Genomic DNA, 268378 nt, shown 5'->3' on the forward strand with positions numbered 1-268378 from the left:
TCAGTGTTTCATGTGTATCTAGCCATTTGGTAGGTCCTTTGGAATTTATAATAACACCTTCCCTAAGAGACTGTAGGTTGAGCTCATGGAACTGGCTAAGGCAAACAGCATTATCCTGATTAGAAAGACAAATACAGGTGGGAAATAAGCACAAGCCTACTCCAGGACAAGAAGCTACAAATCAGAAGCTCACAGTTCAGTTAGGAGAGCTTAAAAAAGAAGTTAACCATGGAACATGACTTAGTGAGAGGTTGAATAGCAACATGGAACTGAGAGAAAGTCTTAGAGAGAAGGAAGTTTCCTGGCTTGGGTGGTGTGTCATATTTCTCCTTATCCCACTTGTTAAAGATGTGTTTTAGTAGCTCAACAAGTTCTGCAGAAGAAGAAATAGGTTTAGATGACTTTGGATGGGAGGAAAAATTTTCTTTTTCTTATACCCATCTTAGGTACCTTGGCTGGAGCCCTGAGTATTAGACTGACAAAAGACACATTCACAAGAGAAAAATAAACAGTTTATGAATGTGTGTAGTGCACATCACATGGAAGAAACCTCATTGATGAGTAACTCAAAGTTGTGGTTAAAACTTCAGCTTATATAGCCTCTTAGCAAAGAAAAAGAAATTTATAGAGAAGGGACAAGACAAAGGAAAAGGGTTTTAGGCTTCCAAAGGTGGCAAACTGTGGGAAGGTAACTATGTGTGGGAAACAGAGTAAGATTTGTTTATGCGGGTCCATCTCAGGACTGACTTTCCATCTTTTTTGTGGTCATAAAACTTCCACAGGAGAGATGATTTATGGTGGTTCTCATTTCTCAGAAATTTCTGCTTTTAGTTAAATAAGAGAAGCTCTGGAAAGGTTTCTTTCTTCATCTGTCGTTTCTTATTTGCCTCCAACTCAAAATAATCTTTATGCCAAGGTAACACATTTTGGAGTGGCACATTTTGCTCCCCTACAACTTCCTAGAGCAGGAAAACCATGTTAATTACTTGCACCCACATAAGCAATGGGATAGAAACTCTATAATCTTCTCATAGATTACCTACCACCCAAGCTAATGAGCTCACCATAAAAGTCACTCACTAACACATGTACTCTGTATGATCCGCCTGGATAGGCGGATTAAAGTCAATTGTGTGACTTTAATAGATAATTTTTAAGTTAGCTCTAAAGCACTAGAAGCATAACAATTGTAGTGGAAGAACTGCAAGTGGAAGAAATGGGAAACTTTTTCCAAAAATAAGAATCCAAACCCAGTAAAGAGCCACAGCTCCAGGTGTTTGGGAATCTAGCCTGGGGACTCTTCAAAACTCAAGGAGCACTGTACTGCAGGGCCCACTGACCTCCCTGAGACTATCATGATGCACAAAGGATCCTTTTTGCAGTGTGATCACCGGGTGTCTGCTTTTCTAAGAGGCAACATCATTTTATAAATATTTCCTATGGGAATCAATGTGTTTATATAACAAAAAATAAATGTCTAGCCGAGTGTCTTATTTTTTAATATTGTGTTATCTTTAAGAGCAAGGCAGTGCCCTCATCTTCACCTGTGTTGTTCATGTGTATAGATATTGCCTATAAAACACATCTTTCAAACATAATGACTAAATTCTGACATTCATTACCTGGAAGGCATTTGCATTTTCTTCTTGGCTTCTACACCATATCACTGCGTGTTCAAAGCACCTAAGGAGAGGTGAGGAAGGACATCTGAAAACATTCATTTTATCAAGGTAGATAATAGGAAAATATCCGAAGAACCTATTCAAAAAAATGCCAGAATTATCAAAGTGGAAAACATTAGCATGCACACACATCCTTGGGCTCCTGACGTGACATCAACTATTTTATGGACGCTGGTAGCTTAAAAGAGATCTTGCTGAGCACTTCAAAGACTGTCAATGTACATGAGGTCTAGAACAGATAATGAAAATTTTTTGTACCATATCCTCAATTGCTCACATTGTTAAAGGTTCACCTTTTCTAATTCTCCTTTAATTCAGTGGGGCAGGAAAAGAAGTTTATTCTTGCCTTGCTCCATCTCATCGCTTCTAAACCACTAATTTATCACCTTCCTTCCATGTATCTTCATTTGAATTTCAAATTTACCGTTCTCTGCAAAGCACCACTGAACTCCAAGAACTATTTCAAAGTTTTGAGATAGCTTAAAAACTGACCAAAATTTTTCTTGTTCTCCTCAACCCTGAGAGTCTTCCCCTAGTCCCACCCCACTTAATCATGCATTTATTTACTCATTTATCCATTTATTAATTCACCAAGTATTGACTTCCTACTATCATGGCCAGTATACCTAGGACTGCCTAGACCTAAGAGGCTTAGACAACAGATATTTATTGTCTCACAGTTCTGAAGGCTAAAAATCCAAGATCAATGTGCTAGCAAGGTTGACTCCTACCAAGGGCTATGAAGAAAGGATTTGTTCCAAGTCTGTCTCCTTGGCTTGATCATTTTCTTTCTATGTTTCTTCGTACCATCTTTCTTTTTTGTATGTCTGTGTCCAAACTTCCCTTTTTTATAAGTACACTAGACATGTTGGTTTAAGGGCCCACCCTACTCCAGTGTGACCTCATCTTAACTAATTACATCTGCAATGACCTATTTTCAAATATAGTCATATTCTGGGCAACATGGTGAGGGACTGGTGGTTATGACTTCAGCAAATGAATTTGGGGTGCAAGGGACAATTTAATTCATAACAGCCAAGTACAATGCTAAGTACTAAAGATGAAAGACCCTGTCTGACATTCTCTTCAACCCCTAGATCTAACCAAAGGCCTTTGCCTCCTACTTTGGAATAAAAACAAGGCTTATTTTGTAGAAATTCCATCAACTGTCATCTTCTCTACCTCTTTATCACATATATTCTCTTGTATTATTTGTGCTTCCATCCTTCCTACTAAGCAAACTAGGCCACTAAGCAAGCCAAAACCCAATTCAGCATGAATAGTCCTATCCTAGGAAAATGAAACTTAGTTTTACCAAGTAGAAACTTCCAACAAACCTCTAACTAGGGATTTTGAGGCAACTGCTCCACTTTAATCTAATATTTTCTTTGCCTTGCTTCTATGTTCACCTTATAAAAGCCTTCCCCCCACACTCCTTCACTGAAGCCCCAAACCACCTGTGGTCTGGAGCTATCTAATTCATTAATTGCTACTTGCTCCAATGAACTCTTCAAAAATTGAATGTTTTATCACTAAAAAATTGAATCTTTTATCACTATGTAAAGAGTCATTAAATGACTTGGTCACTATCACATTACATATTTGTGATTCAGTGTATTAAATTCATGGCCAAGGAAGTTCCTGTTTTAGAATTTAAATGGTAAGTATTTAGGATATGCTTGATTAGGATACTTATTCAAGGGTTAAGAGGCTCACTAATGTATATCCTGAATTGTCAGGTATATTTACAACATTTTTGTCTCTATTCAATTACATTTGCCTTAGCAGATAAAACCTTTTATTATATTTCTAAATGAACACTTGTCTCCTTGAATTAAAAAACATAGCTTAATTACTACAAAAGAGTACTGAGAAACCAGAGGCCCTGGAGAACAGCAAATGGTACACATTCATAGACATGCTAAGTAAGAAGCAGAAAAATGAGAGTACAAAATGTTTTACAAGCATTGAAAGATAAAATTCCATTAAAAAGTGAAATTGAGGAAAATGGATGTTTTAATAACCAAATGAGACATGTATAGTCAAAGCTGCCTCTTGGGATGTGATTAAATTGATTTGATATTTATATGCCGGAAAGATCAAAATGGGAAAAGAGCTTCTAAAGAAATACTAAGCATGACATTCATTCAATTGTTCATCACTCAAAAACATATATTAAGCCTCTGCTATGCTTCAGACATTGTGCTAGGCACAAGAAATACAACACTGGGTAAGATAGACACCGCTTTAATTAGTTTATAGAATAGGATGCAGAAAAACATTATTCAACAAAATAAGATACTGTTATGAATAGGAAATGCTTGGGATGATGTGAAAGTACATAGCAAGAGCATCTGTGGCTCTTTTCTATTTTCCTAAAGGAAAATCTCCTAAAAGATGATCAGAGCAATGGAGAAAACCAGGTGTCCATGGCAGAGGTAAAGAGAGTCAAAGAAACTAATTGGAAAGGTGCTGAAATAATTCAGATGGTGGCATCAGCTAACATACTGACAGTGGGGATTAGGAAATGGAATGAAATTGAGAAAGCTTTATGATAGATTTGATAGCAATTAACTATTGGTGAGATGGAGGAAGTGAGAAAAAGAAAGGAGTCAAGAGTGATTCCCAGATTCTTGGCTTAGGCAAGCCATGTGACAAGGACCACAAGAGGAGCAGAATCGGGAGGAAAGATGATGATGCGCTCTATGCATGCTGATGTCAGGGTGCTGGTGAGACTGAGAGAGGATCTTTCTGGTAGGTAAGCTCAAAAGAGAGATCTTAGCTGGAGATATAAACTCAGGACTTAATGGCAAATGGATGGTAACTGAAACTAGGATACTGATGTGATTTACCTAAGGCTTTATAAAAGTAAGATGAGAAAAAGGCTTAAGAAAGCAGTTTGAGGCCAGTACAGTGGCTCATGCCTGTGATCCCAGCACCTTGGGAGGGCAAGGAAAATCACTTGAGCCCAGGAATTTGAAACTAGCCTGGGCAACATGGTGAAATCCCGTCTCTACGAAAAATACAAAAATTAGCCAGAGGTGGTGGTGCGTACCTGTAGTCCCAGATACTTGGGAGGCTGAGGCAGGAGAATCACTTGAACCCAGGAGGCAGAAGTTGCAGTGAGCCAAGATGGAGCCCCTGCACTCCAGCCTGGGTGACAGAGGGAGATTGTGTCTCAAAAAAAAAAAAAAGAAAAAAGGAAAAAAAAAAAGAAAAGAACACAAAACAAAAAGAAAGCAGCTTGACATTGACAGAAATTTAATCCATTCCAAAACATTTGCATTTTTTTCTTTTTCTATCATATTTTATTTTTTTTTAATTTTACTTTAACTTCTGGGATACATGTGCAGAATGTGCAGGTTTGTTACATAGATATACATGTGCCATGGTGGTTTACTGCATCTATCAACCGTCCTCTAGGTTTTAAGCCCTGCATGCATTAGGTATTTGTCCTAATGTTCTCCCTCCCCTTGCTCCCCAACCCCTGACAGGCCCCGGTGTGTGATGTTCCGCTCCCTGTGTTCATATGTTCTCATTGTTCAACTCCCACTTATGAGTGAGAACATGCGGTGTTGGTTTTCTCTTCCTGTGTTAGTTTGCTGAGAATGATGGCTTCCAGCTTTATCCATGTCTCTGCAAAGGACATGAACTTATTCTTTTTTATGGCTGCATAGTATTCCATGGTGTATATGTGCCACATTTTCTTTATCCAGTCTATGATTGATGGGCATTTCAGTTGGTTCCAAGTCTTTGCTATCGTAAATAGTGCTGCAGTACATATATGTGTGCATGTGTCTTCATAGTAGAATGATTTATAATCCTTTGGGTATATACTCAGTAATGGGATTACTGGGTCAAATGATATTTCTGGTTCTAGATCCTTGAGGAATTGCCACACTGTCTTCCACAATGGTTGAACTAATTTACATTCCCATCAACAGTGTAAAAGCATTCCTATTCCTCCACAACCTTGCCAGCATCTGTTGTTTCCTGACTTTTTAATAATCACCATTATAATGAGATGGTATCTCATTGTGGTTCTGATTTGCTTTCCTCTAATGGCCAGTGATGATGAGCTTTTTTTCATATATTTGGTGGTTGCGTAAATGTCTTCTTTTGAGGAGTGTCTGTTCATATCCTTTGCCCACTTTTTGATCGGGTTTTTTGTTTTTTTCTTGTAAATTTGTTGAATTTCCTTGTAGATTCTGGATATTAGACCTTTGTCAGATGAGTAGCTTGCAAAAATTTTCTCTCATTCTCTAGGTTGTCTGTTTACTCTGATGATATTTTCTTCTGCTGTGCAGAAGCTCTTCAGTGTAATTAGATCCCATTTGTCAATTTTGGCTTTTGTTGCAATTGCTTTTAGTGTTTTAGTCATTAAGTCTTTGCCCCATGCCTATGTCCTGAATGGTATTGCCTAGGTTTTTTTCTAGGGTTTTATGGTTTTGAGTTTTACATTTAAGTCTTTAATCCATCTTGAGTTAATTTTTGTATAAGGTATAAGGAAGGGGTCCAATTTCTATTCTCTGCATATGGCTAGGCATTTTTCCCGGCACCATTTATTAGATAGGGAATTCTTTCCCCATTGCTTGTTTTTGTAGGTTTGTCAAAGATCAGATGGTCGTAGATGTGTGGTGTTATTTCTGAGGCCTCTGTTCTGTTCCATTGGTCTATATATCTGTTTTGGTACCAGTACCATGCTGTTTTGGTTACTGTAGCCTTGTAATATAGTTTGAAGTCAGGTAGTGAGGTGACTCCAGCTTTGTTCTTATTGCTTAGGATTGTCTTGGCTATACAGGCTCTTCCAAAACATTTGCATTTTAAAGAGGTGAAGGTTGGGCTAGGAGCTGGGTAGATAAATGAAGTGTGTTTCATAAATACAAAGTTTGAGAAGCCTGAGATATCCAAAAAGAAGCTAGGTTGGATTTAGCTTCTAGCAAGCATCCTCTTACTTCAGTAACAGTCAAGGAATTACAAAGGTCAAAATAGAAGAGTAGCCACAAGTATTTATCTTCATTCTTTATCATCATGATCTCTTAAAAGTATATGAAGGAATATAATAGGTATAAACTCACTCTAAATCCTGTAGCAGGAAGATTCAGGATTCCAGGAAGAAGCTAACTGAAAAAAAATTAAAGATGTGATATTATTCTTGAGAAGTTACTAAGAACTTCAGAATGTAATAAAAAGTCAGTGCAATAAATTTGGAATATAAATAAAATCTTCATAAAAAATTAAAAGATGCTTAAAAGACAACATAATCATACAATACTGATAGCCAGAGCAAAAGTAATTGCACAGCAATAACAAAATGCACAGTACATATTTACTGACTTGCAAAATTCATAATCAATTACTAGACAAAAATCCAAAAGAAATAGGATTACCAAATAGAATTTATATCTTATCAACCTTAACAATTTAAAGTGAAAGTTAAAATGTACAAATTTTGGTGAATGAAAGAAAGAAAAGATGAAGTTAAGTCACATTAGAATGTGAGGATTCAAGATTTATTGCACATAGTTCATGGAACAAGAATTTTAAAAATTATTGAAATTTATTAAGAGGAATAGAAGTATAGTAATTATGATATTGGTATGGGGAAAGAAAATTTAGTAAGTTTTGAAAAAGTATGCTAAATTTTATCTATCATAGCAGAAACTAATAGATCATGTTTAAATTAAGTAATATGTGCATAGTATATGGTGGTAGGTTGAAACTGCTAGAAGAAAAATTTTAAAATAGCAATCTCAAAATATAAATAAAATTTAAAAAATAAAAACAGCTATCTCTGCAATAGAGGAAGTAGATAATTGAAAGAGATATAGGCCGGGCATGGTGGCTCACACCTGTAATCACAACACTTTGGGAGGCTGAGGCAGGGGGATCACCTGAGGTCAAGAGTTCGAGACCAGCCTGGCCAATATGGTGAAACCCTGTCTCTACTAAAAATACAAAACTCAGCTGGGCACGGTGGCAGGCGCCTGTAATCCCAGCTACTTGGGAGGCTGAGACAGGAGAATCACTTAAACTCAGAAGGTGGAGGTTGCAGTGAGCCAAGATCACGCCATTGCACTCCAGCCTGGGCAACAAGGGTGAAACTCCGTCTCAAAAAAAAAGAAAAAGAAAAAGAAAAGAGATATAACTGAGAACATTTCATCCTAAGCCCTTAGCTATTTTTTGATTATCAACCATACGCATTTTATTTTTTATATAAATTAAAAATATATTTTAAAAAAGTAATGAAGTCTGCAACAATCTACTCCCAACCTATTTGTCTAACTTTATTTCTTTTCTTTCTTTTTCTTTCTTTCTTTCTTTGTCTTTCTCTCTCTCTCTCTGTCTCTCTCTCTCTCTCTCCTTTCTTCTTTCTTCTTTACCTTAGCTGCAACCAAAATTGACTATCCAACAGAAGTTACTGAGACTGTTCCATTTGGTGCACTGGAGGAGCGTTATGTAGTACTAGGGGCAAATAAAAGCCAGCTGGAGTACTAAGTATATTACCAACAGCATTTGTCTAGTCTTCTTTCTTATAACTGTACACATACACACATACCCCACCAACAACAATACCCACTATAACAGCACATTCATAAGAGATGGTGCCATTTAGTCTTCAACTTAGCTCAGATTCCAAGATTTTAAGCTCTCTGCTACCCATCTACTGTGAGGTTGTTCCTGATATTCAGTGCAGCATAGCTCTTTAATTCTTCTTTCTCTATTTTAGTCATATTCTCTGCTAACTTAACAACCCACTCCACATTCTTGGTCAGCTCCCAATCCTCAGATTCTGCTAACTTCATAATATAGGTCACCATGTGACTTGTTGACTTCTCCATCTGTTCAAATCTTACACATTATTTCAGATCCACTTCAAATGCCAGTTCCTCATCATTTCTTCTCTGGACTCAACAGAGCTTTGCTTCCTATTTATAAAAACAAAGGTCACCATGCTTTATATTACAAATTTGTTGTTTATATAAATTTATTACAAAATTATTGTATATGTATATTTTAAGTTTCTCTTAATTTTAAATTCTTTCAAGGCCAGGATTAAAGCTTGCTAATCTCTTATCTAACATAGTAAATGTAATATTTTAATGCATATAATGCTCCTTAGATGAATATTTAACTATATTTTAATTTTGGTGAGATTCTCACTGTCTTAGTTCATTTAGTATGTTCTTTTAAAGAAATACCTAAAGCTGGGTAATTTATAAAGAAAAGAGGTTTATTTGGCTCATCTGCAGGCAGAACAAGAAGCATGGCACAAGCATCTCCTTCTGGCGAGGGCTTCAGGCTCCTTCCACTTATGGCGGAGGGTGACGGGCAATGCACAGAGATCCCAAGCAAGAGAGGAAGCAAGAGAGAGAGTGGGGAGGTGTCCGGTTCTTTTTAACAATCAGTTCTTGCAGGAGCTAATAGACTGAGAACTCACTCACCCCTACCCTTAGAGAGGGTATTAATATTCATGAGGGATCCACCTCCATGCCCCAAACACCTCTCATTTGATCTCCTATATTGGGGATCAAATTTCAACATGAGATTTGGAGGGGAAGAAACACCTGAACTATAGCACTCATGGATTTTTATTAATTGGGCAATTCGGAATTATTTTCTGTAGGTTTTTGAGGGGAGGCTTTCATTTTCTTCATAGGCATTTACTGTATGTTACATACTTTTTATACTATGGCTCTTCCAAAACAAAGATGGCTTGCAAAATAGTAACAAAATAGTAATAGTAACAAAATAATATTACGGGGTTAATAAAATGGAAACTGAAAATTTAAGTGTGGAAAGGAGTCAGGTATGTTTCACATATTTTCTGGGATTGAGCCTTAATATTGTTTTTGCAGCTTTCTAATATCCAGAGCAAAAAGGGAAATATTAATTTCAACTGGTGTTTCTAGATAAATGCTCTAATTTGAAGGTGTTGGTAACCAGCTAGACTTCTCAGGGAACTTTCAAACAGTGTGAGGGACATATCAAAAGATCTCACACATGGGAAATTATGATCGATCCTAGAAGCAGAAAGTGGGACAGAAAAAAATATTTGGTGACATAATGGATGAATAGCTCCCAAATTTTATGGAGGACATGTTTACAGATTCAGGAAGCGCAGAAAACCCTAAGCAGTGTGAATTTAAGATAACCGCAGCTAGGCATACCATATTCAAACCACAGAACCAAAAAGTAAAGAGAAAATCTTGAAAACAGCCAGGAAAAGAACAGCATATTTGAACAATTATTTGAACAAATTTGAACAATGATTCAATATTTTTTAAGAATGAAAATAAAGACATGTCCAGATAAAAATAAAACTAGCAGGGTTCATCACCAGCAGCTCTGCAATAAAACAAATGTTAAAGAAGCTCTTTCGTGAGACTCCATCTCAAAAAAAAAAAAAAGAAGCTCTTTTGGCTGAAGAAAAATCATACCTGATAAAAATCCCAATTTTCAAGAAGGAATGAAAAGCATGAGAATCTATAAACATCTAGGTCAATACAAGAGAATATTGTTTTCTCCTAATTTCTTTAAAATGCACTATGGAGTCGCAAAGTTTCTCCATTTTTCATGAAGTCATACAATATTAACTCTAAATAGACTGAGAAGTTAAGAATGTGTATTGTAATTCCATGAGCAACCATTGAAACTAATGCAAAAAACTCTGAAAATCTAGTAAATAAATTAAAATATAGTTTAAAAATATTCAATTAACCTAAAAGGAAGCAAGAAAGGTGGAATATAGGAGCAAAGAAGCAGAGGGGACAACAGAAAACAGATAGTAAAATGGTAGACCTAATTGTAAACATGCCAGTAATTCTATTAGCTGTTGTTGGACTAAACACCCCAATTAAAAGATAGAGATTGTCAGAATGAATTTTTTAAACACCCAAACATGTTATCTCAAGAAGATGCAGGCTGGGCACAGTGGCTCATGCTGGTAATCTTAGCACTTTGGGAGATCGAGGCGGAAGGATCACTTGAGCTTAGGAGCTCGAGACCAAGCTGGGCAACATAGTGAGACCTAGTCTCTAAAAAATAAAAATAAACATAAATTAGCTGGGTGTAGTGGCACACACCAATAGTCCCACCTATTCGGGTGGCTGAGGTGGGAAGACTGCATAGCTCAGTCGGTCTAGGCTGCAGTGAGCCATGTTCGCACCATTGCACTTCAGCTTGGGTGACAGTATGCGATCCTGTCTCAAAAAATCAAAACAAAACAAAAAAAGAAGATTCACTGTAAATATAAAGATGCTGATAAATTGAAATTAAATAGCTGGGAGAAAAATGCCATGCAAACTATAGGCATGAGAAAGGCTAGAGTGTTTATATTAGTATGAGATAAGGTAGACTTCAAGATAAAGAGTATTACTGGAATAAAGAGGGACATTTCATAATGCTAAAAGAACCAATAAATCAGGAAGATATAACAATCATAAATATGTATGTACCTAATACAGACTTTAAAATATATAAAGAAAAAAATGAGAATTACTGGAGCAATAGACAATTCCAGGATCATACTTGGAGATTTTAACACTCCTTTCTTAGCAATTGATGGGCCAATGATTCAAAAAATTTAGGGGAAAACAATGATACGATTTCTGCAAAAACAGATAATCCCTGATGTAGACAATAAAAGGTAGTTATACCAATATTGTTGCTAATATCAAACTGTGAAACAAAATTTACCAATGATCAACAAATGCATATACAGTCATACTTCACTTGATGATGAGGATATGTTCTGAGAAATGAAAAATCTACACAAATCTACATGAAATATCTAATTTTTACTAGCACTTCTTGTCATAATACATCTTGGATAAGTTTCTTTTTTGAGCCTCACATATGACATCCATAAAATATTAATATAAATATCTATAACTCACTCTCCAAAATCAGAAAGCTGGCCTGATACCTCCTTGGGTTTTCTTTCACTACCAATGTATATGATTCTGCAAAATTAAAGCTATGAATTTTTCACTTGATACCCAAAATCTTGTAAGCTTAGAACTTGAAGACAGGCACAGCATGCAGTCATATAGTAAACACAAATAATGCTATCTGTAATGAAATTTTAACATTTTGACATTTGACAGAAGAATTCAAACCATCAAAAGAAATATTTTGTGTGTGTGTGGAGAGTAACTTTATTCATCGTCCATAATGATGATTTTCTTATTTTTCTTTCCTGGAATGCTGTGTTAAATAAAATCTTATATATAAATACAATCTTTATAATATAAACACAGTCTTATAGAGAAGACACATATATATAAAACAAATGAAACCACAACTGCTCTTGTTGACGTGATAGGTAGGAGCCCAGATTTCATTCCACCTGGGGGAAAATCGAGCACAGGTTCTCCCTCAAGGGGGCGCCTTAGAGCACAGCTGAAGCTAAAGCACAGGTGGAAGAATCACTGTAAAAGGAGTCTCCTTGGCTGGACATTCTTTCAGCTGCCATAATAGTTTCTTATTAAGACTTTCCTGAAACTCCAAAAATCACTGATCTGCACAGTCTCACTTTTTTCTACTCTTCTCAATGCCAGACATTGATGCGTGAAAAAAAATGCATCTCAGCATTTTATTATATTCTGTTATAGTGCTTTAAATTGCTTTGCTGAATTGTGTTATGTATAAATCTAATCAGCATTCCGTAATTCCCTTCTACTATAAGATCTCGAAAAGAATATATAATTGCTGAATTGACTAAATTATCAGGATCCAACATCTGGTTTGAATTAAACATTAAAATATATGAGGAAAATATTGAAAGACTCCAAAAGATAGCAATACAGATGAAAATATATGGAAAATAAAGGAAGTGAACCTGTTTAATTGGTCAATGAAAAGGCAGTGAGAAACTTACTGTCTTTGAATTAGGAGGAAAAAACTATTATGCAGTAATGACTTTTTAATCCTTGCTATTTCATGAGGGATTTGCTACAAAAATGAGGGATTTCCTCTTAATGAGAACTGACTGGACCCACAGTGCTAGTCAGCAATTCCAAATCAGCAAACTCACCCATTGTTCTGAATAGTCTTTCTAAGCATTTACCATATTCTTCAAGATTTCTGTCCCACTTTAACTCTCTGAGAATATCCAAAAAAGAAACTAAAAGGCACGAATAAAGGCAATGAGAGTGGGATTGCAGGGCATTGCTAATGAGGGAAAGATGTGGCAGCTTCTTGGAATAGAAAGGACTTTGGATTCCGAAAGGACGGAGAGAGGGAGAAGTGCCGGTTGACCTCCAGGACTCTGAACTGTGCAGCTCAGTTAGGGGTGCTGCTGTTCACCAAGACTGGGCATGTCGGAGGAGGCAGAAGATAGAAGGAAAAGGAAGGAATGGTGATGATTGGGGGAATATGTGTATTCCTTTTGGATACACTGAATCAAAGTGCCTTTGGGAATTGCAGTGGAAATGTCTAGAATGCAGTCAGGTATACACAACTAAAGCTGGGTTGAAACACAGATTTTGGAGTTCTCGGGATGGCCAATGTCACAGGTATGGTTGAAAATGACCAAAAAGAGCAAGTAAAAGAGAGGTGCTCAACTTGGGATCCACAGACTCCTGTGGGTACCATGAGTGATCTTCAGAAGCATCCTTTAATCCCCGAAATTTCATGAGATTTTTGTGAGCATGTTCTTTTCCTCAGGAGAGAAGGCCTGTATCTTTCTCCATGTTCTCAAAAATTCATTACCCAAAAAGGTTTTGAACCAGAGATCTAGATTGAGAAATGAAAATATCCAGGAAACATGCTCTGAAGAATATGTCCATCCATACGGCCGGGAGTGGTGGCTCACGCCTGTAATCACAGCACTTTGGGAGGCTGAGTCGGGCGGATAACGAGGTCAGGAGTTCAAGAACAGCCTGACCAACATGGTGAAATCCCTTCTCTACTAAAAATACAAAAATTAGCCGGGCGTGGTGGCGTACACCTGTAATCCTAGCTACTCAGGAGGCTGAGGCAGGAGAATCACTTGAACCCAGGAGGCAGAGGTCGCAGTGAGCCGAGATCACACCACTGCACTCCAGCCTGGGTGACAGAGTGACACTCCGTCTCAAAAAAAAAAAAAAAAAAGAATATGTCCATACACATAAAATATAAAATATATAAATGTTCATACACATAAAGACAATTAGTTGCCAAGAGGGAGCCTGAGAAAGAGCTGGCAGTCAGAGAGCAGAAGCAGAAAGACGCAAGACTGGATCCAAGAGAAGGCAAGTTTTCAAATAGGAGAATGCCCCATTCTGTCACTCAGGGTAGAGATCAAATATTAACCCTCAGAAGGGCCTTCTCTAATCACTTAGCTCAACCACCCATACGGGTGTATTTCCCACATGAACGAGAAAGTTCGCTGTGAGCAGGAACCCTGAATCCCAGTGCTTGCAACATAATGAACATAATTGTCAGATGATTAACTGATTGACTGCTATTGGAGACAATCTGCAATTTTTAAATTCCATTTCTAACTTTCGTTGTTCCAAAAATACATTACATTCAAGTAGTTCAAAGACATTTTTGATTTAATAACTAAATGAACAAGTGAGCAAATATATTACCATTTGTTTCCCAGTACAACCAATAACAATAAAGGCAGAGTGCTATCGAAGACTGCAGAAAAAAAGGAGGAGGCAAAAACATAGGTAACTGAACAGTAAAGTAACTAAAAGCGTTAGTCACTGACATTTATACTTATTAGTGAGTTTTCTGACTAAAAGTTATTATTTATGTAATATAAGCATTTCATTTTATTCTATAATCTATAATGCTAGACAGGAGCAAATGCAGCAGTTGTCAATAATTGCTAAAAGCCTACCACACTGGACAATTCAAAGGTCTTTATTATAAGCCAAATGCTGTAAAACATAATGTCCTAAGGCAGTTAGGCAATAAATGTTTACTGAGGAAAATGAACTCTTCTTTCCTAGCCAATTTGAATAAAAACAACAAAAGTTATTTCAAACATTTTAACATAATGCTACACACTCATCTCCAATAAAATACATTATTTCTCAGAGTTATAGGATATTACATTATTGAAAATAGACTTGTTTCCTTACTTTTTATATTTAGGCCATGTTTAATACTTTCTATAAATAAACTATCAGACAAGATGATGCCTCAACCTTAAGCAAAGTATTTTATACTTTCACTTTCAGAGATTCCTAACAACACTTGATTTACATTTTAAAATATTAAATTCTACTTTCTGAGATGCAGATATAACAAGTACATCAATTTCACAATAGGAAAAGCATCTGTGTATTAAACAGTTCAGGTAGAAGATGGTCTCTGAAATCAAATAGCTTGTGAACTGATGCATTTTTCAAAGATTTGTCTTCAGTGAATTCTGCTGGGGAGAGCAAGATTTTCAAAGTGGCTGTCATATCCTCATTCCTGTACTGACTCGTAAGAGCCAAGAAAGGAGAAAGGAAAATTGACATCTGCGCACAGCTTAATGTTGGTACAGGTGCAGGGCAAGCTACATAATTTACAGGGTCCAGCGCAAAATGAAAATTTGGGACTCCTTTTTCAAAAAGCAGGGGAAAGCATTTTTTAAAGGTATGAAAATATAAAGCTTTTTCATTTCTTCTCTCTCTCTTTTTCTTTCTGTCACACTGGGGTTTTTTATTGAATTAGAAACTGGAGGTAATTTTTTTTCTTTTTTATTTTATTTTATTTTACTTTACGTTCTGGGATACATGTGCAGAACTTGCAGGTTTGTTACATAGGTATACATGTGCCATGGTGGTTTGCTGCACTCATCAACCCGTCTTCTAGGTTTTTAAGCCCCACATGCATTAGGTATTTGTTCTAATGCTCTCCCTCACAGTGTCCCCCACCCCCCGACAGGCCTCAGTGTGTGATGTTCCCATCCCAGTGTCCATGTGTTCTCATTGTTCAACTTGTCACAGTGTTTTTTATTTGCACTATGATGTTGTTCTAGGTAAAGAAAAATTAAAATTTTAAATTATTAAAATGAATTTTGCTGTTCATCTATGTATTGTACAGTGCAAATTTTAAATGCAAATATAGGAATATTTAACTTATATAAAATGACCACAATTACTTGATTTGTATTTCATAGCTCACACATCAATACACATTTTGTTCTTAGCAAAACAATGGAAATACTATGCAAAACTAACTCAACTGTTCTTATTTCACTTCTTAATACATCACATCCTACCAATATTCTCTACAGATAAATAAGGAAGATTTGAAAAAACAAGAAACTATGAATAATCCTACTTTTCACTTTCCCTCTTTGTCATCATTTTCAGTGTAAATGTTTAGCTAGTATAAAAAAGAGAAAAGAGTAACAAGGGATATGCTAGGGTACCTATGTATGTCATTGGTTTAGAAGGACACTGCCCACTTTCAAAGCAATTCGTGTTCAAATAGAAAGCAAGCCTCTCAGCCTGTTTGCACTGCACTTAGTTTGACACTCGACTTGCTTAGTTTTTTGTTTTATTTTATTATATTTTAAGTTCTGGGGTACATGTGCATAATGTGCAGGGTTGTAACATAGGTATACATGTGCCATGGTGGTTTGCTGCACCCATCGACCCATCATCTACATTAGGTATTTCTCCTGCTATCCCTCCCCTAGTCCCCCACCCCCTGACAGGCCCCAGTGTGTGATGTTCCCCTCCCTGTGTCCACGTGTTCTCATTGTTCAACTCTGACTTAAGAGTGAGAACATGCGGTGTTTTGTTTTCTGTCTTGAGTTTGCTGAGAATGATGGCTTCCAGCTCTATCCATGTCCCTGCAAAGGACATGAATTCATCCTTTTTTATGGCTGCATAGTATTCCATGGTGTATATGTGCCACATTTTCTTTATCCAGTCTATCCTTGATGGGCATTTCAGTTGGTTCCAAGTCTTTACTATTGTAAATAGTGCTGCAACAAATATATGTGTGCATGTGTCTTTATAGTAGAATGATTTATAACCCTTCGGGTATATGCCCAGTAATGGGATTGCTGGGTCAAATGATATTTCTGGTTCTAGATCCTTGAGGAATCGCCACACTGACTTCCACACTGGTTGAACTAATTTACACTCCCAGCAAGTGTAAAAGTGTTCCTATTTCTCCACATCCTCTCCAGCATCTGTTGTTTCCTGACTTTTTAATGATTGCCATTCTAATGAGATGGTATCTCATTGTGGTTTTGATTTGCATTTTTCTAATGACCAGTGATGATGAGCTTTTTTTCATATGTTTGTTGGTTGCATAAATGTCTTCTTTTGAGAAATGTTTGTTCATATCTTTCTCTCCCACTTTTTGATGGGGTTGTTTGTTTTTTTCTTGTAAATTTGTTTAAGTTCTTTGTAGATTCTGGATATTAGACCTTTGTCTGACTGCAAAAATGTTCTCCCATTCTGTAGGTTGCCTGTTCACTGTAATGATAGTTTCTTTTGCTATGCAGAAGCTCTTTAGGTTGATTAGATCCCATTTGTGTATTTTGGCTTTTGTTGCCATTGCTTTTGGTGTTTTAGTCATGAAGTCTTTGCCCATGCCTATGTCCAGAATGGTATTGCCTAGGTTTTCTTCTAGGGTTTTTATGGTTTTAGGTCTTACTTTTAAGTCTTTAATCCATCTTGAGTTAATTTTTGTATAAAGTGTAAGGAAGGGATCCAGTTTCTATTTTCTGCATATGGCTAGCCAGTTTTCCCAGCACCATTTATTAAATAGGGAATCCTTTGCCCATTGCTTGTTTTTGTCAGGTTTGTCAAAGATCAGATGGTTGTAGATGTGTGGTGTTATTTCTGAGGCCTCTGCTCTGTTCCATTGGTCTATATATCTGTTTTGGTACCAGTACCATGCTGTTTTGGTTACTGTAGCCTGTAATATAGTTTGAAGTCAAGTAGTGTGATGCCTCCAGCTTTGTTCTTTTTGCTTAGGATTGTCTTGGCTATGTGGGCTCTTTTTTGGTTCCATGTGAAATTAAAGTAGTTTTTTCTAATTCTGTGAAGAAAGTCCATGGTAGCTTGAAGGGGGTAGCATTGAATCTATAAATTACTTGGGCAGTATGGCCATTTTCACGATATTGATTCTTCCTATCCATGAGCATGGAATGTTCTTCCATTTGTTTGTGTCCTCTCTTATTCCCTTGGGCAGTGGTTTGTAGTTCTCCTTGAAGAGGTTCTTCACATTCCTTGTTAAGTTGTACTCCTAGGTATTTTATTCTCTTTGTAGCAATTGTGAATGGAAGTTCACTCATGATTTGGCTCTCTGTTTGTCTATTATTGGTGTATAGGAATGCTTGTGATTTTCTCACATTGATTTTGTATCCTGAGACTTTGCTGAAGTTGTTTATCAGCTTAAGGAGATTTTGGGCTGAGATGATGGGGTTTTCTAAATATACAATCATGTCATCTGCAAACAGAGACAATTTTACTTCCTCTCTTCCTATTTGAATACCCTTTATTTCTTTCTCTTGCCTGATTGCCCTGGCTAGAACTTCCAATACTACATTGAATAGGAGTGGTAAGAGAGGGAATCCTTGACATGCTTAGTTTATACTACCAGTAGGTCTCCCTGAACTCCCATGCATGTGCATCTGCTAGAATTCTGTGCCTCTGGAGCACTGCAAAAGCTGTGCGCTAATGGATTGGTGAGGCTATGTGCTAATGGATTCTCTAGGGCCAAAAGAGATTTTAAAATATTTTATTTCAGATCCATCTATATGCTGCCTTTCAAGAAACTCACTTCTTGACTTTAGGGACACACACGGGCTAAAAGTGAAGGGCTGGAAAAAGACATTCTATGCAAATTGTAATCAGAAGAGAGAATGGATGGCTATACATCAGACAAAATAGACTCTACATCAAAAACTGTCGCAAGAGACAAGAGGGTCATTATATAATTATAAAAGTATCCTCTTATCAAGAGGATATAACAATTACAAATATTTATGCACCAAATATCAGAGCACCTAAATATGTAAAGCAAATATTAATGTAACTGAAAGGAGATATAGACAGCAATGCAATAATAGTAGGGGACTTTAGTACCTCACTTTCATGAACAAACTATAGACCAAATGGACCTAACAGACATACTCAGAACATTCCATCCAGTAGCAGTAGAATACACATTCTTTTCAGACACCCACAGAGCATCCTCCAAGATAGATCATACGTTAGGCCACAAAACAAGTCTTAACAAATTTAATAAGACAAATAATATCAAGTACCTTTTATGACCACAACAGTATGAAACTAGAAATCAATACCAGGAGGAAAATTAGGAAATCCACAAATATGTGGAAATTAAACAATGCACTCTTAAACAACCAATGGATCAAAGAAGAAATCAAAATGGACATAAATATCTTGAGGAAAATGGAAATATACAGATATCAAAACTTATGGAATGCAGCTAAAGCAAATCTAAGAGGGAAGTTTATAGTAATAAACACCTACATTCAGAAAAAAAGAAAGATCTCTAATGAACAACCTAACTTTACACCTAAGCCCAAAGTTAGCAGAAGGAAGAAAATAAAGATTAGAACAGAAATAAATGAAATAGATACTAGAAGAACAAAAGAAAATATCAACAAAACTGAGAGTAATAAAAACAGAGAAAAGACTCACATAAATAAAATTATAGATAAGGGAGATATAACAACTGATATCACAGAAATACAAAGGATCATAAGAGACTACTATGAAAATTATATTCCAACAAGTTGGATAACCTAAAAGAAATGAAGAAATTCCTAGAAACATACAGCTGACTATCTTAGTTTGTTTTCTGTTGTTTATAATAGAATATCTGAAACTGGGTAATTTAGAAAGAATAGGAATTTATTTTCTACCATTATGGAGGCTGAGAAGTCCAGGATCAAGGGGGTGCATCTGATGAAAGTCTCCATGGTGGGGACTCTGCAGAATTCTGAAGCAGTACAACGCATCACATGACCAGGGTGCTGAGCATGCTAGGTCCAATCTCTCTTCTTCTTATAAAGCCACCAGTCCCACTCCCATGATAACCCATTAATCCATTAACCCATTAGTAGACTAATCCATTCACAAAGACAGAGTCCTCATCATCCAATCAATTTTTTAAGGCCCAGCCTCTTAATATTGCCACATTGGGGGTAAAGTTTCAACATGAGTTTTGAAAGAGACAAATATTGAAACCATAGCACCTACAAAGACTGACTCATGAAGAAACAGAAAATCTGAACAGACCATACTAAGTAAGGACTTTAAGTCAGTGATTATAAACTTCCCAACAAAGAAAAGCCAAGGACCTGATGGCTTCACTGGTGAATTCTGCCAAATATTTAAGGAAAATTAAACCAATCCTTCTCAAACTCTTCCCAAAAAATTGAAGAAGAAAGAGCACTTCCAAAGTCACTATGAGGCCAACATTACCCTGATAGCAAAGCCAGACAAAGACACTACAAGAAAAAAAAATATGAAAGAATATCCCTGATAAACGTAGATGCAAAAATCCTCAACAAAATACTGACAACTCTAGCAAAAATGGACAAATGTAATCACATCAACTTAAAAAGTGTCTGTACAGCGAAGAAAATAATCAAGGAAATGAAGGGACAGCCCACAGAATGGGAGAAAGTATTTGCAAACTACCTACCTGACAAGGGATTAATTACCAGAATATATAAGGAGCTAAAATAACTCTCTAGAAAAAAATATCTTATAATCCAATTTAAAAATGGGCAAAAGATCTGAACAGACATTTCTCAAAAGAAGACATACCAGTAGCAAACACATATATGAAAAGGTGCACAACATCACTGATCATCAAAGAAAGGTAAATCAAAACTACAATGAGATATCATATCACCTTGGTTAAAATGGCTTTTACCCAAAAGGCAATAATGAATGCTGGTGAGGATGTGGAGAAAAGGGAACTCTCTTCCACTGTTAGTAGGAAGCTAAATTAGTGCAGCCACTATGGAGAATGCATGGGGATTACTCAAAACAAACTAAAAATAGAGCTATCGTATGATCCAACAATCCCACTACTGGGTATATACCCAAAAGAAAGAAAGAAGTATATCAAAGAGATATCTGCACTCCCATGTTTATTGCAGCATTATTTATAATAGCCAAGATTTGGAAACAACCTGAGTGCCCATCATCAGACAAATGGATAAAGAAAATATACATATGTAAAATGGAGTACTATTCAGTCGTAAAAAAGAATGAGATCCTATCATTTGCAACAACAGGGATAGAACTGGAGATCACTATGTTAAGTGAAATAAGCCAGGCACAGAGTGAAACTTTGAATGGTCTCACTTATTTGTGGGAACTAAAAAATTTCAAACAACTGAACTCATAGAGATAGAGAGTGGAATGATGGTTACCAGAGGCTGGGAAGATTGGAGGAGGACAGGAGGAAGAGAGGATGGTTAATGCATACAAAAATATTATTAGAAGGAATAAGATATAGTATTTGATAGCACAACAGGGTGACCATAGTCAACAATAACATTGTACATTTTAAAATAACTAAAAGTATAACTGGATTGTTTGTAACACAAAGAAAGGGTAATTGCTTGAGGTGATGCATACCTGACTTACCTTGATGTGACTATTACACATTATATGCTTGTATCAAAATATCTCATGTGACCCATAACAATATACACCCACTATTTACCCATAAATATTAAAAATTAAAAATACTAGCAAACCAAATACAAAAGCACATTAAAAGGATCATACACCATGATCAAATAGGCTTTATCTCAGGGATACAAGGATGGTTCAATATACGCAAGTTGGTAAATATAATACACCACATTCACAGAATGAAGGATAAAAATCATATAATCATCTCACTAGATACAGAAAAAGCATTTGATAAAATTCAACATTATTTCATGATTTTCAAATCTTGTAAAAAAATTAGTGATAGACGGAATGCAACTCAATATAATAATGACCATATATGACAAGCCCTCAGCTAACATCATACTCAACAGTGAGCAACAGAAAGCTTTTCCTCTAAGATCAGCAACAAGACAAAAATACCAACTCTTGCCACTTCTATTCAACATAGTACTGTAAGTCCTAGACAGAACAGTTAGGCAAGAAAAAGAAATGAAAGGCATCCAAATTAGAAAGAAAGAGGTAAAATTGTCTTTGTTTGCAGATGGCATGATCTTATGTATAGGAAAGTCTAAAGACTCCACTAAAAAGCAGTTCGAAATAATAAATTTAAAGTTGTAAAATATGAAACCAATATACAAGTCAGAACATGTCTATAAACAAACAACAAACTATCCAAAAGAGAAATGATGAAATCAATCCGATTTACAGTAGCATCAAAAAATAAAATACTTAGAAATAAATTCAGCCAAGGAGGTAAAAAAAGAAGTGCACACTGAAAAGTACAAAACATTGATGAAAGAAATTGAAGGCCAGGTGCAGTGGCTCACGTCTGTAATCCCAGCACTTTGGGAGGCTGAGGTGGGCAGATAACCTGAAATCAGGAGTTCAAGACCAGGCTGGCCAACATGGTGAGACCCCCGTCTCTACTAAAAATACAAAAAAATTAGCTGGGCATGGTGGCACATGCCTGTAATCCCAACTACTCAGGAGGTTGAGGCAGGAGAATTGCTTGAACCTGGGAGGCAGAGGTTGCAAGGTTGCAGTGAACCGAGATAGTGCCACTGCACTCCAGCCTGGGCGAAAGAGTGAGACTCTGTCTCAAAAAAAAAAAAAAGAAAGAAAGAAAGAAGTTGAAGAAGATGCAAATAAATAGATATTCTGTGTTCATTGATTAGAGGATTAGAAAAATCAGTATTGTTAAAATGTTCATACTGCTGAAAGCAATCTACAAATTCAGTGCAATCCCTATCAAAATTCTAGTGGCATTTTTCATAGAAATAGAACAATCCTAAAATTCTTATGGAACCACCAAAGGCCCTGAATAGCAAAAGCAACCTTGAACAAGAGGAACAGAGTTGGAGGCATCACATTTTCTGATTTCAAATTATATTACAAAGTTATAGTAATCAAAATAGTATGGTACTGGCATAAAAACAGATACATATATCAGTGAAACAGAATAGAGAGCTCAGAGAAAAACCCAAGCATATATAGTCAACTAACTTTTGACAAGGGCATCAAGACTACAAAACAAAGAAAGGATAGTCTCTTCAATAATTGGTGTTGAGGAAACTAAACATTCACATGCAAAAGAAATGAAATTGGATGTATATCTTAGACCATACAAAATGGGTTAGAGACTTAATCATAAGACATAAAACTGTAAAACTTCTACAAGAAAACATAGGGGAAAGTGCTTTGATATTGGTCTTGGCAATGATAATTTGGGGTATGACACTAAAAGCACCAACAAAAGCAAAAATAAACAAGTAAGACTACATCAAACTAAAAACCCTTTTCACATAAAGGATATAATGACATGGACACAGGAAGGGGAACATCACACTCTGGGGACTGTTGTGGGGTGGGGGGAGGGGGGAGGGATAGCACTGGGAAATATACCTAATGCTAGATGACGAGTTAGTGGGTGCAGCACACCAGCATGGCACATGTATACATATGTAACTAACCTGCACATTGTGCACATGTACCCTAAAACTTAAAGTATAAAAATAATAAAAAAAGGAAATAATGAATGAAATGAAAAGGCAACCTACAGAATGGGAGAAAATATTTATAAACGGTATATCTGAATGGGAGATAATATCCAAAACATATAAGAAACTCAAACAACTCAATATCAAGAAAACAATAACTAAATATAAAAAGAGGGTAAAGAACTTGAATAGACATTTCTCAAAAGGATACACACAAATGGTCAACAGGGATATTAAAAAGTATTCAACATCACTAATCATCAGGTAAATGCAAATCAAGGCCACAATGAGATACCACATCACGCTTGTTAAGATGGCTATCATTAAAAAAAAAAAAAAAAAAGTAAAGAAAGATCAATGTTGAAGAGTATGTGAAGAAAAGGGAACACTGACACACTGTTGGTGGAAATGTAAACTGGCACAGCCATTACAAAAAAACAGTATGGAGGTTCCCTAAAACTTTTTAAATAGAACTACCATATGATCCAGCAATCCCACTTCTGGATATTTATACAAAAGAAATGAAATCAGTATGTAGAAGAGATACCTGAACTCCCATATTCATCGCAGTATCATTCACAAATAGCCAAGATATGAAAGCAACCTAAATGTCTATTGGCAAATGAATGAATAGAGAAAATATGGACTATACATGTAATGGAATATTATTCAGCCTTAAAAAAGAAGAAAGTCTTCTTTGGGAGGCGAGGTGGACAGATCACTTGAGGTCAGGAGTTCGAGACCAGCCTGGCCAACATGGCAAAACCCCATCTGTACTAAAAATACAAAAAAAAAAAAAAAAATTAGCCGAGCATGGTGATGAACTCCTGTAATCCCAGCTATTTGGAAGGCTGAGGCACAAGAATCACTTGAACCCAGGAGGCAGAGGTTGCAGTGAGCCAGTGAGCCGAGATCATGCCACAGCACTCCAGCCTAGGCAACAGAGCAAGACTCTGCCTTAAAAAAAAAAAGAAAAAAGAAAAAAAAATCCTGCCATTTGCTATCACATGGATAGAACTAGAGGACATTATGCTAAGTGAAATAAACCAAACACAGAAAGACAAATACTGTAAAACTTTACTTATATGTTGAATCTAAAATAAGCAAACTCATAGAGGCAGAGAGTAGAATGGTAGTTGCCAGGGGCTAAAGGTGGGGGAAATGGAGAGGTGATGGCCAAAGATTACAACGTTTCAGTTATGCAAGATAAGTTCTGGAGATTTAATGTGCAGCATGGCAACTATAGCTAACAATACTGTACTGTATACTTAAAATTTTCTAAGAGGTTAGTTCTTAAGTGTTATTACCACAAGAATAATAATAATAATAATTAATAATTATTATAACAATAACAAGGGGATAGGAGAAAACTTTAGGAGGTGTTGGATATGCCTTTGGACATGATGGTAGTGATGGTTTCATGGGTATATATTTATCCTCAAACTCATGGAGTTGTATACACTAAGTATGTACAGCTTTTTACGTGTCAATCACACCTCAATAAAGTGATTTAAAAATATATATTTGCTCTTCAGATTTAAAAAGGCAGTTAATTCTCCTGATCAGCAGTTTATTTTAACCCTAAAAAGATACGTGGAATATTTTCAAGGCAATGGATATAGAAGATTTTAATTTGTATCTCGAACTGAAATTTCATGCTATACCATAGATATTTGCCAATTCAGATTATTGGAATTGCGTATTTTTTAAAAAAAAACCATACCAGTACCTTGGCATGAAGTATTAGGCAGAGAGAGTCAGAGCATAGCCAAGCGTAGTGCCGCAGAGTCCCATAGCAACACCATTCAAGCCCACACTTGCACCTCTGATCTTGCCTGGTTCTTGCATTGGTGGAATGAGCCTGCTAACGAGCACACCCATCACTGCCCCTGAGAACCACTAGGATAAATGAGGAAGGACATTCAGAACACTGCCTCATTACTGCTTAGATTTCTCCTTCCAGCCAGTCAGCACCGAAACCAGTTTAATGTCTGCACATTAAAAAAAGGCAGAGTGAAATGCTCTCCTCGGCTTCTCCCCACCTCCACCTTGTCCTAAAGAGTAACTAAGCCTTTCTGTTCTCCACCTCAACTTGATTAGGGGAGGGAGAAAAATTAATTCATTGTGTTTTAGAAACTTCTCTTAAAAAAAAAAATGCCTAGGCCAATCCAGAAATTGCTGGAGCTCTGCATGCTGACGCTAACAATCATGTAGCAAAAATCAGTAGCAGTGGTAGCTCTGTTAACTACCATGAACATCCGGGACCATACAATGAAAGGAAGAATAAAGCCAAGTGAATGTGGATGGACACAGAACCAGATTTAATTTAATTTGGAAAAATCAAGGAATATAACATTTCTTGCATTTGTCTCATAACCACTTCTTACCTAAGGTTAAAAAAAAAAACCTACCTCAGTTTATTTGTTCTTACCTTTTCAAAGTAAACAATTTCAACTTAAATTCCATGTCACACAATTTCTTTTAACTGCAAAATTCTGAATCCTTTTTTAAATAACATAGGGAAATATTTAACTTAAAGTTCAGAGCTCAGAAAAGACGATCCTCCTTATACACTAGATATTCTTAACTAGTGCTTCTATAATTTGCTTCTAAACAAAGAAAATCTGTTCAGCTGGTAACCACAGTCTATTGAAACAATTGAAATAACTTTCAATAGTTAAGTAGAAGGTATACATTAACTTAGAGCTTCTTTAAGAACTATGTGTATTTCCGGATTAAAGTAGTTTATATAAACTAGTTCAGTTAACTATTTTACCAGGACACAATATGGCATTCTGCAAAATTCATTACTCCTATAACTATAAAGTCCTGTTCAAGAGACTTTCACAATTATATTTGCTTCACACATTAAAATGAGAATGTAATCTAATAATAAGTGTTGATTTGGAGTTAAAGATGTAATAGGCCCAGGTTTGGTCCCAACAATGGAGCTTGGCTTTAGGACTTCCCAGCGCCACTTTCTAAAATCACTGGTCCTCAACTATTGTATTTAAAATAGACCTGCTTGTTCCCACTCAAAATAGACAATGCAAAAACACATATTTTCTTCTTCTACACATACATATTTTCCTCCATTGCTCCCTGTGTTACTGGTTTAAGACAACATTTATTCTTAAAATTACTTCACCAATTCCTAGGATATGTTTTCCCACAATAAACAGTTAAAAAGATAAAACAGTCTTAATTTTGGGTCACTGATTCATCTTCTTCTAGACCATGCTGATTTCTTTTTAGCATCTGGCACATGACCCAGTGATAATTTTTAACGACTTTCAAAATAAATTTTTCTGGAAATCACATAAATACATTTTTCCCCTAAAGCCCCCTTGCATTACTATTGTGGTTTGTCCTCCAAAGTGCAACTTCAAAGGCCACTGTAGGAGGAACTCTCATTGTTTTTGTCTGATGATCAGTACTGATGGTTATTCTTTAGCAACTTGGATTTAGCCACTTAAAGAAGGAGCGAGATCTATGCCTGAAGACAAACATTCTTTATTATTTTTTCATCTCATAAATGAGATAAGAAAGATCTCAACTTCTTCTAGACCTGTGGTTCCCAAACTTGAACGTGTATGAGAATCATCTAGAGGGCTTGTTAAACCATGTGTCCCTGGGCCCACTCTAGGGTTGTGCTTCAGCCCCTGGAGTTGCAGCCTGAGAATCTGTATTTCTGATCAGTTTCCAGGACCACACCATGAGAACCACTGGTCTAGACTATCTGAGTGGTCCAATCAAAAAAACCAAAATTTTTACAAAAACAACTTTTAAATCACTATTAGAAAAAATTAAGACATTCATACTTCTAGCTCTAAAATTTATCTTATCAGAACCTCACAATGTTTCTTAGAGGAATTTTAGTAAACAATAGTATTATATTCATTTTTTAAATGTCAAAAATTTGTCTAACATCATTACACTGAATCTGTTTTTGCCTTCATATTGGGAAGTTTAAGCACAACTATTTTTTATTTTAGCTTGTAGACAATTTTCCAAAGAACATATGTGGTTTTCTTTTTAGAATAACATATGATTAAAGACACTGTTTTACCTTTAAAAAGCAACTGAATTAAAATTTACTTCACATATGTTTATAGATTTTCCAAAAATTCCAAGGCAAACTCAAACTGCATAGAAAGTTAATTTTTTCTAAATTCATCCATGAGTATATGGGTATGGTTTACTATCAATTATGCATACCTCTTATTAGAATAAGAGCACATTCTAAAAAGTTTCCAGTTGGCACCATTTATTATATCACCATTTATGCGATAATCTAATAAATAGCATCTAATGAAAAATACATTTACCTTGGAAAACTATACACATACTATATGAGAGAATAATTAAGATGATGATTGCAATAAAAACAGTACTGTTCATTAGTTTCCTAAATGTTACGGTATAAATTAATGTCCAAAGGAAATACTTTCATTCATCAAAGATTTGAAACTACAAATTATTAAACATGTGTGCTAAGAAGCTATTTGTAACTGATTTTAGGCTCTGTGTATTTTTATGTTCATTGAAGCACTTTTTTAAAAGAACAACACGTGCTTGTTTACCGCCACTCGCTGTTCAACTCTCTGAAAACTAGCTCCTCTGCTGCATACAGACTAGTACAGATAAAGACAATTCTGTTGTAACAAGATTACTTTTTAGGACTTTAGGGGTTTTTTTCTTATTGTTTATTTAATGTTCAAGCATAGTTTTAATAACAACCCTGATCAGAAACTCATTTTAATGATGCTAGGAGTACTAATTCTCCCAGCCTTTCAGAAGGATGTAAATTACTACTGTGGTGTGGAGACTTGCGAAGCATTTGGGCACAATGAACAAACATGAGAAAATTGCTGGAGGTAAAGAATAGCTACTGTTTACTGGACAGAAGGAAAAAATGTCTAATCCAATAGTCGTCATGATGGAGATGCAAGTAAATAGAGTTTGCCATCAATTGACTATTTTGACAAGGTGCACCTAGATTCATCATCTTTCCAACTCTGCTCTTTCTAATCTTTTAATGCATCACCATCATCCAAGGCTCCTTTCTTCTAGGACAATAACTGGGCATCCAGAACAGTACCAGTATAATACCCAGTACAATACCAGACAATGTCTAAAGTATCCCATCAGCTGGTTAAAATAGTCTCAAACACAGTGGTCTGGCACACGAAATCAGCCCATTTAGCAGCCACTTCCAGAGACCCATCCTCCTCCCACCTGCCCTTCTTTTCCCTTTATTGCTCAATAATGTCCAATAGTCTTCTAAGCTTTTGTTAAGTCCCTGTTGATTCTTGGTGTTTCTGATTTTTACTGCCCTGATTCTTCTTGTCTTTATTCTATGGTTCAGCCCTTTGTACCATGACTGAAGCTGCTATGTCCTCCTCACCAACTCCCTTTGGTTCCAACACTTACACACATCTTAAAATATTTCACCCAGAAAATGTTTTCTTATGTACCCTTATAGCAGATCTGGTAAGATATTTGACCCTAATAAATATGTGACTATTGAATATATTTATAGATGGGCAAGTTGTGGAGAAAACCCAGCTTCCTATTTCACAGGGTGAACAGGAAGCAGTAAACATGATAGGAATGAGGAACTACCAAAACCTATCTCCACTTGGTTCTTACAACTAGACCCAATTATGTATTGTGTTTAGTTAGTCTCTGGAAAATACAGTCACCGAGAAATTCCCTGTAACTATTGCATGACATGTAAACATGACCAATAGTCAGTTAACCGGGGAAATCATTTAGAAATTCCAGGAACTCCAATTTGAACTCCAGTAATTCTAAAGGAAGATTAAATGAGAAAAAGGAGACACATTTTTGTTTTCACAACTAGGATTTCTTATTCTGACACCTTTTTATTTCAGTAGCACAGCCTGAAGAGTGTTATCTCACCAGGAGGAAAGTAAGATGACAAAATTGATCTGTCTTCACAAAGCAAAATTATAAACTTAATTACATAATTATTTTTTAATATGTGCATTTATGACTATTGTGATAATAGCAGTTACATTTCATGTTCTTCACAAGCTTCACATACACCAGTTCATAAAGCCTAACAATATTCTCATTCAACATACAATAGTTAATGAGCCATTCGCTTGCCATTTGTCTTTTCCTCTGCCAATCTTTCTTTTTCTCAGTACTTACCCATCCTGTTACCCAAAAGAGGCATATTGTGCAATATTCACTTTAGATGTGGCCAGTTCAAATCAATGCAAAGGAAGCATCTTCCAGAGTGTAGACAAAGGGCCATAATAAAAGATGAATTGGGCAGCCCCTGCTAGGGAACAGTCTCTGGGCCTAATTAAGGAATATTTCCTATCCTCAGGTTAAGGAGCCTTACCTTGTTCTACCCAGCAGGATTTGCTAGCCTTCTCCTTTCTAATCAGAATGTTATTACAGTTATTTGTAACTCTTATAGCTGCTCCAAATTGTGCTGTGGAACATAGATCAGGGCAGATAGCTTATCTTTTTAGTTCACAGATATTAAATCAAGAGAATCCACATCTAGATGTCATGTAGGAGCCACCTACTATGCATCACCCAGAAATCCCGAAGTGTGAGCTTGACACTGTGACTAGGTGTAACTTCTAGAATGTCTCTCTTGAAAAAGAGGTTAGTGTATTATGCCTAGAGATCAGAAAGGCAGACTGAAGTTATCCTTAGTAATGTTCATCAAAATACCTCTAGCTCTCCTCCTTCCAGGCTCAGGGATGGATTGTCCTTTCCCTATCACTTTGAAGTTAGGCCAATGAAATTTAAACAGACATGCTGTGGGTCCCTTCCAGATAGAATTCACTGTGTTTCCTGTGTCCTGCCTTGATAGTCGTGGATGTGTGTGTCAATATAGAATTTCCGTCAGCCTGGTGCCTGAGAGACTATGGTGATCAGAGCCCTCCACTGACTTGTGATAACCATGATGGTCATGTAAAATGAGAAATAAATTTCTGTTGACTTAAGCAACTAAGGTTCTGTGGTTGTTGTATTTTTTCCACAGATCATCTAACCTATACTGACTGATAAGCCTTCTAAAAGCAAAAGGAAGAAAACAGCTTTGTTAATCGAGGCCTCTTCTGCAAAGTTCACCATAGGTAAGAAAATATTTCTCATAGCATTGCAAATCTGCACCCAAATCTATACCCAAATCAAAAGTTAGTGCCACCTGGAAGGAGCCAAAGAAATGAGGAAACCCTGACTTCCCAGTCTTTATCCAATATGCCCCACAGGGCAAACTTGGAATTATAGAGGTAACAAGCCCCTGTTCCTCAAGTGTCAATCCCTGGAATGTGGCAGATTAGCTCTGCACATGAAACCATCTATTATTCCCCTTGTCTTGAAGTAGAAGCCAAGATAGCAGCCTTTAAACTAAGGCTTAGGGCCTCCAACAGATGCTAACAGGGAGACGTACAAAGGCAGTACCTAGATTCGTTGACCATGACCCAAAACATTGGTTAACAGCTAACAGAATGCATTCTGTTTGAAGCTACTGTGTCCTACCACGATTTTAAAGGACTTGTGCTATCAGAGAGACCCTGAGCCTGTACTAGATCAGTGGTTCCCAAATCATGGTCCACAGACAGGGTCTATGGGACTTTTTTACTCATCTGCAATGAAATGAGAAAAATAAGGACAATTTAGTCATTTTTAGTGAAACTAAATATATTCTATGTAGAGGACTGTGTTTGAACATTATAGCTTTCCTAATTTTGTGATATTAAAATGTCTTTACATTTATCAAATGATGGTAAAAGATAAATGGTAGGGCCTTTATTGTTGCTATTACTGTTTTTATTTGACAAAATTAAGTTTGGTAACCTTATGTTGTCCCCATTGTTTTTATTAAAATTTGACTTAATTATGGAAACTATTATTTTTACACGACCATCAGGTTTAAAAACTACTGAAGCTCTATAAATCTTTATATGTAGGACACGCTATGGTTATGTTTAATATGATAAAGTGTAACATGAAGGAATCTTGAAACCTCTTGCCCCATCCTCTAGAGCTGCACCATCCAACGGGGTAACAACCAGCCACATGTAGCTACTGAGCTCTTGAAATATAGCTGCTCCAAATTGTGCTGCATAGTAAAATACATACTGAATTTTAAAGATAAATAATAAACTGTTAGTTATTTGAGAAATCTCCAAATTGCTCTCCAGTGGCTGAACTAATTTACATTCCCAATGGATTCATTCACATGCTAAACATTAGCATCACACAATATACCTTTGTAACAAACCTACACATATACCTTTTCATTCTAAAATAAAGGTTTAAAAAAAGAAATAAAATATCTCATTAATAATTTTTATATTGATCACATGTTGAAGTGGTAATATTTTTAATATCCTGAGTTAAATAAAATTTATTATTAAAACTGATTCATCTGTTTCTTTTTACTTTTTAAGTATGGCTTCTAGAAAACTTTAAATTGCATCTGTAGCTCACATTGTATTTCTATTGGACCTCCCTGTTCTAATGTCAGTGTGTTCATGATTAACCACTATTAAGATTATGTTCTTTCTGGTAATGTATTGTGTTTGCATGCCTTCTCAGTCACACAAATCGTAATAGCTGACTTACTTCTGTTACTCACAGCCTCATTTACCTAGAGTCTCTGCTCTTTCTCATCTTTTGTATCATATGGTCATGAAACTAGTTTTCTTAGTTAGTCTCCTTTTGATCATATCACTCCTTTGCCCAGAAATTGAAGAACAGGGAAGCCTTAGGCACCGGTGGTGAGAATGTACATTAGTACAGCAAGTCCTCACTTAATAGCATCAATAAGTTATTGGAAACTGTGACTTTACGTTAAAGGACATACTTTATAACAGAACCAATTTTATCATAGGCTAATTGATATATAAACAGGAGTTAACTTCCTATGGCTTACAGTTTGCAATTTTACTTAAAGTCACAGTTTCCAAGAACCTGTCAATGGCATTAAATGAGGAATTGTTATATAGTCACTGTGGAAAAGAGAATGAAGGTTCCTCAAGAAATTAAAAATGCAACTAACATAGGATCCAGCAATCTCATTACTGGAGATATACACAAAGGAAAAGAAATCAGTATGTCAAAGAGATATCTGCTCTTCCATGTTTATTGCAGCACCATCCACAATAGCCAAGGTATAGACTCAATCTAAAAGCCCATCTACAGATGATTGAAGAAAACTAGATAGATAGATGATAGATAGATAGATAGATAGATAGATAGATAGATAGACAGACAGATAGATACAGTGGAATACTATTCAGCCATAAAACAGAATGAAATCCTGTCGTTTACAGCAAAATGGATAAAGCTGGAGAACATGTCATGTGAACTCAGGCAGATACAGAAAGACAAACACTGCATAATATTATATGTGGAATCTAAAGAAGCTTGTTTCACAGAAGTAGAGAGTAGAATAGTGGTTACCAGAGGCTGGGAAGAGGTTGGTTGACAAGTACAAAGTTACATTTAGACAGGGAGAATAACTTCTGGTGTTTCTGTTACACAGTAGGGTGACTATAGCAAATAACAATGCAGCGTACAGTCTAAGATATAGTTGAAGAGACTAGAAGATTTTGAATGTTATCACGACAAAGCAATGATAAATGTTTAAAGTGATAGAAGGTAATTACCCTGATTTGAACATTATAAAATGTATACAAGCGTTGAGACATAAGTATGTACAATTACCATATGTTGATTATGAATTTAAATTTAAATTTTAAAATAATAAATAATCAACCTAATGTTTGACACTTTCCAACAAGTAATTATTCCATAGCTCTCCAATACCAATTATGTTATTTTCTGGCCATAAACCCATCCAGACCTGCTATGTGCACATGCTGAGCATTTGCACTCACTTGTCTTTGATATGAAATGTTGTTTCCATTATTCTCTCTCAGTCTATGTCTTTCTTTGTCTTCCACACTCAGTACACAGCTCTCCTTCTCTAAAAAACCTTCCATACTTGACCCTACCCGGCCCTCCAAACCAGGCTCCTTGATGATCTCTCATATCTCCTTTAATACATTATGTTCATGGCATCAATTTATATTTATTGATAGATGTAGAAAAAATATATATTTCAGACAATCAGCTATGTGCATTGTTTCCATAATTCATAAATTATCTTAAAGCAGAGTATCATATTTCATAAAATGACAGGGCTATAATGCAGCTAAAAGATTGACTGTTTGTTTTACTAGTGAGGTAACAAGACTAAAGCTTTTAAGTGACCTATCAGAGTTTACATGTCTAATTAGGAGCAAAAGTGGGACCAGAACTCCCAATGTTCTACTGATATTCCTGGAACAAGCCACTTTTACTTTTCTAATTTATTCTGTCTTCCAGCATGTAGGAAATGCCCCCGTATGAATCAGGTAGTCTCAAATGAAGAACGAAGAAGCATCAGCAGGAGATAGTGCCCAAAGGAGAGAACATTGAGATTATCAGGATAGGGCAAAGAGCACCAGATCTCCAATGGGTTGATCCCATGGGGTGAAAAGCAGGCTAGATGATAGGCAAGTGAGTGGGCTTAGAGACAAGGCTCCAATCATAGCAGAGTGGCTGAAGTGCAGTCAAGAAATCTGAAGCAGCTGAGGCTTAACCACAGTGACTGAGCATGCGCCTTAAGGTTGTGAGGGAAGAGGAAGAAAGATGGCTGCTTAGGGAGCACACAGGTTACCAGACATGAAACAGCAAGGTTAATTTCCAGATCCCACCCACTAACCCAGTCAACAGACTATATCACTTATTTTATCCCATCAGTCTTGATAGATAGTCTAGATAGAATGAACCTAAAGCTTGAATATATTCAATTAAGGGAACTAAGTAAGATAAAGTTAATACTAAGCTCTGCCCAGAGTTTGCACTTACCGTGTAAGATGATACAGAGATGGATAGATAAGGGGCAACACAAAAATCCACATGGCACTTGGCTTACAATGTAATGGTTGATTTTCTGCTAAAATGACAATAGCTTCTGGTCAGTTTTCATCTAGGGTGAAATTGTTTAGATTTTATATAAAATATTTTCTGAAATACCTGTGCCTACTAACTGTCTGCTCCAGTTGCACATTTTGCTAGCTATCACTCCCTAAAAGTCATTTCATTTCAGAATTGTTTAATTAATGCTAAATCAAGCAGCTAGTATTTTTGGTGTGACACGGAGGTGATGAATTCCTCAAGGGTCTTGCCTGACTGACAGCTGTCAACTAGAAATGGATGCATAGAATGAACAATTTGGCAGCATGCATTTTAGCCCTTAGATTGCACTTAATATTTTTAATGTATGGTTGTTTTACTATTATCTGAATATCTCTACATGATGAAGCTCTTATTGAGGTTTTACCAGCCTCTCGCACTGGGACTTTCCCAGGTCTACAATTAAAAAAAAAACACATAATAAAATGGCTTTTTCTACTGTTGAAAATGGTGATTGTGAATAGGTTCAGAAACGTGGACAGAAGCCCTCAAGTGTCATTACCCAGTTTTAAAACATGATGCTGAAAAAAAGAAAGTCGTGGTTTATTTCCGTCATGGTAGGATGAAAAAGCTGCAAGATTACTGTGGATGTGTATAGTGCAAACAGGTTAACAATGCTTGTTTGGTTTGACTCACTAGGTTGGTTCGAGAAGTAATTTTCAAATAGAAGGTTTTGTTATTCAAAGAGCCTCAACGAGGTTTTAAGAAGAGATTCAAAGATAAGAAAGGGTATCAGCCTCTATTAGCCTATGTCTAGGGCAGAAACCCCTGACATGCTCAGCCAAGTGGAGGCATTGACATCACAGATTCTATTGGGCCCAGAGTGCAAGTTTATAATTGAACAATGTAGGCAGGAAGTGAAGGCTAAGAACATACACCATCTGTTTGTTTTTAAAACTCTTTAATATGTGTCTTCAAACTGCAAAACAAGAGAATGAGAAAACACACTTTAATTTAAATCTTAATAAGAATTCTATTTCAGTAATCTGGTAAAAATAATAATAATAATAATACCACCTAAACATTACTGAGGGGAGTCTTTTGCTACAATGCAGTGGTTCTCAACCAGGAGCGATTTTGTCCTTCAGGAACATTTGCCAATGGCTGGAGACACCTTTAATTGTCGCAACTGGAGAGTGCTACAGGCATCCAATGGGTGGAGGCCAGGGAGGCCACTAAACGTTCTACAGTGTAAAGGACAGCCTCTCACAATAAGGAATTCTCCAGCCCATAGTAGAAACAGTACCTGCCTCAATGTATGGCCAGGGTATGCTATATTCACTTTTGGGTTTTGCCACCAAAATACTTCTATAAAACTAATATGCCAGATTCACTGTCTTTGCCAAAAATAAGACAGAAGTGACACCCTGAGAAAACAAACAATGAAAATTATTCATTCAGATGAATATCTATTTTAGTAAAACCAAATAGATTCTTAATAAAATGAGAGGTGATTTGGAAATTTTGCCCTGATAATTTGAGAGATTAAAAATACATTGTTAACGAGTACTTCCTGGCTACCCGCCCACTAATTGTATGTATCTGTGATATTCGCTCAGGCAAAATTTTCAAAGTTTGCAAAATAACATCAGAATGATTTTGAAGACCTCTGTATCAACAGCTTACCTTTTGTTGACAATTCCCAAAGCAAGTTCTTCAATTTTACTATTAAGAAGCTTCTTATGAGTCCCCCTTCTGAAACTGCCCTTGACATTTTCCACAGCATCCTTCCAAAAAACTACTATTTCTAAATAAATTTAAAAAAATCCATGAACCACTCACATAATAATCTTAAAATACTTCAAGTATTATTAAAAATAGTGAACATTTTATGGGACTAAATTCAGTTAACCATAAGCATGTCCATCAAAAGAACAGTGTCTTCACTAAATCTACTACTAAATGAATAAGGACTTGTGAAGATTTCTATATTAAAATTCTTCTTTCATGGAATTAATTATATTTATGGAGGGAGGAAGCAGTGTTAGTATAACCTTTTAGTCCTTATTTAGAAATAGGCTTATTATATTGAAGTCAATGATATACAGATATGTAATTCAAGCAGATTCTACTTGTATATCTACGAGTAGGGAGCATTAACCTCAAAAATAAATTCCTCATGTCAAAGGGCTACTACTCACTTGTTCCAGAAATTCATTAGCAAGTTGAAAAATAAGAATGACCCAGTCTGGTTAAAAGAAAATGCAGTCTACAGAAATGTTCATTGCATTTTCATACTTTTCCCCCCACTGGTCCAATAATAAAAATCATCATATGAATGACTGACACTTAGTAATCACCTATAATGCAGTAGGACCTACACCCCTCACTATGCCCTGTGCTGGCCATCACAGCTACCTTGCTGCATACATATTTTGCTCCAGAAAAGCAAGGCTCAGCCAAGAGTCAGAACCTGCATAACTCTAAAGTCACAAGGGACCTACAATTCAAACCCAGGCCAGCTTTGCTCCAGGACATCCACTGACATGTCATGGTCTCCATTGTAGCAAAATTCACAAGTTCAAAAGGATTTTAAGTTGTTTTATTCCTTTGTATTCTTCTTTCAACAATATCCTATTGTTCGAATTCCCAAACTCAAACAGTTTATAAACGATTGCTGTAGTTAGATTTTAATTCCTGTCCCACAGTTAATTCCACAAAGGCATTTTGCCCTGTGTAATTCCATTCTTTTCCTAGTCCTGTGTCACAAGGGGAAAAAATATGTTTTTGCTTATGAGATATCTCTAGCTCAATTTCTTTCTGGTAGTGTGTCTTTGATCAGTTCAGACGTTTCTCAGACTTCATATACGACCTCGTTTGTAGATAGCGTATGTGTTCTCTGAAACTTTTTATTGCTTTTCAGCTTTGTGTGTGTGTGTGTGTGTGCACGCGCACACGTGCGTGTGTGTAAAGAAGGGGATTAGGACATTTAGAGAAGGAGGGCGGGGAGGCGAGATCCTGAGAATAGAAAGGAGGAAAGAAAAAAAGAGGAATGGAAAGAGACAGAGAAAGGAAATGGGAGTGGAAGGAGGGAGGACTGCTTTGTAACTGCTAAGATTGCAGACAGAAATAGCACACAACCACTGTGAGCTGTATGCGATTCAGAAACCAAGACCAAATTTTGCTCACTTTCATTAATCAGTTGCTCAGAGAGAAGGAAATGACATCTGGTTCTGTCTTCTTCTACATCTTAATTATTGGAAAATATTGTAAGTATGCTCAGTATCTAATTTTGTATACCTTAGTATTTTGTGGAATAACCACAAGCACAAATGTTTATTCCTTATATTTATGCTTTTAAGATAAAATGCACTTGCTGATAAAATGGTAATCTCACTTCAGAATTGTTCTTCTTAGTATATGTCTGGTATTTGTATTAAAGACCATAATATCTTATCATAGTCAATAGTGAAGCAAGACTGATGTGCCGTGTAAACCTAGGCTTCATAATAACCAATTCATATAATTGATATTATAAGCAACATTATAATATTTAAAGAGTAGTAATTCTTAAACTGTATTCAAGGAATATATTCATTGAAAAATCCTAGGAAAGTTCTCACATTTGTGCCAGTTTCTGTATAGTTGTAATGCTCTGTCGCCCTTATTCTTTGTGATTTGCTATCATAGGTTTGCTTCTGGGCAGGGAGATGCATTCATAAAACTCTTTTTATTTAGCAAGGTTTATCACTGTTCCTTGAAAGAAAAACAAGGGAAAGCACAAAGCAATGAAAAACATAGGCACAAAAGAAGCTCCAAATGGGCATGTTATTTTTACTACAATGACAAATTTTGTTTTCTCTATGTGTGCTATGGTTTTATTTTTCAGAAAATCTTTTTTAAATTCAAGGGAAACAGTTGTTGTGTGTTAAGCTCCATTTGAATTATAGTATGTAGACAGAAATAAAGTGTTTTTGTTTCTTAGGTAATAAATGATGAAAAAGTCAAAGCCAAACCAAGAACAAAACTTTCTGGGTATCTTTAATACTTTATGATTCCGGGAATGTGGGCTTTTACTAATTTAGAAATTAACAAGCCTTTTTATAGTCCTGTGTCTCTTAAAAGTTTGCATAAGTTTTGTTAACTCTGAGCTCTTCTATTAAGGAATGTCTCAGGGTAACTTTCAATCCTGACTCTCCCAATTGTAATATGTCAAAGTGATTATATTTTCCTTTTTCTCCTTCTTTCCTCCTTCCCTCTGCTCCATCTCATCTAAAGTTAAAGGACAGCATCAAAACCACAGAAACTATTCAGAATCCTGGGGAAATATTCTAGTCCTAGCCTTCTCCATCTCTAATCTTGATTACTGACATTCCTATTTTTTAACTGAAGGGAAAACAATAAATTGCAAACCACCATAAAAAATGTAATGTTTCTAATTATAATTGCGTGTTTAAACTACCAGAGCTTTTGACATTTGTGGCCAACAGCTTCAAAAATTAATGCTATATTTTACCATCCCTATTCCATTTCAATGAAATGAATAGATTAAATAAGCCAGAGGAATATTTCCAAAATAGTCTTTCTAGTATAAAGAATTTAAGGGTATATAAAAGGTGTTTAGGGCAGGTTGGGAAGCAACTTTGGCCACTGTGTTACCAGTCATTTCAGGTTAGGAAAAAAATTCCATGTTTACCTGTACCCTTTTGTTAATAAATTATTTTCATGAGCAGAAAATAATAATGATGGTAGTGATGATGATGCCAAAACCCTCTGTCTCTTTAAATTTAACTTCTCTTTTGATTCAAAAGAAAATTTGGGAGTGTAGTGTAAGTTGAGAGCTCCAAGTTCTCATCCTTCCACGCCTTCCCCAGGAAATGAGGGCATAAACATTTGCAGCAAAGTTTGGCAAGGCAATTCGTCACTACATGGTATTAACTGCATGTTAGGGTGGGGGAACACTTGTCAGGGACCCCCTGAAATAGCACCCACAGCTGTGGCTCACCTTGAGTTTAGCCCCTCACCCAGGCCCCACCTAAGTGAGAATTTCCTGGGCACATAGCAATGGAAATCAACAGCCACACATAAGGACAAATTCTTAAACCTCTGTAAATGCCCCATGGTTGTTGTTTCTTTGTGTGTTTTCTTTGTTTTGTTTTGTTTTTATATCCACTTTCCTGTAACAGGAAAGGCGATGTGATATCATGGAAGACACCTAACCTAAGATGCTTAGCTGCACTACCATGTACCGGTTCCATGGTTTTCAGCAAATGATTTACCTCTTCTGAGCATGTGAAATGGCAATCAAATCCTTTACCCTGTCTACCTTTCAGAAACCCTGTGTTCCGTTCTTTATTACAAAAATTACTTCCTGAATCTTCACAACAACTCTATTATGTGGATACAATTAAGCACACGAGGTAGGACATTCAGTGCCTTGTCACAAGACTCCAGCTAATAAATGCCAAGATTGGAATGCTTTCAAAGCCCGTGCTCTCTCCCCTAGACCATGATAATTCTCAGTAGCCATAATGTGTATAAATGGGCTTTGAAAACTATAAAGCCCGTTACAGACGTAAGCAACTATTAGTCATCCTTTCAACCAAAAATACCTATGCATGCCAGAGCAGTGACCATGCTTTATTCACCTTTCTTATTAAAGTAAGCATGGTCCCTGCTCTAAAGGGATAGAATGGAGAAGACGGCACGTTGATCTAGAATTCAGTTCAATAAGACAAGTGCAAAAATTGAGGTCCACACAAACAGAGGTGACATTAAGACTTAGAAAAGATTTCCTTTTAGCCTTGAGAATTTTTCATTCTTTAAAAATCCTTCTGTCCATAGTCTAATTAATTGTATTGTGCCAATGTTAATTTTCTAGTTTTGTAATGTACTAAATTTACGTAAGATTAGGGAAAGCTGGGTGAAAGGTGTATGGGACCTCTCTATACTATTTTTTCAACTTCTTGTAAGTATATATTTCAAAATCCGTAGTTAAAAAACAATCCCCAGGACAACTTGTATTATAAGTTCTTATCAGAAAATGCTGTATTATTTCTTAAATGATATCACTAAGCAAAACAATTCTTTTAATTAATGTTTTAGATAGGCAGGAAACAAGTGAAGATATAGGAAATAGAAGGAGTTCAAACATAAGCTTGATCCACTTTAGTATTTTGCCAAGGACCGGCCCAGCTTAGTAAGGTCTTCTCTTTCAGACTCCTAGAGACACTTACCAGGCTACCTGGCCTTTGCTTTGGATCCCAGCACTGGCATAACTTGTAACAGTTTTTTTCTGTAACTATGAAGAAGAGAAAAGGAAGAGACAATTCCAGAACAGACCATTAGCTTGGTTAGTAGGTGGAAAAAGAGAATGTTGGCATATTTATCCAATTCCAAAAGATGGGAGAATAAACATACCAATATGCAGACCACAGAGGTATACTGTGTTCCACCTTATACTTTGGCGGGGGGAGTTGGGTTTTTTTTTTTAATTTGTATAAATTTATGGGGCATGAGTGCAATTTTGGTACATGCCTAGATTGCATAGTGGTCAAGTCAGGACTTTTAGGGTAACATGCATGGTACCAATTAAATAACTTCTCACCACCTTATATTGTGGAGGCTGCTGACAATTTTATGTTGTTTTTACTACATATTTTGAATCATATTTTTAAGTTTCAAATGGAAGGAAAATTAATGAATCTGTGCAAATGCACCCTGATCTACATAAAGGGAAATTATTATGTTTGTGAACTAAATAGTCTTTCAAGCACAATTTCACACATTAGTACAAACTTCTTAAACTAAAATGCCTGGAGTTGAGTATTCTAGTTAGGTTTAACTTTCTGTCTGAAAAACTGTAAGCATTTAGACCATTTGATTTCAATCCTTATGTTTATGGGTGTAGTTGTTTTTCTATTTCCCATTTATTGAGAGGTCTCCATGGATGAGGAACAATGTAAGTGCTTTACAAACATGATCTTATTTTATTCCTATAATAACCCTATGAGATATTCTTGCTTTACAAAATAGGAAACAGAGAATGAGAAATATTTGGTAGCATTCCTGGCACCACTTCTTAGTAATGTTGCAAAGGAGATTTGAATCCAAGTCTATCTCCTTAAAAGCCTATGCTATTAAACATGATTCAATTCTAACACTTTCTTAAATTATAATATAGAATTTAAAGTGACCTTAACAGACCCCTGACCTAGCTCACTGGCCTTCAAGCAAGTTAGATCTTTCTCTATTTTAGATATTAATCCATAAAGAAATATTGGCCAGCCCAAGGTCTCAGAGCTGGTAAATCCAGGGCTTCCACCACCTACGGTGAGGGCCTCCCCATCCAAGGCAAGTTTAACAAATCCATGCTAGGCGTTTATATATCTCCTCTAATGAGCTGGTGCTATCTGCTTTGTATACATTCCTCAGTGTACACCAACAACTGATGAATTAGTATATGTAAATAATTTGAATATATAGAAAGCACTTTTGTTTGCAGCACATGAAACTTAGCTATACATACAGCAAGTGCCAATAAATATTGACTTAATTCCTACATTAGTTTACCTCTCCCTCCTCCTGGATATTTTATTAGCCCCACAACCCCAACAGCTCTATTTCCTGCCTATGTGTAGTGATCCCATATTCTTTCATCTTTTTAAATTCCACAGCTTCATCTATTTCTGTGATCAGAACAACAAGGACCCAACACTAAACCAAAAGCTCTTTCCTTCTTTGGAGATAAGCAGGGGCAAGTTGTGAATATTTCAAATTTAGGTTTTGTTCTCTATCACAACAAAAATAAATGTCAAATGGAAAAAGGACAGTGTAAAGTGAGATATCATGTTGTTCATGTTAGAACTTGGTATTTTCCTACTAAATAACTGTATTGTATAGCAACCTGGATATTATTAGATTTGTTGTTAAATAGATTCATTTTATAATTATTTCAATACTACCTAAATTAACTGGGTCTCCTTATTTCTTCAATCTTTTATGATAATGAATATGCCTTTTGGAAATCATCAATGTTTTCAAAAAATTTCTGAGAGTTAATCTTTGGGAACGGTACTCTTGGGACTTTTCACCAGCTGGTCTAGGCCACCTGGAGCCCTTGCCTCTGGTCATTGTGCCAGCAACTCTCTCCACCTCTCTCTCCCCATCATTCTTCCTCAACTCCTCCTCCCATGTTGCTCCAGGAACTCAAGTTCTCATTGAGTTCCTATGCAGATGGACACAGCTCTCTCTCCTTAGCTCCTGTTTCCAAATGCAATCCTAGGTCTACATTTAGACAGGGTGCTCAGTTGAACCAAAATGTTACCCACATGATTAGCTACAAATGAAACAGCAGATAATCTGATACATTCTTTAATAGTAAGATTCACACTTAAAAAAACAAAAAGCTGTTGAGATTTTAAATAATTTTTTTGTTAGAGGATTGAGTATCCACTTGAACTAAGAGGCCATATAATTATATGAGTTATTCCATTGATTAAAACATATAGTTGGCCAGGCATGGTGGCTCACGCCTGTAATCCCAGCACTTTGGGAGGCCGAGGCAGGAGGATCACTTGAGGTCAGGAGTTCAAGACCAGCCTGGCCAACATGGCGAAACCCCGTCTCTACTAAAAATACAAAAGTTAGCTGGGCGTGGTGGTGGGCACCTGTAATCCCAGCTACTCAGGTGGCTGAGGCTGGAGAATCGCTTGAACCCAGGAGGCAGAGGTTGCAATCAGCCAAGATCATGCCGCTGCACTCCAGACTAGGTGACAAGAGTAAGACTCCATCTTCCCCCCTCCAAAAAAAAAAAAAGAAAAAATATATATATATGTATATATATATATATATGTATATATATACTGTTGCCTCCTACTAATCTTTTCCCTTGGTTCTCATCTAATTCATTTAAGGAAAAATGAAGTTTCTTTTTCCACTTCCCACAGTCTGATCCTCGAGTAAATTGCTATTACTTAGATAGTTTCTACTTAATGTCGCTCAAGTACTATTTTTAATTTCAGTTTCATGAAATCAGACTTTTTTGAGTTGGAAGGCAAGGTAAAGCTATAAAGGACAACATCCTTATTTTTCACATAGAAAGAAACTAAGGCCATATAGCTGTGTTCCCTTTAGTTTTCAGCTGTCTTATTCTTAACTCACTTTTAAAAGTGGGTCTCCAAATTTCATATGTAGGACAAAAAGGGCAAGAAATATCAAAAGGGTAAAATATCACTTGAAAATAGAAAGAACCTAGACAGAAATTGTTAAAATAAATTTATTATCTACCAAAATCCTAGCATCAATGATTAAGACTTTGCCAATACACTAAGCTAGTATAATCCCTCTTCACATACCTACCGTGTGGAAAAACATTTAAATCATTCTCACAACCAAGGAGAGAAAGGTTCTCATTGCACCTGTACATCACCATGTTTGCAGCCAGGCCCAGAGGAACTTTAATGAAAGGAACTTTAAAAATGCTTAGAGTAAGGCGGGGGGCAGTGTCTCATGCCTATAATCCCAGCACTTTGGGAAACCAAGGCAGGTGGATTGCTTGAGCCTAGGAGTTCAAGACCAGCCTGGGGGGGCAACATGGCGCGACCCCCCCATCTCTACAAAAAATACAAAATTTAGCCAGTCGTGGTGGCAAGTATCTGTAGTTCCAGCTACTCGGGAAGCTGAGGTGGGAGGATCGCTTGAGCCTGGGAGGCAGAGGTTGCAGTGAGCCAAGATGGTGCCACTGCACTCCAGCCTAGGCAACAGAGCAAGACCCTGTATCAGAAAAAGAAAAAAAAAAAAGCTCAGAGTAAGTCAACACCAAGTGGATGTCTTCACTATTAATATCTCCTCTCCAGTGCATGCTCCTATCCTATTCCCCAGGCAATAGAGTCATCTCTAAAGATGCAGCCCTTTTCGTCATATGCCATGCAAATCATGAATCTGGCCCTTGGGGTCACCCCTCTAAGGTGAGAGAGGCTTCATGTGCCACAGGTTGAAAAATGAGACAGCATTGCTACAGCAGAAGAAACTTTGCCAACTTCTCAGGAGTAATTTATAGACTATCAGAATCTCTCAGACACTTCTAGTGTCCAGAGAAATGCTCTCTTTTTTCTGGGTGCCCCAGATAATGTAGGCACCAAATAGCTGTGTGCTTCACCGCTCCTATAACCTCTTCATTCCCACCAAAAAAGAATGCCATCTCTTCTGTCTTTCTGCCTACGCAGGTGCCAGAGAGGGCGGACAGTGGAGGCCCTGGTCATAGGGAGTCGAATATCCCTAACCTTACTGTTTTCTTCCCTCTCCCCACCCCAGCACACACAGTTTCCTGAGATAGAGTAACATGTTTCAATCCTCACCTTTGTGGGGATTGAAAGGACACTCACAGAGCAACACAGAGCATCCTCACTGTTATGTTAAACGACCCCAAGATATTCATTCCTGATATGGTAAAACATAAATCCCACACTGGTCATAAACTCTGCTATCATGAAAGTCTGATCTCTTTTTTCGCTTGCTTGTTTTGTTGTTGTTGTTGTTGTTGTTGTTTTTGAGACAGGGTTTTGCTCTGTGGCCCAGGCTGGAGTGCAGTGGTGTGATCACAGCTCACTGCAGCCTCAACCTCCTGGACTCAAGTGATCCTCCCACCTCAGCCTCCTGAGTAGCTGGTACCACAGGTGCATGCCACCACGCCCGTCTAATTTTTGTTATTTTTTGCAGAGATGGGAGTTTCACCATGTTGCCCAGACTGGTCTCGAACTCCTGGGCTCAAGCCATCCGCCCACCTCAGCCTCTCAAATCTCTGGGATTACAGGTGTGAGCCACTGCTCCCAAACTCCTTCAAGTTTTGATCCTGCTACATGCTTGGGTTTGTCCTCCTTTGCTTCTCTCCCAGATTGTCTATTTAGTGCCAAATGGACTCCCTGCAGCTTTCCCTTTCCTGGCTAAGCAACCTAGATACTGGCTTCCAGTTCTAATTAACCAGTTCCTCTTTCTCCCTTAGCGCTTAATTTCTCCTTCCTATCTTAATGATTCTCTGTATTCCTTAGTCTCACCACACCTTCTGACAAAATACCCACAAAGAGAAACTCTCCTGTCTTGGTCCCAAATCTTGCAACCCAAATTCTGATTTCTACTCATTTCATTTCCCTAATAAATACTTCCTCCTCATGAATTAGGACTGTCATAGAGAACAGCTGCCTGTTAAACATACTACTTGCAGATTACACCCCTCCCTCATTTTGCAGTTACCTGGGTTCACGGACATTTTTGGCCGATTTTTTTCAGTGTTGTGTAAATTAGTTCCAACACCTGATCCTCATAATACAAGCAAGTTATGACCCTGCAGATTCCTGTAGTTGCAGCCATTTAAACAGATAAATTTTACTTTACAGAGTTTAAATTAAAACATTATAAAATAGAACATGCAAATAGATAGGAAATGACAAATTTTGAACAAAATTTATATGTGTGTGTGCCTGGACCTAGTGAAAGAAATCAGATAAGCTGCCCTAGGAAGCTTTTTTGGAAGCTTTTATCCAGGCACATATTGCAAGTATAAGTTAATGAAAATAACTCTTCTCAGGTGCATCACACATTGGCTTCTGAGATACAGCACAATCCACTCTGCCATTACCTTCACTCATAAAACCTCAGATTCTTTTTATCCTCTTCTCTCACCCTCTGTTGCTCACCCTAGCCTTTTGATATTTTAATGGTTTTTTCCCAGAGCAGGCTAGAAATGTTTGATTCATTTTCAGTGGTCCAGAAGATTTGCCGTTTTTACTTTCTCAGTTGTGGCTGATTTGCTGGAAATTGCAGAACTGCCTCATGGTTTATAAATGTTTCTACTTTCTCACACATTTCAAACTTAGACACAATGACATCATCAGTCATGCTTTCTGTTAGCTTCTTAACCTCCATTTAACCTCCCTTTTTTGTGTTAAGATCAGGAGAGGTGGCCAGTTTAGCAAAGTCAAATTTAGATTTTTATTTCTGCCCTTCTAATTGCAGTCATTACCCCTGATCCTGTGAACTTGCAGCACAACAGTTTAAGTTCCCTGGAAAGGAAAGAGGGATTGTTTTTGTTTGTTGATATTTTCTCAACCACTGAGCATTCGTCTTCAGTGGTGATCCAAAATAATGTGGCAAGTCATTTGTCTATCAAATCCATTTTAATGGAAAAAATCTGTACAGAGCTTTTTGTAGCGCATCTGGCTCTTGGGCACCTTTTTTCAAAGTTTCTATGCTAGTAAACGTAGCAGGTTCAATTTGAAAGCTCCACGCCCTCTTCTGTTCTTCAATCCCCTAGAGGCTTTGAGTCTTTTTTGAGACAGGGTCTTGCTCTCCTGGCCCAGGCTTGAGTGCAGTGATGCAATCTTGGCTCACTGCAAACTCTGCCCCCTGGCTCAAGCAATCCTCCCAACTAAGCCTCGCGAGTTGCTGGGACTCCAAGTGCATGCCACCATGCCTACCTATTTAAAAAAAAAAAATTTATAGAGAGGAAGACACACTACATTGCCCAGGCTGGTCCTAAACGCCTGGGCTCAAGCCATCTGCCTACCTCAGCCTCCCGAAGTACTGGGATTGAGCCACTGCACCTGGTCTGCCTTTGACTCTTCACTATTTCTCTCTCTTTGATCCAAGGCCCTTGGCCTCACTCTCTGCCCCTCTGTTTCCTCCAATCACTCAGCCCCTCACTCCTGATCCTCTCCTGACACACATATTCCCCTACTGCACAGGGTCATCTTGAACACAAAATTTACTTCTATTCTAATTTTTTCAGGAGAATCCACCCTTCGGTTTTTGTCCTTTTTTTCCTCAGAAAGCACAGGGTTGTGGAGGGCTTCAGGGAATGTTGACAAAGGTAATGCCAGCATTCTCTGACATGAAGTTTGAGGGTGGAAGGAAATGTTATAAACTACTACTACACACGCACACTTTAAATCTTATGCCATCATTAACATTAAGCATACCAAATCCAGGTACGATATATAGCGTAAACATTTTCATGTTTACAGACCAGAAACCTCATATGTGTAAAAATTATATTTTATATTTCTATGACTAAAATTCAGAGCTCATGACATCTACATAAAATAATAGAACATTTAAATTTGCTAATTCAAAGTAGCTTGAATTAAAATGAGGCCTCATTAAAATGAGGCACTTTTTCTTTAAAATGCAATCTGGGTTTTCTGTTGGTTTGGGTTTTTTGTTTGTTTGTTTGTTTTTTTGTTTTACATTTAGGGGGTATATGCGCAGGTTTGTTACATGGGTATATTGTGTGATGCTGAGGCTTAGGCTTCTAATGATCCCGTCACCCAAGTAATGAACATACTGCCTGATAGGCAGTTTTTCAGAATTTTCCCCTCCTCCTCCCCTTTTGGAATCCCCAGTGTCTCTTGTCCCCATCCTTTTGTGCGTGTTTACCCATGCACCCGGTATTCAGCTCCCACTTATAAGTGAGAACATGTAGCGTTTGTTTTTCTGTCTCTGAGTGAATTTACTTAGGATAATCACCTCCAGCTGCATCCCTGTTGCTGCAAAGGACAGGATTTCATTCTTTTATGGCTGGGTAGTATTCCATGGTACCATATTTTCTTTATCTTATCTACCGTTGGTGGGCATCTAGATGGATTCCATGTCTTTACTATTGTGAATAGTGCTGTGATAAACATATATATGAGTGGAGGTGTCTTTTTGGTAGAACTGTGTATAAAATACAATCTCAATCACTTAAGAAATCTTACCTGCGCTACCCTTTTCCCCTTCTGACCAACAGCATCTGATTTCGGTGACAGTTTTGCAAACATCAAAATTGAGGAGGCAGGTAGAGAGGTGAACATCTCCAGTCACTTTGCCAGCTACTCATGAGGGTTAACTCACTCTGGCACGGATGAGTGACACCAGCACCCACCAAAGCATTCAACCACTTTTCCACATTGTCCTCCAGCTAATCCACACACTTCTCACCAAAGACCACCACCACCGTCTGCTCATAGCCTTCTCAGGAGAGCACAGGAAGCCCTCAAGTGTCCTTCATCACCTATTGGGAACTCAGGCAGATTCAGGGCTGACAAAGGCCCTGTGTCTAGCTCACCCATTCACCATCGCCTCCCTCACTTCAAGACCCTGCTTCTCCTAGAGATGTGCCCTTTCTTTGAGCTGGACATTAGGATTTGAGACAAGAATCACTTCTGCTTAGGCAGTCCCCCAAATTCTCTTAGCAGTTTCCACCTCCTCCCTTCTCCTACAGAGTTTTAATACCAAAGGGACAGGGTGCTTCCTTCTCACATTTCACTCTCAGCAGGTTCAGGAAAACTGCTTTAAGGGCATCACACATGCTTAACCCTTAACTCTCTCTAGAGGTTGTGGAAAGACTGGATGTTCTGTGTCCTTCATTACTGGGTCTTAATGTTCAAGACCAATATGGTATAATCTAACAAGTAAATAAAAAGAAAGAAAAAATATTATCTCTCTCAAGCACCTGTCTTTTGCCATTGAAAGCCATGACTCTAAAGCTTTGGAATTTAAAGCCAAGAAGGTGAGGACTCAAGAAAGTTTTTTTGTGCTCTGCCTTCCCTGAGCAATAAAGTACAGTCTAAATTTCTAGTTTTAGTGGTGGAAGAGTAAAAAAGGGATAACCATGAAGGAAGCATACATGGACATTACCCTAAAATCAGTAATTATAAACACAAAGCCACAGTAATTAGAAATAATCATTTTAACGAAATACCTTAGTAAGAGATGCACTTTTTGTTTGCAAATCATATCATATCAGATTTTTAGCTATTTCCCAACACTGTATAATAGACACAAGTGAATATGCGTATTTACCCTTACTCTCAAGAAACTTCTATAGGAGAATTGGAATTTTCAAAACTTGCCTAATGATAGATAGGGTTAGTCTATCTTCATTTGGTCGTTTATTTTTTAAGTCACACACAAAAAGTGTGCTTATCCTATTTGGATTCTAACTCAAATATCTTAGCTCAAAATTCTATGCTCTTTCTGATACCAATTTTCCCTACTTTTCTATTTTTCTATTCTGTTGCCCACAATGGTTCCTCATATTTCACTTACACCTGCCTTTCATGTAACTTTTATTTTTAATCTCTTTTCCCTACACTTTTCTATATGCTTTTTTTCCTATTGCTTTAATCAACACTAATCACAATATTATAGATGAAAACATCAATGTATAAAAATATTATTCAAAGCGTGAAAAATCCCAAATCATTAGGCATATTTATTAAATTTCTCCCACAAATTCTTTCTGATGCAATGTCTAAAACAATAGAATGTGTAATAAATAATTGGAAGGAGTAAGGAATAGTCTCACATGACACTCTTACCCCCTAGAAACTACTCGATCACGTTCTTCTCTAATTAGTCTCCCAGGGACCTACACCACACCACTTTCAAATTTATTCTGGGGAAATTGTGGCAGATTTTTAATGTATATTATAATGTGCTTTATTCCATGTACTTAGATACACAAAGTGTTCTAGATCAATGTTATGATATTCTGATTTTTTTTTTTTTTTGAGACAGAGTTTCGCTTTTTTTGCCCAGGCTGGAGTGCAATGGCGCGATCTCTGCTCATTGCAACCTCCGCCTCCTGGGTTCAAATGATTCTGCTGCTTCAGCCTCCCGAGTAACTGGGATTACAGGCATGCACCACCACACCCGGCTAATTTTGTATTTTTATTAGAGACAGGGTTTCTCCATGTTGGTCAGGTTGGTCTCGAACTCCTGACCTAAGGTGATCTGCCCGCCTCGGCCTCCCAAAGTGCTGGGATTACAGGCATGAGCCACCGCGCCCGGCCTTATTCTGATTATTAATAGGAATTATTTACATTGCTAAAGTTATAGGTAAGAGTCGTTAAATTGTTGATGTTTTGGTTAAATGATAAGCACTCATAAATGTTGTCTGATTGTATCCTCACATGAACCCTGAAGGGTAATGTTTTCTCACCTTTCCAGAATGAAGAGAGAAATTTAGAAATTTGTCAATGTACGGGCACATCAATGCTTAGTCCAGAACTCAAACTCAAGCTTATCTGATTCCCAAGCCTGAGTTTTTTCACTCACATACAAACACCAAAATCATGTTCTCTCTCATTTTTATTATTATTATTATATATTATTACCTATAATAAGTAATTTTTATTACATATAATAATAAAATAATTTATATTGTTATATTAATATATTACATAAAAATATTACTATTATAGATAATATAAAATTATTTATAATTATATAATATTTTATCATGTATTATATCTCATTTTATAAAATGAGAATTCCTATTCCCATTAACAGGTGAACAAGCTAGCCAAGCAAGTTGAACTGGTTGCAGATTTACCCTGTTTTATTTCCCAGGGAGAGGAGAGAAGGGCACTGCAAGGACAGGTACAGCATGCGCAAGGTCATGGAGACAGGAAAGGACATGGCAGGCTCAGAACATGATGAGAAGTCTGGGGTAGTTTAAGAGGAGGGCTGAAGCAGATGCTTGGAGATGAAGTTAGAGAGGATCACCAGAACCAGATCATGAAGGTCTTTGTAAGCCATGTGCCAGAGTTAGGATGGTAATATATTAGTAATTCAAATCGAGGTTTTGTACAAAATGGAAGTAACTCAGGCAAATTACCAAAAATGGACTAAAATGTGAGAAACTGAAAGCAATCCTTAGAGAGGGCATGGCCATTGCACTTGAGTCACTGGAAAGATACAGGCTATGATCAAGTCGAATCAGCTACTGGTTTTCACAAGGAAGTAACTCAGGCAAATTACCAAAAATGGACTAAAATGTGAGAAACTGAAAGCAATCCTTAGAGAGGGCATGGCCATTGCACTTGAGTCACTGGAAAGATACAGGCTATGACCAAGTCAAATTAGAGACTGGTTTTCACATTGTTTTCCTGGGACCTTAATACATTTTTAAAATATTTTCTCCCTATTCCTATCTATAAAATACACAAAATATGTGTGGAACACACTACAGAATGTTTGTTGAATACCCTGACTGTGATAGGACAGGCCTTTTTGATATTGCACTCCACAAATATCCAACTATTATCTCTATTTCTCATTCTTAAGAGTTTGATCTAGTCTGCGTTGTGTTTTCCACACTTCCTATTTCCCTCGTGTTATTTTCCAACTCACTATTTTCTTTAACTCTGGAAAGCCCTCTGATCCAGTTTACAAATAAGGCAATAAATAAAACATAACAGAAAACATTAACAAAGTCTCATACTATAATGGACAATAGATGGACAAAGTGCTTATACACGGTTATTTGAATCAAATGGAATGAACCCATTATCTGGAAGTACATACAGTCTGTACTCTTTAATCAATCAGTAACTTTGCAACACAAAGGTTGTTACTCAGAAAGTATCAATCAACAGATTTAAGAGATTTTATTCAGCAACTATAACCTCACAGCAGTAGAAAACAGCACGTAGACAAATAATTTAAAATATTGTGTTTATAGGACCGAGGCCTAATACCTGTAAGAATATAATTTTACTCTCTCTATTTTAATATATTTACATTTTAATCAATAGTACTACCCATGATATGTTTAATGCATGGGTGTAAATTCATTACTTTTTCTCATTTGTATTTTCCTTTATAAAGGACACCTTAAGAGTATGATGAAACAGTGCTGAAAATTAAAGGTGTATTATAGGAAATGCGTCAATCAGAGATAACTTCAATATCCTCAGCAGACTTTTAATTTCCCTAAGAATTGCAGAACCATAGTCATGCTATCTAGAGAAATAGCTTGCTCAGAACATCTTTAAAATAAGAATACATTCAATCATTCTTGCAGGTAATTATTAACCCAAGTATTGAACTATAAGAGATACCTGACTTAAAATAGGCTCTCTTTGGAAATACTGTATACGGTATGAGCAAATCATTGCTAATGCCTTCTAACATGACTAGAAATATTATAAATACAGGTCATGGAAAATTATAGTTTTAATACACATATGAAAAGATTAGTGGTTTGCCTTCAACTGAACAAAGGCATATTCTTCCACTGGATAAATTATTTTCTGGCATAAATTAGATGCATATTTGGAAACTCATATTAACTGTTTCAAAATAACATAGCCAGGAAATCATATACACTTTGGAGTTGCAATATTGTTGTACTAGATAGCGTTTACACTTATGAGCTGAAAGAATTCCATACTCATGGAATGCACAAAGTTTTGTTTACTGTTTCCAAAAAAAGTGACTTCTATGCCAATTTGTCAATTTATATTAGGTTGGTGCAAAAGTAATTGCGGTTTTTGCCAAAAACCGCAATTACTTTTGCACCAACCTAAAAGAAACCTAGCTAAACTAGAAAAATAGGTTTGTTCATTTGATTAATACAGATATATGCTCTAGAATCTAAATCTAAAATCCAACCTCTCTTTAGGATTTTTACCAATATTTGATGACAAACTACAGCTGTGGGAAATATAGCATTATCGCCACCACTGTGTTTACTGGTGAGCTAGTCCTCATTTGAAATATTTCTCTTTTTATCTCTCTTTCCTTAACTATCTCTTCCTTTCATCCTTTCCTTCCCTTGTCCCCCCAAAAAACAACTAAATTTTCTTAATCTAGTTGTTTCACAGACAAAATCTGTAGTCCCTAGAGTTTCTATGAGGTAGGTAAAGGGCTTATGTCCTTTGAGAAAACAGGGTCTTGGTGGCAGACTATGTTAACATCAGGCCCGAAATGCCCTTGGGGGATATTTATAGAAATTGGGTCTTACCTAGCTGACAACAGAGTCTGGAGAAAAGAACTACTTTCTACATGCATTAAAGAGAACTTCACGACACCATTATCTTAAAATACTCTTCTAAGTATTTCGGACACACAGACAATTATTCTTTCTTCCTTTCCTTCAACTAATTTTGTTTTACTTCCTACAATATGCCAAGCACCAATACAGGCATCAGAAATGAATGATGGACAACTCCAGAAAGATCCCTCACCTATGGGAATTTATAATCTGGTGGTGATATTTAAATAACAAAAAGTAAACTAATAAACAAGCTATCTCAAAGAGTAGTAAGTATTGTGAAGAAGGAAAATGTAGTGGAATAGGATAGTAACTAGCAAAGAATTTAAAGGGATAGAGGGATAGATAGAGGGATCCCAAGCAGTCTTCCTGAGGGAGGGATACTTACGCTGAGGCTTGAAGAATGAGGAACAGCCAGGCTTGTAATGATCTGAGGAAAGAACAATGCAGGCACTCAGATAGGTGGAACAGCCAACTCAAGACTCTAAAGTCAGACCAAACCTAGCACATCAAGAGAGGACAGTGTTTGTAGGTCAAATTAAGTGAGGGAAGAAATGTGGAAAGAAACCAAGTTAGTGAATAGGATTGGCCCATTTATGTAAGGTAAAAGGTAAAGGTTAAAAGTTTGGATTTTATTCAAGAACAATGGCATGTCAGTAGAAGTTTTAGAAGAGGACAAATTAATGATCTACTTTAATTTTGAAAGATCCCTCTGGCTGCTGTGTGGAGAACAGGATGAAAAGAGGCAGGCGTGGAAGCAGGAAGTCCAAGTGAGAGACAGCTGCAATTAGACACGATGGCTCGCACTCTGGGGAAAGAAGCAGAGATGAGAAGTTGACTCATTTCAGATAGTCAAGTGCTGAAGGATTGCAAGTGGGAGGTGATGGGCTAAGAGAAAAGAATTCTTTATTCCTAAAAGATGAGAGAATGCAAAATGAATTGTGAGTCAGAGAGAAGCCAAAGGCATTTTTTTTATGGGGAGAAAGAATAGGGGCCAGGCACAGTGGCTCACGCCTGTAATCCCAACACTTTGGGAGGCCGAGGCGGGCAGATCACCTGAGGTCAAGAGTTCGAGACCAGCCTGACCAACATGGAGAAACCCCATTTCTGCTAAAAATACAAAATTAGCTGGGCGTCCTGGCACATGCCTGTAATCCTAGCTACTGGGGAGGCTGAGACACTTGAACTCGGGAGGCGGAGGTTGCAGTGAGCTGAGATCGCGCCATTGCACTCCAGCCTGGGCAACAAGAGCAAAATGCCGTCTCAAAAATAAAAAAAGAATAGGTACAAAAATGGTCATATAATCTATGACTTCTCTATGAAATAATTCAATTCTAAAAGAAGGGTGCTTCCTTACACGTTCCACAGATGTGCATCCAACCCATGTATTGTTCTAATGAGATGAGTACAGATGGGCAGGTGAGGAAGGGCCATTCAAAACACGCCCCGGTGGCAACAGCAATAAGAGAGTATGATGGAAGAGGGACAAAATGAGTTCTTCCTCACTACTTAACCCAGTGACCTGAATTAGCAACCACCTCCCATCATGGGAAGCATTACACTGAGATGGCATCGTGGACAGAAAGAGGAAGTTAGGCAGTTGGCAACAGAAACTACTTGCTCTGTTCATTAAAAGATAAACTGGAATGAAGCTGGAAACCATCATTCTCAGCAAACTATCGCAAGGACAAAAAACCAAACACCGCGTGGTCTCACTCATAGGTGGGAATTGAACAATGAGAACACATGGACACAGGAAGGGGAACATCACACACCGGGGACTATTGTGGCGTGGGGGGAGGGGGGAGGGATAGCATTAGGAGATATACCTAATGTTAAATGACGAGTTAATGGGTGCAGCACACCACATGGCACACGTATACATATGTAACAAACCTGCATGTTGTGCACATGTACCCTAAAACTTAAAGTATAATAATAATAAAATTTAAAAAAAAAAGACAAACTGGAAAGGTTTGGAGATGAGGGTGCTCCACAAAAGATGAAGAGTGTTAACTAGTTCCTGATAGACATTTATAATAAAAGAAAAAAGGCATATGTAATACCTGCTTGATATCAGAGAAGGTCTTAGCATCAAATTAGACCACATGTGCTGCTTAGCATTTCAGATAGTGTTTGGCCCATGGTGCTTACAATTTCATGGATTGATGATTGATTGGATGGTGTGGAATCTAGGAAGTATATTTTTAGTACCGTCATTAGTTACAATAGAGCTAACCGTGTCCAGTAAAACCTTGTCTCAGACTCTAACAGCCTCTAAATGCCTTTGAAATTGTCCTTTTGGCTAAAGATGGAAAAAAAAATCACAGATTTCAAGTCATAAACACACAGGTGGAGTGGAATGAAGTATCTGGAAATACCTTAAACTGGAAGTTAAGAGCAATGGGTTTAGAAAAAAGGGAAATTGTGATCTAGTACTGAGACTTCTGTGAAAGGTAACAATGAGGAGATTTTGTACATCCATTAATTTTATCTAATCATACCAAACAACCTGGCAGGGGGTAGTTACTGTTAGCAGAAAGGGGTCCCGATCTAGACCCCAAGATAGGGTTCTTGCATCTCACGCAAGAAAGAATTTGGGGCGAATCCATAAAGTGAAAGCAAGTTTATTAAGAAAGTAAAGGAAGAAAGAATGGCTACTCCATAGGCAGAGCAGCAGCATGGGCTGCTCAGCAGCTTATACTTATTTCTTGATTCTATGCTAGACAAAGGGTGGATTACTCATGAGTTTTCTGGGAAAGGGGCAGGCAATTCCCAAAACTGAGATTCTTCCCCTTTTGGGACCATATAGGGTAACTGACATTGCCATGGCGCCTGTAAACTGTCATGCACTGGTGGGAATATCTTTTAGCAATCTAATACATTATAATTAGCATATAATGAGCAGTGAGAAGCCAGAGGTCACTCTCGTCACCATCTTGGTTTTGGAAGGTTTTGGCTGGCTTCTGTACCGCAACCTGTTTTATCAGCAAGGTCTTTATGACCTGTATCTTGTACCAACCTCCTATCTCATCCTGTGACTAAGAATGCCTAACCTCCTGGGAATGCAGCCCAGTAGGTCTCCACCTTATTTTACCAACCCCAATGCCTCTGACATTACTAATTCTCATGTTCCAGAAGAAGAAACTGAAGTTTAAGAAAGCTGTACAAAGCCCACAGCAGCACATCTGGGAACGTCTAAGAATGACCCTCCCTGCCCCGCAGCAGCCACACTTTAGCCTGTTCTGTAAACATGCCGTACAGGTGTGGGGAGCACACACTAGGGATGGCTGTTGTCTGACGTTGTGGCAATTCCAAAAAAAAGGCAAAAGCAGGAAAACACACTATTCAACTTTAAATAAGCCTCTTTGATTTTGCTAAATAATAAGTAGTTGTATGGAAATGCATTAAAATTAAACTCACCGGCAAGTAGATGTCATTAACAATATAATAGCCACCATGGCAATCCTAAAAAAAAAGAAGCAGTGGCCACTTCTCTGTAGTCTGTAGACAGCAGTCAGCCAACAGTCACTGCCCTGGGCTGCCCTTGATGGCATTCAGAGTCATGCTTTTTGTTATTTTCCCACAAAAGGTTAGATCCCCCCTATGCATCATGTCCAGAAAAACCTTGTCAAACTCTCAAAGTCTCTAAATGCCTTTGAAATTGTCCTTTTGGTTAAAGATGGAAGAAAAAACCACAGATTCCAAGTTATAAACACATAGGAGAAGTGGAATTAAAATCTCATAAATAATATTACTGGCAATTAAAATTCTTTGTGACTTATACCCAGAATTCTCAGAGAGCTTCATGCACACACACACACACACACACACACACACACACACACACAGTGTCCAGGGTAATTTCATATTTACTCAAAAACTGTATGAGTATATGCCCAAATTCTAGGTAGAGGGGGAGTCATATATTCTAAAAATAGTGGAAATTTTAAAACTTGGAAACTATTTCAGCTCCAAGTTTAAAATATAAAAATATTTCCTAAACTTATTTTATTTTTTTTTTTTTTTGAGACGGAGTCTTGCTTTGTCGCCCAGGCTGGAGTGCAGTGGCGCGATCTCGGCTCACTGCAAGCTCCACCTCCCGGGTTCACGCCATTCTCCTGCCTCAGCCTCCCGAGTAGCTGGGACTACAGGCGCCCACTACCACGCCCGGCTAATTTTTTATATTTTTAGTAGAGACGGGGTTTCACCGTGTTAGCCAGGATGGTCTCGATCTCCTGACCTCGTGATCCGCCCGCCTCGGCCTCCCAAAGTGCTGGGATTACAGGCGTGAGCCACCGCGCCCGGCCAACTTATTTTTTAAAAACACTTTATTTTGAAAAATTTCAAACATACACAAAAATTACAAAAGTAGTACAATCATACCCATACACCTTTCATCTGGATTCACTCATAGTTAACACTTTTCCCCATTTACTTTATCTCCTTCACCAAACATACATATATATTTTTTCTTGCTGAATCATTTGAGACTCACTGGCGACATTATGACCCTTCGCAAGCACTTCAGCATGTATCTCCAAAGAGTTAGAGTCTCTTAGCCCCCATACAATTACTAAATACAATTAACATTGAAAAATCATATTATTTAACATGAAGTCTATATTTATATTTCAGCAATCGTCTCAATTACATCCTTTATGCGGGGTGGCTGGGAGGAATGATGCTTTTCTTTTTTGTTTTTGTTTTTTTGAGATGGAATCTCACTCTGTCGCCCAGGCTGGAGTGCAGTGGTGCGAGCTCGGCTCACTGCAACCTCGACCTCCTGGGTTCAAGCGATTCTTCTGCCTCAGCCTCCCAAGTAGCTGGGACTACAGGCAGGCGCCACGATTGCTATATATATATATATATAATTTTTTTTTTTTTTTAGTAGAGACAGGGTTTCACCACATTGACCAGGCTGGTCTCGAACTCCTGACCTCGTGATTTGCCTGCCTCGGCCTCCCAAAGTGCTGAGATTACAGGCATGAATCACCGTGCCTGGCCCAGAATGATGCTTTTCTAATCCAGGCTCCAATCCAGGATCACACATTGTATTCAGCGGCCGCAGCTGTATAATCTTTTATCAGGAAACAATGACATTGTGAGATTTGAAGAATATGGACAAGTTGTTCCATAGAATATTCTTCAATTCAGGTGTGTCTGATGCAAGCATACTTGTATATACCTAAAGTAGGCCTTTTGAAAACCCAAGACTGTTACAAAACTTACCATAAAAATACAGCAAGGAAAGAAAGCTACATGTTATGTTCAGGGACTGGTCTCCTGTTAAAGTGCCTCCTTAGATTTGCATCAATTTTTCTTTAAAATTATGACTCACAGGACTTCCTGCTTTTGTATCTGCCTTGTTCCTCTAATTGTTGTCAGCCAGTCTTCAAACAAAAACATCACATTTATCTATCCTGACTAACTTTCCAAGTCATTTTGAAAGCCATAACCCTAAACTCCACACCTTGCCTTCACCTTTTGGCAATCATTGCAGAGTTCCTTTACTTAATTTCAGTTCTTTTGCTCCTTTCCATAGTAGAGAGTCTGTATTGCTATTTTCATCAATCCCTTCTGTATCAGTTAGAAAGGCATCATAGGTGCAACAAAGAGAAGGACCAAGCAACAGTGACTTAAACAAATAAGAACTTAAGAATCTTTTTTTCACGTAAAGTCCATATGGACACTAAGAGGGGAACTACAGACACTGGGGCCTACTTGAGGGTGGAGGGTGGGAGGAGGGAGAGGAGCAGAAAAAAATAACTATTGAGTATTAGAGTATTAGGTTTAGTAACTGGGTGATAAAATAATCTGAAAACAAACCCCCATGACATGTGTTTACTTATATAATAAACCTGAACATGTACCCCTGAACCTAAAATAAAAGTTTAACACACACACACATGCACACACTCCAGAAGTAAGTGCTTGCTGGCATTGCAGCAGCTATTCAGCCATGCCCTGAGGCTCCTAGGTTCTTCCTACCTTTCCCGTTCCTCCATTCTTCAGGCACTGGTTTTTATGTTACATTGACTCCTAATAGATGGAAAGATGGCTACTGTCACTCCAGACATCAAGTTCATGTTCAAAGCAGGAAGAAGGGGAAGAGTGATGTAAAGCTGGATTTTCCTCCAGTTATCAGGAAAGCAATGGCTTTTCCAAAAATTTCCCAAGAAGATTTCTAGTTTTTAGGTCTCATGGTCAGAATTGGGTCACACAGTCCCACCTCGCTGCCAAGGAAACAGGGAAAGCCAGAAACAGGAGTCACCTTATTGCTTGGGGCAGTCACCTCATCTAATGGTGCAGAACACAGTGTCTCCACAAACAAGATGGGGATTGTGTTAACAGAGGAAAATGGGAAATGGAGAATCGGTAGGCAACTAACAGTTTCCCTGAGCCCTCCCAGTCAGTATTTATATTTATTTATTCCCCACTTCTCCATTCCATTTCATATTTCTTCTCAGTTTTTCTTCATTTATCTTCTCTCCCTAGTACTTCCTCCTGAAGAATGAACTTTCAAACTATTTTTTATTAACACTCCATCTCCCACCTAGAATCAAATAGTATTACAACAGCTGGTACTGCCTCTTCCTTTGAAACAGAAGAAAACCTAAAATCCAGTAAGACAGAGTGGCGTGCCAAATTTGCCCATCAATTTGTTGGCACATTCAAGAATAAAGCAAAACTCTACTGAATATCAATATAGTAGTATCTGCCTCTGAGGATTCTTGGTGCATATTTTTGCATTCTGCCATGTTTCATCCATTTTGCCCCTACCTTGGGCATTTAAATATAAAGATTCCCATGAGATCGGATCAATTCAGCTGTTTATTTCTAGAAATATCTATAAAAAGAAGAACTAACAAGAGAACCATCTTTTTATTTTTTTAATTTACTTCCTAAATATAAATGAAGGAGAATCTAGAACCACTGTCTTCATTGGAAATCATTGTTCCAAATGAACCGCAAGCCTGAGTTTATAAAGCTGCCATCTCCAATATGTCTGTTGAGAAATATGTCTATTTACATACATCATGTTTGTTTCTGACCTTGTGGGACAATAACTTGGAATGCCCTGAGCAACAAAAACATAAAACACTCTGATGAGACAGCATCTCATCCTTGCACTGAAGGATTTTGAAAGAGGGACAGATCACCCAGAATGGACATGGTCAGAGAGGAAGTAAGTTAGAAGCTATAATTGACCTTCATCTTTTTTTTTTAATTTAATTTTATTATTATTATACTTTAAGTTTTAGGGTACATGTGCACAATGTGCAGGTTTGTTACATATGTATACATGTGCCATGTTGGTGTGCTGCACCCAGTAACTCGCCATTTACATTAGGTATATCCCCTAATGCTATCCCTCCCCCTCCCCCTACCCCCCAACAGTCCCTGGAGTGTGATGTTCCCCTTCCTGTGTCCATGTGTTCTTATTGTTCAATTCCCACCTATGAGTGAGAACATGTGGTGTTTGGTTTTTTGTCCTTGCGATAGTTTGCTGAGAATGATGGTTTCCAGTTTCATCCATGTCCCTAAAAAGGACATGAACTCTTCATTTTTTATGGCTGCATAGTATTCCATGGTGTATATGTGCCACATTTTCTTAATCCAGTCTATCATTGATGGACATTTGGGTTGATTCCAAGTCCTTGCTATTTTGAATAGTGCCGCAATAAACACACGTGTGCACGTGTCTTCATAGCAGCATGATTTATAATCCTTTGGGTATATACCCAGTAATAGGATGGCTGGGTCAAATGGTATTTCTAGTTCTAGATCCCTGAGGAATCGCCACACTGACTTCCACAATGGTTGAACTAGTTTACACTGTAAAATAGGAACACTGTAAAAGTGTTCCTATTTCTCCACATCCTCTCCAGCACCTGTTGTTTTCTGACTTTTTAATGATCGCCATTCTACCTGGTGGGAGATGGTATCTCATTGTGGTTTTGATTTGCATTTCTCTGATGGCCAGTGATGATGAGCATTTTTTCATATGTTTTTTGGCTGCATAAATGTCTTCTTTTGAGAAGTGTCTGTTCATATCCTTCACCCACTTTTTGATGGGGTTGTTTGTTTTTTTCTTGTAAATTTGTTTGGGTTCATTGTAGATTCTGGATATTAGCCCTTTGTCAGATTAGTAGGTTGTGAAAATTTTCTCCCATTTTGTAGGTTGCCTGTTCACTCTGATGGTAGTTTCTTTTGCTGTGCAGAAGCTCTTTAGTTTAATTAGATCCCATTTGTCAATTTTGTCTTTTGTTGCCATTGCTTTTGGTGTTTTAGACATGAAGTCCTTGCCCATGCCTATGTCCTGAATGGTATTGCCTAGGTTTTCTTCTAGGGCTTTTATGGTTTTAGGTCTAACATGTAAGTCTTTAATCCATCTTGAATTAATTTTTGTATAGGGTGTAAGGAAGGGATCCAGTTTCAGCTTTCTACATATGGCTAGCCAGTTTTCCCAGCACCATTTGTTAAATAGGGAATTCTTTCCCCATTTCTTGTTTTTGTCAGGTTTGTCAAAGATCAGATGGTTGTAGATATGCGGCATTATTTCTGAGGGCTCTGTTCTGTTCCATTGATCTATATCTCTGTTTTGGTACCAGTACCATGCTGTTTTGGTTACTGTAGCCTTGTAGGATAGTTTGAAGTCAGGTAGCGTGATGCCTCCAGCTTTGTTCTTTTGGCTTAGGATTGACTTGGCGATGCGGGCTCTTTTTTGGTTCCATATGAACTTTAAAGTAGTTTTTTCCAATTCTGTGAAGAAAGTCATTGGTAGCTTGATGGGGATGGCATTGAATCTATAAATTACCTTGGGCAGTATGGCCATTTTCACGATATTGATTCTTCCTACCCATGAGCATGGAATGTTCTTCCATTTGTTTGTATCCTCCATTATTTCATTGAGCAGTGGTTTATAGTTCTCCTTCAAGAGGTCCTTCACATCCTTTGTAAGTTGGATTCCTAGGTATTTTATTCTCTTTGAAGCAATTGTGAATGGGAGTTCATTCATGATTTGGCTCTCTGTTTGTCTGTTATTGGTGTATAAGAATGCTTGTGATTTTCGTACATTGATTTTGTATCCTGAGACTTTGCTGAAGTTGCTTATCAGCTTAAGGAGATTTTGGGCTGAGACAATGGGGTTTTCTAGATATATAATTATGTCATCTGCAAACAGGGACAATTTGACTTCCTCTTTTCCTAACTGAATACCCTTTATTTCCTTCTCCTGCCTAACTGCCCTGGCCAGAACTTCCAACACTATGTTGAATAGGAGTGGTGAGAGAGGGCATCCCTGTCTTGTGCCAGTTTTCAAAGGGAATGCTTCCAGTTTTTGCCCATTCAGTATGATATTGGCTGTGGGTTTGTCACAGATAGCTCTTATTATTTTGAGATACATCCCATTGATACCTAATTTATTGAGAGTTTTTAGCATGAAGCGTTGTTGAATTTTGTCAAAGGCCTTTTCTGCATCTATTGAGATAATCATGGTTTTTGTCTTTGGTTCTGTTTATATGCTGGATTACGTTTATTGATTTCCATATGTTGAACCAGCCTTGCATCCCAGGGATGAAGCCCACTTGATCATGGTGGATAAGCTTTTTGATGTGCTGCTGGATTCGGTTTGCCAGTATTTTATTGAGGATTTTTGCATCAATGTTCATCAAGGATGTTGGTCTAAAATTCTCTTTTTTGGTTGTGTCTCTGCCCGGCTTTGGTATCAGGATGATGCTGGCCTCATAAAATGAGTTAGGGAGGATTCCCTCTTTTTCTATTGATTGGAATAGTTTCAGAAGGAATGGTACCAGTTCCTCCTTGTACCTCTGGTAGAATTCGGCTGTGAATCCATCTGGTCCTGGACTCTTTTTGGTTGGTAAGCTATTGATTATTGCCACAATTTCAGAGTCTGTTATTGGTCTATTTAGAGATTCAACTTCTTCCTGGTTTAGTCTTGGGAGTGTGTATGTGTCGAGGAATTTATCCACTTCTTCTAGATTTTCTAGTTTATTTGCGTAGAGGTGTTTGTAGTATTCTCTGATGGTAGTTTGTATTTCTGTGGCATCAGTGGTGATATCCCCTTTATCATTTTTTATTGCGTCTATTTGATTATTCTGTCTTTTCTTCTTTATTAGTCTTGCTAGCGGTCTATCGATTTTGTTGATCCTTTCAAAAAACCAGCTCCTGGATTCATTAATTTTTTGAAGGGTTTTTTGTGTCTCTATTTCCTTCAGTTCTGCTCTGACTTTAGTTATTTCTTGCCTTCTGCTAGCTTTTGAATGTGTTTGCTCTTGCTTTTCTAGTTCTTTTAATTGTGACATTAGGGTGTCAATTTTGGGTCTTTCCAGCTTTCTCTTGTGGGCATTTAGTGCTATCAATTTCCCTCTACACACAGCTTTGAATGTGTCCCAGAGATTCTGGTATGTTGTGTCTTTGTTCTTGTTGGTTTCAAAGAACATCTTTATTTCTGCCTTCATTTCATTATGTACCCAATAGTCATTCAGGAGCAGGTTGTTCAGTTTCCATGTAGTTGAGCATTTTTGAGTGAGTTTCTTAATCCTGAGTTCTAGTTTGATTGCACTGTGGTCTGAGAGACAGTTTGTTATAATTTCTGTTCTTTTGCAATGGCTGAGGAGTGCTTTACTTCCAACTATGTGGTCAGTTTTGGAATAGGTGTGGTGTGGTGCTGAAAAAAATGTATATCCTGTTGATTTGGGGTGGAAAGTTCTGTAGATGTCTATTAGGTCTGCTTGGTGCAGAGCTGAGTTCAATTCCTGGGTATCCTTGTTAACTTTCTGTCTCGTTGCTCTGTCTAATGTTGACAGTGGGGTGTTAAAGTCTCCCATTATTATTATGTGGGAGTCTAAGTCTCTTTGTAGGTCACTCAGGACTTGCTTTATGAATCTGGGTGCTCCTGTATTGGGTGCATATATATTTAGGATACTTAGCTCTTCTTGTTGAATTGATCCCTTTACCATTATGTAATGGCCTTCTTTGTCTCTTTTGATCTTCGTTGGTTTAAAGTCTGTTTTATGCAACCCCTGCCTTTTTTTGGTTTCCATTTGCTTGGTAGATCTTCCTCTATCCCTTTATTGTGAGCCTATATGTGTCTCTGCACGTGAGATGGGTTTCCTGAATATAGCACACTGATGGGTCTTGACTCTTTATCCAATTTGCCAGTCTGTGTCTTCTAATTGGAGCATTAGCCCATTTACATTTAAAGTTAATATTGTTATGTGTGTATTTGGTCCTGTCATTATGATGTTAGCTGGTTATTTTGCTCGTTAGTTGATGCAGTTTCTTCCTAGCCTTGATGGTCTTTACATTTTGGCATGTTTTTGCAGTGGCTGGTACTGGTTGTTCCTTTCCATGTTTAGTGCTTCCTTCAGGAGCTCTTTTAGGGCAGGCCTGGTGGTGACAAAATCTCTCAGCATTTGCTTGTCTGTAAAGTATTTTGTTTCTCCTTCACTTTTGAAGCTTAGTTTGGCTGGATATGAAATTCTGGGTTGAAAATTCTTTTCTTTAAGAATATTGAATATTGGCCCCCACTCCCTTCTGGCTTGTAGAGTTTCTGCCGAGAGATCAGCTGTTAGTCTCATGAGCTTCCCTTTGTGGGTAACCCGACCTTTCTCTCTGGCTGCCCTTAACATTTTTTCCTTCATTTCACCTTTGGTGAATCTGACAATTATGTGTCTTGGAGTTGCTCTTCTCGAGGAGTATCTTTGTGGTGTTCTCTGTATTTCCTGAATCTGAATCTTGGCCTGCCTTGCTAGATTGGGGAAGTTCTCCTGGATAATATCCTGCAGAGTGTTTTCCAACTTGGTTCCATTCTCCCTGTCACTTTCAGGTACACCAATCAGACGTAGATTTGGTCTTTTCACATAGTCCCATATTTCTTGGAGGCTTTGTTCGTTTCTTTTTATTCTTTTTTCTCTAAACTTCCCTTCTCGCTTCATTCCATTCATTTCATCTTCCATCACTGATACCCTTTCTTCCAGTTGATCGCATCGGCTCCTGAGGCTTCTGCATTCTTCACGTAGTTCTCGAGCCTTGGCTTTCAGCTCAATCAGCTCCTTTAAGGACTTCTCTGCATTGGTTATTCTAGTTATCCATTCATCTAATTTTTTTTCAAAGTTTTTAACTTCTTTGCCATTGATTTGAATTTCCTCCTGTAGTTCGGAGTAGTCTGATCGTCTGAAGCCTTCTTCTCTCAGCTCGTCAAAGTCATCTTCCGTCCAGCTTTGTTCCGTTGCTGGTGAGGAGCTGCGTTCCTTTGGAGGAGGAGAGGCACTCTGCTTTTTAGAGTTTCCAGTTTTTCTGCTCTGTTTTTTCCCCATCTTTGTGGCTTTATCTACTTTTGGTCTTTGATGATGGTGATGTACAGAAGGGTTTTTGGTGTGGATGTCCTTTCTGTTTGTTAGTTTTCCTTCTAACAGACAGGACCCTCAGCTGCAGGTCTGTTGGAGTTTGCTAGAGGTCCACTCCAGACCCTGTTTGCCTGGGTATCAGCAGTGGTGGCTGTAGAACAGCGGATCTTGGTGAACTGCAAATGCTGCTGCCTGATTGTTCCTCTGGAAGTTTTGTCTCAGAGGAGTACCCGGCCGTGTGAGGTGTCAGTCTGCCCCTACTCGGGGGGTGCCTCCCAGTTAGGCTGCTCGGGGGTCAGGGACCCACTTGAAGAGGCAGTCTGCCTGTTCTCAGATCTCCAGCTGCATGCTGGGAGAACCACTACTCTCTCCAAAGCTTTCAGACAGGGACATTTAAGCCTGCAGAGGTTACTGCTGTCTTTTTGTTTGTCTGTGCCCTGCCCCCAGAGGTGGAGCCTATAGAGGCAGGCAGGCCTCCTTGAGCTGTGGTGGGCTCCACCCAGTTCAAGCTTCCCAGCTGTTTTGTTTACCTAATCAAGCCTGGGCAATGGCAGGCGGCCCTCCCCCAGCCTCTCTGCTGTCTTGCAGTTTGATCTCAGACTGCTGTGCTAGCAATCAGCAAGACTCCGTGGGCATAGGACCCTCCGAGCCATGTGTGGGATATAATCTCCTGGTGTGCCATTTTTTAAGCCCGTTGGAAAAGCACAGTATTAGGGTAGGATTGACCCAATTTTCCAGGTGCTGTCTGTCACTGCTTTCTTTGACTAGGAAAGGGAACTCCCTGACTCCTTGTGCTTCCCATGTGAGGCAATGCCTCGCCCTGCTTCGGCTCGCGCCCGGTGCACTGCACCCAGTGTCCTGCACCCACTATCTGGCAGTCCCTAGTGAGATGAACCCAGTACCTCAGATGGAAATGCAGAAATCACCCGTCTTCTGCATTGCTCAGGCTGGGAGCTGTAGACCGGAGCTGTTCCTATTCAGCCATCTTGGCTCCACCCCTGACCTTGATCTTAAAGGGTAAGATCTAAATAGGTGAAAAAGAAGATATTCAGGAACACTGCCATGAGTCCAAAAAAGGGAGGTAGAAACATCAATAACCTTTCAGGGCTCATAAGCTAGTCTATATGGGGAATTAGTAAAGGCACATTGGTTAAGAACACGTGTTCTGGAATCAGACGGATCTGCATCTGAATCCCATTTCCACCACTTACTGGTTCCATGATCTCCAAGCAGTTTATTCCTCTATGCTTTAGCTTCCTAAACTATAAAATCATGATAATATTAGAACTTATTTAATGGAGTCTTATGAAGATAAAGTGAAACAAGGCATGCAAAGTGCTTAGCCTGGTGCCTAAAACATATTAAATGCTCTAAAACATGAAGAAAAAAAAAAGCAACTACTGACCAACATGAAAGGAGTCAATGTAACGGACTATTAAGTTTTAAAACTGGGTTGTGGACCTAAGTGTCCATCAACAGATGATGGATAATGAAAATGTGGTATATATACATAATGGGATATTATTCAGCCTTTTAAAGGAAAGAAACTCTGGCATTTGTGACAACATGGATGAACCTAGACGGCATTATGCTGTGTGAAATAAGCCAGGCACAGAGAGACAACTACTGCAAGATCCTTTTTATATGTAGGATGTGAAGTAGCCAAACTCATAGAAGTAGAGAGTTGAGTGGTGAGTACCAGGGTCTGGGGAAAAATGGAGAGATGTTGGCCAAAAAATGTGAGGTTTCTTACACTTCTCTTTGTTGAAGGACCAAGCAAGTGACTGAAACAAATAAGAATTAAAAAATAAGTTCCAGAGATCTGTTGTACAGCATGGTGACTATAGTTAGTAATAATGTGTTGTACACTTGAAAATTGCTAAGAGAGTAGATTTTAAATGTTCTCACCACAAAAAAATGCTAGCATGTAAGATGATGATTATGTTAATTGGTTTGATTTCATCATTTCACAATGTATACATATATCAAAAAACCATTGTACACCATATGTACAACTTTTATTTCTCAATTAAAAATAAATAAATAAATATAGCCTGGGCACTGTGGCTCATGCCTGTAATCCCAGCACTTTGGGAGGCCGAGGTGAATGTATGCTTGATCCCAGGAATTCGAGACCAGCCTGGGCAACATAGTGAAACCCTGTCTCTACAAAAAATATAAAAATTTATCCAGGTGTGGTGGCATGTGCCTGTAGTCCCAGCTACTCGGGAGGCTGAGGTAGGAGGATTGCTTGAGCCCAGGAGGTCAAGGCTGCAGTGAGCCGAGATCACACCACTGGTTACTCCAGCCTGGGTGACACAGTGAGACCTTGTTACAAAAATAAATAAATATAAAGAAATTTTTTTTTTTTTTTTTTTTTTTTTTTGAGACGGAGTCTCGCTCTGTCGCCCAGGCTGGAGTGCAGTGGCACGATCTTGGCTCACTGCAAGCTCCGCCTCCCGGGTTCACGCCATTCTCCTGCCTCAGCCTCCCGTGTAGCTGGGACCACAGGCGCCCGCCACCATGCCCGGCTCATTTTTTGTATTTTTTTTTTAGTAGAGACGGGGTTTCACTGTGTTAGCCAGGATGGTCTCGATCTCCTGACCTCGTGATCCGCCCGCCTCGGCCTCCCAAAGTGCTGGGATTACAGGCGTGAGCCACCGCGCCCGGCCAGAAATTTTTAAAAAATAAAGACCCACTCAAAAAACAGAAAAGTATATTGAGACCAGTTGGGGACACTTTGACAATAAGGCTAAAGTGTCACAAAGGAAGTTATTAAAAATGTGTTATCTAGATGTGAACTAATACAGATTAGAATCACAGTTGAGGCAGTAGGAATGGAAATAAGGTGTGAAATGGAAATGCTGTTAAGAAGAAATACAACTGCCCTTAATTTAGGATTTTTCTTTCTTGGCTGCACTACCAGCATAAATCAATAAAACTGACTGTTACCACACCAGTAAGTAGGAATAAAATGTGATAGTTGGATAGTCAAGAAAAGAGTTTTGTCATAATTTGAGACAGATGCTAGAAATGTATAAGTACAAAATCCATGGCTAGAAATGTATAAATATGAAACCTCAGCCACTTTATGTGTTGGGAAATATGTGCATTTATTCAATAAATGCTTACTGAATGTGAACTCGTGATTATGACTTCTCACTCATCTGAGAATTACTTATCCTAGACCCTCAAAAACTTTGATTCTTCAAAACCTAGGCATTAAAAAAAAGGAAAACATCTCGTCTTGTTTTAGGCCCTCATTCAGAGCTTATTTGCTTACTTTCACATAGAAATGTAATATGTCCAAGTAGCTGTGTTTTTGGCCACAGCAGGTTCAAGTTACAAAATAGAAATGGGAATTAGAATAGTGAGACTACAGAGGCAGACAAATTAATGATAGTAGAAGTGACAGCTGGTAGAAAATTGTAATGAAAACTATAAAAAGTTGGCAAGAGTCTGTGATAAAATTTATAGGACGAAAATGCCCTCAAAGGGCCCTACAGGTATCACTGTATTGTTCAATATGGGAACCCCAATTTACAAATAGAGGTTAATGTTATGTTCAACAGATTTCCAAAACTTCAAAAGTAAAGCTAAACACAAAAATTACATCAGATGGCTAGGTGCTATGGCTCACATCTGTATTCCCAGCACATTGGGAGGCTGAAGCAGGAGGATCACTTGAACCCAGGAGTTTGAGACCAGCCTAGACAACATAGCAAGACCCTGCCTCTACAAAAATTAAAATTAAAAAATAGCCATAAGTGGTGGAATGCTGCTGAAGTCCCGGCTGCTTGGGAGGCTGGGGTGGGAGGATCACCTGAGCCCAGGGGTTTGAGGCTGCAGTGAGCTCTGATCATGCCACTGCACTCCAGCCTGGACAATAGAGCAAGATCCTTTCTCTTAAAAAATAACAATATCAGAGACACCAGTATGGAAATTTTTTGACAAGTTTTGTTAAAAAGGAGAGATAAGAAATGGCGATATAAGTGGATAATTGATAATTGAATCAATAAAGTATTTTTGTTTTATTTTGTCCTGTTTTAAGAAGGGATACACAACAGCATGTTTTCAGGGGCTAAGCCAGAAAAGACGTAAACATTGATGATGCTTAAGAGAGAAATGGAGAATTGCTAAAATGTGTCCTGAGTAGGAGAGAGGGGATGGAACTGGAAGCTCAGGTGAAGGACTGATACGGGACAGAGGCAAAGACAGCTCATCCGTAACAACAGCAAGGAAGCAGAGACAGGAGGGTGACCTGTGGAGAGATGCACTGTGGGGATTTGTGCAGGTACAGGGTAGGCCACCTTCTGGAATGTCTTATTATCTACTTTCAGACAAGTTAGGTCAGAGGATTTCTTTATGGCTAGCTCTTACACAGAAAGGCAGGGGAAGGTTAGAGTCATATTTCTAGGTTTTATGACTGATTTAGGGGGAAAGGGATTCTAGTTTCCATGGCCTGCCTTGGGGGAAGAAGTGGAACGGGAAAGAAGGGCAGGAGAAGGCCAGAGAGAGACTTTACTTCTGAGCCCCTTCTAATGTCCTCCAGTTCAAAGTACTCAGCATGCTAAAGTGCCATACTTTGGGATATCGCTTTCTAAGCCCGAAAATGTCATTGAATGATTTCCTACTGATTGTTCACCAATGCTTTGTTCGGGGTTTTTCATCCTGGGCACCGCTGACAGTTTTGGACAGATAAATCTTTGTTTGGGGGAACTGCCCTGTGCATTGAAGAATTCTTAGCAGCATCCTTGGACTCTACCTACTAGATGCCAGTAGCAACCCCCAAGTTGTGACAATCAAAAATGTCTCCAAACATTGCCAAATGTCCCCTGGGTCCAAAATCATCCCCAATTAAGAACCACTAGCTTAGTCCCTTGTTACAAAATATCTAGAGAAAACTAATATTACAATTCAATGATTTTTTCTCTATAGCTAAGAAACCATATTTTTACACTCTTGAATTATCTGTAAATAACATCAGAGTTTTTTTTATTATTAAAAGAATACTCACTTTTTAAAAGCAAGTCAAATTTTTCCTAAGTATATAAACTGAAAAGTAAAATCCCCACTTTCTTCTGCCATTTTTGGTCCAAATTCCCAAAGACGACCACTGCTAGCAGTTTCATGTTAACATACCATAATTTTATAAACACAAGCATATATGTCTTTTATCTTACACATATAAAAGCAAACTATATATTCTTCAGCATACTTTGTAACTTAATGATATGCCTTGAACAACTTATTATATCAGTGGATATAGATCTACTTCATTTTTTCAAATTGTTTAACTGGATATACCTGTGCTACAAATTTATAGTTCTGTAATTGCACCATATAATTTATTTTTAAATCCTCTATAATTTTTTTTTGTTTAATTTGTTTCTGGATATCTGAAATAATTATTGATAGACCTGATTGAAGATAAAAATTATCGTTAAACATAAATGAATCAGGCTGGGCACAGTCCCTCATGCCTATAATCCCAGCACTTTGGGAGGCCAAGGTGGGTGGATCCCTTGAGTCCGGGAGTTCAAGACCAGCCTGGGCAACATGGTGAAATCCTGTCTCTATTAAAAACACAAAAATTAGCTGACCCTGGTGGTGCGCACCTGTAATCCCAGCTACTCGGGAGGCTGAGGCAGGAGAATCACTTGAACCCAGGAGGTGGAAGTTGCAGTGAGCCGAGATCACACCACTGCACTCCAGCCTGAGCAACAGAGCGAGATTCTGTCTCAAAAAAAAATAATAATAATAATCGAATATAGGGAAAGTTTGTGTTTGTGTGTGGTTTCCTTTTTTGTTTTCTTTTGTGTTTTGTTGCTTAATTTTACTTCCTAACCAGACATTTTAGCAAATTATTTACATACTTTTGAGACTGGGGGCAATGATGTAAAAAAAAAATAGGTGTATTGAATATTTTTCATGGATCGTAAAAGGATTTCAAATGCTGGAAATAAGTCATAGAGTATAATTAAACTCTTAGTGCTTGAAAAAGTCATAGCTGTGCGGAAACATTATAAACATTTTAAGTAGAAATGATAGATATTTTAATCTGCTCCGCTATTGTAACCATGTCACTAGCTATATGTATCTCATAATATCATGTTGTAAAGCTTAAATAAACACAATATTTTAAAAAAATAAAGTAAATCTGATGCTTGGCAGAAAATATTTTAATTAATTTATCAATTACACTCTATTACTTTATTTTAAATTTAAGTAAACAAAACTACCTTTAATGCAGTGACTGCATTGATTTCAGAGCAATGATATTAAAATTTTCCATATTAACATTTAATGTTGTTACAAAATGGGGGTTATAATTTTACTGAGTTATTGTTTACATGAGTCCCCTAGATACAAATTGTAAGTATTTTTGCATTTCTGTCAAAAATCTGTAAGAGAGTAAAAAACTTAGTTTATTCCGCTCCAATAAGTCACTAAGAACTTAGTTCCCAAGAAATGTGTATTGAAACGCTTAAGGTTTTACTTCTGAGACAGGAATTCATGATTTGAATATAACTCAGGTCAAATTATGTTTCCTCCCAAAAATGATAACCAGCCATAGCATAGTCGCCTTACTGTATGAAAAGGGTGCAATTTCCTCAAAAGCACATTATAAAAATATTTCACTGTACTTGCTCTCTGGCTTTGGTCTTTGAGTTACATTGGGACCCAAATAATGTCAAAGAGAAAGGTGCAATAGCCGCACACAGGTTACAGCATTTTTTCCTTCTCTGTGCACCACTCACACAGACCCCACGAAATGCATACAATGCACACAATTTTATGGTCATAGGAGAATGATTCATTCTTAGAAAAAAGATTCCACAGATATCCACTCAATACTTGTGTCTCACTTGGCAATTGGCATACGTGACCGTTCCTCTATTTTTCCATCTACCTAATTTCAAAGGATTTCCAGAAGGAAAAGAAGATTTAAATGCTTCTTTTCAAATATTTCTGAGTTTTGACAAAGGTGCCAAGACCACACATTGGAGAAAATACAGTCTTTTCAATAAATGGTCCTGGGAAAATAAAATATCCACATGTAGAAGAATGAGATTACACCCCTCCCTCTTGCAATATACAAAAACCAACTCAAAATGAATTCAAGACTTAAATGTAAGATGCAAAACTATGAAACTACTAGAAGAAAACATAAGGGGAATACTTCACCACATTGGGCTTGGCAAAGATTTTTTAAATAACACCTCTTAAATACAGGCAAAAAAAGCAAAAATAGACAAATGGATTATATCAAACTGAAAAGTTTTTGCACAGCAAAGGAAACTATTAACAGAGTGAAAAGACAACCTACAGAAAGGAAGAAAATATTTACAAACTGTACATTTGACAAGGAGTTGATATCCAAAATACATAAGAAACTTAACAGCAAAAAAAAAAAAAAATTGAAAAATGGACAAAAGACCTTAATGGATGTTTCTCAAAGAAAGACCTACAAATGGCCAACAGATATATGAAAAAATACTCAACATCACTAATTATCAGGGAAATGCAAATCAAACCACAATGAGATATCATCTCACTCCAGTTAGAATGGCTATTATCAAAAAACCAGAAGAAAACTAGTATTGGCGAGGATGTGGAGAAATGGGAACCCTTACACACTGCTGGTAGGAAATTAGTACAGCCATTATGGAAAACTATGGAGATTCCTCAAAACATTAAAAATGAAACTACCATATGATCCAGCAATCCTACTCCTGGGTATATATTCAAAGGAAATAAAATCAGTATGTTGAAGAGATATCTGCACTCTTATATTTACTGCAGCACCATTTGCAATAACCAGGGTGAGGAATCAACCTAAGTCTCAGACAACAGAATAATGGATAAAAGAAAATGTGGTATATGTATATAAAGATATACAATTCAGCCACACATATATTCAGCCATAAAAAAGAATTAAATCTTATCATTTGTGACAACATGGATGAACCTAGTGGACATTATGATAAGTAAAATAAGCCAGACACAGAAAGACAAATTCTGCATGATCACATTCATATGTGAAATATTTTAAAAAGGTGATACCATAATATCATAGATACAGAGTAGAACAGTGGTGACCAGAGCAGAGAGAAGGATGGGGAGAAGTTAGTCAAAGGATACAAAGTTACAATTACATAGAAGGAATAAATTATAGTGTTCTATTACACAGTAGAGTGACTATGGTTAACAGTAAATTATTATACATTATGAAATAGCCAGAAGAGAGGCTTTTGAATGTTCTCACCACAAAGAAATGATAAATACATGAGATGATGGATACACTAACTACCCTAATTGAATCATTGTATAACATAGATATATATGGAAAAATCAAATTGTATCCTTAAAATATGTATAATTACAGTATGTATGTATCAATTTTTAAAGTAAATAATTTTTCAATATTTCTGCTGTTGGGATTTAAATGTTTAAGCATGTTTCCAAGTTGCTCTCAAATTTTTAACTAATAATTTAGGTTTGTATGTGTTGGAGTAGTTTTTCAGTTAGGAAATTTTTTTAATTGATAAATTCCTTAAAGTATCAGTTTGTTTGTTTGTTTGTTTGTTTGTTTGTTTGTTTAGAGACAGAGTCTCTTCTGTCACCTAAGTTGGAGTAGTTTTTCAGTTAGAAAATTTTTTAATTAATTGATAAATTCATTTAAGTATGAGTGTGTTTGTTTGTTTGGAGGCAGGGTCTCCTTTGTCACCTAGGCTGGAGGGCAGTAGTGCAGTTGTGACCATCAGAGCTCACTGCAGCCTCAAATTCCTGGGCTCCAAGGAATCCTCCAGCCTCAGACTCCCAAAGCTGGGTTTACAGGCGTAAGCCACTGTGCCCAACCTATGAATGGTTTTTACACGAGATGAGAATATTCAAATTAAAAACTGTAATTCAAAAAAAGTCTAATTTTAAGTATCACTAAAAGCAAGATGCATTTATATCCACATTAAGTGTTAAGTTAATCCATGCTAAAAGAGCCAAATGCCTCATCATTGTCATGGAGTCACCTTCACTGACTCCACTGCTTCACTGGAGCTCCAGTAGGTGTTTCAATTCCATTCTGAGTTTCTTTTGCTACTCGATCTCTGTTAAAATTATTAATGTCCTGCTCCCAGTGCCTTAGAAACTCCTAGTGCATAGATACATTCAGATATATTAAATACTTCATTGATTTGATCAGAAAGCCTTCAAAACATCTTGAGAAATATATCTACTAAGCCACACATTTTTCCTACAAGGTAAGCCTACTAATACCTGCATTACATACCATTTTGTTAAACTTTTCTATCTCACCTGTTTGTTCTTGATCTGAGAAGGAACTTGTTCTCACCTTTAGGAGTAAATAAGTTTACTTTTTAAATAAGCAGGAAAAATTATTCAAATGAAGCCATCACCTTCCTCGTTGGTGTCCTCATTCTGTGTGCTCTAATGCTTGGTGCATACATTTGCAAATGCACACACAGCCGGGAGGAACACAGAAAGAGTGGCAGGTAGTTGCTTCCTCCAATTAAACTTCATATCAGCAAATCATTGAGCCTTCCTTATTCATAGCCAAACAACACACAATCATCTAAACAGAGATTCTCAGTAGAGAGTAGCCTATTGGAATTGAGCAATGGGTAGAGTAGGTCACATGTGGTTTGGCATAGCATATTCAATATTTTAATATAAATATATGTTTGGGAAAACCATTCCTCATTCTTTCCTTAATAACTACAAAAAAATAAAGCTGAGCCAAATGTTCTTGGTTGGTGGGGAGCCACAAAAGATATATAGTCTTAAGCAAGGTATATATTCACCCCTATGAGAAATATATCAAAACCTTAGGGAAGTTGTATAAAATACATTTGATAATCAAAACTGAACATAGATTTTGAAGGCCTGAGAAATCCTGAATTGATATAAATTCTAAACGAGGCTACTGCTGGTCATGTATAGAAAAAATAGCTTTTGGGTACAGAAAAGCTGTAGACGTGAAAGAGTGTAATTGAAGAAGCAAGCTAAGCGATCAGTATTTTTAAAACTACTCAATACATTCAAATAATATATCTATTATAGAATCAATCAACAATACAACCAAATATGAACACAAAAATTTTAAGTGACAGCTGTTGTAATATTAGCCTCAACAGATTTTGAAATCTCACTCTTCATTTAAACAAAGCTGGAAAGATGCTTATTCAAGATCTGTGTTTACAAAAAAAGGTTAATCTGGTTGCATAAGTTAAAATGTTGACCACTTACACTGTGTTAAAATTTTTACATATTTAACAAAGTTATATGTGCCTTTACTATCATATTTTTAGTTTGAAATGTATTTTGAAAAATAAAATTCTGGCTGGGCACAGTGGCTAGGGCCTGTAGTCCCAGCACTTTGGGAGAACAAGGCAGGAGGATTGCTTAAGGCCAGGAGTTAGAGGCTGCAGTGAGCTATGATCATGCCACTGCACTCCAGCCTGGGCAACAGCAAGACCCTTTCTCCAAAAAAATAAAAATAAAATTCTAGTCAAAGACTTGCAAAAACTGATGTGCCTTCCTGAAACCCTAATTTTATTCAACCATGTTTAATACCATTAGATGAATGTTACCACTTATTTTCCAGATGATGAAACTTAAGCTCAAAAAATTTACTGAAGGTCACAGATCTAGAAAGGTGACAAATGAAGGCTAGACCCCCTTGCCCCGCTGCATTGATTCCCAATACTGAGCTTTTTTTCCCTATACCAGGAATAGATGTGGTTTAAAAAATTTTTTCATATACCTATTACGTATCCAATATTAAGACAAGCAGCCGTGAATTATAATTTTATGGTTGATGTATTTACGACAAAAAAGCCACTTTTTTCTACTTTATTGTGAAGCACAAGATGGTATCATGCAAACTAGGAAGGTAGAAATTCTTCATAGAATTGCAGTTGTCTTTTCAATGGCAAATTGGTATCTTTACACAATTCTACAATAATTTTTCTGTTAAGTACTTCTGACTGTTGCACTGATATTAGTTAATTTCCATAAGCTTGATAGGTGAAATCAAACTATTTAACCTTAGGTCAGAGAAACATCAGAACTATGAATACACATTCAGGTAACACCAAGTTATAAAATGTTTACAAGTTATTTTACTCAGTAAGGACTTCTTTCCCAAAGAGTAAAGACAACTTCTATTCTCCTATTCCAGGAAAGTTTACATAATGTCTGCAGGAAGAAAAAGGATGGAAAGCTTTCCTCTGGCTTTTTCTCCTTCAGCTGCATGGATGTAACTAACCCAGGTAGCTGCAGGTAATGAAGCTGGCAGGCTGCCTGAGACCATCCTATTACACTGAGCACATCACATAAAGTATTGTCTACATATCAGTCCCAACAATATCTCCACACCATAAGCCATCTTTTTACTTCCCAGACATTTCTCTTGGAGCTTCCAGTAGACTGAGTCCCAGAGAAAGATTTGATAGTTCAGGGATGATTTTTTTCCCAATCAGCCCAACAGGGACCACTCATCCCACCAAGCCTGAAGGCATTTGTATGGCAGTTCACACCTGAGGCTCAGATAGCATGGACTCCTTCTATTGCTGTCCCTACAAGCCCCATCAGTCTTTCACTTACTCCTTCAATCACCCTTTCAAGTAAATTGCCAACATGAGCTTTTTCATGTCTGGAATGACTCTGCAGAAAGGACACTTCGGAGTTTCTCGATGTATCAGTTAGGAATGCACTTTCTTGCAACAAAAGAAAACCTGACCCGGCATGGCCTAACAAAGAAGCGTTTATTTTTCTCACCTAAAGAGGAGTCTGAGTAGCCTGATGATTCCCGGGTTGGCATTTTGTAGGTATCTGTGGGTTTCCTTGGTCTTGCCAGCACGTGTCTTGCCTCATAGATGCAAAACTGTTGCTGCAGTTTCACACGATCATCCCATCATGTTCAAGGCAGAAAGAAAGTGGAAGACAACAGCCCCATCCATCTCTTGTGTCAAGAAAGCTAGCACCTCCAGGACTTCCTCAGCAGATGTCTGCCCACGTCTCACTGGTCGGAACTGTGCCCCTTAGACACCAAGAATCCGGCCAGCTGGGGAAGAAAGTATTTTGCTTTCCAACTTTAACGGAAGGGCAGCAAGAGAGAAGGGTTTTGGGAATCACTGTTGAATCAACAAACCAACAGTGTTTATTATACTTGGGTTTAAAATTAATAATGCGTTTATTATAGTAACAAATTCAAAAACCATGTTTCCCTTCAGCCTTTAACTTCAATTTACAAACCTATTTTCTACTTATAAATCTTGTAAAATAAAACCAATCTCCTTCACTTTTTAGTTTATAAATGTTTAACTCAAGTTGAAAAAATTGAACTTAACCAGTCTCATTCAAGACAAAGTATAATGAACTGTTTTAAACAGCATCTTAAATGTAATGATTAATTTTATTTGAAATACAAGTGGATTATCCCTAATCTGAAATTTTGAAATCCGAAATGTTTCAAACTCTGAAACTTCTTGAGCACTGACAAGATGCCACAGTGGAAAATTCCACACCTGACCTAATGTAATCGGTTGCAGCCAAAATGCAGTCAAAACTGTTTCATGCATAAAATCATTTTAATATTGTATAAACTTACTATCAGGCCATGTGTATAAAGTATATATGAAACAAATAAATTTTGTGTTTAGATTTGGATTTCATTTTCCAAAATATCTGAGAATGCATTTGCAAATATTCCAAAATCTGAAAAAATCTGAAATCTAAAACTCTTATGTTTCCAAGCATTTTGAATAAGAAATACACAATCTGTATTTTTTTCTTTTTTTCTTTTTTTTTTTTTTTTTTTTTTGAGACAGAGTCTCACTCTGTCACCCAGGCTGGAGTGCAGTGGTGTGATCTCGTCTCACTGCAACCTCCACCTCCCGGGTTCAAGTGATTCTTGTGCATCAGTCTCCTGAGTAGCCGGGATTACAGGCGTGTGCTACCATGCTCGGCTAATTTTTGTATTATTAGTAGGGACAGGGTTTCACCATGTTGGCCAGGCTGGTCTCGAACTCCTGACCTCAAGTGATCTGCCCACGTCGGCCTCCCAAAGTGCTGGGATTACAGGTGTGAGCCACTGCACCTGGCCTCAACCTGTATTTTAAATGCATGCTTAAAAACTTTAGAAAATCCAATAAAACGTATTTTAAATATAGTAAATGTCAAGTTACCTTAAATAGTCCAGTACTGCTTATACACATAAATTCTCTTACAACGTAAAATCACAAGTTTGAACTTAATTACCTGTTTTAAGTTGAAATTAGTAGGTTCATCTGTTATTCCTTAATTGCCTAATTCTCTTAATCATAAAAAACACTCCAACCCCCCAATAAGCACGGATTATTCTCACATTAAAATATAATGCCAACACTATACATTTGATTAATTTTATTGTCTCTATATTCTAAAATTTATCACAGTTTAAAATACACATATTTATTAAGGGGATAATTTTATCATAACAGATCAACAAGAGTTTCATCTCAAACAAGCTGAGGTTCCTTTTGAGCCAACAATTTTTTTTACCAGGATTTATATCTTGAGTTTCCTATAACTGGGATGATTCCACCTGAAGCTTTTGTTAAAGGAACCCCGAGTGCACACCCATCCAGGGCAGTTGATCTTAAAGTACACATCCCCTGTGTTCCAGTTTCCCAGAGGAAACACTTTTTCTTTGCCCTTATGCTCAAGGACTGGGAACCTGCAAATTAAACCAACAAGAGGCTGATTTGTATGCATATAGCAGCTAACTAAAGTAATAGCTAGTTTGCCAAACAGTTAAAGTTAGAGGCTAATATTCCTAAGTAGGGGAAAGGGAGAGGAAGAAAAGCCTTCCATGGGAAGAAAATCATTTCTTTAGGAAGGACAAAGGGATTTTTAGAAGAAAAAACAGGAGATAAAGTTTGTGATGATGTTTCTTTATGCAGGCGCATGTAGCCTATCCATCCTTTAAGGATATGAATTTCCCCAGGGAAGGGATTTATGACAGGTTTACTGTCAGTCTCTTTCCTGGGAGTAGACTCACCCAAAAGAGGGAATTTAGGGAAGGATTATTTCCCAGAGGTTTCAGATTTTAGTCAGATAAGGGAAACTCTGAGAAAGCTTCTTTCTGCATCTGGCATCTGTTGATTCTCAAATGTCTTCACCTTAAAATAATCTTTGTACCAACTCTGGGGTTCTGAGTGGGTCCCCACACCTGTTAAAAGATAATTTAAAAAGAAGTAGAAGTGAAAGGAGAAGGAAGAGGAGGTAAAATCATGATATTCATATAAATATAAAATAAAAATGTCTCAAAGACCTCAGACTTTAATTCATTTACTAATGAGGGAACCAGTAAGATGTTACAAATAATTCAAAGGAGAATTCAATGCACACACACACACACACACACACACACACACACACACACCCCAACAGGAATACTGAAATAAATCTGATTAACACATGCAAAAGAGACCACTAATCTATGGGGCAATAATCAATATATCTCACAATCTGCATCTATCTGTCACACATAATCTGCATTTCTATCAACAATAAATAATTTGCGTTACTATAAGTATTCTACAACTTACAGAGTTGTAACATATACTCATAAAACATTTCAGTTAGCAATGGAACAGACCCTGTATATGACAGCGATCCCATAAGATTACAATGGAGCCAAAAAATTCCTATCACCTAGTGACATTGTAGCCATTATAACACTATAATGTTATAACATTATATTATATAATGTTATATATTATATAATTATATGTTATATATTATATAACATATATAACATAACATATAATATATAATGTATAACATGTTATATATAAATATTATAATATATAACATATGTATATATAAAACATAATTATATACTGTTATAACATTATAAAAGCACAATTACTTTTAAAAAACTTAATGTAAGGTCTGATCTTAGAAATTTTGTTATTGGGCTACCCAATTTACAGCCTTTAGGAGTCATAAATATGACAATTCCAACACTAAACTATTCAAAAGTTGGCATTCCAGCCATACCTGAAGGACCCTATTCAATGCAACTGGTGATCGTTCACATTCCCATAACAATATGTTTTCATATTTTACCCCATATCCTGACAGTTCCACATGTACAGATATTTTGGAAAAGCTACCACGGTACAGGGGTGGGGGACATTTTTAAATTGTTACATACAATCCCTACTGTCTTATAAGCAGATCTAAGCACCTACCTATGGTTATACAAATATTTGGAAGAAGACTAAATTACTCTGCATGAGAAATAAATAAAAGATAGAGGAGCTGAGGGCAGATCCAAACCTTAAGAACAGTGGCAGCCAGGGAGGCTGGAAACTCAGTGCTGGAAAAGCTGAATCCCTTTCATCCTCCAAGCCAGAGAGACTCCATGACAACTGTCAGTCTAAAGAGGATAGTTAATATAATTTGTACTGAAATATAAACTCTGTTGTCTCTCACCCTCTCAAAATTGTCAACCACTTAAAAAAATTGTGAACCACTGAAATATTTAGGCTGGTTCAGGACTAAAACAGCATTCAGGGCAGATGGATAGCTGGGTTACACAACGAGAGCATGTTCACTTGCTCTTCTAGGAACTATTACTTCTGTAACTCTTTGGGCATACTTTTCCAGAGGGACTCAATATCATTTTTTCTATTGATTTGTGTTATTGCACTGTGAATTATTGCTGTTCTTAAGGATATGGTTCCATGCTAAAAAGGAAATGCTTTTTGTTTTTTACTTTCCCAACGTTTCCCTATAAACATCACTTACTGGCCCCTTGCCTTTCTACTTCTGTCCCTAAACAATTGAGTTCTAAAGCCATTTGGTGGATCAGAAGGAGGTATTTTTCTGTGTTCAGTGTGATAGAGTAGTGGTCCAGAGAAGAATTTCGGAGTTCCACTGGGGTGAGAAGGGCATCCTTAGAGGGGGCTGGTGCCTGGTCCTAAACAGGGTGGGGAGAGTGCTCATGTAAGTGAGAGTCTGCACTGAGTAAGGCGAGGAGAGCATCCATGCAGGAAAGAGGATCTGTCAAGATAACAAATATATTAAGTTAATAGAAAGCAAGCTTCTCTCACTGTCAGGAAAGGGAGTAACAGATATGTAAAGGGAGAAAATTAGACTGAGCCTGTAGTGTTGGATAAGAACTGGAGATGAACTCATAGTTTTCAGTATTAGAAATATACAGAGAAATTAATACAGATGGAAATGTGTGTATGTATGAATAACCATACATATATTTCCTAGTCTGTCCACTGAGAGACCTGGTGGCAGTGATACTCCACTATCAGTGAGCTTACCTTGTGTCTACATCTTGGCTTCTAAATACCATTCTACCCAGAGAGGACCCAGAGCTCCTTAGAGAAATGGCTGGTTACAGGGCTATAGCAGGTAAAATGCAAGATGATCCTGAAACATCTTGTAGTGCCAGAAAGCAAGGAAGAGTGCTCAAAAAATGATGCATAAATATTACAAAGACACCAAAGCTAGGTTAAAAGAGTTCCTACTGGTCCAATTTGAGACAACTTGCACATCAGAATACATAATAATAATCAACAGATTGTAACCCATTGAACAAAATAGGAAGCCATAAGTCTACCTGATAGAAATAAGTAAATGAATAAATTAACACTTTGATGAGGAAAGGGACTTTTGCAGTTTCAAAGTACCCCTCTACAAAATGTGTATTAATTACAAAGGAATTTGGGTGAAACCACTAATGGAAAAAATTAACATCTTGTACTACCTGACAGGTTGAAATGAGCATCACTTGTGTGAATTTTATGCCAAAGATGCATAACCTGAATCTAATTATGATGGACATCAGACAACCCAAATTCAGGAACATTCTACAAAATAATTGACTTGCATTTTTCAAGTGTCAAGGCCATGAAAATGAAAAGAGGCTAAAGAAATGTGACAATTAAATGCAAGGAGCGATTCCAAACCAGATTCTTTTACTACAAAGGACATTTTGCGGGGGCAATATATAAACTTTAATGGGTTCTGAGGTTTAAGTGGTAGTAACAACTCCATGTTAAATTCCTGATTTTAATGGTTCTATTTATATAGGAAAATATTCTTGTTTGTAGGAAATACTAAAGTATTTAAGGGTGGTAGAGCATCAGGTCAAAAACTTACTTTCAAATGGTGGGGTGGTGGGGAAATGTTCTTTATCCAATACTTGCAACTTCTCAGTTTGAGATTATCTCAAAATTTTAAAGTTACTTTTTTTTTTTTTTTTGAGACAGTTTCGCTCTTGTTGCCGAGGCTGGAGTGCAGTGGTGCAATCTCGGCTCACTGCAACCTCCACCTTCAGGGTTCAAGTAATTATCCTGCCTCAGCCTCCCGAGTAGCTGGGATTACAGGCGCCTGCCATCACACCCGGCTAACCTTTTGCATTTTTGGTAGAGATGAGGTTTCACCACGTTGGCCAGGCTGGTCTCCAACTCCTGACCTCAGATATCTGTGCACCTCAACCTCCCAAAGTGCTGGGATTACAGGCATAAGCCACCACACCCGGCCCAAAAGTTACTTTTAAAATATCACTTTAAAATATTTAAGATTCCTGATATAGCTGTTGAATCATAATGCTATGAAAATGTAGAACTAATTTCATGATACCGAGAGGTGACAGCGTGCTGGCAGCCCTTGCAGCCCTCGCTCGCTCTCGGCACCTTCTCGCCTTGGCGCCCATTCTGGCCGGGCTTGAGGAGCCCTTCAGCCTGCCGCTGCACTGTGGGAGCCCTTTTCTGGGCTGGCCAAGGCCAGAGCCGGCTCCCTTAGCTTGCGGGGAGGTGTGGAGGGAGAGGTGCAGGCAGGAACCAGGGCTGCGTGCAGCCCTTGCAGGCCAGCGCCAGTTCGGGGTGGGCGTGGGCTCGGCGGCCAGCACTCGGAGTGGCCGGCCAGCCCGCCGGTCAGGGGCAGTGAGGGGCTTAGCACCTGGGCCAGCAGCTGCTGTGCTGGATTTCTCGCGGGGCCTTAGCTGCCTCCCTGCGTGGCAGGGCTCGGGACCTGCAGCCTGCCATGCCTGAGCCTCCCTCTCACCCGGCCTTGGGCTCCTGCACAGCCGGAGCCTCCCTGACGACCGCGGCCCCCTGCTCCAGGGCGCCCAGTCCCGTTGACTGCCCTAGGGTTGAGGAGTGCGGGTGCACGGCTGGGACTAGCAGGCAGCTCCACCTGCGGCCCCTATGAGGGATCTACTGAGTGAAGCCAGCTGGGCTCCTGAGTCTGGTGGGCACTTGGAGAATCTTTATGTCTAGCTAAGGGATTGTAAATACACCAATCAGCACTCTGTATCTAGCTCAAGGTTTGTAAACACACCAATCAGCACCCTGTGTCTAGCTCAGGGTTTGTGAATGCACCAATCAGCACTCCATATCTAGTTAATCTGGTGGGGACTTGGAGAACCTTTATGTCTAGCTAAGGGATTGTGAATGCACCAATCGGCACTCTGTATCTAGCTCAAGGTTTGTGAATGCACCAATCAGCACTCTGTGTCTAGCCCAGGGTTTGTAAATACAATTGATACTCTGTATCTAGCTAATCTAGTGGGGACGTGGAGAACTTTTGTGTCTAGCTCAGGGATTGTAAACACACCAATCAGCACCCTGTCAAAACGGACCAATCGGCTCTCTGTAAAACGGACCAATCAGCAGCATGTGGGTGGGGCCAGATAAGAGAATAAAAGCAGGCTGCCCAAGTCAGCAGTGGCAACCTGCCGGGGTCCCCTTCCACCTTGTGGTAGCTTTGTTCTTTTGCTCGTTGCAATAAATCTTGCAGCTGCTCGTGCTTGGATTCACACTGCCTTTATGAGCTGTAACACTCACCTTGCAGGTCTAAAGCTTCACTCCTGAAGCCATCAAGACCACGACCCCACTGGAAAGAATGAATAACTCCTGACACACTGCCTTTATGAGCTGTAGCACTCACCGCAAAGGCCTTCAGCTTCACTCCTGAGCCAATGAGACCACGAACCCACCAGAAGGAAGAAACTCCCAACAAATCCGAACATCAGAAGGAACAAACTCCAGACTCGCCGCCTTTAGGAACTGTAACACTCACCGCGAGGGTCTGCAGCTTCATTGTTGAAGTCAGTGAGACCAAGAACCCACCAATTCTGGACACAATACAATCATTGAGGAGCTATATCTGCCACTAAATATAAATTTTAAAGACGGGACATAAAAAGATAATATTCAGAAAAGAAGTTATGTGGAGAAGAATATTCAAAAGAGCTGCATGAAAACACAGGCAGGTATGGCCAGTTAAAACATCTTCAAAGTAGCTGTAGCTGGAGGCTAATTCATCAAAGAATTTTTCTTAAAATCTTGGTGTTTAAAGTGTTCTTAAAAAATTAATAAAGATATAAAAATTTAGTCTCAACACAGATTGGTTTATTTATTTGTATGCTTGAGATCTCTGAAATACGTGATGTTCTGCCAGTGATGGCCTTTTTTTGACTTTGTTTTAAACAATTGGTTGAAAAAAGATTAATTTTGAATAATTTCACAAGTGAGAACATTATTTGTAGCACAGCTCATTATTATATAGATTTGACTATGTCCTTCATCAAACTATGTGCTCTGAAATGACTACGTACAGTCAAAGCCTGTCATACATGGATTGCTTCTCTATGAGAATGTTAATTGCCCTGTTATTAAGAAGTCCCGCTATACTTCACAAAGGAAGTAGTCACTTTTATTTTTTCATGCTTTGATCATTGACCCCAAATACATTTTTACATAATAAGCTTTTAATGATTATTCAAACTATTCTGTTCTTATTTCTTCATAATTATAAGTATTCTAGAAAGTTCCAAAGATTTACAAACTTGGTAAAGATAATGGGAGCATAACTGTACTGGGATTCTACAGCTATCTTTGAAATTATATGAATCTCAGATTTTAAAGTGTTATAGTTAATATGTGGCCGACACAAAAACCTGCACACACGTGTTTATAGCAGCTTATTCGTAATTGCCAAAACTTAGAAGCAACCAAGATGTCTTTCAGTAAGTGAGTGGATAAATATATATTAGTAAGTGTGAGAAGCCAGTTTGAAAAGGCTACATACTGCATGATTCCAATGACATAACATTCTGGAAAAAGAAGAACTATGGAGATAGTAAAAAGTTCAGTGGTTACCAGAGGACTTTTAGGGCAGTGAAACTACTCTGTATTATACTATAATGGTGGATACGTGTCATTATACATTTGTCTAAACCCATAGAATGTATAACATCAAGAGTGAACTCCAATGTAAACTGCGGACTTTGATTGACAATGATTTGTCAGTGTAGGTTCATCAACTGCAACAAATGCACCACTCTGGACTGGGGAGAGTGTTGATGGTGGAGGAGGCAGGGACTATATGGGCACTCTCTGTACCTTTTGCTCTATTTTGCTGTGAACCTAATAGCTATAAAAAATAAGGTCTACTTTTTAAAATGGCATTGTTGCCCTTCAAAGTCAGAGTAGGATGGTTATGTGAAACGTTATCAAATATTTATACCTTTCAATTGTTTATGGAACAATTTTTACTCCTTAAGTTTGTCTCCTCTAATTTTACTATTCAACAAGTAATTTTCAGCATCCCTAACCAGAGATACAAACAAATAACGACATGGGCTTTGTTTACAATGAGTGTTCTTTTTTGTTGGTGGCGGGTGGGGATAAGATTAAAGCACTCGAAACAATTGGACAACCAATATGTGATGAAATTTAATTAATTGATTGTTAGTGTAGATGAGTGTGCCTGGTGCAAAGAGGTTAAAGTGGACTGCTTTTTGAAGTATTGATAGTTTTAAAGTTCTTATAGTGCTCTTCATTCTATTAAATGTTTATTTGTAGGGGTATAAATATAGCAAATCAGATAATATTTCAAAACTTTAATATTTAAATTAGCTTGGACACTCAAACATTCTTTCCTAGAAACGCAATTGCAAATAATGACTAATTTTTCTTCAAAAAAGGAAGTAAAAGAATATTTATCTAATAGGATTAGAATCTCACCTAGATGCAAGCCAATAAAGTCTGAGTCAGGAATTCCAACAAGGCTGGAGCCCAAATTTCAGGAGGAAGTGATAGTGACGAGGGGGAATGGTAGTGATGGAGAAGGAGTTCCAGGAATCGGGGAAGGTATAAAAAACCAGAATGGGACTTCTGGATTGAAGATGGAGTTTGAAAGTGTTGAAGTGAGTGAGAAAGTGTTGAGCTGAGTTAGAAAACTCACATGGTGAAGCTCTTGGGTAAGGATGGAAATGAAGGCAAATGAGCTATCTTTATTCTTGCACCCTACCGTTCCCCCAGAGAGTCTCAGTGGTGGCACTGCCATGCTTCCAGCTGGTCAAGCCAGTTCAGAACATTCTGTCCATTTCCATTCTACCCCTAAATTACATGTCAAATATGTTCACTTCTCTCCTCTCCACTGGCGCCATTCTAGACTAAGCCTCATTTGTCTATTACCTGGAGCACTGCAAAGTTTCCTAATCAGCAGCCCAGCTTTCCCTCCTACCCTACCCTCAAGTCTCCTACCCAATGGCACTCCATCCCAGTAGCCAGAATTATATGACCAAAACATACCTGTTTCCTAAGTGGCCCCTTGGCTTCAAATTCTTCATTGATTCCCCTTTGCATTTTAAATAAAACCCAAACTTCTTCCCTTTGCCCAAGGATACTTATCTACCTCATCAACCTCAGCTCATGTCACTTGTCTCTGCTCACTGGGCTCCATCACCACAACCTTCCCAGAGTTCCGTAATCCTCAGCCTGAAGCCTCTTCCTCACCACTTTAACTACCACCACCACTTCCCCACTCCTACCTCCTCTACTCTCATGGGTGATTTCCTTTTCTTCCTCCAGATCTCAGCTTAAATGGCACCATTTTAAAGAGGCCTCCCTCTAACTATCCCTTGTACAAAGCAGCAGCACACAGTTATTTTCCATTACATCACCTGTTTTCTTTCTTTTTGGACCTCTCCATAAATTGTAAATATTTATTAACTTGTTCAATGTATCCTCCCTGGGAGATGGTAACCTCCCCTAGGGCAGGAACTCTATTTCATTCAATGATGCATGCATAAAATCTTGCACAGGGCCTTACACTTAGCAACTATCCAATATAGAAATGATCACATGGCACCTGCTTTCCTGTTATCCTCTATGTCTTCTTCTTTCTCTAATACTAATACAGGAGTTATTAAGAAATTATTTTAGGCAGTTAGAAAGGGTAAAAGAGGCTGGGCGCGGTGGCTCACACTTGTAATTCCAGCACTTTGGGAGGCCGAGATGGGCGGATCACCTGAGGTCAGGAGTTCAAGACCAGCCTGACCAACATGGTAAAACCTCGTCTCTACTAAAAATATAAAATTAGGCGTGGTGGTGCATGCCTGTAATCTCAGCTACTCAGGAGGCTGAGGCAGAAGAATCGCTTGAACCTGGGAGGCAGAGGTTGCAGTGAGCCAAGATTGTGCCGTGGCACTCCAGCCTGGGCGACAAGAGTGAAACTCTGTCTCAAAAAAAAAAAAAAAGAAAAGAAAAAAAAATGGTAAAAGAGTCTTCGGTGGAATTTTCCTTTAATAAAAAGCAGCCCCAAACCATTTCTTTTCTAACAGAAAGCAGCCTGAAAAGTCAAGCTGCAAGTACAGATATGCAAGCTGGAAGCTTTCGTATGTAAATGTCAGCAGCTGTACCTGGAAGCCAGATACATTCAATGTGGCGATTCCGGCTCCCTTTTCCTTATCACCATGTGTGTGGGTATCACAGCGCTGGCCAGGTAAAGCCACGTGTGCAGGTGTCAGGGTGACAGCCAGGTAGAAGCCACATTTGCATAATAAAAGATTAGGGTGGGAGGGCCAGTCTTTTAGGTCTTTTTGCAGGCTATGTAAATGACACACCTGGTGAAACCAATACCCTGGGCTCTATGTAAATCAATCACCGCCTCCTCAAGCCTCTGTACAAAATCAATCGTGTTCTGCCCCAAAACCCGGAAACCCTCTCTTGGGCCACCGGCTTTCTCATCATGAGGAAACTTTCTCTCTCTTCTTTTTTGTCTATTAAACTTTCCTCTCCTTAACCTACTCCACGTGTGTGTCCGTGTACTTAATCATCTCAGGGTGAGACAATGAACCACAGGTTTTCCACAGACAATGAAGTCGTTTCGATACCAGACCAGCCTTGATTCTTAGCCCATAGTAAGAATACAACAAATTCCTGTTTTTAAAATTATTGGCTGAAAATTGTTTGTAGAAGAGGGTAATTGGATTGAACTGTGAAGTATGGGCAGACGTTTCATAGAAGAGAGGAATGGAGAGGCACTCGGTGGGAAACAGCATGAACAAAGGCAAAGAGGAAAATGTTGGCATCTTCTGGAATCATGGAAAGAACATCCTAAGAGGTGAAGGTTCCTAGAAAATAACTGGCATCAGGGTTGTATGTAGAAACCATGATGAGAAAGACAAATGATTATAAAATATAAGGGAGAAATTGCTCTTTGCCATGCGTTTGTATTAACCGCCTTCAAACTTTGTGTCTTCTCCCCTTTTCCTCAGTTTCTCATGGGGGTGGACAGGATGTCAAGTGCCCCCTTGGCTATTTCCCCTGTGGGAACATCACAAAGTGCTTGCCTCAGCTCCTGCACTGTAACGGTGTGGACGACTGCGGGAATCAGGCCGATGAGGACAACTGTGGTGAGTGAAGCCCCTGCAGTCACGGTGAGAGAAAGGAGCAGAAAGGACTGAAGGTGAAGTCGCTGAGACTTCTCTCAACAAAAAGACAAAACTAAATTGAAATACAAAACATATGTTGCTTAAGGAAATCTTACACTTATTTCAGTAGCTTAAAATATCCACTCTTTTCTTTTCGTGTTTTTGTTTTTTTTTGAGACGGAGCCTCGCTCTGTTGCCAGTCTGGAGTGCAGTGGCGCGATTTCAGCTCACTGCAACCTCTGCCCCCTGGATTCAAGTGATTCTCCTGCCTCAGCTTCCCGAGTAGCTGGGACTACCGGTGCCCACCATCACGCCCAGCTAATTTTTTGTATTTTTAGTAAAGACAGGGTTTCACCGTGTTAGCCAGGATGGTCTCAATCTCCTAACCTCGTAATCCACCCACCTCTTCCTCGCATCGTGCTGGGATTACAGGCGTGAGCCACCGTGCCCGCCCTTAATATCCACTCGTTTCCATGTAATGGTATCACAGCCAATATTCCAGGCAAGTGGTGGTTGCTCACAGAGTAAGTTTTAACCAAGATTGTCCAACCCGCAGCCTGCAGGCTGCATGCGGCCCGGGATGGCTTTGAACGCAGCCCAACACAAATTCATAAGGATTTTGAAAGCATTAGATTTTTTTGTGATTTTTTTTAAGCTCATCAGCTATCATTAATGTAAGTGTATTTTATGTGTGGCCCAGGACAACTCTTCTTCCAATGTGGTCCAGGGAAGCCCAAAGACTGGACACCCCTGTTTTAACCCAACAAACCTGCCCAAGTAAGATGTTAGACGCAGAATACGGTTGAAATTGAGAATACGGGCTCTGGAGCCAGACTGCCCAAGTTTGAACCTGGGTATAACGATAAGCAATTATGTAAGCTTGAGAACATTTCCTAGCCTCTCTGTACCTCAGTTTCCTCATTTTATAAAAGGGCATGGTAATTGTGCCTATACTCTAAGAATTCAGGAAGATTAAGGGTACAGAATTAGAAGAGTACTGGACATCTAGGAGGTGCTGTCCAAGTGTTGGATGCTGTTGCCCTTTCTTATCTTTTGGGACGAAAAGTGAGTTCTTCTAAAAGAGACAAAACAAACAATATGTAAATACAACTTACTTCCTACTTAACCAACAACCATACCTCTGGATTTATAAAGCCAGTAAGTAGGGCTTCTGGCCAATTTGAATATGGGAAAATAGCTTTCAGTTAGAATTTTGTTCAAACTTCTGAAGCCTTAAAAATACAAAGTTAGAACCTGAATTGTTTGGATCTGAGTCACTGGGAAAATAAACTTCGGTTAATAATGTAAAGTAGTAAGATTTCTCACCTGTCAAGAAATAAGGTACTATTTTGGGAGGACTAAAAGATGCATAACAATGTTATTATGCAAAGTGTCACATAAATAATATATGCTAATGAGGCCTTGCTGTGATCACTCCCCCAAGTATTTCAGGCTTTTTAAGAAACCACCTTGAAGGAATTAAGTTTCCGTTAACATAAAATAAGATGAACACCTGGCTTGAAAATCCTCCTACCTGAAAAAAATCAGCTAGACACAAGCAGACCTTAACTGAGCTTATTTCTTGAATGTAACTGAAACTTAGGTTGTTTCTTGTAAATGCCTCTGATAATCACAAACAAAACTTAAATTGTCTTCTAAAGTGGTATAAGGTAAATCACTTTTAACCAATCCGCTATCACCTGGAAACCCCGTTGTAATAACCAGTCATGGAAAAGGTTGAAGAACTTCCTCATTTTCACTTTATGAGCAATCCTATAATACATGCCTCTGAGCTTTCTTACTGCCTGGGCTGAAATCTCCCTGATATCGAGCTGTACTTTCTCTTACTGTGTGATAATAAACTTTTAAATTTTTATAACTCGATCTGATTTTATTTTTGCCACTTCTTAGTTTGAAACACTATTTCTATGTGATGGCAGTAACTCAAGTATAACCACACTATCTAAACTAGTGAGCTTAAGCTGCAATTGTATTTGATTTGGATGGCTATAAATATGTTTTCATTTATTTAAAAAAAACATCTTGTTAAAATAAATTAATATTACATAATTTTTTAATTAGATGAAACAGTGTTTTGCCCACTGCTAGTCAGTTCCCTGTCGACCTGCTGGCAGTTCAAATAGAGAGTTCTAGACAGAGCAACAGGAAAACTTCACTCCAATTAAAATGGCAGCTGGAAGCAGGAAAGGAACGTGGTGGGAGTAGCAAATTTACCAGCAAATGTAGCTTCTCAGTGGAAAAAAAGCTTGGGAACTCTAGCTTTAGTGCTAAGTTTAAAGAGGCCAAGTAGCAAAAGTAGCAAACCTTACAGTAATAATCCTTAAAATCATGCAAGTTTCTCAGGATTCACCAAAAAGCACATTTAGACAGAGGCAATAGGGCATTGGGGTTTCAGAGAGAAGTTTAGAAATCAGAGTTAAACTCTAGCTATAAAGGGAGGCAAAAAATGGCTTGTTTTCTTTTCTATAAAACAGGAATAATAAAAGTATCCATGTTCATGGGTTGTTAACAGGATTCCATGAGATAATGTATCTGAGATGCTTAGCAGAGTACAGGTGCTATGAACTGAATGCTTGTGTCCCCCATAAAGTTTATATGTTGAAGCCCTATCCCCCAGTGTGATAGGATTTGGAGGTGGGATTTGGGGGATGTAATTAGGAATACGTGAAGTCATAAGAGTGGATTAGCATCCTTATGAGTCCTAAGGGAGCTTGCTTCATCTCTCCACCATGTAAGGAAACAGCAAGAAGACTGCTGTCTGTGAACCAGAAAGTGGGCCATCACTAGACATGACTCCACCAGCACCTTGATCTTGGACCTCCCAGTCTCCAGAACTATGAAAAATAAATGTTTATGTTTAAGCCACCCAATCCATGATACTTAGTTATAGTAACTTGACCTAAGACAATAGGACATGAAATTAGCACTCAATAAATGTTACCTAGTATTATCAGTTAGCTGTAATTATATTACAAACATAGTGGCCTAAAACGTAACCATTTATTTAGCTTATGATTCTTGGGGTCAGCAATTTTGGATGGACTCCACTGAGATCAGCTAGGCAGTTCTGGTCTCAGCTGGATTTTCTCAAGCACCTGCAGTCATCTGTGGATCAGCTATGCCATGATGCCTGGGACCTTGTCTGTGTCCTTAATTCACCATTGCCAACGTTTGAAAACTCTCAAGTCCAGTTTTGGATATCTGGGAAAGATCATAATTCACTCTTATAAAGACATGTCTATGTAAAAAATAACTATTTCAATTTGTTACTGATCTTCTTATGCCAGAATCACATAACTTTCTTGAAATTCACCTAGACCACTGGATCTCCAAAAGTAGTCCTGAGACCAAATTCATCAACATTACCCAAGAAGTTGTTAGAAATACACATTTTGGCCAGGCCCAGTGACTCACACCTGTAATCCCAGCACTTTGAGAGGCCGAAGTGGGAGGATTGCTTGAGTCCAGGAGTTGGAGATCAGCCTAGGCAACATGGCAAAAACCTGTCTCAATATTTTTTAAAAAAGAAAAAATAATTATTTTAAAATATTTGTATAAAAATTTTAAAAAAGAAATGCAAATTCTCAGACTCCATCCCAGACCTATTGAATCAAAAGCTCTGTTTTAATACGAGCCTCGTGTCATTCTAATGCACGCTAAGTTTTGAGAACCACGAACCTAAACCCAATGAGCAGAAAATCAGGAATGCATGCAAAATGGTAGCAACAGCAGAGATACATTAGAATCAAGTTTTCAATATGATACACAAGCATTCTAACTTGCTCACAAACTCCATTATTATCAATTATCTACAATTTTTAGCTCCTCTAGGAAAACCGGTATGCTAGTAGTGGCAGTCATCTAGAAATAGAAAAAAAAAATTAATTCCATTCAAAACCTCAAAGATGCCCAGTTGGCATGCTGCTGCTGTCCATGCAAAAATAGACTGGAACTTTCCAGGAAGGATGGCAGAATTTCATCACCATCTTTAGAGTCCAGGTGATGGAAAAATTATGAGATGCAGTTATTTCTGTTTGTCTCTAATTGCTTTAATTTCCCTTGCAAACTGAGTGGTTTTTTCCTTCATTTTATAGTATCTGGATCATTTATGCTCCCAAGGCTGTTCTTTTTTTCTTCTTCTTCTTCTTCTTTCTTCTTTTTCTCTTTTGAGACAGTCTCACTCTGTCACCCAGGCTGGAGTGCAGTGGCGTGATCTCAGCTCACTACAACCTCTGCCTCCAGGATTCAAGTGATTCTCCTGCCTCAGCCTCCCAACAGCTGGGGCTACAGGTGTGTGTTACCATGCTCAGCTAATGTTTTGCATTTTTAGTATTGATGGGGTTTCACCATGTTAGCCAGGATGGTCTCAATCTGCTGACCTCATGATCCACCAGCCTCGGCCTCCTAAAGTGCTGGGATTACAGGCATGAGCCCACCGCACCTGATCGGCTGTTCATTTTTAAAACATCCATATGTAAATTCTGTTTAATACTAATTAAATTAAGTCAGAAAGTTGCTTCTTTTCAGAATATGTAAACCTCATGCATATTCTCCGTCATGTAAAATACAATATCTTAACATACAAATATAAGAAAACCCCATAATTAAAAATCACTTTTAGAGTAATAACTTACAACTTAATAGTATATTGTCAAATAAAATACCTTCTTTTAATAAAAGAGTTTTTTCTTAATCAGACCTTTTAAGGTATATCTTAAACTCCAAAAACCTCTCCCTTATTCTGTCAAGCTATTTAAACCTTGACACTAATAATAATTATTAAAATGGAAAAATAAGTCAAATGGAAATTGTAGAAATAAAATTTAGGGATATTGCTGAAAAAAATGAAACACCAAATGAATTAAACTAAGTCTCTATATTTGAACTAATACATGAACTAATTATATTTAGAAAGAACTGTCACTTTTGTGTTATCACAGGCACTTTAAACAAGTACTCTTATTTAGTACATATTAAGGTCCCAGTTTTCTCAGAAAACCCATAAATAATTAATTTCTCTGTAATTAAACACTTTATTAAGTATAAAAAATAAAATATTTCAGCACAAAGAGCATTGACATTAACTCAGTGAAGATTTTTTGTGAACACAATGCAAGCAAAATCAATAGATTTAAAATTTTTCAGTTGAATTCATATGAATCCTTTTTTCTAAAATATTTACACAATATGGAATTTACATGTATACAGACATACATATATCAAAAACTGATTACACTATTTTTATAATAACTTTGATCGTTACTGGTGAACTTCAGTATAGAAATGTATAGATGTTTCCTGAGTTATGCAATTTTATATCATTCCCATATAATTCCATTTGTTTTTTTGCCATGTGTCACTAACCCATTCTTCATCTCTACTCAGAACTGTCACAGACACAATCAAACAGCATAAGGACCAAAAAAATTTTTTTAAGTCATCAGAGCAGTGTTTGATGTGACAATGACAAACCCAAAAGGAAGGACCTTTCAGTTTTTCAGCTAGAACTATGATACCTGAGAGAATACATCTGGGTAAATAACAAAGGAACCTGATAACGAAAAGTTGAGGGTTCTTCTTTAGGAATCATCTGTGTTCATTTTCAAATGAGTGCAAGCTCAGTAGTAAAAATGTTAAAGGAGCATCAAATTCTCAGATGCTGTTAAATTAGTTCACTTCCTCTAGATTTGTATTTAAAAGAAACTCTTTGCGTTTCTAGATTAGAATTTGCTCTAGCATTCCTTCTGCGTTATAAACAGAAGGCTGTGCTGAATAAGGGCTCCCCCTCATGGTTACACTAACCCAACCTTATCTGAGAGACAGGTTGAATTACTATACTGGGAAGACTGGCGTTCTGGTGCCTCTCTACTGTACTCTTGTTCTTTAGCACTTTAGCAGCCTTGTCTACAGGAAAAGGATAAAGGCATTTGTCAGTCTGTTTACATATTACCAATTCTATAACCCATAGGGGAAATGGAAAACCTCTTCTAATACATTTTGGGTCGTTTAGTGTGTTAGTATCTGCCAAAAATTAACATGCAAATAATGTGACCTTATTTGGAAATAGGGTCTTTGCAAATATAATACAGGTAAAGAGTGACATCATACTAGATCAGGGTGGGCCCTAGATCCAATGACAGTGTCCTCGCAAGAGACAGGAAATGGCATACAGAGATGCTGGAGAGAAGAGGGCTGTGTGAAGACAGAGGCAGAGACTGGAGCGATGCTGCCACAAGCCAAGGAACACCAGGAGCCATCAGAAGCTGAAAGAGGCAAGGAAAGATTCTCCCCCTAAACCTTCTGAGACGCTGTGACCCCGCTGACACCTTGGTTGCAGACGTCTGGCTTCCAGAACTGTGAGAGAACAACTTCTCTTGTTCTTGTTTTTTTGTTTTGAGACAGTCTCACTCTGTAGCCCAGGCTGGAGTGCAGTAGCACGATCTTGGCTCACTGCAACCTCCGCCTACCGGGTTCAAGCAATTCTCCTGCCTCAGCCTCCTGAGTAGCTGGAACTACAGGTGCATGCCACCACCCCCAGCTAATTTTTGTATTTAATAGAGATGGGGTTTCACCGTGTTGGCCAGGGTGGTCTCGATCTCTTGACCTCGTGATCCGCCCACCTCGGCCTCCCAAAGTGCTGGGATTACAGGCGTGAGCCACTGCAGCCCGCCCAACTTCTCTTGTTTTAAGTCACCAAGTTTGTGGGAATTTGTTACAGCAGCCCTGGGGAACAATGCATGTTAGGACAGTTTGTGGAGAAGGGCCATCTTCTGTGGGCCTAAAGAGACATTATTAAGGTCGACATAAAGTTCTGGTCCAGATTAAAGCAAGCCTTAGAATTTAGTCTTAGTGGATTTTAGACAGAATTTCCAATGAGCTGTTCTTACGCATAATTGTATGTGGTATAAAACCTCCTAGAGACGATTTTGCTTCACTGTTCACTTGCAGTTCTGGGTTGTGCTAAACTTGAACCACATGGTTTTTACCAGGTGTTTTGTACTCTTTTATGTTATGGTGAGTCAGGTATGACTACAAGAGACACCAGGGAGGCTCAGAAACACAAAAGTTTATTATTCCCACAGGTTCTAGAGACAGGAGGCAGGGCATACCATACAGGGCTAGATGGGAAAGACACCAGGATGGTCAGGAGGCAGAAGACAGGGGTGAGAGGGGAGGCATCAGGCCAGAGCCTTTATTGGGGTTTCTGAGGGAAACACAAGGCAGTGCAGGGTGAGCAGCTTAAGATGTGCTGGTTTGAATAATTTTGGAGAGCTCTAAACATTAGCAGTGGTCCTTACTTCCCAGCTACCTGGCCCTAGGATAATGAGGAGGAGGACTATTGCCTCCGTGGTGTGTGGGCTAATCAGAGGAGCTCTAGGTCTGAATTGGTTAGTTTGCATATCAAAGGCATGCTCTGAGCACCCTTTGCTCTCTAAGAACTGACAAGCCCTGGGAAAGACAATCTCTTACTAGCCTAGAAAGGTTTTTTAAAAGATGTTAAATATCATAATATACAGAAAAAATGTTTAAATGTACAATATACCAAGTCTTTCTTGAGTTCAACTTTGCCAGCACTTCCCTCCCTGCCTCCCACTTCGCAAATGTACACAGAAAGTTGCAGCAACAAACAACAGTAAGTAGAGAGTCACCTTTACCATGTAGCAAAAACTGCCCTCTGCCTATGAATGCTTCTCTGGGAAGCTCCTTGAAAGTATGAACATTTTCCCACGTAAAGTTTTCTATTTCAGCTCCTTCCCAATGTGATCTTAAATGCTTTGCCTTCCCTCCCCACTGCGCCGGACTTTGTTGTCTGTTAGTAATAGTTTACTTTGCAATTTTGCCATTCACTGAATATTTTAGGTTTGAAAAGACATCTTATGTTCTAGGTTTGTCTATGCATGACTACTTTTTTTATTATTATTTTTGGGACTGAGTCTTGCTCTATCACCCAGACTGGAGTGCAATGGCACGATCTCAGCTCACTGCAACCTCCGCCTCCCAGGTTCAAGCGATTCTCCTGCCTCAGTCTTCTGAGTAGCTGGTATTACAGGCACCTGCCACCACACCTGGCTAATTTTTAATAGAGACAGGGTTTCACCATGTGGTCCAGGCTGCTCTCGAACTCCTAACCTCAAGTGATCTACCCGCCTTGGCCTCCCAAAGTGCTGGGATTGCAGGCATGAGCCACCATACCCAGCCTGTGCATGACTATTTGTGACACTATATTCTAACCATCCTAGGAATATTTGGTTTTGTCTAATAAGAGTTGTAATAATAAAATTAATAGTGTCTTTTTTTTTAGTATTTATTATGTTTCAGACATAGTCCTAATCCTTTAAGCACATTCTCTCATTCCTCCTCACTATAAATTAGATACGATAGACTATTTCCTTTACACAGGGAAGGAAAATGGAAGTACAGAGAGGTTACATAACTCTTCTGACATCATGGTTTGCTCAGAATTCATACCAAATGCTTGGCTTGTTCTGTTTTGTTTTTTGATTGGGAGGAAAGAACATGCTTATGATGTTAATCATTGTGTAGTAGGGCCTTCAAACAAATCTCTTATTGATAAAATTTGAATTCTATGAAGTCTTCCCTTTAAGGATTTTGGTTTTAAAAAGGTAAATTATTTTCAACTTTCTTTTTAAAATATGTAGGAGATTAGATGAACTTCCAAACTTAAAATTGCAAGTATAATAGTATGAATAATGAGTAGTATTTTTATAGCACTTTCCATTTTGAGTGCTTTATACATTTTACCTCATTTAATCCTCATGACAACCCAGGAGAAAGGGACTGTTTTTGTTCCTTTTAAAGATGGAGACATTGATGCACTGCATCAATTTCATCCACATCGTGGATGTCTGTTTTGCATTGTTATAAAGGAATAGTTGTGGCTGGGTAATTTATGAAGAAAAGAGGTTTATTTGGCTCATGGTTCTGCAGACTTTCCAAAAAGCAGGGTACCAGCATCTGCTCAGCTTCTGATGAGGGCTCAGGCTGCTTCCACTCATGGCAGAAGGCAGAGGGGAGCCAGTGTGTGCAAAGATTACATAGCGAGAGAGGAAGCAAGAGAGAGGAGGGGAGGTACCAGGCTCTTTTTAAGCTAGCTCTCTTTTGAGCCAATAGAGTGAAAGAGAAGTCATTCACCCTCAAGGGACAGCATTAATCTATTCATGAGTGACCCACATTCATGATCCAAACTAGGACCCACCTCCCGATACTCCTAATACTACCACATTGGGGATTACATTTCAACATGGGGTTGGGTGGGAACAAACAGCCAAACTATAGCAATAGACATGACAATCAATTCAAGTTCTCAAGTGAGTGAGAAATGTAAATCTTCATTTTTCTATGGCCAAAGGTAATTTCTGCTACAAGTGTCCATTCTTCCAAGTGATAGAAGTCTAAACCAAGGCAGTTAAAGGTCTGATTCATTTCCCTTCACCTGGCATTGCAGTTGAGCTCAGCAGTCTCTGTGGTGCCAGGACATTGTGTGGGGGGTCTGGTGGCCTGTTGTCAGCTGATGATGGCAGCATCCCCTCAGATGTGCATAAATCTATCTGGTCCTCTGCCATAAGTCACCACTCTGTCATCTCCTGCCTGTCTTAGGCCCTTTCACATCCAGTGCCTCTCCTGCCTACATCTGCAGCACTCTGGGGCTCACAGGAAACATTTAGTACACCTGAGCTAGGCTGAGCCCAGGAGAATTTTCATGCTCATATTTAGGTCCATCTGCCTAGGCCCTTATGGCCATTTCTCCTCTACTATTCCTGTGTCAAGCCAGAGTATGCAATAATTCTATGGGTCCTGCCATACATATGGCCTCTACTTAGCAAAGGACACCAGGCTACCCCTGCTCCCAGAGCCCAGAAACCAATGTGGGAAATGTGTGGTTTCTCCTAGATTCAGCCCAAGGAGGAGGGAAGGAAGAAAGACCCCTCCACTCTCTCTGGTACAAGTCTCTTGTTAAGTCTGGGAACAGCAAAGCTCAGCTCTTCTCTTTTTTGGTCTTCCATATCTATTGTCAGTGATCAAATTTAAGCATTTAAAAATCAAATACCAAGAAATTTGACTCCCTCATTATCTGTAAACTTCTGTCTCATACCTTTCAGGCAATGAAAGTGGTTAATTCTAGCTGCCTAGGATAGGAAAAGGAGCAGAAAGTGCAAGGAATTTAAGAGAAGGAAAACTTTGTTAATGCCCCAAAGTGTTTTTCCTGTCACTGGCTTGGCACTTACTAATCCATGAGAATTAGATAAGCAGTACTTATTTATGGGTGTGATGGTGATGATACATATTTTCAAATCAGATTGCAAGAATGTTTGAAGTATGTCAAGCAGTTTTAAAATTTTCAATTGGTCCTGCATTTAAAATTCTGGAACATTAATTATTCCATTATTTCCAAAGTACAACTTACTATACAGCTATCAGAATGATGGCAATGCCAGGTGGTTTGATGGAGACGTTAGCGGTTCTCATTTTAGAATATTCCACTAAAGTTGGTGGTTTGTCTTGTTTTCAAGTTAAAAACACAGAAGGATACACATCACATGCCTGTATCAAAATATCTTATATACCCCATAAACATATAGACTGACCATGTACCCATAAAAATTAAAAATGTAAATAAAACACAGGAGGAAAAGTGATGTGAGTCATAAATATGTGTATTAATGCACGATCATGCATTGTATTTTCAAAATTTTCTGGTTTTCTATTTATTATTCTCAAAATAACATTGCAAATACCTAAGTAGCTGAACCCTAGGCTTTTCTGAAAATACAGACCTAGCTTTAACCTCAAATTTGTTTATCTGTGTTTTATGATACTTAAACTATGTATGGCTTACCACCACAAAGATTTTCCTCTCAGAACACTTCCTTCTATATGGCACACAAAAGGTAATTTGTTAGTGGCCTCAATTTCCTTTAAAGGATGCCCAGGATAATGTCACATCCTTTGATTTCCATAAACAGTTGCCTCCAAAAGGCATTAAAACCCCAGAAAGAGGTATATGTATTCTGTCCCGCAAACTGCTGTTGTCATTAAATTCAAAGAAACTCCACACAGTTTGATGAATTGCTCTGCCTGGCCAGCCTGCATTCCAACGTTTACTCTGGTGGCCTAGGGCACGTCTGCTCTTGTGGGTAATAACCTCATTTTACTTTATGAGCAAAAGATGTTCCACTGTGTTCGAAGAATGAGTACTGAAAGTTGAGTAAATATGTGAGAATCAGAAATGCTCCACTTTAGGGCCAGACATGGTGGCTCATGCCTGTAATCCCAGCACTTTGGGAGGCCGAGGTGGGTGGATCACAAGGTCAGGAGTTCGAGACCAGCCTGGCCAACATGGTGAAACCCCGTCTCTACTAAAGATACAAAAAATTAGCTAGGCATGGTGGTGCGTCCCTGTAATCCCAGCTACTCAGGAGGCAGAGGCAGGAGAATTGCTTGAACCTGGGAGGTGGAGGTTGCAGTGAGCCAAGATCATGCCACTGCACTCCAGCCTGGGCAACAGGGTGAGACTCTGTCTCAAAAAAAAAAAAAAAAGGCTCTACTTTGCATAAATCCAAGCCTTATAAATTAACCACTTATTTATTAATCAATAAGCATGTATACTTATTAAACTATCACATTTAGCCTTTCATTTTCATAAATGATCATACCATTTAACATGACATCATCACACACTCTGTTCTGGCCTCTTCTCTGACAGAGACATAAGTCCCTCAACCACACATCAAGGGAGCCCAGGAGTGACCCTGCAAATCGACAGGAATGTTTCTGAGGACTACCTGCATCTGAGCCACCTGGGGGGCTGTGAAAGATGCTGAGTCCTAACCCCCCACCCCAGAAATGCTAATCTAATAAGTAGGAATAAAGCCCAGGAATCTGCATTTTTTAACAAATACCACAGATGACTATCAAACCAGTTTAAGTTTTGAAATAATTCATATGCCAATGGAGACAATTTTATTATCCAATTCATAACACCTAGAAAATGATTAGTCTAAATCAGAAGTTTTTAACGTTGGCAGACATCTAATCACTTGGAAGGCTCGTTAAAACATAGATTGCTGGGCTCTCAGGCTGCAGAGTTTCTAATTCGGTGCATCTGAAGTAAGGCCCAAGAATTTGCTTTTCTTTCAAGTTCCCAGGTGATGCTGCTGCTGGTCCCAGATAAACACTTTTGAAAACCACTGATCTAGACAGATGGTCTTCTTGTGCAAATGCAAAAGCAAACATTTTTCAAAATGTACTAATAGGTGTCATATAGAAAGAGTTAAACAAAATTAAAGCTATTTCTTTATTGCCTGAGTTCTCGTTTCATCATACCAGCATGCATTATTAATTCCAAGTGGGGATAGAGGATGCAGCATTTCCCAAACATATGTTACCATAGAACTCTCTTCTCAAGGATACTCCTGAGAAACTATTTCAGAAAAGCCTGATAAAGCACTATGACAAGTTAATGCATCCAAGAAACTTGGAAGTTTCCTGTCCCCAATCAAATCTCATCCTTTGTCCTCATCCCCCAGTGCCAATGCCAGGGGAATCTAACAACATGGGGGGAGAGAGATGCCTTCTCCAGAATTCAAATTGGTATGCCTCACCCACTTTTCCATAAAACTAAATTATAACTAATACTTGGTACAAATGAAATCATGTTCATGCATTTTATGTACTTTAAACACTTTATGAGGACTAGTAAGAGCTACATTTCAATGATATTAAAAGTACCTTATGACATTTTGAGCTGGATGATAAAAGAAAAAAAAAGATAAAAGTACCTTAGTAGTCACTGAGGTATACAAAAATACATAGGTAAAAAATATTTTCTACTATACTCTCATAAGGAGATAAAATATATACATCAATAAGCATAGCATGAAGCAGATTACAGTAAGTATAATAAGACCGTTATAAGCAAAATGTCCTTAAGTTGGGGACCACCCACATTAATCTTATTTGAGTGTCTTAAACTACTTGATGGTCGACATCAAGCAACTTTGCTTAAAAGCAATACACTCCGAGTCACAGGATTTTTCTGTGACTAAATTCTAGCTGTCCTCCAATGCAATGTGAGAAGGACCCTAGTTGACTATGGCAAATCCCATAATGCAGTTCTTCCAAAACTTGCTTTAAGACTAACCTAGGCCACTTATGAAAAATATAGATTTCCCAGACTCCATGCTGACCAAATAAATGAGAGTCTCCAGTGGAGAAGCCTGTAAATTTGTGTTTTTGATAAATGCCCCAGCTCTCAGTTTTTATTTTAGCATAAGAGAGACTGAGCTTTCTCTGAAGTGTCTTTAAGGACAGAAATCCAATCATTCATTCATTCAATCAACAAATATTTAGTAAGCTCATGCAGCATGCAAGATCAGATTTTTCTTAATCTATGTTTTTAGACTTTATTTACAGTATGACTATATCATTTTTAGCTGAAAAGCTCTTTTTTAGTTAAAATATTTGTTTTATTGGTCCATTTTTACAACACTACCCATACATACTGGAAACCATATCCCCTAACACAATATTCTCTTCTGTGCGGTGCTTGTTCCACTACCCTAGACTGCCTCGAGATAAATCAGAGAATAAATTTTATCAGGATCATTACTGAAGTATGAAAAACCATTTTGATCACTGCCCTATTCATCCTTAAAATATGAAGGACACAGGATTTAAAATATAGAAACACATATACCAAAAGCTGTTTTCTTTAAAATGCTAACTCCCCAACTTTGCAATTTTGGCAACATTTCCCATGTTCTATATTTCTGCTTTCTGCCTTCTGGTGGGAGGAAGTAATGGGTAGAAAGAGGAAAATACTTTGGAAAGACAGAAAGAAAAGTAAAAGCTTATTACTAAAAGGCTTGTTTGTTTGATGATGTTGCTATTTAATGAACACAATGGTGAGGACAAAGGATTAGGAAATTGCACATAGCCCATGGTTTTAAGCATGGCATTATCTATTAATGGTAAAAAAAAAAAAATTCAGCCAATTGAAATTGTCTATTTGTAAAAGCTCAGTTAAATACAGGATCTGCTAAAGAAGCCGAGTGAAAGAAAATCAGCATCTATGGCAGTCACCCAGCCACCTCTCATGAATTTCCTAGCAACAGTGAAACATTACCCACAAAACAGCCCCGTGTTCTGGGATGCTATCACTTCACCTAATTTCCATCACTGATCCTGAGGTAGGTGGATGTGGCAGTAACAGGAACATGAACGTGGTGCACAGAGTGAAGCAAGGCCCTGGTAGGCTGCAAGGTCGAAGCCTTCAAACCTTCACAAGCCCACTTCTTACTCACCTTCTGCAGATATGCATGAAGACTGTTTATATGAATACTCAAAGCCTCAACATACTCTGACCTACCTACTTACATGCTTTATTTGTAACATCGATAAACATACAACCACTCATAACACTACTATGTTTTTGGTAAATTGGTTTTAGTAATACCTTGATTTGCAATACTTTCATTGATTTCATAAAGAAAAATAATGTGAATTTAAATTCCAATTAATAACAACTTCTGGTTGTTATTTAAATAAACTTTTTTATAATTCACACAATTCTGATGTAAGAGCCTCAGTAACAGAAGTGAAACAGACAACAGAAAAATAAGCAACAAATAATAATAGCTAAATACTTAAAGCTGATGTCCCACAAAAGGTGAAATTCTATAGATAGAATGTAAACATTACATAAATTCTTTGGCCTAGAAAATAAATACAATAATAATTTATTATTTTAATTGTTTAGTTATTTTTAATAAATCTGTTTCTTAGTCAGGTCACCTAACCTTCTTCAGTATCAATTTTTCTATCTGCAGTATCAATTTTTTCTATCTGGGTTTCTGCTTATATATATCTGTAAGTGGAGATGATGATAATGACCAAATAGAGTTATGAGGATAAAATGGAGTACCTAGCACAACATAATGGATACTTGCTAAATATGACTTCTTTCAGGGCTAAATGCTAACATTCAGCTTTTCTGTTAAAAGGGGTGAATGAAAGTCTCTCAAAGAATTCTCCTTATCTAAAGATATGAAACAAGTTTACAAAAGTAAACTTGCCAAAAGGTCAAAAAACTCTGCAAAACTAGGAAAGGAAGACAATCCAATGCCATAAATTTCCAAAATCTCAAAACCTGACAGCCAAGGAAATATATGGTGATTCCGGAGCCCAGTAGAACAGAACATTTTGTAAGGCTCCTGATCCCATCCCCAGAACCCACGTGACTCTTTTTTTTAGGCAACCACAAAATTAAACTACACTAAATTTATGGGTTCAGAAAAAATGCACTGCTTTTTCACCCTCATGAGATTCCACTTGAGCTCCCCAAATTAACTAAATGTCTAATCATTGTTCCGCCGTACTTTAATCCAATGATTCAGTCAGCCTCCCCACATCTGTCATTGTTAAATGGAAAAAACCGGAAACTACTCTAGGTATATTAGACAGAAATTAGGTAAGCAGAATCTTCTCAGAAGGGCTGGAAGAGTGGGTGTAAACAAAGTTGACATCCATGCTGTTGGATCCATCATGGCTGCGACTGACAACGGAGACAGCTGCTGCTCCCGCCCCCAACACAGCTGCCTCTCTCGACACCCACAAGGCTGGTAGTACCTGAAATCCCCTTCCACAATTGCTCCTATGTCTCTGTTTTAGACAGAGCAGCAAACAAATGACCTTATACCTCTCTTCTAACCAAGATACATGTGAGTGGATCCCAAATCCTGGCTCTGCAGGAGGTGTGAAATGTTGTCTGAAGTTTTTCAGTCTCTGCTGCACAGGAAAACACCAATGAAGCTGGGTCCATCTACAGCATATTCCACAACAGGTTCCTTGCAGTTGTACAATACAATGGCTGTTCCTCATGATCTGTTCCATTGGTGACTCAACATTTGTATGCATTTACTCCTCAATTGCTTTTCGCCTAGGCCAGCATTGGGTTCAGATTTCAGTCAACAATCTAGCAAAACTACTGCTTGAGCTAACACATGGAATCCAGAAACTCCAGGAGGTCACTGTATTAGTCCGTTCTCACGCTGCTATGAAGAAATACACGAGACTGAGTGATTTATAAAGAAAAGAGGTTTAATTGACTCACAATTCCACATGGCTTGGGAGGACTCAGGAAACTTACAATCATGACCAAAGGCACCTCTTCACAGAGCAGCAGGAGAGAGAATGAGTGCCAAACAAAGGGAGAAGCCCCTTATAAAACCATCAGATCTCATGAAAACTCACTCACTAGCAGAACAGCATGGGGGAACACGCCCCCATGATTCAATTATCTCCACCTGGTCCCACCCTTAACAAGTGGGTATTATTACAATTCAAGGTGACATTTGAGTGGGGGGACACAGCCAAACCATATCAGATACCCAGATCGATTAGCTTTGCCTAACCTGAAGCTATATTTCTACTTCCTGGTCTAACGCTTGCAGAAACCATTCTCATGCAAATTCCTTGGGTTTTTGCTTATATAAAATAGCAAAATCTTTTGGTATGTCAGTCTTCTCTAAGTCCAATTTGTGTTCTGCAGCATGCTGGGCTCTGGCTCCAGTTATAATAGGTTGAGAAGCAAAGAATCCTGGTAATGAAAGGGCCTGAGGAGGGTTGGCAACTTATTTACCTCAAGTAAAGTAACTCATGTGTCTTCAAACAAACTACAACTAACCTCATCAGACAGGAAAGGGGAGCTGCTTTTGCTTGCAAGGGAGGTTTTGTGGGAAGGGGATTTAGAGTGGTCATATTCAACTGAACACACACAAATGTCCCAGTGCAATTCACAAGGTCTGTCTTGCCAATCAGTGTTCTAATGTTCACTTAAAAGATATGACAGACGGAGCACAGTGGCCCACACCTATAATCTCAGCACTTTAGGAGGCCAAGGTGGGAGGATCACTTGAGGCCAGGAGTTTCAGACCAGCCTTAGCAACACAGAGAGACCCCCATCTCTACAAAAATAAAAAATTAGCTGGGCATAGTGGTATGCATCTATAGTCCCAGCTACTCAGGAGGCTGAGGTGGGAGGATCCCTTGAGCCCAGGAGTTTGGGGCTGCAGTGAGCTATGATCACACCACTGCACTCTAACCTAGGCAACAGAGTGAGACCCTGTCTCAAAAAAAAAAATTTTAATGATATGACAAAATATGAATTCAACTTATACTGTAACTTAACAACCCATAGGATCAGATTCTATATAATGTAGGGATACATCAGTCCTAAGCTAAGGCCACAAGAAATAAAAGATTATCTGAGGGTAGTTCTATCACCCAGGCTGGAGTGCAGTGTGCAATCTCGGCTCACTGCAACCTCTGCCCCCCAAGTTCAAGCGATTCTCACACCTCAGCCTCCCGAGTAGCTGGGACTACAGGCATGTATCACCATGGCTGGCTAATTTTTGTATTTCTAATGGGGGTTTCTCCACCTTGGCCAGACTAGTCTCAAAATCCTGACCTCAAGTGATCTGCCTGCTTCGGCCTCCCAAAGTGCGGGGATTCCAAGCATGAGCCACCGTGCCCAGCTGTTTCCTTTCTTTAATCTCTCCAGAGCTATTTCTTTAGCAATCCCACTTCACAACCCTTGAAATTTCTCATTCTCATTCTAATGATTTATCATAGCAAGAACTTTGCCAGAGTCTAGCCTTCTAACAGACACATCATTCCAGGAAGCCATAGCAATAATTTAAGTGACTTCTTTTTGTCACTGTGTACCATTAATTATGAGAGTCCCATGTTCTAATAATAACATGATTGCCGTTATCTGTAAGAAGAATCGGAATAGATAACCCATCCGATGTTTCCATCCTTGAGATGTCTGAGAGTCTGTTATCTGTAACCCCTTCTGGAAGGAGGAAACAGAAACCACTCTAGATATTTTTGGGAAAGAGAAGCTTAAGAAAAAAATATATTTTATACAGGAAAAATGTGTTTGTAGAATCATTTTAAAGGCTGCAGAAGGAGTCAGAGGTAGGGAATACACCACTGTATAGTTGCAAGCCCAAGATCAAGAAGCATTTGCTTCTGTCACAACTGCTACTGCTAATCATCTCTACATCCATGAAACTGGGACCCTGAGGCTGGCTGCAGTAACTGCCCTAACTGCCACTAGATATCCATGAGGCTGGTGTGTATAAACCTCAGGTCTCACAAGAGTGCATCCAATTGGTAGAAGCTTATCTATAACAAGAATCCTGGCTACTTAGGGTCTGGAAAACATATATTTAAGTTACCAACTTCTGAAGAATACGAAAGCATTCTAAAGTGGGGGTAGAATAAAAGAGGAGCAAACATTCACAAAAGCCACCACAGTCTCAGGAAGTTTTAGTCTCTATTTGGCTATATATGCCGACTCTTTCAAATCTCCTTCTCCTACTCCTGTTTCTCTGCCTAACATATCAACTGATGCATGTGTTAAGAGTTGGGCAGGCACCTTGAACTTGTTCCTGGGTGTTCAGGGGCTGGTATTTGCTGGTTTCTGGGGCACTGTCCCTTGTCCACGAAGTTACTGATGGCCTTCTAGAGTCCCATACAGAAGTCTGCAGTGGCTCACGCCTAATGATCCCAGCACTTTTCGAGGCCAAAGTAGGTGGATCACCTCACCCGAGAAGTTCAAGACCAGCCTGGGCAACATAGCAAAACCCCATCTCTACAAAAAAAAAAAAAAAAAAAAAAATTAGTCGTGGTGGTGCACCCCTATAATCCCAGCTACTCAGGAGCCTGAGGGAGGAGGATCACTTGAGCCCAAGAGGGAGAGGTTGCAGTGAGCTGAGATTGCACCACTGCATTCCAGCCTCGGTGACAGAGCAAGACGCTGTCTCAAAAAACTTTTTTAATTTTAAAAATTTTAAAAGAAATCAGTGCTACACTTAATACTAACTTACGGAAATAGGACAAACTTTTATAACTTCACTCTCTGTTCATATGTTTGGGCATCCTTAGCGAGTCCTGGTAGCATTCAGGAAAAAATTTAGAAGGTCTAGAGAAGATCACATACAAACCCCTACCAAGAGAATGAAGGCTTGTACCATGTGCAGAGATCCCCAGAGAAACTGCTTCTTCATCCCTGTTGACTAGTCCACTCTATCACATGCTTGACTGCACTGTCTCTTATGTTTCAAAGTAACTAAAAGATCATTAGGAATTTTGTGAGAAAAGTTGTCTTCCTTTTATCCCACAAATAAAATCTTCTATTTTTTTAAAAGTGACATAGGGGTTTAAAATAGAAATAAGAAAATATAGAAATATATATATAAGCACTCAGAGAATAATCACTTTAGATACCATGATGCCTTTCAAAAAAGAAAAAGAGAAAAGAAATGAGATCATGCCAGTCATGTTTTCTTTCTTTCTTAAAAGTTAATCGGCCAGGCATGGTGGCTTACGCCTGTAATCCCAGCACTCTGGGGGGCCGAGGCTGATGGATCACCTGAGGTCAGGAGTTCCAGACCAGCCTGGCCAACATGGTGAAACCCCGTCTCTACTAGAAATACAAAAATTTGCTAGGTGTGGTGGCGGGTGCCTGGAATCCTAGCTACTCGGGAGGCTGAGGCAGGAGAATCACTTGAGCCTGGGACACAGAGGTTGCAGTGAGCCAAGACAGTGCCATTGCCCTCCAGCCTGGGCTACAGGAGCAAAACTCCATCTCAAAAATAAATAAATAAAATAACATAAAAAAAGTTAATCATCATGGCTGTCTAGCCATGTTTATACATCTCCAATATCAGTTTTAGAGACTGAAGAAGATGTAGGGAAACATAATTATTGTAAAATACTAAGACCAGTGTGCCATATTTGGATATGTCTAAAATACTGCTTCTTAAAACGTCAAAATATTACTTACTTCAGGAACACCTATAGTGCTTGTTAAAAACAGAGAATAGTCAGGACATGGTGGTGCACGCCTGTAATCCCAACACTTTGGGGGGCCAAGGCAGGCAGATCTGAGGCCAGGAGTTAGAGACCAGCCTGGCCAACATAGTGAAACCCCATCTCTACTAAAAAAAAAAAAAAAAATTAACCAGATGTGGTGTCAAGTTCCCGTAGTCCCAGCTACTCGGGAGGCTGAGGCAGGAGAATCACTTGAACAAGGGAGGTGGAGGTTGCAGTGAGCTGAGATCGTGCCACAGCACTCCACCTGGGCAACCAGGCGAGACTCTGTCTCAAAAAAAAAAAAAAAACACAAAAACAAACAAAAAAAACTGGAGAATGGTTTTCTCATAATTTACTCCCCCAAAATGTTTTTAATCGAAATAATTAAATTAAAATGGTGACTAGGGAGCCCATCTCAGACTATGAAATGAGAACCTCCAGGTGGGGGTCCATAAATTCACATTTATAGCAAGTTTCCAGATAACGTTTATCTCGCTACATTTGGAGAACCACTGGACTGTTTTAAAGAGAGGATCTATCTCCCCACAATATACCAGAATATTTATGTTCCTTGAACTTTTTTGTTCTCTGATTTTTATTTTAGGAGACAACAATGGATGGTCTCTGCAATTTGACAAATATTTTGCCAGTTACTACAAAATGACTTCCCAATATCCTTTTGAGGCAGAAACACCTGAATGTTGTAAGTAATCGGAGCAGTTATTTTCTTTTCCATGAGTTCATAAGACACCATTTTTAAAAGTTTGATTCAACATTTAAAAAAAAGATTGCATCTCAATCTGGAAATCAGTTTTAATTAAAGAAACTTAAAAATTCATAAGAGGTCAATTATAGTTTTCTAATTGAAAACTCTATTAAATATACAACTTTAACTAGGAAAATTTATTTCAAAAAAGACTCAGGGATCTTAAGTGTAGAAGTAATAAATGGTGTCAGATATTGTTATGAACAAAATCAATGTCAGTCAAGGATGTTATTTTATATGACTTCTCTTTTCACAATCACTATAAAGTGTGATGTAAAGAAAACAGAGAAAGTAGAGAGGGCAGAAAAGCTGTTTGGATTTTAATGTTTGCTAGAAAAAATTCTTCTGAGCTGCAAAACCCTTATTCATTATAACCCACTATGTTCAGTCATACACTGAAAACTTACAAAAACACTGGAGGGGTATGGAAGGTATAAACCTGAGGATTAACTATAATATTTTAGATCAGAAAGATATATGAAAATAACTCCTCTTAAATAAATTTTGTCTGTTTGAATAAATTATGCAAATGTAAATCTGTACCTTGGAGCTGTCATTTTGACCCTAGCTTTTCAAAACCTTGGTTTAAAAGCAAGGCATATTTGCTATTCCTCTGACATTCCAGACATGGTTCCATATCACAGCCTCTATACAGACTGTTCTTTCAGAAACTTTCTCCCATGTATCTGCTTAGTTGGTGACCCTCACCTTATTCAGAGCCCTGTTCACATCAAAGAAGACTGCACCGATAACACTGTATAAAACAGCCACGTCCTCAACCCTACCCTCATTACTCTATCAGCTTACTCTGTGTTATTTTCTGGGGTGGCACTATCATAATTGCTGGTGGTAGTGGTGCTGGTTGTGGTGGTGTATGAATTATCTCATCAGATCCTAAGCACTATGACAATGACTATGACAATAGGTACTTTGTTTGACTTTTTTTTTTTTTTTGCTGCTCTTCTAGTGCCTAAAATAAATAGTGCTTTGCACATAGTGAGCACTCAATAAATTATTGTTGAAGTCTATATAGGAGGCTATAGATAGGATGTTTTGTTTTATTTTTCATCTTTGTATCTGCCCAGAAACGTACATATTTAATGGGTTAATTATGGTTACAGTAAAACCCAGTTGAATTGTTTAAGCCCAGTTGAATTAGTATATTTTAAACATGTATTTTTTTATAATAATTTTTCTTATAGCTAAAACTTTTAGTTTTTTAGCTAACAATAAAAACATTCACAGAATTCTTTGCTGGGTTTTAAATTCATGGTTTATTTTTATCCTTTTTTGATTCTGAAGCATGCCAGATTAACAATATGTCTGAATAATTGAGGCTTTATTTATGTAAATGTTATATAATAATAACTACATTTTAATAACAAATGCTTAGGTGGTTATTTTATAACATTATTTTTCTAAGGTTGCATTATCCTCAGTTATGTCTTTAGTCGTAGATATAAGCACAATGTATTATGTAGGCAATGATTTAACTATTGTAGAGTTCAATTATTTAAAAGAGTAAAATTTTACACTATGAGTTCTAGAAAATACATGTTTATACATAGAGCCACAGTTTACCTTTTGCTAGTCCTAGTAAATGCTAATTATTCAATTCTCTTACTCATCGTCACGTTTTCTATTCTCTCCGTTTTGTACAACTTATATCACTCCCACCTTCCCAAAGCATTATCTGGGCAGCTTTGAATGGAAAACAGTCATGAATGAGCAGTCAATGGCTATTCACTACAAAATGGTGGAGAGGTGACTAAGAGTTTATTTTAGACAAATTTTATATCATATATTTAGTTTCTTCATATCACCTGGCAATGCCAGCTCCTCCTCTGTTCTTTTTTTCCTATATAGTGCCTTCCTGGTCATATCCTTTTCGTAAAACCGTTTAAGATGAATAGGTAATGGCCACATATTAAATACTAGTGTTATGAATTAGTAGATCAACAAAATATGAAATATTAAAATGTAAGGATTGCCTATCTGTTGCAAATATAAAGTTTTTTCTCTTGCAAAAATTATTTTTAAAAAAGCAAGGCATAGAGGAAGAAATCCTTCGCTATATTTTTTCTTTATGTTCTACCATAAATTGTAAAGTCTAGCTTTTTAAATTTTTAATATTTTTTATCTTCACTACTCAAATGAGGTTAATCAAATACTACTAACAATCTCCAGTTTAAGGGGATAGACGTCACTCTTGTGAGATTCACAGGGTACTCAGCAATCTGTCTCAGCATCATGCCATTATTTAGAGGGAGACCAAATAATTTGTCCATTAAAAAGCTAAAAATTGGCTGGGCACAGTGGCTCACACTTATAATCCCAGCACTTTGCGAGGCTGAGGTAGGAAGATCTCACTTGAGACCAGGAGTTCAAGAACAGCCTGGGCAACATAGTGAGACCCCAATCTCTCCAAAAAAAAAAAAAAAATTAAAACTTAGCTGTGCTACTCAGGAGCCCAGGAGATTGAAGCTGCAGTGAGCTGTGATTGAGCCACTGTGCTCCAGCCTAGGCAACAGAACAAAACCCTCTCTCAGAGGCAGAAAAAAAAAAACAGCTAAAAGTTTTTGGGAAAGGAAAAAGTTAATAGATATAATTTAACTGATAATATAATGTTTAAAATAATGAATTAAGCCATGTTGTCTCAAAACAGTTTTTTTCTTTTATCATATATTGTTTTCTTTTTATTTCTTAATTTTTTTTTTTTTTTTGAGATGGAGTTTCACTCTTGTTGCCCAGACTGGAGTGCAATGGCGCAATCTTGGCTCACTGCAACCTCTGCCTCCCAGGTTCAAGTGATTCTTCTGCCTCAGCCTCCCGAGTAGGGATTACAGACATGTGCCACTACGCCTGGCTAATTATGTATTTTTAGTAGAAACGAGATTTCTCCACGTTGGTCAGGCTGGTCTTGAACTCCCAACCTCAGGTGATCCACCCGCCTCAGCCTCCCGAAGTGCTGGGATTACAGGCATGAGCCACTGCGCCTGGTCTATTTCTTAAATTTTAATTGAATCTTTTAATACCTCACCTTATTCCCAAAAGGATTTTCAGCAACTTACAATTAAAATACAGCTACTAAAAGCCTTAAACCATTAACATGATATAAAAGACAAAAGTTCAGTGGTGAGTGGAAAGCGAATGACAAAGAAAAATTAAGAAAATCCTTCCTGAGAAAAGTTCAGTGACTTCATCTGAAGCCTAGTTATGAATTTCATAGCTGTTAAGTCCAAGAGAGAAAATAATGGGTTACATAACTTTCATAGTTTGTAAAGCAAAACAAACAAATGGGGAAAAACCAGATAAGTCAGCAAGAGAAAGATATTTTTGCCTGATCCTGCACCCTGGAAGACATTTGTCACAAGTATAATTACATAAAAGGAATGAGGCTATGTAATAAATGCTGTATTAAAAAAAAGAAGTAATTTTTTTCATCAGTACTTAACAAAAACAAATATATCATTGAGAGTTAAAGACAATTTGTTGGGGGGAGTGCAGCTAATAACTAAATATACTTTTCAAACTTGAAAACAGTGTAAAAATAGAATGGCAAGTGTAGTGTAAAACTTGGGGTTAAAATTTAAGTTAAGGTTCCTAGTGTCCCACCTTATTTAAAGCAGATTATTATAGGGATTTATTGGAAATTAAACTGAGCAAAGCTTATAGTCATTTTTTACTGGAATAATGTGAGGAATTCACATTATTAAAGTCATCTCTCAAGGGCAATATAATGGAAAATATAATATCTATCATGAGCCAATAAATTAACAAAATTTAAGTTTAAAGGATTTGAAAAGTACAGAGATTTGGAAAGAATTACTTACTCAACTATAATTTGACCATTCAGAAGCTACCAGCATTAACTTGCTACTGCATTACTCATCTTTTTTTATTTTAACATAGTTGAAATTTCCTATACAAACCATTTTTATCCAATTTTCAATTAGCATTTCGGCATAATCAGGTATCCATATTACTATAACATCTTTTAAAATATTCCATGTAATAGTATATTTTGTAAGTGACATAATTTCCTTAATCATTCCTTGGCTGTTGGATATTTATGTGTTGTTTTTTCATTTTTCCCTATTGCAGATAACCCTGTAATCAACATATATGAATTATCTTAATTTAGTCTCTGTATATGAAAAAAACACACTGCAATTAACGCTAATTTCACTGCCCTCCGTTTCTGCCCTTCCTACTTCATTCTCAGGACCTTCATCTTCCTTCCCAACCTTTTCCATCCCATCCCCACAGCATACACACAGACTCACATATGAGATATGATTGTAACTTAAAGAGACAGCATCAGTTTTCAGACATCCACAACCAAAGTGGGTACTTGCAACTGTAAAACTGTTGTAAAGTTCTTGGCAGATACTCTGTTTATATTAAACACTAAATCTAGGTTATGGTCCTGATCTCTTGTAACCCTGTGAAGAAGTCTCTGGAGATATTTGGGAGGAGAGGAAGAACACATGTCACCCCATATCTGAGCCAAAAAGCTCCTCATGAACAGTCATTCACAGAGGTCTCTGCTTAGCCACTGAGACGCTTGCTCTCTGCAAGTTTCACCATAAAGGTCAGAAACTGGAAGCCTACAAGCAGAAAACTCTCATAGACGGTTTTGTTTGTCCAATAATATTTTTAAATGTTTTCAGTTAGCTAATATCAGTTTTTAAATAGATAGTTATATATAAAACATTGTATTTCTGGCTTCTTTGAGGAAGTTGGTAGATGTAGCTACACATGTTCCTATTCTAATATGGCAACAGATGAGAGAAGCTGTTGCACTTGGACATCTGGACACAGTCTACAGTGACGTTGCCTGACCGCTGGAGACACTGGAGTCTGTAACCCCTGCTGTATAGGTTAGGGCTCCAGAAGTCAATATGGGGGGAAAACGTTTCTTATTGCTCTCAGGAATTCGCCATTCCCCACCAGAGCAGGAATCAAACTATATTTATTATCCTAAATAATAATCTCATTATTCTGTTTAGCTATATGAATACATCATTGCAAATCTCTAATAGACTTTAGATGTATTGACTCACATCCTAACACTATCGCTACAGCCCCACAAGATGGCCAAGGTCATACACCTCATTCTCCCTCTCTTTCCAACACCAAACACCAGTGAAAATAGAATCCTATGCAGAAAAAACATTCACTCCCATAAATAAATTTTTATTCATCCTTTACCCCTATTTAAGCCAAAAGATTTTTTAAAAAATTATTTGAAGAACTTCTCATTAAAAAAAAAACTATAGACACTATCATTTGCCTTTAGTTCTCCTCGTTCTTGCTAGTTAAAAGTGATTTATTCCTCCTTTAAAGGTTTTGATTATGCTAAATAAATACTTTATTTTTAAGTGGCAGTTGTAGTATGAACATTAAGCCTCATCACACATTATCATGTCAATCCTTAGCAGACTGTTCTCCATTCATTGCAAAATGAATGAAATAAGAGCAGATTATTTCATTCATTTTGCAATGAATGGAGAACAGTCTGCTATTTTTTAAAAAAATACATGAGCTAGTGTGTGTTTCCAAATGTTAATGCTCTACCATCATTTTAAGGTTAAATTAAAAGCAAACTTTGGAGCCTTAATTTAAAGCATTGCCTAAATTGCCTACGTAGCACATGATATGCTTTTGTACTAAATGATTTTCTCATAGCTTTTCATTTCTTTCTTTTCATTACGCTCCTCTTCCTGGTCCCTCACTGTCATCATGCCTTACCACTTCCCCTTGATTCAGTGGTCGGTTCTGTGCCAGTGCAATGTCTTTGCCAAGGTCTGGAGCTTGACTGTGATGAAACCAATTTACGAGCTGTTCCATCGGTTTCTTCAAATGTGACTGCAATGTAAGTAGAAAAGAATTACTTCATCCTGACAGCCGGGTAGCACCTGTAAAATTGTATTACAATTAAGACCATGTGATTATTAATAATATATTTTTATTCAAAGATGATGTCATTTTTCCTGGGTCAGGTATAATAATTACTGATATTTATTTTGCATTTATTAAATGCTAGACCCCACCTTAAATTATTCTTTATATTAACCCCTCATAATAATCCTGCAAGGTATGGAGTGTCACCATATTTTATCTAAACAAAAAAAGTCATCAATTGCATGTGCTACTAAAGAAAAAATGGCTTCTAATTAAACTATTACATAGAGCTTTCGTATTACATAGAATTTTCACTTGACATTTATTGAAAGAACTCTTTTAGAATTTATTGGACCCAAATTTTAATATAATCTGATGTGTAAGTTAAAAAAGAAAATAAGGTAAATTGGATAAGATATTCCCCCCAAAATGTCATATTTAAAATCTGTTCTGAATCACATTTTGAGTCATAGATGTTAATGTTGTTGTTTTCTTAAGGAATTCAAACTTACATATGTAAAAAAATTATCACCATAAGTGGTTTGTTGATTTCTAGTACCTGTAATGTTAGTTTCCAGTACTAATTTGAATTCAACGAACTTCAGCAACACAAACATATACATTTGACTGAAATTTTTTTAAAAGAAATTAGTGGAGGACAGCTATTTTAATCCAATATTTTTGCTGAGTTTCTTTTTTCATTTAGATACCTTAGTGCCTTGTGGCTCTCACTTTTGGGTATATGAGGACAAAATAAGAGTAATTCTTGAGTTTATGCATATTGACAAGTGTTACCGTTTTCAAACCAAACCACAGAATACAGCAATTGAAATACTTGATATATGAGGTAAGAGCTACAACTCAGAGTTCCTGTGCATAGTGGTTCCATTGAATTCACAGATCTGAGAAGTTTACCCAATTTGTGGTGGCCAGGGAATATGAACTGAAAATATCAGCAGAGTTTTCCAAAAGAGGGAACATTTCCACTTGAACTAAGGAAAAGAAGAGCTCTTCAGCATTCTATCCTCTTCTTGCCTTACCATGGCTCTTTCTCATAGCAATTAGTCCTGCTAGAAAAAAGTAATAATCCCCCAAAAGAACCTGAGGTCCTATGGAGCACTTCTCTGATTTAAATTCTAACTGGAAATTCTGAGTATAAGAATTTATGAATAGTCTGGGCAACACAGAGAGAGCGCATCACTACAAAAAAAAATAAAAATTAGCCAGGTGTGATGGCCCACACCTGTAGTCTCAGCTACTTGGAGGCTGAGGCAAGGGGATCACTTGAGCCTGGGAGGTCAAGGCTGCAGTGAGCTATGATCAAGCCACTGCACTCCAGCCTGGATGACAAAGTGAGACCCTGCCTCAAACAAAAAAAAAAGAATTTATGATTTCATTCTATTTTCAGAGAAAAAAATCATAATCCTTCTCCACTGCTTGTATCAAATTACTAGAAATCCAAATCAAAGGATATTCTGATGCAGCCAATTTCATTTTTCATTTTCCCACGAGTAAGATTTGAATCCATTCTTTAACAATTCAACCAACATTTGTAAAATAAAGAACAGAGAGAGAAAGCTGGGGGAATGGAGGGGAATAAGGCAATGGCTAACTAGAGAGGGCATGCCCCACACAAAGGTTGAATCATTGAATTAATTCCCATTCAATTTTAAAAATTGTCATGATCTAGTATACACATACATACATACATAAAGAGATGTGGGCAGAAAACTGTGACCTACCAGTTTTCAACCCCTGGTATAAACAGAAAAACTGGGACCAGGTCCTTGTAAATGATTGTCTGCAAGAAGGCAAGAAAGAAGGAGTCAGAGATGACTCCAAGGTTTCCCTTCTAAGCAACAGTATGATCGGAGAATGAGGAGACTTGGTGGCAGTAACTGAGGAAGATGGGAACTCTGATGTTAGATGTTTTTTCCAATGTGAGATTAACAGGTCACTCAGTGGAAATCTCCAACAGGCATTTGGAGATATAGGAATAAACCTCAGGAGTTTATGTCTACGGTATTTTTTATTTTTTATTCAAAAAATAGCATTATCTTGTGCTTTAGGTTGAGCCACTTGATTCCAGTTGTCCATTTATACTTTTCTCTGCAGAACACTGGCTTAGACTCATACCTAGTCCCAGTCTGTTCAGTTCCATACAGAAAAAGAACTCTATGCTTTATAGCAAATACATTAAAAAGTAAACATCAAATTTCATTAGTCAGTTCTTTCCAGACTTTGAGTTGGAGCTATTATAGGGAAATGTCAGAAGAGGACTGAACCATATGTAAGTATCAAAGAAGCTAATACTCCAAGTAATGTTTATTGAAGTTGGGATTTTTTAAGACATTTCGCATAAACGCTAATGAACAAAACAGGCAAACATAGATAGATATGATTATTTTTACTTTTTTCTAGCTTGATAAACACTGATTTTGACTATTTGAGACTTGGCTTTAAGATCCTGGAATTTAATCACTAGACCTATATGATCTAATACTAAGAACTTTCTTTATAAAAACTAGAGCTAGCTTTGACAATAATGATTAAACTAGGCCATTTCTCTCTCACACACACACAAACACACACCCTCTTTGACTCTGTGAACAATCAAAGTTGGACTGTCAAATTTTAAAATATAAGGATTTGTTATATTATATTTTGGGTTGTTCTATTCAATGAGAATAACAGCATCTACCTCTGTCTATCCCAATAGGGTATTGTGAAATGTAGAGAATGTTATTTGTCAAAATATTCTATGTCATTTAGAAAGAAGTAACCTATAAATCCTAGACACTATTAATAAAAACCCAACTTTTTAAGTAACATTACTTAGAGGTCTTTCAACGAGCCTCACTTTCCTCTATAGTAACTCTCCTCCTTCAAGTGCAGTTAACCTCTTCCTCTTGGGTTCTCTCGTAGAACCTCACTTTGTCTCTTTTATGTATACTAAACATTCTTGCTTGTGCTATAGTGATTCAGGTCCTGTTATCTACCTGAAAAAGGAAAATGCCATGGCCTATATATCCTCCAAAGTTCCTAATAGAGTCTAATAATCCCTAAATAAATGTTGTAGAAATGAATTTATAAATAAATACAAAAAAAAAGAAGTTGGTTTCCTCTTTAGCCCTGGGCTGTAAGACTGAAGTTATTATTCAAAGAAAATTCTCTATTTATAGATAAAGTATAATTTGTGCAAATAGAGTATAAACTTCTTAAAGGCAGGTATCCAACATGTGCAAATGGCAGGCATTCAACACATTTTTTGAGATAATGAATGAATGAATGAACAATTTTTTTTTTTTTTTTTTTGAGACAGAGTCTCACTCTGTCGCCCAGGCTGGAGCGCAGTGGCGCGATCTTGGCTCACTGCAACCTCTGCCTCCCAGGTTCAAGCGATTCTCGGAACACATTTTTAAGGACACACTAAACTTTCATCTATATCCTTAAATCAAACTCAGGTTTTTTTGTTTGTTTGTTTTTTGTAAACAGACAGGGTCTCACTGTGTCCCCCAGGCTGGAGTGCAGTGGTGCAATCACAGCTCACTGCAGCCTTGACCTCTGAGGCTCAGGTGATCCTCCTGCCTTAGCCTCCCAAGTAGTTGAGACTACTGGCATGCACCACCATACCCAGCTAATTTTTTTAATTGTTTGTAGAGATGGCGGTTGGGGGGCAGTCTCACTATGTTGCCAAGCTGGTCTTGAACTCCTGAGCTCAAGTGATCCTCACACCTCGGTCTCCCAAAGTACTGGAATTATAGGTGTGATCCACCACACCCAGCCAAATCCAAATATTTAACAATTTATCTTGACACAATATAAACATTTAAACAGGATATAAGCAGAATTTAGAATCTAAGTCAAGTCAGAATCATTAGCAGAAAAGAGCTCCTCAATTAGTTAATATGTACAAGGAAATAATATTTGGTGACAGCCAGCAACTGAGAGTAGTTTCAAAAGGGAATTACTTGTTAATCAGCCTTTGGTATTATTTATGTAAAAAGTCATTAAGTGTCTGATATGTGTAGTCTAGAAAAGTGATTTTTAACTTTTTTTCTTTCATTATTGTTTCCCTTCCCCCAGGGAGACTTTTTAGACTTTTTTTTTCTATTTGTCTCCTCCTGTGAAATTTTAATACTACAGATATACGGACAGGCGCGGTGGCTCACACCTGTAAACCCAGCACTTTCAGAGGCCGAGGCAGGTGGATCACAAGGTCAGGAGTTCGAGACCAGCCTGACCAACATGGTGAAACCCCGTCTGTACTCAAAATTTAAAAATTAGCCAAGCGTGGTGGTGCACGCCTGTAATCCCAGCTACTCAGGAGGCTGAGGCAGGAGAATCCCTTGAACCCAGGAGGCAGAGGTTGCAGTGAGCCGAGATCATGTCACTGCACTCCTGCCTGGGCCACAGAGTAAGACTCCATCTCAATAATAATAATAATAATGATAATAATAATAATACAGATATATTATATATGTTCTTGTGTATGTCTGCATTATACATTTAAAAAGTAAGATTTTTTTTTCTTAAGAACCAATTCTCACCTTCATTGAGAGTGCATGGTCTTCTAGACTCTAGAACAGTGTTTCTCAAATTAGACTCCAAAAATGTGTTCCAAAGAGTCCAAGAAAGCTTTTTTTTAAGAAGGATTCGTCACCAAGTTTAAGCAACACCGCTTCAAAACCTAAACATTGTTAGTGCTTATTGTATAAAACTGTCTTAACCTGAGTTAAGTTAACCTCCAGACAATGCGGTCTGTTGCTCACTTATTAGTATCCGCTCCGTGGTACTATATAATGATAGTACTAATAATATCATATTATTAGATACCATCTAATCCAAATCCCTCCTTCCACAGTTAAAGAGACTGACTTGGAGAGGTTGTGTGTGATTCATGCAAGGAACCCCAGCTACACTGGTTTGGGTTTTTTTATTGTTTCATTTATTTTGCTTTTACTACATTACATTGCTGTTCTAAAACAAAAAATTAAGGACTTGGGACCTTTCCAGTACAACCAAAATTATGTGGATCTGGTCTGTGTCAAACTGCTTATTAAATTGTGATACGAAAGAAAATCTTCCTGTACAACTTCTTAGAAGTTGAAATGGAATCACTTATTGAATAAAGATGATCCAATTATAGGTACCAATTGATGTTTTCCTTCATAACTAATTTTAAGGTGGTGAAATGTGAGCAATGAAATATTAAGAAATACAATATTTAATTTCTTGAGTGTTTTTAAACAGAAAATACTGTTTTTTATTGTCACTTAGAAACTGAGATGCCTTCTAATGTTTGTTAAATACAAATAGGAAAGAAAAACATAACTGAAAATCAATTTTTTCAATTTTATTTTTTAACATTTTTTGTCAGAATTACAGTCATAACCAAAATTTTTAAAAAATGAATAGCTTTAATAGTGCAAAACTAACAGCTAGACCTAGCTCAAGTGATATAATAAATATGAGAGAGACATTATGAAGCAAAATGTTTCCTGAAAGCTAGTACTAAAGTAAATAGTTTGTAATTATCCCTATTGTTGTAATTTAAAAGTAAAGGAAAAACAACTTTAAGAATCAAAATTTACATTTATTTCAGGTCACTTCAGTGGAACTTAATAAGAAAGCTTCCTCCTGATTGCTTCAAGAATTATCATGATCTTCAGAAGCTGTAAGAAAATATTTAATTCCTGGTATTAAAATTAACTAGCATTTTTGGGCATGTCTTTTTCTTCCTACTTCTGTGAACACCAACACTATTCCACTGCTTGTGTCTAATCCCTATTCAGGGAAATATTTAGCTGTTAACTGAAGACTTCCAGGTAACACTTATTTTTTCTGAGTAATTTTAGAAACCATTCTAGAAAAACCTCAGACACATATTTCCAAAGGAACTGGAACATGCGTGCTGTGAATCCTCCTACCACACTCCCCCAAAACGGAGATACTTAGAAGCTTTTATCCTCTGCATTATTCTAGCATGGAATACCTCAATGCTCATCTTAGAGAAAAATGTTACGCTCTTTTGTCAGATCCACGATGAAGACAGTGAAGAATTTTCTTCCATGTGTTTTCAAATTCATTATCTACCTAAAATAGCAAGTCACTGTGGGTTGAAACCTCTGAGCATGTTGTCTTGGAGACTTGATTCCATTTTCACATCTGCCTTGTGAGTTGCGTTTTATTTTGGCCTTGAGTAGTATCTGACATGCTAGCTTCCCTTCAGAACTCTCAAAATCCATACTGGCCCACGGGATGTTTACCTGTAATTTAGGTCTACTTTGTCACTAAATTATGTTGTCATATGGTGAATTGCTGGGTTTAGATACTCTGTACCTAAATCACACTAACTAAGAAATATCTCAGGATTCATTGTTTCATTTTTATACCAATATAGATTGGTTCTTATTTTGGTTTTACAATAGGGAAACCTGATAAATTAATATATATCTGTGCATTTTTAAAGATAACAGATGGAAATTGAGTGGAATCAGAAGAAAAATTAACCCACTTCCTTCAGTGAAATGTTCTAAAAACCCAGATAGTCTGCAGAAGTATCTATTTCATATTTGAAAATAGAAATTCTAATGAAAATAGCTTTTCAAAATTTCATTCTGAACATTTATCAGTCAAAAGAGAAGAACTTTTCACAATTAGGCCTGACAAAACTTCAAGAGTACACTGACTTATTCTATTTTCTGATTTCTGGAGACTGAAGAATTTTTCTGTAGCATCACCTTGTGTCCACTTATTTAAAGGAGCTAGACTACAAATCTAAATATCAAAATTCAGATTTATATAATGCAGTGGCTTAGCATTTTTGCACAATAAACATTGAATTAATTCTCTTTTTTGAACTAACCACCATACTAATGTGGATGAATTAATTCCTGAATGACCAATTTCTTCCATATAACAAAATGATCAAAATAGCCTAATTATTTAAAAATTTCTAATTGGTTATTAAAAGTCTATACCTTTAGGCCTCCAGGCAGTGCAGCCTATTCCTTAGTAGATCATTATAACACTAGAAATAAACAAACAAATACATGATAAATGAGAACCATTCATTACCTACTACATGATTGGGCCCACAACATGTCAGGTTCAGGTGCATAATAATTTTTTTTTAAGAGACAGGGTCTCACTCTGTCACTCATGCTGGAGTGCAGTAGTATGATCATAGTTCATTGCACCCTCAAACTCCTGGGCTTCAGTGATCCTCCCACCTCAGACTCCCAGGTAGCTAGGACTACAGGCACGTGCCACCACACCTGGCTCCTTTTTTTTTTTTTTTTTTTTTTAGAGATAGGATCTCACTATGTTGCCCTGCCTGGCTGATCTGTTTCAAATGATCCTCCTGCCTTGGCCTCCCAAAGCTCTGCAATTATGGGCATAACCCACTTCACCCAGCCTATAATAAATTTTATAATAACATTTCACAATCAAAGTTAGGTTTTCTTGCATGTTGGAGAAATAGGGTACTTTTCAGTCAAAATTTATAATTTAACTAAATGTTCGCTCATATTGATTTCTTTCTTATTGCTCCTAAAAGTTATAACAAATTGCATATAAACTTTCAGGACACTCTAAAGAACAATGGTGACCTGCACTCAGAACATGAAGGCAGCCTTGAAATCCTTACTTTATCATTCCCGCAATCTGGGGCAAGTACACATAGAAGTGCAAAACTTTGTGTGGGTGCAATGATGCAATAGCGTATACTCTGGTACCCATTTCCTTTGACCTCCAGTTAACTCAAGGTCGTATTTTCAGTATTACTTTAGTTGACTATGTAAGCCTGCATTCTTGTCTTGACATTCCAATCTAATTTATATTCTTCTAGTCCTGATTATTTTTATTTATGTTTTTTTCTTTTGCCACTTTTACTCCTTATAAATTTCCCCCAAACAGTCTTTGGAACAAGGTTTGGATGTCAAATTAATGAGATCAAAATTGATTTGGTTGACAGATTTGTGATTAACATAGAATATGGTTTGGGACATTAAAAACATCATACACTTTTAGGTTGGCTAGCACTGTGTTGAGCACTTAACAAGTTTAAAGAATTATAACAAGACCCGTATTAAAAGTCTGGCTTCTAGACTTCTGATTTATGAGGGCTTTACTATGTGTTAACATTTTGTTTCTAGAAAATTCAAATAGTAAGCTTTGGCTGTTATTCATTCATCTTTATAATTAGAATTTCTAAATACAAACCAGCCTAATTGTACATAAATTTAATAGAAACATGAAGTGACATGATATCCAGCTTCACTAAATTATTTTGTAATGTTTACCTTTTTCAATTTTTAAAATGTTTAATCGTCATCAAATACACATAACATAAAATGTGGCATCTTAACCATTTTTAAGTCTACCTTCAGAGGCATTAAGCACATTCATATTGCTATGCTACCATCACCATCATCCATCCACAGAATTCTTTTTGTCTTGCAAAAGTGAAACTCTGCTTCATTTTTTTTTCTTTTTAATAATCATTTTCACAGGTACCTGCAAAACAATAAGATTACATCCATCTCCATCTATGCTTTCAGAGGACTGAATAGCCTTACTAAACTGTAAGTACCAGTGTGAATTAATTTGCCCATTCCATGGTAGTCTGACAGCCTAGACTATTCCAATCCAGACCAACCTCCCTGTCCATGACAGTACCAAGGAGCCATGCAAGTGATGCTGAAGGGGCAGTAGAGCACCGTGGCTAAGAGCATAGGATTGTGAGTTAGACAGGCTTCAGTCCAAGTCCTGATTGCCTTACTTACTAGGTGTGTGATCTTGAGCAATTTGTATTCTTTTCTTTCTTTTTTTTTTTTGAGACAGAGTCTCTCTGTCACCCAGACTGCAGTGCAGTGCCGCAATCTCAGCTCACTGCAGCCTCCGCCTTCCAGGTTCAAGCAATTCTCTGCCTCAGCCTCCCGAATAGCTCCAGCATCCAGCATGAGCCATAGACCAAGACCCTGTCTCTGACAAAGAAAAAAAAAAAAAAGCCTGATGATGATATTTGTGATGAAGAAGAAAAAACCCAAAGACTTCCCTAGTTATTCAATTACTTTTTTCACTAATCCCACTTTTACAAATGCATGAAATACTGTAAGGTTAAAGAAATAAAGCTTTTTGTGGTAAAATATACGTAAGCTAAAATTCACCATTTAACTGTTTTTAAGTAAACCATTCAGTGGCATTAAGTACATTGACATTGTTATGGAACCATCATCACCATCCACCTCCAAAACTTTTTCATCTTCCCCAACTGAAACTCCATATTTGTTGAATAATAATTCCTCATATCTGTCTCTCCCAATTTCCCCCTCTCCCCAGCCCCTGGCAACCATCATTCTACTTTCTGTATTTATTAATTGGCTACTTTAAGTACCTCATATAAGGAGAATCATAAAATATGTAGTTTTTTGTGTCTGGTTTATTTCACTTAGCACAATGTCTTTAATGTTCACATGTTGTAACGTGTCAGAATTTCCTTTTTTAGGGCTGAATAATAGTCCATTGTATTTATGTACCACATTTTGTTTAACTGTTTATCTGTCAGTGGACATTTGGGTTGTTTCCACCTTTTGGCTGTTGTGAATAATGTTGCCATCAACACAGGAATACAAATATCTGTTTGGGTCCCCACTTTCACTTCTTCTGGGTATATACCAAGAATTGGAATTGCTAAGTCAGATGGTAATTCTTTGATTTTTGAGGGACTGTCATTTGATTTGATTTTGATTTTTTAAGGGACTGCCATACTGTTTTCCACAGCAACTGTACCATTTTACTTTCCAACTAGTGATGCACAAGAGTTCCGATTTCTCCACATCCTCACCAACATTTGTGTTCTTGTTTCATTTGTTTGTTTTGACAATAACTATCCTAATGGGTGTGAAGTGGTATCTCATTGTGCTTCTTTTAAAAAAAACAGGCTTTCTCAATGTTCCATTTTATTGAGTTCTGCCATGCAGCATTCTAGAAGTAACTGGAAAGAAGTATAACCAAAAATCACATGAATACATAACTCCCTGTATTTCCATTTATGTCCCCTTGTTTTCCACCTATACTGTTCTCTATCCTAATGCAAGAAACCCATTCCAGTCAGATTTTTGGCTTGTGGTGTCAGAGTTTGGGACTGAGTCGAGAAGAGCACCTAGTAATTTACTAGCAAAATGGAAGAAGACTGCAGAAGACTCAAAGCCTTAACAGTAACCACTTTAGCCATGTCCTCTCCCCTTCTACCCTATCTCTGCTCTTTTATGTCTTGGCAAAGTACCCAGCATCAATGTTGGACTCACTCATCAGGCTCCTGGCTGTCTTCTTTCCATATATCTTTGCAAAATTTACTAAACACTATCTGTTTGGTTTAATGTTTAGTGAATGTGGAGGAAGCTCTTGAAAGGCAGTACAGAACTGGAGAGTAAACTTAAAAGTGTCCTCCCTCTCTTTTCATAGCTTTTCTATAGTGCTGGAGTATTGTTGAGTGTTAAAGATGCCGCCTATTTCTAGTTAAATAATCATTAGTCCCAGCACTTTGGGAGATTGAGGTGGAAGGATCATGAGGTCAGGAGATGGAGACCATCCTGGCTAACACAGTGAAACCCTGTCTCTACTAAAAATACAAAAAATTAGCCGGGCATGGTGGCACACGCCTGTAGTCCCAGCTACTCAGGAGGCTGAGGCAAGAGAATCGCTTGAACCTGGGGGGCGGAGGTTGCAGTGAGCCGAGATCGCGCCACTGCACTCCAGCCTGGGCATCAGAGTGAGACTCCATCTCAAAAAATGATAATAGTAATCATTAGATACCTGATGATTTATGGATCTAAACAATGATTAGATCCATAAGTATTCATTAACCCTCACAGAGTGCACATATTTTAGTTAGATACCATGAGGGCATAGAAAGATAACTCAGGCTGGCTCCCTTTAAGTAGTTATACCTTAGTGTTTCAGGTAGAGCACTGAGCTATCACTGGGGAGAGGCAGGACTCCTGTTCTCTAGAAGTTTATGATCTAAGATGGGAAAATAATGCCAACATATATAAAACATTAGAGAACCATTTTTTAAAAGTACTTAAGTTCCAAACCTGTGTTGCTGAAACCAAAATTGCTATTATGGTTCACTGAAAGGAGTGATTATCTCAGGTCCAGAGCAGTAAAGGATGGCTCTGAAAAATGAAGAGGACTGGGCAAAACAGGTGAGCATAGGGAGCAATAGTGGATCAAATGTCTTTTACCTGGAGGGTTTTTGTATAAGAGAACACCCTGAGGTTGTAAGTCATTTCTTACCCCTTACTGGGCCCACCTGGGCTCCAGGTTTGCAAAGGAGGGAAGGAAGAGGCTCTATCATGGGGTGCCATTGCTCACTAGCCCTGAGCAAAAGTCAAACCCAGCAAGGGAGAACAGATTCCTGGCAGGAGAAATTCTACAGGATGTTTACTCAAGATATGAAAGACTGAAGAAGAGAGAGAAATCAGTGTGAATCCTGTATTAGTGGAAGTGAAACTTGAACTCTTACTTGCATGTGAATCATAAGCAGAAAGAAAAAGGAAAGAGGGAAGAAATTGGAGTAAGAGGCATGAGCAGAGACACTGCTATAAAACATAATATGTACTGAATGTTTATGGCATGCATTGCCTCTATTAAACCATAGGAAGTAGATCCTGATACTATCCCCATTTTAGAGTTGGGGAAGCTGAGGCTTACAGGAATTCACTGCTTGCTCAAAGTCACTGTTAATAAGTAGAGGAGTCAGGAATCAAACTGTTCGATAGCAGATTTAGTGCAGTGAATTGCTACACTAGAGAGATTGAGACATGAGTGAACATGGCAAGAAGAGGAGATCAACACAATAGAAGAAAGAGTTATTTCACTTTGCAGAGGAGTGGGATGTAAAGATGGGTAAGGCAGAGTCAAACCCTTTAGCAAGGGATGCAATACCCTTTTGTCCAGAACAGGCCCCTGCCTGCCTCCTAGGTTTATCTCCTGTCTCTCCTCATAGCCCCTTCACGGTGAGGCCCCATTGAATTACCTGGTGATTTCTTAACTTGTCAGACTCTCATACCTCTTGCTTTTGCATAAGCTATTTCCTCTGCCTAGAATAGCTCCTGCCTGTTCTTTGCTTTGTGAATTGCATGTCTTCATCCAAGACTCTTCTCAGTTGTGCCTCTGTTTAGTAAAGCCTTCTCCTGGCTCCTCATTCCTCCACACTCTGCAGTCCCTACCCCTAGCAAAGCTGGGTGCTTTCTCCTCTGCAATGGCAGAGCAACCATGCATTATACATTTCCCTCTGCTTCCCTGACATTACAAAGTAATCTGTTCACATGCTGTGGCCTCTCCAGACTCAAAGCCCCTTAAAGAAAGGGATGGCATACTTAGCACAGTGCCATGGGGTAAGTATTCAAAATAGGTTAGTGAATACATGAATAGATGAATGAATAGATTGATTAATTAATTATGGGGAAATTTAAAACTAGGTGTGATAAGGTAAGTGATAGCAATTCTTAGAGATTCAAAGGCAGGGAAGTGGCATGATGAGAATGCTATGTGAAAAAATTTAAGATGGATGATAATTGTTTTTACTTTTCTTATTGTAAGACATCAAAAATATGCAAATTTATTGTAGTTATTTCTCCTTTTCCAGGTATCTTAGTCATAACAGAATAACCTTCCTGAAGCCGGGTGTTTTTGAAGATCTTCACAGACTAGAATGGCTGTATGTTTAATTTATGTGGCATTTTATAGCACTAGTTTTTAGATTCTAGAGATATATAAATGAATTAATTTTTTTCTTCTGGCTGGCAGGATAATTGAAGATAATCACCTCAGTCGAATTTCCCCACCAACATTTTATGGACTAAATTCTCTTATTCTCTTGTAAGTACTAAACTGAAGCAAATATTTCAATCAAAGGCAAAGACATGAATAAAAATTAATGCTTAAATTTAATACCATTAAATTTGGATTTGTTAAAACCCCAAAGAGGCCTTTTCAATGAAAAACCTTTTCTTAATCATATTCTATAAGGCTATTTATAGTTCCAACAATTTTAAAAGATTTTCTGTCTTCCAGAATATCAGCCCATAAAAACTGAATACATTCTCACTCATATTGTATCACAATATTCTTTTTTTTTTTTTTTTTGACATGGAGTCTCACTCTATTGCCCAGGCTGGAGTGCAGTGGCGTGACCTTGGCTCACCACAACCCCCGCCTCCTGGGTTCAAGCCATTCTCCTGGCTCAGCCTCCCAAGTAGCTGGGATTACAGGTGTGTGCCACCATGCCCAGCTAATTTTTGTATTTTGAGTAGAGATGGGGTTTCACCATGTTGGCCAGGCTGGTCTGGAACTCCTGACCTCATGATCCACCCATCTTGGCCTCCCAAAGTGCTGGGATTACAGGCGTGAGCCACCACGCCCAGCCTTTATCACAATATTCTTAAGCACATCATTACTGTCTGTACAGGCAGACCTCAGTGATATTGTGGGTGTAGTTCCAGACCACTGTAATAAAGCAAATGTCACAATAAAGCAAGTCACACAAATTTTTTTGGTTTCCCAGTGCACATAATAAAGTTATGTTTACACTATACTATAGTCAATTAAGTGTGCAGTAACATTATGTTTAAAAATGTGCATACCTTAATTTTAAAATTCTTTATTGCTAAAAAGAGCTAACAATCATCTGAGTTTTCAGTGAGTCGTAATCTTTTTGCTGGTGAAGGGTCTCATGTCAATGTTGACAGCTGCTGACTAACCACAGTAGTGGTTGCTGAAGCCTGTGGCTGTGGCAATTTCTTAAAATAAGATAACAATGAGGTTTGCTACATTGATTGACTCTTAATTTCATGAAAGATTTCTCTATGGTATGCAATGCTATTTGCTAGCATTTTACCCACAAGAGAACTTCTTTCAAAATTGAAGTCAATACTCTCAAATCCTGCCAATGCTTTATCAAATAAGTTTATGTAATATTCTAAATACTTTGTTGTCATTTCAACAGTGTTTACAGCATCTTTACCAGGAGTAGATTCCATCTCAAGAAGCCACTTTCTTTGTTCATTCATAAGAAGCAACTCCTCATCTGTTCAAGTTTTATCATGAGATTGCAGCAATTCAGTCACATCTTCAGGCTCCACTTCTAATTCTAGTTCTCTTGCTATTTCTACTTCATCTACAGTTACTTCTTCCACTGAAGTCTTGAACCCTTCAAAGTCACCCATGAGGGTTGGAGTCAACTTCTTCCAAACTCCTGTTAATGTGAATATTTTGACCTTGCTTTCATGAATCACAGATGTTCTTAATGGCACCTAGAATGGTGAATGCTTTCTAGAATGTTTTTAATTGACTTTGCCCAAATCCGTCAGAGGAATCACTATTTATGGCATCAGTAGCCTTACAAAATGTACATCTTAAATAATAAGACTTGAAAGTTAAAATTAGCTTTTGATCCATGGGCTGTAGAATGGATGTCGTGTTAGCAGGCATGAAAACAACATGAATCTCCTTGTAGATCTCCACTGGAGCTCTTGGGTGACCAGGTGCATTGCCAGTGAGCAGTGTATCTTGAAAGGAAATCTTTTTTTTCTGAGCAGTAGGTCCCAAGAGTGGGCTTAAAATGTTTAGTAAACCATGCTGTAAACAGATGTGCTGTCATCCAGGCTTTGTTGTTCCATTGATGGAGCACAGGCAGAGTAGATTTAGCATAATTCTTGAGGGCCCTAGGATTTTTGGAACAGTAAATGAGCATTGACTTCCACTTAAAGTCACCAGCTGCATTCGCCTCCAACAAGACAGTCAGCTTGTCCTTTGAAGCTTTGAAGCCAGCTATTGACTTCTCCTCTCTAGCTATGAAAGTCTTGTATGGAATCTTTTTTCAATAGAAGGTTGTTTCATCTACATTGAAAATCTGTTGTTTAGTGGAACCACCTTCATGAATGATCTCAGCTAGATCTTCTGGATAACTTGACGCAGCTTCTCCATTAGTACTTCCTGCTTCACTTTGTAATTTTCTGTTATAGAGACAGCTTCTTTCCTTTCCTCATGAATCAACATCTGCTAGCTTTAAACTTTTATTCTGCAGCTCCTTCACCTCTCTCAGCCTTCATAGAATGAAGTAGAGTTAGGCCTTGCTCTGGATTAGGCTTTGGCTTAAAGGAATGTTGTGGCTGGTTTAATCTTCTATCCAGACCACTAAAACTTTTTCCATTAGCAATAAGGCTGTCTTACTTTCCTATCATTTGTGTGTTCATTGGAGTAGCACTTCTAATTTCCTTCAAGAATTGTCCTTTGCATTCACAATTCGGCTAACTGGTGCATGAGGCCTGGTTTTTTGACTTATCTCAGCTTTCAAAATGCCTTCCTTACTATGCTTAATCATTTCTAGCTTTTGATTTAAGGTGAGGAGGTATGCGAGCAGTATATCTTGAAAGGAAACCTTTTTTTTTCTGAGCAGTAGGTCTCAAGAGTGGGTTTAAAATATTTAGTTAACCATGCTGTAAACAGATGTGCTGTCATTCAGACTTTGTTTTTCCATTGTAGAGCACAGACAGAGTAGATTTAACATAATTCTTGAGGGCCCATAATTCTTGTGGGACTCTTCCTTTCATTTGAACAGTTAGAAGCCATTGTAAGGTCATTAATTGGCTTAATTTCAATATTGTTGTGTTTCAGGGAATAAAAAGGCCTGAGGAGAGAGATATGGGGGAATGGCTGGTTGGTGGAGTAGTCAGAACACACACAACATTTATCGATTGAGATTGCTGTCTTGGCTGGGTGGGGTGGCTCATGCCTGTAATCCTAGCACTTTGGGAGGCCGAGGCAGGCAGATCATCTGAGGTCAGGAGTTCAAGACCAGCCTGACCAATGTGGTGAAACTCCATCTCTACTAAAAATAGAAAATTAGCTGGGTGTGGTGGCACATGCCTATATCCCCAGGTACTTGGGAAGCTGAGGCAGGAGAATCGCTTGAACCTAGGAGGTGGAAGTTACAGTGAGCCGAGATTGCACCATTGCACTCCAGCCTGGGCAACAAGAGCGAAACTTTGTCTCAGAAAAAAAAAAAAAAAGATTGCTGTCTTCTATGGGCATGGTTTGTGACACCACAAAACTACTGCAATAGTAACATCAAAGATCACTGATCACAGATCACCACAAACAATACAATAATAAAAAGTTTGATGGCTGGGCAGGGTGGCTCACGTCTGTAATCTCATGCTTTGGGAGATTGAGGAGAGAGGATAGCTTGCAGCCAGGAGTTTGAGACCAGCCTGGGCAATATAGCAAGACCCCATCTCTACCAAACAAAAAAAAAAATTGTTTTTAGTTAGCAGAGCATGGTGACACATGCCTGTAGTCCCAGCTACTCAGGCGGCTGAGACAGAAGAATCACCTGAGCCCAGGAGTTTGAGGCTGCAGTGCACCATGGTCGCACCACTGCACTTCAGCCTGGACAACAAGGCAAAACCCTGACTCAAAAAAAGGAAAAAGTTTGAAATACTCTGAGAATTACCAAAATATGACACAGACACACTAAGTGGGCACATGCTGTTGGAGAAATGGCATTCATAGACTTGCTCAATGCAAGGTTGCCACAAACCTTCAATTTTAAAAAATGCACTATCTGCAAAGTGCAATAAAGCAAAACACAATAAAACAAGGTGGGCCGGGTGCAGTGGCTCACACCTGTAATCACAGCACTTTGGGAGGCCGAGGTGGGCAGATCACCTGAGGTCAGGAGTTCAAGACTAGCCTGGCCAACATGGTGAAACCCCATCTCCACTAAAAATATAAAAAGAAGAAAATAGCCGGGCATGGTGGCAGGCGTCTGTAATCCCAGCTACTCAGGAGGCTGAGGCAGGAGAATTGCTTGAACCTGGGAAGCGGAGGTTGCAGTGAGCCAAGATTGCACCACTGCACTCCAGCCTGGGCAGACAGAGCAAGACTCTGTCTCAAACGAAATAAATAAATAAATAAATAAAAATAAAACAAGGTGTGCCTACATTAATCTTGGTAAAGAAAAAAATGCCTTTAAATCATCTCCTTTCCACCATTCGTTGTTGAAGGGTTTAGGCTATTTTTTTTTTTTTTAGTCACTAACATTACTGCTTTCCTCCATATAATAACTTATATTTGTTAAAATTTTATTACTATCAAGTATTTACACATAATTAGATTATAATTAAATATAATTAGATTATAATTAAATTATAATTTAAATAAAATTAGAGGGAAGGCTGGGCATGGTGGCTCACGCCTGCAATCCCAGCACTTTGGGAGTCCGAGGTGGGTGGATCATTTGAGGTCGAGAGTTTGAGACCAGCCTGGCTAACATGGTGAAACCCCGCCTCTACTAAAAATACAAAAATTAGCCGGGTATGGTGGCACATGCCTGTAACCCCAGCTGCTCAGAAGGCCGAGGCAGGAAAATCACTTGAACCTGGGAGGCAGAGGTTTCCATGAGCTGAGATCGTGCCACACCACTCCAGCCTGAGTGCCTCCATCTCAAAAAAAAAAAAAAAAATTTAGAAGGAAAAAACAACTAATTTAGTGGATTTGTGGGTTTCATAAGAATAATAATAATACCATGTTTGACCCAAGATGAGAACAGAACCAGAAAAATGTGACTTGTTTGTCTTTTCCTTTTTCAGAGTCCTGATGAATAATGTCCTCACCCGTTTACCTGATAAACCTCTCTGTCAACACATGCCAAGACTACATTGGCTGTAAGCGATTCTATCTTTTTTTAAAGAACTCAACTAAATTTTCTGTTTTTACCTAATTCATTCCAGATATAAGATTGTTTTAGTTTTTCTTAAAAATGATAAGGGTTTTAGTATCATATCACATTTCCTCAAACTGCTTTAACATGATTTTTATGTTAAACATCTACATTATCTAAACTAACATCTCTAAACTCTCAGCAAAATAAAACATCTCAAAAAAAAAATATATATATATATATATATACTGGAGCCAGGAAGAAGAAATACAGAAGGAATGTCACTGCATCTATGTAACATCTCCCCCTTTCCCTGCTGATATACTCACCTACTAATTTGGTACAGAAAGACTAAGTCATTTTAATTTCACTCTAGAATTCTGAATAATAAGAATATGATATTTAGCATTTATTTTTCAAAAACTAATCATGATAAAATATGTTCCATGGAATATTTTACACAGTAGCTTTGCTTGTAGTAATAAGTATCACTCCACCATTTAGAACTCAACCATCCAGTAAATTTGCCTATTTAGAACACAAGTGAAAAATAAAAGAAAGAAATAACCAAAATAACTATTAACAAGTTCAATCAACAAACTGCCATATGCTGTATCATATGAAAACTCCCTCTGTCTCTTATTTTATAAGAAATTCTCAGAAGTTGGTTGTTTGATTTCTAAGCTCATAGCAGATTACAAATGTCAAATTAAAAGGAAGAGGAAAAGTTAGAGTCAGAAGCATTGATTGTAGTCAGAAGTAACAACTATCAACTTGATAAAAAAGCATAAGTGAGAAATGCTATAAAAAGCAATGACAGTAATTCAAACTGTACTAATCTGCAACCTCTCAGAAAAAAACAAACATTCTGAAAAGTTACTAAGTCCAGTAGGCATTTTGGTATGACAGTACAATACTGTACTGTACATTAAGAACAAGCTAAAGCCATAAAGGAAAGGGCAAATTAAGTTCAATATCCCTCATTAAAATTGAATTTTGGTTCAAATGATACATTAGCATCTATTACAGCCTCAGTAATCCCAACTTAGTAATTAAGCACAATTGAACAATACTTACATAATTAGCAATTAAAATGTGTGCATTTAGACAGAAGCAACTGTGTGCAGTATTATGCACAAGCAATAATAAACCTTGCCTTTGTTTATAAAAAGGCAAGAAAATATACAATATACTTCAGAAAACATCAAAATGATTAAGATGTATTACTAAAAAAGTTAAAATTAAAAATATAAAATTAAAAATTTTGTTACTAAAGTTTTCATATGTAAATTCTAGCTATCCAAAACAACTTATTCCATATGAATTCCTGATAGTGAATATTATCCTGATTTTAATTCTAGTAATAATAATACTTTGCTTTATAATTATTCACCTTTTTATAACTAATCATACTATTCTTACCTTGCATGAACTTTCATTTAGCACAGTATGAACTAGAAAATCTGACAGATTTCTTGGCCAAACATCATTTTAACTCTGATTTAGGGGAAAAATACATACAAAATAAGGAGACAGATGACAGCCCAGGAAATTATGCTTCTAAGGTATTTGCAAGACAATAAACTGAAACCTATATTAGTTCTTGCAAAGCAATGAGAAACTGTAAATGCCACAATAAAAGTTGTAAAATTCAAAAAAAAAGAAATACAAGTAATAAGCAAGCATAAGGACAGATATGGCAATAGCCAAAGGTGAACTAAAAGTCAAGAATAAAGTAGACTTTTCTTTTGAGATGAAATTAAGCAAGTTTATTTATTAGCCAAAGAAGTCAATCTGAAAAGCTTGAAAATATAGAAGACGATGGGAATACATAATAGTGCAAAGTACTAGAAGACATGGAAAAGAATGGAAAAGTAAAATGTGATCTCACACACACACACACGCATACACACAGCAGTGAAAATTAATGAATTATCAGTACTTCAATCAACATGACTCAATTTCAAGCACATATAAATTACTCAAGAAAAAGTCACAGAAGACTACATATATTACATTTCCATTCCTATAATACTGATTAAGATATAGAAAGCCACAAGACAGCAGTACTTCCTCTCTACCAATAAGAAAGAGCTTTGTAATCTACAAAGTCATAATTTTGTGGAGCCCATCAGTAGGCTACAGTCATAAGGTAGCCAAATAAATGGAATTCTAACAAGCAACAAGAAGATGTGGGACATACATACTATTTCACCTTTGGCAGAGCACAGGATGAAGAGTTGGCTGGCGAGAAAGCAGGTACAAAGAAAACTAAAACTTTAATAAACTTGTAAGCTTAAGTGTGGGCTACTATAGCGCTTTAAAAGAACTGGGAACCCCATATGCAAGGGGATTTAGCTATCTTTAACAGGCTCTTTTTCACTGATCTCCACCAACCACAAGAAAAACTAGGAGTAGGTAAGGAAACCAGACAGAGCCCTCATTGGTAGCACAACACAAAACTCCACCTTCTTCTCTAAACTCACCCGTCTCAGGGAACAAAAGCATCAAGTCTTTGGGAGTGGGACAGAAAATCCTCTTGCACCCAGGGACCGGGCAAAGGTCCATTACTTCCATAGGAGGAATAGAAACTAGAGCATTCTGCCCCAGGGTACCAACAAAAAAAAAACCACTCCAACCCAGGATCTTGCACTGATCAAAGCAGTGGGTAGTGCCCATTTGTATCATGGCAGGAAATGCTCTTATGAGAGTTTGGCTTCTGGAGAAGGGGGAACAGCAAAGCTGAGACAGCCCCATCCCCAAAAGCATAAGGAAAAAGAAGTTCATGTCAAATTATAAAGCAATCAACAGAACCAGAACCAGCAATAACTCAGATTTTACAACTTCCAGAGACATTAAAATGCTTATGATTAATAAGTTAAGTAATACAGCAGAAAGATGGATAATATGCACGAACATAAAGAAAATGTCAGCAAAAAGATGGAAACTACAAAAGAGAAACAAAAAATTATTTCAACAGCCTTAGCAGCAGAATGAACACAGCTAAGGAAAGAATCAACAACCTTGAAGATAGGTCATAGAAAGCTTTCAAATTGAAACGAAAAGAAAAAGAGACAAAAATAAAGGCAAAACAGAATCCAAAAGCTGCAGGATAATACAATTGTCTAACAAATGTGTAAATGGAGTCACAGAAAAAGAATAGAGGAAGAACAGGACAGAAGACAAGCTGGAGAAATAATAGCCAAGAATTTTGTTACATTAATATAATGCAACAAACCAGAAATCTAAGAACCTCAGAAAAATCCATGCAGAAGTCGAGAAAAACTAGATAAATTATAGTCAAACTGCTGAAAACCAAAGATAAAGAAAAGTATCTTAAGGCAATCAGAGAAAATAGAAACATTATACACTGTAAAACAAAGACAAGAAAAGCAACTTTTTTTTAAAAGCCAGAAGGACTATGGTAATATTGGCGAAAAAGATTTCAGAACAAGGACTATCACCAGGGATAAAGAGGGATATCATATAATAATAAAAAGATCAATTAAGCAAAAATATGTGATAATCCTAAATGAGTAAACAGTTTCAAAATACATAAAGTGAAAACGATAGAACTGTAAAGAGAAATAGCTAAAAGACAAAGGATGTCATTTAAAGCTGATGAATCTTTGGCCGGGCATGGTAGCTTACACCTATAATCCCAACACTTTGGGAGGCCTAGGCAGGAGGATCCCTTGAGCTCAGGAGTTTGAGACCAGCCTGGGCAACATAGTGAGACCCTGTCTCTATTAAAAATTTTTTTAAAAAAATTAGCTGAGCGTTTAGCTGGGCGTGGTGGCGGGCACTTGTAATCCCAGCTACTCGGGAGGCTGAGGCAGGAGAATCACTTGAACCCTGGAGGTGGAAGTTGCAGTGAGCTGAGATCACGCCGTTGCACTCCCGCCTGGGCGACAGTGAGACTCTGTCTCAAAAAAAAATAAAAAATAAAAATTACCTGAGCATGGTAGCATGCACCTGTAGGCAGTCCCAGCTACTCAGGACGCTGAAGTGGGAGGATAGCGTGAGCCTGAGAGATCAAGGCTTAAATGAGCTATGATTGTGCCACTACACTCCAGCCTGGGCAACAGAGGGAGACTTCTCTCTGGAAAAAACAACAACAACGGACAAATCCATAGATTAGATAGACAGTGGTATTCCCAAGGTGAACACTAATAAAAAGCATGTAATTAACCAATATTGAATGGTAAAGAGAGGCAGAGGAGCAGAGAGGAAGACAATGTACACAAATTTTATCATTTCTTAGTATCATCAAAAGAAAGAAGGTATAGTGCATTGAGTAAAGTTATAAAGATTGCCAATAGAATATACAAAGCTTTCTAAATATCATAAGAAATAAATTTTTTAAAACACCATTAGGTTAAGATAAATATTACACACAAAAAAAAACCTGAGGTGAAAGTTTTTTAAACCTATGGAATCGTGTAATAGTATTTTTAAAAAACAGACTAAGGCCAACTATATTAATCATATCAATAAATATAAGTAGGCTAAACTCACCTATTAAAAGAAAAAAGACTGGGAAAGAAGACCCGGGAAGATATTTCTCAAAAAATACTTAAAAATGGCCAACAGGCATATGCAAAAATGTTCAACATTACTAATCATCAGAGAAATGCAAATCAAAACCACAATGAGGTATCACCTCACACCTGTTAGAATCTCTATTATCAAAAAGACAAGAGATGACGAGTGTTGACAAGGTTGTGGCTAGAAAGGAATTCTTGTGCACTGTGGATGAGAATGTAAATTAGTACAGCTATTACGGAAAACATATGGAGCTTCCTCTAAAAATTAAAAATAGGACCAGGCGTGATGGCTTACGCCTGTAATCCCAGCACTGTGGGTAGCAGAGGTGGGCGGATCACTTGAGCTCAGGAGTTCGAGGCCAGCCTGGCCAACATGATGAAACCCCATCTCTACTAAAAATACAAAAATTAGCCGGGCATGGTGGCAGGCATCTGTAATCCCAGCTACACAAGAAGCTGAGGCAGGAGAGTCACTTGAACCCGGGAGGCGGAGGTTGCAGTGAGCCAAGATCACACCCCTGCACTCCAGCCTGGGCGACAGAGCAAGACTCCATCTCAAAAAAAAAAAAAAATTAAAAATAGAACTACCATATGATCCAGCAGTCCCATTTCTGGGTATATATCCAAAGGAAATTCCATTAGTATGTCAAAGAGATATCTTCACTCCCATGTTCATTGCAGCGTTGGTCACAATAGCCAAGATATTAATCAACCTTAGTGTCCAACAACAGTTGAATGGATAAAGAAAATGTGGTAGATATATACAATGGAATACTAGTCAGCCTTAAAACAGAGATCCTGCCATTTTGACAACATGTGTGAACTTAGAGGACATTATGCTGAGTGAAATAAGCCAGAGACAGAAAGAAAAATACTGCGTAATCTCATTTATACGTGGAATTTCTTTTTAAGTTGAACACATAGAAACAGAGAGTAGAATCGTGGCTATGGGTCATGGCAGGGGGAATGAGGAGATGTAGGTTCAAGGGTACAAAATTACAGTTATGAGATGAATAAGCATACAGATCTAATGTATGGCATGAGGACTATAGTTTAATAACACTGTATTGTATAGCGGAAATTTGCTAAGAGGGTAGAGTTCAGGCACTCTTACCATAAAAGAAATTAACTATGTAAGGTGATGGGTATGTTAATTTGCTTGGTTGTAGTAATCATTTTACTATGTACTGTATATCAAAACAGGCTATATACCTTAAGTATACACAGTTTTTAAAAGTATGTCATGTAATTGCAAACAAAAGAAAGCAGGCATCATATATTTTATCTAAGTAGGTGGAATTCTGGCCAATGTGCATTAAACAACACAATGACATTTTAATGCTATAACTGCGATGTCCAATAAAAGATATCACATTATAAGTCTATACACCCCAAAGAAATTAATATAGCAACCAAAACAAAAGAAAATGTAGACATACATAAGCAGTAAGAGATAATCCGCCACTGGGTCAGGTGCGGTGGTGCATGCCTGTAATCCCAGTACTTTGGGAGGCCCAGGCGTGTGGATCACCTGAGGTCAGCAGTTTGAGACTAGCCTGACTAACATGGTGAAACCCTGTCTCTACTAAATACAAAAAAAAAAAAAAATTAGCCAAGCGTGGTGCCTGTAATCCCAGCAACTCGGGAGGCTGAAGCAGGAGAATCACTTGAATCCAGGAAGCAGAAGTTGCAGTGAGCCGAGATTGTGCCATTGCACTCCAGCCTGGGCAACAAGAGTGAAACTCCATCTCAAAAAAAAAAAAAAAAAAAAGATAATCCACTACTTCTCGCTCCATAAAAGATCAAGTAGAACCAAAATAAATAAATAACATAATTAGTAAGTTAATGCTAATCAGTGTATATCAAACTTCAGTGCCCCTTCTCAATAACAGAACTGCTTTCTTTGGGACAGCAACATAACTAGCTAAAATACTACATTCCCATACTTCTCTGCATTCACATATAGGATACGTCTTAAGTTCTGACTAGGGAGGTCGAAGTATTACAGTGTAGAACTTCAGGAAAATCTCCTTAAAGAGAAAGATGCAAGTCATTTCTTTTCCTTCTTTATCCACAAAAAAAAAAACTGAATATGATGGCTTGAGCTTTAGCAACATCTTGTACCATGAAGACAAGGGCATGTGATCAGTGAATATGAAAGATCCTGGGTTTCTAACAACTTTGTAAAACAACCATATCAGCCCTGAACTGCCCAACTCTAGATTTTTTTTTTCCTGGGGGAAAAAAACCCCAACAACTCTGCGTATTTATGCTGTTATAGATGGGTCTCTGTTATATGTGCATGCACCTAATCCTAATAGATATGAACTTGAAAGCAAAGAATGCCCAAAGAACATTCACCAAAATTGACCATATATTTTAGGACATACACATACACAAACCAAACTCAAGAAAACAGATGGAGGGATTAGCCTAAAACAGGAGAAGGGTCATCTCTTCCTCTGAGACTAGAAAGAGAACAGGTGCATATACAGGTAAGTTTACAGATGTCGGGCAGCAAGTCAAGGGCTTTTCCCTTCTTCATCACCTCAATTTTCTCTGTGAAATAGGAGCCAGAAATGTGAAAGGTAGAGGAGGAAGCAGATAGAGAGTAAGATTTTCATGTTTTGAATGCCACTAAGGGACAAGTTGAGGGAGAATAGACAAGATTATAGTTTTTGTCTTTTGCTATTGTTGTTATTCAGATTGAAGAACCACCAAAGTTTTCATTTTTATCCAATTCTACCAGGTATAAAGGGAAAAATAAAATGGTTAGTCTCAGAGGCTCATTAGATAGGAAGGGTGGTGGTTTAAACACAGTAAAAAATAAAAATAAAAAAACACAGCTTCGTTAACTCCATTAAAGCTTGCAGCTAGGGAGCAAGAAACAGATTTTTTGGTGTTATTTTGATTTTGTTGTTGTTTTTGCTTCAGCTAAGAGGTATGCTGCAAACCAGATCCCTGCTTATCAAGGACTAAAACCCTAACTTTAGGAAGAAAATATACATATTCATATGTATGCTCATATACATGCCCATAGAAACACATCATACAAATGTGACCCCAAATGTTTTTATTATTAACACGGGAGGGGGGAAAAACAGTAAATATACAACCCAAAGTTAAAATAAACTCAAAATTAAACTACCAATTTAATCAAATGTCCTAATTTGTGCCCCAATATGTGCCTCTTTTTGATTTTCACAAATTAGTAAATTAGTACTAACAAATATTTTTGCCAGCCTAATAGAAAACAGTTACATAAGTAACTAAATAGGAACATCAACTCACCTCATTAAGCACATTTTGTGAGACTTAAGAGAGCATCACCACCTGGTGGTAGATTCAGGGTAATGATTAGCAACCAAATAGAAGGAAATGGCCAGTCCCTGTCACGGATAACATACATTATGAAAGGCCAAAAGCCTTGGCCAAAACTAAGACCAAAAAAAGTAGCACTATAAGTGATTAGCTTCCAACTTAATAGAATAACAGAAATTTGGAAGGGTGATCTAGAATCCACATTTAAGATTCTAATACAATATCCCATGTAGTACAAAAATCCTGTCTACAAAACTATAGAGATATGATACATTGTCTGTGCTAAATACCTGTAGTAAAAAGAAACAACTTCTCTGGATATCATAGATTGCTAGATAGGTTTAAATTGGGTTTAAATTTGAGTTTTATATCCCTCAATCAGTCAATCTAATTTTGCAACCCAATGCAACATAGAAAACCCCTGATATATTCTATAGCCTGACTTCAAATATATCTCTCATTTTGTTTTTGTTTGTTATAAATACACCCCATATTCTTCAATTGCCTTGATTTCTAGATACCGTACATCCTGGTCTTCCAGATTTTCCAGATATATTTGATTTGTCAGCATCTATTTTTAATGCAGCACCTAAAATAAAACTGACTCACATGTTGGCAGTGGAGTATAGGCACTTCTATTAATACTTTCCATGTTTCCTTTCAGATTTTAATAGCTGTATCACACTTCTGCTCACATGTTTTAGTCACAATTATTCCTGAACAGCTTTATGTTACATGGTGACCAGTAAGCTGAGTGTTAGAAGAGACTGAATAGATTTAAGGGCCAGCATTTACTTTTGTAAGTCTATCCCTAAACCTCAGCTCTCTTCCTCTGCTCTATAAAGTTCCACCATATACTCACTTATGAAAGAAGAGGAACAATAAAAGAGTAACTTCAAGATAACCACGAAGAGACAGTAAAACATAAAAATTTTGATACATTTTTATGCTTAGACCATAAGGAGGTTTATGGTGACATAGGCATCACACAGCAAGGGAGCCCCAGGAGGATTATATTTAGATATCTAGATAGATAGATAGATAGATAGATAGATAGATAGATAGATAGATAGATAGATAGATAGATAGATAGATAGATAGACAGACAGACAGACAGACAGACAGACAGACAGATAGATAGATAGATAGATGTAGAGATAGAGATAGAGATATATGCAGCTCTCTGAATTGGAAATGCAGAACCTAAGACAGTCTGCTGTTTGCTCTCTGTCTGCACTGGCCTTTGAGACAATATAAAAAGCAAATAAGGGTATTCCCAATAGTAAAAGATTATTGAGGAATTTTTTCTGGGGAGTGATTAGGCTGGAAAGGTAGGAGCTAAATATTGTTTTGGCAGCAGCAGCTTTTGCAACAATAATAGAATCTGATGCAGACTGTAGCAAAATAAAATCACACCACTTAGGGAAATGATGCCATTGGTAACTTTGGACAAATGTTTCATATGGTTCATTATGAAATATCGGTTAATTAATTAGGTGTTTATCATAACAAATGTTTTCAATTTGACTTCTTGTTCTTTTCAATTTCTCATATACATGCCCATATGCACTCATGATACAGATGGGACGCAAAACATTTTTACCTTTAACATAGAAAAAAGTGTATAATCTAGATATTTATATATATAATTTCAGCTGTAATAGAAATGGCTACAAGTGAGAGTCTATATGAAATAAGCAGTATGTAAAGAAAAGATATTTTATTAGAAGGCAAGTAATTTTAACCAATTTATTTCTCTCCATGATTAAGATTTAGCTGTATCGTTTTATTTTTATGTTCCAGGGACCTTGAAGGCAACCATATCCATAATTTAAGAAATTTGACTTTTATTTCCTGCAGTAATTTAACTGTTTTGTAAGTAATATGCTATGCTTTTGAAGTAATATTATATTTTATTACAAATAAAATTTAAAAACACCCATTTTATGGAAAAAAAATCCCAAAGAACATCAAGAGTCTGTTGTTGGATCTCAGTTTGAGAAACACTAAATTGAAGTCTTAGCCTATAAGAATGTTTATTCTTTGCAAATTATTATGGCATAAATTAAGTTTTTCTTTATAATTGTGAAAAAATAGTTACAATCAAAATGAAAAACAAAATACTGCTGAATGTTCACAGCCTTGAGGATGTAATTATGGACATCAAGATAAACCTTAAAGTGTTAATGAGTGTAATTCCTTCTTATGCATCTCTGGCCTATTTTAAATTCACATGGCATTTTCTGTTAAAAGTAAAGGATGTTAGATCTTCCTTCAGTAAAAAAAAATCCAACTCTCCTATTCACAGCTTATTTTACCAGAATGTTTTTCAAACTATGGATTGCAACTAGTAAGTAGGTGATGAAAGTAATATATAGCACAATTTATTATACCCTTGTCAGCATTTTTAAGGGAAACAAAATTTAATTGAATAGATTATATCAGACTGCAATGCAGATAATAAATGTATTGTTTCATGAGCCTTAGGGTGTGTGTGTGTGTGTGTGTGTGTGTGTGTGTGTTTTATGATCCAATATAAAACACATTTTTTACTGTGTGTTACCACAGGAATGATTTGAAAACCATTATCCTAGACTACACAGGACCCCTGTATATAGGCGATACAATAGCTCTCACTGATATTACCATATGTTTTCTCCAATTCCCCCCATTCCAATGGGTTCCAATGAGTTCCAGTTTGAACTCCTCCTGAGTTCAGCAATCTTCAGGTACAGGGTGCTTGATATAAATAATGCAAAATAGTGTATAGTAATTGCCCAAAGGAAACCAAATTGCACCTGAAGGACACAGAACAAATAGATATCTGAAAAACTTAGAATTTCTTTTCTATTGTACTTGTATTTATTTTTTAAGGAAACCTCTGTATTAAGAGATTATTTGTGGATTTCCTCTTGGCAGGTGTTGTGCTTTTAAGGTCCAAGAATATTGGGAAATGGTGGTAATGGTTTGGAGTGCAGTGAGGAAATAAATGGCAAAGGACAATTTGAAGACATGTCATACAATGTTTAAAAAATTAAAAGCCCTTTAAAACTTAGTTCTGAGTTGGTCCTCTAGGCTAGCTGGTAACACATGAGATCAGTGCAGAAATGTCAAGAGTTAAACAGACTGATTCAGCATCCCAAATTAGAGATTCTTCTAAAGGGGTTCAGCTAAGAGTGGACTTCCTTAGGCAGATCCGCCCGAAATCACATCAAGTAACAAATGAGTAGGAGTGCTGTGGTGGGTGGGCTATTTTGTTAGACAGTCATGCTATGCATACTGAAGAGACAAGTCTAAAACAGCTCCTATGCTCTTGGTTGCAAGATATGCAGTCTGTATTCTCAAAAGTTGGGGTTTTCACCATTTCTCGTGCAAAGCTCTTCCTCCCTATTTCACTTAAAATTTTGAATTTCTATTATTATCATCATCAAAACATTTGAGAAATTTAGGATTAAAATTAAATTGGATAATTTATACTACTTCAAAATGTCTTTATGTGAAAAATGTACTGTATATTCATTATCTTTGTTTCTGCATACCGTTCCTCTCTTTAGTAATTCTTGTCAGTTACCTAAAGAAGTTACAATGCGTTTTTCTTTTTACTTTCAGAGTGATGAGGAAAAACAAAATTAATCACTTAAATGAAAATACTTTTGCACCTCTCCAGAAACTGGATGAATTGTAAGTATGACTGAACATACACTGATAAGAATTTTCTTTCTACTGTTTTATTTTTCACACTTGTACTTATATGTGTTTATACATTTAAGAAATATTACTTGTCTCCTCTTTCTAAGCATTATTTACATATATACACCTCAAGCCACAAAGGAATTCAGATGGCATACAAAAAATATGGAAAATAAAAATATAAATATTTGAGGAAAGTGGGTTAAAGGAAACACAGCTGTAAAGAAATAATAAAGCCAGTATAAAATTAATAAATAAAATACATTCTACACCACTCTGTTCTACTCCTAAAGAAGGACGGTAAATTTGTGGGGGGGTTTTTGTTTTGTTTTTGTTTTTTGTTTTGTTTGTTTTGAGACAGGGTCTCACTCTGTCGCCCAGGCTGGAGTGCAGTGGCACGACCTTGGCTCACTGCAACCTCCGCCTCCCAGATTCAAGTGAATATCCTGCCTCAGCCTCCTGAGTAGCTGGGATTACAGGCGCATCCCACCATGCCCAGCTAATTTTTGTATTTGTAGTAAAGATGGGGTTTCGCCATGCTGGCCAGGCTAGTAAATTTGTTATTATGTTTCCTAAAGGATTAGGATTCAGGGACCATAGATTAGAAGATACCACTTTGCTGATCTGAAACCAAAGGATAATCTTGGATCCATAAGGAAATTAGACACTACTGTGGATAATATTCCTACCTATAATAATGGAAGAGATAAATTATTTTTATAATGCCCCTTTTTAATGCCAATGACATAATTCCAAAGGGCACTATAACAATTCTATGATGAACCAAAGCCTGTGCTCTAAGCACATTGTAGTTGATTTTCAGAATAAAATAGATGTAGAACAATGGATGAAGTGCTTATCCTTCAGACCATTTTTTTATATTTTAGTGTCAATTTTTTTTCTTTTCATTTTTTTGTTTGCTTTTTTTCTAGTACCAGGGTGTCACTCTGTTGCCCAAGCTGAAGTGCAGTGGTACAATCATAGCTCACTGTAACCTCAAACTCCTTGGGCTCAAGTGATCCTCCCACCTCAGCCTCCTGTGTAGCTAGGACTATAGCACACCACCATGCCCAGCCAATTTTTTTTTATTTTTTGTAGAGACAGGGTTTCTGTGTTGCTGGGGCTGGCCTAGAACTCCTGGCCTTAAGCAATCCTCCCGCCTCAGCTTCCCATACTATTGGTATTACAGACTTGAGCCACTGTGCCCAAGTAGTATCCATCTTTCTGGAAAGAATCTGAATGTGGACAGAGCTACATGTTTTGACAATTAGCTAGACAGAACACTGATTTATTAAAACTTTTCCATAAAAATTAAAGAATACAATTAGAATGTTACGAAAATAACACCAGGACACCTTACTTGGGCACTCAAGAAGTTACAATGTGTTTTTCCTTATGTTAGGTAGAGGGAATACATGTGCCAGGAGCAGGAACGTTTCTCAGGTAACAATCCTGCATTCTGCCCCAAAACATCAGGGAATGAGCCATTAAAAACACAACATTTTATCTGTAGCCTGAAACACTTTTTGGTGGTCAGTACCAATCATTCACAAAATGTGCAGGAAAATCTCAAAAACAAATAGACCCAACCATCTGTTGTAGCAACTCCTGGCACGTGACAACTGAACCATATCATCAGCACATAGGAAAGTAGTCTGAATAGTAGGGGGAGATGCAGCTGGATGATCCAAAGTATTATCTAGACATTAGAATACAAGTTAGTCAAGGGATACTAACTATATACTTTTTCTTGTTTCATCCACTTGAAATCATACCTGAATATCAAGGGACAGTTCCTTCAAATCCTAGCCTTTATGGTGGCAGTCAGGTGCAGATTTTATATATCAATAACCAACAGTGAACATGAACTCAAAGGGCTTAGTGCATAACCAATGCTAATCCAGGTTCAGAAGTAAAGGAAAGAATAATACAAACTGCAGAGGGTAACCAAGGCCAATAATTTGTCTTGCTAATTATTAGGTGGACTTTAATGCACCTAATCCCATATTACCTGAAAAATCAGATTCACCAGGACAAAAATAGCATGTTTTCTAAGAGTCGACAGCTTTCATTGGATGAGTCTATATCTAAACTGTCCTTTTGAGAGAGGGTTGAACTACACTCTGTGCCCCTCCAGGCTCCATCACACCAACAGAGTTAATGAGGACAAAGAGGATTCACTTGTCACAGAGGACTTTAAGTAGCTCTAGTGACAGAAAATCTTTGCCACGTGGGTGACTTAATTTGAGCTTTTAAAGTCAACTACTCTAGTTTACAAGGTGTTTCCTGAGTTCATTCAGAAATGGACCTTGACTCCAATTAAGTTTAGCCTAACTTTCCTAAACTTAAGCTGAGAAAATGGCCCTTTCAAATGTCACTTGGGATCTGGGCCAACACTATCCTATTACATGATTCATGCTGTTAGAACTATATGCCAGGATTTGCTCTGATAACAAAAACCCACACTCCCACCAGTAATTGTTGAACAAGACATTTGGAATTTTAATATCCCAGTGCACCATTTTAAATCCGTTTGCACATTAATTTACTAATATGATCAATATTTTACTTGGCTTCCTATACAAGGAACTGAAATTGTGCCCCACTTTTACTAAAGATGAAGCAGATAGACTCAGTCTATTCATAGTCTTCTAACTGGGGATGGAGAAAACAGCTAGTCCAAAACTGAGCTAGGCACTGGGTAGCCCAGATGAATAGATATCGTTCTTGTACTCAAAGAACTCACATGTTTCAGAAAGGAAGCACATAGGTACAGAAACAGTTGTAGTATGATGTTATATGTGCTATATGTGTTATATGTGCTATAATAGAAGTGTGCAAGAGGAATGCATAGGAGAACAAAGGACAAAACACTTAACCTCCCTGGGCTCAGAGGTTAAACAGAGGAATGACGTTTGAATGAAGTCTAGAAGGATGAATATGAGATCACAAGGAGGGAAAGAAGAGCATGGGGATTAAAATACTGAAGTGCATTCGGGTCATGGTGAAAAGTTACTTTGGGTAGAAAGTGGTAGGCAAGGAGACTGGAAACAAAGTCAATGGCAAGACATTTGAATATTTAAAGGTTCATTATGGCCAGGCGCAGTGGCTCACATCTGTAATCCCAGCACTTTGGGAGGCTGAGACGGGACGATCACTTGTGCCCAGGAGTTCAAGACCAGCCTGGGGAACATGAAGAAACCCAGTCTCTATCAAAAATACAAAGATTAGCTGGGCATGGTGGCATATGGCTGTAGTCCCAGCTACCCAGCAGGCTGAGGCGGGAGCATGGCTTAAGCCCGGGAGGTGGAGGTTGCAGTGAGCCGTTTGTGCCACTGCACTCACACAATGTGGTTTTGATTTCATCTCCTAAGGTACAGTAAGCTATTGAAGGAGATTCCAACTCTTTATGAAAGAGGTGGAATTTTAGAATAATTCCTTCAGTTGTCTAATCAGAACAATCTGTTGACAATTCACCGATAAATATGTAACTAACAGCAATAGTCTCCAGGTTCAGTTTGCAGCAAAGACATTTATAATATTTATCACATTATATTAGCCACTTATTTTTAGTTTTAAAAACTCAGTCTAAAATTGTCCTACCCTTCGAGGTCAAAAAATCTAACGTTTGCCTTATAAGCAAACCAGCATATATAACAAATACATCTATTAATTCTCCTATCTATCCCAGTGGCAACAAATATGATTTGGAGATGAATAGAAGAAAAGGTTAGACTTTCCCTTAGTATCTCTTGATCACCTTACAGAGCTCAAGTCTATTGAAACTTTTTCTTGTATAAAAGAATCTGAGGCCTTTCACATGAGAGCTGCCACTGTCAAAGCTACCACAAGAGGTGCTGCTGTCAAACACCTTTTTAGGACTAAGGTACGAGGTCATACCATGTTAAGCAGACCCTCTACACATACATGAGATGACATGCAAAGTATCCTACCCCAGGATAATATGAGATCCTGTGTATATCAGCTGTGAAAGAAACTCGAACTTGAAATAATACACTTCCATAATAATCACAACAATCCTAAGCAGAAAAAAAAAATTAAGATCGCAAACCATATATCTATTCTAACACAAAAAAAAAGAGAACAAAGGAAGAAGGGGCACAACACAAAAATTAAAAGAATGAGAAAATGCGATTGATTAAAACCAGATCAGGCCAGGCACAGTGGCTCACGCCTGTAATCCCAGCACTTTGGGAGGCTGAGGCAATTGGATCACAAGGTCAGGAGTTCGAGACCAACCTGGCCAACATAGTGAAACCCCGTCTCTACTAAAAATACAAAAATTAGCCAGGCGTGGTAGCACACACCTGTAATCTCACCTACTGGGGAGGCTGAGGCAGGAGAATCACTTGAACCCGGGAGACGGAGGTTGTGGTGTGCCAAAATCGCACCACTAGACTCCAGCCTGGGTGACAGACCAATACTCGGTCTCAAAAAAAAAAAAAGATCAAATACCATCAAGTATTTGTCTTCCAGGGGATGATGAAATGGAATAAAATATTTTTATATTTTCCAACTTTGCTCCTTTTTTAAATTTTTAGACTTCTGGTGATTAATATAACTCACCAATGGCATTGTTGAAAAGTTGTATAGTGGTTTCCTAATGAATTTCAGAACAATGAATAAAGTCTTAAGAAAATAATATCACATATTTGCAATTATTTCTCCAGGGATTTAGGAAGTAATAAGATTGAAAATCTTCCACCGCTTATATTCAAGGACCTGAAGGAGCTGTCACAATTGTAAGACTGATGTTAATTTTGCCACCTCGTTTCTTTATCTTATTATTTTTTAAATTGTGGTAAAATATGCATAACATAAAATTAGCCATTTTTAAGTGTGTAGTTGAGTAGCATTAGCTGCATTCACATTGCTGCACAACCACCACCACCATCTACCTCCAGAAGTTTTTCATGTTGCAAAACTGAAACTCTAGCCACTAAACACTAACTTCCCACTCACCGTTCCCCCATCCCCTGGCTACAGCCATTCTACTTTGTGTCTGTGTGAATTTGACTACTCTAGATACCTCATAGAAGTAAAATCATGGAATATTTATCTTTTTGTGACAGGCCTATTCTACTTAGCATACTGTCTTCAAGTTTCATTTCTGTTGTAGCAGAAATGAATTTCCTTCCTTCTTAAGGCTGAACAATATTTCATTGTGTATATGTATTGCAGTGTTTATTCACCCATCAATGGACATTTTAGTTGCTTCCATCTTTGCCTATTGTGGATAATGTTGCTATGAACGTGGATGTACAAATATCTGTTGACCCTGCTTTCAATTTTTAGGTACCTACTCTCAAAAGTAGAATTGCTGTTTCATACATTTCTGTCATTTTATTTTTAATGTATGTTTCATTCTGTTTTCCATAGGAGTTTAACCATTTTACATTTCCCCTAGTAGTATACTAGGGTTTCCATTTCTCCACATCCTTCCCAACACTTGGTATTTTCTGTTTTTTTGATAATAGGCATGCTAATGGATGTGAAATGGTATCTCACTGTGATTTTGTTTTGTGGTTCCCAGTGATTAGTGATGTTGAGCAACTTTTCATGTGCTTATTGGCCATTTGGATACCTTCTTGCAGAAAAATCTGTTCAAGTCATTCACTCATTTTTCAATTGGATTGTTCAGGTTTTCTGTAGTTGTTAGATTGTTGGAGTTCTTATATATTCTGGATGTTAACTTCTTTTCAGATACATGATTTTCAAATATTTTCTCCCTTTGTATGGGCTGCCTTTTCACTCTATTATGGTGTCCTTTGATGCACAAAAGTTTTTAATTTATGTAAAGTCTAATTTTTAAATTTCTTTTTTTGTTACTTATGCTTTTGGTGTCATATCCAAAATAACACCAAATATCATTGGTGTCATGTCATGAAGCTTTTCCTGTATGATTTCTTCTAAGAGTCTTATAGTTTTTAGCTTTAACATTTAGGTCTTAAATACATGTTGAGTTAACTTATGTACATGGTGTAAGGTAAGGATCCAACTTCATTCTTTTGCATGTGGATGTCCAGTTTTCTCAACACAATTTATTGAAAAGACTACTCTTTCCCCATTGAATGTCCTTGGCACCCTTGTTGAAAATCATTTGACCATATATCTGTGGGTTTATTCCTGAGCTCTCTATTTTATTCCATTAGTCTACATGTCTGTATTTCAGCCAGTGCCACACTGATTGCTGTAGCTTTGTAGTATGTTTTGAAATTAAGTGGTGTAAAATCTCCAATTTTGTTCTGCTTTTTTCAAGATTGTTTGGCTATTTGGGCTCCCTGCATTTTCCATATGAATTTTAGGATGGATTTTTATATTTCTGCAAAAAAAAAAAAAAAGGCAATGGGATTTTGGCAGGTTGCTTTGAATCTGTAGCTTACTTTGAGCAATACTGACATCTTAATATTAAGTCTTCTGATCTGTGAACATAGCATGTCTTTCCTTTCATTGGTGTCTTCCTTATTTTCTTTCAGCAATGTTTCGCAGTTGCCAGGGTATTTATCTTTCACCTCCTTGGTTAAGTTTATTTAAGTATATTATTCTTTTGATGCTATTGTAAATGGAATTCTTTTCCTCATTTTCTTTTGTGATTATTCATTGCATATAGAAACACAGCTGATTTTTGTGTGTTAATTTTATATCCAGGAATGTTGATGAATGTTTTAGTTCAAATGGATTTCTTTTTAGTTAAATCTTTAGGATATTCTACATATAAGATTACATCAGCTGTAAACAGAGATCATTTTTTTCTTCTTTTACAATTTGGATGCCTGCCTTTCATTTTTTTTTTCTTGCCTAATTGTTCTGATTAGGACTTCCAACATTATGTTGAATGAAAGTGGTAAAAGCAGGAATCCTTGTCTTGTTCCCACTCTTAGGGGAAAGCTTTTGGTCTTTTACCATTGAGAGTGGGTTTTCATATACATCCTTTATTACGTGAGGTAGTTTCCTTTTATTTCTAGTTTGCTGAGTCCACTTCATTTTTTTATACAACCCATTTGTCATTGTCATTCTTTCTCTCTTTCCTTCTTTCTGTAACTGTGGCTCCCCCAGCAGTTCCTTCCATCCCCCATGTAACTTATAGTCTAATCTTCAGTAAATATTTTTGTTTATTTCCTCTTTTTTTTTAATTTTGTTTTTGTAGAGATGGGGGCCTCATTATGTTGCCCAGGCTGCTCACATTGGACTTCAAGGCTCATGCCATTCTCTCACCTCGGCCTCCCAAAATGCTGGGATTACAGGCATGAGCCACCACACCCAGTCTAAATATTTTAGAAAGAGAAATTTTCCTGAGAAGTTTCCTTTAATCAATGATTCTTGTTTCAAGGTGTTGTTTTTCAAAGATTCTGAAATTTTCTCCATTTAAATTTACCTTTCAGTTCTCTTTAAGAAGGCAGGTGCTTGTGGTCCCAGTGAGTTGAGAAGCTGGGGCAGGAGGATCCCTTGAGCCCAGGAGTTTGAGTATAGCCTGAGCAACATAGCAAGTCCCCATCTCTGAAAAATTAAAATATAACAATAAATTCCCTTTGAAGTCTACTTTTCATTTCATGTTTCATGACTTAAGATTTATTTTAAAAGATATGATATATTATTCCATTAATTCAAATTTTGACTAAATGAGATTATTTTATTTCATTTTATTTAAACCATATCTGATCTTAGGTAAAATGTGAAGCAGGTGCGGCTCTTTCTCAGTCCCCTACCACTTCTCTGGTGGCAGCCCTTTCTTGACAGCTCCGCCTTCATGCCTATGTTTTATTAGGTCTCAGTCTATCACTACCGAAATCACAGAGTATCTACCACAAGCTGGGCACTGTTCTAAGTGTTTTATCTTAATTAATTCACTTACATGTACAATCAACCCTGTGAGGCCAATGCTATTGCTATCTCTTTATTTCATTGACAAACAAAAATTGTATATATTTATCAGTACAACATGATGTTTTGAAATATGTATACATTGCGGAATGCCTAAATTGGGCTAATTAACATATGCGTCATCTCACATACTTATTTTTTGTGGTGAGAACACTTAACGTCTACTCTCTTAGCAATTTTCAAGAATACAGTACATTGTTATTTGCTATAGTCAGCATGTTGCACAATAGATGTCTTGAACTTATTCCTCTTTTCTAAGTGAAATTTTTGTACCTTTTGACCAATATATTCCAATCCTTTCCCACCTGCCTGTGGTGACCACCTTCTACTCTCTACTTCCATGAGTTCAACTTTTTTAGATTCCACATATAAATGAGATCATGTGGTAATTATCTTTCTATGCCTGACTTACTTCATGTAGCATAATGTCCTCCAGATTCATTCATGTTGTTGCAAATGACAGGATTTTCTGTGTTTTTTAAGGCTGAATAGTATTCTATTGTGTATGTATACATTTTTTTTTATCAAGTCATCCTTTGATGGACACTTGGGTTGAATCCATACCTTGGCTATTATGAATAATGCTGCAATGAATATGGGAGTACAGAAATCTCTTTAATATACTGATTTTATGTCCTTTGGATATATATCCAGTAGCGGAATTTCTGGATCATGTAGTAGTTCAATTTTTGATTTTTGAGGAAGCCCCATACTATTTTCCATAATGGCTGTACTAATTTATATTCCCATCACCAGTATGCAAGGGCAACCTTTTCTTCAAATCATCCTCAGCACTTATCTTTCATCTTTTTGATAAAAATTATTCTAAAAGGTGTGAGGTAATATTGTGGTTTCAGTTTGCATTTCTCTGATGATTAGTGATGTTGAGCACTTTTTCATATACCTGTTAGTCATTTATATGTCTTCTTTTGAAAAATGTCTATTCAAGCCCTTTCCCTAATTTTTAACCAGCTTATTTGTTTTCTTGCTGAGTTGTTTGAGTTCCTTACACATTTTGGATATTAACCACTTATCAGATATATGATTTGCAAATATTGTCCCCCATTACACAGGTTGTCTCCTAACTCTGTTGATTGTTTCCTTAGCTGTGCAGAGGCTTTTTAGTTTTATGTAATCCCATTCATCTATTTCACTTTTGTTGCCTATATTTTTGGGGCAATATCCAAAAAAATCATCACCCAGGTTAATGTCCTGGGGCTTTCCACCTATGTTTTCTTCTAGTCATTTTATAATTTTACAGTTTAAGTCTTTCATCCATTATGAGTTATTGTATACTTTTGTTCATAAATATGTTAAAGTAACCCAAAATAAACAGATTCACTCGCTTTACTCATGTAGTTTTTAGAAATGACCTATTGCTGCTTTTTTAAAAAAACAGGAATCTTTCCTATAATCCAATCCAGAAAATTCAAGCAAACCAATTTGATTATCTTGTCAAACTCAAGTCTCTGTAAGTATTCACATATGGGGATAGTTTTATGATAAAATTGTTTTTTAAATACTAACAATGTATATTTTTATATATTTACTTCAAATCATAAGCTTTATTTCCAAGACATTAGTTTAGCTCCACAAAAACATATGAGTGCTTGCTGAACTATAAACAGACAACTATTAGTTTTATCTTATATATTTGTAAATTAAAAAATTATGATGAATTATTTTATATTTTTCTATAAGTCATTAGGAGCTTATGTTGATTTGTTTGCTTTGACCCTTCAAAGACATCTGTGCATATTCACTCTCTTAACACTGGGTATTTTATAATTTATTATAAGTGTTTTTACACCAAGATGGAATATTCTAGATTATATAAATCCTTACTTGTACCACACACACAAAAAAAGACAAAAATTCTGTTAGAGCCAAAGAATTGCCTTAAAAGATAAGCTTCAGGGCTGAGTGCAGTGGTTCACACCTGTAAACTCAGCACTTTGGGAGTCTGAAGCAGGAGAATTGCTTGAGATCAGGAGTTGAAGAACAACCTGGGCAACATAGGGAGACGCTGCCTCTACAAAAAAATAAAAATAAGCAAATTAGTTGAGTGTGGTGGCATGCACCTGTGGTCCTAGCTACTTGGGAGGCTGAGGTGGGAACATTGCTTGAGTTAGGAGGTTGAGGCTGTAGTAAGCCCTGTTCATACCACCACACCAGCCTGGGCAACAGGGGAAGACCCTGTCTCAAAAAAAAAAAAAAAAAAAGTAAGCTTCAGTTCATTTATTTTGAGTGTTCCCTCAGTAAAATGACATTTTATTAGAAAAAAATTATTAATTAAAAATTACTAGGAAATTTTCAAGGATGTAAAACATCCTCTGCTATTGTAATATTGTACAAAAGATAATGCTTGTGCATTTATTCCACACATATTTATTGATTAGTTAAAACACACAAAGCATTGTGCCATGATCTGTGAGGATCTGAAAAAAATCAAATAAGGAAGATAATATGTGTAAAAATAACACAATCAGAAGGAGGAGGATTTGGGGAAGTGGGTGGGTTGAGTATAATTATTTTGTTCAGAGTAAGTGTTAACTAAAAGCATTTTATTAAATTGTCCTTCACAAAAACTCAATTTATTAAACCATGTATAATACATGTTCTTTTGATTGATTATTAATTTGATATTTTTAGCAGCCTAGAAGGGATTGAAATTTCAAATATCCAACAAAGGATGTTTAGACCTCTTATGAATCTCTCTCACATGTAAGTAGATATTTTATTGTTTTTCACTGTGATGTTAATATTTGTTTCCATGTGTATTATGATAATGCATCCAATCTATTAATATTTTCTACTAATTTGCCAGCTATAAACTGAAAGTTTGTGTTCCTCCAAAATGTATATATTGAAATACTAACCCCAGTGCAATGGTACAAGGAGGTAGGGCCTTTGAGAGGTGACTAGGTCATGAGGACAGAGCCTTCATGAGTGGGATTAGTGCCCTTAGAAAACAGACTCTGGTCCAGGCCAGTGGCTCATGCCTGTAATCCCAGCACTTTGGGCGGCCGAGGTGGGTGGATCACCTGAGGTCAAGAGTTCAAGACCAGCCTGGCCAACATGGTGAAACCTCGTCTCTACTAAAAATACAAAAATTAGCCAGGCGTGGTGGTGATTCCAGCTACTCAGGAGGCTGAGGCAGGAGAATCGCTTGAACCCTGGAGGTGGAGGTTGCAGTGAGCCAAGATGGTGCCACTGCACTCCAGCCTGGGTGACAGAGTGAGACTCCATCTCAAAAAGAAAAAAAAGAAAAGAAAAGAGACTCTGGAGACCACCCTTGCCCCTCCACCTTGTGAAGACAGACAGAGAAGATGGCCATATATGAAACATGTGGTCCCCTACCAGACACTGAATCTGCTGGCACCTTGATCTTGGTCTTCCCAGCCTCCAGAACTGTGAGAAATGAACATTCGTTGTCTAAGTCACTCAGTCTATGGTATTTTTGTTACAGCAGCCAAGTGGACTGAGACATGTCTAAACAATAATTAAAACTCTTAAACCTTTGATATTGGATGAGATGATTTTAGTTTTCCACAGTCTGGTAGAATCTCATAGGAGATTTTTTGAATCTCAGGAAACATGAGTGTGAGGGGAATCCACTTGGTCTTGTAAGAAGTTATCCTCAGCTCTAATAACTGTTCACAGATATTGATGTTTGCCTAATGAGCTAGTAATTTGTGTATAGGGTGTGTTAGTCCATTTTGCATTACTACAAAGGAATATCGGAGGCTGGGTAGTTTATAAGGAAGAGTTTATTTTGGCTCACAGTTCTGTAAGTTGTAAGAGAAGCATGGTACCAACCTCTAATCTTGGTGAGGTCATCAGGAAAGCTTTTAATCATGGCAGAGGACAAAGAGGGAGTAGGTGTGTCAAATGGCGAGAGAGAAAGCCAGAGAGAGAAGAGGAGGTGCCAGCTCTTTTTAACAATCAGATTTCATGTGAAATAATAGAAGGAGAACTCACTTATTACTGCAGGAAGGACACCACACCATTCATGAGGGATCTACCCCATGACCCAAACACCTCCTACTGGGCCCCACTTCCAACATTGGGAATCAACTTTTGACATGAGATTTGGAGTAGACAAATATCCAAACTATATCACATGGTACAAGTGCTACCAGATGAAGAGGAAGGAATTTATATAGGCAATATAAAATAATTATAAATAAATCAATGCTGCAAATGAAGGTAGTTAAGAAGAAGTCTTTCTCAATGAAAATATCCCCATATATCAAGGCATGATTCAAGCAAGCGTGCATGGATGAAATGGTAAACTTTGAAACATCTTTTATTCAAAGAGTATGTCTGGTTGTACCTGTGATTACATGCTTTAGAAGCACTTTTTTAATTGAATGCAATTTTATAGCAGTTATTAGAATGATCCATGCCATGGAAATTAATTTTCAATAATTTAGAAAATGTCAGCTACCATCAACTCTGTAATCTTGCTTGTATTTTAAGTCTAACACAGAACCCTGTTTTTGTTTTCCATAGTTCCTCAGAAAGATGGCTTATAAAAGATTCCTTTCTTGTATGCAACATAAAGCAATCTGACTAAATTAAACAGAACAGAATTTATTGGAAGAAAATGGAATCTGAAGAATAATTTATAGCCTCTGGAATTATCCATCTAAGTGTCATTCAATCAGATTCAGTTTCAGGAAAGAGAATCTAGTTGATCACATCTAGGGCACTTACCTACTCTGGGCTAGGGATTGCCTCCACTGAAGGTCCCACCATAACTTCTCAAAAAGGGAGAAGTAATTCTCTCAAAGGAAATCAGAACACTATTATCAGAAGAGTGATTGAGTGCTGGGCAGCCAAAGCAGCAAACAGAGTTACTATAATTCTGTTGATAAAAGCAAAACTTCAGCCTAAGACACATAGTAAAATACCAATCAACACTCCTTCTTTCCTCATGTTCTGCTCTCCTGTCCTTCATGGTTTACAGAATAAATGGATATAACCGAATGGGGAAATATCAGCAATTGACCTTGAGCTTGACAGGACAAATTGTAATCATCAGGTTTTTATCTTTTCTTACTATAGCTCTTTATACACTAAAGATCATTTATATTTTTTGGCAGAACACATGGCTTTATAGACAAATAGATCTAATTTGAAGTTCAATTTGCATATTTAGTAGAAAATTTCCTAGCAAATAACTTGCCTCCACTGAAGATTCATCTCTTCCTATTAATGATGCTAACACCTACCTCACGGAATTCATTTGAGAACTTATTTCTGATACTTAAGAAATGCTCAATAAAAGGTGTTGGTGTTGGTGGTAACACAATAGTAATTATAAATTATCCACATGGTATATTTATCAACAAGGAAAGTCTCTCTATTGATGAAAGAAGTCACTCAACAAATATTTATTGAATGCTTTATTATGTACCAAACTCTAGTGTGAGAGATAGGCATGTTAGCAAGTAGTTACAGATAATATAACTTCTTTTTTTTTCTTTTACTGTGGCACTTCCATGTTTAAAATCTTTAATATTATTTTGTTATTTTTATTAATTGACAAATAATAATTGCACATCTTCATGGGGGTACATAGTGATGTTTTGGTACATACAATTTATAGTGATCAGATCAGGATAAAGGATAATTAGCATATCTATCCTCTCAAACATTTATCATTTCTTTATGTTTAGAATATTCAATATCCTCCTTCTAGCTATTTGAAACCATACATTATTGTTAACTATAGACATCCTACCATGGTATAGAATATGAGAACTTATTCTCCTTTCTAGTTGTAACTTTGAATTCTTTAATAAGTCTCCCTGTCTCTTCCTTCTCCTTACCCTCCCCAGCCTGTAGTATCCTCTGTTCTACTTTTACTTCTGTAAGATCAACATTTTTAGCTTCCATATATGAGAACATGAGATGTTTAACATTATTCCTGGCTTATTCCACTTAATGTAATGTCCTCCATTTCCCTCCTTGTTGCCACAATGACAGAATTTCACTTTTTTTATAGCTGAATATTCCATTGTGTGTATCTACCACATTTTTTTATCCATTCATCAGATCATCAACACCTAGGCTGACTCCATATCTTGGCTATTGTGAACAGTGCTGAAGTAGCATTGTTTGTATGGGGTAATTCCTGAGGTTTGTTGCCTCACGCCAAGGAAATTAAGGACGTGGACACACAGGGAGTGAGGTTAAGAGCAGAGGTTTAATACGGGAGAGAAAGAGAAAAGCTCTCTCTCCTGCAGAGAGAGAGGGGCTCCTGAATAGGTCTTCCAGTTCTGTGGTGAAATGCACAGGGTTTTAATACAGTAGCTTGAGGAAGCCATGTTTGATTTACATAGGGCCCAAAAGATTGCTTGGACCAGGTGTGCCATTTGTATAGCATGCGAAGAAGCTGGCTGCCCCACCCTAATCTTTCATTATGCAGATGGGTTCTCTACCTGTTTGGCACCATGTTGTCTGCTTCTTTATTGTACATGTGGTTGACAAAGAAAAGGAAAGATGGAGCCTCCATGTTGAACATGCTTGGCCCCCAGGTAGCCTTTTCCTATTGGCACAGCTGCCAGCATTCACCTGTGCAAGCTTCTAGCTTGCTTTTCTATGTCTGCAGCTTAATTTTTCAGGCTGCTCTTTGTTAGAAAAGAAATTATTTGGGGCTGCTTTTTATTAAAAGAGAAAGCTTACCGAGGACTCTCTTACCCTCACTAACTGCCTAAATACTTTCTTTTTAGCTCCTGTATCAGTGCTGCAATAAACATGGGGGTGCAGATATCTCTTTGATATGATTTTCTTTTCTTTGAATAGATTCTCAGGAATGGGATTCCTGGATCATATGCTGGTTTTTTTTGTTTTTTTTTTTTTTTTTTTTTGGAGACAGTCTCGCTCTGTCACCCAGGCTGGAGTGCAGTGGTGCAATCTCGGCTCACTGCAACCTCTGCCTCCACAGGTTCAAGCGATTCTCCTGCCTCAGCCTCCCAAGTAGCTGGGACTACAGGTGTGCGCCACCATGCCTGGCTAATTTTTTGTATTTTTAGTAGAGACGGGTTTTCACCGTGTTAACCAGGATGGTCTCAATCTCCTGACTGCGTGATCCACCCACCTCGGCCTCCCAAAGTGCTGAGATAACAGGCATGAGCCACTGCTCCTGGCCCACATGCTAGTTCTATTTGTAGTTTTCTGAGGAACCCCCATATTCTCCGTTCTCCATAGTGCCTATACTAATTTACAGTCCCGCCAATAAGAGTTCCCTTTTCTCCAGATTCTCATCAGCATTTGTTACTTTTTGGTCTTTTTGATAATAGCCATCCATCCAACGTTGGAGTAAGATGATACCTCATTGTGGTTTTAATTTGCATTTCCTTGATCATTAGTGAGGTTGAGCATTTTTTCAAGCATAGGTTGGCCATTTGTATGTCTTTTTTTTTTTTTTTTTTTTTTTTGGAGACAGAGTCTCGCTCTGTCGCCCAAGCTGGAGTGCAGTGGCACGACCTCCGCTCACTGCAAGCTCCGCCTCCCAGGTTCACGCCATTCTCCTGCCTCAGCCTCCCGAGTAGCTGGGACTACAGGAGCCCGCCACCATGCCTGGCTAATTTTTTGTATTTTTAGTAGAGACGGGGTTTTACCGTATTAGCCAGGATGGTCTCAGTCTCCTGACCTCGTGATCCGCCTGCCTTGGCCTCCCAAACTGCTGGGATTGCAAGCGTGAGCCACCGCGCCCAGCCTTGTATGTCTTCTTTTGAGAAATATCTGTTCAGATCATTTGCCTATTTTTTAATGGGATGTTTTCTTTTCTTTTCTTTCATTGGTGTTGAAATAACATCATAACTTCAATAACAAAAAGCCATGGAAGCACAGAAAAGAAAACACTTAACTCTTCCCCTGAGGGATAGAAAGCAGTCACTTGCAGCACAATAGGAGCTGTGTAACTGCATTTACGTATACTAAACATTGCGAGTACGATAAAGGTTTCCCTGGAGGGATTCATTCTCTTGATCACATCTAACAGTTTGTATTCTAAGACATGTCTAACACTTGTTATGTTTATTATGCCTATTTGCTACTCTCACCCACACATTCTTTAACAATGAAATCAAGCTAATGATAATTGGATGTAAGTTTAAAGTTTCAGAATCCCTAATGCTTTAGTCCTCTCAATTTCATCTTAAGACATTTTCTTTCTACCGATAAAATGTAGGAAATAAATATGAATGTATGGTGACACTGAATTAAATGGAAAATCTTATTTTACTTTCTCTTTGTATACCAGATATTTTAAGAAATTCCAGTACTGTGGGTATGCACCACATGTTCGCAGCTGTAAACCAAACACTGATGGAATTTCATCTCTAGAGAATCTCTTGGCAAGCATTATTCAGAGAGTATTTGTCTGGGTTGTATCTGCAGTTACCTGCTTTGGAAACATTTTTGTCATTTGCATGCGACCTTATATCAGGTCTGAGAACAAGCTGTATGCCATGTCAATCATTTCTCTCTGCTGTGAGTATTTCCTGGTTAAAGGGGAATTGTAGTTTTGAAATATACAAAAGCTTTATTATTAGAAAATAAGTTGTGAGAGTGGTAGAATTATGGAATTTTACATTTTTCTCCTTTTTGCTTGTATGCTGTTTTCACATTTTCTACAGAGAAAATAGCATTACTTTAGCAATAAGAAAAAATATGTTTTTTAAACTAGGAAATTTAATCACCTTATGCAAATTAAGGAAGCTTTCATTTATTAGTTCTCTCTCATACAGTGGCTCTGAAGGCACAATATTTTGTTGACGCATCTAAAATCTTTTACTACAAATAAAATTGCAACCTCCTATGGTCACAATTTTACGTGCAGACCTATACTTACTTTTTTATGTGTATGTCCAGTTCACAGATATTGACTTAACAACTACATGTTTTCCTGATCTCTGAGCTACTAGAATTTTTTTCCACTCTAACTGAAATGTGTAAATAAGAAAATATTTTTAGGGAGTATTCATTTTTTCAAAAAGTTGTTGCAATATAATGGCAAGGTGTTATGTTAAATGAACACTGCAAAGAAAAATAAGGAAGAAACCAGTCCTCAGGATGTTTGTAGTCTAGGTCAAGTGGCCTAGAATTTATCCATGCTCCCTCAAGCAAGTAAAGCATCAATCTACATGAGGTTCTACTTTTGTATGTGTGCTGCCCCCATGTGCTGTCCCCATCCTTATTCAAAGTCTAATGTCTAAATGGTTTTTTTTATTGCAAGCTATGTAAGAAACAGAACTCAGAAGCCATTTACTATTTTGTATTGCTAGCTACAAAATTTTTAGTAAGTTCAATTTCCTTGGTGAAGCCTAGACTGTAACTTCAGAGTTAAAGGCTTAGGGTCAGCCTTATGATTTATACAGTGATGTGATTTTAGGGATTTTGTGTAGAATGCTTGTGCGATCCAAAAATCTCACCCACTTTCTGATATGTAACGTTTGCTTAAAAAGAAATATGCCAAGTAGTGTAAGAGAGCTAATTCCTGGGATTGGAGACCCTAAAAAGAGACAGAAAAAGATGTAAAAATTGAAAGAGAGAGAAAACAGTTTTGCTTAGACCAACTCTGGTAAGTAATTTAAGCCCCTTAAAATTGTACTGACTGCAAAGCAGTTCATAATTATACATATCTCTTAAATTATAGGCTTCAGAATTCAGTCATTATTCTATCATAGGAACTTGTGAATTACTTTCTCCAACATTTTATATGACACCTTGAGCTTGTTGCGTTGGGAGAATTTCAGTGGAAGAGCTGAACCAAATAATGCCATCCTCATCTAAGGCCCTAACTGAATGCTCTACGTGATTGCATTTTGTTCATTTATTCGACACTTCTACGTGATGGGTCTAGAACAATAGACAAGATCTATGCTCTTAGAGACTTGCACTTTAAAGGAAAATGAAGAAATGATTGCATAATTAACCGTAGAGAGTACCTTTGAGAGTGGTTACCACAGTCTATGAATAGATCCTCATCTGTAAGTGAATTATTAGGAGAATAAAAATTACCTCTTCCTAAGTTGGAAGAAACTTGACTATTTTTTCTAGCATTAAAAATATTATTGCTTATTGATGATTTTATGATACCTATTTATTTCTCTAAATTTGTGAAACTATGACTCCTCTAGGTGCCGACTGCTTAATGGGAATATATTTATTCGTGATCGGAGGCTTTGACCTAAAGTTTCGTGGAGAATACAATAAGCATGCGCAGCTGTGGATGGAGAGTACTCATTGTCAGCTTGTAGGATCTTTGGCCATTCTGTCCACAGAAGTATCAGTTTTACTGCTAACATTTCTGACATTGGAAAAATACATCTGCATTGTCTATCCTTTTAGATGTGTGAGACCTGGAAAATGCAGAACAATTACAGTTCTGATTCTCATTTGGATTACTGGTTTTATAGTGGCTTTCATTCCATTGAGCAATAAGGAATTTTTCAAAAACTACTATGGCACCAATGGAGTATGCTTCCCTCTTCATTCAGAAGATACAGAAAGTATTGGAGCCCAGATTTATTCAGTGGCAATTTTTCTTGGTAAGAAACTAAGAAACTAATGTTCACAAGTTTTTATTTCAAATCCTCCAACCAGTTTTTGTTAGTAAGAATGAGGGTGAATTCTATCAGAATCCCCAGCAAGGATTTTCCTCCCCAAATTATACTCTGATATAAATTCCAACCTGACACAGCTTAATAAAAGACACTAAACACCTGTATTTCATGTATTCACCCTAAACATGCTAAGCAAAATATGTTTTGGCTCTTTGCTTTACAATATGAACATAATGATATTTATTATCTTTTCAAATTCATGGCAACACACATCTTTGTCTTGTGAGTATACATACAACTGTTCTAAACCAGCAATGTAAAAATATTTTCAGAGTACAGCAAAAAGTAACTGAATTAGAAAAAAATCACTAGGCCAGGCACGATGGCTTGTGCTATAATCTCAGTACTTTGGGAGGCCAAGGTGGGAGGATCACTTGAGGCCAGGAGTTGAGACCAGCCTGGGCAACATAGCAAGACCCCATCTCTACAAAATTATTTTTTAAAAATTAGCTGGTGTGAGGCCAGGCACGGTGGCTCATACCTGTAATCCCAGCACTTTGGGAGGCCGAGGCGGGCCAATCATGAGGTCAGGAGTTCAAGACCAGCCTGACCAATATGGTAAAACCCCGTCTCTACTAAAAATAGAAAAATTAGCCGGGCATGGTGGCACACACCTGTAGTCCCAGCTACTTGGGAGGCTGAGGCAGGAGAATTGCTTGAACGTGGAAGGCAGGGTTGCAGTGAGGCAAGATAGTGCCACTGCACTCCAGCCTGAGCAACACAGCGAGACTCCATCTCAAAAAAAAAAAAAATTAGCTGGTGTGATGGCATGCACCTGTACTCCCAGCTACTTGGAAGGCTGAGGCAGGAGGATTGCTTGAGCTCAGGAGTTTGAGGCTGCAGTGAGCTATGATTGTACCACTGCACTTCAGTCAGTGACAGAGCAAGAACCCATCTCTAAAAAAATTAAAAATAAAACATCACTAATACTAGAAAGCTTAAAAACCCAAGATATTCATTGAATTACTGTAATTTCAATATCTCATTTTAAAAGTAAACATTTTATCATTCTTCACTACTTCCACAAAACCTCATCTCAAAAAAATTCATGATTTTTGTGGACTTTAGTAATTCTTTGTGAAGAAAAAACCCACACATTATAGTCTTTGTATCTTTAGTAATAACATCTTTGTATCTTTAATAATAAAAATGTTTTATTTATGTTTTTTCATTTTGAAAGAAATATTTCTATGCATTAATAATACTGTTTGTATTCCAAATAGGTATTAATTTGGGCGCATTTATCATCATAGTTTTTTCCTATGGAAGCATGTTTTATAGTGTTCATCAAAGTGCCATAACAGCAACTGAAATACGGAATCAAGTTAAAAAAGAGATGATCCTTGCCAAACGTTTTTTCTTTATAGTATTTACTGATGCATTATGCTGGATACCCATTTTTGTAGTGAAATTTCTTTCACTGCTTCAGGTAGAAATACCAGGTACAATATTTTTTAATCTCCTTAAAGAAATAATAAATCTGTTTTTACAGTGTTCTTTTAAGGAAAACAATTAAAATTCTTAACACTAAACAATTCAAAGAATTGTACATCAGATCCGAGCACAGTGGCTCATGCCTATAATCCCAGCACTCTGGGAGGCGAAGACGGGCAGCTCACTTGAGGTCAGGAGTTTGAGACCAGCCTGGCCAACATGGGGAAACCCCATCTCTACTAAAAATACAAAAACTAGCTGGGCATGGTGGTGCACTGCTGTAGTCCCAGCTACTCAGGAGGCTAAGGCATGAGAATTGCTTGAACTCAGGAGGCAGAGGTGGCAGTGAGCCGAAATTGCGCCACTACACTCCAGCCTGGGTGACAGAGCCAAAAAAAAAAAAAAAAAAATTGTAAAAATTGTAAGTCAGAGTTGTAGGTACTTTTGGCTCTGCTCATCAATATAACATTTACTGGGGAAGAACTGTTTATTTTTTTCCATAAATGCCTAATAATACAATTACTATGGAACAAAGAAGCAATGAGTGACCAAAATAAATTCCACACGGTGTTGAAATTCTAATCATCACATGCTTAAGGTGACTAGAAAGGAAAACAAGCCAAAACAATTCTTAAATAATTACTGCATTTTTTTTCAGAATGTAAGAAAATTTTCTTCCTGTAATACATGCAATTTAGAGAAGATCATGCCAGAGTGTGAGAGATAATAGAAGCAAACATTCTTGGCATTTAAAAAGAATGTAGGCTGGCATGTTGGCTCACGCCTGTAATCTGGCACTTTGGGAGGCCAGTGTGGGAGGATCACTTGGGCCCAGGAGTTCAAAGCTGCAGTGAGCCATGATTGCACCACTGCACTCCCGTCTGGGTGACAGAGCAAGATCCTGTCTCAAAAAAATAAGAAATAAAAAATAAACAATGTGCATTACATCCATTAGGATGACTACTATTTTAAAAAAAACACACATAGAAAAAAAAATAAGTGTTGGTAAAGTTGTGGAGAAATTAGAATCCTTGTGAATTGCTGGTAGAAAAATAAAATGGTACAGCTGCTATGGAAGACAATATGGCAGTCCCTCAAAAATTTAAACCATCCAATGGTTTAGTTACCATCCAATGTGGAAATGGTCCAGTTACCATCCAATGTGGAAATTCTCCTTCTAAGAAGAAAACCAAAACAATTGAAAGCAGGGACTCAAACAGATATTTGTACGCCCATGTTCATTGCAGCATTATTCACAATAGCCAAAAGTTAGAAGCAATACAAATGTCCATAGATTGGTAAATGGATAAACAAAATGTGGTACATACGCACAATGGATTAGTATTTAGTCTTGTAAAGGAAGGAGATTTTGACAAATGCTGCAATATAGATGAACCTTGAAGATACTGTGCTAAGTGAAATAAGTTAGACACAAAAGGACAAATATTTTATTTCACTGACATGACGTTTCTGATATAGTCAGATTCATAGAACATAGAACGGTGTTTTCTAGGGGTTGGGGGAAGGGAGAATGGAGAGTGATTGTTTAATAGGCATAGAGTTTCAGTTTGGGAGATGAAATCATTCTGGAGATGGATGGTGGTTATGGTACAATGATGTGAACGTACTTAATGCCACTGAGCTGTCCACTTAAAATGGTTACATGGTAAAGTTTATGTTATGCATATTTTACCACAATGAAAATGCATATATCCTGTTAAATATATATAAATACATATATATAAATATATATATATATATATATATAATGCAGTTTGTATTCACATTTTAAAATTTTCATGTAGCAGGGCGCAGTGGCTCACACCTGAAATCCCAGCACTTTGGGAGGCTGAGGTAGGCAGATCACTTGAGGTCAGGAGTTGGAGACCAGCCTGGCCAACATGGTGAAACCCCATCTCTACTCAAAATACAAAAATTTAGCTGCACCTGGTGGCATGCACTTGTAGTCCCAGCTACTTGGGAGGCTGAGGCATGAGAATGCTTGAACCTGGGAGGCAGAGACTTCAGTGAGCGGAGATTGTGCCATTGCACTACAACCTGGGTGATAGAGCGAGACTCTATCTCAGGAAAAAAAAACAATTGTATATATTAATACGTAATTTTAATTGTGTTCTGTACCATGGATGATGGTGATAGTATCTTACATTTTATGAACAACAAAAAGAAGGCCAAGTGGGGAAGACTGATTGAACCCAGGAGATTGAAACCAACCTGGACAACATAGGGAGACCCTGAGACCCCAACTCTTCAAAAAATAAAAAAATAAAAAATTAACCAGGCATGGTGGCACATGCCTGTGGTCCCAGCTACTCAAGAGGGTGAGGTGCAAGGATCGCTTGGGCCCAGGAGGTCGAGACTGCAGTGAGCCATGTTCACGCCACTGCACTCCAGCCTGAGTGACAGCATGAGACCCTGTCTCAAAAACAAAAACATAAAAACAAAGAGTAATGACAGCATCAATTAAATAATAATCAAATCAGAGTATTTTGGTATTTCTATATATATTAGAGTGATTTTTAAGATGGGTTTAGCCAAAGTTATTTTTTACAGAAATAAATATCTGGTCAAAAGCTAAAAAAATGCACACTTTGTTAAAAAATCAAATGGCAAAAAAGAAATCTATTAAATACAAGCTTACATATTCTGACAAATACTATGTGCACTATTAAAATACTCAAAAAGTGTTTTAATTATTAAGCACTTAAATTTATGACTTAAATACTAAACAATGTTTTTCCTAAAATATAATCATAATATGTAATCACTTTGTGAAAAATATTTCTACCTAAAGGAATATTTTTGTTAGTGTATTCAAGAAGAGCTACTTAGCAAAGAATGCCATTCTTTTTCAGCACTAGCATTCCCCTCACACACTGGCACTCTGGAAAGATATCTTGGAAACAAATATAGACTTGGTATTTAATTATGTGACATCAAAGGAAAAAAATCAAAACTCAAAAAGGGGTTGGGATGAAAGAAACAGGGAAATTGGGTTTCTATACCTTGTAAACATCTATAAACACTAAAACTATTTCATTTTTCTTTTTTAGGTACCATAACCTCTTGGGTAGTGATTTTTATTCTGCCCATTAACAGTGCTTTGAACCCAATTCTCTATACTCTGACCACAAGACCATTTAAAGAAATGATTCATCGGTTTTGGGATAACTACAGACAAAGAAAATCTATGGACAGCAAAGGTCAGAAAACATATGCTCCATCATTCATCTGGGTGGAAATGTGGCCACTGCAGGAGATGCCACCTGAGTTAATGAAGCCAGACCTTTTCACATACCCCTGTGAAATGTCACTGATTTCTCAATCAACGAGACTCAATTCCTATTCATGACTGACTCTGAAATTCATTTCTTCACAGAGAATACTGTGGGGGTGCTTCATGAGGGATTTACTGGTATGAAATGAATACCACAAAATTAATTTATAATAATGGCTAAGATAAATAGTTTACAAGGACATGAGGAAAAATAAAAATGACTAATGCTCTTACAAAGGGAAGTAATTATATCAATAATGTATATATATTAGTAGACATTTTGCATAAGAAATTAAGAGAAATCTACTTCAGTAACATTCATTCATTTTTCTAACATGCATTTATTGAGTACCCACTACTATGTGCATAGCATTGCAATATATTCCTGGAAGTAGACAGTGCAGAACCTTTCAATCTGTAGATGGTGTTTAATTACAAAAGACTATACAAAGTCCATCTGCAGTTCCTAGTTTAAAGTAGAGCTTTGCCTGTCATGTGCATCAGCAAGAATCATAGGCACTTTTAAATAAAGGTTTAAAGTTTTGGAATACTCAGTGTAATTGCATCATAGAAAATGTCTGACTGTTTGCAAAATAATATTCTGTTTTAAGAATCCATCTTACCTCTCTTTAAGTTTCCATACACTTGAGAGCCAACACAACATATTTATTACTAAAAAGATGCTTTGCTAGAAACTCAAAAACAGCACTTCTTTTGGCACTTCCTGCCCAGTTTTCTCTTTGCTTTAAATGAACATCATCATATGGGATTGGAATAGGAGAGTATGAGTACTGCAGAGAAGTGGATCAGAAAAACTAGAATGAGGATAAACATTTACATCAGTGGAAACTCCTGAAATAAATCCTTGTATTGTCAGTTAACTGATTTTCAACAAGGATGCCAAGACAAAAGGCTTTTCAACAAACCGTGCTGTTTTAAGAACAGACTTAAGTGGTTTAATTCACCCACTTTAGGTGGGTGAATGTTATGGTGTGTGAAATATCTCAGTAAAGCAGTTAAAAGGAAAAGGCTGGAATGTACTGATTCAGGAACTTAATTTCAGGAAGGAAAGGTCTGTATGTACACATTTCACTTTAAGCAGAAAATCTTTCTTCAAGAAATGACTTTACCTTCTCTTTGCACTGCCAGCACGTGAGATACTAACTTTTTAACTAGTTGTTCTTCTCTAGTCTCTACGTTATTAGAATTTTTTGCTTTCATAATGTGAAACTTTTAAGCAGGAGAAGAAAATGTTTTCAGATAGTTTCAAATACACCAAAAATGTTTGAAACACAAAAATACTGGAATCAAACCATAATGCACTTATTGAAGATATAGTTGTATAGATTTGTTCTGAAAATAAATTATCTGAAATTTAACTCTATTAAAAATGGATTGCTTCGGGGTTTTTTCTCTGCTTACTTGGAATAATCTCAATAAGTTTTCTACATGAAGAACATGGTATAATTTCAATATAACTCAGAGCATAATAGAAAACTATAGTTCTGCTTATAATATTCAATAATGTAACTACTGATAGTTCTATAATAAATAAAATAGCCAGGTGCAGTGACATGCAACTGTAGTCCCAGCTACATGAGAGGCTGTGTCCAATCTGGGCAACCTAGTGAGACACTGTCTCTTAAATATAAATAAATAAAATAGGCTGCAATTTTTAAATTTAAAAATAGCCTACAAAAAGTAAATTTAAAAAAGCTTATACAAAATGAAAACAGACCAAGTGCAGTGACTCACATCTATCATCTCAGTACTTTAGAAGGCCAAGGCAGGAAGATCATTGAGGCCAGGAGTTCAAGACCAGCCTAAACAACGAGACCCGAAATTAAAAAATAAATTAGCTGGGTATGGTGGCACATGCCTATAGTCCTAGTTAATAGGGAGGCTGAGGTGGGAGGATTGCTTGAGCCCAGGAGTTGGAGGCTGCAGTGTTCTGTGATTGTGCCACTGCACTCCATCTTGGGTGACAGAGCAAGACCTTGTCTCTAAAAAAATTTTTTTTAATTCTTTGTTTTTGTTTTTGTTTTTGTTTTTGTTTGAGACAGCCTCGCTCTGTTGCCCAGGCTGGAGTGCAGTAGTGCAGTCTCAACTCACTGCAACCTCTGCCTCTGAGGTTCAAGCAATTCTCCTGTCTCAGCCTCCCAGGTAACTGGGACTACAGGCACGCACCACCACACCTGGCTAATTTTTGTGTTCTTAGTGGAGACAGGGTTTCACATGTTGGCCAGGCTGGTCTCGAACTCCTGACCTCGTGATCTGCCCACCTCGGCCTCCCAAAGTGCTGAGATTACAGGCATGAGCCACCGTGCCTGGCCTAATTCTTTCTTAAGATTATTTTAGGATTAATTCCTTAGAAGTCCTATTACTACTAATTCCAAGTAATAGAATAGGAAATTTTATTTTTATTTATTTATTTTTTATTTTTGTTTTTATTGTTTCCAAGATGGAGTCTTGCTCTGTCACACAGGCTGGAGTGCAGTGGCGCAATTTCAGCTCACTGCAACCTACACCTCCTGGGTTCAAGCAATTCTCCTGCCTCAGCCTCCCAAGTAGCTGGGATTACAGGTGCACGCCTCCACGCCCAGGTAATTTTTGTATTTTTAGTAGAGATGGGGTTTCACCATGTTGGCCAGGCTGATTTCAAACTCCTGATCTCGTGATCCACCCACCTCGGCCTCTGAAACCAAAGTGCTGGGATTACAGATGTGAGCCACCACGCCCAGCCTTTTTTTTTTTTTTTTTTTAAGATGGAGTCTCTCTCTTGTCGCCCAGGCTGGAGTGCAGTGGCATGATGTCGGCTCACTGCAGGCTGGAGTGCAGTGGCATGATCTCAGCTCACTGCACCCTCCACCTCCAGGGTTCAGGTGATTTTCCTGCCTCAGCCTACTGAATAGCTGGGATTGCAGGCTCCCACCACTATGCCCAGCTAATTTTTGTATTTTTAGTAGAGACGTGGTTTCACCATGTTAGCCAGGCTGATCTCAAACTCCTGACCTCAGGTGATCCACCCACCTCGGCCTCCCAAAGTGCTGGGATTATAGGTGTGAGCCACCGCACCCAGCCAAATATTTTTATTAAAAAGAATAACCAAAAAAGAATAAAAGCAATACTCATGGATACAAGAAATTTAGTCCAACAAAAATCATGGTCTTAACCTGTTTAAGAGTCTTAGAAATGCATTAAATTTACGAAGTACACATCTGAAACTTCCTTTAGCATTTAACATATTTTTAAACAACTTTCTAGAGGCCATTTGACTTCCTGTCTGCTCAACCCATTCGCTCTTCCACCCTTCGACCTCCTGAAATAGAGTAACTTCGATTTAATTTAATTTGATAAGTAATTATTAACATAATACATAACTATCTCCTTAGAAACTTCCACAGATAATGCAACAGAAGCACTCAGTTAACTACGATTTGTATCAAGGTTTGCTTAGAAATGTAGCTTATAACCATGATCTAGGTCAAATCAATCCTCTAAATCAAGCCAGCCTAAGTTGTTTTAAAAATCTAAAGTTTATATCAGGAAAACCTCAACTTTTATTTTTTACATTTTTTAAGAATTACTAATTCATCATACTAACACATCATCTCTCCTAAATGACTGGGTAAACCTTGGCAATTTAGATGTGGATAAAGTAGAAGTCAAAGAGCAAAGTGGAAGGAAGACACAGCTGGAATTGTAAAGCCATGCATTTTACTCGACAAAGTGTCAAGTGAATTGCTCTAGGTAAGAGACCTCAAAAATACAAAAAGTGGTTTAATTTTTATAAAATTGCTCCTCTTTTAGAGAAAATCTTTCACTGGAAGCTTCATTCACTCTTGTTTTAAGCCTTTTTCTTATCTACAGACTACTTTAATATGTCCTCAGATACCGTGGATATACTAATGATTCCCATATTTTTGCCTTTAGCTTATTCTGTCCCCTAAACTGCCCACTTGTGTATACAACTGCCCACTTGACATTTCCACTTGAGTATCTCACTGGCTTTTTAATGTCGTTATTCTGCATTAAATAATAGACTAGAATCTGACATCTGATTCTTCTCCTATAGACCCTGTCTTGCTGAATTGCACCCGATGGCCCAAGCTCAAAATCTGGGAGTCATCCTTGACTCTTCCTTCTGCTTTATCCACAATATCAAATCACCCAGTCCTCCCTTGATTCTACCTCATACACATCTCTTAAATCCATCCATTCTCTTCATCCCAATTCCCAGTACCTTAGTTTGGGCCAACATTATGTCTCATTGGGATATTTGCAATAACCTTTTAACAAGCCTCCATACCTCCAGTTCTAATTTGGTCAATTGATCTTTATAGGTTTTTAGAGCTTACGAAAAAAATTAAAAATAATCTTAGAAAAAAATTGAGTGTTATATAGTTACTAGCACAAATATTCTGCTTTTGGATGTTGTATTATTTTGGGTTTGCCATAGAAACAGAGAGAGAGATTCTAAGGAATTGTCTCGTATGATTATGGAGACTGGCAACTCTAAACATCTACAGGGCCAATGTCCCAATTGAAAGACACACAGGCTGTTTAGAACCAGGAAGAGCCAGTGCCAATTCAAAGGCTGTCAGGAAGAGCGGATTTTGGAAGACCAGGCCTTCAGGCAGAATTCTCCCTTGCTGGGGGAGAGTCAGCCCTTTGTTCTATTCAGGCCTTCTAGGGATAGGATGATCACAACACACACTAGAAAGGGCAATCCACTTTACTTAGTCCACTAATTTACATCTTGTCTTCATCCAAAAACATCCTGACTGAAAAGTAAGAATATTATCTAAACAAATATCTCGGGATCTGTAGCCCAGACAAGTTGAAACGTAAAATTAACCATCACACTTGGGGAGAGTAAATAATATAATAAGCCTGAGTATTAATAAGTCTAGCTAGGTGGCTAGGTGTGGTGTAGACAAGCATACCAGTTTTGGTGTCAAGACTCACAGGCATATTTTATCTCAGCCTGTTTCCTTTCAGTAAACAGTAATGACACTTTCCTCAAAAAACTGATATGGTTACATGAAAAAAGTTTTGTTTGTTTGTTTGTTTTTTTTTTTTTTGAGATGGAGTTTCGTTCTTGTTGCCCAGGCTGGAGTACAGTGGCGCAATCTCAGCTCACTGCAACCTCCGCCTCCTGGGTTCAAACGATTATTCTGCTTCAGTCTCCCGAGTAACTAGGATTACAGGCGCCTGCCACCATGCTTGACTAATTCTTTGTATTTTTAGTAGAGATGGCGTTTCGTCATGTTGGCCAGGCTGGTCTCAAACTCCAGACCTCAGGTGATCTGCTCCCTCACAGCCCCCCGGCCTCCCAAAGTGCAGGTGAGAGGTAACAACATGCTAGCAGCCCTGGCTCACTCTCGGTGCCTCCTCAGCCTCAGTGTCCACTCTGGCTGCACTGGAGGAGCCCTTCAGCCGCCACTGCGCTGTGGGGGCCCCTCTCTGGGGCTGGCTGAGGCCAGAGCTGGCTCCCTGTGCTCGCAGGGAGGTGTGGAGGGAGAGATGCGGGAGGGAGCTGGGGCTGCATGCAGTGCTTGTGGGCCGGCGTGGGTTCTGGGTGAGCGTGGGCTCAGTGGGCCCTGCACTAGGCGTGGCGGGCCAGCACCTACTGGGCTTGATCAGGGGGACGAGCTCCCTCTGGGCTGCCAGACTGTCTGGGCTAGGTGCCACAAAGTCCCACGGCGAGTGCCATCGAGAGGGGAATCTGGCTAGGCTTCTGGGTCAGGTGGGGACTTGGAGAACTTTTCTGTCTAGCTAAATGATTGTAAAGGCAGCAGTCAGCATTATGTGTCTAGCTAAAGGTTTGTAAACGCACCAATCAGTGCTCTGTCAAAATGGAACCATCAGCTGTCTGTAAAATGGACCAATCAGCTCTCTGTAAAATGGACCAATCAGTAGGATGTGGGTGGGGCCAGATAAGGGAATAAAAGCAGGCCACCTGAGCCAGCAGTGGCAACCCGCTCGGGTCCCCTTCCACGCTGTGGAAGCTTTGTTCTTTTGCTCTTTACAATAAATCTTGCTGCTGCTCACTCTTTGGGTCCACGCCGCCTTTATGAGCTATAACACTCACCACGAAGGTCTGCAGCTTCACTCCTGAAGCCAGCGAGACCACAAACCCACCAGAAGGAATGGACAACTCCAGATGTGCCGCCTTTAAGAGCTGTAACACTCACCGTGAAGGTCTGCAGCTTCCCTCCTGAAGTCAGTGAGACCATGAACCCACCAGAAAGAATAAACTCCAGACACATCTGAACATGTGAAGGAACGTACTCCAGACACACCATCTTTAAGAACTGTAACACTCAGTGCGAGTGTCTGCGGCTTCATTCTTGAAGTCAGTGAGACCAAGAACCCACGCTGGGGTTCTTGGTGACCACGAGGGGACTATCACCTATCGTCAAGTGGTGAGACTATCATCAAGCGGTGAGACTATCATCAAGCAGTGAGACCATTGCCTATTGCTGAGACCATCGCCTATCGCCAAGTGGAGAGTCCCATCGAACCCCTTTCGCTTGCTATTCTGTCCTATTTTTCCTTAGAATTCGGGGGCTAAATACCGGGCACCTGTCAGCCAGTTAAAAGCGACTAGCATGGCCACTGGACTAAAGACATGGGTGTCAGGCTTTCTGGGAAAGAGCTCTCTAACAATCTCCGACTCTTCAGAGTTGGGAGCATTGGTTTGCCTGGAACCAGCTTCCGCTTTTCCTGTACTTCTGGGCTGAGCCGAGCATCGACAGAGAGGAAAGCCATTCAGCTCCGGGGTGCCGACAACAAGTTGGTTGACCCCGCAGCCATGAGCGGAACTCTCAAAGGCATGTCGTCCAAGTGAGACTCGCCCATCTATCCTATCTATCCTGACCCTTGTCCCCTGGGTCCTAATGCTTGCCAGATAAACTTCCTCTTGCCTCTTTTCTCTGAGGCTAGCCCCCCTTCTAAAAACCACTCCCTATCTCTGGTGCTTTTCTAGTTTCTCCTATAACAATGATTTCTAGTATCAACTTCAGGATTCTGTTACCTTCTTTAGGCACCCAGGCTCACCAATCAGAAAGACATAATTTTTGCCCAAAGCCCCATCATAGGGGGAACTATCTGGAATTTTAGGATACCTCCTCAGACAAGCAGGCGTAACAAAATCTATTCCTGAAGCTAGGATATGGGGAGCCTCAGAAATTGTATCCTTCCTGTTCATATAAGTGAGGACAAAAGGCATCACTCTTCCAACTCTGGAGATCCCTTCCCTCCCTCAGGGTATGGCCCTCCACTTCATTTTTGGGACATAACATCTTTATAGGACACGGGTAAGGTCACAATACTAACAGGAGAATGCTTAGAACTCTAACAGGTTTTCGAGAATGTGTTGGTAAGGGCCACTAAATCCAATTTTTCTTGGTCCTCTTTGTGGTCTAGGAGGACAGGCAAGGTTGCAGGTTTTTGAGAATGTGTCAGTAAGGGCCACTAAATCCAACCTTCCTCAGTCCTCTTTGTGGCCTGGGAGGAAAACTAGTGTTTCTGCTGCTGCGTCAGTGAGCACAACTTTTCCAATCAGCAGGGTCCAGGGATGGTTGCAGGTTCTTGGGCAGGGGTTGTTTCTGCTGCTGCATCGTTAAGCATAACTATTCCGATCAGCAGGGTCCAGGGACCATTGCAGGTTCTTAGGCAGAGGGAGAAACAAAACAAACCAAAACTGCGGGTGGTTTTGTCTTTCAGATGGGAAACACTCAGGCATCAACAGGCTCACCCTTGAAATGCATCCTAAGCCACTGGGGCCAATTTGACCCACAAACCCTGAAAAAGAGGCAGCTCATTTTTTTCTGCACTATGGCCTAGCCCCAAAATTCTCTCTCTGATGGAGAAAAATGGCCACCTGAGGGAAATACAAATTACAATACTATCCTGCAGCTTGACCTTTTCTGTAAGAGCAAAGGCAAATATGGAGAGAAATACCTTATGTCCAAGCTTTCTTTTCATTGAAGGAGAATACACAACTATGCAAAGCTTGCAATTTACATCCCACAGGAGGACCTCTCAGTTTACCCCCATATCCTAGCCTCCCTATAGCTCCCCTTACTATTAATGATAATCCTCCTCTAATCTCCCCTGCTCAGAAAGAAATAAGCAAAGAAATCTCCAAAGGACCACAAATCCCCCTGGACCATCAGTTATGTCCCCTTCAAGCTGTAGGGGGAGGGGAATTTGGCCCAACCTGGGTACATGTCCCCTTCTCCCTCTCTGATTTAAAGCAGATCAAGGCAGACCTGGGGAAGTTTTCAGATGATCCTGATAGGTATATAGATGTCCTACCGGGTCTAGGGCAAACCTTCGATCTCACTTGGAGAGATGTCATGCTACTGTTAGATCAAACCCTGGCCTTTAATGAAAAGAATGCAGCTTTAGCTGCAGCCTGAGAGTTTGGAGATACTTGGTATCTTAGTCAAGTAAATGACAGAATGACAGCCAAAGAAAGGGATAAATTCCCTACTGGTCAGCAAGCCATCCCTAGTATGGATCCCCACTGGGACCCTGACTCAGATCATGGGGACTGGAGTCATAAACATCTGTTGACCTGTGTTCTAGAAGGACTAAGGAGAATTAGGAAAAAGCCCATGAATTATTCAATGATGTCCACCATAACTCAGGGAAAGGAAGAAAATCCTTCTGCCTTCCTTGAGCAGCTATGGGAGGCCTTAAGAAAATATACTCCCCAGTCACCTGAATCACTCAAGGTTCAATTGATTCTAAAAGATAAGTTTATTATCCAATCAGCAGCAGATATCAGAAGAAAGCTCCAAAAGCAAGCCCTGGGCCCTGAACAAAATTTGAAGGCATTATTAAACCTGGCAACCTCGGTGTTCTATAATAGGGACCAAGAGGAACAGTCCCAAAAGGAAAAGTGAGATCAGAGAAAGGCCACAGCCTTAGTCATGGCCCTCAGACAAACAAACCTTGGTGGTTCAGAGAGGACAGAAAATGGAGCAGGCCAATCACCTGGTAGGGCTTGTTATCAGTGTGGTCTACAAGGACACTTTAAAAAAGATTGTCCAATGAGAAACAAGCCACCCCCTCCTCCGTGTCTGCTATGCTGAGGCAATCACTGGAAGGTGCACTGCTCCAGAGGATGAAGATTCTTTGGGTCAGAAGCCCCCAACTAGATGACCCAACAACAGGATTAAGAGTTCCTGGGGCAAGTGCCAGCTCATGTCATCACCCTCCCCGAGCCCCAGGTATGTTTAACCATTGAGGGCCAGGAAATTGACTTCCTCCTGGACCTTGGCATGGCCTTTTCTCAGTGTTAATCTCTGTCCTGGACGACTGTCCTCAAGGTCCGTTACCATCCGAGGAATCCTGGGACAGCCTGTAACCAGGTATTTCTCCCACCTCCTCAGTTGTAATTGGGAGACTTTGCTCTTTTCACATGCCTTTCTTGTTATGCCTGAAAGTCCCACACCCTTATTAGGGAGGGATATATTAGCCAAGGCTGGAGCTATTATCTACATGAATATGGAGAACAAGTTACCCATTTTTTGTCCCCTACTTGAAGAGGGAATCAACCCTGAAGTCTGGGCATTGGAAGGACACTTTGGAAGGGCAAAATATGCCCACACAGTCCAAATCAGGCTAAAAGACCCCACCACTTTTCCTTCTCAAAGGCAATATCCCTTAAGGCCTGAAGCTCATAAAGGTTTACAGGATATTATTAAACATTTAAAAGCTCAAGGCTTACTAAGGAAATGCAGCAGTCCCTGCAACACCCCAATTCTAGGAGTACAAAAACCAAACGGTCAGTGGAGACTAGTGCAAGATATTAGACTCATCAATGAGGCAGTAATTCCTCTATATCCAGTTGCACCCAACCCCTATACCTTGCTCTCTCAAATAACAGAGGAAGCAGAATGGTTCACTGTTCTGGATCTCAAGGATGCCTTCTTCTGTATTCCCCTGCACTCTGACTCCCAGTTTCTCTTTGCCTTCCAGGATCCCACAGACCACACATCCCAACTTACTTGGACAGTCTTGCCCAAAGGGTTTAGGGATAGCTCTCATCTATTTGGTCAGGCACTGGCCCAAGATGTAGGCCACTTCTCAAGTCCAGGCACTCTGGTCCTTCAGTATGTGGATGATTTACTTTTGGCTGTCAGTTCGGAAGCCTCATGCCAGCAGGCTACTCTAGATCTCTTAAACTTTCTAGCTAATCGAGGGTACAAGGTGTCTAGGTTGAAGGCCCAGCTTTGCCTACAGCAGCTCAAATATCTGGACCTAATCTTAGCCAGAGGGACCACGGCCCTCAGCAAGGAACAAATACAGCCTATACTGGCTTATCCTCACCCTAAGACATTAAAACAGTTGCAGGGGTTCCTTGGAATCACCGGCTTTTGCCAACTATGGATCCCCAGATACACCGAGATAGCTGGGCCCCTCTATACTATAATCAAGGAGACCCATAGGGCAAATACTCATCTAGTAGAATGGGAACCAGAGGCAGAAACAGCCTTCAAAACCTTAAAGCAGGCCATAGTACAAGCTCCAGCTTTAAGCCTTCCCACAGGACAAAACTTTTCTTTATACATCACAGAGAGAGCAGGGATAGCTCTTGGAGTCCTTACTCAGACTTGTGGGACAACCCCACAACCAGTGGCCTACCTAAGTAAGGAATTGATATAGTAGCAAAAGGCTGGCCTCACTGTTTACGGGTAGTTGCGGCAGTGGCCGTCTTTGTGTCAGAGGCTATCAAGATAATACAAGGAAAGGATCTTACTGTCTGGACTACTCATGATGTAAATGGCATACTAGGTGCCAAAGGAAGTTTATGGCTATCAGACAACTGCCTACTTAGATACCAGGCACTACTCCTTGAGGTACCTGTGCTTCAGATACGTACGTGCATGGCCCTCAACCCTGCCACTTTTCTCCCAGAGGATGGGGAACCAATTGAGCATGACTGCCAACAAATTATAGTCCAAACTTATGCTGCCCGAGATGATCTCTTAGAAGTCCCCTTAGCTAATCCTGACCTTAACCTGTATACCGATGGAAGCTTATTTGTGGATAATGGGATATGAAGGGCAGGTTATGCCATAGTTAGTGATGTAACCGTACTTGAAAGTAAGCTTTTCCCCCAGGGACCAGTGCCCAGTTAGCAGAAATAGTGGCACTTACCCGAGCCTTAGAACTGGGAAAGGGAAAAAGAATAAATGTGTATACAGATAGCGAGTATGCTTATCTAATCCTACATGCCCATGCTGCAATATGGAAAGAAAGGGAGTTCCTAACCTCTGGAGGAATCCCCATTAAATACCACAAGGAAACCATGGAGTTATTGCACGCAGTGCAAAAACCCAAAGAGGTGGCAGTCTTACACTGCCGAAGCCATCAAAAAGGGGAAGGTGAGGGGAGAACAGCAGCATAAGCAGCCGGCAGAGGCAGAGAAAGACCAGCAGAGAGAAAGAGAGATACAAAGTCAAAGAAGGAAAGAGAGAAAGAGACAGAAAGGAAAGAGAGAGAGACAAAAAGTCAAAGAAAGAAGGAGAGAGAGAGGAAGAGACAGACAAAGAAGGAGTCAAAGAGAGAGACAGAGAGGAAGAGAGAGACAAAGAAGTCAAAGAGAAAGAGAGATGGAAGTAGTAAAGAAAAAACGGTGTACCCTATTCCTTTAAAAGCCAGGGCAAATTTAAAACCTACAATTGATAATTTAAGGTCTTCTCTGTAACCCTGTAACACTCCAATACCACCTTGTTGTCAGTGTAAACAAGGGCATAGCCCGAAAGCACTGAGGCCACTGACAACCCATAGCCTTCCTATCAAAAATCCTTAACCCAGCAGGTTTCCTAACAGGAGATCTAAATCTGAAGGTCCGACCACACATAGAAGGAACTCCCTTCAGGACAGGACAATAGATGGTTCCTCCCAGGCAATTAGGAAAAAGGACACAATGGGTATTCAGTAAGTGATAAGGAAACTCTTATAGAAGCAGAGTTAGAGAAATTGCCCAATAATTGGTCTGCTTAAACGTGCGAGCTGTTTGCACTCAGCCAAACGTTAAAGTACTTGCAGAATCAGGAAGGAGCCATCTATACCAATTTTAAGTTAATATGGACTGAACAAGATCTTATTAATAGCAAAGAATAATTGAAATCCCAAACTTACAAGGTTTTCAACTAAAGTAAAGTTTGCTAAAAGTTAGTAGTGTAACATGCATTATCCTACTGCCACACACTCTCAAAGGATTTCTCAGTTTGCAGGAAGTGATGAAATCTATCCTTACTCTACAATCCCAAATAGACTCTTTAGCAGCAGTGACTCTCCAAAACTGCCAAGGCCTAGACCTCCTCACTGCTGAGAAAGGAGGACTCTGCACCTTCTTAGGAGAAGAGTGTTGTTTTTACACTAACCAGTCAGGGATAGTACGAGATGCTGCCTGGTGTTTCAGGAAAAGGCTTCTGAAATCAGACAACGCCTTTCAAACTCTTATACCAACTCCTAGAGTTGGGCAACATGGCTTCTCCCCTTTCTAGGTCCCGTGGCAGCCATGTTGTTGTTACTCGCCTTTGCACCCTGTATTTTTAACCTTCTTGTCAAATTTGTTTCCTCTAGAATCGAGGCCATCAAGCTACAGATGGTCTTACAAATGGAACCCCAAATGAGCTCAACTAACAACTTCTACCGAGGACCCCTGGACCGACCTGCTGGCCCTTCCACTGGCCTAAAGAGTTCCCCTCTGGAGGACACTACAACTGCAGGGCCACTTCTTCGCCCCTATCCAGCAGGAAGTAGCTAGAGCAGTCATCAGCCAAATTCCCAACAGCAGTCAAGGTATCCTATTTAGAGGGGGGATTGAGAGGTGACAATGTGCTAGCAGCCCTGGCTCGCTCTTGGCGCCTCCGCGGCCTCGGTGTCCACTCTGGATGCACTGGAGGAGCCCTTCAGCCTGCCACTGCACTGTGGGGGCCCCTCTCTGGGGCTGGCCAAGGCCGGAGCCGGCTCCCTCTGTTCACGGGGAGGTGTGGAGGGAGAGGCATGGGTGGGAGCTGGGGCTGTGCACAGTGCTTGCGGGCCAGCGTGGGTTCCAGGTGAGCTTGATCAAGGAACGAGCTCCCTCTGGGCTGCTGGAGTGCCTGGGCTAGGTGCCACGAAGTCCCACGGCAAGTGCCATCGAGAGGTGAAGCCGGCTAGGCTTCTGGGTCAGGTGGGGACTTGGAGAACTTTTGTCTAGCTAAAGGATTGTAAAGGCACCAGTCAGCACTCTGTGTCTAGCTAAAGGTTTGTAAACTCACCAATCAGCGCTCTATCAAAACAGACCAATCAGCTCTCTGTAAAACGGACCAATCAGCTCTCTGTAAAATGGACCGATCAGCTCTCTGTAAAATGGACTAATCAGTAGGATGTGGGTGGGGCCAGATAAGGGAATAAAAGCAGGCCACCTGAGCCAGCAGTGGCAATCTGCTAGGGTCCCCTTCCATGCTGTGGAAGCTTTGTTGTTTCGCTCTTCACAGTAAATCTTGCTGCTGGTTACTCTTTGGGTCCGCGCCCCCTTTATGAGCTGTTAACACTCACCGCGAAGGTCTGCAGCTTCACTCCTGAAGCCAGCGAGACCACGAGCCCACCAGAAGGAACGGACAATTCCAGACGTGCCGCCTTTAAGAGCTGTAACACTCACCGTGAAGGTCTGCAGCTTCACTCCTGAAGTCAGCGAGACCACAAACCCACCAGAAGGAAGAAATTCCGGACACATCTGAACATCTGAATGAACAAACTCCGGACACACCATCTTTAAGAACTGTAACGCTCACTGCGAGGGTCCGCAGCTTCATTCTTGAAGTCAGCGAGACCAAGAACCACCAATTCCAGACATACAGGGATTACAAGCGTGAGCCACCGTGCCCCATCATAAAGCTCTTAATATAGTACCTGGCACATCTTTCAAACTCAGAATTTTTGAAACGTAACACATTTTTTTTTATGTTAACAATTTCATCTTACTGACTGACTTTAGTCTCTTGAGTCTTTAAAAAATTTACATAAGCTGGGTGCAGTGACTCATGCCTATAATCCTAGCACTTTGAGAGGCCAAGGCAGAAAGATCACCTGAGGTCAGGGGTTCAAGACCAGCCTGGCCAACATGGTGAAACCCCATCTCTACTAAAAATACAAAAATCAGCCGGATGTGGTGGCGTGCACCTGTAATCCCAGCGAGGGAGGCTGAGGCAGGAGAATCGCTTGAACCGGGCAGTAGAGGTTGCAGTGAGCCAAGATCACACCACTGCACTCCAGCCTGGGCATCAGAGTAAGAATTTGTCTCAAAAAAAAAATTTACATCATTCCTTTGGGGTTTTTGTAGGCTGGTAATGGACTGTTTACTACGTTTAAAAAAAATTCTTAAGTCTTTGAGGAAATATTTACGCTTTCAGCTCTTCCCCAACCTCTCGCATAAAGCAAACAGAAATGTAAAAAGGTCACTTTGTAAACTTTTAAAGTGCCCATAGAAAGCTCACTACCTGACACCAGCAGTTGTCCTAAGCTGACCATAACGCAATAGAATTAGAAATCAGTAACATGTTTTTCCTTTTTTTATAGGGAAAGACAAATTGAGTTTTAGCATGGAGTTAAGCAAATAAATCTGTAGTGGAGGAAATACAATTTCTCCTCAAGCCTCATAAGTTCATAGTTGGGACAGATCCCTATAACAAAAGACAGATTAACAAGAGAAAAACAAGTAATTTTATTAATATATGCAGTGTACATCACACAGGAGAAAACTCAATGAAAAGGTAAACACAAGTAGTGGCTTACAACTCTGGATTATATAGCATCTTCCACAAAGAATACATTTCAGAGAAGTGTGACAAGACAAAGGAAAGCAGTTTTAGGCTTCCAGAGGCAGAAACTGTGGAAGGTAAATATATGTTAAGAAACTAATAGTTTCTTGTTTGTAGATTCCTCTGGTGCTGTCTCAGCTGATTAGAGCCATCTTCTCATCTTGGTATCAGGAAAGCATCTTTCTCAAAGAAGTTTGTATGGCTTGCTACAGGTAGGAAAGGACAGTTTAAATAGCCATTTCTGCAACTACTGTTTGTCAAGCACCTTTAGCTCGAAATAATCAGTATGCCAAATCGGCGTATTTGGGGGTGGCATGTTCAAATTTCCTTCAGATAAAAAGAACAGAAAGGTCAGAATCTGGCCCTTACATAGTAACTGCATGACAGATGTTGCACTTGAAAAATTGGTACTTGGAGGAACAGCTATAAATATGTAAAAATAATTAAAACAAGATTCCAAAATCATGCCATAAAAGAAAACAAATTTCAGTTGGACTAAACATGTAAATGTTAAAAACAAAAATTTTGTAACTTTTGGAAGGCTGAATAGGACTATTTTTATGACATTTCCTATACAAAAACCAGAAAAAGCAAATCATTATGAAAGATTGGTAAAATTACGTTTTTAAAAATTCAAGATTTCATAACCAAAATATGAAGACAAACCAGACTAAAAAAGATAATTGAAACATACATAACGGATCATTAGTATTCAAAATATGTAATATCTAAAAACTGAAAAGTAAAAAAAACAACATAGAAAAATGAGCAAAAATGCCTGTAATCCCAGTGCTTTAGGAGGAGGCAAGATGGGAGGATTGTTTGAGTCCAAGTTTACGGTTACAGTGAGCTATGATCCTGCCACCACACTCCAGCCTGAGCAATAGAGTGAGATCTTGTCTCTTAAAAACAAAAAAAAGAGTAAAAGATATGGCCTCAGAAATCACACACTGCATTTGCTCAATATCCTGGTAGTTACAAAAGTCAGCACTGTAAAATGCAGGAGAAGGCTATACTGGGGCATGAACACCAGGAGGCCAGGGATCACTGGGGCCATCTGGAAGCTGGCTACCACATATATAAAACAATATTTTGTAGCGCTTTTAAAAAATATATTTGTATTAAAAATATAAAAACACATGCTAGAATATATGCCCCCTCTAGTGGTTACCTCTGGGGACTCTGGGGACTCTGGGGAGGGAGGAATGGGACAGGATCAAAGAGGTAACAAAGCAAACTTCAAATGTATCTAACATTTGCAATTACATGCATATGTGTGTCTGAAGAAAATATAGCCAAATGTTAACATTTATTACATCTGCATGGTAGAAATACATGGATTTTCTTGAAGTCATTTACCTTTCCTATATCTTTGAAATATGTCAATAAAAAGTTTTAAGTTAATGAATCCAAACAAATGGAAATAAAATGTGCTTTTAATAATAATTTATTTTTACACATTTTAAAAATTGCAATTTTCAGGAGATGTAAGACGAATATTTTTCTAATACTGAAATAAGCATATCTTTGGTATAGAAATCACACCCTATGTGTTTATCTTTAACTAAAAAAACTAATCAAGAACTATGACCTAATATGTTAAACAAAACTATTCTTTGCCCATCCATCTGTCCCCTCTCATAGCCCCATTGTGGGGCCTTAGAATATAGTTCTGTACCTATCTCCATATCTACAAAGAATTAAGATGTTGTATCAAAAATGTCCAGAAGTTATATATGGTAGAGAATTAGTTGGCTTAATCGTTGACACACAACACAAAACACCAAAAGCAACATAAGATACAGGATGCAAAATAGAACACTGTCACTAAGATCAAATAATACAAAAAAATCACATCATTTAAATTTGATGCATTGCAAACAAAGTAACTTCTTTAGAATTATTATGTACACAACTTGCAAAACTTAAAAAGTAATAGCACAGAGCCATAAATCTGATAAGGCACTTTAAAGATAGCAGTCAAACATATACAAATATCAAATACAAACACTGTTAAACTGCAAAAGCAGTAACCACAGAAATAAATAGTGAAAAAATACGCATTCTTTCTAAACAGTCTTTCCCTTTCTGAAGTAAAGTCTTTAAAAAAAAAATCAAAGAAGTACAAAAAATATTTATCATATATTTTTAAAACCTATCATCAAAGTCAAAATCTCTGTAAAAAAAAGAATGTTTTTCTTCAGGTCAAAAAAGTTCAGATTCATACATTTTCCTAGAGAAACAATGACAGTCTTCATGCTAAATATAAGAAGAAAAAAAGCTTTCAATTATGTTTGTTAACTCTTCTATTCAACAAACATTTAGTGAATGTTTTGTGACCCTGTTTTAGGTGCTGGGGATATAGAATAAAGACACAATCATTAGCTGTAGACAACTTAGCCTAACGGAGCTGGATCCACCACTGGCAACCTTAAAGTTACCTCCCTTGGTCCTTAAGATGAAACGCAACTTCAAACTCTGCCATGCTTAGCATCTTGTTGCAAAACAAATAATGGTCTACCTAGTTTGCTACTGGTAGCACTGTGGCTCTATTAATATTAACCGTCTATTGATGAAGTTAACTTTCATAAAGGATTCTATGAAAGTTCAGAGGCATAAAGTATTTAAGGACAAACAAGTACTGGTCGGCAACAAAAATAGCATCAGTATTCTGCTTTCACAAAAACCAAGAAAACCAAGAAAAATTTCATTCTGAGTATATACAGAACTGCTGGACAGAGGTCATCCTATATGTGTGGTACATGTACAAAATATGACATAAGAAGTATGAATTATTGCAGTCATTATTAAACAACGAAGTATGCCAAATTAGTCATCAGGTTTCAAAGAATCATAGCCTTCTTTCAAGAGGTCCCGCCACGTTTTAAGGAAACGTGCATTTTCTGTACATTTGAAGGCAAGTTCTTCCACTTGAGCTGATACTGCAGATGTGGCTTCAAGAAGTTTGGTTAATGAAAAGGCTGCCTAAAAAAAAAAAGTCAAACATAATTTTATTTTTAAAATTCTCATCTCATTTTATAAGCAGTCTGAAAATAGCTTAAGGCTTTGAATCCAATGCCCATGTTATTTTCTTTAAAAGTAATCAGTTTTCAAACTACAGCACTGGCTCTTTCAGGGAGCCTAAGAAATTCTTTAATATTGAGTAGACTTTGAAGAAACAGGTCTGCTAGAAAAATGTCCATTATGTCTGAGACATGACAAATCAGTATAGTTGTTTTTTTTTTCTTTTCTTTTTTTTTTTTTTTGAGACGGAGTTTCGCTCTTGTTTCCCAGGCTGGAGTGCAATGGCGCGATCTTGGTTCACTGCAACCTCCGCCTCCGGGGTTCAAGTGATTCTCCTGCCTCAGCCTCCTTAGTAGCTGGGATTACAGTCATGCGCCACCACACACGGCTAATTTTGTATTTTTAGTAGAAACAGGGTTTCTCCATGTTGGTCACGCTGGTCTCGAACTCCTGATCTCAGGTGATCCGCCTGCCTCAGCCTCCCAAAGTGCTGGGATTACAGGCGTGAGCCACCGTGCTTGGCCCGGGATTGCTGTTTTCTATGAAAATACACTAGAGTCTCAGCTCAACAAGATGACTTGGACCCCTTGACACTAAGTGCCAGATATATCTGAGAGATTTCATCATAAATAATTCTTACTGCTATTTGGGTAACATGGGCATTGACCTGTGAACACTTTAAACAATGAAAATGTATAGATCAAAGAACAGAAACTCTGAGCTCTGACAAATAACATTAAAAAATCACACACAAATGCAGAAAACACTCAGCTCCTGGTGGAAAATTCACTTTTCAGCCAAACGTTTTCTTCACCAATGATGTAAAATAAAACAGTGTTCCTCAATAACACATTAGCACTTCATTCTACATATTTACTTGCAATCAGTTTGTTCTGCAAAAATAAAAGCTGGTTAAGCACTCTAGTCATCCTTTAAAAAAAATACTTGCGGAGCAATGAGATAATCTAGTTCATCCCCTAGTTTCCAATCTGCAGGAAAGGTCAGGCCACAGAACTCTCCCAGAAGGTTACATTCTACATACCTCATTCCACTTGACCCACTCAAGAGAACATAAAACTCCCCTTCCCTGTCTTCTCCCCTCCAGTGGTGTGTGAGTTACGGTTGGGAGGTGGGGTGCCAGTTTCTGGGGATTCGAGATTTAACAGAAACTATCCTAAGTATGCATTCTAGCAATCATACAAAGGGAGGAGTCCTGAACTAAACCGTCAAAGAAGCCAATCCACGTGACCTAAACCCTTCAAGCTGGGTCCAGCGCTAAGCAGGCCTGGGGCAGACAATGGCATTATCAGCTGTCCCTGGGCAGGTGGCCAACTAGAACAGCAGGCTCTAAGTCCCATGGAAAGAAATCACAGCCTGATCTCAAGTACCCACAGAAAGCCAGCAAACCCATGCAGTGAAAACTATTCTCCGAAACCCATGCAATGAAAACTATTCTCCGATGGGAAAGGAGGAGGCAAAGAGAGCCAGCAACAGGCAGTGCAGAGCTGCGTGGCTTCGGGTTACTGCGGATGATTGAAACCAGAAGGCGAGACAAAAAGAAACCAGTGAGGGGTGGGGCGGGTGGAAGGATAACCCCTTAAGACTCCTCACCACTAAAATCTAAAGGGGGAACCCTCAGAGAGGGGTGGCACTTTAGCTGCTGGCATCCCCCCCGCTTCCCGCCCGCACGCTCTGGGGCGCAGAAGGGCCGGTCGTCCCGGGTCGTGGGGGTTGGGGGACCGATTCCCTAGCCTCGCGAGCCCCGCCGCCGCCGGTCTTCCCAGAGGCGCAGAGGGGGGACGCGGTCCCCACACCACACTCACGTCTCCGATCTGCAGCTCCACTTCCTCCAGCTGGTCCACCGTTGGGCCGCTGCTCCTGCTCGGAACTGGCCAGCCCAAACTCACTGGGCCGCCCGGGGAAGATGCTGCAGAGGCGTCTGAAGAGGAGGGAGAAGAGGGAGGCGGCGGGGGCGGCGAAGAAACCTGCAACTCCTCAGGGTCGGCCATGGGGAAGGGTTGGGACCGCGGAATCCGACCCGAGAAGCCGAACCGACACCAACTGTCTTTTAACCACTCGCGCCCGAAGTCGAAAGGCCCCGCCTCCTAACGCCAGAAATCCCGCCCAGTCTCCTCGTGGGTCTCAGCCCCGGACCACAAAGACGTTTCATTTTTCGGGACAGCCAATCATATGAGTCAATTCACCTTAGGCAGCTCACGGCTCCTGCGCGAGCCTCCAGTCGATCTCGAAGGGCGCTCGTAGAGAAAACTACACCTCCCAGGAAGCCGTGTGCGTCGCCCCGCCTTCCACTGCCTTTCACTGCGCGTGCGTCGTGCTGTGGGATTCGCGGACCCCTCTGGCCGCACTCTGGCTGTTTCACCGCTCCCCGGCTGGGACTTGGAGTCCCTTATCTTTCCCTGGTTTGGTACATGACCCGGAAGCCTCGGCTGGCCGCCGCGTCATCCATGGCGCCGGCGCAGAGCGAGAAGGAGGTGGGAACGCCGTGAAGCAAGAGCGGTCGGCAGAGCGGGGAGGCGAACTGCAGCAGAGTTCTTGCTTTCCGGCAGGTGATGGCGCCCCCCGCGGCCTAGAGGTCCAGCGCCCGCCGCGAGCAGCGGACAGTCCTGTTGTGTCCGACCGAGAGTCCTGGTTGACTTTGAACATGCTGGTGCCGCTAGCCAAGCTGTCCTGCCTGGGTGAGAGGGAACGGGCGGTGGGGATAAGTGGAGGAGTTAGGGCAAAAGGGACAAGGCCGGTCCTGGGGGCTGTAGGCACCTCTCGCCCCTTCTCTCATCAGCTTTCTCAGGCTATCTAGGGCAAAGGTCACGCGCTGTCAGCCTGATGGGGGACCCTGGCTTCCTCCCTCTGGGGTTGCCCCAGTTGGTAGAATTAATATCTAGGCTAAAGGTCAAGGGCGGGGAAAACTTGTCAACACGCCCTCGGCATCACCACCACCTGTCAACACACACACACCTCGGTGGACTCCTGAACTGAGGCTTCCCAAATCCTGGTTCTAATCTTCAAACCTCTGTTGGAAATGGAAAAAAAAAAATCGTATTTGCCCAGTTTTTCTCCCTGGTCCTGACCTGACTTTCGTCTTCGCAGCCATTCTAGTTCAGTCTAAAGAAATTGAAGTCTGATCTGTCACATCATGGTTAACATTCATATGTTGACCAAGTCACCCAAGTGTATCTGGAGCCAATTTTTCTGCGTTGTCTAAAATTAACTCTAAGGGCTGGGCGTGGTGGCTCAAGCCTGTAATCCCAGCACTCTGGGAGGCTGAGGCGGATGGATCACCTGAGGTCAGGAGTTCAAGACCAGCCTGGCCAACATTGTGAAACTCCATCTCTACTAAAAATACAAAAATTAGCTGGGCGTTGTGGCCCACTCCTGTAATCCCAGCTACTCAGGAGGCTTAGGTAGGAGAATCACTTGAACCCGGAGGTGGAGGTTGCAGTGAGCTGAGATCACACCACTGCACTCCAGCCTAGGTGAAAGAGCCAGACTCCGTCTCAAAAAAAAAAATTAAATTAAATTAACTCTACGGGCTTTATCGTGTTATGGGTATTCTTTGAACCATCGTGACATGAAGTTGGATGGTCTTTTTAAAGTTTTACTTAAATTTTTGTTGTCGTTAATTCAAACAGAAAAGTTCCCTAAAGGATCTCATATTCTGTCATAACTGGCTTAATTTTTTTAAATCTTTAGTTTACTTAAGTTTTGGTGATAGAATCATTAAGTCTAAATATTCCAAATTCAAGGATATTCTTATGAAATTTCATGAAAGTAGAATTTTGTTAAATTTGGCTTCCATATATTAAGAAATTAGAACTTTGTTTAAATTTCATGTCACCCACGCATTTTTTGCTGCACTTGATGTATGGATAAGATGGTGTTTGGAGCGTTAAAGTAGTCAGATGCTATCTGCCTTAGAGCCTAATTTAGATGCAATCAGCCTTGGGCCCAGTGCTAACCAAATTCCACTACCATTTCTGTTTTCTTTGGATGGCAATTCATTGCCATTTTCGTAGCCTGCTGGCATGAAAGAGGTAGACACCAATGTGCCATCAGTGTGACTTTGATATGGTGATGCTGTGAGTTCAGTGGACTTTGTGACCTCTTTTCTCAACCACGGAGACTGAATATTCAAATCTCTAAAGTGAGATATCAGATGTGTTTTCAGAAAAGGGGTAAAGGTTGTGACTTTTTTTTCCAATCCTTTGGAGAAGTTCAGACTACACAGTTCCAAATATTCTCAAGAAAATCAGTAGCTATACAAGCAGTAGAAATAGTTTGTCATATGTCAGTCATCAGTTTTCAGAAGTAAATAACTTCTATGCACTAAACTACATACAATGCATTGAAAACTAAATATTTTAAATATTCGTTATAGTGTATTTGAACTCTTGAACTGAGTTCTAGGATATCTTTATGTATTTAATATACTTTTTTTTTCCCAAAATTGAGGATAGGTGAATAGTTATCTAAGGCTTAAAAAGTGTTGCCAATATAGTTTTTTTGTTTTTTGGGGTTTTTTTGACACAGTCTTGCTCTGTTGACCAGGCTGGAGGGCAGTGATGTAATCTCAGCTCACTGCAACGTCTGCCTCCCGGGTTCAAGTGATTCTCGTCCCTGAGCCTCCGTAGTACCTGGGATCACAGGCGCCCACCACCATGCCTAATTTTTGTATTTTTAGTAGAGACGGGGTTTGACCATGTTGGCCAGGCTGGTCTCAAACTCCTGGCCTCAAGTGATCCTCCTACCTCAGTCTCCCAAAGTGCTGGGATTATAGGCATGAGCCACCATGCCTGGCCCCAGTGCTATAGTTTTTAGTATGCGTAAGTTAGTTCATTTCTTTGCCACTTTAAAAAAAATGACCAAACACAGATTTTTATTGCCTTTTCACAGAAAATTACTCTGAAAAGCATTAATCTTTTATAGTACCATGTGTCAAGGACTATCTAATATTTAGTCAACAAATATGTATACCTAACATTAGGTTTTCACATACAACAAGGTTAGTGCTTTTGGAGCATGCTATCTGCTGGAGAATACAGACAACTAAAGACATTTATATTTTTACCCTTTTCTGGTCACATAAATGTTTAAATTTTTAGTCTAATGATATTGTAACTTTTTAGATTTTTATCATTCTTAGAAAATAACTTTGAAAATCCTAGATTCTAAAAAAAAAGTTACCTGTTTTCTTCATAATATTTTTGTGTGTGGCTATAAATGCTCTTTTTTATAACAGATTTAATAAACTTTAATAAGATATGTCACAAATCATACAATATATACGATTTAAAATGTACAATTCAATGGTTTTTAGTATAGTCAGAGTTGTGAAACCATCACTGCAGTCTATTTTAGAACATTTTCATCACCCCAAAAAGAAACTATTCACTCCCAAGCCCCTTCCAGCCTTAGACAACAGTTAATCTACTTTCTGTCTCTATAGACTAGCCTGTTCTGAATATTTCCTGTACATGGAAGCATATACTATGTTGTCTTTTTGTGACTGGCTTCTTTCACATAGCATATTGTTTTCAAAGTTCTATGTGGTAGCATATATCAGTATTCAATTTCTTCTTATTGCTAAATATTTCATTATTTGGATATATCACTTCTTACCATTTATTGATCAACATTTGGGTTGTTTCTACTTCTTGGCTGTTACAAATAATTCAGCTGTTGGCCAGGTGTGGTGGCTTACACCTGGAATCCCAGCATTTTGGGAGGCTGAGACGGGCAGATTGCTCGAACCCAGGATTTCGAGACCAGCTTACACAACCTAGTGAGACTGCTTGTCTACAAAAAAAATAGAAACAATTATCCGGGCATGGTGGCATGCACCTGTAGCCCTAGCTACTCAGGAGGCTGAGGTGGGAGGATCACTTAAGCCTGGAAAGTCAAGGCTTCAGTGAGCCATGATCACATCACTGCATTCCACCCTTGGTGACAGAGTGAGACCCTGTCTCAAAAAAAAAAAAAAGTCAGCTAGGAACATTCATGTGCAAGTTTTTGTGTAGAAGTATGTTTTCATTATCTTAGGGATAGACTTAGGAATGGGTCACATGAAAACTCTATGTTTAACCTTTTGAGGAACTGCCAGACTGTTTTTCAAAGAGACTGCATGATTTTTGCATTCCCCCAGGAGTGTATGAGGGTTCCAGTTTTTCCACATCCTTGCTAACTCTTGTTATTGAAACCGCCCAACAGGTTCTCCTTGCCCACTACCCAGACAGAGCCAATTTATCAAAACAGGAGAATTAGAATAGAGAAAGAGTTTAATTCACACAGAGGCGGCTGTACAGGAGACCATGGTTTTATTACTCAAATCAGTCTCCCTGAAAACTTGGAGACCGGGGATTTTAAGGATAATTTGATGAGTAGGGGGGTCAGAAAGTGGGGAGTGCCAATTGGTCAGGTCAGAGGTGAAATCACAGGGAGATGAGTTTGTCCTCTTGCACTGAGTCAGTTCCGGGGTGGGAGCCAAACGACCAGATGAGCTAGTTCATCGATCTGGGTGGTGCCAGCTGATCCATCAAGTGCAGGATCTGCAAAATATCTCAAGTAGTGATCCTAGATTTTACAATAGTGATGTTATCCCCAGGAGCAATTTGGGAAGGTTCAGAATCTTGCCACCTCCAGCTGCATGACTCTTAAACCATAATTTCTAATCTTGTAGCTAATTTGTTAGTCCTGCAAAGACAGTCTGGTCCCCAGGAAGGAAGGGGATTTGTTCTGGGAAAGGGCTGTGATTGTCTTTGTTTCAAAATTAAACTATAAACTCCCAAAGTTAGTTCAGCCTACTCCCAGGAATGAACAAGGACTACTTGGAGGTTAGAAGCAAGATGGAGTCAGTTAGGTCAGATCTCTTTCACTGTAATAATTTTCTCAGTTATAATTTTTGCAAAGGTGGTTTTATTATTGCTTGACTTCTCGACTATAGCCATGCTAGTGGATGTAAAGTAGTATCTCATGTGGCTTTGGTTTGCATTTCCCTGATGGCTAATGCTGCTGAGCATCTTTTCATGTACTTATTGGCCATTTGTATATCATCTTTGAAGAAGTGTCTATCCAGATCCTTTGCCCACTTTTTAATTGGATTATTTGTCTTTTATTACTAGATATGAGTTCTTTCTATATTCTAAATATAAATCCATTATCGGATATATGATTTGAAAATATTTTCTCCCATTCCACGGGCTATCTTTTCACTTTCTTGATGGTATCCTTTGATGCACAAAACGTTTTAATTTTGATGAAGTGCAGTTTAACTGTATTTTTTGTTGTTGCTTGTGTTTTTGGTTGTTCTCTCAAAGAAACCATTGCCTAAACCCAAGTGTTCATGAAAAAGCCAAACTCCGTAAACTATTTGAAGAGATTAATTCTGAGCCAAATGTGAGGATCATGACCCACGATACAGCCTCAGGAGGTCCTGAGAACATGTACCCAAGGTGGCTGGGTTACAGCTTGATTTTATACATTTTAGGGAGAGAAGTTACAGGCAAAGACATTAATCAATACGTGTAAGGTTTACATTGGCTTGGCCTGGAAAGGCAGGACATCTCAAAAGTTCACGAATTTGTGTTGGGCCACATTTAAAGGCATCCTGGGCAACATGTGGCCCATAGGCTGCAGGTTGGACAAGCTTGCCTTAAAAGGTATCAGACTCTTAGTTAAATCTCTCCTAGATCAGGAAAAGGCCTAGAAAGGGAAGAGAATTCTCCACAGAATGTAAATGTTCCTCACAAGAGACAGTTTTGCAGGGCCAATCCAAAAATTATGTCCAAGAAATATATTTTGGGGTACAATACATTGATTTCCTCTAGGGCCTGTTGTCATGTGATGTTATACCAGAGTCAGGTTGGAGTTGGTATCTTATTGCTACAAAGAGTCTGTTCTGTCAGTCTTAGGATTTCAATATTAATGTTAATGCTGGTCAGTTATGTCTAAACTCCAAAAAGGGAGAGGATATAATGAGGCATGTCTGACCCTCCGCTTACCATCATGGCATGAACTACTTTTTTGGGTTTCTTTGGAATCCCCTTGGCCAAGAAGAGAGTCCATTCAGTTGGTTGGGAGCCTTAGAATTTTGTTTTTGGTTTACACAAGGTCACAAAGATTTACACTCATGTCTTCAAAGAGTTTTATGGTTTTAGCAAATATAGAGTTTGATCTTTCTTAACTTTTTTATCACCATAATCTTCTTTTTAACTTTTTATCTTGAAATAGTTTTAGATTTACAGATGAGTTGCAAAAATAGTACTGAGAGTTCCCATGTGCCCTTTGCTGAGCTTCATGTCTTATGTAACCGTAGTATAATTATCAAAACTAAGAAATTAACATTGATGAAATAAAGTTAATTAAACTATAGATTTTATTCAGATCTTCTTTTTCTGTTCCAGGATCCAGTCCAGGGCACAAGGTTGCCTTTAGTTGGCAGGTCTCCATAGTCTACTTCAATTTGACAGTTCCTCTGTCTTTTCTTGTGTCCCAAGACTTTTACAGTTTTGATATGTACTGGTCGAGCATTTTGTAGAATGTCCCTCAATCTGAGTTTGTCTGATCATTTCTCATGATTAGACTGAGGTTAAAGATTTTTGGGGATAAATACCACAGAGGTAAAGAACCCTTTTCACCACATCATATCAGGGATACATGGTATCAATATGTCTTATTGCTGGTAACATTAAACTTGATCACTTGCTTAAAGTGGTATCTGCCATATTTCTCTACTGTAAAGTTAACATTTTTCACTTTTCATTCTCTACTTGTTAGAAGCTACTCAATAAGTTCATCCCACATCACTCAAAGGGAGGAGAGAATTGAAGAATTTATGGATATATCACCATCTTTTTTTTTTTTTCTTTTTCTGAGACAAGGTGCTTGTTGCCCAGGTTGGAGTACAGTGAAGTGGTCCTAGCTCACTGTAGCCTCGAATTACTGGGCTCTAGTGATCATCGTACCTCAGCATCCTGAGTAGGTGGGACTGCAGGTGCATACCACCACACCTAGCTAATTTTTTTACTTTTTATTTTTTATTTCTGTAGAGAAGAGGTCTTGCTATATTGCCTAGGCTGATCTTGAACTCCTGGCCTCATGCAGTCCTCCCGCCTTAGCTGAGATTTACAGTCATGAGCCACTGTGCCCAGCCGACCATAATCTTCTATACTTTGAACCTTCCCTAATAAAATCTTCGATCAAATATAATTCATTTTGACCTACGGAGCAGAGTATACTTTTTTCTGAATGGCTTTCTAGCTATCTCTGCACCATTTAATGAGTAACCATTTCTTCTCCCTAATTTGAAATGGTATCTTTATTATATACCATATACCTATGTGTATTGTATTTCTGAACTCTTTATTCTTTTTTTAATTATTCTATCCCTTCTCCTATAACAGACTTCTAATGAATATAGCTTCAAATATAAGTTTTTATATCTGTCAAGAGTGGTTTCATGGGAGGATTCTTTGTCTTTTTTTAATGATAGGGACGATTATCAAGATGAACAGAGGCTGAGAAGGGAGTCAAAATTGAAGCTCAGAAGGGATGGTATCAGATGGAGGAATGTCTCTAGACAACGGGAGAGATAAGCCTTCTCATCCAGCTAGAAAGATTAACCCCAGTGGAGAAGAATATAGTCTGTTTCACTATATTCATTGAGTACAATCAACGGGAGAAAAGACATCTCTTCTGCTATAAACTGAGATAATGAACAAAGTATGGGCACAAATACAGATTATATTAAAAGTTACTGCCAAGGAGTTGAGAAAATTCCCATCTAATTGCTTCTGTCTTTATGAGGTTTGATGCTAGGGTACCTGCCCTGGATAAAGGAAAGAAGAGGTGGAGTTGAAGGTTTGAGGACAACAGAGAAGGTTCAGTGAACATTTTTGCAGATAAATCTTTGCATATTTCTGTTCATTTCCGTAAAATACTTTTTGCTGACTCAAAAATGTATACATTTTTAAGGATATCAGAAGATACTATGGCCAGGTGCAATGGCTCACACCTATGATCCCAGCAATTTTAGAGGCTGAGGCAGGCAGATCACTTGAGGCCAGGAGTTCGAGACCAGCCTGGCCAACATGGCAAAACCGCATCTCTACTAAAAAAAAAAAACAAAAATCCAAAAATTAGCTGGGTGTGGTGGTGCACACCTGTAGTCCCAGATACTCTGGAGGCTGAGGCGTGAGAATCGCTTGAAACCAGGAGGCAAAGGTTGTGGTGAGCTGAGATTGCACCACTGCACTGCAGCCTGGGTGACAGAGTGAGACTCTGTCTCAAAAAAAAAAAAAGAAGAAGAAAAAGAAGAAGATACTGCCTTAAGAACCTGACCATAAAACCACGTTTGTGCTTAAAGCCATTGACCTAACACGGTGATTATACTACTCCATATTACTCTCAAAGTGTTCAGCTTTCATGACTAATCCATAGTTAAGCCTGACATGAGCTAAATTGAATAAATTTGCTTATCAGTTTTAAAATATTTAAGATTTGAAAACATTGCTTTATGAGAAAAAGCTATTCAAAGTGTTCACCTAGGAAAGATTATAGTATATTTCACTATACTCATTGAGTATAGTCATTCATTTATATTTTTTCAGTCTACTGAGGAAAACTGATTTTAAGGAAGATAATAATTTTCGTAATTTTTGTGCAGCATATCAGTGCTTTCATGCCTTAAAAATTAAGAAAAATTATCTACCTCTATGTGCTACAAGATGGTCTTCAACTTCTACTGTGCCTCGAATTACTACCCATTATACTATTTATCCCCGGGATAAGGACAAGAGATGGGAAGGTAAGTAATAATTTGTGTACAATTCCTGAGACTTTTCTGGATACTTTGTTTCATTTTGTGGGGGAGAGTATTATATTTTTCATAACTTAAAAACATCTAATAATATTTTGTGGCTTTACCAAGTCACATGCTGCATAATGACCCTTCAGTCAACAACACGACAATTATAATGGTAATCTCTTGACATTATAATGGAGCTGAAAAATTCCTATCACCTAGTGACATCTTTTAGAACATAGCTTCCAGACCATCGTAGCTCAACATATTACTCAATTATTTGTGGTGAGTCTGATGTAAACAAACATACTCTACTGCCAGTTCTTTAAAAGTCTACCATATACAATTATGTACAGTACATGATACTTGATAATAAACGACTGTTACTGGTTTATGTATTTACTGTATTATACTTTTATCATTATTTTAGAGTGTACTCTTAATTTTTTAAAAAAGTTAACTGTAAAACAGACACAGGCAGGTCCTTCAGGAGGTATTCTGGAAGAAGCTACCATTTGCATAGGAGATGACAGCTCCATGCGTGTTATTGTCTTTGATGACCTTCCAGTGGGAGAAGATGTGGAGGTGAAAGATATTGATGATCCTGACCCTGTGTAGGCCTAACTAATGTGTGTGTTTGTGTCTTAATTTTTAATAAAAGAGTTTAAAAGATAAAAGGAAAAAAAATTTTAAAAAGAAAGAAACTTATAGAAAAATGATATAAAAACCATTTTTTGTACAGCTGTATAATGTGTTTGTGTTTTAGCTAAGTGTTATTACAAGAGAGTCAAAAAGTTTAAAACATTTAAAAGCTTATAAAATAAAAACATTACTGTAAGCTAAGTTTAATTTACTGACGAAAAAATTTTTTTATAAATTGCGTGTAACCTAAGCATACAGTGTTTATGAAGTCTATAGTAGTGTAATGTCCTTGTCCTTCACATTCTCACTGCTCACTCAGTCACTCACCAAGAACAGCTTCCAGTCCTGTAAGTTCTATTCATGGTAAGTACCCTGTACAGATATACCATTTTAAAATATTTTATACTGTATTTTTGCTGTACTTTTTCTGTGTTTAGATGTGTTTAGTTACATACATACTATTATGTTATAGTTGCCTACAGTATTCAGTATAGTCAGTCACATGCTATATAGCTTTGTAGCCTAGGAGCAATAGCCTATACCCTGTTGCCTAGGTGTATCATAGGCTGTACAATTAGTTTGTGTAAGTATACTCTATGATGTTTGCAAAAGGGCAAAATTGCCTAACGATGCATTTCTCAGAAAGCATTTCTGTCATTAAGTGACTTGTGACTGTATTTTACACAAGTAAATATTTGCTAAATGTATAATAATAAATCTGAAAGCCAAGAATTAGTTTATGGAAACTGAAATAAAGTATGTACTGGAACAGAACCTAAGAATATAATCATACTAATACAGTAATATGCTTAATATAATTATTGTGCAAAACGCAGGGAGAATTTCCATAAATAATACTCTAAAGCACAGCGGATATTTTTTAACTGTCATGTGATTTATCATGTGATTATTGGGTCATATTAATCCCAGAATTTTTATTTCTCCCAGGAGTGAACATGGAAAGGTTTGCAGAAGAAGCAGATGTTGTAATAGTTGGTGCAGGCCCTGCAGGGCTCTCTGCAGCTGTTCGTCTAAAACAGTTGGCTGCGGCACATGAAAAGGACATCCGTGTGTGTCTAGTGGAGAAAGCTGCCCAGATAGGAGCTCATACTCTCTCAGGGGCTTGCCTTGATCCAGGTGCTTTTAAAGAACTCTTCCCAGACTGGAAAGAGAAGGGGGTATGAAAAATTGTTTTTTATACAAAGTCTAATCTTTTGTAATTGTATTTCAGTAATTGTTCCCAAATTACTGGAATATAGGAAACCCTTTTCATGTAACTCTACCTTTTTTTTTTTTCTTTTTTTGAGATGGAGTTTCACTCTTGTTGCCCAGGCTGGAGTGCAGTGGCGTGATCTCGGCTCACTGCAACCTCCACCTCCCAGGTTCCAGTGATTCTCCTGCCTCAGTCTCCCTAGTAGCTGGGATTACAAGCACCTGCCAACACTCCCAGCTAATTTTTTGTATTTTTAGTAGAGACAGGGTTTCACTGTATTGGCCAGGTTGGTCTCGAACTCCTGACCTCAGGCAATCCACCCACCTTGGCCTCCCAAAGCACTGGGATTACAGGCATGAGCCACCACACCCAGCCCATGTAACTCTAAGGGAATAATTATATACTTTTTAAATTAAAAAAAAAATTTATATCAGAATTGTAATTTATGATATTAAATATTTTTGTGTAATGCTTTCTACATGTATTTATGTAATGGGTATATGAGAAGATAACTTGAGAAGACCTTTGAATATTTCTTGGGAGGCATTTTGTATTTTGAGGGTATTTTTAAACTTGTTCTTTAAGTCTTTGTATGATTGTTCTTAATAAAGTAATAATTTCTGGGACAATGCAATATCTAAAGCCAAAGATATTTCTGAAGAAACATATTAATATGGCTTCCCATAACCTAAGCAGAAAAACCACAGGTGTGATATACAGAGGACCAAGTCCGAGTTTTATTGTCTTAAATAAAATTTGTATGAATTTGGTTAAAATCTTAGATTGTCAATTTTTTCTTCTCTAAGATGGGTTATATTATACCTGTCCTACTTCCTAGATTAAATTATTCAGTGGTTGTGAATATACTTGCAAAGATCAAAAATTATATAAATATCTGTATTTTTTCCATATGGAATAAATTGAATTCCAAAAATTTCGTCTGTGCCCTCCTTTCTGAAATATCAAGCTCCCTTAAACTAGAAATACTTTAATTGGGCCCAGTTGAATTTATCCTTTTGATATTATATCAGAAATGGATATTATTGAATTAACACTGACATAATATCAACTCTAATAGAAAATGTTTTTCATGTTGAAGCCCTTTATTGCTTTGGCACCTTTTTTTTGAGACAGGGTCTCACTCTGTCACCCAGGCTGGAGTACAGTGGCACAATCATGGCTCTCTGCAGCCTCAACCTCCGGGGCTCAAGTAATCCTCCCACCTCAGCCCCCTTAGTAGCTGGGATTACAGGCGTGCACCACCACACCCAGCTAATTTTTGTATTTTTTTAGTAGAGACAGGATTTTTGCCATGTGGGCTCAGATTCACTAGCTTCGGCCTCCCAAATTGCTGGGACTACAGGCCTGTGAGCCACCACACAGACTTTGGTGCCTTTTAATATGTATAGCCAGCAGGTACAGTGTAACAACATGTTAATTGTCTTTATCCAAAAGGAAAATAAAACTTCTCTTACCTTTCACCAACCAGGAAGTTTCAACTTAAGAGCCAAGCACCTTGGCTAACCTCTCCACAGAGACAAAAAGACATGAGGGTCACGTTTCAAAGGTGTTTCCAAGACTACCAAGAAATACCTTCCTGGGATGCAAAACTGGCAAGAGGTTTATTTAGATTTTTAAAAGATTCCCAGCTGGCCGGGCGTGTAATCCCAACACTTTGGGAGGCCAAGGGGGATGGATGACTTGAGGTCAGGAGTTCGAGACCAGCCTGGCCAACATGGTGAAACCCCCTCTCTACTAAAAATACCTGGCCAACATGGTGAAACCCCCTCTCTACTAAAAATACAAAAATTAGCCCGGCATGGTGGCAGGTGCCTATAAGCCCAGCCACTTGGGAGACTGAGACAGGAGAAACACTTGAACCCAGGAGGCAGAGGCTGCAGTGAGCTGAGATTGCACCACTGCACTCCAGCCTGGGTGACAGAAAGAGACACTGTCTCAAAAAAAAAAAAAAAAAAAAGATTTCTGTACATCTCAGACAGAGAAAGGATTCACAGTGACAAGTTTTATAAAGGAAATGCCAAAAGAAAATTGGGGAGTTCTTTTTTTGTCATCAGAGTACATTTTATAGTTTTTTTGTATTTATATTTATACTTGCAAATATAAACTAAAAACATTTCTTTTTCTTCTTTTATTTCTAGGCTCCACTTAACACTCCTGTAACAGAAGACAGATTTGGAATTTTAACAGAGAAATATAGAATTCCTGTGCCAATTCTTCCAGGTAAGGTATAGTGAATATGCATAGAACTATGGAATTCCACAGCTGGAAGGAACTACATTTCATCTGACGAAATTTCCTCCTTTTACAGACGAGAACTGAGGCCCAGATATTTGAAGGACTTACTCAAAGCTATACAGCTAGCTGGTGGGAAAGCAGGACTAGAACTCAGTTCTTTTGTCTTGCAGTCTAGAAGAATTGAGATAGCCTTGCAAGCCAAGCAGGAATTTCTAACTTAGTGCTTTAATGTTGTTTGTAATGTAATAAATTAGAACTCTAGACCAAAATTGTAGAAAATAAGTTGAAAGTGTGACCATCAATGTAGCACTTATGTAGAAATACATATTGATTCGAAATTTTAAAGTATTTATGTTTTTGTAATGTCTTATCAATAAAAAGCCAGATTTATAAATTAAGCATATATTTATAGGGCTTCCAATGAATAATCATGGCAATTACATTGTACGCTTGGGACATTTAGTGAGCTGGATGGGCGAACAAGCAGAAGCCCTTGGTGTTGAAGTATACCCTGGTTATGCAGCTGCTGAGGTTTGTATAGTTTTGTTTTGTTTTAATATTTATAGGAACTCTCTTTTTTTAATAAGTGGAGAATTTTATAAAGTTGAAGAAATAAATATTTTTTAAAAGCCATGGGATTTTAGAATTATAAGATTAGAAGGAATCTTTAAAGTATCTAATCCAAAGAGTACTTGAATTCCTCATGTTGTACCCTCATCAAGTGATTGTCCAACTTATGATTGATCACCATAAGGGATGAAAAATTATAGATTGTTGGTAATCTCTTCCTTATTTTGAACAGAACTTACCTATGGTTTTATACTATCCAGAACAAATCTATGCCCTCTTCCAAGGACAACTTTCTAATTATAATTATTCCCTGCTCTCTCTTCCTCCCTATCTTTACTCTGGAATTTTTTTTTATTTCCCAGTATAGGGGTGGTATAGGAGTTAAGGGAAAGGTTTGTCTCTGCCCTCTGAAGGTTCACCAGAAATGAACTGACAATAGACAGAGTAATAGGAGAAGAAGCATACAGATTTATTTAACATGCATAAGCACAAGAGAATGATGACCCGATAGCCCAGTGAGGTCCAAACGCTTATCTACCCTTCATCAGAAGGGAAGGGGAAATTAGGTGTTTAGCAATCTTGAAAGGAAGTGAATGATTTTTAGGGAAAATGAATGCACCCAAGACACAGAAATTAACTTGTAAATGATTCTCTTTGGAATTTGAATGAGCCTGAGAGGCAGGCATGATCTTATGAAAAAGTGTTTGTCTAGGTGTAGTTGCTTTTTTCTGTTTTCTTTTCTGCAATAGATATTAATAATAAGATTTCAGGAATGGGATGGAAGACCATTGTGTTCTCTTTGGCAGGTCCAGTCTTAAGGTAGAGAATGGAATATCAGAGAAGAGCCACATCCAGTGCTTTAGAAGAGATAGGATTGAAAGACAGGAGGAGGGGAAGGTCAGAGAGACCTTGAAGCTGCTGCTTTGGTTTAGCATGCCAGAGTGCCATATTTTAGCCTATCATTTTCTGAGCCCCAATAGCAGAAAGGTGTGATACCCTTCCTCGCCCATCATAAGGGTCACAGCTGACACTCCTATAACAAAAGACAGGGTAACAAGAAAAACATACCACATTTGTTTAATCAAAGTTCTACATGATATGAAATCCTTCAGAAATAAAGGCCCCAAAGACCCAGGGGAAACCATTTTTATGCTTAGGTACAATAAGAATGGACAGCCATGTTGAAATGTGATTAGACAGAAGGGTATGATCTAATGGTAGTAGACTGAGAGAGGAAGCCAAGCAAGGCCTGTCTGTTCACATTCTCTTTGGCCTTTTTGTGTAGCATTTCTTCCTCTGAGGTATGGCTGGAGCAGAACTCCTCTGGAGTGAGAGTTTTCAAGGGGAAAGGGAGAAGTAAGAAAATAACCTTTCTAGGTTTTATGGCCTGTATTAAGGGAGAGGATTTCTGGTTTCTATGACTCAACCTTGAGGAAGAGGAATCCTGGTTTCTGTGACTTGCTTTAGGGGAGAAAGAGGGATGGGAGAAGGTAAGAAAGACCTTGTTTCTGAGGCCTTCCAGTCTTTCTTCAGTTCCAGGTACTCAGCATAGGGGCTGAGTGCCAAGGTAAGACTTCCCCCTCACCCTCTGAAGGTTCACAGAAAAATCGGCTCACAAGAGGCAGGTTAGTAGGAGAAAAGGCATACAGGTTTATCAGCGTGCATGAAGGGAATATTACAGAGTGATGACCCTGCCACACAATGGGGTACAGTTATATGCCATTCTTGGTAGGGAAAATGGAGATGGGGAAGTATGGATGACTTTAGGGGGATAGTAGGTGATTTTTAGGGGAATTCAGTGGGCTTGAAGAACATACAGCGACCTGGGACAAAGTCTCTTGAGCCTGCAGAGGAAGCAATGGTTTCTGACAGAAGCCTGTCCAAGTTTATTGACAGACTTCAGTCATTCTTCCTGCAATATGAGTTCAGTTCATGAAAACTCAGGAAAGGGACCAGAAGTAATTGTTTGCTTCTTTGGTAGGCCCATATTTTAGGAAGATAAGGGAACTTCAGAGAACAACTTCATCCTGTGCTTTGGGAGAGACAGACGATTAAGAGACAGGGACAGTTGGCCAGGGAACATCAGAGAGACATTGAAGCTTCTTCAGTTCAGCATGTCAAAGCACCATATTTTGGGATATCAGTTTCTGAGCCTCAACATCGGCATGCCAGGGACATACTTTTTAGGGTATTATCTTCTGAGCCCCAGCCCTAGCTTAAATATTCTCAGTTCTTTCAGCCATGATGGTACATAATTTGAGTTTTGAGTTCTTTCAGTATTCTTGCTGCCCACTTCTGAATGGATCCTCTTTTTATCCCCTTTACAAAGTGGCACCCAGAATGAATAAACCACTTCATGTCTAGTGTAGAACTGTTATCTTCTCCATTCTAGAAACTGGTCTTCCATTAATTCCCTCAAAGTAATTACTTTTTTGGCAACCACATCACACTATTGATTCTTATTATGCATTACTGGGGAAATTATTAAAAATAAAATCTTGGCCGGGCGCAGTGGCTCACGCCTGTAATCCCAGCACTTTGGGAGGCCAAGGCAGGCAGGTCATGAGGTCAGGAGATCAAGACCATCCTGGCTAACATGGTGAAACCCCGTCTCTACTAAAAATACGAAAAATTAGCCAGGCATGGCGGCACATGCCTGTAATCCTAGCTACTTGGGAGGCTGAAGCAGGAGAATCGCTTGAACCCAGAAGGCAGAGGTTGCAGTGGGCCGAGATCATGCCACTGCACTCCAGCCTGGGTGACAGAGCGAGATTCCATCTCAAAAAATAAAAAATAAAATCGCCTGAGGACCCAGAAAAATTCTCTTCATAAATTATAAAAAAGAATGAAACAGGCCAGGCGCAGTGACTCATGCCTGTTATCCCAGCACTTTGGGAGGCCGAGGTGGGCGGATCATGAGGTCAAGAGATCGAGACCATCCTGGCCAACATGGTGAAACACCGTCTGTACTAAAAATACAAAAATTAGCTGGGCGTGGTGGCAGGCACCTGTAGTCCCATCTACTCAGGAGGCTGAGGCAGGAGAATCACTTGAACCCGGGAGGCAGAGGTTGCAGTGAGCCGAGATGGTGCAACTGCACTCCAGCCTGGCAACAGAGTGAGACTCTGTCTCAAAAAAAAAAAAAAAAAAGGGCACAGTGGCTCACACCTGTAATCCCAGCACTTTGGAAGGCTGAGGCGGGCGGATCACGAGGTCAGGAGATCGAGACCGTGGGGAAACCCCGTCTCTACTAAAAGTACAAAAGATTAGCTGGGCGTGGTGGTGGGCGCCTATAGTCCCAGCTACTTGGGAGGCTGAGGCAGGAGAATGTCGTGAACCCGGGAGGCAGAGCTTGCAGTAAGTCGAGATCACGCCACTGCACTCCAGCCTGGGTGACAGAGCAAGACTCCGTCTCAAAAAAACAAAAAAAAAAGAACGAAACAGTTTTATTCTTGAATTAGCCTTAAACCAAGACTATGATGCATATCACAGGCCAAGACAGAAATCTCATCCTTTTAAATAGCCAGGTAGATACAATCCATTCATTACATACATGTTAACTGTTTTTACAGATACAATCTATTCATTACATACATGTTAACTGTTTTTACTCTAAGGAAAAATAAAATATCTTGTTTTTTGTTGTTGGTTTTTTTGTTTGTTTGTTTTGTTTTTTGACAAGCAGGAAGTTACAACTTAGAGCCAAACACCTACCCAAATTCCCATTGACACAGGAAGACAGGAGGCATCCTCCTTGGTGTTCCATTTCAAAGCAATGGCTCCGAAGCCCTAAAAAAGACATTCCTGGAATGCAGTTTAAAAAGACTGCCATGTGCCCTCTCCCCTCTCCCCTCTCCTCTCTCCCCTCTCCCCTCTCCCCTCTCCCCTCTTTCCACGGTCTCCCTCTGATGCCGAGCCGAAGCTGGACGGTACTGCTGCCATCTCAGCTCACTGCAACCTCCCTGCCTGATTCTCCTGCCTCAGCCTGCCGAGTGCCTGCGATTGCAGGCGCGCACCGCCCCGCCTGACTGGTTTTCGTATATTTTTGGTGGAGACGGGGTTTCGCTGTGTTGGCTGGGCTGGTCTCCAGCTCCTAACCGCGAGTGATCTGCCAGCCTCGGCCTCCCGAGGTGCCGGGATTGCAGACAGAGTCTGGTTAACTCAGTGCTCAATGGTGCCCAGGCTGGAGTGCAGTGGCGTGATCTCGGCCCGCTACAACCACCTCCCAGCCGCCTGCCTTGGCCTCCCAAAGTGCCGAGATTGCAGCCTCTGCCCGGCTGCCGCCCCGTCTGGGAAGTGAGGAGCGTCTCCGCCTGGCCGCCCATCGTCTGGGATGTGAGGAGCCCCTCTGCCCGGCTGCCCAGTCTGGAAAGTGAGGAGCGTCTCTGCCCGGCCGCCATCCCATCTAGGAAACAAGGAGCGCCTCTTCCCAGCCGCCATCACATCTGGGAAGTGAGGAGCCTCTCTGCCCGGCCGCCCATCGTCTGAGATGTGGGGAGCACCTCTGCCCTGCCGCCCAGTCCGGGATGTGAGGAGCGTCTCTGCCCGGCTGCCCCGTCTGAGAAGTGAGGAGACCCTCTGCCTGGCAACCGCCCCGTCTGAGAAGTGAGGAGCCCCTCCGCCCAGCAGCCACCCCGTCTGGGAAGTGAGGAGCGTCTCCGCCCGGCAGCCACCTCGTCCGGGAGGGAGGTGGAGGGATCAGCCCCCCGCCCGGCCAGCCACCCCGTCCGGAAGGGAGGTGGGGGGGTCAGCCCCCCGCCCGGCCAGCCAACCCGTCCAGGAGGGAGGTGGGGGGGGTCAGTCCCCCGCCCGGCCAGCCGCCCCGTCCGGGAGGGAGGTGGGGGGGCCAGCCCCCCGCCCGGCCAGCCGCCCCGTCTGGGAGGGAGGTGGGGGGGTTAGCCCACCGCCCAGCCTGCCGCCCTGTCCGGGAGGGAGGTGGGGGTTCGGCCCCCCGCCTGGCCGGCCACCCGGTCCGAGAGGTGAGGGGCGCCTCTGCCCGGCCGCCCCTACTGGGAAGTGAGGAGCCCCTCTGCCCGGCCAGCCGCTCTGTCCGGGAGGGAGGTGGGGGGGTCAGCCCCCCGCCCGGCCAGCCACCCCGTCCGGAAGGGAGGTGGGGGGGTCAACCCCCCGCCTGGCCAGCCGCCCCGTCCGGGAGGTGAGGGGCACCTCTGCCCGGCCGCCCCTACTGGGAAGTGAGGAGCCCCCCCGCCCGGCCAGCCGCCCCGTCCTGGAGGGAGGTGGGGGGGTCAGCCCCCCGCCAAGCAAGCCGCCCCGTCCGGGAGGTGAGGGGCGCCTCTGCCCGGCCGCCCCTACTGGGAAGTGAGGAGCCCCTCAGCCCGGCCAGCCGCCCTGTCCGGGAGGGAGGTGGGGGGGTCAGCCCACCGCCCAGCCTGCCACCCTGTCCGGGAGGGAGGTGGGGGGTCAGCCCCCCGCCTGGCCAGCCGCCCCGTCCGGGAGGGAGGTGGGGGGTCAGCCCCCCGCCTGGCCAGCCGCCCCGTCTGGGAGGGAGGTGGGGGGGTCAGCCCACTGCCCAGCCTGCCGCCCTGTCCGGGAGGGAGGTGGGGGTTCGGCCCCCCGCCTGGCCAGCCGCCCCATCCGGGAGGTGAGGGGCGCCTCTGCCCGGCCGCCCCTACTGGGAAGTGAGGAGCCCCTCTGCCCGGCCAGCCGCCCCGACCAGGAGGGAGGTGGGGGGGGTCAGCCCCCTGCCCGGCCAGCCGCCCCCTCCGGGAGGTGAGGGGCACCTCTGCCCGGCCGCCCCTACTGGGAGGTGGGGAGCCCCTCTGCCCGGCCACCACCCCGGCTTGGAGGTGTACCCAACAGCTCATTGAGAACGGGTCATGATGACAATGGCGGTTTTGTGGAATGGAAAGGGGGGAAAGGTGGGGAAAAGATTGAGAAATCGGATGGTTGCCGTGTCTGTGTAGAAAGAGGTAGACATGGGAGACTTTTCATTTTGTTCTGTACTAAGAAAAAATTCTTCTGCCTTGGGATCCTGTTGATCTGTGACCCTACCCCCAACCCTGTGCTCTCTGAAACGTGTGCTGTATCCACTCAGGGTTGAATGGATTAAGGGCGGTGCAAGATGTGCTTTGTTAAACAGATGCTTGAAGGCAGCATGCTCGTTAAGAGCCATCACCACTCCCTAATCTCAAGTACCCAGGGACACAAACACTGCGGAAGGCCGCAGGGTCCTCTGCCTAGGAAAACCAGAGAACTTTGTTCACTTGCTTATCTGCTGACCTTCCCTCCACTATTGTCCTGTAACCCTCTGCGAGAAACACCCAAGAATGATCAATAAAAAAAAAAACTTTCAAAAAAAAAAAAAAAAAAAAAAAGCATTCATTCCAGCCGGGCGCAGTGGCGTGCTTCTAAGTGCATCAAACCATTAAATATCCAGACAAATCAGAAAAAAAAAAAAAAAAAAAAAAAAAGAACTATCAAGATTGACAAGGAAACAAAGGCATTTTCAGGTAAACAACAACTGAGAGAATTTACCAGAGGCATCCTTGTAATAAAGGGAACACCAAAGAACATTCTCATGCAAGAGAAAAGTGACTCTAATATTTTAGAGATGGGGGATGAAATGGCGAGCGAGAGAAAGGGAATAAATAAATGAGTAAATCCAAAAAAAAAAAAAAAAAAAAAGACTGCCATGTATCTCAGAGAGACAAATAAAGGATTTACAGTTGGAAGTTTGCTAAAGGAAATGCTGAAAGAAAAGTTATTGGCAGCAAGGAAAATTCATTTTTTTTCCATTTGTTTTTACCTTTACAGTTTGTAAGTCAAATAAAACACATGGGTCCCTGTATTATACTTGCTGCTATAAATTTCTGTTTTCCTAAACCATATACGTGCATTTGGGGTTTTTGGACCCAAGTGTGGGATTTTGCATTTCTCCTTGTTAAACATTGTTGACTGGAATCGGTGTCAAAGTCACAGGTAGGTGGTTTGTAGAATCCATGATTTTCACTTTTGGAATACATACATGAACACTTATAGTCACTTGTATCACTTTTCTTTTTCTCAGGTCCTTAACGATTACCATCAACAGATTATTGATCTCTTTGCCAGGGTTTTTTGAGGGTACGCTGAGCCAAACTTCAGTTTAGTCTGTAGCCATATTCTGCTGTTGATTTGTTCGTTTTCAGGATCTCAAATAAAACCTTTATATATATATATTTATTTTGTGGGGGGGTGGGTTCATATCCATTGCTGCTAATCTTTTCTTGTACTTCTCCATGCCCATGCTTTCTTACAATCTGCTGTGTAATTGCATTGTACATTTTGTACTTTACTATCCAGCGAGCATTTTCCTCCACAGAGAAAACAGAAGCTAAGGGTTACAGACTATTGCTATTTATCCTCATCAGAATTACACTTTTGACCTATTTTCCCCCTTTTTCTTGCTCCAAAAATAAACTTTTATCATCCTTGGTCTGTCTTCAGCTTCTCCCTGTTTTGTTTTATTTTTGTTTATTGAATGAAGTCTTCACTCATTTGAGACGTAAGCTTTCCTGACAGTTTCTCTCCACCTTCATGTTCTTCATGTGTTACAGGCCTCCATTTCAGATTCTTTACACATGATTTGACATCTGAAGGGCACTTCTTGTTTAATCTTACTGGTTTCCCTAGTAATCTCTCTAGTAGTCTCCCCCTTTTCTTTCTCATCAAGGTTGTGGCATTGTTTTCATTTCCCATTGTGCGAGCTCTGTTCGTTAATACTCTGGAAGGGAGTACCTTAATACATGTCTCTTTATTACCTGAACATTTTAAACTCTGTTATTTCTATAATCTAGAGAAGATGTTCACCTTCTAAGAAACCTAAGGCTGTTTACTGTTTTTTTCAAGATTATTATTAATTCTAAGGTATTAATAAATTTGTTTTTTATCGTTTTTAGGTCCTTTTTCATGATGATGGTAGTGTAAAAGGAATTGCCACTAACGATGTAGGGATACAAAAGGATGGTGCACCAAAGGTAAACCTTTTTAATAGTTACGTGCTTAATAAAGCGACAAACAACAGAAAGAACTGTGTGGGCATCAAAGTGAAACCCCATCTCTCCAAAAAAAGAAAACAAAATTAGCTGGGCTTTGTGGTATACACCTGTAGTCCTAGCTACTTTGGAGGCTGAAACAGGAGGATCACTTGAGCCCAGGAGTTCGAGGCTGCAGTGAGTCATAATCACGCCACTTCATTTCAGCTTGGGTGAGTGACAGAGCAAAACCCTGTCTTAAAAAAGAAGAAGAAAGAACCAACTTAGACTTAATAAAGGTCTTGCTACAAACTGTACATTAATTATATGGGTGTTGGGACGCCAAGGCAGATAGATCACTTGAACCCAGGAGTTTGAGAACTTCCTGAGCAACATGGTGAGACCCTGTCTCTATCAAAAATACAAAATTAGCCAGTCTTATAACCTGGTCTCAAAATAAATAAATAAATAAATAAAAATTTTTAAAATGTCAAAAAATGTGGGTGTTAGAATACAGTAATTAATATCGAATTTTGCTTTCATTAAAAAATATAGAAGCAACTTTGAGCTAACAATGGTTTAGGCAAGTAGTTATAATATGTTTAAAAAATTTTTAAAAGATAATAACATACAAATATACAAACATAAGTCAAACACATGTCAAAGATTTTATTTCATTTAGTTAAGGAGAGAATCAGTAAGATGTTACAACCAATGCAAGGAGAATTCAAACATATACACATTTATAGGCCATCAATCCACTGCATTAACCAAATACATCAAATGAAAATAGTTTCCACAGTTTTTATTTCTCCACAATTTTCATTTCTTTGGACAAGAATCATTTTGCATTACTATCAGTAGATAAATAGTGATATACTTTGACGTGTTTGTTTGTTTGTTTGTTTGTTTGTTTTGAGACGGAGTTTCATTCTGTTGCCCAGGCTGGAGTGCAGTGGTGCAATCTTGGCTCACTGCAACCTCTGCTTTCCAGGTTCAAGTAGTTCTCCCACCTCAGCCTCCCGAGTAGCTGGGATTACAGGCGTGCGCCACCATACCTGGCTACTTTTTGTATTTTTATTAGAGATGGGGTTTTGCCATGTTGGCCAGGCTGGTCTTGAACTCCTGACCTAGTAATCCACCCACCTCGGCCTCCCAAATTGCTGGGATTACAGGCATGAGCCACCGTGCCTGGCCTTTATCACAGTATTCTTAAGCACTTTGACATGATTTTAACATCTTTTGGTAGATATAAAACTGATTCTCCACCTCCCATTCAAAATATAAACCTGGATAATTTTCAGGTTTTCATATCTTGTATTTTTGAATCTGAAAGCAAAACCGTTAGAACATAGAATTCTCACTCTTTGGAAAAGATAAGGAAAAAAATAGCTTGCTGTCCTATAATATGAACAAAACACAAATTAACATCTCAATCAACTAACCTGCCTATTCAGGTTTATTTATTATCCGATTTCCCAACTAGATTATAAGCTCCCTAAGGATGGAGATCCTGGGGTTATTCTAGTGCCTGGCATAATGCCAGGTACATATTAGGTCTCAGTAAATATGTGTCAACTGATAGTTTATTCTCCTGTCTGCCACTCTTGGAATAGAATTAGGAATCTACAGTCTCTTCCAGCAGATTTTCTCCTTCTCACATTTCCTGCTTTAAAAGCAAATAGCGGCCCGTCGCAGTGGCTCACGCCTGTAATCCCAGCACTTTGGGAGGCTGAGGCAGGCAGATCACGAGGTCAGGAGATAGAGACCATCCTGGCTAACACGGTGAAACCCTGTCCCTACTAAAAAAAAAAAAATACAAAAACATTAGCCGGGCGTAGTGGCGCACGCCTGTAATCCCAGCTGTTTGGGAAGTTGAGGCAGGAGAATGGCGTGAACCCAGGAGGCGGGGCTTGCAGTGAGCCGAGATCACGCCACTGCACTCCAGCCTGGGCTACAGAGCGAGACTCCGTCTCAAAAAAAAAAAAAAAAAAAAAAAAAAGCAAATGGCAAATCCTGTTTGGGACTTCTAGGGGTTTAACTGGCCCCATCAGAATCATGTGACATCTTGGGGCTCAGCCTGTCCTGCAGTAAGGCCTAAGAAGCTGTTTTTTAACAAGCCTCCAGGGATTCCGATGCATAGCCAGGTTTGTAAAGAGCTGTTATCTCATACTGCCTCTCAGTAAAAGAATATGGTTTTTCATATATTACGGTTCTTTTCTATATTATGACTAATTATAAATTATATTTCAGTCTAAATATTTTTATATTTTATAACAAAATTGAAGCACACAAATTCTACCATTCTGATATTTCATTTTTGTGTGTTCTCATTTGTTCAAATATGGGCTTATTTCAGGTGGCAGAGGTTGCAGTGAGCCGCGATCGCACCACTGCACTCCAGCCTGGGCGACAGAGTGAGACTCCATCTAAAAAAAAAAAAAAGATTAAAAAAATATATATATATATGGTTTTTAACTTTATGCTTTGCATTTGTAAAAACGTTTACATTTTGTATGTTGTATTTATACGGATCTAATAGCATAGAAGAGTACAATGGAGTCTTAGTAATTTCAGCCCCAAAATCTAAGTTTTTAAAAATAGTACTACCACAAGATTAGAGTGGGGAAAATCAAAGATTCTGTTTAAGGTGTTGTTCCATTCTCTATTTAACCCACTGTAGCTAAGCTTTCTCCCTGCCATTTCACTGAAACAGCTCTTGTTAGAGTCACAAATACCTCCATTTTGCCAATCTGGTGGACAGGTCTCTGTTTTCCCTTACTTGACCTTCTAGTGGGTAGCACTTGACACAGTTGGATTATGTTTTCCTTCTTGAAACACTTTTTTGACTTGGCTCTCTTACAGCCTTCTCTTGGTTCCTATCTCCAATATGCATCTTATTATAAGAATTCTGGTTTGGACATTTTTAAGTTACAGAGGTTAAGTAACTTGGCTGGGGTCAGACACCTGGTAAGTAGTGGGGCTGGGATTTGAATACAGGCTGTGTGGCTCCATGGCCTGTCCCTTGAACACTAAAGGGCATGTTACCTCTAAGAAGAAACAGAAATATGTTCATTAATATTTTAGTTCATACAGATTGAATTGTTTTATAAGTGGTGCTGGGGAAACTATATCCATCTGGAAGCAAATAGAGTTGGACCCCGGTTTGCTGGTTGTTTCTTTCTGGTGATTTAAAGATCTAAAACAATACAAATCAGAAATCTAAGAGATGACAGTTAACAATTTTGGTGTAGGGTAAGCCACCCTACCGCAACAAGGTACTAAAAACCTGTAAAAAAACAGACAAACCTTTTTTAACTTAATATATAAAAGTTAAACACTTCTTTATACCAAAATATACTATAAAGTCTGTAAATGTTTGACTATCTGTAATATCAAGGTGCACTTAAACATCGACAAGAAAAAGGACAACACATTGGAAAAATGGGTAGAGTCTAAAAAATTAACAATTCATAGAACAACTCCAATGACCACTAATCATAAGTAAAGATACTTAAATATGTTTTTTTCAGAGTCCAGAGGTTAAATGTCATTTCTTCAAAGAGGACTTTCCTGATCACTCAATCTAGAATAGCTGGCTTCTATTATTCTCCCTTGTAATACCCTCTGCTCTCTTTCATAGCACTTAAACAATTGTAATTATATACTCATGTATTTATTTAATGTCTGTCTCTATGGCTAGTCCAAAGAAAAGGAACATATCTTTTTTTCAATTCATCCATGTATTCCCAATGCCTGGCACAGAACCTGGCACATTGTAGGTATTCATTCACTATTTCTTGAATCAAAAAGAAAAGATGCTCAAAATAGTAATCAGGGAAATGCAAATTAAAATAGTATTGAGGGCCAGGCACCGTGGCTCACACTTGTAATCCCAGCACTTTGGGAGGCCAAGGTGGGTGGATCATCTGAGGTCAGGGGTTCAAGACCAGCCTGGCCAACATGGTGAAACCCTGTCTCTACTAAAAATACAAAAAGTTAGCTGGGCTTGGTGGCAGGTGCCTGTAATCCCAGCTACTCAGGAGGCTGAGGCAGGAGCATAGCTTGAACCCTGGAGGCGGAGGTTGCAGTGAGCCGAGATCGTGCCATTGCACTCCAGCCTGGGCAACAAGAGCACAACTCTGTCTCAAAAAAAAAAAAAAAAAAAAAATTAAAAAATAAAAAAAAAAATAGTGAGTTATCACACTTGATACACTAGCAAAAATGTAAAAGGAACAGTTATATCTGTCACTAACTGTACTATAGGGAAAGGGTCTTATATACTACTGATGGAAATATATTCATTGCTTCAGGCTTTTTGGAAGTAATATGATAATATCAATTTTAAAAAAATAGATGTACCCTTTGATCTAAGAGGGCCACTCCTGGGAATCTATCTTATAGGAATAAAAGCACCAATATTGTACGTGTATACAGGTGTCCCTTGGTGTGCATGGTAGACTGGCTCCAGGACCCTACAAGCATACCAAAATTCATGCATAGTCAAGTCCCAAAGTTAGCCCTGCAGAACTCGCATATATGAAAAATCGGTCTTCCATATACTCGGGTTTCACATCCGGTGAATATTGTATTTTCAATCCTCATTTGGTTAAAAATAAATCCTTGTATATGTGAACCCACACAGTTCAAACCCATCTTGTTCAAGGGTCAGCTCTATATTAAATATATATTCAAGAGTGTTTATATCTTATAAAATTGTTTATGTTCATGCATAAGCTGGAAACAGTGAATGGCTATTATCCATTGGCAGAGGAGCTGGATAATCTATCCTGTCTCTCTACATGGACTACTACCTAGTCATTAAAGAGAAAGATTTGAGCTATATAGTGACTTGAAAAGATTTCCATGAGGTATTTTAAGTGAGAAGAGTAAGATCATATGATTCTATATATTATATATTTACTATGTGATTCTTTATAATATTATACATTTGCACTGTCTCTTCTACATCTGAATCATAGTTCAATTTAAATCTGACCAGAATGTGAATGTATTTTAAATTGTCAAATGTTGCCATTTAACATGTTTTTGCTTTTCAGGCAACATTTGAGAGAGGACTGGAACTACATGCTAAAGTCACAATTTTTGCAGAAGGTTGCCATGGACATCTAGCCAAGCAACTATATAAGAAGTTTGATTTGAGAGCAAATTGTGAACCTCAAACCTACGGGATTGGACTGAAGGAGGTATCCTGGTTTGTTTCTATAATTTTAATTTTGAAAGATGGAATTTAAATTTATTTGTATTATCAGGTAGTTTATAATACTGATTTAATTTTAGTTATATTTTTTCATTGTCTTGAAATGTTCATTATGACTAAAACTTATTTGCGATATTTTTCAAGGGGCTAGAAGATATTACTGATCAAATTATATTACTGGTTAAGTTAGTTTTACATGTTGGAATTGTTGTATCAAGTGTTGCTTGAAGTGAATCTTGAACTTGTGAATATTTGAATCTTTTTTATTTTCATTGTAATGCCATCTGCCCTGTTAGGATTGTTCTTGTTATCCATATACTGTTTGTAGGATGACCACATCCTACGAGGAATTATTTTTTCAAAATTATAATGTGAAGATAATTTTCTTTATGAAAGACACACTCAGCCATAGTATATTAATCTGCAACCTAAAATTTAATTAGGTTATGTATTGTACATTTTCTCAATTTATCCATTCTCTAGTCTTATTTTCCCAAATCCTAGGCTTATTAGAATGTAAATGTAAAATTTTCATTATAACCCTTTTGCTTAAATATTTTTGTGGAGCTAGCAATGGTGGCCCACACCCATAACCCCAGCATTTTGAGAGGCCAAGGCAAGATGATTGCTTGGGTCCAGGAGTTCAAGACCTGCCTGGGCAATGTAGTGAGACCTCATCTCTACTGAAAATTTAAAAATTAGCCAGGTGTGGTGGTGCACACCTGTAGTCCCAGCTACTCTGGAGGCTGAAGCAGGAGAACCACTTCACTCCAAGAGATCAAGACTGCAGTGACCTGTGATCATACCACTGCACCCTACCCTGGGTGACAGAGTGAGATCCTATCTCTAAAAAAAAAAAAAAAGAATATAGTAATTAACAACAAAAAATTTATTTTAGGTTAAATCTCAGAAAGGTTCAAAGTCTATATAAAACTAGATTCATTATATTGTGAATAAGGGTTTGTTTTGATAGATTGCATATGTCTGATTGCACATAATATTATCTGACTTAGATAATATTTCAGATAGAAACTGTTCAGAATTTAAAATTTACCAGTCTGAAAAGAGGGTGAACAATTTATTTCAATTGTGGGGGGCAGGGTAGAGGGAATAAATTGCTTTGTTGGAGAATACATGTCCATTATGAAGAGACCTTAAGTGTACAGCTACATTAATTTTTACATGGTGAACATATCCATGTGGCTGTCACCCAGATGAAGATAGAGAACACTACCAGTACCGCAGAACTTTCCCTCAGCCTTTCAGTAGGATTTCCTAATTTCCTATAATTGTATAAAAGTCTTTACCAATTTGAGAATCTATTTAATGTCTTAAAGAGTTCATAAGTTTTCTGACCTGTTTCTTTAATCTGACTCATGCTGCAGTTTGATATAATTTTCTTTGATATTCAAGGTGATCCACCTGTATTCTTTTTTATTATTTTTTTTTTTTTTTTGAGACTGAGTCATGCTCTCTCACCCAGGCTGGAGTGCAGTGGCATGATCTTGGCTCACCGCAACTTCTGCCTCCCAGGTTCAAGCAATTCTCACGCCTCAGTCTCCTGAGTAGCTGGGATTACAGGCGTCCGCCACCATGCCCAGCTAATTTTTGTAGTTTTAGTAGAGACAGGGTTTTACCATGTTGGCCAGGATGGTCTCGAACTCCTGACCTCAAGTGATCTGCCCACCTCAGCCTCCCAAAGTGCTAGGATTGCAGGCGTGAGCCACCGTGCCCAGCCTTCTTTGATATTTGAAGTAATTTTGTTGTATTCTTATATTACAGTTTTTCACTTGTAATTTTCATAAATAAGGCATTAAACCTGGCAAGTTTTATGCATTGTGGTGACATAAAAACATTTTTAAAATACTGCAGGACTTACTTTTTGTTTGTTTTTGTTTTTTTTTAGTTATGGGTTATTGATGAAAAGAACTGGAAACCTGGGAGAGTAGATCACACTGTTGGTTGGCCCTTGGACAGACATACCTATGGAGGATCTTTCCTCTATCATTTGAATGAAGGTGAACCCCTAGTAGCTCTTGGTCTTGTGGTAAGTTATATTCCCATTAGGGAAAATTCTACTGCTAGAGTTATATTACCATCAGTGTTATAAAATAAGGGTTTTGAATCTGAAGACTGTAAAATGCTTTTTATTTAAAGCTTACTTTCTAATTTTATCAATACGTAAAGTGCTTATGGCTGCTGTGTCATTAAGTCTACTAAACACACGTAGCAATAGCAATAGTAGCTGCTACACTCCAGGCACTGTGCTGGATGCTTTTCTGAGATTTCTAAGTAAGTTTCATAATAACTGTGAAATAAGTATATCTTTATTTTACAGATGAGAAAACTGAAGTCCAAATAAGTTAAACAACTTACCCATATACACCCATTAAATAACAGGCAGAAATGCCTGACCTTGTCTGACCTCAAATCCCATTTCCACTGTGGCATGCTACCACTGAAAATGAAATCAGCACTAGGTTTGAACTTAGAACTTTTTAAAAATACCAGCAGTTTCTCCTTTTTTGGCCTCCTACACATCTTTGCAGTAAATTACATGTTGAACATTACAAAGAATGGAAAAATTAGTTTCTGTACCTTGCAACTGGTGGCAGCTTTATAGTTTAGTGTCATGATTAGACCTCCATATGATACATTGTTAAATGTATGTGTTACTGGTGTTTTTTGACCCCCCAGTCAAGTGTTCATCCCATCACCTTTGGATATTTATTCCTGTGACTTAATTGTATCAAAGGAAAAAGATGCGGTTAATTTTAACACTTTGGTAATGCATTATAAAATATAACCTTCTATATTTCTTTTCCTCTTTTTTTCTGAGTGTAGTTTACATCCTTTTTATTTTTGCTGCAGTTGTACTGTAGTATAGATTATTAGTTTCTTTCAAATTGGTATTGATTAATGTATAATAAATCATTACAGCTCCTTTCATAGAAACATAATCTGAGATGCTTACCTACAGATATTGTTCTAACTTGTTTTTTTTGTTGTTGTTCATTTTTATTTTCTAATCTCATGATAGATTATGTTTTTCTAATTTGGACTTTGAGTTCCAGAGCACAAGGATTTGTTAATATGTTCTAAATTCTCATAATTTTGATGATAATAAACACATGCTATCCTTTTCTTTACCTTTTCTTTTCCAAATAGATTTTATACAATTTTTAATTTACATTTGGATTACTGCACATAGTGCTCCAAATACTTTTGAGTACAAGAAATTTAACCTACATGTTTTCTGATAAACATTGCTTACATTTTAGCTTGATTTAATTTGAAATAAAAATGTCTAATTTAATATAAGTGTAAATTTTTAAGGTTGGTCTAGACTATCAGAATCCATACCTGAGTCCATTTAGAGAGTTCCAAAGGTGGAAACACCATCCTAGCATTCGGCCAACCTTGGAAGGTGGAAAAAGGATTGCATACGGAGCCAGAGCTCTCAATGAAGGTGGCTTTCAGGTAACTCTTCCAACTTTTATTTTCCTTATTTCTGTATTATACATTCAGAATTGAACATATAATGTAACAAATTTAGATAAAGAATACAAACAATATTGGAATAAGAAAAGTATGTAGAGTTTATAAAACTGTGTCACACAGTACTTCAATTACACCATGAATTTAGTTTTAAGAATATATTAGGCTGGGCACAGTGGCTCATACATGTAATCCCAGCACTTTGGAAGGCCGAGTTGGGCAGTCTGCCTGGGCAACATGGCGAAACCCCATCTCTACAACAAATAGAAAGATTAGCCGGGCATGGTGACAAGCGCCTGTGGTCCCAGCTACTCAGGAGGCTGAGACAGGAGAATCACTTGAGCCTAGGAGGTGGAGGTTGCAGTGAGCCAAGATTGTGCCACTGCACTCCAGCCTGAGCAGCAGAATAAGACTCCATCTCAAACACAAAAGCAAAAAATAATATATTGATCTCGAGATAAATTCATGGACATTTTGTTTGTTAGTTGTTTTAACCAGAAAATAAAAACTGTAATCCTTAATATTTCTCTTTATTCCTTAACTGCCAGGAAACTCAAAGGCAAATTTAGTTTTCAGCAAACATAATTCATTCATTCCAACTACCTAGTAACATTCACGCCTTTTAGGTTACCTCTGTTAAGCTTTTACCTTAATTGTCCTATTTTTATATACATTCAAAATCTTCTCAAATATAATGTATTCAGTATGTATTAAACAATGAAATAAGACCTAGTAGCTAATTGTCATAAAAGCTGTTAATACTGTTGTAGAAATGTTATCATACAGGTAAGATGATCTAAAAATGTGCTTTAAAGCTTGTACCAAATTATTTGGAGCAAGTTCTTTAACTTTGGCCTTAAGAGATCATCTGTAAAATAAAGATGATCCCTCTGTCTCTAATATTCTAGGAACCTAGGACTATCTTAGAAATTGGATTTCTTTTAAAAAACTTATTATAAAAGTAACAGATAATAGGAAAATTTGGGGAGGAGAAATTGCCTTATCTTTAAAAGTGAGGTTCTAAATACTTTATTACTGTAATAGTATTTCATAAACTCAAAACCATAGCTACATTATAAACATAATCACTAGAATCTTCAAATAATGCTGTCCCCAAAGTCTGTCATGAGATTACTTCTCATGAGATTGTTTTTGTTTCTAGAGTAGTAATTCCTTTGGTAGAAATATGTATTGAATTACATAACTGTATTCAAGCCTATTAAACTTTTAAAAATAATGTCCATAATATAGTTACTATCAATCTAACCCTACTCTAATTTATAAAGGTTTCAGTATATTCAATAGTACACCCAGATTTTTATTGAAAACCATCTATCCTGTGTACTTAAGCATGTCAAACAAGTCAAATGATTTGCAAATTGACAGGAGATGACTCTCCCCTCCCCCCACCACACACACACACACACACACACACACACACACACACACACACACACACACACACACACACACACACTTTTCACCTGAATTTTCTGATTTCATTGGCGAGAGATTCAGAAACTTATTTCCAGTTAAGGTCTTGAAGACCTTAAGAGGCAACAAAGACTATACTTTCAGGGATCATTTCTCTAGTTCAATACTACAGACGTTTCTCTGAAGGTGTAGCAAGCACCAGAAATCACGAGGAAAGTGCAGTATTCTCTCCCAAGTGTGATGCCGCCCGTCTCTTGATGTTGCTTTGCTCAGCTGCCATTCGGCATTGATGATTGTTTTATCCTTCCTTAGGGAGAGTAAGAGGGAAAGGATGCAGTCCAAGTGGCTCCCATTTAGGTAACGAAAAAGAAGAGGCAACAATTCAAAACATTCAGTTTTGTTTATTTTGAGCTAACAAATACTGTCTTTTTTCTCCTTCTTCAGCTGACTATACCAAAAATCATCTTCCCCTAGTAGGTTTCTAATTACTTGTAGCCCTAGTTTAATGAATGTCCCGAACAAGGTGCGTAGCTGCTAGTAACCCAGCCCACCCAAGGTGGGATCCTCCTAGAACTTAAAAACATACATTTTCCTTGGGCGTAATATTTTTATTCTTAGGATTTAAGCACCTATTTTGGAAGAACTTGCACTCATAGTTTACATCCTTTTATTAAATTTCACATTCTTCTGGTTCTTGAATCAAACTTGGTGTCAACAAAGCCACAGCCTTATTTGAGAAAAGCATTGTCATCATCTAAGTCCCTAATCTTCATCTGTTTTCAGCTAGTAGCACTCCAGATAGCACCTCCTCCCCATTGTCTGCTCTGTGGTCCTGATTTAATGCTCTTTTATCTAAGTGATCCTAATCCTGAGTTTGGTCTGAGAACCACAGTCATAAATTCATTCCCCACATATACTGTGAAAGGACCTGGGCCCTGATCCTTCTCTCTTACCAGCATTCCTTCTGCCCCCTAGTTTTGCTTTTCACCACTATTCCCTCACAGAATTGTATCACTGATGAGAGCTGTGGCGACAGAGTGCTCACCATGTCTCTTTTGCAGTTGGTGTCAATAGTTTTCTTGTTAGCTCCCTCCTCTGAGTCCCTCTTAATACCATCAGCCAAATGTACCACTCACCATTTTCTCAACAAAGACCCCATGGCTTACTTTAGGAAATCCTTAGAGAAGAAAAAAATACAGAATGTGGAAAGAACAACGCTGCTTGGCTCTCTTCTTTTCAAACTATAAGAGTACATTTTCCCATGCAAACAATCTGTAGTTCAGTTGCTATATTGTGGGCTACATATAGACATTTATGGTCTAAACTGAAAAATATCCCACCCTTATTACATTGTTTTTTTAATCAGAAATGTATACCAAGGTCCAAAGAATTGTCTTTATCTATTTTATTTTGGAAATTCAGCTTGTCCTTAATCAAAATCTATTGTTTAGGGTAGTAGCTAGTTGCAGTGGTGCCATGATTAGAGCATAGGTTTCTATCCCTAGCTGTCAAAGTAAAATAAAGAGGGTGTATAGTATCCTTTGTAAGTCTTGTATTACCCCGAATGCATGTAAAAGCAAATCACAGGGTTTTTTTGTATATGCCCTTTGAAATTTTCAGGTCCACTTAATTTTGGGGGGAGAGAGGATACAATGTGATATTTCCATACATGTGTATAATGTTTAGTGATCAAATCAGGGTAATTAGTATACCCAACACCTCAAACCTTTATCATTTGTGTTGGTAATATTTAAAATCTTTCCTTCTATTTGAAAAAAATAACAAATTATTCTTTATTATAGTCACTCTACAGTGCTATAGAACAATTGAACTTATTCCTCCTATCTAGCTGTATTTCTGTATACATTAACCAATCTCCATATCCCGCCCCCATGCCCCGCATCCCTTTCTACCATTCCCATCCTCTAGTAGCCACTGTTCTACTCTCCACTTCCATAAGATCAACTTTTTAAGTTTCCATATATGAGTGAGAACATAGGGTGTTTATCTTTCTGTGCTTGACTGACTTAACATGTCTTCCAGGCTCATCCATGTTGTCACAGATGACAATATTTCATTTGTTCTTCCAGCTGAATAGTATTCCATTGTGTGTATATATACCATGTTTCCTTGATCCATTCATCTGTTGATGGACACTTAGTTTGATTCCGTATCTTGGCAATTATTGTGAATAGTGCTGCAATAAATATGAGAGTGCAGATATCTCTTCCACATACTGACTTGCTTTCTTTTGGATATATACCCAATAGTGGGATTGTTGGGTCATATGGGTAGTTCTATTTGTAGCTTTTCTAAGGAACCTCTATACTGTTTTCCATAATGGTTGTACTAATTTACATTCCCACCAACAACGTGTGAGTTTTCTTTTTCCCACATTCTCACCAGTAAATTTTTTGTCTTTTTGATAATAGCCATTCTAACTAGGGTGAAATGATATCTCATTGTGGTTTTGATTTGCAAGCAAATCGCAATTTAGATAACAGCATTCAGGTTTAGAGAATATTTTAACTATGACATGGATATGTGTAAATAAAACATTCTATTTAAAACATATTGATGCTTCAGTCCTAAATCTGTCCCATGTAGATCAGTTATGAGGATAGAAAAAGAAAAACTCTCACAGAAAAATAGTAATAGTCCTAATCCTCACTCTTAGGGCAGGAAGAAGAAAACTGCCCTTGCTCTGTTTTATTCCTTTGCTCAATTCATTTTCATGTATTTATTTTTCAACCTTTCCCTACAGCCCTAGAATACTTTAAGACTGATTTGGAGTATTCTGTTGTTCTTGTTTAATTTGAACTAACAAATGTATTCTGAATCTTTGTTTCCTCAGTCTATACCAAAACTCACCTTTCCTGGTGGTTTACTAATTGGTTGTAGTCCTGGTTTTATGAATGTTCCCAAGATCAAAGGTACTCACACAGCAATGAAAAGTGGAATTTTAGCAGCAGAATCTATTTTTAATCAATTAACTAGTGAAAATCTCCAATCAAAGACAATAGGTAAGAAATTCCTGTGTAAAGTATACAAAAGAAAATTGCTGGGTTATGTGTATTTCAATTGACATTAAAAGATTTGTATTGCATCTGTCACTTTATAGAAAGTATTAATAAGCATGCTATGCAAAGAAAACTACATGGCTTATTCTCAATAATTACAGTCAGTGATTTTTTACTGTAATGTTCTGTTTTATTCACATCAAAAAAGTAGAAAAGTACCAGTGGTAGCCAGCCACAGTGGCTCACGCCTGTAATCCCAGCACTTTGGTAGGCTGAGGCGGGTGGATCATCTGAAGTCAGGAGCTCGAGACTAGCCTGGCCCACATGGTGAAACCCCATCTCTACTAAAAATACAAAAAAATTAGCTGGGTGTGGTGGCGGGTGCCTGTAATCCCAGCTACTTGGGAGGCTGAGGCAGAAGAATCACTTGAACCTGGGAGGTGGAGGTTGCAGTGAGCTGAGATCGTGCCATTGCACTCCAGCCTGGGCAACAAGAGCAAAACTCCATCCCCCACACACAAAAAAGAAAAGAACCAGTGGTGTCCCACCTAGTTAGAAACTATTACAAATATGACAGTACTGCATTTATATTGCATACATGTAATACACACAATTAAGATACCTCCCAAATACTTAAGTATCAATAGAACAAACACCTTTACAAAAGGCGGAATTAGCTACCTATTCTTTAGCAAGCTTTGTAAGTATAGGCCTATGACTCTTCTGCTGTGGTGGAGAGAAACAGCCAGCACTTATACCTCCGTAAAGCTTTAATCTAAAAAGACCCTTTACCAACTCCAGCCACACTGGCTTCTTTACAGTTCCCGGAACATGCCAAGCACTCCCACCTCATGGTCTTTGCTCAAGGCTGGCTCCTTTGTTCTCTTTCCCTTTGTTTAAATAGCACTCACAGTGGCCCTGCCTTGACCACACCAATTAATGCACAACACACAGCACACACCCAGTTCCCCCTGCATGGTCTTTTCTAGCGCATTTTCCACCTTCTGGTACATTATATTACTTATTTATCAACTTTTGTCTTCTGCCACTTGGACGAAAACTCTGAGACTAGAGGTATTGCTTAATGTGAATCCTACACACCTGGCACACGGTAGCGACTCCATAGATATTTGATAAATGAGTCTTAATTCTTAGAATCCCCAGTTAATGTTCCTCTAGTTAGAGGTATGTAACCAGGTTATGCCTTCAGATCTTTGTAGGAATGGAGGCCTAGCATGGGGAGATGAAGTGGAAAACAGAAAGGGCAAAGGGTACTTCAGGGAGAATGGAATAGCCAAGATGGAGTACAGTGGCTGGGTAGAAGTTTTTTTCTAATTTTCTTGTCAAGTATCGTTCCTTGTTGGACCACCAGCCATACTTGAACTGTATCATGTGTATATAGTACCACACATAGATAATACTGGAGCCAGTATATCACCAAAGACTAGATTGAGGGTTAAAGCCTAAAGAAAAGGGGAGTGGAGCCAGAACAGGAAACAATGACTGGAAAAAGTAGTCATGTGGAGTCCACCAAAAGCCGTAAGGGAACCAATTTGTCCTCTTTATTAAGTGCATGCACCAAGTTTTCTCTATGAAGTGGTGGGTTTGTTTTTGTTTTTAGAGACAGGGTCTCTCTCTGTTGCCCAAGCTGGAATGCAGTGGTGCAATCCTTGGTCTCTGCAATCTCAAATTCCTTCGCTCAAGCAGTCCTCCCACTTTGGCCTCCCAAGTAGCTGGAAATTACAGGCTAGAGCCACTGTGCCCAGTTCTGTCCCTTCTTCTAAGGATACCAGTCATATTGGATTAGAGACCCACTGTACTGTAGACCTCTTCTTAACTAATTATATCTACAGCCACTAATAAGGTCACAGTCTAAGGTACTGGAGGTTAGGACTTCAAAACCTATTTTGGGGGGACATATTTCAACCCATAGCAGGTAGAAATAGTTTAAGTTGTAAATTATGAAATTTTTTCACTCTTACAGGTAGCATGAACTTTTTATCTTAAAGCTTCTTTCTCGGTTTCACTAAAATTTGAAACTAATTTTCCATGCTACCAAAGTAAGAAATCAAATGCCTTACTGCCTATTAATAACATATCTATATCTAATGGTTGTCTTTTTGGAAGATGCCAACATTTATACATGAAAGAGCCTTCACTGTGGACCATGTTTTAAAAAATTACTTAAGATTCACTCATCAGCCAGGTGCGGTGGCTCATGCCTGTGATCCCAGCACTTTGGGAGGCTGAGGCGGGCATATCACTTGAGCCCAGCAGTTCAAGACCAGCCTGGGCAACATGGCGAAACCCTCTTTCTACCAAAAACACAAAAATTAGTAGGGCGTGGTGGCGTGTGCCTCTGGTCCCACCTACTCAGGAGGCTGAGGTGGGAGGATGGCTTGAATCTAGGAGGTGGAGGTTGCAGTGAGCCGTGATCACACCACTGTACTCCAACCTGGGTGACAGAGCAAGACCTTGTCTCGAAAAAAGAAAAACTTCACTCATCAGCTATCAAAGTAGCAAAATACTTAGCGTATTTTATGCACATTTGGGCAGTTTCACACTTAACATTTCATGTTTTTAATAAAAGGACTCCATGTAACTGAATATGAGGACAATTTGAAGAACTCATGGGTATGGAAAGAGCTATATTCTGTTAGAAATATAAGACCGTCCTGCCACGGAGTACTGGGTGTATATGGAGGGATGATTTACACTGGAATCTTTTACTGGATATTGAGAGGAATGGAGCCATGGACTCTGAAACATAAAGGTAATTCAAACAAGAGTATGAGTGACATGATCATTAAAAATTCATGAATGGGATCCGTTAATTAGAGAAAGTGATTGTTTTAATGTTTTCAACTTGATTGGAGAAATTATAAATTTAGTGTCTAAGAACAGTATATTATTACTTGAGGGCTAGTCATATTTCTTTGGTGTAATAATATTTTGAAGTTTTTATACAAATAGGCTTAAGAAAAAGTACTTCAAAATCATATTTTGTTAAGCATTTCCCTCAAAATTGAAGGTTCTGACTTTGAACGGCTCAAGCCAGCCAAGGATTGCACACCTATTGAGTATCCAAAACCCGATGGACAGATCAGTTTTGACCTCTTGTCATCTGTGGCTCTGAGTGGTACTAATCATGAACATGACCAGCCGGCACACTTAACCTTAAGGGATGACAGTATACCTGTAAATAGAAATCTGTCGATATATGATGGGCCCGAGCAGCGATTCTGTCCTGCAGGTAATAATTTCCATCTATTCCTAAATATTTGCTTTAAACATTTTAGGAATGTGATTTTGTTCTTTTAAAAAATGATTTCTGTATCTCCTTCCATTCCTTAGAAATTGTAAATGACTTCATCCAGCTTCCTTTACGAAACATACTTTTAACTACTGGTTTTGTTAAGCCTAATTCAGATAACATTTCTCAAAAAAAAAAAAGAAAGCCCTTTGTCTATGCTCAGACTAAGATGAAGATTCTTGAAAATGAAATACCTCTCTTTGCATGTTCATGTGACTATTTAAAGTCATTTCTGTCATGGCAGCTCATCTGTATGTATTTGGGTGCATGTACTAGAATAGCACATTATGATTACATTCAGTCCAAGGAATGCTCTGAAACTTTAAATTCACCATGAATATTCTTTTAGTGCTGAGCTTTCAACTGAAATTACAGTAATAGGAACCAGGTCTCAAATGATATGGTAGAACAAAATAGTATTCCGATACTTGAAAACTAGTACATTCTCAAAAGAAGATACTGTGTGACTTGGTCTTTTGGCTTTTGTCATTACAGTGGGTTGAAAACTCCCTGAGGTTACTAAGGACTGGATCTAATTTGGTTTTTTAGCTGTACCGTTAGGCTCCTCTTACCCCCAGTCACCCACGGTCTGAAAATAAGAAAATTCCAGAAACAAATAATTCTTGAGTCTTAAATTGTGCACGTTAAGTTTTAAATTGTGTACCATTCTGGCTTGTCCCACCCTGGATGTGAATTATCCCTTTGTCCAGCATATTCACACCTAACATTCGTTATGTCACTTGGTAGCCATCTATCAGATTTACTGTCACATTATCATACTTGTGTCCAGTAACCCTTTAAAAATATCCCCACAACGCAAGAGTAGTGATGCTGACAATTCAGAGATGCCATAAAGTGCTTCCTTTAAGTGAAAGGAGAAAGTTCTCTATAAAGAGAAAAAAATCCTATGCTGAAGTTGCTAAGGTCTATGGTAAGACTGTATCTTCTGTGAAAGAGGAAAAAGAAATTTGTGCATTTTGCTGTTGGACCTCGAACTGTAGAAGTTATGGCCAGAGTGTGGCAAGTGCTTCCTTAAGATGGAAAAGGCATCACATTTGTGGGTGAAATACATGAACAGAAACATGTTCTGACTGACAAGGTAAGTTGAGTACTACCTGAGGTTTCAGGTGTCTACTGGGGATCTTGGAACTTGTCCCCTGTGAATGAGAGGATGACTGTGAACAAGGGAGGACTTCGAGGTTGTGTGGAACTCAAACACTCAGTGTCGAGTACCCTTGATAGTGAGACAACTCAGCTGAATACTACTGTACCTCCTTTTATTATGTACATGTAATTTACACTCACATCAATAGCAATGCACCAAGGTCTTCATAATCTCTATGGGTAAGCATTCAGAAAGCAACCTTTAAGGTTTCTGTGGCTACTCTTTCCTTAATTTTTACTTTTGAATTTAAAAATTTTTTAAAGTTAGGCACTTCAATATTATTTATTTTTACTTTTCAGGAGTTTATGAATTTGTACCTGTGGAACAAGGTGATGGATTTCGGTTACAGATAAATGCTCAGAACTGTGTACATTGTAAAACATGTGATATTAAAGATCCAAGTCAGAATATTAACTGGGTGGTACCTGAAGGTGGAGGAGGACCTGCTTACAATGGAATGTAAACGGCAGCTAGCCAGTTTCTTTCAAGTATGGCAAGCTAACGTTAAAATGTTTAGAGATTAACAGATTTCAGAATGTCTTTCTGCATATTACTGAACAGAATAGTCACAAAATGATTATCAAATAAAAATTTTATACTATATCTAAGATTGTCCCATAAAAAAATTACGGGTATTGCTTTTAAATAACCTTTGTAAGAATGCAGCATCTTCCTACCTCTTCAGTTCTTCAGAGATTCAGTACCAAGAGCAAAATTCACGACTGGACTTTATGTTTGACTTGCCAAAGTTAAGTAATCAAATATAAAAATGAATATATATTCTAGACTGAAGTTTTATTGAAACACAGCCATACCCATTGGTTACACATTGTCTATGGCTAATTTTGAATTACAACTGTACAGTTGAGTGGGTGTGACATTACATGGTCTACAAAGCCTAAAAACTTTATGATCTGGCCCTTGCAGAAAAAGTATACCCATCCCTGAACAAGTTTGTGTGTGTGTGTGTGTGTGTGCACGTGTGTGTGTGTGTGTGTATTATAAGTATGAAAACCTAGCATCATCCACCATGGATACATCAAAGAATTGAAGGAAACAATATACAAACTTAAGCTCTCATCTCTTTATTCAATAACATGTGTCTTTACAAGTTTAAAAAGACTGGACACCATTATTCTTTATGAATAATGCACATAACCATTTTAAAAAACATTTTACTTGGCCGGGCACGGTGGCTCACACCTGTAATCCCAGCACTTTGGGAAGCCAAGGCGGGGCGGATCACGAGGTCAGGAGTTCAAGACCAACGTGACGTGACCAATATGGTGAAACCCCATCTCTACTAAAAATACAAAAATTAGCTGGGCGTGGTGGCACGTGCCTGTAATCCCAGCTACTTGGGAAGCTGAGGCAGGAGAATTGCTTGAACCCGGGAGGCAGAGGATGCAGTGAGCCGAGATTGCACCACCGCACTCCAGCCTGGGTGACAGAGCAAGACTCCATCTCAAAGAAACCAACAAAACCACTTTACTTACTGTATTGTGACATGTTTATTAAGCATGAACCCCTATCAGTACTCCTAAACTGTAAACAGTAAGGAACTAAGGTGTCAAAAGAAACACATTAGGGATCATATTCATAGACAAAAACCTTTACATTTTCTTATTGCATTTATACAATCAACACACAATAAGCAAAACTGAATCCTTTCTAAGCAAACATTTTTGCATATACTGCCTTCTCTTTATCTTTCTGTGCCTTTATCTTTTGTTTGACTTTCAGCAATTCTGCCTGGATAGCTGTAAAATAAATATGCAATGTGAGTTATTTCTCAAAATATCCAAAAAATTATGGTGACTAACAAACTATTTTAATGTTAACTACCCCTTGAAAAAACTTCTCTATTATAAAGTAACTAAGCCCTAGTAACAGAAAATCTGAGCAATCACACAAACACAGAAATGAAAAGTAATTTTAGAGGACTGTCAACTGAGAGAACTCAAGTACATCAAGATTTGCCTTCTCCGTCTACATTAGAGAACAGTAATTGCTTCCCTTGTTTCATTTTAGTAATAAGAGACCAAAGACATTTTGTAATACCCAGATCTAGTGTCACTATTCATAGTTGGTTTATTTGAAAAACAAACTTATTTTTGTCATAGTTTCCTGAAACATATAACCAGTACTTCAATGCTAAGGTTATAGCCACATTCAACTTGAATGGTCCCAAATGTTAAATTTACCATGAATACTGTGTCTTACAATGCTGAGCTCTCGACTAGACTAACCAGAATAGGAACACAGTCTCAAAGGATACCATAAGACAAACAGTATTTAGACATATAAAAAACTACAGAGATGATAACTTGAAGAATAAATAACGTGAAAAACTACTATATTCTTGAATGGGAGTAGAATGTAAGCTCTTTGAGGGCAGGGACTTTGACTGTCTTGTTCATTGCTATATGATAATGCCTGGCCCAACAGCAGGCATTCTGTAGTATCTGTTGAACAAACATCTAAAATCTGGCAAAGTGAACAATGGTTCCTGAGGATAAGTATTTAAATAACAAAATTAGCTTTCACTACAAAAGCTGCCAACTTACCTTTATCTTCTGGTGCTATCTCCTGAGCTTTCTTAAGATCAGCCTTTAATTGGAAAAAAACATTTAAGTTAGGTGTATGATTTATAAAGGTTGTCTATTTTAAAAAATTAAACATTTGGAACAAAATTTACCAATGCTTGATCATATTCTTTTAATCCTTGCCATCCTTGAGCTCTGCGGTACAATGCTTTGGTATTTGATGGGTCTATTTCAAGAGCCTACAAAAAAGTATAAAGCTAGTATTTATATCAAAGTATTAAGTATTAAGCTTATATGCCAGATTTCAATTCATTGCCTATCAACTCCAAACCCATCCTTCACTGCTCTGTGAAAATGGAGCTGAAACATGCAAATAGCTCTCCTCTGCCAGTGGGCACTAAGTTTTGTCAGCAGAGGGCACTGAACGGACATGGAGGAGAAAGACATTTCTCTAGTTTCCAATATGCTCCCCACTGTGGTTTCAATCTCCCGAATGGGCCTGAACTAACACTTTTAAGATAAAATCATTTTGAAGAAAAATTTGTATACACTTTTTACTTGAATTATAAGTTTTTTAGGAACATTAATAACTTAATAACTCTTAAGTTATAAACTCTTAAGTTTTTTTTTTGTTTTTGTTTTTTTAAGACAAGGTCTCACTCTGTGGCCCAGGCTGGAGTGCAGTGGCCTGATCACAGCTCACTGCTGCCTCAACCTCCCAGGCTCAAGTGCTCCTCCCACCTCAGCCTCCGAGTAGCTGGGACTACAGGTATGTGCCACCACACCAGACTAATTTTTTTTTTTTTTTTAGAGACAGAGTTTCACCATGTTGCCCAGGCTGGTTTCAAACTCCTGGAATTAAACGATCCGCCCGCCGTGGCCTCCCTAAGTGCTGGAATTACAGGCATGAACCACCATACCCAAGCTAGGTTTTTTCCTACAACAGGTCTTTTAACCTAAGAGACTTTATGCATCAGGTCTCTCCCCTAGAACAAACATTTTAAAATTATCTTTTGTTTATGTAACATCTTTTAGTGGCCAATACTCAGATTTTATTATCTGCCTCACAGGTCAAAAAGAGATCGAGGCTGGGCAGAGAGGCTCTTAACTATAATACCAGCACTTTGTGAGGCCAAGGCGGGTGGACAGCTTGAGCCCAGGAGTTAAGAGACCAGCCTGGGCAACATGGCGAAAACCCATCTCTACAAAAAATTTAAAAATCAGCTGGGTATGCTGGCGAGGGCCTGTAGTCCCAGCTACTTAGGAGGCTGAGGTAGAAGGATCACCCGAGCCCAGGAGGTTGAGGCTGCAGTGAGCTTTGATTGCATCACTGCACTCCAGCATGGGTGACAGAGAAAAAAAAAAACCCAGAGTGAAGACCCATCTTTTCTTTTGATAAGTTTTTTCCCCTGTTGTATGATCCCTTCTAAATATATTCCTATCCCTTATTCCATCTACCCTACAAAATTAGGATCTCATTTTAGTTCTACTTGCTCTTAGCATAGCTAGTCTAGGTGCATGGCTTAATATGTAAAATTCTTAAAATGTTTCATTTGGAAAACTTTTCAAACTATACAACAGGGAAGAGAGTCATAATTGCTCTATTTGAGGAAGGTAAAACTGCCACCTTTCTAGCTTTATCAGTTAGCATACCTGGATGGCCCTCCTAAAGATAAATGACCTGTTCCAATAGAACCCATTCTCCATACACAAGTCCTGATGAACCTAAATTGAAACTGACCCCCTCCTATCCTGAATCACTTATTAAGCTTCTTGAGGGTATGGATCTTTTAATTAAAATAACTCGTCTCTGTTAGGTGCTTAAAATGTGCCAGGCACTACACTAAATGCCTTACATTGTGTTATATAACTCTCTATAACTACTTCACGGTGGCTCACACCTGTAATCCCAGCACTTTGGGAGGCCAAGGCGGGTGGATCACCTGAGATCAGGAGTTTGAGACCAGCCTGGCCAACATGGTGAAACCCTGTCTCTACTAAAAATACAAAAATTATCTGGGCATGGTGGCGCATGCCTGTAATCCCAGCTACTTGGGAGGATGAGGCAGGAGAATCACTTGAACCCGGGAGGCAGAGGTTGCAGTAAGCTGAGATTGTGCCACTGCACTCCAGCCTGGGCAACAGAGTAAGACTCCGTCTCAAAAAAAAAAAGAGGAAGAAAAAAGCCATGCCTGACTGACTCCATAACCCACATTCTTAATCATTTCTGACTTTGTCTTCTAATGCCTAACACATAATAGGTGCTCTTAAGTGAATACATGAGCTGATATATGTGCTTTGAGAAAAAAAGGCAAGGATCTTCATAGCTGTTAAGTGACACAGAGTTATAAGCAAAATCAATGTAGAGAAAGAACTGAGGGTCCAAAATATTTAGAAACAAAATGTTTTCTTAAGCCTCATTAGGTCCTATGCAATAAGATATATTAATGTATATAAAAGTTGCTACTATTCAAACTAGGTCTTAATCCAACTTATTCAAAAAGTTCAAAATCAAACAGACTTACCTCTAAACAACTGTCAATTGCTCCCTGCCAATTTGACATCTTCAGTTTACAAGCACCAATATTCAGTACACAGCTTAAAGCTATAGGTTGCAGCTTGGCTCTATCTGCTGTCTCAATAACAGCCTTTGAACTGTCCACGTATCTGCAGAATGCATTAATAAAAGCAGTATGAAAGACCACATAAACAGGAATTACTCTTCTTCTGTATGTCCAGAAGTGTTATGTCATTTGATATAAAAAGCTCTAAAAATGCTATTAATAATCTTAATGATCACACTTTTTAAAATTTTTAAGAAGGCTTAAAAAAAATTGTTTTTGTTCCCCAAAGTGTTCAAAGAGGCCAGTTTAAGAGCAATTCCCAAATCTAATTATGCACTAGTAACACTTTTCTATTTTTAAAACTCAGGTCCCCACTATGTACTTTCCAACATAATTATGTTTGGAACCAGGATTCTCATAATAGGAGAAGGGAATTCAGTAGAGGAAAGATGAAGGAGAATTCTATTGCGTTGATTTTGCATTGTCCCTGAAAAGGGCCCAAAAACTGAGCACACCTGGCCCCCAGAATTTGGTTTCTAAAGTTTTCTTTCTCTAAAAGAAATCAGAGGTCCTTGGAGAAACTGCCATATCAGATCTGAAAGTAAGGTAAGATGAGCTTAGAACATCTTGTGCAAAAAAGCAAGCAAGTGCTCGCAGACTAATAGGAACATGCCAAAGGAAAGGGGAGTTCCACTGAACAAATTTGGAACCCTTTGGGCATGAAAAAGAATGACAATAAAAGCGTACTAACAAACGGAATTGAAAACTACCCATAAGATATCCTCTAGTCCCTGCTACTTGGGAAGGTGAGGAGGGAGGATTGCTTGGGCCCAAAAGTTCCAGACCAGCCTGGGCAATATAAAGCAGGCCTTGTTTCTATAAAAGGAAAAAAAAAGAAAAGAAAAATATCCACAGGTCTATAGTGATACTTAAAAAATATGCGGGAGGCTCTTGCAAACAGAATAATGCTAGTTAATAACTGTACGATGATAAACTTAGAAGTTCAGTATAACAGATTCAGGCATGGATTTTCAATGATGCTAAGATCCACTGTGTGAAAGGTTGTTGGGGACTAGAAATTCATACAATTTCACGATACCACCTCAGACTAACAAATGCTTCTGGCTGACACTACTTTAACCATGTGTGTGAACTCAAAACAGGCCAAAGCGAAATGTGTCTTCAGGATGTGATATAGGTAATACAAAACAACACCTAAGTCTTCTTGCCAAAATATTTCACCTCAAACTAATCTTAAGGAAACAAACACATACAGATGGAAGTCTATAAAAACAACTGACTTGGACTCCACAAAAATGCAAATGAATAAAAAACCAGGGGAGGTAGGAAACATAAGAGATACTACCACTAAATATAACACATAATCTTAGTTTGGACCCTTGATTTTTCTAAGAAATTGAAACAACTGGGGAAGTTGGAATATGGATTACTTTTTTTTTTTTTTTTGGAGACAGAATCTCACTCTGTCGCCCAGGCTGGAGTGCAGTGGCATAATCTCGGCTTGCTGCAACCTCCACCTCCTGGGTTCAAGTAATTCTTGTGCCTCAGCCTCCCAAGTAGCTGGGATTACAGGCATGCGCCACCAGCCCAGCTAATTTTTATATTTTTAGTAGAGATAGGGTTTCATCATATTGGCCAGGCTGGTCTCGAACTCCCGACCTCAGGTGATCCGCCCAGCTTGGCCTCCCAAAGTGCTGGGATTATAGGCATGAGCCACTATGCCCAGCCTAAATATGGATTGATATTATCTATCAATATTACTTTGGGGTGTTTTAATGATATTGAACTTATGCAGAATGTCTTTGTTTCTTAGGAAATACGTGCTGAAATACTTAGGGTAAAGTATCACAGTATCAACAACTTCCTATCAAAATAGTTCTGTAAAAACATAAACAGCAAAAGTTAAAAACTGGTGAATGTAAGTAAAACATATGAGTAATTATGTACTACTCGTTCAACTTCTGTCTTTTGAAATTTCTCAAAACAAGCTGAGGGAAAAAAAAGGAAATGCAACTATTTCAACACACCTGGTTATTCCACAAGTAATTTGCAAAAATATAATGAGCAATTCTTAATTTTAGTTTATAATTCAATTTATAATTTCTTAAAAATAATTTGTTAGAAATAATATTACCTTAAAACTTTTGCATATTTTTTAATAGCCATCTCCCAGTTCTGGGATTTGAAAAAAGTATTTCCAATGTTTTTTAAGTCTTCTGTTATTAATAAAATTTTATCTACCTGTATAAAAAAAATACAAATATGTTGGATTTTAGTAAGTAATGTGGTTTAATGCTAGATTCTATCATATGAGAGACTGAAACAAAAGCTCAAACTTTTAGTACTAAATATTTTCACTTACTAAATTAATTAAAGTTTGACTAATCTGAAAGTACTCACATCTTTTAAATCTATATCCGCATCCTCAGGGAAATCTGGATGACTGTCGCCAGAGCCATCTTTTGGGAATATTCCCCCGTCATCTCCTTCCTTCAATTCTCCACATTCTGCAATAACGCACAACTGTAAAAATAACCCTAAATTGTAGAAGTGCACTATCGTAATAATGAGAGATAAAAGCTATACAGCTGAAGTCATGTGCAACACTGTCCAATTCACAGATTTATGTGAGAAGGCTCATTTATGTACTATAATGCTGTTTTTATACATTCCAACTAACACGACAATGTTAGTATTTACATAAGCATTTTATTGCTATTCAGGAGCTCAATAAACACAGAATAAGTTGGCAATTTTATCATTGTCTATGTAAGTGGCGTTAGGTGGGGCATGAGCTTCCAGTTTACTACTATTCTTGTCATACATTGAGTGACAGCCTACCTCCTACAAGTAACTGAGCTTCCAACTCCCACTTACAGCCCTGTCACTTAGGCTGGGTAGTATTACAGTCGTTTAGGGGTTTTTCTTTTTTCTTTTTTTTTAAATAGAGACAGCATCTCACTATGTTGCCAAAGCTGGTTTCCAACTCCTGGTCTCAAGTGATCCTCCCACCTCAGCCTCCCAAAGTGCTGGGATTACAAGCATGAGCTATCATGCCCAGCCAATATTAAGGTCATTTTGATTCACAGACATTAAGTACACAAGGGTCTTCAGAGATAATCTAGTCTAAACCCATAAGTAATTTAGAGAGGAGAAAACACGTGTGGAAAAGTTAAGTAACAAAGTCAAGGCCAAGCCTCTAGTTAATGCTACAATCCAGACAAGATTTTAGGCTTATTATCCTCATTCTACTATGTACTACTATACATACCAACTGAACAGTTTTGCAGGTATAGGAAGACCTAATGTAAACTAGCAAAGATCACCAAATGAAAGTTGAAATAATAAAAATCTCCTTTAAAACTACCCTAATTGTCTTTCCCATTGTAGAAAAGTTAAAAAAAAAAAAAAAAAAAAAAGTGGCAGATCCTGGCTCCTATACCCAAAATTATTATAACATTTTTCCAGCTAGTAATCACCTGATCCTTTTACTTATATTTCTTTAAGATAGCAACTAACAGGCTGGGTGTGGTGGCTCATGCCTGTAATCCCAGCACTTTGGGAGGCCGAGGTGGGCGGATCACAAGGTCAGGAGTTTGAGACCAGCCTGGCCAACGTGGTGAAACCCCATCTCTATTAAAAATACAGAAAAAATTAGCTGGGTGTTGTAGTGCGTGCCTGTAATCCCTGCTACTCAGGAGGCTGAGGCAGGAGAATAGCTTGAACCCCGGAGACAGAGGCTGCAGTGAGCCGAGACCGCACCACTGCACTCCAGCCTGGAACAGATCGAGACTCCGTCTCAAAAAGCTAGCAACTAAGATAATAAGTGTATTTCACTGTAACTCTTTACTTACTTTAGCAGGTTTTTCACCTTTCACTTCCACATTTTCCAATATCCTTGCCACTCCTATTCCTTTAATTACTTGGCCAAACACCACATGTTTCCCATCCAAATGAGGAGTTGGAACTGTTGTGATAAAAAACTGAGAACCGTTTGTGTTGCGGCCTGCATTTGCCATGCTCAGTAAACCCTCCTGATCATGCTGTAGAAATAAAAATTAAAAGAAAACCAAGGTTAGATGTGTTGTTTTCTGAATTGTGTGTTAGTCTGAACTGTTCTTTTACTGAACATAAAACTGGGGTGTACTATACTACCATTTAGATCAAACTACTTTTTTTTACTTTTCACTTATAAAATTTTTTAATTACTTTTTATTTTTTTATAAACTGCAACCTTTAATTCACAAAACATGGGGCACTTAATCACTTTAAACTTTAAAAAACCTTATCAAAGTAAATAGGTAACAGAAACAATAGTCAGGAGGAGGGTTATTTCTAAATTGGCCATGAGAAAATACTTACACTTCACCTTTAAAATGAAGATGCAGCATTATGAAACTCTTGTAATATATTTTGCCCTTTTTATGATTAATGCTTTTTTTTTCTGGGAAGACCTGAACAGTCTTCCAAATTCATAAATATGCCTACAGTATAAGTCTTCCTTTACAAAACATCAGTAAACTGGAACAATAATGGGATACTGAATTTACCCAAGACATTCAGTTTGGTACTTTCCTAATCTCAAAAGAATCCAAATCATACAGGATTTGGATTAGGTTTTCATCCCAGATGAATCACCTCTTCGGAGAGTGCTCAAAAGAAACTGCTGCTTACATCTTGAAATCAAAATTCTACCTTGGCATAATCCTGTCAAAGGATCTATGAAACCCAATTTCTTAACCTTTTCACTTCATCTCCTAGGCTTTCTAAATGTATTCCTTGTTGGTGCATGCACCGTAACTCTCATGTTATATAATGTTTCATGACACCCCCCACCCCACCAAAATGCCTTTTACTCCCCTCAGTCTAAATCAAATTCAGATTTTAAGGCCACCAAGTTTATAGAAAGCAAGAACCATGTGTCTTGTGTATAGGCCCCTTTTCCCTATATCAATGTGATCATCACATCACCTTTAGTTTTCATCCTTCTGGTAGCTTCCTTTGGTACAACAGTAACTAGAACTTTATTTCCTCAACGTCTCTTGCCTTTGTCTTTCCTCACCGACGTCCCTTTTTAAATTCTGCATCAATACTACAGTTCCTGCCTAACCAAATTTCAGACATGTTGCCGCCTTGCAAGACCCAGTCTGCACAGCCCAAGTAGCCATTCCTCCCCAATGACTTCCATAATAATTCAGACTGCATAAATCACATCTTTCTCCTGCAGTATACAGACAGTATTAGCAATGTTATACAAGCAAGGATATTCAATCAATTTAGCATTTATTTATATACTATTATTCTCCAGTAGTCCCATGTATCTTAATCTTGTCTCTGAGGTAGGATTATAAATTCCTTGTCATCAAGGCCTTTCATTTTTATAAACCCTTTGGTGCCAGTGATAGTGGCTCAATAAACACTGGCTGGAAGACTGACGACATTTTTTCAAATTATCCTAATACCCTTGCTCATATTCCTTATTTCCAAAAATATCACTTTACTTTTGTACTTACATGTCCATTCTTATAACTTGAATGATGCAATATACCCCAATTACATCTTGGGACAACAAAGACAAGAAGGCACAGGCACCACTAAAGTCCTTTAGGAGCTTGGACATTTAACTATATCTGCTAGTGTGCAAATCACCTGACATCCTGGATATTAGTGATGGTTTTGTTACTCTTCAAATTCAAGGATAAGAATGCACAGGTTACCATCCTTCCAACAATGAAAACATTTTTCCTGGAAACAATTTTGCCAGATGCTGGTCGCATTTAAAAACTCACTGGCTTAACTGAAGCATATAAAAACTGGATCACAATGAAATAATGCTGAATTAATCATTACTGAATGAAAACTTTTCCATATTAACCATTATTTACAAAAGTGATTCCTATTACAAGAAATGGAGAATCTAAGCACACTTGAAACATTTTTTGGTGTCTTAATCCAACAAGTATTCCAGATATGTAACAATCTTTTTATCAGCAATAACATGCATTTTCTCTACTCTACCTTGTAATGGAAATTTTCATCTTCAAATTTTTCACCATAAATACTTTCTCCACCTGTCCCATTCTGATTTGAGAAGTCTCCACCCTGAATCATAAATTTCTTAATAACTACAAAAAAGGAAAATGGCTATTAGTGACTTAGACACGGATGCCTTTAGCAATGCTTACTAATGGATATGTATGTAAGACAACTTTGTAGTGCATGACTCTAGTCATGTCACTCTCCTGTTTGTCCCTCCCCACCCGTCTCCGCAACTCCAAACGCTTCAGGCTTTTCACCATCTGAATCCAACCTATTTTCACTGCCTGATCCCTGCTAACATTCAGAAAATCGGTTCAAATGATACCTCCCCTATAAAACTGTCACTGAAATCCCAAAGCTCTATGTCCTAATTTTTCTCCCATAGTATCTTGACTCTGCCTACATAACATATGGCATTATGATCTGCCCCTTCCAGCAAACAATGATCTCCTTAAGTACACCAACTGTATTGTTTTACATCCTTATAACTATGTGCATGTACACATAGTACATATTAGTTACTCAATAATGTCTGCTGAATAAAGACCAATGATTCCCAGTAGATTTGTTCTACCCTAATGGAAAATTTTCAGCAAATATATCACTTTGTGTCAAAGGTTACCAAGATTGCTTTCATGTTCAGAGAACCCTAGAGCTCACACAAATCAGTATGTGGTTGGATCACAGTGGTAAGGATACACAGCGAGATAACGAGGGGAAAGACACAGGCAGAGTCTGGAAAAATCCATGTGCAGGCTTCCTTATGCTTTCTCCGTCCCATGAAGTGCCACAGAACACACACTTCCCCCAGCAACAAAAATGCAGCAACATGTAGACAGTATTTCTGCCCAGGAGAGCCAATTAGAGACTCAGCACCCAAGGTATTTATTGGGCACACTCTACCTAGCATGTACCAAAATTCCAGACTCCCCAAAAGAAAGCACAGATTCACGTTTGTACAAATAGACTAGGCATAGTAAATCACCATTACTATTTAGGAAATGGTACAAGTGTCAAGTTCCCAGACTCCAAACAAGTGCTACTCTTGCAGGCAGACCTTTCTAAAGATAGCAGTCTCACACTTGCTATGTTAAATATTTTCTGCACATAGTTTATTAGCATATTTCAAGTTTTTATTAAACATGAAAGTAAACATTTTAAATATTTTTTAAAAAGTTAATTTTTTCTTAATAAATTATTTTAAAAAATGTTGCTCTTGTGATTATTGCTTATTTGCCTATTTATTAAACAAATACTTACTGAGTTCCTACTCAATAACTGTATTAGATGCCAAAAACAAAATGGTGAAAACATACAGTTCTTGAACTCATAGAGCCTGCAGTCTATTGGGAGAACCATTATCACTAAACAAAAGTATGATTCATTACAAAGTGTGATAAGCAGTATGAAATGGCATATTTTGACCACACTATCACCCGCGTGCCCAAAACACTGAATCTTCAAATCTGCTGCCTTCCCAAGCACTCACGCCCAAAAATTATGCATAACTTTTTTGTCACCAGGCAATGAAGCTACCTAAGGTTGGTTGACTATGGCCTTCCTTTCTCAATCAAATCATCTTAGAGTGAAGGAGAATGAGAGGATGGGTAAAGCTAGGGGAGTCCATTTCTCTATAGATAAACCTTAGTACCATAAGTAATTCCACCTCGCACAGCCTAACCTTTACGAAACTGAGTTACTGCCTCAGACACGGACGCTAATAGTACTTTTTAAGCTTCACTTCCTACTTAGTGTTTTCTTCCCCAACTCCTAAAGAACAGGACTTGTCTGCATGAAGAATAACAAGATTAAGAAAATTTACACATACTTCGATGAAAAGGGCATCCTTTGAAATGGAGAGGTTTCCCAGTCGTGTGTCCAATGCCTTTTTCTCCTGTACACAGTGCACGAAAATTTTCTGCAGTTTTGGGTACGATATCTGCAAACAATTCTAAGACAATTCGACCAACTAAAAGAAAAGAAAATCTTGTCAGTATGCAAAACAACCAAACAGACAAATGATAAAAAGAAGGTTGGTATAATTATGGTAGCAGATCAATCATGAATTACCAAGTTCCCCTTTATCGTAATTTTTCTTTTTTGCAATTTCAAGAACACAACACATTGCTACTAACTATAGTCATTATGTTATACAATAGATCTCTTAAATTTATTCCCCCTTTCTAAATGAAATTAGGTCTCTCGTGATCAACATCTACCCAACCCCTGAAATCCACCATTCCATTCTCTACTTCAAGGTCAACTTTTTAGAAACCACATGTAAGTGAGATCATGCCTTGTCTTCCTGTGCCCAGCTTATTTCATGTAACATAATGTCCTCCATATTAATTCATGTTGTCAGAAGTGACAATATTTCATTATTTTTTATGGGTGAATAGTACTCCACTGTGCACATATACCACATTTAAAAAAAAATCCATCTGTAGATGGAAACCTAGTTTGATTCCATTATCTTGGCTATCATGAATAATGCTGCAATGAACATGGGAGTGCAGATACCTCTTTGACACACAAACTTCATTTCCTTTGAATATACTCACTAGAATTAGTGAATCTTATTTTATTCTAATATTCAAATTTAGTCTACCTACTGCCATGTATGTATATAAACAGATTTGAAACATCACACTAAGGATCATAACCAATTATAGTAGCCAAAAGATTAGCACCATGTAAGAGATATCATTAAATACAAATAGTTTTAAATCCTGAGTAATTTCTTCAAGAGGTACTGAGAATTTCCAATCACCAAGCAACCAACGGGAGAAAATTAAACAGTCTTTGGGTGGGCGGACTTGCCACGTGTTACGTATACCTGCAGCCTTTGTGCTCTGAGCAAACTGCCTCATGCAACCTCTGAAGCAAAAGCTGTAAAAATTCCTCCTCTAGATAGCAGCTAAGACAGGTGAGATTAAACCTAGCCCTAGCTAGTTGCAACAAACTGAATGTACGTGTAAACGTGTGTGTGTCCTGTACATGCATTCAAACACATTGCCTGGCCAGCAATTCCAACGTGTTCCAGAACAAGGCCAATCCAGTTACAAAGCAACACGCTCCCTAATTCACCAGGCCTTAGGAACTTCTGAGCGGCTATGTAACCTAGGCAACACCATCACTACGTTGAGCGCATTTCCCCAATGGCAAATGAAGAGAAAATGTTTGCTCATCTGAACGGACCTCTAAATTAAGAATGAGTAATAAGGCAAAAGCAATGAGCAAACAAGTCCCTTTAACGTATAAATAACACAGCACGTGCTGATATATTATCTCATGTGGCAAATATAGTTTCCTGGGGCCCAGCAGACGCATATCCCAGGATATGCTTTCTGAACTGTCCCACTGCAAATATAAAATAATCTTATTTCATGCTAACTTGGTAGTGCAAAAGTGGCGTGGAAGGGCCACCAAATCAGGAGGCAAACCTAAAGGACGCCACAATTCCCGAACTAGAAATTTCCAGAAACTTCCGCACCACCGATGGCATTGATACAAGGGCGCTGGATCGATCTAGCCCTAGATCTCCGGGCTTGCTCCGGCGGACCAGCCTAGGCAGCCATCCCCTCCGCGAAACTGAGCAGCCACCGGCCGGAGCCGCATTCCGCCCTTGGAATCCCCCAAATCCCGGGAACCCCGGCCTCCTCGGGGCTTTTCCGCGAGCGTCAGACTCCGCTCACCTCGCTCCCCTCCGATGTCCACGTCAAAGAAGACTCGAGGGTTACTGGGGTTGGAGGGCTTGGCTTGGGGGGATGGGTGCGACATCTCGACTTGCAGACGTGTTTAGGACGGAAGATCAGAGTACCTCGTGGCCGCCCCGGCCGCTCAAACTCCAGAGTCCGTCTCCGCCGTAGACCGGCAGCGACGCTGACCGGCCACTTCCGACGCGAGAACCGGAAGCCATGGCCTGACTTCCGGCACCGCCCCGCTCCCCCGCGCGCTGTTTCAAAGAGCCGGAGCGACTCCATGCAGCGAACCGCGTGCCCTCCGCCACCTGTTTCTGGCTTCTCATTTAATGAAGTTACGACCCCAGTTCTCATTATTCTTCTCGCTTGTGTTTCGTTGTCTTTCCTACCCTCGTGGCGTAGAGAGCTTTGGAGTCAACCCCATGCCAGCGTCAGCTCTGCCACCAACTTGGCTGTGACTTCTCAGAAACTCAGTTTGCTCCTCTGGAAAAAGAATAAAAACGCTGACCTTGGAAGGTCGCTTTGAGGATTAAAGACATGAATCAGTACAATGCCTGGCATAAACTGGTGGTACCCAACCAATAGGAGCCTTATTATTGCCATGTCGTTACAATTTGATCTTCACATTACAATGTAAGTGGTAAGGGTTAGACTAAACGCTCCAAACAGCTAAAGCTGAGAGTCCAGAAGAGAGCACAGTTTTGATTCCTGATAAAACTGTATTTGGCGGGGCGCGGTGGCTCACGCCTGTAATCCCAGCACATTGGGAGGCCGAGGCGGGCGGATCATTTGAGGTCAGGAATTCGAGACCAGCCTGACCAACATGATGAAACCCGTCTCTACTAAAAATAAAAAAAAAATCACCCGGGCGTGATGGTGCTTGCCTGTAGTCCCAGCTACTCGGGAGGCTGAGGCAGGAGAATCGCTTGAACCCGGGAGGCGGCGGTTGCAGTGAACCGAGATCGCGCCACTGTACTCCAGACTGGGTGACAGAGCGAAACTGTCCCCCCCCCCAAAAAAAGAAAAACAAAAAAATACTGTATTACTATAGCCCACTTTTCCCTTATGGGGATCTGTGTAAAACATTTACTTTTTACACACACACACACACACACACACACACATATATACATGAGGAGAACATAGCCTTGCCTCTTAAAAAAGCCTAATTTTGGAGAAGAGTGGCAATTCCCTGTGTAGATGCTTTGCCCTGTAGTTCTGTTGGAGCTCAGCAATTTGGATTCAGCCTGAGGCTTACTTTATGAATAAGGCATGAGATATCCTTAGATGCTTCACATTTTTTTTTCTTATGAGAAAGTAAAAAGTATTGGAATCCAGCACTCAAATAATGTCTCAAAAGCCAGGAGCCTTGTGTCAACAGCAGCAGCCAGAGTGGCTTTTTGGAAGGAAAGACCAATGCTAATTTTCCCCTATCAGAGCTGTCACCATCCGTCTAGATGAAGGCTCCTGCCCTACTTGCTACCCGGTCTTAGGATAAGTAAAAGTTAGAAGGGTTACGGTTAAAGAACAACTGATTCCTATTCTCAATTTGAATTTGCCTGTGATGTTATACACTGGACTAAGCACGAAAGTTGATGTTAAAAAAGAAAAAAAAAAGCAAAAGCTTCAAGTTCTGACTACACGTATACTAGGCATGTTACCAAAGAAAAGTCACTTAATTTCTCTGAACCCTTCTCATTTCCTTTTCAGTAAAGTGCCAAAGAACAGGGTATGAGAATGGAAAAAGATAATGTGTAAGCATTTGCCTTGTAATCTCTAAAGCATTCTTATACACTCTTTTTTAAATTACTGAAAATTAGATGCTATGGTGCCTGAAGTTGTTTTAAAATAACCTGGAGTCAGGTAAGTGGGTTGGGTTGTGGATGAAACATAAGGGCCAGGCAGATGATTGGTGCATGGGAGTTTATTATACTACTCTTCTTTATTTTGCACATTTAAATTTTTTCATAATATTTTAAAAAGTAAAAGAGAAATTACATGTATTACTAGCTACTCGTAATAAAACCAATTTGTTGGCCGGGTGTGATGGCTCACGCCTGTAATCCCAGCACTTTGGGAGGCCAAGGTGGGTGGAAGGCTTGAGCCCAGGAGTTCAAGACCAGCCCAGACAACATGGTGAAACCTCATCTCTACAAAAAATATTTTCTAAACAATACATAAATAAATAATAAAACCAATTTATAGAGTCGTTTTTAATTAAAATACCAACATACCTTTTGTGAAAAAATAAATAATAGGTATCGGTGAAATTTTAGGACAAATCAGTAAGGATATTATATTGATTGAATTTTTCTGTGTAATCACAAATTTGCCTTATTAACAAAATGCATACATACATAGGCATGTCCACATAGATACTCAGCAAAAGTTGATTCAATTATATGACAAATATTTAGCTCTTACTGTATGCCAGCCTCCATTCTGAGTGCTGATGATACAATGATGAAAAAACATATTCCTTATCCTTTTTTTTTTTTTTTTTTTTTTTTGAGACAGGGTCTTGTGCTATCAGCCAGGCTGGAGTGCAGTGGTGCAATCACAGCTCACAGTAGCCTCAACCTCCTGGACCCAAGTGATCTTCCCACCTCAGCCTCTTGAGTAGCTGGGACTACAGGCACATGCCGCCATGCCCGGGTAATTTTTTTTTTAAATTTTTAAGTGTAATTCAAAATGATTTCCTATCAGATTTCCTTGCTGATCCTTTCAAATTCCAGCACATTAAAGTTAATACAAAATGTTAATTTCTTATGTTCTCCAATTCCTGGTGTTTATTCATGGTATTTATTCATGGTGGTTCCCTGAAGATCCAGGATGGCTCAGAACAAAACTCCTGTGTCTCTTGATAAACAAGAGCATCAAAATCATTCATTAATCCAGTCTCATGTCTAGGCTGCAAACTGGTAACTTATACTTTGTTTCATATATATCACAATAAGTTCACATTAACATTTTTATTCTGATCTACTAGCTTAAATTTAACATTTTAGTAGAGATGGGGTTTCGCCATGTTGCCCAGGCTGGTCTTGAACTCCTGGGTTCAAGCAATCTGCCCACCTTGGCCTCCAAGAGCGTTGCAGGCATGAGCCACCACGCCTGGCAGCTTATCCTTAACTACACAAATTATACAGTCTTATGGGGGAGAAAGACTATTGAATAAACCTCTACAATGCAATATAATTAGTGTTTTAATAGGAAAAAGACAATCACATTCAGCACACAGCAGGGGCACTGAACACAGTAGCCTTTTCTAAGGTCAGAAATATGAGTAAGATCCGTCACAGGAGCATATGTGGCAAGGAAGACAGGTAAGGAGGGAACAGGTAAAGAGCATCTTCAAAGGAGGGGAACTATATATACTTATAAAGTGAAAATGGGCAACGAGAATGTTATTTCTCCATGAGAAGCCAGTTTTTCAGATAGTGCTGCTACTTCAGGTGGGTGTGAACCACTTGTGTATTAGTCCATTTTCACACTGCTATAAAGGAATACCCGAGACTGTGTAATTCATAAAGGAAAGAGGTTTAATTGACTCACAGTTCCACATGGCTAAGGAGGCCTCAGGAAACTTACAATCATGGCAGAAGGTGAAGGGGAAGCACACTTGGACCTTCCCACGTGGTGGCACGAGACAGAAGAGTGAGGAGCGAAGGGGAACAGCCCCTTATAAAACCATCAGATCTCATGAGAACTCACTCACTATCACAAGAACAGCATGGGGGAAACCACCTCCATGATCCGATCTCCCTAGACACATGGAGTCTCTCCCTAGACACATGGGGATTATGGGGATTACAGTTCAAGATGAAATTTGGGTTGGAACACGAAGCCTAACCATATCAACTGGTTTCAACGTTGAAATCAGAAGTCATGCTTTGGTTTGTATTTTTGTCCACCTCCTTCAGATTGAGTTTTCAGAATGAGTAACGGTTTTATAACCTAGCCCATTTTATCCCTGAAATAGAAAGGAAAAAGAACACTAAGAGGAGCAAACTCAAAGATACCCCTAATTTATCTTTCCATAGCACTTATAACTTTGCAATATACTGTTTACTTACTTATTTCTCATACTCATTAAAAATCAGCTCCTTGGGAATGATAGATAGTAAGAGGAGTTTAAAAAAACAAAATTTAGCTCCACAAGGACAAGAACCTTTGTTTTTTTCATTGCTCTATCCCCAGCACTTCTAACAGTGCCTGACACATAGTAGGTGCTCAGTAAATATTTTTGAATGAATGAATTTTACAAAATACTAATGGCTTTGAGAATTTTATAAAACGATGTTAACAAGAAATTTTATTTCCATGCCTTTAAGTGTAATTCAAAATGATTCTGTGTATCAGATTTTCATGCTAATCCTTCCAAATTCCAGCACATTAACATAAATATAAAATGTTAATTTCTTATGTTCTCCAATTCCTGGTGTTTATTCACGGTATTTATTCATGGTGGTTCCCTGAAGACCCAGGACGGCTCAGAACAAAACTTCTGTATCCCTTGATAAACTAGAGCATCAAAATCATTCACTAATCCAGTTTCATGTCTTGGCTGCAAACTGGTAACTTTGTCTCACATATATCACAATAAGTTCACATTAACATTTTTATTCTGATCTACTAGCTTAAATTTAACATTTTATTACAAGAATTGACACTCATATGCCATAGCCTCTCAACCATTATTATCATGATGAATATACTTAGGTAGGCATATCTTCTCTGCCATCAGAATTCTGGGGTTCACATTCAGTCTGTAACAGATCATAGTTTGTGCCTTTGGACGAGTTACTTAGCCTCTTTGTGCCTCACTTTCCTCACCTATAAATCAGAATAATAATATGTATCTCCTAAGGTTATTATGAAGATTAAATGAAAAAGATTAAATAAAAGTGTTTTAGTATCTGACACACAGTAAGTACTCAATAAGGGTAAGCAATTACTAACCATAAGTAGCTAATACTTCATTATAATAGTTACATCAACATATTTCAAAATGGATGTTAAAACTGCAAAGGAGTTTTGAGGATTCCTTTGCATTCTTACAAGGAAAAAAAAGTGACTCTTTCTGCTCTACAGGTTTCTGGGTGTAAAAGATTAATTCAGATGTTACTCTCACTATGTCTAGGTTTTTCACAGTAAAGCAACAGCTTTATATAAACTGTCATATTCCTAGAACCAAACCAAATAAAAGAATTGTACCTTTCAAAACCACTCAGAACTGGATCTCCAGTGAAAAGATAAACCTTTTCCTAGAAAACACTTGTCCTACTGTCAGTCTGATTACATGGAACAGGACTTCTGAGTTCTGACATCTTGTCTGTGCTTAGCAAGGAAAAGAGCAGAAGAGGCAAAAGCATGCCCCGTTTCTTAGGGTTAACACAGTTTCATCCAGATGGAGTGGGGAGTTTTCCTGATAGCCTTGTTGTTATAATTTCTGTCTGTTGCTCATGAATGTGGTAGAATAATATTAATAGATTGCCTTCCTCCCCAATATTCTCTTTTCTCAATCTCATTGCCCATCACCGCAAACAAGCAGCTAGGCATTCTGTGCTCTTTGCTTTTAAAGAAGGAAGTGACAGCAAAGAAAGCAGAGGGAACAAAGGGAATCTCTTCCTGACTTTGGTGTTGCAAAAGGCTTGGCTTTACAGAAACAGATAAGACTCTTGGCTATAGCAAAAGATTTGGACAAAACATCTTTTATAAGGTCATGGCTTTCCGTTCTCAGAAAAAAAAAATCAAAAAACCCACTTTCTGTGTTGGGAGATGACAAGATTGTGGATGGTGCACAGGGGAAAGTGAGAGAGGAGGCAATGGCAAGGCAGATTTCCACAGTCCCAGAGACAGGGAGTCTTACCATGGTCCCCGTCACATACCTGGGAAGCCACCAAACCTCCATAGATGGGTTTGTGAAATCCAGGAGCAGAGGGACGTGTTCCTTGATTCCTGAACTGTCCCAGGAAGGCAACAGGCCCCAGAAAGAGAAAAAGATTCATGGTGTGATTAGGTAGGTGGGAACTAGACAGGGTCACAGAGATTTTGTATGCCCTAACTTGAAGTGGAAACAAAACAATATCCCTGTACACCCATGTATGACATGGAAAAGAAAGGTAGCCTCCACATTTAAAGGGAGCTTGCAGAAGGGAACTCTGAACTCATTAGAGGTTTGTAGAACTGATAACTGAGTTAGGATCATGAATTTCTCACTGGATGCCTGTGTAGGCAGATCACATTGAGAACCAGAGGCTCCAAACCCCCAAATTTGCTGTTATATTAGGCTTTTTTGAATTTAGATCCAACCCCAAGGGAGAAAAAGGAGGAATACCAGAAATAGACACGGATTATGATATTACCAGCCCTTTAAAATAGGCAATTCAGAATTGAATTTCAGCGGAGTTATAGAAAAATAAAGTTGTATTTCATACAGATCTAACTTTATTCCTTTACGTGGGCATAGGTTGTAGATCACTGAGGTCCTTACTAGGATCCTGGACAAATTTGAAGTAACATCCAACCTCTTTGTCAAAGATAAGAAATTAGGAAGGATAGCAGAGTTAGAAGAGGAAATTTCAGGATCCTGTCTGTAGAATCAGACTCTGAAACCAAAGATAGAACTCCAAAGAACAGTTTAGCATGTAACTCCTTAAAGAGGAGACGAAATGATTCTGCTCCTTCCTAGAGGAAGCACTGGTGTTAATGAGACAGTAACATGTGGGAGAGTTTCCTAACCAAGAATTCCTGCTCTGAACCACATAGAGAAAGTGATGCTTCCACTACAAGAGTCATAATTACAGATCAGAATGAGATAGCAACTCTCAGGTTTTGCCTGCTAAATTTACGAGTATCTAAGGATAACTGTAGGTCTTCTGAGCCAGAACATTGAATAAATGAAAGACAGCAAATGCCACCAGGGGACAGCAGAGTCTCCACCAGTGGCAGAAATCATCGCACAGACAGAAGTGGTGCAGTGGACTTAGTGCCTGAGGACTCCCAACGGGACAAGCTTCTTCATCTAGGGGCCGGAAGTGACATGGCAAAAAAGGATATTGATTATTAGTTCACAATAGCACCAGGTAGACAGGGCTTATGTGCAATAAGGAGTAATAGTAAAATCTTTCTGAAGAGCAGTAAGATTATTTTCTTCTCTGCAGAGTAATAGGATTAATGTTTACTGTTTTCAGTTGAAAAAGTGTATTTACCCATATTTGATAGAACAAAACCAGTGATAGACTTGTTCAGTATTTCTTTTCTCTGAAGAAAAAAAAGTTACATGAACCTAAAAGAACTTTTAAAACAATGACTTCATGACTATCATAAACAAAAATAGTAATAATTAGCACCTACTGATCATTACTATGTGCCACACTTGTGCCAGGTACTTTACATACTTTATCTTAGTTAGTCCTTAAAATGACTGGAATGTAGGTAACTTTATTATCCCATTTTACCTCTGTTATCCTTACAAGGCAAATAAGGGTTAGAGAGGTAAAAAAAATGTTGCCCAATATGATTCTAAAACCACTTCTACCATACACTAGAAAAATATAATCTAACAATCTTGATAGGTTTAAATATTTGTTTTAAAATAACATGATATATAAAGGGCCCCTGAGCTCCTTCTGACATTAATGCTGGAGTTGTTTTATCCCTATATAATTTGGTTTTGAGATATCATAATAAAATGGTTTAGGTTTTTATACCTTTTGTAAGATATTCTAAATTTATAGAATGTGAATAGAGGCAAATAATACATTTTTTCTACAGGAAATAAAAACAATAATAAAATTTCCACCAAATCTCTTTGCATGGAGTGAGAAAGGTTAGAGAATTAGTGCCAATCTTTTGGCATCTCCATGAACTTCCCTAATTCTGGGCAGAGATAGAAGCCAAAAGAAACAAATAGATGTGCAACTAACAGACGCTGGTGTCTCTGAAAACGGGTTATGCTAAGTAGAAGAGTTTATATAGAGAGGATCTGTTAGGGCTTATTGATTGACTCGACTTTTGTGACCTGTTGAGGATTTAAGATATTTTCCCAACAGCAACAGTAAACCAATGAAAAGGATTTTCAGCAGGGTTGACATGAAAAGATTTGCATGTTTAAAAGACTATTCTGGACCGAGCACCATGGCCCACACCTGTAATCCCAGCACTTTGGGAGGCTGAGGCAGGGGGATCAACTCACCCAAAGTCAGGAGTTCAAGACCAGCCTGGCCAACATGGCAAAACCCCATCTCTACAAAAAATACAAAAATTAGTTGGGCGTGGTGGTGGGTGCCTGTAATCCCAGCTACTTGGGAGGCTGAGACAGGAGAATCACTCGAACCCAGGAGGCAGAGGCTGCAGTGAGCTGAGATCATGCCACTGCACTCCAGCCTGGGTAACAGAACAAGACTCTGTCTTAAAAAAAAAAAAAAAAAAAAAAAGACTATTCTGGTTCTAGCGTGGAGAACAAAATGGAGGGGAGCCATAATGGATTTAAAGAGGACACTGAGCAGGTTACTATTGGTGAGCGATGACTCCACTTGTACTAAAGTTGTGATAGTAAAGATGGATAAAAATGGATGGATGGGAAAGGTACAGGGGAGATCAACAGTAACAAGTGTTGGACTGGATGTGGGATATGACTGTGCAGAATGGAAAAAGGATGACACTTGGCTTCCTGAGATACACAATTGGATGGATGGTGAGGCTGTTTACTGAGATGAGGAACACTGGAAGAAAAAGATAGCGTTTGAGTGGAATATCATCACTTTGGTCTCAGACATGTTGAATTGAGGTACCTTTGAGACATCCAAATAGAGATACTGAGTAGTTAGTTGGACATATAAAGGGAAAGATCTAACACTGAGACATAAATTTAGGTATCATGGTATACAGATGATAATTTAGTGGGGAAAGGTGTAATAGTTGGACAAGGGGAGTAGAGGGTGAACAGAGAAAAGATCCTAGGACAGAGCCTTGAGAAACTGCACTTTTTAAAGGCCAGGAGGAGAGAAGAATGAGTCTGCAATGGAGGCAGAGAAGAAGAGTAGAAAGACAAGCCAGGAAGAAAATGTGGCATTATGACATTGATGGGAAAAAAGAGTGTTTCAAGGAGAGAGTGATAAACAAGTTGCCTAGGAAATTAAGCAAAAAGAAGACTGATAGATATCCATTGAATGTAGTGACATGGAGGCATTAATGAGCTTGCTGAGACGTTAAAAATGAATGGTATTATATCTCAAATAAAATAACCTGTGATTTTTCATTTTTTATATTCCTAGTCTTAACATTTATTCCTAGTAATCTTACTATTGTAATACCGTTAAAATGTATTGAAAATGATGCATACAATTAAAAAATCCTATAAACATAAAAATTTCTTCTTAATAATAGAGAGTTTTATTCCTTGAGATTCTGTTTCTTTGGCAGAATGATTTCTGGGAATTAAAGATACAAAAACAAACATTACTCCATACCTACTGTGTGCCAGATGCTTTCACGTATAGGTGCCTTCTGTATCCTAATGCCATTATTAACCATCCTAGATACATATTGATTACTAACAGTTTGAATTTGGTAGCAGTTTGATTACTAACAGTTTGAATTTGATTGGTTTGAATTTCAAAGAAGATGGATTGGCACTTGGGAATTTTTTAGTCATCTTTCCAATATCATACCCCACCAAAGTTGATATATCCCAAAGTGAACTCTCATCTATACCTTACACTCAAATTACCTTCTCCTGTTACCCTCTCTATTTTTTTTAAAGATACATTGGTCTAGAAACCCTTAAGATCTCACTCTACTTCTGCACGCAGTAGATCTCAGGAATGTTCACTGTCACAATCTGTCAATTCTTCTTGTATAATGTCTCTCCAATTTATCTCCCTTCTGTTCAGGAAATTTCGTACATAAACAAAATAGTCTATTAATGGTTTTCCGTCTCTATGGTTTCTCTACATTATAAGAGAAACATTAAATAATATAATGGGTACCATTCTTGATAAAACCAAAACAGAGAATTACTCCTCCCCAAGGTATTTTCTTGTATTAACCATCAAAAACAAACAATGAATACATACTATTTTTGCAAATGGCCAAATAATGCTGTCTAGTTGTACAGATTTCTAGAATTCAAATTTGAAGGATGAATAAGTTTAGTAAACCACAGGGCTTAATGGCTACCAGATTCCTTATGCAATTCTCCCTGACTTTTACCTCTATCAGCTGAGCCTTTTTTTTTTTTTTTTTTTTTGAGACAGAGTCTTGCTCCGTTGCCCAGCCTGGAGTACAATGGCGTGATCTTGGCTCACTGCAACCTCCGCCCCCTAGATTCAAGCGATTCTCCCACCTCAGCCTCCCAAGTAGGTGGGATTACAGGTGCGTGCCACCACATCTGGCTAATTTTTGTATTTTTAGTAGAAATGGGGTTTCACCATGTTGGCGAGGCTGGTCTCGAACTCCTGACCTCAAGTGATCCACCTGCCTCGGCCTCCCAAAGTGCTGGGATTATGTCATAATTGAGATCACTAGTGACAATAAGAAATTCAGGATTTCTGTGCTGGCTAAAGAGTAATTTATGTGCCCTGGATACTAGTGAGGAGCAAAAAAAAAAAGGGGGGTTTGTATTGTTGCCCACTGAAAGGAATATCTCACTTCACTAAGTATGAGGGTTTCAGTGAGGGTTATGACATTTCTCAAATTGCAGCAATGGATCTATTTAAATTGTGGAACTCTGTTGGAGCTCCAGAAATCTGTGCAAAGCATCATAAAAAAAGTTGACCATCATTCCACAATGTATACATATATCAAAACACTATATTGTACACCATAAATATATAAAATTTTTATTTGTCAATTTAAAAAAAGTGACCTTGGCTACTAAACTTGTGAGGCGGGAAAAAACAGCATACATGCTCAAGTGACTCTACCAAAGAGGTATGGAGAGAAAGTTATTCCTCCATTCCTTTTAAGCATAAACAAAATGCTATATAAACAGAAATTGGGAATTATGACTTGTGGCTTGTTTTGTTTTTTTTTTTTGTTTTTTGTTTTTGTTTTTTTCTTTTTTTACAAAAGTGCAATTATTTATCCTGTGATATGTTTTTCTCACTTACTATACGATGGACATATATCCAGTTCAACTGACATAGATATGATCATTTGTTTTTAATAGATGCATAGTTCCATTGCAGGAATGTACCAGTTTTATTCAACTATCTCTTTCCAGGTTGACCTCAGTTTGGTTTAAGTTTTTGACAATACAAATAAAGCTAAAATAAACATTTCATATATATATAAAATAAAAACATATCCGAGAGGCTGGTATTATATTCCTATTTCACAAAGAAGGAAAGAAGTTACCCCATAGCCAAATTGTCACAGCTACTCTTGTTTCTACAGCAGACTGTAAAACATGCCCTCCTAGGTCACTAAAAGCATTAATCTAACAGTCTGTCTAGATGTTTGGGGACAACTGTCAAAAAAATGACAATTTTGTTTTGATCATTAGTGATATGAGTTGTTGCTCCTGAGAAAAATTAGCCAACAGGATCAATTACTTCTTGAACATTTCCTTAAAAGTGATCATGGGACCATGTTGTCAGAAGGAGGCTACATGTTCAGCTCATACACACACACACACACACACACACACACACACAAACACACACACATATCAATCATTTCAGCTTAAAATTGGCAATTTAGATCACAATTATTTATTATGAAATTAATTTGAAATTTGATCTTGGAAAACAGAATTCCTCTATAGTCTAATTTTGAGATATGCTGGATAAAGACTCTGCACTCTTCATTTGATTTACTTTTATATTGAATTAAAATACCCTAATATTACAATATAGTGATAATATTTGCTGAAGTAATTTCATTAGGATGTAACGTATCTACTGGGAAAAATTAGTCTTTATTCTGCAGATATTATTGAGTACCTAATACATGTTGGGCTGTGCACATAGTTATAACAGTGAAAAACAGTGCTGCTGCTTTTGAAGAGTTCAGTGTTTACTGAAAGAGACAGAGCATTATAAAATGTGTTATAAAATGGAGGTAGCATTAAGAATCATGGGAGAAAAATCGGGCTATCCAACTTTGCAGGTTTCTAACAATTTCATAGGAGATGTGCTATTTGATTTAATAAATCAAATGTTTTAATAAATTAAATGTTGGAAAATACTAGGCTATAAGATTAGAGTCTAGAGGGACACATGCTGACATCATAGAGGTAACAAGCCCTAAAAACTGTTTATATTAGTTAATTCTCACGCTGCTAATAAAAAAGACATCCCTGAGACTGGGTAATTTTTTTTTTTTTTTTTTTTTTTTTTTTTTGGAGATGAAGTCTCTCTCTGTTGCCAGGCTGGAGTGCAATGGTGCCATCTTGGCTCACTGCAACCTCCGCCCTCCGGATTCAAGCGATTATCCTGCCTCAGCCTCCCAAGTAGCTGGGACTACAGGAACATGCCACCACACTGGCTAATTTTTGTATTTTTAGTAGAGATGGAGTTTCACCATGTTGGCCAGGCTGTTCTCGAACTCCTGACCTCAGGCAATCCACCCGCCTTGGCCTCCCAAAGTGCTGGGATTACAGGTGTGAGCCACTGCGCCCAGCGAGACTGGCTAGGTTATAAAGGAAAGAGGTTTGGCCAGGTGTGGTGGCTCAAACCTGTAATTGCAGCACTTTGGGGGGCCGAGGTGGGTGGGTCACTTGAGACCAGGAGTTCAAGACCAGCCTGGCCAACATGGTAAAACCCCATCTCTACTAAAAATACAAAAATTAGCCAGGTGTGGTGGTGGATGCCTATAGTCCCAGCTACTTGGGAGGTTGAGGTGGGAGAATTACTCGAGCCCAGGAGCTCAAGGCTGTAGTGACCTATGACTGTGACACTGAACCCAGCCTGGGCAGCAGAGTGAGACTCCATCTCCAAAAAAAAAAAAAGGAGAGAGGTTTAATTAACTCACAGTTCAGCATGGTTGGGGAGGAATCAGGAAACTTACAGTTATGGTGGAAGGGGAAGCAAACACATCCTTCTTCACATGACGGCAGCAAGGAGAAGTATGAATGCCTAGCTAAGGGGGAAGCAAGCCCCTTATAAAACTATCAGATCTTGTGAGAAATAACTCACTACCACGAGAACAGGATGGGAGAAACCACCTCCATGATTCAATTCTCTCCACAACATGTGGGGATTATGGAAACTACAATTCAAGATGAGATTTGGTTGGCGACACAGCCAAACCATATCAATGTTTCTGTCTAAGAAATTAAAAACCGATAAAATAAGTGAACCTGTTATTACCAAGTGTAAGAGAGAACAAAATAGAATGTTAATAACAGAATATCTAACAAAAGTGAGAAATCTACATGTGTAGCTTATTGGAAAAAAAAGGCTAGAACAGCCTGATGGCCTAAATACATATAAGTCAAATGGGAAAAGAAGTGAGGTGTGGTGGTGTGCACCTGTAGTTCCAGCTATTCAGGAGGCTGAGGTGGGACCACTTGAGGCCAGGAGTTCAAGGCTGTAGTGCGCTATAATGGCACCTGTGAGTAGCCACTCACTCCAGCCTGGGCAACATAGTGAGATCTGTCGGAAGGGAGGGGAAGGGGAAGGGGAAGGGGAAGGAGAAGAAGGGAAGGAAGGGAGGGAAGGAAGGGAAGGAAAGGAGGGAAGGAAGGGAGGGAAGGAAGGGAGGGAGGAATAAAGAAAGAAAAGAAAGGATGGAAGGAAGGAAGGGAGGGAGGAATAAAGAAAGAAAAGAAAGGATGGAAGAAAGGAAGGGAGGGAGGAATAAAGAAAGAAAAGAAAGGATGGAAGGAAGGAAGGGAGGGAAGGAAGAGAGGGAGGAATAAAGAAAGAAAAGAAAGGATGGAAGGAACGAAGTAAAGAAGGAAGGAAGGAAGGGAGGGAGGGAGAAAGGAAGAGCCGGGTGCAGTGGCTCATGGCTGTAGTACCAGCACATTGGGAGGCTGAGGTGGGCGGATCACTTGGGGTCAGGAGTCCGAGACCAGCCTGGCCAACATGGTGAAACCCCATCTCTACTAAAAATACAAAAATTAGCTGGGCATGGTGGCGCATGCCTGTAGTCACAGCTACTCAGGAGCCTGAGGCAGGAAAATCGCTTGAACCTGGGAGGTGGAGGTTGAAGTGAGCCAAGATCGCGCCACTGCACTCCAGCCTAGGCAACAGAGTGAAACTCCATCTCAAAAAAAAAGAAAAAAAAAGAAAAAAAGAAAAGAAAAGAAAGAAAACACAAATGGAAATAAATTCTTCATTTTTCATTTTTACTCAGTTTATCCAGATTTGCTCAAAGCTCAGGACTACAAACAAAACACAACTATATATAAATAAATCTGTCTAAAATATGTTCAGTATTTTTATTCATTTTTCAAAATCTGATAATGTTTGAGAGAAGTTTAAATGACATCTATTATCTACCAAACCTCCAATGGCTCAAAGACTAAATCATGAGAAATTTTCATTTGTATATGAAAACTTTTCCTTCTAGTCATATTCTTTGCATGTAAGTAGATTTTTTAAAATTACTGGATATTTTAATACCTTTATTAGCGATGTAAATGATAAAGGACCAGATTGTAGGACTTCATGGGTCCCCCCAAAAAATGCCCTTATAACTTAAAACTAAGACCAATTGTTTAAAATTACTTCTATATCATAATTTTTTTTTTGAGACAGGGTCTCTGCCACTCAGGCTGGAGTGCAATAGTAGTACCATAACTCACTGCAGCCTCAAACCCTAGGCTCATGTGATCTTCCTCCTTCGGCCTCCCAAAGTGCTAGGATTACAGGTGTGAGCCACTGCATCTGGCCTAGTATTTCAATTTTTAAACAGGTATTTTTTTTTAGTCTCTGGATATCTTTATTTTAGTGGAAGATAATCATTATCATTAAGTAAACATTTAAAATAAGTGTTAACATTTATTCCATGCTTACCTTGTATCATGAGTGTTCCATATATTTTATATATGTTTTATTTTATTTTATTTTATTTATGTACTTATTTTTTAGAGACAGGGTCTCACTTTGTCACCCAGGCTGAAGCGCAGCCTGGACCTCCTGGGCTCACGTAATGCTCCTGCCTCAGCCTCCCGAATAGCTGGGGCTATAGGCATGTTCCCCAATGCCTGGCTAATATTTTAATTTTTTGCAGAGATGGGGGTCTCACCTTGTTGCTCAGGCTGATCTTAAACTCCTGGACTCAAGTGATCCTCCTGCCTCGGCCTCTCAAAGTAGCATGAGCCACTATACCCGGCCCATTTTATTTTTTAAAAAGCTACACATTCACAAAGTACAATCAAAAGATGAAGAGGAATACACAGTGAAAATTTTCTTGGCCACTCAACTACCTAAATTCAAGCTTTAGAGAAATTCAGCACTACCATTTTCTGTGATTATGCAACAAATATGTACATGTATCATCTACTTGTCACTCATTTTTGCACTGTTTTATACTTTGCTTCTTCTAATTAACACCGTATCTTGGCAGTACCCCTTGTCATAACATAAATGTTTCCTCATTCTTTTTTCTGGCATGGTTCAGGTTGAGTGTCTTAGTCTGTTTAGTGTTGTTATAGAGAAAAACCTGAGGCTGGGTAATTTATTTTATTTATTTATTTTTAATTTATTTTTAACTTTTTTTAGACAAGGTCTCACTTTGTCACTCAAGCTGGAGTGCAGTGGCATGATCATGGCTTACTGCAGCCTCTACCTCCCAGAATCAAGCAATCCTCCTGCCTCAGCCTCCCTTGTAGCTGGGACCACAGGTGTGTACCATCGTACCAGCTAACTTTTTTTATTTTTTTTATTTTTGTGGAGGCAGGGTCTCACTTTGTTGCCCAGGCTCATCTTGAACTCCTGGGCTCAAGCGATCCACCTGCCTCAGCCCCCCAGCATGCTGGGAGTACAGGCATGAGCCACTGTGCCTAGAGGCTGGGTAATTTATAAAGAAAAAAAGGGTTATTTGGCTCATGATTGTGATGTCTGAAAAAGTTCATGATTGTGATTCTGCATCTGGTAAGGGCCACAGGCTGCTTGCACTCATAGAAGAATGTGAAGGGGAGCTGCTGTGTGCAGAGATCAAGAGAGAAAGAGGAGGTGCCAGGCTCTTTTTAACAACCAGCTCTTGTGGGAACTAATAGAGTGAAAATTGATCCACTCCTCTCCCCTAGGAGGTGGGAGGTGATTCATCCATTCATGAGGGATCCACTGCCAAGGCCCAAACACCTTGTATTAGGCTCCACCTCTAACATTGGGAATCAGATGTCAACGAGGGTTTAGCGGAACAAACTTCCAAACCATAGCATTGAGTATCTCTAATCCAAAAATCTGAAAGCTGAAATGCTCCCTAAATCCAAAACTTTTTGAGGGCTCACATGCCACAAGTGGAAAATTCCACATCTGGCCTCATGTGACAGGTTGCAGTCAAAACACAGTCAAAATTTGTTTCATGCACAGAACTGTTAAAAATATTGTATAAAATTACCTTCAGGCTATGTGTATAAAGTATACATGAAATATAAATGAATTTTGTGTTTAGACTTGAATCCAAAGATATCTCATCATGTATATGCAAATATTCTGAAATCCAAAAATATCCAAAATCTGAAACATGTCTGTTCCCAAGAATTTTGGATAAGGGATTCTCAACCTCTGTTTGATTGCATAAGTCCATCAAAGCAGCCCCTTATAGATGGAGATTTAGGTTGTTTCCATACTTTCCCTACCATAACAGTATTACAATAAACATCCACATATAGGTATCAATTCACTCATTTACAAGTACATCTGTTTGAGAAATTCTAGCAAGAAGAATTGCTGGCTGTAAAGTATGTATGTGAGCCATGCACAGTGGCTCATGCCTATAATCCCAGCACTTTGGGAGTCTGAGGTGGGCAGATCTCTTGAACCCAGGAGTTCGAGACCAGCCTGGACAACATGGTGAAATTCCATCTCTGCATAAAATACAAAAATTAGCCGGGCATGCTGGTGCATGCCTGTAGTCCCAGCTACTGGGGAGGTCGAGATGGGAGGATCACTCGAGCCCGAGAGGCTGAGGTTCCAGTGAGCCATGCCTCTGCACTGCACCCTGGGCAACAGAGTGAGATCCTGTCTCAAATATACATACATACATACATACATACATACAATTAAAAAATAAAGTATGTGGGCTTTAATTTTTGATAAGTATTGCCAAACTGTCTTATGTAATGGCTACACTAATTTACACTCCCCCAAGCAATGTATGAGAGTACCTATCTCCACCAGACTCTTACCAACAAATGTATTTTTAAACTTTTTGATCTTTGCTAATAAGATTCAGTGGAAATGCCTTAGCACTTATGTTCTAAATAGATTTTCTCACTAATCTCTATAATAGTAAGTACTATTATTATCACCATTTTACATATGAGAAAATTAAGGCTTACAGAGGTTAGGTAACTAGCTAAAGTCATTCAGAGAAAAAGTAGAAGAATCCAGATTGCACTCCTGTTTGTGTCTTGAAAAAAACTCCTAACCACTAAGTACTTCCATTAAGAAATACCGTCAAATAGCTTTTAAATGTAAATTGCATTTCTCATAATTACCTTTAATGATACAAAACTGTTTCAGATAGTTCAGCAGGATTTTACAGCCTCTTCGTGTCCTTATCAGTATAATTATCACTGAACAATAGATGTGTGTCCTAGTTTAAAAAACAGCCTAGTAGACAGATGCCAGGTGAACTCCCTATAATGATCTCATATGATATCACCAATTTGAAAGTTGTATCCCATCCCCGAAAGCTTCAGCCCTCATTCTCCATACCCAGTGGCTCTGTTTCAGTTAGTTAAGCACAGATGGATGCGTAACTAGAATGCTGAAATCACAACATTCTGGAAATCTAAAAGATAACGTGAGGATTGCAATAGCACCTTTGTTATCCATAGTTGAAGATGATTTGCAAATATTAAGGTGTGGCCTTCATCAAATGTAGATGGAATCAGTCTGCAAAACAACCAACCAAAAACTATGTGACTATTCTTTGCCACCCTTTGACAGTATTGGAGAGAATGTGCGTGGGGTGGAGAACTAATTATATCAGAATCATGTGCTCACAACATCTCAAGCTACAATTTGGAGACATTATCCATGCATTTTCTGGGTGTGGGCTTTCAGCACTTTACAGGTTTGACTTGTTTGCAGCTCTCAGTGGCATGCAGAAGGGCTCTGCCAGAACAGGTTTCACAAAGGGAAAATGCTGGTACCTCAACTTCAGCTCACAACCATTAAATTCTGCCTTTCATTCTGCATTTCATGTCAATGGAGAAAACAGTGGAGTATCCAAAAAATGGTATGGAGACACATGGGTGGCCATATGGGAAAAAAATTAAAGTTAGAAGTACACTTCACACCTTGTCCCAAAATGAATTCCAGATAGACAAAAAGATATATGTATGTTTAAAAGTTTGATGAAAAAATATGTATATATATCTCAGGTGGGAGAGGACTTTTAAAATATAATACTCAGAACACATAAAAGAAAATATGAATAAATTAGACTTCCAATTAAAAAAAAAATTCTGCGTAGAAAAACCCACCATAAACAAAGTCAAAGACAAATGACAAACCAGGAAAATTTTATTCCAACTCATATCACAGACAAAGTGTTCATTTCCCTAATGCACAAAGAGCTTCTACAAATAAGAGAAACACCAACATCCTTAGAAAAGTGAGCCTGGGATATGTGCTTACAGTTTTCAGACGTGGAAATAAAAATGGCTCTCAAACTCCCTCATAAGAAATGCCAGTTAAAACTACACGGTGATTGTCAAAAATTCAACAGTTAGTAGCCTCAGTTGGTCAATCTGTGGGGGAAACTTACATGCTCATACATTATTGGTGACAGTAATTTGGCAATATTTATCAAAACACAAATGCTGGCAAAGAATGGGAAGATTGAGAAAAGTAATAATAAAAATCAAAAAGAAACACAAATGCTATGCCTATTGATTCCTCACTTGTACTTTTAGGGGAATGTAGTTTTAAAGAGGGTGGTTGGGAAAGGATAAAACCTGAAGGAGCTGAGGAAGGTTCAGGGAAGAACAGCCCAGGCAGAACACCAAATACTAAGGCCCAAGTTGAGAACAGTGTGAGGCATATGCTAGAAACAAGAGTGGCTGGAGTGGAATAAGTGATGAACGAGAATATTGGGAGATGTGTCAGGGAAATATTAGTAGGGCAGGATGTGGAGGGTCTACTAAGTCATCTTAAAGTCTTCAGCTTTTACTCTAAGCAGATAGAAAATCACTGGGGCATTTTGAGCAGAGGAGTGACCTTGTGTAAACTACATTTCTCAAAGCCACTTTGCTGCTGTGATAAGAACAGAGGAGAGAACAGTTAGGAGGCTACGGTATGAGGCAAGAGGTGGCAGTGAACTGAATCAAGATGACAGTAGTAGAGGTGGTGAGAAATGACCAGATTTGGGGTATATTTTGAAAGCAGAGTCACCTGAATTTGCCAACAGATTGGATATGGGTAGAGAGAAAGAAAGAGTCTGGAGTGACTGTAAGATTTTTGGCCTGAAAAACCGGAAAGACAGAGTTGCCATCAACTGAAATGAAGCAATGATTTGGAAGGAAGTCAGGTGTTAAATGATTAATGTGATCAACCTGAGATGCTTTTTAGACATTCAAATGGATATATCAAAGAAACAGTTTGGTTACATGAATTCTGATTTCTTGGGTGAGATCTAGGCTGAAGCTACAAATTAAGAAGTCAGCCCTTACAGGGGTCAGGCATGGTGGCTCATGCCTGTAATCCCAGCACTTTGGGAGGCTAAGGTGGGCCGATTACTTGAGCCCAGGAGTTTGAGACCAACCTGGGCAACATGAAAAAACCCCATCTCTACAAAAAATACAAAAATTAGCCAGGCATGGTGGCACTCACCTGTGGTCCCAGCTACTTGGGAGGCTTAGGGGGAAAGATCATCTGAGCTTAGGAAGTCGAAGCTGCAGTGAGCCCCATGACCATGCCACTGCTCTCCAGCCTGAGTGACAGAGTGAGACCCTGTCTCAAAACGACAACAACAACAAACCCCAAAACCGGAATTCAGCATGTAAAAATAGTTATTAAAGCCTGAGAACTAGATGAGGTCACCATGGAGTCAATGCAGATGGAGAGGAAAAGAGAACAAGAACTAATCCGAGAGCACGCCACCATTTAGAGGTAGGAATCACAAAGAGGAGCCAGCAGGAAAAGAGATTGACGGGGAGCAAAAAATGAGGTAAAAGTAAAACAACGAAAGTGTGGTGTCCTGTAAGCCTAATAATGAAACCCACCAATGAGGAGAAAGTGATCGATAGTGTCAAATACTGCTAATGGATTGGGGAAAATGAGGGTTGAGACCATTAGAGTTAGCAACACAGGTCACTAACAAACTTGAAGACACACATAGCTTTAGAGCAACAGCTGTAGTTGCAAGAAGAGGAAGGTGGTACCTTTCCTCCCCATCATAAGGGTCACAGCTGACATTCCCATAACAAAACGCAGGTTAACAAGAGAAAAGCATAACAGATTCATATAATCAAAGTTTTACATAACACAAGAGCCTTCAGAAATGAAGCCCTAAAATCCTGGGAGAACTATTTTTATGTGTAGATTCAACAAAGAATGGACAGCCATGTAGAAATGTGTTTACAGACAAAAAGTGTATGCTCTAATAGTAACAGGCTAAGAGGGGATATCCAGCAAGTCTTCTCTGTTCAGATTTTTCTTGGTCTCTCTGCGTAACGTTTCTTCCTCTCTGGTGTGGGGCAGGACCCCTCTGGGGCGACGGTCTTCTAGGGAGAAGAGAGGAGGAAGGGAGAGTGTAACCTGTCTAGGTTTTATGGCTTGCTTTTGGGACAGGAGTTCTCATTTCTGTGAACCACCTTGGGGAAGAGAATTCTGATTTCCATGATTTGCTTTTGGGGAGAAAATGGGGTGAGAGACAGGAGAATAGAAGAATGTCAGAGAGACCTTGCTTCTGAGGTCTTGAAACCTCCTTTCATTCAAAATACATAGCATGGCAACGTGCCATACTTTGGGGGATCCTGTTCTGAGCCCCAACATGGTGAAAGCATGACTGGAGTGAATTCAAGAGAGAAGAGAATCAAGTGTCTAGATATAACTACCAATACACAGGAAATATGGAAGAAAGATGAACATGTTAAACAAAACCATGAGGATGCAAGCAGCCAAATCCAGAATGTAGGAACTTCTACAGGAAACAATGATCTGTTTTTTAAAAATAAGTCATATAAATGGCATGAAAACATGGGGGAGGAATACTGTTAGAGATGACAAAAGTCTTAAAAAACATACCAGCCAAATACAATGTGTTTAAAGGCTGATTTGAGCAAATCTACATAAACGAGAAGTTTTTTGAAACAATCTAGGAAATTTAAAACCTAGCTGTATATTTAGGTTTGTTAGATATGATCATTGCTGTTGTGATTGACATTTGTAAAAGTCATTATCTGTTAGAGATGTGTATGGGAGTATTTATTTATTTATTTATTTATTTATTTATTTATTTATTTATTTTTGAGACGGAGTCTCGCTCTGTCGCCCAGGCAGGAGTGCAGTGGCGCGATCTCTGCTCACTGCATGCTCCGCCTCCCGGGTTCATGCCATTCTCCTGCCTCAGCCTCCCGAGGAGCTGGGACTACAGGCACCCACCACCATGCCCGGCTAATTTTTTATATTTTTATTAGAGACGGGGTTTCACCTTGTTAGCCCGGATGGTTTCGATCTCCTGACCTGATGATCCGCCTGCCTCAGCCTCCCAAAGTGCTGGGATTACAGGCGTGAGACACCGCACCCGGCCATGTATTGGAGTATTTATAGGCAAAATAATATGATGTCTGGGATTTGCTTTAAAATACTTTAGAAAACAGACAAAGGCAAGGTTGTCAAAATTAAAAAAAACTTTAGAAAATGTAGGGAAAAAGAGTAAATGACATAAGATTGATAAAATGTTTCTAATGGTTGAAACTGGCTGAGGATATACAAGGCTCATTATCCTGTCTCTCTACCTTTGTGTATGCTCAAAAAAAAAAGTTTTTTGTTTTTTTGAGACAGGGTCTTACTCAGTTTCCCAGGCTGGAGTGCAGTGGCGCGATCACGACTCACTGCAGCCTCAACCTGCTGGGCTCAAGCGATTTTCTCACTTCAGCATCCCGAATAGCTGGGACTACAAGTGTGCACCACCACACCCAGCTAATTTATAAATTTTTTTTATAGAGACGGAGTCTCACCATGTTGTCCAGGCTGGTCTCAAACTCCTGGGCTCAAGCCATCTACTCACCTCAGCCATTCAAAGTGCTGAGGTTACAGGTGTGAGCCACCATGCCAGGCCAAACATTTTTTAAATAGTTCTTTTTATTTTTAGAGATGGAGATCTTGATATGTAGCCCAGGCTGATCTCAAACTCCTGGGCTCAAGCCATCCTCCCACCTCAGCCTCCCAAGTTGTTGGAATTATAGTCATGAGCCACCACACCCGGTTTAATATGATGATGTGGGGGGAGAAAGGAGACTCTTTGGAGGAATGTCTTTGAATAGCCAAGAAGGGATGAGAGCTGGTGCAAATGTGGAAGTGCTGGTCGTAAATAGGAGTACAGGACATTATATCCACAACAACGGGAGGCGAGGCAAGACAGAATATTGGCTGCTATGGTTTGAACGTGTCCCCTCCAAAATTCAGGTGTTGTCAGTGTGATAGTACTCAGAGCTGGGGCCTTAACAGATGATTAGGCCACAAGGGCTCCTCTCTCATGAGTGGGTTAAAGCCCTTTATAAATGAGGCTTCATGCAGCATTCGGCTCACTTGCCCCTCTGCCTTCCACCATGTGAGAACACAGCCTGCATCTCTTCAGATGATGTGCCATCTTGGAAGCAGAGAACAGTTCTCAACCAGACAACCGAAACTGTTGGTGCCTTAAACTTCCCAGTCTCCAGAACTGTGAGAAAATTAATTTCTCTTCTTTATAAATTACCCAGTCTCAGGTATTTTTTTTTACAGCAGCACAAAATGGACTAAAACATGGGCACAGATGTGAGAGGGTAGGGAAAGAAGAGGTGGTTGAAATTCTCTTCTGAAGCCTCAGTTCCCTTAATGAAACAGATGCTGGTTATCTGTGAAGAGTGAGGTTGGGGGACAAAGTGTTGGAGGTCTGAGAAAGGGCAAAAATTGTTTGTCTAGGAGGGTGGGAAGTGAAGGTGCTAGAAAGATATGGTATGATTTCTAGGCAGCATTAAAATCATACTGGAATTTGGTGGCCAAGAATCTAATCATCAAGAGTTTTCTCCGGCCAGACTCCATAGATGAATGCAGGTGAGGAAGAGATAAGAGTTTTAATCAGGGTTGTGGTTTTTCCATGCTAGTATTAGCAAGTGAGAGAGCACCAAATAAGTTGAGAGTTGTGTTATTTAGAACAAAGCTAGATTGCTATAACAAAGCAACCCAACATTAATTCTGAGACTTAAGTCAGATATTTATTTCTACTTCAAGCAACAGTCAGAAGTGACCATTTCAGGTCACTGGGTCTCATCTTCAAATAATCGTTTAGGGACTGGGGATCCGTCTTTCCATCTTGTTTCTCTTCCACATCCTAGTGCATTTTCCTCATTTGAATCATAGAAACTGGTTGGCAGACACATCCTTTACCATTTACCAGGAGGGGGAAGAAGAGCTTGAAGAGGAAGCCATTGCTTTAAGGGCCTAGCCTGCAGGTGCCACATATTACTTCGGTTTATATTCCACTGGCAAAATTTTAGTCTGATGGCTACACTTAAATGCAAGAAAGCCCAGGAAATGCCATATGTATAGTTAGCTATGTGCTTAGCTACAATTCTATCACTTTTGAGAAAGCAGAGGATGGATTTTTGTGGACAACTATAACTGTCTGCTAGGGAGTGATTACAGTTGACCAATGGATGTATACTAAGCAACAAGGAATGAGAGAATCTGAAAATAAGGAGGCATAGAGTAAAGGTAGTAGAATCAGGGATGGTAGACCTCAATGGAGTGAAAGAATGGCTGGGGTAAGGGTATGAGACATGGAGAATGCTGGGCATGGGGAATATGGAGTTACTGTTACTGACTATGTCAAAGTCTAGGGTATGATCTCACAGTGAGTGGCTGATACAGGGTGAAAGGTCCAATCACAGGAAGAAGGGAGGTGAAAAAATTGAGGCTAAGACATGAAAGCTGACCATTTTGGATATTAAAATTACTTAGAATTATGCTATGTGTACTGTTGGAGAAAGTGACCCCACACTGAGCTGCTAACATCTGAGAAATGAGGGCAAGTGACTATGAGGGTTAGTAGGTGGTATAAACTGATGCCATGAGATTCAAAGCTGGAGATTTTTAGGGAGGAGGAGTGGTTCAAAAGTGAAAATGAGGTGCGAAAGGAACCTTCATCCCATCTCCAGGACTAACATCATGTAGATGTGGATTCGCTCAGAGAAGATCCAGAGGAGATAAATATATGCTTCTGATTTCTTCAGACTTTGAGAAAAAATACCAACTTTTTCTACCTGTGAGGCCCTTTGAAACACTATTTCCATTGAATAATACAAGGATAAACAAAAATTTTCTTTTAAAAAGGATGTATGCCTCCTGAATGTTACAGATTTGAATTGCCTTTTAAATAAGAAATGTGGGCTGGGCGCAGTGGCTCGTGCCTGTAATCCCAGCACTTTGGGAGGCCGAGGCGGGTGGATCACAAGGTCAGGAGTTTGAGACCAGCCTTGCCAATACGGTGAAACCCATCTCTACTAATGCTGGGATTACAGGCGTGAGCCACTGCACCCAGCCCACATTTCTTATTTAAAAGGCAACTTAAATCTGTAACATTCAGGAGGCATACATCCTTTTTAAAAGAAAATTTTTGTTTATTATTCAAGGGAAATAGTGCTTCAAAGGGCCTCACAGGTAGAAAAAGTTGGCATTTTTTCTCAAAGTCTGAAGAAATCAGAAGCATATATTTACCTCCTCTGGATCTTCTCTGAGCGAATCCACATTGGGAGAATTTGTCTAACAACCAAGTCATTTTTTTCTCTTTAGATCTGGCCTATGAAATAACCAAGCCACAATTTATTATCCATTTGTGAGGGATTATAATTCTTTTGAGGCTTTTCCTGGCAAAGCCTCCAGATTCTTCTTGTTGCATTTCTAGTTTATGAATCAAGCCTTTCATTTATTTATTTATTCAACAAGTATTTCTTTCCTTAGCAACCAGTCTAGCATGGCTTTATCCTAGGCACTTACGAGGTTATAAGGGCAATCCATTCCCAATCCTACAAGAGTTTACAGTCTATTTGGGATGACAAGAGAGAAAGAAAGAGAAAAGAAAAAAGGAAGGAAGGAAGAGAGAGAGGGAGGAGAAATAAAAAATACATTTAAAGTAACTAAAATACATGTGATTGTAAATTCAAAAAGAAATATGTGAAATCCATGAAAAGAAAACTATAAAACATTATTGTGGGACATGAGAAAAGGCTTGTAAAATGGAGAGATTTACTGGATTCCTGGGTGAGAAGAATCAGTATGGAATGGTATCAAATATGTTGAAATTAACCTAAAATTTAATTTATTTTAATAAATACTCCAACTCAAATTTTTAGAACTTGACAAGTCAATCATAAAATCTACTAGGAAAGATATCTATAAGCCAAAAAAATTTTTTTGAAAGAGAATAGCCAGCAATCCCACTTCCAGGTATATATTCAAAAGAACTGACATCAGTATTTTGAAAAGATGTCTGCACTCCCATGTTCACTGCAGCACTATTCACAATAGCCAAGACATGGAATCAACCTAAGTGTCCATCAATAGGAATGGATAAAGAAAATGTGGTATATATACACAATGGAATACTATTCAGGCTTAAGAAAAGAAAGAAATCTTGTCATTTGCAACACAGATAAACCTAGATGGAGGACATTATGCAAGCGAAATAAGCCAGGTACAAAGAGACAAATACTATGTGATCTCACTTTTATGTGGAATCTAAAAAAGTGGATCTCATAGAAGCAGACAGTACAGTTACCAGGGATCGGGGGTAGAATGTCGGATGGGGACAGGGAGATGTTGACCAAAGCGTACA

General features: G+C 38.6%; 4 protein-coding genes, 1 long non-coding RNA gene and 1 other non-coding gene across 13 annotated transcripts; 4 read left to right on the forward strand and 2 right to left on the reverse strand.

Moving 5' to 3' along the window:
* The first annotated feature begins 30406 nt into the window (after nt 1-30406).
* Nucleotides 30407-169738, forward strand: RXFP1 (relaxin family peptide receptor 1). 6 transcript variants are annotated; one of them, XM_063705623.1, is made up of 18 exons: nt 30407-30422; nt 89045-89182; nt 109728-109826; nt 115662-115767; nt 121402-121473; nt 124313-124384; nt 128455-128526; nt 128616-128687; nt 133460-133534; nt 143202-143273; nt 145008-145079; nt 149780-149851; nt 154390-154461; nt 155643-155714; nt 161266-161495; nt 163145-163555; nt 164854-165072; nt 168136-169738. In XM_063705623.1, the coding sequence occupies exons 3-18, from the start codon at nt 109784-109786 to the stop codon at nt 168432-168434; spliced, it is 2031 nt and encodes a 676-aa protein (XP_063561693.1). In that variant the 5' UTR covers nt 30407-30422; nt 89045-89182; nt 109728-109783; the 3' UTR covers nt 168435-169738. The 6 variants fall into 6 exon arrangements, with proteins under 6 accessions (XP_063561693.1, XP_030866382.3, XP_055240735.2 ...); XM_031010522.3 differs by lacking the exon at nt 30407-30422 and adding an exon at nt 37094-37526; XM_055384760.2 differs by lacking the exon at nt 30407-30422 and adding an exon at nt 37136-37526 and having other exon boundaries at nt 155646-155714.
* A 3880-nt stretch (nt 169739-173618) lies between these two features.
* On the forward strand, nt 173619-185329 carry LOC134758369 (uncharacterized). The gene is made up of 2 exons (XR_010133529.1): nt 173619-173705; nt 180972-185329. It is a non-coding gene; the product is annotated as an uncharacterized lncRNA (long non-coding RNA).
* On the reverse strand, nt 183073-188475 carry C3H4orf46 (chromosome 3 C4orf46 homolog). Its single transcript, XM_004040570.5, has 2 exons — nt 188041-188475; nt 183073-186178 (listed from the first exon to the last, which is right to left on the reverse strand). The coding sequence occupies exons 1-2, from the start codon at nt 188224-188226 to the stop codon at nt 186023-186025; spliced, it is 342 nt and encodes a 113-aa protein (XP_004040618.1). The 5' UTR covers nt 188227-188475; the 3' UTR covers nt 183073-186022.
* Nucleotides 188461-230028, forward strand: ETFDH (electron transfer flavoprotein dehydrogenase). Of its 3 annotated transcripts, none has more exons than XM_019025576.4 (13): nt 188461-188913; nt 196893-197033; nt 198621-198850; nt 201045-201126; nt 201554-201672; nt 209610-209687; nt 214745-214891; nt 216812-216952; nt 218242-218385; nt 222692-222860; nt 225448-225630; nt 225889-226110; nt 227635-230028. In XM_019025576.4, exons 1-13 carry the CDS (start codon nt 188880-188882, stop codon nt 227796-227798), a joined length of 1854 nt encoding a protein of 617 aa, XP_018881121.3. In that variant the 5' UTR covers nt 188461-188879; the 3' UTR covers nt 227799-230028. The 3 variants fall into 3 exon arrangements, with proteins under 3 accessions (XP_018881121.3, XP_055240739.2, XP_055240740.1); XM_055384765.2 differs by lacking the exon at nt 188461-188913 and adding an exon at nt 195724-196608; XM_055384764.2 differs by lacking the exon at nt 225448-225630 and having other exon boundaries at nt 188702-188913.
* On the forward strand, nt 219966-220184 carry LOC115934522 (small nucleolar RNA U3). Its single transcript, XR_004070299.1, has one exon. It is a non-coding gene; the product is annotated as a small nucleolar RNA U3 (small nucleolar RNA).
* Nucleotides 228405-242462, reverse strand: PPID (peptidylprolyl isomerase D). Its single transcript, XM_004040571.5, has 10 exons — nt 242201-242462; nt 240334-240474; nt 238485-238591; nt 236321-236509; nt 234867-234989; nt 234601-234707; nt 232407-232548; nt 230034-230120; nt 229903-229945; nt 228405-229095 (listed from the first exon to the last, which is right to left on the reverse strand). The coding sequence occupies exons 1-10, from the start codon at nt 242283-242285 to the stop codon at nt 229007-229009; spliced, it is 1113 nt and encodes a 370-aa protein (XP_004040619.1). The 5' UTR covers nt 242286-242462; the 3' UTR covers nt 228405-229006.
* Between the last annotated feature and the right edge of the window lie 25916 nt (nt 242463-268378).

Source organism: Gorilla gorilla, chromosome 3 (assembly GCF_029281585.2).
Source record: "Gorilla gorilla gorilla isolate KB3781 chromosome 3, NHGRI_mGorGor1-v2.1_pri, whole genome shotgun sequence".
NCBI lineage: Eukaryota > Metazoa > Chordata > Mammalia > Primates > Hominidae > Gorilla > Gorilla gorilla.

Bases quoted from the DNA above. Each gene is read 5' to 3' on its own strand.
- PPID (XM_004040571.5), bottom strand. From the start codon at position 242,285: ATGTCGCACCCATCCCCCCAAGCCAAGCCCTCCAACCCCAGTAACCCT. The intron at 236,510-238,484 runs GTAGAGTAGAGA...TTATTTCTACAG, and splicing joins ATGAAAATTTCCATTACAAG to CATGATCAGGAGGGTTTACT. The intron at 230,121-232,406 runs GTAAGTCTGTTT...ACTTTTTTGTAG, and splicing joins CAATTGACAGTTGTTTAGAG to GCTCTTGAAATAGACCCATC.
- C3H4orf46 (XM_004040570.5), bottom strand. From the start codon at position 188,226: ATGGCCGACCCTGAGGAGTTGCAGGTTTCTTCGCCGCCCCCGCCGCCT. The intron at 186,179-188,040 runs GTGAGTGTGGTG...TTTTTTTTTTAG, and splicing joins TGGAGCTGCAGATCGGAGAC to GCAGCCTTTTCATTAACCAA.
- RXFP1 (XM_031010522.3), top strand. From the start codon at position 37,412: ATGCGATTCAGAAACCAAGACCAAATTTTGCTCACTTTCATTAATCAG. The intron at 115,768-121,401 runs GTAAGTAGAAAA...CATTTATTTCAG, and splicing joins TCTTCAAATGTGACTGCAAT to GTCACTTCAGTGGAACTTAA. The intron at 149,852-154,389 runs GTAAGACTGATG...TTAAAAAAACAG, and splicing joins CTGAAGGAGCTGTCACAATT to GAATCTTTCCTATAATCCAA.
- ETFDH (XM_019025576.4), top strand. From the start codon at position 188,880: ATGCTGGTGCCGCTAGCCAAGCTGTCCTGCCTGG. The intron at 222,861-225,447 runs GTAAGAAATTCC...TTTTAATAAAAG, and splicing joins TCTCCAATCAAAGACAATAG to GACTCCATGTAACTGAATAT. The intron at 225,631-225,888 runs GTAATTCAAACA...TCAAAATTGAAG, and splicing joins ATGGACTCTGAAACATAAAG to GTTCTGACTTTGAACGGCTC.